At 45.7% G+C, this 261,116-nt stretch overlaps 1 protein-coding gene across 3 annotated transcripts; it reads right to left on the bottom strand.

Moving 5' to 3' along the window:
- Positions 1–29,365: 29,365 nt before the first annotated feature.
- GALNT17 (polypeptide N-acetylgalactosaminyltransferase 17) lies at positions 29,366–250,368 on the bottom strand. 3 transcript variants are annotated; one of them, XM_075113040.1, is made up of 11 exons: positions 249,905–250,368; positions 189,292–189,475; positions 167,233–167,399; positions 157,839–158,013; positions 154,882–155,079; positions 108,288–108,405; positions 49,584–49,769; positions 44,858–44,995; positions 43,506–43,601; positions 33,355–33,522; positions 29,366–32,702 (listed from the first exon to the last, which is right to left on the bottom strand). In XM_075113040.1, exons 1-11 carry the CDS (start codon positions 250,140–250,142, stop codon positions 32,574–32,576), a joined length of 1,797 nt encoding a protein of 598 aa, XP_074969141.1. In that variant the 5' UTR covers positions 250,143–250,368; the 3' UTR covers positions 29,366–32,573. The 3 variants fall into 3 exon arrangements, with proteins under 3 accessions (XP_074969141.1, XP_074969143.1, XP_074969142.1); XM_075113042.1 differs by lacking the exons at positions 189,292–189,475; positions 249,905–250,368 and adding an exon at positions 169,413–169,432; XM_075113041.1 differs by lacking the exons at positions 189,292–189,475; positions 249,905–250,368 and adding an exon at positions 169,276–169,352.
- Between the last annotated feature and the right edge of the window lie 10,748 nt (positions 250,369–261,116).

Here is a 261,116-nt window from a genome sequence, read left to right as displayed (position 1 = left end):
CTGTTCAGAGCTGGGATCAATCAATGCTTTGAGAGAGGACACAGATGCACAGGACTCGTCAGCATGCCAAGGAGAGGAATTTACCTTCTCTGGAAGTAGAAATCAAAGCCACAACTGGTGTGGTGGGTGGGCGCCACACACAGATCTCAAAGAGAAAGGTCAGACCATGCCGTGTGCTCTTTTATGGCACCGGCTTAAAAACTCAAAACCCCTTTTCATATACCTACCAGAGAGTCTGAGCCTGTTTCTGAGCTCAGATGGGCTCGGGTCCAGTGCATTGCTGCTGGGAAGAAGACGTTGACCACAGGTTTTAATGCTGTCTCTTCTACTGCCAAGGCTCCATACCACGAGAGCTGCTCTGTGACGCTAAACTACACTTGTGTGTTCTGAAGAGCAGCTGCTCCCTTAGCAAAGATCCCTTCATTTCCCTGTAGACCATTCTCCAAGGCTATCAGCCCACCATGTCCTGCAAGCAGTTTGGCTGAAGAAGATGAGGATGAAGTTAATGATTGTCCCCCAGATTGCTTGTAGCGGTGCCTAAATCAAAGCTTAAAAGGAAACAGCTGATGTAGGCAAGTTGCCTTCACCCAGGTGGACCCAAGTCACAGTGTCAGGACTGCTGGGACAACCAGTGCCACCCCCAAAGCTCCCACCATGCCCATAGGGAGAGTACCACCCCTACCTTGTGTTTGGAAAGGAGCTGTAATGCTTTCCCTGGACCTGACAAATTTTGCAAAAATAACACTTCTGATCCCTTCATTTAAACTCTGAAAAAAGAGTGGTTTGCCCCAGACAATGATATGTATCACACTCCATTTCACGGGCTCACATTATTTATTAATTGCAACCACTTGGACAACAGCCTGGTGGATCAGATCCTGCTCCTTATTCCCGGAACCTTCACAGCTTCTGGTATGAGCAATGGTCTACGCACGGATTACCACTGAAGAGCAAGTGCTGCAGGAAACTTATGTTTACAAAATTTGTGATCTAATAGTTTAAAAAAAAGATACTGTACACTCTAGTTGACCTCTTAAGTTATGTAACTGGAGAGCATTTTAATGAATGGCTTAGGAACGAACCTGAATTAGTTACAGGAATGAATCGAATGTATTGTAGAAATTCCTATATATTTGTCGCAGGAACAAATGAGTAATTGAAGAAATTCTCTGCTGGAAGGAGAAACCTACACCACACAGCTCTCCTTTGACAACAGAGTTCTCACGCAAAGCATTGCATTCAATGTCCTCGGTGAAACCACAGGTTTGTACGTGGTATTTCAGCCATCAGACCCATTAGAAACTGGAATTTGCTGGTGTCACTGCTAGTACACATCCTCTGTGCCCATCAGCCCTCAGCGAGGATGAGCACTGTGCTGGTCAGGTTACTACGATACCACTGGGAAATCTTCACTGTCTGCAGGGAGAAAATTAACTTTGAAAGCGAAAAACCCAACAACTTGGACTGAAACCAAACTTTATCCCACTATAAAGAGCCCATGCACACAACCACTGTTCCAGCTCTACCAAAGCTTGTTCAGCTCTCATGTTATTTTAATGCTGTCTGTTCAACAGAGACATACAGGTGAAGGACATGACCCAAACGCCACATCCTTCAGCTGTGCCCCACCAGGAGGTTTCGGGTGCCTGCTGCCATGGGAGCAGGCGCTGGCAATGGGCAGGAATGACTGCACGGGTCTAATCCAGCTCCTGGGGAGTCAGTGGAAACATTCCCAGACTTAGTGGGATTTGGATTAGGTCATCATACAGCACAGTATTTCACACCCTGGCTCTTTGCTTTGTTTAAATGGAGTCTGGCCAAGGCCTCAGATTTAATTACTGAAATACAAATACTGAAGAAATAATGCTCTCCTTACTCTGAATGAAATTCAGGCATGGCCCCATCTCTTTCCATCAATGGACTCCCCAAGCTCAAAACTCCCAGCAAACAGTGTCTTTGGTTAAACACAATACTTTCCTCCGGGTAGGTGCACTCTGCCCATGACCCTGCAGGCTGGTTTTGCTGCTAGGATCTCACCCACTCAATACGCACGCCTTTCTGATTAACATCTATAGAAAGTATTTGCTAATGCAAATCCAGTGGCAGCAGTTTATTTGGTAAAAGCAAGTTAATCCTGGCAAGGCTTTCCCGTGTAAGTATAGATTTATATAATCTTCTTTTAATTACTTCTTTAGGAGTTTCTCAAAAATTAAAAAATATTTTAATTTAAAAATTCACCAAGAGTATCTTCCAGATCTTTTCCTATTTATTCTTCCCACCAAAATTATCAGCACATTTCTAAAGTTCTAAAGAAAGTAATTACAGCAGCTGTCGATAGCTGCTGCTAGCATTGAGGTTACCGAGTGCTACACATCAGCCTCCCAACTTCTGCTTTTTTGGAACTGTCTGAAACAGAAATTTCCATTCTGGGTCTTTGCTCAGAAAAGAGGCTGTCTATGCAGGCTCAGGGATGCTTTCATGCCAGCGGCTAAGGCTAGGGGAAATTTGGGGGCAGAAGGGGGAAGAAAGGAGGAGATACAATTAAGGAACTGCTAGGAACACGGAGATTTGGGGAAGGAACAGCAAGGAATGGCTGAAAGCCATTTAATTTTACCTATAATACCATTTGAAATTCATAAAGGGCCTGTCCCACCACACTCCCAAAAGGCAAGATGATAAATCCACTAGAAGTGCCACCAGCACACAGTTACCACAGCGTGGAAGTATCGGACTGAAGATGCCAAGTGCACGCCCGCCATGCTGTAATAAATGTCTTTTAACCCCACTTTCTGTCTAGGTAACCACTTGCTCTAATGAGCTGGCGTTAGAATAAGCTGTCAAAAATAGTTCACCATATAACGGCAGAAAGCTGAGACAATCACAGGGTGACCATACACGCCTCTACAGACATGAGCTCAATGCAACAGCATAAGCACAGGGTCGGCAACCTGTAGCATGATGCTGATGGTGCAGCATCAGTGTAAATTTTCGGTGTCCTGTAACTGCTCAGAGACAGAGCTGCAAAACTATGTGAGAACCAGTGCTGGGAAGAAAACATAGCACCCAGCAGTGCTCCTTTAAATGGTTGCTGGTGGTGGAGTACCTCTAGGTCTGAGCTAAAATAACAGAGAAACCACTGGAAGAGGAACATCTGAAGTTGTGCAAAAGTTCCAGCGCTTCTTTCTCTACATCACAAGTTAGTTTCACAAAAAAATTCAGCGCTCTGCCTTCAGCCCATCAGTTTCCAACCTCTGGCCTTCTGAAGCCATCAAGTCTGATCTGCCAGAAAGGTCCTGCTCCAGCGGAGACGCCAGACAAATCCCCTGCAGGCATATGAACATAGCTGATTTCAACACATCAGCTAATAGTCAAAGTTCATCACATCTTAGAGAGCAGAAGATGTTTTACGCAGGGCTGAATTTCACACACACAGATCCTAGGGCAAAACCACAAATACTTCAAATACCTGGTATTATTGGTCAGTGCGGTGAGGGAGGCAAGGCTCAGCTGGCATCTCAGCTCCTGGTACAGCCACGGGGACGAAGCAGGGCTTGAAGTGCCTCAGTCCCAAGGAGAACATAACCATGAACACGGCTACTGAGCCATTTCCTGATTTGTCGAGTTCCAGTTTGCAGAGTGTTTTACAGAAAGCATTAAAACCTCCTGAAGTGAAGGATTTCAAATGGAGGGGCTCAGAGACCCCAGCTCTGGCAGTATGAACAGTTCAGCTATAATAAGGGTAATCACTGCATGTTATACAGAAAAACCTCTCAAGTGATTGCTGTTTGCAGAGGCTGATTAAATATAAATTAAACTCATCTGCATGTTCAGCAAGATATGTGAACTGAATAGCAAGAGCATCCTTCCCATTGACTGCATGGAGTGTGGAGCTCATCCCATGGCCTGGCATGTCCACACACACACACGGGCCGCTCCGCACCTTCTGGAGCCCCACCAGCAACCTTGGCACCTGCATATTACTGAAGTTAAAAGAATCATGGTCACCTACATAGACATGATTTCAGACAGCGTATGAACAAACAAGTCATTAGCCTCAAGTTGTTTGTGGGGGAAGAATGCAGCTCCCTGTATTGCTACAACTGCATGACCAGTTACCGCTGCTCATCTTCATTTCATTAGACTTCTCTAAACAGCTCTGCCTCTTGTGTGCCTGGGTCAGGTTCCTGGCAGTGCACTGAGTGCACCGTGTGCCCTTGCCACTAAGTAACCAGGCAAGCCATCAGTGATGAAGGGGTCAGTTCTGCATCACCAAACATCCTGGCTATGATTAAGAAGAGTTTTCTTAATCTTCCCCCCCATTGTACGAGGGGGAGAAAGAGCCTTGTTTCTAAACCTGAACTATCATGCAGACACCCAGGAACTGGTACCATCTCCAGTCTGTGGCTGGGAGCAGCATGGCCCTCCCTGGTACAGAAGGGATGGGACTGACTCTGAGCATCCTGCACATGGGAGGTGTTTGGAAAACCTATGGATTTCTCCTGCCTCCATCAAGACGGGTCTGTTGACCCTGGGGTGAAGGTAAGACTCACTAAATGAAACTGAGGGATAATTTGTTTCTTGAACTATATGGTTAGAACTGGCCATCACGCACCCTGAGATATGTCATTTTTTTCCTCACTATTTCTAAGGAAGCCTTTTTGCGTTCACGAGAAGGAGCCTGGAGAGTTTGTGAACAGACAGATCAAGGAATATGCATGAAGAAGCTAATGACCAAACTATAAGATCTGAGGGAGAGCGGATGTTGCTTCTTACCGTGTTGTGAGAGCTCCTACTGTGCTGGTACCAATTTTAGTGTCTTCTCTCACTTAAAACCAGAGAGAATCTAAAAGCCTGAAAAATGGCAATTGCTTCTTATGGTGAAAGAAAGCTCCGAGTACCAGGAACAGGCTCCACATTAGGACCTGTCAACAGAGTGCTGTAAAATGAAATTTATTTGCAAGTGCATAGCCCCACTTTAATGCTGAAGACCTTCAATCACCTACTTTGAATATTTACTATTGCTTAGACTCAATTTCAGAGAGCATTTTTTAAATCAATTAGCTGCTATCCTATTCATTTGGAGACTGATCACAGCATTCATTGCCTCTTGGACAAATTAAACTAGCAATTATTTTTAAATGTGTGTCCCCTATAAAGACGAAAAACAAGCATCAGTTCAGAGGACAGAAGGGAGGAAACAATTCAAGAGGGACAACACTGTGCCGAAACTGAAGACAGGTTGAGCATACGGCATTGCTTACGCTGGTCTCTGAAACAGGCCCAGAGAAAGGGCTAGGTAGCGTACTCTGGGTACTGTGAATCATTTTCATTTCTTGGGAAAGCAGTTGCAGTGCTGCCATGACAAACTGCTTCTAAGAATTCAGGATACAGACTGCTGACATCTGTCAGGCAGAAAGCTGGAGTTCAGATCACAATTGCAATTATTTCAGTATTTTTAACCAAATCCAACTGAACTTGCATGAATAAAAAGATTCTTTTATGTAGAAACTGGCAAAGTGAAAACCATTGCTGGCTTTCTGGAAACACAAAGCAACCTCCTGCAGCTTAGGTAAACACGATGTGTCTTTAACAGACTCGTTGAACTACTAACCCAGTCTAGCAGAAAGCCCTGCGCTAGCACAAAGGTTGTTATTGCTGCAATTAGGCCAACACCACACTCCCAAAGAAGGATTAACATTTAATTCTTTCTAAATTTGGTTATGAAATATTGACATGCTGGTGCCTTCACAATAAGTTATAAAGACATCTTATACACAACGTGCAGCGGGAGCTCAGTGAAGTTTATTTACTTATCTCTTTCACTGGCTTTGACTCTGAACACTCATGCTGAAATTGTAAGAGACCGCCCCAGGCTGAACTAAGCAGATACCAGCAGGTAGAGCTAACAAACAGTGTTAATAAAAATCAATGAAGCATTCTTACAAGGCAAACTGTTATCTCTTTACAGCTCACAGTCTCCTTGCTCTGACAGAAGATGATGAGCAACAGATGTAGAAGCATCAGCTGGGGGCAGCTCCAAAAAGCTGTCTCTTAAACACATCCTTTTGCAGTCCCAACCATCTGATTTATATATTCACAGACATTTCTTAGTACTTTTGGGACACCTTATCTCATTGGCTAAACAAATCCAGTTATGTCTGCATCACTTCTAACTGTGAAATAACGTGTTATTAAAGTTATTGCATCCCTGGTGATAGCAGAACCCTTCCAGTCACAGTGACCTCATTAATGAATATCCTTTGTATCAAAATGGTCCACTTTTGTAAAGGTCTTACTGCATGACAAAGAAGTCTTGGGCTAACAGCATCCTCGTGGCCTTCCAAACACACTCCCATCCAAGACATGACCTCACCACAAGGCTTTATTGCCTCTTGCCAAAAAAATGCCTTCTTTTATATCCCAGGGAAATTGGTCACTTCTCTGGTATGCTAAGGTAGGGTTCAGGAGCAGAGCTCGTGGCTCACACCTCTGTGCTAATCCAAACCAGGAGCAATTGTCTGCATTTACCGAGCAACTGCAAGAATGTGCTCAGAAGCAGTAATCTGCCTTCTTGCTGGCTCTGAAAAAAAGTAAAGCGAGGCATTACTTTTTCATTGGCATTTGCCGCAGGAATTAGGCTGTACACACCACGTGCACACAAGACTAATGGGTCTGCTGCACAGCAAACACAAGGAGCCTCCAGCCAGGAGCACCTCGGAGACTGCCACAAGCCCCATGCTGCCCTCAGTCCCACTAAACTACAGCCACTGAGGTGGGTTGGTCAAAGCACGGAGGTAGCTGGCACGGGAGACAACTTCTCTGATTTATCCCAGCTACAGCACAAAACATCCTTATCTCTGGGTGTTCATCTTAACCACTGGCAGCTAGCTTACACTGTAGAAGTCTACTGGCTATTAGGGGAGGCTAGAGTGACAGTGGAGACGTAGGCAGTGTTAATAAGCAGTTTAATGAGTTGTTCAGCCAAATTGTGCCCTAGACTCTACAGTGTCACAGCTACTTATGCAAGGAGAAAAGCTCAGGTGTAGGCCTCTAAACTGTAGCCATCCACATTTAACGACCAGCCTGTATGAATCTGTGAGTATCCTGAGCACGAAGGCAATTTTTTCTGTTTAACAAAAAGCTCAGTTTTTCTCTTCTTACCATTCACCCTCATCCCTCCAGCTAGGACTGACATCAGTACTGAACGACAGCAGATGAGACAGAATTTGGCCCAAAAATAGGCTTGAGTATGTCTCTATTTTGGGGAGATCCCCACTTATCTTCCTTTATTCTGAAAAATGAAGTTTTTGTATATCTGATCAGGACCTGATAAGACAGTGTTGACCCAAATTCTTACTCACAAATCTTTCACTGAAGTCAAAGGCAGAGCTGACCTAAGCAGTGAATAAAGAATTCATGGTCACTTTGAATAATACAAATTCTGAGCACCTTTTTCCTTTGCAAGAGTGAATGAGTGTAAACAGCACAGAGAATGAGAAAAGCATATCTTTTTATTTGGTTTGGTTTTCCTATTACTCTCTGCATATAGAAGAGCTACCTTAATTAATGCAAGCTTATTATGAAATTAGAGCACCAATATAATTAAAGCATTGATTAAAAAGCCAATAAAACAACCAGCTAAACCTGTTTTGAAAGAGGAGCAATGTGAATACTATTTGATTAAATATTACAATTCAGTCAATATTTAACCATTCAATTGTATTGGCTTAATTTCTACATCAAGCTGGAAATAAGCATCCCTTGGGACCTAATTATGTTAGGTTTACTTCCCTTGTTGTTTGCTAGAGTTTGTGTCTTTGTTTGTTTGTTTTGATATTTCCTAAACTTCTGACAGAGCAGCTCTTCCATCCCAGGGAACCATACTCAATGAAGATAAATTATTGGTAATGAGGAGTTATGGTAACTCTGTCTATCTTTGGAAATTAACTGTAGGAAATCCATCACATCTATAAAAAGAAGTCATGTCTCCTTCAGATAGATAGCCCCCATAATTGAGTTTGTTAATGACCTTGGCAGCTAGGTCAAATCAACAGCATTGCCCCAAATTTGCTGAAGGTCACACTGGCACTAGTGAAGAAATTTGTCTCCCCCCTTTCCAGAGCCATCTATAGAGGAGGTGTTGCAACATCCAAAGCAACATCCAGCTCCTCAATGACACTTGGGGAGGCCACATTTTTGGAGTCACCTCTAGCACCGGATGAATCTGCAGCACAGCAGACTCCCAAGAAGGAGTGAGACTCCCCTCTAGGAAGCACTAACCCTCAAAGGGTTTAGCCTAAGGCAGAAGGTACAAGATAAAAGGGGAATGCAACCCATACTCAGCATTAACTGAAACAAGTCAAACTTCTCTGTTACCTGCACAAGAACAACAGGGAAGTCCTTCCTGAAGGGGGGAAAGAGAGGAGGTGTGTTGAAGGAAAGGGTGAAGAAGGCCGCTCAGACAAGTCAATTCACATCAACCATGCTCACCAACTCCCTCCTGGAGAGCAGCAAAAACCCCATCATCAGAGCAAATTCAGTTTTGGAATTCCTCAGCCTCATGTGGCTGTGCTTACCTGCTTCTCTCGTCTCCTTACAGCTGCTCTCCACCTTGCTTTTCACACCTGGTGCCTCCTGATTAGGCCAAGCTTCTCCCAGGCCCATTTGCCTCCTGGCTTCTCCATCACCCCCTGAGCACACTAGTGCAGCCACCTCACACTGGCCCTTTCTAACTTTTGCAGCGGCCTCCCAATTGCTTCCACAGAACATTTCTGTCCTTGAAAGCTCCAAACTGAACTGTCTGAGCAAATGTGTCCAGTGTAGGCATGGCTATCAACCACTTATTCAGCAGTTGGCAGCTTTGTCAAAGAGCAGGACTTGCCAAGTGGCCACGGCCCCAGTGACCATGCTCAGTCAGCTATCACACACCGGGGTACCTGGGCTCCATCTTCACTCCAACTTCCTCATGAGAACATGTGTCACTCCCCATGGCTTTGAGTAGACATGGGTGCTGGAGGTCCCACAGCAGCTCACTCACAGTCTTTTCCAGGATAACTCAGCCAACAACCACCCCCAAAACACTTTCACACACTTCACCTACACAACTCCCTCCATAGGAACCAACCATGTCTCCATCCATTTCACAGCTGACACCCCAATATGAACTGTCCTTGTTTGTTGCCACTCTGAAACTCAAAAGCCCACAAAAAAATCAGCCATGACCACAGGGAAGCCATTCACCCCAAGGCTCACACCCACCCCAGCACCAAGGAGGCTGCCCTGTGCCAGGCAGAGCATCAGCACCTCTTCACATGGGGCCAGGCTGTCCCCACAGCATTGCCCCTTACCAGCGCAGAGCATTGCGGAGAGGCCAGAGAACGCTTAAACAACAGTGTAGCAGGATGCACTCCCCTGGCTGAGGACGATTTCCATCTGCTTTCCTCCATATCAATGATGGTGACCATGCCCTTCTCCAGAAAGAGCTGGCTGAAGTGATGTCAGTGTGATCCTGGCACTTTCCCCACTGTGAACCATTAACACCTCAAGTAACGTTTGGAACATCAGAAAGCCTGGAGGAGGCCACATGCCCAGCCTCTCCCTGAAGTTGTGTAGGGTGAAGAAAGCAAGCCTGATCTTGAGGTTGTCAAGACATTTCTAAATGCTTTCCAGTGTTGCTGAGCAGCTGGTTGCAAGATAGATGGACGTTTTTGGATGAAACAAGGCTGCGTTTCAGATTCTTGCAGACTGTTTGCTCTGAAGAAGTAGCACAGCTTCATTTGCCTTTTCTTTTTCCCCTATGATATTCTCCAGTTCTTTTTACTCAGGGAATCAAACCAGCTATGAAGTAAACACCAAAGAAGAACAGATGAAAGGAAAGAAAAGGAGTTGGTTTTCTAGCACTTTTCTAGCTCAGCATTTGCATTGGATCGTTAATTGGGTCCGCAGGAACGTCTGATCTCTCCCAAGTGTGCAGCTTACTCTCTGCATCCTCACAGGCTATGCTAACACCTCCCAAAGCAAAGCTCACCATACCCACAAATATGTGTGTTTTCATCAGGAATTGTGTCCTGAGATCTCCTGGGGCAATCAGACAGCAGCCAGGGATCTGACACCACACAAGTGCAGTCTTGTCTATCCTCTATGCCTGCCATGGCTGCACAGCTCAGAGCACAGAGTTTACAATGCCCGTCTTCAAATAAAGCTAGGGTAAAGTGTGAAAAACTTCTGGTTTGTCCTATTTGCAACTTCTCTACCTCCAGAAAGATTGGTACGCATGGTGGGACACTTCCCAATTCCCCTGTTAGGAGGCATCACCTCTTGGCAAAATCATTAATGAGCCTCCAGAGGGATGGTTGGGTTGGGTTTGGTTTGGTTTTTAACCTCCCAGCCTCACCACAGAGTGGATATGCAGCAAGCTCTGAGCTGGACTTGAACAAAGACAAGCTAAAACTATCACCATTTTTTGCTCAGCAAACAGGAGTACATTAATGTTATCACCGCTTTCAGGAAGGAAGCTGAAGCAGTTTAAAGTTAAAAATGCAAATCAAAGCCCAAATGAGCTTTGAGGTTGCCACAAACATGCCGTAGTGTGTCATTTGCAGTATGGCAGAAATAATGTTCTGGCACATACTTGAGATTTTAAGAGACGTGTATTGCGTGCCTTCCTCTGGTCCTAGGCAGAGATGGAAAAAAAAAATAAAATCCCAAAAACCCAAAAAAGGGAAGCTTATTCAGGGCTTATCAATGTGACTGCCTCCACCAAGTGATGTCTCACACACCGAAAGCAGCTTCTGCACATGAGAAAAAACAGTTTATGACACCTAGTGGTAAAAGAAGAGGTGCACGCACGTCCTGCCACTGCACGAAGCCCTGCGAGGCTCACACTTGTATGCCAGTCAGGACAGACAGGCTATTTTCGGTAGCAAGATCACTGTACTTAGGTCTGCGCTTCTCGACAATAATTTGTGTGCAAAGTGTAAACTCTTTCTTTGCAGGTCTATCAAAAGTCAAGGCACTACATGCAACGGATGAGTGCTTTCAATTCCACCACCAACTACGCTGCACATGGAAAAACAGACCTTTGCGTAGGCAGCTATCATACTGACAGGAGAAGATAGCTTCAGCTCAGACCCAGATATCTGTGAGCTTTTATTATAAATCTTGTAGCTGGTTTCTTAGAAATGATAACTGGCTGCATCTTTTACTCTTCTGGTTCAGAAAATGTCCGTACCAGAGTAAGAAAAAAGCTACTGGAAGAGCACCAGGGATCTCTGAAGTGAGTAGGTAGCAGTCATTGCTCAAAGGACGGGAGCATGAACAGAGGCTATATGACATCCCAGAGTGTGCACAATTTCTGGTGTAGCTGTTCTTTTCTCTTATTGCAGCAGTGAGAGATGGCACCTTTGTGCAAAAACATCTCCCTGATGCCCTTTATAGCCACCTTGTTCTCTAAACAGCCAATAATTGGCATTCTTCCTAGACACCTTTGTGTGAAGTCCTGTGATCATAACCGATTGCTGCTTTAGGGTGCAAGATCGTCTCAGCTTTTCTAGGTCATCCAGTGCTGCCCTCCGTCATGGAGGAGCTGCCTCAGTCCTGCACAAGACCACAGCTGGAAGAAACCCAGACAGACCTTCTCCATAGCAAAGCCTCTGCTACAGCATTGCTTCACTCCCTGCCAGAATTAATTCAGAATTGCAGTAGGGATGTAACTGTGCTTTCCTCCAGGAATCCAGTGCAAATCTGCTCTTTCGCTTAACTACCACCAAAGCTTAGACACTCGACTCTTCCTCGCACTCTCCCGTTTCAGCAGGCTGGCATTATTCACTGCGCCAAGGACTCCTGTTGGCTGCAAGCAAGCTGAGAGCTGCTGCCCACAGGGCTCAGCTCTGCTCGGGTCCCAGCACCCACCAGAGATGGGCAGAGACCTGTTGGGTCTGAGAACAAAACCACCTGACTCTAAGTGCCTCCTACAGCTCGGCAGCTGAGTGCAGAGTCGTCCTCCTAAGGATGGCATCCGTGTCAATGGAACCACCATGCTCTGGGGTGGCCAGCACCTCCTCCAGCCCGTGGGAGCTGACTTTCCAGCTTGAACAAAGTTTCCGTTCGGTCTTGCTGTGGCATACATTGAAGCTCGGCAAGTGGAGTGCGTGAGGGCTGGTGATGGCGCCCAGAGTAGATGAATCAGGGTCCCCTCAACCCAAGAAAAATCCCTGAGAAGGAGAAGGGGAAAGAAGCATGTGGACATGCCTTTTGAAGGGAAAAAGTAAATATTGCAACGTATGCCTGACTACTGCACAACTTGATAGTGCTGCTAAAATGCACACTGCTCTACCTAATAGCTCAGCACAAATAACATAACACTGAATTAAGATTTGTCCACGGTGAATTAATGAGGATCAGTTTAGAACAATATCAATGCTTACATAGGCTAAGCCATGTCCCTGGCTGCCGTTTAAAGCAATTCTCTAAACTATAAAAAGTACCGATCAAAAAAGTCTGAATACTTGCCTTTTCACAGCTAGAAACCCTTTGTCTAAAGCGTTGCCATACTCAAAGATCAGCAAAAAACCTACAGTTAACTACTTTAGACTCACAACCCAATAGCTTTACAAGCCCAGGAGACTAGATGACAGGGAAAGGACAAGGTGGCTGATCCAGAGCACTTGGCATAGAGGGAGTTTATCAAATGACATGGCAATGGGTACATGGCAAACACTGCTCCCTAAAGCTCTTGCAGGGGTCTGAGCTGCATAAACCAAGCCAAATCAGGCAAAAAGCAGATTCTCCTGTGTTCCTGCCATTTCTGCCAAGCTCTCCCACCAAAGGACAGTCTGTAGGAGAAGGCACAGCTACTTTGCTAGTGCAGATTTTTAGTTTAGACTTGCATTTAGTTTAGACTTGCATTATAGCAAGTCTTTCAACAGTGGCGGTTGCAAACAACTTTTGGTTAATCCTTCTTTCTTATGTCTGCTCTCTGCATCAAGAAGTAATCAGAGGAATCAGTGGGTGAGTTTAAATAGACCCAAAGCATCATCACAGACAACTTGATGGTGCTGGGCACAGGGGACGTTACCCAAATTGCTCCTCTGCCCATGGTTTATGCTGAAAGGTAGCTTGGCTGTTGCACGCAGTGGGGACAGAAGTCACAAATGTCCTGGCAAGTCCCATCAATCTGGGTGTAGCAACAGAGACACCACCACATCTGCAAGTGTCAGCTCCAGCCAAGATGCTGTTTGCAAAGCCTGTGGAGGGGATGGGTCTTGTTCAGGTCTGGGTAAGATACAACCCCAAAGAGAGAAAGGATGCAGCTGAGGACACTGGGGAAAGCTGTCCTTGTGTGAGTCACACCTGGCTGTGACCGACAGGCATTCTGGGAGGGATCACAACACTTTCTAACCTTACAACACACCAGTGCTTTTGTGCTCGAGGGATGCAAACAGGTCTCGCAGCACCAGTTCCTGTTTGGGTGCTAAAGCAAGAAAGTTAGGGCTTCATCACTTCCCCACATGACCAGGCTCCGACCGGGTGATGTGCTGAATGGGCTGAACGGGCTTGGTGAGGCTTAATTTGTAGAGAGCTGTAAGAGCAGACTGACACACAGAGCTGCCTGCAGAACTCATATAGAGTTGTAGATAAAGAATACGGTCAAAGAAAAAGAAATGTACAGTTTTAAATGCCAAGAGAAAATCTATTTCTAACCATCTAAAAGGAAACTCCCCTCGACACTCTCCTCACACCCTGATAGCATTTATCTTCATTAGCTTTTTCCCCTGTATTAATGTGAGAAACACTGCTTGCTCCAGGGCTTTCTGGATAGGTCTCCTTCAAAGAGGATTTTTGCATAATTTACTGTAGGACTCTGAGGAAATGGCATCAGAGAGTCCCTTCACTGGACCCTGCACTCAGACGCCCTGCTAAACATCTATAGTTAGAAGAGATGATGCAAGCATTGGTACCTCTCACGTCCCCCTTTTCCCCATCCATGCCAGAGCCATACTTGCTTTCAGCCTGACATTAATGCCCACACGCTTCCTGCCAGGAGTCCTCTAGGTACGGCATTAGTCACGCAGCTTGTCAACGTGAGCGCTGGGCCAACATTTAGCTGAACCCATTTTTTTTTCCAGCACAAGTGCCATTGCCTTCAGCGGGAGATTGAGCAAATTCAACAGCCAAATGCTTCTCGCAAGGGCTGCTGCAGAGCTTGTGTGTCTCCAGCACCAGATCCTGCAATGTCTTGCAACAAAGCAGCTCAGACAACTGAGTGGGCTCAGAGATTGTTCACCGCCTTGTAGGAGGAGAATTCCCATGCAGTACCTCTCTTTAGTGATGAATAAATATTATCTGTGCACAAGGACTTGTCAGGAGTCTGTGCATTATGCTGGCTCTGCTGCTAAAGGATGAAATTCATCCCCCTCCTCCATGAAGTACGGTATATTTTCTAGGGTGTGGGGTGGGAAGAAGGGAAAAGCATTTCTCTAGGGGAACCTGCAAGCCACCTCTTGTGAGACTAGCCACTGGGTGCACTGGAAACTTGCCCACCTTCCAGAGTCGTCAGGGAGAACAGGGTCTGCTTAACTAAAAAGAAATCAGGAGACTACAGCAAAAATCATTCTCTGCCATTCACAAATGTCACATCTATGAGAAGAATTGTCCTTGGCAATGAGTTGGTTCAAAGCCATACAGGCTTTTCTTATTTTCCATAGGAGGCAGAAAGGAAGAGCTGCTCACCTGATAACAAAGCCCAAATACTTCTTGAATATTTGATGCCTCATTAAAATGAGAGAGAGCAAAGATGATGGGGAGGTGGTGTCTCTGAGGCGGGGGCTGGAAAGTGGAGTATATTTGGTGATGTGTTGAGTTCTTTCACAGCTGGTGTTTGGAAGCCTTTGGAATCACATTTCATAGCCAGATCCCAACAAGAACTTGACTGTTTTCATTTCCATGGGTAACTTACTGAGCTAAATCCTCTTCTTTCCATTTAAACTACCTTCTTCTTGCAGACAACTCCAACTTTAAGATCATTGATTTAGTCAAGAGTAGTTTCACTTCAAGAACTTGAGAAATGCCACCTCAAAAGGAATGACAGAGTACAATTTCCTTCCTGCAAATTCTTTTGCACTTTTGCCTTGCTGTGATCAAGGGCTTACATCAATAACCTAACCCCACTAAAGAAAATAATGTAAACAGTTTTAAGAATGAGTGGACCGGGCCAGGAGAGTATGATTTTATATCGTCCTGGTTCTTTTCATTGGGAGACGCCTGGGTACCTACTTATGGGGCAGTGGGATGGGAAAGAGGAGGATCCTGTGTGTGCTAGCTGCAATCCCATAGCCATGGTCTGGTGTCTGACGCCAGATGGTATCCTAGCTCCCTTCCCAAAATGTCCCCTAGTGACATTGTCCTTGATTCCCACAACTGTATCCTCCACACCAACCATCCGAGTCCAGGCACCGCTGAGCTCTTCAGCCCCTGACCACATTAGTGAAAGTCTCCACACAAGCACTGCCCCTTCGTTGACTGGCACGCTGTAATTAATTCTCCCTTCCTCACCTCCAGTCCCAGCATTTCTCTCGGTTCAGTCACAGCCTGTCTGAAGCTGTCCTGGCCAGATCTCCTCTCGTGCACCCTCTTGATGATCTTTTAGCAAGAACACACATTCATTGCTTTATGAGAACCATGCACCGTGTTTTCACAAAAGATCTGTCAGATTTGCACGGCCATTTCCCTGTCACAGGCTGCCCGAGTGCCCCGGGTTAGGGCATCACTCTGAATCCAACCTTTGCCAGGTTTTGGTTCTCATATCTTCCTCCACTCTACCAAGTACAGACAGGGTCTAATTAGGCATGGTCTAAGTAGATCTAATTAGATGGATGAGGTCTATCATCTCCACACGCTTCACCACACAATGAACACAAGGCTGTCAGGAGACCCAACACACCGACCAAATCCTGGAGAGCATTGGGATGGGGTCATTGGTTTTGAGCACAACAGAGGTGCCTAGTGCCCTGGTGATCCAGTATGACATGAATTTTCATCTCAGCATGAGAGTGGTCCCCTGGGACTTGGCCCTCCACCCAGACTGGAGAGTTTACTAGCCAGCTGTGTAAGCTTGGGCTTCGGTAGGAGGTTGGAGGTAGCTACAGGTCTTGAGTTTTCAGATCTGAAAGTAAAGTATTCACAGAGACCAGAGAGTATGACTAAGTACAGGAATATAAAATACACAGTACTCGTATATACACACACACATACAGCATTCAGACAGCACTGCAGAAAGAGCAAGAATAAGAGGAACAAATCACACATCACCAAGTCTGCCTGCAGGATAAGAATGAGAAAGGTCTCTATTAACATTTAAAAGGAAAGATTGTTTCATTTTTGCCTGCTGATGAGCTCAAACCAATCATGACCACAGAGAAATCCATACTGACATCCTGTGATGAGCCTTCAAGTAACACCAAAGTGTTTTATTAAAAAGAAAGCTCAGGACCCATATTTCTCTCACTGTCAGTATCCCTCTGGTTTGGGGGAGAAGGGCAAGAGAGCCTGTGCTCCTGCCAGGGAAGGGCTGGCGGTGACCAGCTCCCATGGTCCCTCCACACAGTGAGGATGTCCAAGGCAATGTGGGCATGTGGTGAGGAAGACAAACATTTCCCCTCTTTTCTGGAAAGACAGCCATGCTTGGGAACACGTGGAAAACGAGGCCAGGCCAGACAAAGAGATTTTCACCATTGACTTGACCACGCAAAGGCCAAGGGGCTGCAGCACAGGCACGGGACAGCACTATGTGTGTGTGTGAGAGCTGCCATCAACGTTGCGCCGTGCGACTGCACAGCAAAAGCCAGGCCTAAATCGGCAAAACAAGAATGCATTACACCTTTTTTGCTATGAGCAGGTGAAACGGAAGAGGAAGCACTAGAGCCAGACAGGCACCAGCACGTGAGTGAGTTATGGCCACCAGCAAAAATCCCAGTAGCATCAGCTGGGAAACAGTGGAGATGAAAGAGCCACAGAGGATGCAAGAGCAACACCACGTCCAACACTGGAGAAGGGCTAACCCTCCTCCCTGCACCCCTGTCGCCATGGGGAGGAGGAGCTGAGAGCTACTTGCTCACCAGAAGATGCTCACAGTCAGACTCTGAAATAACCAGCCCAGTTTCGCTCGCAGCTTTTCAGAGGGGAGTTCGAAGGACCAGCCCCCGCAGTAACCCCACTGCCCTTGTGTGCCCTTTGCTGCTGCTGTTCATTTAACGCTGCAGTCTGAAGCCGGGCTTCCTGATACTGTACCCTGACTTCCTGTGGTCTCCAGCCTCACAGTGTTTGCAACATTAAATTGCATGAGCCTTCAAACCAAACCTCGAAAGCACACAGCAAATTAACTGGCTCCCTCTTGCTGCCTATTTCCACGCCTTACGTGGGGGAAACGAGAACATGCTGCAGGGGCACGGGTGCTCTCTTGGCAGCCTGGGCTAAATGACATGTACTGCTGCCTGTCTGGTAGCTGGTTTCAGCCCTAAATCTATTCTGGTAACAACCTCTGTTATAACCTTAGCAGGCCTGTAGTTGAGCTTTACTCATTTCTGCGCTGAAATATGTTTAAACGGGGCTTTGTTTGCTGCGAGGTATAGAGGGAGGAGGACAAGCAAGCCTGTAGTACTCATAAAGCTTCGAAGCATCAGGGGTTGTGCTTCCTGAGTTGCCACTCTTCATTTCACTCCCCATGAAAACATCGCGGCACATGTTAATGGAAAAGTATTTAGCCTCATAACAGGGCTGCACAATAATAAGCTCCCCTTATCTGGGGAAGGGGAGAAAAGCTGAAATTTGGACTCTTTATCACAGCCACTGAAGAGACCACAACCAATGAGGGGGCAATGATGTTGTCGCAGCTGCCAGCCCTTCTAGTATGTTGACTTGGTGCATCCCGTTGCTGGAAAACTTGGTTTTCCCCCAGTTTGGCTCTTCCCTTGCAGCAGAACCTCCCAGGCTTTGCTGGGGCACCTCAGCTCTCCAACCAGCTCCCACACCTGCAGAGAGAATTTGAAATCTCACCCTAAGGGTCCGAATCAGAACAGCAAGAGATGTGTTCGAAGCCTCATGTCTGGGCGAGAGCAAGGTTTCCTCCCCGCTACTGCTTTAGCATCGGTGCTTCCAAACCTTGCTCCTAGATGTAGTTTCCTTCTTTTTTTGCCTTAGGATCCTGGGGACATCTTGTGGTGGAAAGTAAAAATGTGTTTATCTGAGAAGAGTAAGAGGACTGGCTGGTGCAGGCTGTCAGGCCCCATAGCTTCTTTAAAGAAACTTTAGAAACAGAAAACAGAGGAGACAAGGTGATCCCAGACAAGAGCAACTAACCCTCCCCTTGAAAATACTGCAAACAAATAGCTGGGCTGGGTAAGGTCCCTGCAGCCTTTATACAATGAATGACTCCTGATTTTACAGCACCAACTACATAACCCTGAAACTAGGAGGCTGCAGCGATGCCAGGCCAGTTGTCTCCACCCGTGGAGGAGCCCGTGGGAATCGGGCTCTGCAGCTTCTCTCATCGGTCACTTCCTTGCAGGACCCTGCCTGGAGGAGCAATGCCAGCCTGTCTTTATGCACAGTCAGGCTTCACTGTGCTCCGTGTTGGTGTCTCAGCCCTCCAGCCCCCTGGCGTTGTCTCTGCTGGCAATTTAATTGGGGTCTTTTTTCAGTGGGGAAAAATTCAGACAACAAAGACCTGAGCTGCTCAATGTACGGAGCAAGGGCTTTCCCACCACACCAGTCTGTCTGTCACCACTCCTCCAGCTCAGCTGCAGGTATCAGCTCTTGAGGATGAAGACAAATATGTTGGGGATGAGTCCAGGACTAAGACCTCGAATGAGGCAGGTTGCTTGGCCCACCACAGGCACCCATGAGGGAAGGGGGATGTTGCTATGCTGACTTGTGGACCTCACCATTGGATTACTTGTTTGAAGATTATGCTGGCCCAAGGGTAGGGAAACCAAAGAAGGGAAAGCAAAAGCAGCTCAGGCTAGATTGCTTCTCTGCAAAATGCCTGTGGGTTGCTAAGGAAAGATGGGTGCTTTAGTCTCTTTGAAGATTTTTGATGTCCTCTCCAGTCTGCTGGAAGAGCAGCTCCGCTTGGAAAGCCACCCTACAGCATGCGGGTGCTCGGATTGGGTCCTGGCCCCCCACCCCACTCAGCCCTGCTCTTTACAAGATATACTAGTGAAGGAGACCACGAAGACAAGGCCCACCCAAAGGTGAATGGAGCAGGGAAGCCTGTGGAGAAGACGGTCCATTTGCTGTGCTGGTGGTTTCCTTACCTACGAGGGCTTCGCTCTTACGATGAAAAAAATTACAGTGTAATTTCAGGCTGTGCCTAGGTTGGCTGTTTCACAAGCCCATGTTCCAGTCCACGCTGTCACAAGCGGCTCACACCAAAGAGGCCCCAGCACAGTGCACGAGCACAGGGCAGAGCTGCTGAAGGCAAAGCCACCTCTGCACCAGCCCGTGCAAGTCCATGTCTCTCCCCCGAGCAGCTAGAAGATCCCTCCCTGCTGTGCCAAAGCTTTTTAATGTGAAGCTACAATTATACACGACTCTTTATCTAACAATAGCTCTTAGATGGAAAGCCAGATGATCTATACCTCCTTTTAAAAATATTAAACTACCCATTTCTCTCTCTCGTCTCCAATTGTCTGAATAATTAACCTGCCATTGCTTGCTAGTGGTACCTCTACCAGAGGCGCTTTGGGACAACTCTGCTCCCAGAGGACTGGGCTTTCCTTGGGAGGAGGCAGATCAGAGCCCACCCACAGGAGACCTTGTCCTTCAGCCTGTCTCCATCACCCACCCAGTGAACAGGGACCTGGCCCTTTCCCGCTGCCTTGTCAGCAGAGGAAATATCTTTTGCCATGGTTTGTTCTAATGCCACACGCTATGATCTGTCCTTCTAACTGTTTTAGAGATGAAGAGTTTCTGTAATCCAGGCCTTTTGCTCCAGATGCTACTGTTCAAATGACAAATTTATAATTCTTAACTTTTCTCCTTGTTTCTACTCCTGTTTTCTTCCCCCCATTTTTGAAGGCTGTTCTGTTACTTGCCGTGTGCAGAAATGCCTCTAATAGCTCTGACATTGCCCCTGATGGTTTGCCAAGTAGTTTAGATGTGGTTTATTAGGCTTGGATGCTTTCCATGTTGGCAAAGCAAGGGGGCTGGTGGTGGGCAAGGGGCTGGGAGGGGGCACGGCTGTAGGGGGGGAGCGAGCAAGCAGCTCTCTGGGGCTTAGCTGCCTGCTGTCAAGAGACAGAGTCACAATCGAAGATGAGCTTTGACTCTGCAGCTCTGTTTTCACCCAGTACTTCCAGCAGTGCCAGCCTAAGGCAGCACAGCTCCGGTGCTCTTCCCTCCCCCCTGCCTCCTACCACTGGGCTTTTCAAAAGGTCAGCTTTCCTCTTTGCCTGAAGGCGTAATTCCTTGGTTGAATAGACTGATACCCAGGACACTTGCTGTAATTAAGGATCAGGGTTAAGAAGGGGCTGCACACACGCACACGGAGGATATTGGACTCTCCCGTGCACCACTTGACACTTTCCCATGCTCAGGATCTGGCTTCTGTATACGGCAAACCAGGGACGTGTGGCTGGCACCAGGAAAGCACCTCCACAAGAGGCCTCGCTGGCAAGGAAAGCACCTTTCAGACACACAAGGCGCACCGAGCTTAACACTCCTGTTCCTGTTGATGGCCACATTTACCAAGCGGTTAACTCCTGACCAGGAGCTGTGCCCTGAGGGTGCCAGCCAGGCAGCGCTCCCCAGCCTGTGTGCATCTCTCCAGCTGGGCAAATATAAACCATCTTTAAATACACCTTTATTCGGGTAAGGCTCAACTTCCCTGGTTAAAGCTCCACTTAAAGTAATGCAGTCACCAGGGCACTGCTCCCAGGGAGGAGCCATTCATAGCCTTATTGATAAGCCATTTTTTGCCCCAATTTGGGATTTGCCAGCCCCACGGGCAAGCCCTGGCCTGCTCACAGCCTTGCCACTACCCTGTGCTTTTAATCCTGCAAAACTGCCAGGCTGTTTGGTTTTCAGGCACAAGGTGGCACTGAGGAAGCAGCTTTCCAGCTTCCCTCTCGGTGTGGCTGGCCTGTGGCACAGCAGTGCCCACGCAGGACAGGGCTCCCTCCCGCTCCCCCGGCGGGCACAGCCGCTCCGCTGCCATGTGGGCCTTCAAAGGAAACAGAAAACCCTGCATTCGAACGCCCAACCCACAGCTTCACCCTCTGTGAGGGTAACATTTCACTGAACCCCGTGGGGTTCGAGCGTGCTGCAGGAGAGTATCACCCCACCAAGGTACACGCAGGACTGGCCAGACACCTCCTGCCGCTGCCCAGCCAGGGTACTAAACCCGGCACACCTCGCCAGTGTTGCCCTCACACACCTTACGTGACTTTCCTTCTCCTCCTGAGGCCTCACACCCCACGTGAGGCACTGGGGTACGGGGCAGCACCCTGCCATGGGCCACCCCACACTGCCGGTGAGCAGCTGTTGCCCTCCTGATGTCACTGCTCTGGCTGGTGAGGCAGCACTTGCTCCCCAGAGGGGGTACCCATCCTCTTCACCTCACCAAGATAATCTTGCACTAGTGATTTCCAACTCACTTGGAGGAATCTTAATTTTTATTTATTTATTACATGCATGCACTGTAGCATGTTTCCCTTCAAGGGAGATGTGAGCGCAGAGGAGGGCTCTGTCCTGACCACTGTCCTGGGACGCAGTGGCCCCCACTTGGGTGGCATCAGCCCCTTGGGCAAGGAGTAGCCTCCAGGCAAGTGCCGAGCACCAGCACCTTCCCTGGGAGAGGAGAGCAGCTACGAGGCAGCTGCCAGCACTGCTGGAGCACATAAGGCAAAGGGCATTGCGGAGGTCCCACATAAGCCTCTCTGCAAAGTGGCTTTCTGGCAAAGCCAGGAGACAAGGACACCCCACGCTGCTTGCCCACGTGAGAGGTTGGCATGAATTAAGACCATAGCTGAAACATGAAGGACCTCAGACCAGCCTCTCTGCGATATTTAGAGAGCTATCTGGCTCAAGGAAATGTCAGAGCAAGAGGCAGAAACCCAAATCTAGCAAATAAATAAAGCACTCTGCCTCCTCGCTGGCTCTCCAGATGGGCATTGGCACCCAGACCAGGCAGGGGCACAGGCAGGCGTGTTGCCCGAAGCCGCATCTCCAACCTCCGAGCAGGAACAGCTCTGCCCTGTGCTAGGGCCTTGCCCAAACACTCTTCCCTGTCCCCATCCTCTGCCTCAGGCGTGTCAGCTGCCTCCTTCGCCATGCTTCGTGCAGTTCCCAGCACAGGGACACCCACATTGTTAAGGGCCTGCGGGGGTCTCTCATAATAAATGGCTGGCACGTGTTGCACACAGCGAAGCTGCAAAATAACAGTCATGAAACGTTAAACATTGCAGCGAGGAGCAAATACCTCCTAGGTAGTTTTCCAGGCCAATGGTTACAACAATCTCTCTGTATGTTTACACACAAATAACAATAATTAAAGCAAAACCCAACAGAACTGCGTGCACTCCTAACCACATTAAAAATTAAAAAAATAAAACCCTCCTTGGAAAACAATTACACTTTTTCTGCACCATTTAGCTATTCGGAGTCTCACAGGAGTCCAGTCTTTTAATGAGTCATATTAGAGGATGCAATTACATAGGTTAAGATCCCAAATATTCAGGGTAAAAGCATGCCCTTGCTCTGCAGGATGGGTGAGGGAAGAGTTTTGTGCTTAAAGGCCCTCAGCACAGCTGACTTCTTTCAAGGAGCGGTGTTAGTGCTACTGACTGGATTGTCTGTCTTGTTGCAGTTTAATAGCAAAATCACAGAGAAATGGATGAGCTTATTGCTTTTCATGATTTCACACACAAATTTGCAGTATAGGGGAAATCGTTCATTAAAACATGAAATTCAGCATGTTTTAAGGAATCTGGTTGAAAGGCTTGAGTAATAAAAATATTTTACCTGCCATCTTTTCCCAGGAAGGATTCAAACACTATGGGGTCTTCATTTTGTATGCATCAAATATTAAGTAACATTTTAACTGGCATTTTTCACTCCTCACCTTGCAAATCCAACCATTAAATAAGTCATGCAAGACTAACAGCAAAATCCCCCCTCTGATTGCAACCAGCAAACACTCTGGTTCACATCCCTTCACCTGTGGTAAAAGGAAATTGGTGGTAACCAGCATCATCGACAGCTGGGAGCAAGATTTCTAGCTGCTTTTCCAGCTCCGAGGCTGCTTTTGTAGCGAACCAAGCAGGAACAGTTAACAGCCAGCTCCGGCATTCAGCCGCAAGCACAGGCCTTGCAAAGCATTATTTTTTTTTAAATGCGCATCTCAGAAAAATCATGTTTTCCCTCGGCTGCTATTGTCAGTGATCACTTGCCTCCCAGCAGTCAAGAGATAGCAGCTGATTAATATCAAATCTCTGGGAGCTGTTAGATATCCATCAAAGGCCTGAAGAGTGTGTCTTTTGCCTATTGAAACAGTTTAACCACTGATGGGATTATAATTATCTCGCTATCAACTGCAACAAAGCAGCTCAGCAGGAGCTGTTACACTTAAACAGAAGAGGTCAACTAAATTATCCTAGTGGGAAAGTAAATGTGAGACCGTGACCTTGCTCTATAGATTGCCTATAATTAATTTGGTTTATGATTTGTATTGGGGACAAGCTTTCCCCTGGCGGTCCCAGGCCAGGGGGTCACATGCTCAACAGTTGGATGGTCCCTTGCTGTCACCTCCCATTGAGGGCCTGGGATCTGTGAAGCCTCTCTGCAGCAAGCGTGGAGCGATTCCTGGCTCCCGAGGATGTGGATGAGCAAGAGGGAGCTGCCTCTTTTGGGCTAGCAAGCATGAAAGAGCCATAGCTCACTCTTTTCTGGACCAGAAGAAACATGACACAGGGAATAGGAGCAGAAGGAAAAAAAAAATCCAGGCAGCCTCCCTGTCAGGGCAGGGCCCTGAAGGCAGAAAGGCTCAGGCGTGCCATTCAAGCAGGAAAATTCAGCACAGATGCGTGGACAATATCTCTGACTGTGAGCACGGTGATGCCTGAGGAAGCACTGATGAACCATCAGCGGCAGTTCAGGACTAGATGGGATGAACATCTGCCAGGAAGGAGCCTGGGTGCGGCCACCCTGGGGGATGGAGAGGCTGCTCGGTGCCTCCCAGCCTGGCCCCCGGTGCGCTGGGGCTGGGGGTGGCCCATGCACTGGGGCTGGGCACGGCAGGGCTGGCCCCTCCTGGGGCCCCGTGCTCCATCGGGCGCCTTCCTCCTGGCCAAAGACAGGAGGAAGCAGCCCAGGTATCGGCCCATTCCCCCTCTCACTGAGTCTGGCCCTAATGTCTTCCGTCCCCCTTTATTTCCTCCACCCTGTGCAGCTCCTGGCTTTTCCCCTGGAAGTTCCACATGCTTATGGTCCCACCGCTGTATGGGGCATCTGGACAGGAGGCTCTGGGCATTTCTTCTGCTGTCATTCAGCTAACTGGGGTAGCATAAAGACTGGTAGAGTATTTTGGGTTTTTTTCCTTATTAGAAAAAAAGACAATCTCAGCCTATAGCAAAGCCAGGCTCCTGAGACCCTGACAGCCTCACATCTACCCTAATCCCTTTCCCCCTCCCTCTGCATGAGTGATGTGGACCCTCGCAATGAAGGACCACAGGCTCACCCCGCCACCTTGGAGAGATGTGTCCCCAAACACCACAGCTTTCTGCTGCTTGAAGGCAGGTTCTACCCATTGCCTGCACCTTTTCATGGCAGGGGGGTCTCACAGTCTGGAAAAAACATGGCTTTGGCCGTGCGATCACCAAAACTGAGCCTGTGTCAAAGCACTGCAGTGCTGGCAGAGGCAGGATGGGTACCAGCTGCTATAACAAGCTGTGTCGATGTCTATTTATTAGCAATAAAAAAAAAAACCCCTGGATTAGAGACACTCTGATTAAAAGCTAAAGAAAGAAACAGACTGGTTTCCAACTCAAAATGAAAACTCAGAGAGGAAAGCGGTAGATGGGGAATCTAAACAGCAAAACGATGATATACGAAGAACAAAACAACTAGGAGAGAGAACAAGAATATGGGGAAAACAAAGCAAGAGGAAAAAAAGAAGAGAGATGAAACAGGAAAGAATGAGTGAAAAAACTCAGAAGTGGAAATAAGCAATCAAATAGCAAAGGAAAGACAGAGCAAACAAAACAAAACACATGGAGAATAAAGGAACGAGAGAGGACAGAGTTAGAGCAAACTGCTGCAGAGAACAAAGATGGAAGCGTAAGGCAGCCCCAGACACAAAAACTAAGACAAGGCAGGACTAAAAAAAATGGGGAAGTGGAACAAAAATAGCACCAAAGCGTGGAAAACATGAAGGGAGTGAAGGTACCAGTGAGATGACATGAGTTGAGGGGCAAAGCGGAGCATGGGGCATTGTGGGAGGACAACACCAGGGCAGACGCTGCTCCTGTGCTGCCCCCCTCCTCCCAGCACAGCCCTGCGGGATGAGGAGGGGGCCTAGGGAGGGTGGGCAAAGGGAGGAGGTCACAGCAGAGACCCACAGCCAGGCTTGGGGTGAAAGGGTGGGTCCCACACCACCTGCCTCCCCACCAAGACTTCCTCTGCACCCTGGGGCAAAGGTGTCCTAGCCTGCCTGGCCTGGAGTCAGCTCTGTGCACAGAAACCCCTCTGAAGTTGTAAGACCTCCTCGGATGCTCCAAGTCGTTGGATCTGATGGGAAGGGGCAGCCCTCTTTTCCATCATAATTCCTCCCTCCCTCCCACAACCAGCGCTCTCTTGCCTCCTGCTTTACTGCAGCAGCTGCGTGAGGTCCTGCCTGGGCAAGCAGGCAATGGGCAGAGCAAGGCCAAACTCAGGGTCCAGGCAGCTCCCAAACAGACCTGCTCCTGGCCAAAGCTGAGCCCAGCAGTGAAGCTGGTGGCACCTCTGGGATAACATATTTAAGAAAGGGTAAAAAATGCTGTTCAGCAGCTGTGAGAGGGTGAGAAAAATGTGACACAGCCCTGCAGATACTGGTATCGGTGAAGGAGAAGGAGGAGGTGCTGCAGGTGCTGGAGCAGAGATTGCTTTATAACTGGTGGAGAAGACCATAGTGAAGTAGGTTGTCCCCCTGCGGTCCATGAAGGAAACCATGGGGGAGCAGATACCCCACTGTAGCCCATGGAGGACCCCACGCCGGGGCAGGTGGATGTGCCCTGAAGGAAGGTGCAGCCCACGGAGGGCCTGCACTGGAGCAGGTTTTCTGGCAGGCCCTGTGGCCCACGGGGCACCTACACTGGCGCAGTTTGTGAAGGACTTTATCCCATGGGAGGGACCCCATGATGGCACAGGGGAAAAGCGTGAGGAGGGATCAACGTAGACAAAGTGTTATGGACCGACTGCAGCCCCCCTTCCCCATCCACCTGCACCGCCTGGGGAGTGGGGGGGAGGTAGAAGTGTTGGGAACGACAGAGGGAAGTTGAAACTGGGAAAAAGGGGGTGTTCAGGACAATGTGTTTTTGGGGTTTGTTTCTCACCGTCCCGCTCCATTTTAATTACAATAAATTTAATTATTTTTGCCCAAGTCCAGTCTGTTTTGCTCATGACATGCCCATGAGCGATCTCCCTGCCCTGCCATGGAGGGTGGGCATCCAGCAGCCAGCCAAGGTCAAACGCATCACACCTCTCCTCTGCTCAGCAACTCTGCAGCCTCGGGAAGCTCCTGCACATGCCAATGACACGTGTGGAAGCTCTGCGCCGTCCGCCACATGGGGTGCATCGCTGGGCCAGTGTTCCCAGAATAAGGCTTCGAGCACATTTTCAGTGCTGAGGAGCACTGTGGGAAACAACCCAGCCTCCTCAGGGGGAGCTTGCAAGGCTAAAGGATCCTCGCGGTGGCTGTTCTGCTCTCAAAACACCAGAAGTCGTTACCAGTTTAGTGCTGGGTGTCAATTCTGTATCTCAGCACAGCAAATCACCTTGTCCCGCTCTGCTGTTATTTCCCTCCTGGCTGTGATTTCTGAAGAGCACAATGAGAAATTAGTTCCTGCATGGGCTCTTGCCTAACTATCAAATACTTGCCTATAACAATAAACCCTAGAATTACAATAGCCAGGAAAGACATTTGGAGAGCTATTACCCATCATATCCCAGAGCCACCAGATGGGAATAAAAGAAGAAACTCCTCCTCTGGAAAGCTCTCCAGGTTATACAATCTTTCTTCATGTTATTTTGCCTTCTGCCAGAGGAACAAAAATTGACGCAGAGGATCAGGATGGCTGTTCTAGGTAGTGATTCCTGCATGCCTTCAGAATAAATATTTAGCAGTTTAGGAGACCCTGGAGATAATGCCTACGTTATTATTTCCCCAATAAGTGGCACTGCCTTGAGCACAACCAGCGTGAGGTATCTCAGCTCCAAGCATGACCCAAAGCACTCGGACCAAATTCTCAGCTGGGGCTTGTGTGAGGAACCCAAACTAGCAGCCTGGTAAATAGGAACTGACCCTCTTTTTTTCTGCTATAACTCCTACTTCAGCCCATAGGTGAGACCTCCCTGGCGTGAGGAGCCATGGATGGCACCAGCTGCTGCACCCAGCTGAGACATCGACAGGTGTTTATCACAGCAATCCCTGTGGGATGTGACACTTAACCCACTTGCTCTTGACAAGATATCCTGGATAAGTGGAGACCACTGACCTGGGATTTCAAGCTTGTCATTTCTGCTATGTTATTTCATTTTGAATGTGTTGCTAGAAGGATGCTGTCACCTTGCTTCTAAGCCGAAGGCGCAGCTGAGATCCCAGTCCCACCAGCACTGACTTAGCTGAAAACCTGAATGACCTGAGCAACTTCACTGGCTTCAGCATGTTGTGTGGCTCCTGCCTTGAGGAAGATTTAAAGATATTAATAATTTGGGGGATATTTTGATTTATAAGACCAGTGATTCCAGGAACCACCTCCTCCCAACACACAGGGTCAGCCCACCAATAAGACCTTGGCCTTTCAGTAAAAATGCAGAAGAGCTCAGCCCCTCACCTTTGCAGCTCTAGGCTGGTGGGGCTGGAAGGGTTTACGTCCCTGAAGCTGGCACAAAGTTTTTCTGATGTTTAAAGAACCATCTACAGTTTACTTTGGTTAGGCATTGACAGGGAAGGGCCCTTAATCCTTCATCCTAATGTGCTTGGAAATCCAGCTGAGGCTCCTAATGGTCATATATGCTTTTCCCACTCCCCACCCCACCAATGCGAGACGGCTTCTCGTCTGCAAAGGCAAGCTGCGGAGATTTCAAAATGCCTAATTTCACACTACGCAGTAGAGTGCCTAAATCAGTATCTATTAGAAGTGGTTGAGTGCCCAGATTGCTCAGTGATCAAGCAGAGAGGCTTTTCTAATGGGAGTCCATGAGTTAACTTTTGACTTCAATATGTCAGCAGTTTAACTTCATCTGAGGGCTTAGAGGGAACTTTCTGCAAGTTTGGCTCTGCCCTGCAGCACAAAGGCCCTGCTACGGGCTTCGAAAGAGTAAGAGCTCGCTGTTGACTTCCGTCTGCCATAAAGCACATCAGATCATATGTTCTCTAACCTGGGCCTTTCCCCTGAGAAAGCCTTGAGCATGTAAAACGGACGCAACAGGAGCACAGGTTTCCATCTTGTGTCATCCTTCAAGAGAGCTGTGGCTGCGAAGGGGACACTCCATGATGGAGCTCCATTTACCACGCTCTGCACAAACAGGCCCGAGGTTGGAGGCTACACTTACCTGGACTCGTGCTACCAGCCTGCTGTGCCCTCAGCTTGGGTGGGAGAGCTGCTGCTCCCATCAGGAGACCTGCAGCGGTGCCCTTACTATACGGTGCACCCACAGATATGCTTCTCTCTTGCATGGGCATACACCTACCCATACCTCGCTGTCCTCATAGGGACACCGCATCACTGGCCAACCTGTGCTCTAGGACAATATGGATGTAAGAAAGTTGGTCTAAGGAGTGCCCCAAGCTTCAGGTTACATTTAGAAACGCCTGGCCTGGGTACAGGAAGGCACTTGCAAGCGATGCTTTTTTTACCATGTAACGTATCTTTTCAGCTTCTTGAATGTAACTGCATTATCTTGGTGAGTGGCAGCCAGTAGGGATGGATGAAAGGGGAGGTTAATCTGCATCGGCCATCGCTCTTGATTTCTCCTTCATTTCCATTTCTTTTTAAAATGGAAGTTCCATTAGAAGAGCAGCACTTTTCTATTAAATAAGTAACGGAGAAGAATGACTGCCTCTGTACCTCATCAGCAGTGAATCTTTTTAAAATCACTCAAGAGGCAAGGCTCAAATCATATATTTAATAGGAACCACTTCGATATCACTTTTTAAAGCAATTAACATATTATTAGAGATAAGCGCAAGATGCAACATTTAGATCCCGATTTCTAAGACAGATTTCTACTGTTTAGGAGGGTGCGGACCTTGGGTCATCGCCTCGGCAATCATCTCTGCATGTCACAAACCAATGTCAGAACAGAACTTCAGTTACACGGACACAGAAGATTAAATTCTTGCTTTTAATCCTGATTTTACTCATGCTGCTTCTTTTCAGTCATTTTGAAGCACTCTATATACACCAGTGCGAATGGGCAAATCACCTCAGCAAGGTTTCTGCCCCACCTGAGGCTCCCGGAGCAAAGTGTTCATTTCCGTCGTCCCCTGCCTTTTGGATATTCAGGCTTTTGCTTTCTTTATGGAGCACGAAGGAAACATATACAAACCTTAATTTTTTAAAAGGATCAAAAAAGCCCATCACCAACAGGATCCCAATTGCCAGGCCACCTTGTGTTGCCTGAGGACAAGCTCCCAAGTGCACGTCCATCCCCTCCAACAGGCAGCTCCAACGGCCCCAGGCAGCTGGGGATGCTCGGTGGTGCACCCCACTTCTGCCAGGGGCTGCTGCCCCCTGAGCGAGCGGCGTGGCCGTCCCGGAGTGACTTCGGCTGACGATGCAGTGCGTTAGCTAAAGCAAGCCCCTCCTGCCAGGTGGCTGCAGCACGTCTGCGAGTTACAGTAGCCGAGGTGCAGCCGCGTGTTCATTTCTGCTGCCGGTGATGGGGACAGAAACCTCCAGCAGCTGAAGCAGATGGAAGGCTGGGGGCGGTGACACCTTCTACCACCACAATTAAATCTGACAAAGCCCATCTGTTGGCGCCCTGAGCACTGGCAGGGCTAGAGCTGAACTGGGAACCGTGAATTATAGCACAGGCAACATCCAAGGGCTTTTTGGTTGTTTATCCTGAAACATGCAGGCTTTTCCCAACAGTAAACAATATGTGGCTTCCAGTGGTGACTGACAGCAAACTGACTGCTCAATTAAAGGGCATTTTACCATCTTGACCATTAGCTGTGAAGTCTCAAATCCCTCAGACTTTCCTGGAGTCCACTTCATCAGTAAATTGCTTTTCTTAGAAGGCAGCAACAAATGCAAGGGGAAATATATCATGCATCTAAAGACATTGTGATCATGTTGGTTTTGTAAGTGCTAAAATTTATTACGCAAGAGATGATGCAACAGCGAATAAGAGAGCAAAATTCTACATTGACTCCCTACTTTGCAATTCAGGACAACTAAGAGGTTTTGCTTCATTAAGGAAGGCAAGGGAAAAAAATCAGACAACCCCAATGGATGAGGAAGTCTTGTCAAGCCTAAATGAACAATCAGTCCTATGCGATGCTCATTGCTGTAGCTGTAGAAGGAACAACGAAATATATCTGCTCTGTTCAATAAATTACTAAAACACCAGTTATAAACCTGCTGCATGGCATTGAAAATTAAACTCATTAAACATCCAGGTAGCTTCATCCTGATGCAAATGGAAGACAGGCATGAGTGCTCTGCAGCAAACAACTCTGTGCACATCCCGTCTTTGGGAAACATATTTACATGTACATCTCATATATTAATATATTTTAGTGCACCCTAGCCAGAGGGCAACCAGAAAAATTATTATTCCATGAGAAGGACAGGAGATAGGCTGGCTTCTCCTCTCCACCGAGCGAAGCCGATATCCACCCATTAGTGTAGCATCCATGTAAAAGAACTTTGCAAGACCATGTTTCCCTCTGGCAGTTAGCCAGACATCGGGACCCCAAACCCATGGTCTCCCATGACAGATAGGTAGATTTGGTAACCAAGATTACTGTGGGCCAAACGAAGCAGGCGAGATTGCCCCACTGTATTAACTAGCGTGAAGTGACTTCAAGGTCAAGAATTTCAGCCAGACTACCCTTTATTGGTGTCTTGCCCTCCCTCTCCCTTCCTTACTTCACTATCACCCACAAAGGACCGCAGCAATGCGCGCTGTTTGGGGTGGACCTTGACCACAGTCTCACGCTGACGAGGCAGGATAGGTGTGCTTGAGCCTCAGGAAGAGAACTACACCACTACAAAGTTACGGAGACTACCACTATTAAGGTCTTCTTTCAGACCAAGAATGCCTTAAAAACAAACCCTATAGCCTCCATGGGAGGGAAGCCCAAGCGCGACTTTCTCTTGCATTACCTACTCTCAGCCTGTTGCACGCACCAGCACATCCATCCTACAAGAAAAGAGAAAAGAAAAAGGGTAAAGGTGGGTCTCCGAGGGGACAGTGCCAGGCCAGCAGCTCTGCTGGGAGGGCAAGGTGGATCTGCAGCCCCCAGGCTCGTGCTGGGAAGGAAGCATCCCGCAAGCCCTCCTTACCACACGAGTCAGACTGATACCCAGAAGGGCAGGCAACTGCCCCAACAGGCAGGCATACATTCGAGGTCTTCTCCAAGGGGAGCCTGCACGGGGCCTCCACGGGAGGGACTGGTGCTGCGTGGGGCTGGCTCGTGCAGCAGCGCGTGGGTGACGGAGAGGGGGCAATGGGAGATCAGTGCTTGTATTCAATAGGATTTTGTTTAACGACACCTGAGATCCACGGCAGCTACTGGGGTGTCTCTGAGAGCTTTGCCTCTCCCAGAGTCAAGAAAGGTTGCTGGCTGCAGGGGCAAGAAGGGGAAAAGAGAGAGAGGGCCTAGCAGAGCACCACATCTTTCGAACTCAGCTCTTCTGGGGCTTGGCAACCTTTTCCTCTGACAAGCACCTAAGTTTTCATGCTTGCCAGGCAGGTGTATCAAGGGTTCCTCAACTCTGATCGTGGTGCAAACCTACCTGGCCCTTTGGGAGAGCCTGGAGTCATCTGGGAAAGCAACAATTCCCTGTCAGTAAAATGCTTACAAGACTGCATGAGCTTATTACAGTCATCCCAGCAGAAATAAGTGGTACCTTTTAGAGTGCTTGCCAGAAGAAAATAGCAGTTCTGACCCAATTTCACACAGTTGGAATCAGCTGTGAGAGACTAATATACAATAAAAATAAAAAGACAGAAATGCCCGTTTCCCCAATGTCCTCTCCTAATAACATGAATAAAGCTCTGTTTTGATATTTCGTCCTTTCCAAAGGAGTCTAGTTGATCAGTCCAAGTCAGCCGTGTTTCAAGTCAAACTCCTGTGACTCTTCCACCCTTTACTTAATGAAATTTTTAATTGTCCACCTTTGTCCTGTGCAGCTGCGAAGAATCAAATCAATGCCGGCCATTCCCTTGTTCTCCACTTCCAAGCATCGTCCCGTTCCCTTATTCAGGATGGCACCATTCTAAAATATAAGGATATGGGGAAAATATTAAAAAAAATTAAAGACATGAGGTTGCATGTGAAGCAAGCTAGGACTGTGTGCTGCCCAGGAGCGCAGATGTGCCCTTGTGCGTTGCTGGAAAGTGCACAGCACTTAGCTGGGCAATAATGCAATTCAAACAATAAAATAATTCCTAAAATAATCAATGTGAATTGAATGAGCAACTTTTATCACTGACAACACGGATCTCTAACATGTCAGCAACCAAAGGACACCTGTAACCTTTAGATAGCATGGCTGCACCCCTGTGTTAGGAAGATGTGGCACGTCTGTAGAATGTATACTATTTACACTCTTGGACAAAAGTACCGTGTTTTCATGTAGCTCACCACAGATTATCTGTAAGATACAAATAAATCTGAAAGTCATCGGCAGGGCCGTTTACATACACCTGAGGGTATCAGAGAGGGAAACTTCTACTGGAAATTGACCTAAAATACTGTCCCTGCCCCTCATCCCTCCTAAACTTTTCCCTCTGCCCTAGGACCTGGCACCTGCTGTTGCACAGAACCATTTCATCTTCATCCCACACCGTCTCATGCAAAAGACAATGTGCCAGATCCCATGGTTTGGGAAGCAAAGGAACTGCATCGATGGCAGACCCGTAACAAACCTGTATGAAATTCCAGCGCTTATGGAGGCTGCTTTTGACCTTTTCGCAGTCGAGGAGCTGGGGGAAGCGGCTTTTCACGTTATCCACCAGGCAGCGGGTATCAGGCAGAAGAGTTGTGGTCCCAAGGGCACCGAGATGAAGAAATCCCTCCTTGGTGTAGCGTGCAAGCTGACGAGCAAGGAAGGAGAGGAAAAAGACCATCAGTATCTTTGGAGCATCATTAAAAAGTGATAGAGGAAAGGACAAGTTTGCAGAGCTCCAGGAAAAAAAACCTGTGAGGATGGTGCGCAGAGAAAGCAGAACTGACAAGAGGAAGAAACCCAGCTTTCTGCAGCTTTTCTTTCTTGTTTTGGGTCTTTTTGCAGATGCAGGTGAGCAGCTGGGGCACAGGGAAGGGATAAGAATGACTCTGAGCCTTAAACCCATCACAGGACAGGGTCCTCCAGCCTCCTTTGGCCTGAACACTCTAGGTTGGGGCAATGGATGATTTCCCCTGGTTTTCAGCCAGAGCCAGCTGGCTTGGCCCATCGTGCTGGCCCTGCCTGTGGTTTCTTGCATGCTTGGTGAGCCAGCCTTGCTTTGGCCTGCAAACAATGCTGCTGGTGTGTCTGGCACAGCCCTCCAGCAACCCCAACAGCAGCCGAGCAGCAACGTCAGCCAAAGGGGGCCAACACATAACTGGCCCCGTTCCCTGGGGATGCAAGCCCAAACCGCCCCCACGGCTCAGCACTGAAGCAAAGGCTCAGGATTGCAGCTAACCCCTGCAATACCTGCTGCATCCGACCGCCCAGTGCTCCCAGCAACCCGTCTCGGCTGCCAAGGAGAGGGAGGCTGGGGGCATCGGGCAGCGCTGATGGCACTGGGGGGCACTGGACGGGCAGCGCACAGCTGGCACCGAGATGGCACCGAAACAGCCCTGCTGCTGCGACGGGGCCCCACACGAAGGGCTCCTCCATTTGCAGTGTTTAAGGGATCCCATCAAAATATTTCCCTAAACATATTTAAATTCTGGAGCGAAAGGAGATGAATGACAGTGGGCTGCCTTTTATAGTTCAAGGGAAAGATATACACAGCTGCTTATTTAAATTATGAATCAATCCATTATCTAGCAGACAAATAAGGAGTATTCACCACATTAATTAACTGAGCGTATCTGTGACCCAGATGCTTAAAAAGAGACAGTAAATCACACGGGGAGTTCAGGTTATCTTGGTTAAAATAATTAAACATAGAAAATTAAGTTAAACCAATGTATCAGGGTCCAACTCCAGCTAGTAGCCACAGATACAGTTATGGTGCTTGAAGCCGATTTTGCCTTCCCTCAGTGATGCTGGCTGCAGGTACAGGTGTGCCGAGTCCTCCAGCTGGCCCCCGTGCTGCCGTCTTCCTTGGGGTGGGTGCCTGGCGCACTTTGCTCCCAACTGCTGGTGGAGTTACCAATGCATTGTGTATCAAAGCAAGACCTCTGCTACTTTACACCTCACCAAGGTCCATTTGCCAAAGGTATTCACCCCCGGGCAGATTCAGCTGCAGCAGCCCACACCATAAATTTGATGCTAGCATGGGGCAAAGCTGCCCCACCCCATCCCCTGTGCAGGATCTGCTCTTCTGCCCCCTTTGCAAGATGGTGCAGAACAGTACATGTCTCTTCAGCTTTACAGTAACTTCCCCTCCAAACTGCTGCACTGGCACAGCAAGAGTGGAAAGGAGGGCAGCCTGCAGAGCTTAAAGCCGTAACCATCTCCTCCTCCTCCTCCCACCGAGTCACCGTCCTCCCCAGGTGCGGGGTGCCTGACCGCAGGACAGGGATCCATTCCACCACCGTTCTTGGCTCCTGCTGTGCCAGGCTCCCAGCAAGGGAGCTGCTCTGGGCACGAGGCTGGAGCAGCCTGGGTATGACCCCCCTGGGCACCTCCAGCCCAGCTGAAGGCTCAGCCTCTCATTATTTGTTTTTAGCAGCTTGATGTTTTGATGAGCCAAGCCTTGAGCGAGATGGTGCTCTCAGCCTGACAGTGTGTTTTTAACCACGCAACTCACCTGAATTAGTATTTGAGCCCCAACACAGAGAATGAGGCTGCTTGCCTTGCAAAAAGAAAGAGGTATATAAAGGAAAAGACAAAAGACGACAAGCCCTCGCCATGACATACAGAAGAAATCATCCAGAGGTCCCAAAGGGGCAGTGCAGGTTATTCTCCTTCTCCTGTTTCTGAAATGTTTCCTACCATGTACATAATTAGTGTGCTAGACACTTTCTTTTTGTATGATGTTTGGCATCTTGTCCTTAGACAGTTGGCCTAATGCCCACAAGGCAACATGATTGCTGCTCTTACATGCTGTCGCCTAATGTGGTGGGAAAAATAAGTAGAGCAAAAATTAAATCTTTCCTGAGGAAGGGAACAGGGCCGGGGCTGGAGAGAGACAAAATGAGCTGAAAAACAAACACCGGTATTATGAAAAATGCATTAAGTGCATCTATTAGATATGTCATCTACTATATATAAAAGCCAGATAAATAAAGCCCTGAGCACACATCTGGATCTAGCACACTGCCTAATGCCCAATCTACTCTGCCGAGCGCAGCAGAGGCTCAGCAGCAGCCGTTCCAGCCTTCGAGCCCATCCAACCGTCCAACCCGAGAGTGATTATTCCCAAAAAAATCCCATCTAACTTGCAAATGCAAGCTCCACTGCGCTCCTAAGACATTCAGGGAATTTATGTCTTTTGGGATATTTTCCTTTGATGCCTTAATTCTTCTTTTTGTTATTTTACTCCTCTCCAGAGCGATCTGCCACGGCAGCCAGGGGTCTCAGCCCCAAGGTGACAATGGGGGGTGAAGCACTCGGGTAAATGGGAGTCTTGCAGTGAAGCACCGATCCTGCTGCCAATGGATCTTTCTTGAGCGATAAAAGGGGAGCAAATACAGAGCAGAGGCTGACACCTGAGATGGCCCCACAGGCAGCTCTGGGGAGCATAGCTGCAGCCTGGCCAGCACCTTCTGTCTGGATTTTCCCTGTAAGAGAAGAGATGGGAATTGCCTCTGTCTCATCACCACGTGCATTGACCAACATTTTCAAGAGCAGCCCCAGACAGTGTGCTCATGTAAGGCCTGAGCCTACCTTAGAAACTGAAGATGCTATACAAATGCTTTATAATATCAGTAAATTACATCTACCATTGCTATTAAAACCTTCTGAGTGGTTGCAGCATTTTGCCATCTCAAGAACTCAGCACTCCAAGCAAAGTTGCCTGCTTCAACATGGCCAGCACAGCCCCAGATGATGAGCCCTGGGAAAGGTGGTTGATGAGAACTTATACCTCAGCCACATATGAAAGCTGAAGGAACAAGACGTAACAGTGAGAGGTTTCTGCCCGATCAATACTGCAAGTGCTTATAGGGACGTTCAGCATCAGTGCAAAATACCCCCGGGGTAACACCACTCCTTGGCTCAGGGGAGCACAAGAAGGGCCTGCCATCAGCAGGATTTCAATATGCTCCTTCTTTGGGCACCATGTTTGGGAGTCTCAGCAATGTAATTGTGTGAATCCTGCTGTCTTGCCCAGGAGTGTACCCGATCCACCTGGCACCACCTAATCAGTCTGTGCTCTTCCCCTCCTCATCCTCACAGCGCAGCCAGGTGAGCTCTTTCCATAGGATCTTGGAAGGCCTTTCCACCAAATGTTCTCCTGTTGGACCACATGGGTTTTCTCCTCTCAAATGTTTCATAAGGATTTCCCCCCTGTTCTTGATTCTTTCATTGCCCACCACCCCCAAAATGTTGCCTACATCAGCAAGTGTCTGAACAAGGCTGCTCCCTTGGAGACCCCGTGGCTACTTTGCCGTCACCAGTGATCTCCTCACACAGTCATCGTGGCGCTTGAAGGTAATAGAAGTTTGCCTCTTTTCAAGGGAAATTATTTCGTTGATGACGAAGGTTTTGCTGAAGTGTCCAGTCGCAAGAAGTTAATGAAAACACATGTTGTATAACCAGTTAAGTCCAGTGGTATTTAATGTAACAAAACCATGCTTTCCTGGCTTTGTGGAAAGGCAAATCACTGAAGACATCCAAGTTCAAATTCTGCTCTACTTGCCCTAAGAATATGTTTTCCTTTAATGGGATCTGTCCTATGTCTCACTGCCTGTTATGCAGACTTGCCAGCCTCCAAAAACCAGACCAAGCCAGGCACACGCCGAATGGACGGTGAAGGATACAGCCAATCTAGCAGGAAAAGACAAACATGGAGGTACCAGCCTGAGGAAATGCCTAAAGGAATTACCCAGCCTGGCACCAGACAAGAAACAAATGGAAAGACCAAGAGGAAGGACCAGATGAAAACAGTTTGAAAATATTAACAAATTACCCATTTAAAAATGGTTAATATTGGTGAGGTCTTAAACATAGCCCAAAGCCACATTTCCAGAGAGAAACACGCATTCATACCCACAGCCTCTTACAAACACCTTCCCAGGGAAAACTGCATCCCGGGTAAAACTGTAAAACTGCCTCTTGCGAAGTCCCCCACCTTCAGGTACTGCGCTGGGGGGCTGCTGTGCCCTGGGGGGACCCGCAGCTCCCGCTGACACCAGGATCGCGGATGGGCATGCAGCCGCACACGTGCCTGCCGCATCGCTTGGGCTCGTCTCCCATCAGCAAACTTGCACCACCAATACATCTTCTTTGATTATTGTTTCTGGCTGGCTGCATCTTGGGGATGGGAGAAAGTTAATTAGACATCTTAGCACCTGGGAAATAAAAGTCTTGATGACCTTCATTGACTCTATTGGAAAATAATTTAGTCTTGTTTAGCTTCCTTTCTGCACTAAGCAGATCATCAATTAGCAACCATAAGTAAAGAGTACGGTATTTTCTTTTTAACACAGTTCCATCTGATGTGCTATTTTGTCATCCTTGATACCGCAGTGTCCCGGATGATCTCAGTATTGATGGTTTTGTCCCCAAGTTCTGATGCTTAAATGGGCAAAACATATTTTATCCTATAATTAAATGAACTGCTCTGCTGGGTGAACATTATCTTAAGTTTTATAGTATTATAGTGCTTTCTATCATGTTAATATATCACCATAGTTCTGTCACTCCAATGAGGTATTACTATATTATTAGTGTAATACATCATTACGGCAAGGTGTTTTCATGATGTATCGCTTAAAAGATGAAGCCATCAGGAAGAAAAAAATCCAAGAGCAGGCTCAATATAATTACAGGATAAAGGGATACTTCATCATGAAACCTGATAACAGTTTGACCTGGAAGTGAATGAAAGCAGGGAGAACGGAGTTCTGAAAGAAAACCAAGAGAAAAACCCCCAAATTTCTCCCACTGATGGATGCTACAACAGAGGTGTTGCAAGCAAAAGCCAAGTTCTCATCCAAATTCAGTGCTAGGTATGGGGTCCATCACACCCAACTGCGTCCATCTGAATGCTACACGCTTAGCTTAAACCGATCAGTCGTCATCGGCAGAGAGAGCAGGAACTCAAGATATAATACAAGCTGCCCTGCCTTGAACAGGACAAATCGGTCCCCGGAGAGTGGATCATTTCCCCCTCTCTCTGTGTTGGGCTGCTCATCTACAGATACGCAGCAGCCACGTGGTGTGGAGATGGACTTGGAAGGAGCGAGCACTTCCAACAGAATCCCAGCATTACCCGGCGTGGCAGGAAACAGGGCCCGTGCTGCTGCTGCCCTCGCACCCATGAAAGTGCCAGCAGGGGCACACACCTCACTCCCGCCCGCTGCAGCCGAGGAACCTGCTCCTCAGCTGTGAAATGCAGTTAAACACGAATGTGACGGGCCATAGTAGCAAGGACAGAAGTGGAGGTTTTAGGACACTACGTGAACACTGAGCAGAGGCACGACTACGTGTGCTTTTGGATGCTGAACGAATCAGAAGGAATTGCAACTCCTTGAGGTTTTAGATATATCTATCTCTAGATGTATAAACAAGCGAGCTATTTGAACAAAGTGTTTATATTACTTCTAATTGTATTCCCAGCAATAAATTACAATGTACAGCCCATTAATTAAACAGTAGTAGTGAAAGTCCAATTTCTTTTGTGCGGCACCCATGCTTCTGCAAAAGGCTAATTTCAAAGCTTCTGCACTCACTGATAGCTACTTTTTAAAAGCATTTTCAAGGAGTTAAACTAATTGCATGTATCACAAAGCAAAAGAGCTGCCAAGAACTGGCTCTCAGCTGGAGAGGGAAGGGACAACGTGGAGGTGGAAGACCAAGAAGAAAAGTCTGTGCTGAGCTTGCAGGACAGGCGAGATGAAGGGAGCCGACAGCGCTGCAACGCTTGACTTCAGAACATCAGGTAGGAAAAGAAAAGATTGTTAAGTCTAATCACAAAAACAGCTGAGGAAAAAATAACTAACTTGCTTTTTTTAGCCATTCATCTTAAAGCCCAGGGTTAGCAGGCAATGTCAGGCTAATTCAGTTTCTCATACTATAACGCACTTAGAGGTTTAAGTTTCCATCCAGGAAGTCCAGTTCGTGCAATTTAAGAAAAAAATTGTGTGCATTTAAGCAATATTTAAACAATATTAAACAATATTTAGCAGTGACTCGATCAGACACAGTTGACTGATCTTTGTTTAAAGGCAAGGATAGACCAAAGTGAGATTTGTCTCTACCCCGCAGGACTCCTGCAGCCAGTTCCTAGGCTCAGATGGCTCCTGAATTTTGCAGTTCAGGCTCAGATCAGCTTTGGGATTACTTTGTCCTGCTGAGTCTGGAAAGCCCAGGCTGACTATATTGTGAGAATGGGCTCTTTATGCATTCCCATCTCCTGAACTATACAGTTTTTAGCTGAAAATTAACCTCCTTGAGCTTGCTGGATTCCCAGATACTCATTAAGGCTGCCACAGCTGCAGTGTCCTGCCGCTCTACATCCCCTCTCAGTCTTCTACTCACCCTCATGCCAGTGAGGCTCATTTTGCAGGTGGAGAACCGAGAGATTTGTTTAAGTCATATTTGAGGCCTGTGATAGAACAGAGAGCTGACACCCCATCTTGCTACGCCCTGATTAATGCTCCAGGTTTTCAGCCGGATTTTATGAGCTCATCATTAAGACGTGACAAAAAAAAAAATCAGATCTTACCTTGGGAAAGCTACCAGGAACAGGATCACATGTTCCCAGACCCTAGGGAATGGCTACAAGATTTTGCTGTGAACTCTCATGTCTGTTTTCCACCTGCAAAGCAGCAGTTGGGGCACCTTCCTCCCTCGTAAAGACCACCTCCTATAGTCTGTGAAGGAACTAGACTGGCCGGTGGATTAAAGAATGTCCTGTTTTCAAGTCCGAGTTTACATATCCCTGGTATTCACACAGGTATTCAATATTTAGGTATTCAGAAAAAGACACCTAGATGCTAAAACCCACCATGGGCTAGAACGCAGCTCGGAGCCAACAAACCAGTCGCAGCAGCCTCTGTTTCAGCCAGAAAGATCTGATGCTTAAATTGGAAATCTTCTCAATAAATAAACTACCCCAAAAAGACTGGGAAACCCTACTGACTGGTGGGGCACTTTCCTTCCCCTCCTTGCTTTCCTTTCTGATTCATGGAAGAAATTGTCACAGGCAGTGTTTTATTATGCAAATACCTGCAGGCACTTAATGGGATGGTCTTTAGCACATTATATTTCACAGTTTTGGTCTTAATCAATGGAACTGCAGTGCTGAGCTTTCTTCTGTAACATTATTAAGGAATCAGAAGTTTCCCCTCTCTGTACCTCCACGGAGATCCCAGTGACCCTGGAGCAGAGGTGCAGGGCAGGCTTACAGAGCTCTTGGGAGCAGGAATTCAACCGCTGGTGTTGAGTACTTCCATGTAGTTGATGCGCTTCTAGGTCGAGATGAAGGTTTGATGTAGTAGCTTGCCTTTGATGGCACAGTACATCTGTCAAACACTGGAGTGCATGAGGTGGCCTGGATTTGAGTCTTCACTCATTGCTGTGCTGCTTCATGACAGCAATTTGCTCTTGTACAGTAATTTCAACAGGACTTAGGTGCTCACAATACTTTAGACACGTGGTCCTGCCCACCCAGCGGTTCTCAGCCTAAACCCCCTGTCATCTGCCAGCACTGACAGCTCTGGTGTTAAAATAAGCTGTTGGAAGGCATGGCCATTGCCAGAGTAACAAACATCATGATGCCAAGACAGAAAATGGTGCCATGGCAAGCCAGGGCAGCCTTACTGGGTAAGGGAAGGAACACAGCCCATATAGCACAGCGACCAGAATACATGCATTCAGAGGGCAGGTCTTCCCTAAAACATGCAAAGACAGTTTGTTGTCCTGCAAATAAAAATAAATCTCTGTCTACACCTTAAATGTTCCTAACTCAGCATCTGGGCACAGCTGGGATGAGATCGTCTCACCTAACCTCACCTGAATCAGCGTTACACTTCCAATGTAAGACTTGTCCTGTTGGCAAGGGAGAGCGACAGGCAGGACCTGCCCCACCTTGTGAGGTGCCATGCGTCTCCTCCTGCGGCACATCTCCACTTCTTTTGAGAGAATGTGGATAATGGCTTCAGCCTTGAAACCTGGTGTTCAGACAGCTTCTAAGGTACAGTTTTGCCTCAATTTTTCAGCAGATTAGTAGATAAAACCCCTCCAGCACAAATGTGGCTGATCCAGAGAAGGTATCAGGGAAATATTTCTGAGTCCGGCAATGAGCATGGACTTTTTAACAAAGGGAAAAGCAAAGCAATAGATGAAACAGCTTTGTCACAGAGGAGTTTATCCCCGTTTCCATCCATCACTGCTACACACCGTGCAAGCACAGAGACAGTAGAGCCCATCATCTGCAACATTCTTGCTTTGGCTAAATTTCCATTGTAGATAGGCACAGCATTTACATGGGAAATGTAAACAAAAGCCGGAGGTTGAAGTCAGATACCTACATCAAATCCTGATGATAAGCACCCAGGGCCTCACTGGGTAGAGCTGAACCACCAGAAGAACAAGTGCTGCTACTCTGTGGCATCAGGGAGGGCAGGCATGGTTTTGGTAATGAAAGAAAACCTAAAAATCACATCGTAATTCTTGAAAACCCATGTGTCATAAGATGGCCATTCTGCTTCCAGACCTAAAGGGAAACTACCTACCTAAAGGGTATTTTCTCCTTAAAGATTGTAGGGAAGAAGGGTATTGTGCTAAGGGATTTGCATGATGAGATGATGACCACTAGGAATACAGAAAGAAAACCACAAAAGCAATCACGGGATTTAGGCAAAATACTGAAGTGAGGATATGGGCAGAGATATGAGAAAAACAGACAGGAAAAGTTAAGTGTGGAACTGGGTAAATTATCCTTGGAGCTGCAGATCCTGGAGGTCCAGCTTAGAGCCTGCCGTTGGTTTAACAGATGCCAGTAGCGACAGAGCTAGTGTTACACCTTGTTTTGTTCCAGCTCTATCGATTGAACCAGCAGCATTCCCATGCTGCTTTCTTCTTAAAACACAGTAAGAGATAAAACTACAGAAGAGGCTGATTTAGTTTATCGTCACTAACTTTCAGTATTTGACACATCCACCAATCCTCTAAAAGGTATGAGATCTAGAGCGAATCTTGAAATGATGAGTTTCAATCTAGAAAAAGCTTACAACTAGAATAAGAAGCTTTTGGGTTGCTCCAGAACTTTTGGAAAGGCAAAAGGAGTTCTAGAAACCTAATGCTATGGTAAATTCCAGCCAAGCTGAAATGGCTAATTATCTTCCCATTAAAAAGCACTGTTTGTTTTCTTTACCCAGTTGGTACATTTTAACTCTGCTCGGTGAAAGAGAATGGAAACGTCACCAAATGCTCTGCTTGTGTACGCTTGGCTCGGCTCGGCTCGTTGGCTCTTTGCTTTCAGCATTATTTACCCTCACCTGGAAGATTTTTTTTAAAATTACGCTTTTACTTGCAGCTCTGGCATGATTATGGTAATCCAGAAAACAGCTAGTCTGAGTAGCTGGGAAAATGCAGCTCTACATCTGAGGCATTTTTAACAAGAAGCTGGACCTTATACATTTGAGAGAAGCCAACAGACACATTGCACATCCATACTCTGACCTCCGCCCATCCAGCCTCTGCCGGGTACCGCCTGCTCCCCACACGCGTGGTCCCAGCAGAGTAACTCCTCACCTGCGGTCCCCAGCCGTGGCACGGGTACAATATTGCTGTGTGGTTCTCCTGTGGGCCCTGGTCGAGGCAGACGTCTTTTGCCTTGTTGTTTCGAAGCTGTAACAAATAAAAAGTGCAGAGTTATATGGCCCTGTCTCTTCGGAGATAAGCAATAAACTGATGTGCAACATTGGCTCTAGCTTCTTTTGCTATAGAAAGAATATATGTTGCTATATCACTGGGCATAATCAGGCAGAGAAAGGTTTAGTGTGCCATATGTTTTCTTTAAATACAGGGCCTAATGAAGACTGCTTTTATATAATAATCACCATTCAAAGGAGCCGACTTCCTTGAACACAGTTTTCTTTGTATTTGGTCATATGTGGCGCTAACAAACCTATTTTTAGACTGCTGTCGGCATGTTGCCAGGAGCCTGAAATCAATGCATAATTGCTTGTATTTCATTGAAATCTCAAGGTGCTCAACAAGGCAGGGAAAGAAATCCAGCTAGCACAAGGAGCTCCTTTGAATCACCGTGGGGATGCAGAAGGAGATGCAGAGATGGCAAACCAGCTGTCAAGTACTGAAGGACACACTTCGGAGGGAGCATGGAAGTGCTGGGTTCACAGTACAAAGCCCAGTGGCCGCTGAACGAACGCCAGCCACCAGCTCTGTTAATGCAGAGATGTCCTCTCTCCAGGCTCCCCATGTAGGGCAACTGCAACAATGCTTCTGAAAACATGACTTTTTGGGGGGTTTTAGCTTGAAAGCATTAAGTGACTCTGTTAATAAATCTTTCTAAAAATTAATGCCCATCTGGGGTGCTCGGGCTGTGCTTCAAGGAGGGTTCTCAAACTGCCACTATTTCGTGAGACCTATTGCAACAGAGTATAAGTAGTTCCCATAAATGCCTGTTCTTCTATTCCCAGTACGGTCTCAAAGCCAGCAGAGATTGAATTAAGACTCCTTAGTTTATCTCGTCCTTAAGCTGTTGTGACAACACACTGTATCCTACAAAGACCTTGTAAGGAATTAGGCTGAGTTTAAGTCAAAGGGTTTTATAAAATGACTATATATTAAATATATATACAGCTGCTTAATCCATGGAGTCAATGGGTAATATAGATAATTTTCTGTCAATTCAGTAAATGAGGAATTAAAATATTTTACTGTATACTGTCTCCAAGATCAGAAATAAATCTCAAAATAGGTTTTTAGAAGAAACTGCGAACAGTTTTATACAAATTTACGTAATTATACACAAATAGTAGGTTTTGATTCACATTCCTCTCCTTTGAGGCTATTTCTCAGCAGAGCCTCACCAGCTGTAAACATTACCAGTCTGATCTAAGGGACTGTTCAGCCTTAATTACCTCGCCATAAGCAACGGTGTTGTTGTATCTTCTCATTTCTGGATAAACGTGGTCCAGGTACCACTGGAAATTTTTACACTTCAAGCTCTTCCTTAATGCTTTTCTCTCAGAAACATCTCCAATGTCAATACCTGGATTCTGAAAAATAAAGACACAGCACGTCGCTGAATGGATACTCTAAAAAAAAAACTTAAAGAGAGTGTTATTTCACTATTTGATATCACTTCCAAGCCGCCTGGAAACTGCCAGCAGCTGAGTAACTCCACGCAGAGGCCACACCAGGGAATTATAGCATGTGTGTCCAAGATGAAATCATCTTCATGGAAGTCAGAAGGATGACTTGGGTTTCACAGCCACAGCAAGGAGGAGACACGTACTTCTCTCATAGGTTTTGAAGGCATCCTTGAAATGGCCCCCAGACTGATGCTGGACATGCTTTGGTCCTGGGAGGTAATTTAGAAAAGAGAACCTAAATGGAGGAGAAAAGGTTTTGAAGGAAATATGAGAAGTGCAGTGTAACAGAGGTGAATCTTCCAACCAATTCTCCTGGGCTTCAGATGAATCTGAAAGAGACTGAATTTGTTAATGGGCACAACGACAAAGTATTTTTAAAAGACCTCACATCCCGTTCAGGTACTGATGTACAGGCCTTCCGGAAGAGCTTAACAGCAAACGTACGTCAGGATTTAAAAGATGGTCATGCACTGAATCCTGGAAATGCAAACCCCTGACGGTGCATTGAGCACCAAAACCCTTCCTCTTACTCACCAAGGGTGTGTACCCTACTAAGAGGCAACACAGAGGACAGTCCAGTTAAAAGGTATAAAATAAGGGAGGGAAAGAAAAGAAGAAAAAACCAAAAGGTTTAAGAGGCAGATAGCTAAGAATAAAGGATAAAAATTACAGAAGAGAACTTGAGGCTGAACCTCAGAAAAACCTCTTGACAATTCAGATAATTATGCTGTGAAATAGTCTCCCTGGAGACATAGAGGAACCCCACTGTTTGAGAAGATTTAAAAGCAGGCAGAGCTACAAAATCTGTCCCTGGAGGAATAATCTTACAGGAGCCAGGAGCAGGGGCTGAAGAGAGCTACCCTCCCTTTAACCTTTTATTCCATTATGGAATTTCATTCCAGTTAAGGGGCAGGGAAATACGGGTGTCACTGTTGTGGGCATTTGCTACAGGCCACCTGCTCAGGAAGAGGAAGGCAACAAGGTCTTCTACAGACAGCTGGAAGCCTCCTCACAATCACAGGCCCTGGTTCTCATGGGGGACTTTAACCACCCTGATATTTGCTGGAAAAGCAACACAGCAAGCTGTGCACAATCCAGGAGGTTCCTGCAGAGCATCAAGCATAACTTTTTGACACAGGTGGTGGAGAAGCCACTGAGGCAAGATGTGCTGCTGGACCTTATACTAACAAAGAAAGTCTGGTTGAGGATGTGAGGGTTGGGGGTAGCCTTGGCTGCAGTGACAGTGAGATGGTGGAGTTCGGGATCCTGCGTGGCAGAAGCAGGGTGACAAGCAGGATTACAACCCTGGACTTCAGGAGAGCTAACTGGTCTCTTCAAAGACCTGCTTGGAGGAATCCCATGGGTTAGGGCTTTAGAAGGTAGGGGTGTCCAAGAGAGCTAGTCAGTATTCCAGTGCCACTTCCTTCAAGCTCAAGATCAGTGCATCCCTCTGAGGAAGAAGTCAAGCAGAGGAGCCAGGAGACCTGTATGGATGAGCAGAGAGCTTACAGGATGTGGAAAAAGGGACTGGCCACTTGCGAGGAATGTAGGAACATTGTCAGGGTATGCAGAGACGCGACGAGGAAGCCCAAGGCCCACCTGGCAAGGGATGTCAAGGATAACAAGAAGGGCTTCTTCAAATACATCAGGAGTAAAAGAAAGACTGGGGAAACTGTGGGCTGCTGCTGAACGAGGTGGGTGCCCTGGTGACGCAGGATGCAGAGAAGGTGGAGTTACTGAATGCCTTCTTTGCTAAGGCTGCCCTCAGGCAAGCCAGGCCCCAGAGGTGAGAGAGAAAATCTGCAGAAAGGAAGGCTTCCCCTTGGTTGAGGAGGATTGTGTTAGGCCAAGGGGCAACGGGCACAAGCTGGAACACGGGAAGTTCCCCCTGAACATGAGGACAAACCCCTTCCCTGTGCGGGTGCCAGAGCAGGGGCACAGGCTGCCCAGAGAGGCTGTGGGGTCCCTTCCCTGGAGGCATTCACCCCCCGCCTGGACGCGGCCCTGTGCCCCTGCTCTGGGGGTGCCTGCTCCAGCAGGGGGTGGGACGGGGTGAGCTCCAGAGGGCCCTTCCAGCCCCTACCATTCTGTGATTCTGTGAAACCAAAGGCACGTTGCAGACCCTTTCACTCCTTCCTACAGGTGTCTGGGTTTCTACTCTATTTTAGCTCCTGCTCTTGTCTGTTGCAGTGATCATTAAATACAGCTGGAAAAGCAATTTTCCATTACAACACTTGTAATGATCTAATGAATTATTCACTCTGCTTTAGAGAAGACAGCATTTTAATGTACAACTGGTAGCTTATAGGTAAAAATAAAGATTATTCCGTGAAGACAGGTAGGACAGGCTGAAATCTGAGTGGGCGAGATGGGACGCAGAGCAAAGCAGGACCACAAACCAGTCAGTACCTGAAATATTCAGTGCATGGGGTTTGGCTTGGTTTTTAATATGGTGGCATCGCAAAATAATTCACTGTGTATCCATAACCCCTGCGCAATACCACTTGTCAGACAAAGCTTCTTTAAAATTAAATTTCGATTTTACAAATAAGACCTATATAAAAATCTCAAATTGGTTTTAGGATAACCCAGATCTGTTTCCCCAGATCCATGCCCAGTGCCAATTCATGTGATGCTGCCTTTACCAAGCCATACAGGACCTGCAGCTTCCTGATGAATTTTAATCCCTTTTTGCCATGCTCCCAAGCTGTTCCTGAGCAGGAGCAGGGTGCCTCACCTCTAAAAAGGAATCAGCCTGAGGATCAGGGCTGAATGCACAGTGATTTATGATCCCTGCCTATGGGCGTTTGGATCTTACAACCTATTTTTAAGAGACCCGAAATCACTCAATCCTGCAGCAACTCTCTGCATCTCCGACCGCTTGGAGCGGTGCCCGTCACAGCCAGTGCCCTCCTGCAGCTCGCTGGGTAAACATCTATTTCTCAATAATGAACTAATCCAGGACTCTCCACCACCCCCAGGATGACAAACCGGCAGTGCAGGCAGCTCACCAACCCTTCCCAGGTACCTGTTGTTCTCTAATACAGTACAAAGTTGCAGCTACCATGCCTCTAATTGCCAGTAACTCTCCCGAGATGTAACCTTTCCTCAGAGAGCAGCGGCAGCTCATGGTTTTAATGTTTTTCAAAATGCCCCAGAGCACTGGGCTGCCACCTGGGGACGCTGCCGCAGCAGGATCAGGACAGCAGCAGCTCTTTGCAGGAGTGTGATCTGCAAGGTATGAGTATTTCACGTTTATTTTTAGCACCAGAAGGGTGGCTGTAAATAACTGCTCACGTGGGGTCTGGCCGCTTGCAGCGGTGGTTTTGCCTTGCGCTTGAACAGAGCAGCCCAGCGCTCGTGCTTAAGTACACTGCGAATGGAGTGGGTTACGGGGGGCTCTGCAGGGCACCCCATCCTCATCCCACCTATCAGCTGGAGACCATTGCTGCCTCCCCCTCCCCACCACCCCTTCTCTTCTGGCAGGAGGAGAGGCAGGAGGAGAGGGGACCAGTCCAGCTGGGGCTGCTCCCAGCATGCTCCAGGCAGCGTTCAGATCTGGAAGGCAGGAGGTGCTCTTGGGTTTCAGGATTAGACATAACCCACACAGAGACCGGAGGCCAAGCAGCAGCCCTCCTGGAGCCTATAGAGCTTTACACAGAAATGCAGAGAATCGCCTAGAAAGGGGCAGGATGTGTCCCCTGGGCACGGTCAGCTTCTCTGGCTGGCGGGACCCCACAGTTTTCCAAAGAAGCACCATGCTGCAACATGGCGGGATTTACATGAAAAATAACATGTCAGATCTAAGGAAATGTAATAATTTCTGTGCAGAAACAAATATAACCACCAAAGCTATTTAAAGAGAGTGTATCTGGAGCACTTGCAGGTGATGCTGTTGGGAGGGGATCTCCTGCGAGCCACTGACATACAATCCTTTACCTCTGAACACGGTTCCCAAGTGCTGATGGCCCCAACTTTCCCAACACTGGGAAAGCAAATGGCCCAGGCACCTGGACCACGCACCATCCACAGTGAGCTCCGGGCAGTGACAGCATCTGCGAGCTGGGAAACCCAAGTTGGGCTGCATGTGACATGGACCTGCCCGAGCTGCAGGAAAAAAACTCATACGCTAATGATGCTGATATTAATAATCTTCTGACAACCGATTTTACAGACAGACTCCATCTGCAGCACAGTGTAATGACATAAACTCATGCTGTGTAAACACTCAACAGGGAGATAAACACTACAATACAGGTTTAATTTTTAGAAATGAAAATAAAAAGGCTGATGTGAATCACTGGAACTCCTCCAAAGTCTGCAGGTTTTGCAGCATCTTCATCAAAGCCAAGGGAGCTCTGCTGACTTCCACAGCTGGGGATGCGACCCAGGGTATTTAAGGCTGTGCTTCACCCAGGGGCACTAAATACTCTCTAATTCAAGTTTTTAACCCAATAAAGTGAAGACTTAGGATAGGGTGCAATGGCCGTACCTCCAGCGGCAGGTTCCATGCGATATAGACATGCGATTTGTAGTCGTCCATCCACACCTCGGCCACCCTCAGGGCATTGCGCTTGGTGTAGAAACCGATGTTGTTGTTGTAGGGCTTCTTCTTGCGCTCAATGTGAGCCACCCTGGAGCAGGGCAGGACCTCCATGCTGCCACCACACAGCCACACCTGCAACACAACCGCATGACACCATCAGTACGGGGCTCTGCCGTGATGCAAAGGGTCCATGTATATATTGAGAAAGAAGTCGTGGGTTTTGAGGTTTCTGTAATATCCTGGCAAGTGCGGAGCGTCACATCGTCCAGCTGGCAAGTGGAAAGCCATGGCCAGGTTTGGCCTTTGCTCAATGGCAAGACACGCAGGGAGAATTTAACCTGTTCCCAGAGCAAAACACATGTCGACATTAGAAGGATCAGGTCTATAACCAACATGTGGCATTAATGCGTTGAAGGATCAGGTGCTAAGTTTACAGGGATGTTGCTACTAAATAAAAAGGATTAGTGACTGGAATAGTAGAAACTATTGCAACATCTCCCGCAGAAGGGATGACTCAGTCAAACATATGGCAGAGACAGATTTCTCCCACTTGAAAACATTTGTTCATTATTTTTCTTTCTCATGCTGCTTAAAATCCCCTTAAATCACAGTTTAGAAGTTAATAAAATCATTTGAAATCTTTTTATCACAGGGGAAGGGTATTCAGAGAAAGACATGCCGTACCTGGGTTCTTCCCTCCCTGTTTGTCTTCACCAAGAAGCTATTTATCTTCAATTAAAGACAAGTATCCAGGACACCAGGCAATCGTTACAAACACATATGCCAAAGAGGCCTAATAATCCCAGTTTCGCCTATTTTGCAGTCTGCTCTGCATTATAATTTTGCACAGTTGTTATAACACCCATTTCTGGGATCTCTTCCAGGCTCACCACCTTTTATCCCATCTGCATTCCCAAAATTTTACTGACCCTGTTCAATCCTCTTTCCCGGCACCATGAGAAGCCTCATGGCTGTATTGGCTGCCCTTTTTAACCTCTGAGTGACTGTTTTAGCACACCCAACACAGGGCACTTGCACCTTCTAAGCCCAGGTGACATGAGTAAGGGGCAGCACAGCAGGGAGACGTCTTCCCTTGGGGTAAACCTGCTTCTCGTGCTGTTCTCGCTTGGACTGCTGCAGAATATAGGAGCCCACAGCAAAAAATCAGAGCCCCATTTATTAGCTGGTGCATGAACATGCAGCAAAAATATCCCACCTTACTCCTGGTCTGCTGTTTGACCTTTCTGAACACTTTTAAATACAATTTCATGCCTCCAGAGTGAATTCAGAGCTGGCTGCTGAGATGAAGGGCATGCCCATCCCTCCTATCCAGCCTCAACCACGCTTGCCTCGGGCCAGCGAAGTCCACGAGGTCTGATGAAAGTTTTGCAACAGGCCACATGCTAGCAAAGCAACTACGACGTGAACAAGGTAATTGTAAACAAAAATATATATAATTCAAAAGGAATATTCCCAAGAGAATAGTTTGACACAAACCACTTGAGTTTCTCGCCTGCTCAGTTCTTTAGTTCCTCAATGTCTCGGTGAAAGAGGAGCATTGAGCTCTGCCCTCAGGTGCTCCAAAAGCTGCTGGGTTCGGCCGCAATGCTGAAAAAAACTACCAGACCTGGAAGATCCCCAGCACCACCTGTTTTTGTAGTTTTGGGGATTTGTTAGGCTTTGTCCTTATTTGAGATCAGAATAATTATTTTAAAAATGTAAAAACCATGATGTAATTAAAATGTCATTTTCCAGCAAGCTTGCCTCTAGCAGTAAAGGCGCAATATTGCCTTTCCATGCTTTAGTTAAATAACTCACATGGCTTTATGCTAGACAGCTTTCCTAGATTTCTGAAATAGCTGTACAAACTACCTTGAAATGCACATATTGTAATAACCTGAGAGAGAAGACTGTTGGGCGTTGTGCAAAGGGCATTGCTTATATACATATCCACAAGCCAGTTCCAGAGAGATCATAAAAGGCACTTATGCAAGGAAAGACCATACTTCTATCTCCTAAAAAACACCTAAATTGTCATTTTAAAATAAAAAAATCTAACTTTTTACAAGGCATTTATAACCGTTTCAGCTGGTAACAGTGGCAGCAAGGAGAACTATTACATGGGAAACAGCCAAGTTGCACCCGGCATCTCTGTCCTCAGTGTACAGAGGAGGAAGCCATGGCCCCAGGAAGGCGTTGCTTGTTCCCATATCGCCTGGCAAAGACTTTCTGTTCCTGCTGAAATGCAAAACCACACATGAACAGGTCCACAGGTGACAGCACAGGGACTGCAATCCAGGAGACACCCTTCATGGCCATGAAGCACAAGGTGACTTTGCCCTACAGGCTCAGCGTGATGCTCTACCCTTGCCACAACCACAACTGAGGAGTGGTGAATGGCCCCAAGAGCAGCCCAGGCTTTGTTCTCTTGGCACCAACATAAGATGCGCTGCGAGGCACCGCGACCAAAAGGTCCCAGCAGACTCTCCATCTTCCAGCAAGGCTGGAAGTCTTCACCCAGCAGATGACCTGATGCATCTCAGCCACTTGTGCCCACATGCTGCAGGCAAAGGCCACGCTCGATCGTGCACATACGCACAGAGGCAGCCGCCTCCGCTGGGCTCACCGGCACTAATGTCCCAACCTGCTGCAGCTCCACCCCTGCAGCACTCACACCCTGAGGGCAGAAGGTTCTTTGGGAACCTTCATTTATGTCCCTATTGAGAAGCCAGTTGTCCTCAAAGACCTTTAACAAACAGATGACCTTTCTATTAAGTAGATTTTTCATGTTCATAGCAAATAAACCTATAATCGCTTAAGATACTCTATTTACTGCAACTGCATTAACCAGACACTCAGTCCAGCATGTTGTTTCTGCTAATTCCTTTAAGGATTATCTCTTAGTAGATGGGTAATCAAGAGCCAGCACAGCATTAAGACCAATCAGAAAAATAAGGTATTGTCAAAGGAATTTGTGTTCAGCCTATTTAGCAAGGCAGTGTCTTTTATATTGCTTCCTACAACGGATGAAATCACAAACACTTCATTTTATAAAATATGCATGGATGTGATGTAAAGGCATGTTTAAAGACTCAAGATAGAGTATGTAACACAGCACGTTAAATATGATGAGCAAGTCTCAAGTTTCTCCCTTATTTTCTGACATTCACATTCCAACGTGACTATTAGCTTGCCATTCATCCACCCGTAAAGAGATGCAGAATTAAAAATAGAAGCATTCCCCTCCAGTAAATGATGGTGACTCAATAACTTCTCCATCAGTCTACACACAGGAGTAATCAAACACACAGAAAGATGCTTGGATTTATAAATAACCGGTTAACACTAAATTGTAGTGAAGAAATTCCAGAGAAACAAACAGAAAACAAATCCATCACCCAGAGATCTTTGATGTGTTTTTCAGAAAGCTGGTGGGTAATACACTTGCAATTATTTTCCAAGCAAAATGCGACTGTCCTAAGAATTCAGCATGGAAAGCAGCGATTCCTCTGAAGCTGTGCAATGTCTGAGTCTGGCTGAAACTGCACTTGCTTTCTAGGAGTGTTTGCACACGTGGGAGGTAAACTGTGGTTAGCACGAGAATGCGTCGCCTTGCTCCGGTGATGGAACGGCCCAGCTTTGCTTTCTGATCACCCTCCAGATGCACAGAGGTGTCGTGGGTGTGTGAAACCATTCATGAAAGAGCCGGCTTCTCAGTGACCTGCACTGGGGATAACCCAAAACGGGGAGCGGATTCAGATGACGCAATACCGCAGCTGAGCTACAGGGAAGGTCCAGGCACCTCTCTCGTGCACAGGTACCTGTGTGTTAGTGCGGCTGTGCAAGTGCCCGCCAATATCCAAGAGCAACATATTCCTCCTCCTCCCAGCCAAGACAACAGCTCCTCCTCTGCCAGCTGCCATCGGGCCTGCAGTTGCAAAATCCAAGAGTTGCTCTTACGCTTCTCTTGTGGAGCACTCTATACATCATTCCTAATGACAGCTAGGACATGAGTAAATGTAGCATTTGGGAGCAGTCTGGGGAACAGCGGTGGCCCGGCCTGTTAGAGGGGACTGCAAGCAAGCCGAGGGAGGAGACACCCTGACATTGCCTGGGAAATGCATGTCCCCTGCGGTTACTGCACTCCTGGTAATGGAGGGAGAACGGAAGAGTGCCCAAAACCGCAGCGTACTGATGGTCCTTTGTGGATGTAATAGAGAGAAAATCCCAATTTCGCTTCACCTGCTCATTGCAACAGCTGCAGAAACAACTTTCAAAGTGTTAAGCAGTTAAGAACAATTACTGTCCATGATCCCCTTTGCCCTCAAAAATATACTGATACTGCAGCTATCAGTTTGCTTTGTTCCTGTCTGCCAGAGCTGGCAAGTACTCCCAAGGAGCATTATTGAAACAAAAGGGCTTTTGGCAATCTCTCTCATGTCAAAGGAGCCAGCCAGGCAGAAAAGGATGACCCAGAGGAGATGCACCACCCAGGTGGGTGCCAAAGCCTGTCCTATGCCATGCTGGGCCTGGGACACCGTCCACACTCCCCACTTGAGCAGGGCTAGAAGTACGTGTGGGAGTGGCTGGCCAAGCTCATGCCTTGAGGTCGGCAGTACTAGTGCTATTTGTGCTTTACAGGTCTGGTTTCCTTGGAGGGACCAACCGAGATGATGTGTTTCGATGCCACTTGGTGCAAGCGGGAGGATGCTGCTGAGCACGGGGGGCTGCTGCCTTGTCCCACCCCATCCTCTCCGACAGGTCAGGGCCACTTCCTCCACCGCTGTGTGCTGGCCCCCTCCGCTCACCCCGTGGAGCGGGGGCCCCTCGCGGCTCCCCCTCTCAGGCACAGGTGCCCATATGCAGCGTCGCAGCCTACCCAGCCCCTACGGAACAGCAAAGGGCACACAGAGGGGACGGTGTGGCTGCAGCTCTAGCAACAGAATGGGTGAAAAAATAACTTTGAAAACAGAGGTTTAATGCATATATATTAAGAAAACCTTGTTCCCCTCCCCAGCCTTCTGCAACCTGCCCTTGCTACACCATGGTGCCCACCAGCAGGGGAGTAGAAGATAAAATTATTAACTTAAAGAGAATATTTTTATCAGAAAACACTGACGCAGGGGCTGCTTCCCCTGGGATGGCAGAGTAGCTCGCACATCCCGCTTCTCTTCATGCGGCTGCAAGCCGTACAAGGGCAGGCTCACCATCTGCTTTTGCACAAAGAAAACTGACATCAGAAAAAGAGAGAAGGACTTCTGTGAGATCAGAGGCAAAAGTGGGGCTGGTCCCTCACCCTTTGGTAGCCCGTGGAGTGCCAGGATGGTGCCCTGCCCCAGCACAGCACCGTCTCCTCTCATCCATCAGTATCTCTGGACGAAAAACCATACTATTGCTGCCCGTGGGCTGCTGCCTTATATAATGCTGTGCTACCTCTTCATCCCTGGGATATAATTAATAAAAATACTAATAATTAATAAAAATAAGAAGGGACGGTGACTACCTTGGGTCCTGAACGTGGCATTCTATCCGGAGAGTGGCATGACATCCACGATGAATGCTGACAGCTCCCATTAAAGGATCCTGACTTTAGTTGCTTATAACTTTGCCAAATTTTAACTATTCAGACTGAAATATATCCTAGAACAGCTCGAGCCTGCCTGCAGTTAATGCAAAGAGACATCATGTCTAATGGTGTCAAGATGAGTCTGTGAGGTACACTTTTAATCTCTGAATGTATTATGACAGAAGGAAACAGGGGAAGAAACCCCCACTCCTAACTTTCATTACACAAACTCCAGGCTTTTTCAGCTGATAACTTCATTTCTAAGGTGATTAGCCAAACCATGCCTTAATTAGCAATAGATTTCTCATTTAACAGCTTTGCCTTATCTTCACCCCCGTCTTTTCTTTTAAAAGTAACTTCCTAAGTTAAGGGAGAAACACAATTACCCAGGGCAGCTAAAATAATAAGGAATGTATCAGAACAAAGACCTAAATAATAAAATTGAGAAACAGCAAAAAAGGCAAGGAAATAATCCTTTCTCCACATGCTCCCTTGTATAGTTCTGAGAGACGGTATCTCACCAAATTACTCCTTTTGTCAGAAGTAACAACACTTTTACACATAAGTTTCCAGTTATGTATCTGAAGCTGTTTTGCCCTTTCTGTTCCTGTCCTGGCTGTGCTCTGTCCCACATCCCCGCAGGACACCATGGGAGGACATCCCCAGGGCCAAGTTAGCGCTGCCACATCCTAGTCCCCAAGATACCAGAGCAGCAAAGGGGTCAGGAACGGGATGAAGAAGTCACTCCCCAAACCTCTGTAGTTCCTCGGCCCAAAGCGACGGTGGGGATGAGACCCGAGCAGGCGATGCCGACGTGGGGCATGGCAGCCCAAGGCAAACTCCTCACCCCCGGGCAGCGGGGTCAAGGATTCCCACAGCAGCAGCCTGTGCAAGGAAAGCACTGCGGTGCTGGAGGAAGCACCCCTTACACTTAAAATCCTTTTTGAAGAGAGAGGTGCTGCAGTACCTGCCTGTTATTTAAGCATCCTCACGAGAGAGCAAAGGCAGTGTGTTGGCCTTACTTCCTCTAGAAAGCCTTGTGGCTTGGTAGTTAGAAGTATAACTTAGCAGTAGTACCTTTATTCCCCCGGAGCAAGGTCCTTGTAGTGTAGTAGTGAGAGACACACCCCAGCGAGCCTGTTAAATCCAAGTATTGATAAATAAACATCTCCATGCCATTAGCTGCTGCCTGTTTATGGGTGACAATCAGAAGTTGCATGACTTACACACAGCAAGCTGGATAAGATTTTATATTTTACACACATATATATACACACACACACACTATATCCTATGTCATCACTGAAGTGCTCCTTCAAGCTATTGTGAATGCTACTATCTCATGTAACAATCATGGCAAGAACTGTAGTAGAAATGTTTAGCTGAATTACATGAAGGTCAGTTAAGAAACCACATACAGAGGGGGGAAAAAGAAGGAATATCAGCTCTCTTTGGGGACTTTTTACCCATTGCAGTGCAATATAGTAGTCATGATCTCTGCAGGTGGACATCAGCACTCCTCCAAGAGGACTGCCTTTTCATTTGGATATGTGGGTTTTCACAGATCACATCAAGGGAGAACTGGTGGTATGAGAATTTCTACGCAAGCAGTAAATGTACCACCTTTGAGGCCAGGTTGCTATAGATCCAGCAGAGGTGCAGTGCTGTATCTACAGCCAAGACCAACAACCAGAGCAACCGGAGGATGAGGCACTTCTCAGCACGAGGAGGGATGAACACTCTGGTACATCGATCTCGGAAGAAGGCAACTCGATGCGGGTAGGGACAATGTCTGCACTAATGCACCCAAAAGAGACCCTTCTCTTGCTGGAAATCTCAACACAACTTCATCCTGAACAACTAACAAATCACCTTGGAAACCTCTATGAAAAAGAGAAAGAGACCCAGCATCCTACAGCTGAAATGGGTAAAGGAATTTTGTTGCTAAACCTGTTTTCTCTCTCATGAGGCCATGGCAACCCTTTCCAAGAGGATCAGGGCCAAGTAGCCAGATCGGGTGCGGTATTCATGTGCCATTTCCTTAAAATATGGTTTCTGAATGGACTTGTCCTCACCTGGCCATCTCAGACCACGTCCATTCAAGCAGAGAATGGATGTGGGAGGAGAGGCTAATACTACATTTAAAAGAATAAATTCTTTTTTTCTTTTTTGGCATTCCTTCTCTCACATTTTATCCTCATGGATCATACCGCTTTGGACAGGTTCCTGTCTATGCTGTGCCAGATCAGTAACAGAAATGTCCAGATTGTCCAGTGTCCAAATGCCTTAGCTTTCCTCCTGAGACTACTAAATTCATTCCTTTTATAAGGGCCACTTAAAAATGCCAAATAAGAGCGGAACTCAGGTGCACAACTGACTCCAGCAATACCAGCTAACAGCCACAGTTTTCATCCTCTTAACTCGGCAAGGAACATAAATAGTTTAACATTTGACATATTGGAGACGTTGGAACAAAGCAAGCTTCAGGTCAATGCAAAGCAGTGATTTCTCTGTGCTGCCACAGTTCAAGGAGAATGATACATACATACCACAATTGTGTTTGCTCAAACTGGAGGCTTTCCCAATGAAAAATTTATGCTGTGCTTCTCCAACAAATGCAACACAACCTGTTCTAAATAGTGCATCATTCCTGTCTACAAAAGGTATTGATTTGACTTTATCACCAGATAAGATACAGAAGAACGGGCTTGGTGGGAAGCTACATTTAAAAGACTCCAATCATAAAGCACAGCATGGGGAGGATTAGCTGTAATGACAAGCGTCCGCATCCTCTTGGCTCGGAAAAACTGCTGAAAAGAAGCATTTTGCTTCTCAGTGCATCAGGACTGATATTTTAATTGCTGCAAAACTCAACTATAGCAACCAGAGTGACTGTAGCTTTGTCATTTTAGCACTTTTAAAAGTTATTTAAAAAAAAAAAAAGGAACAGAATATTTTTAAATCCACATCTTGCAAATGCTTGGTGAAACTGAAAAGAAGCTCTCACACCTGAACTCCCAGCCTTGGCTGGAGCTGGAGCCAAAATCTGTATCACCAGCTTCCATATGGCTGAGTCCCACGTTCCTGCAGAGCACAAAGCTCCAGTTACATGCTGAAGTGGTTCGCAACTACTGTGGTATTAATCTGGGTACAAATCTCTCCTAATAAGTTTAGTACTGTAATTCCTCAGTACACTGATGTTATCTGATCAGCCTTGGCAGCGTGACAAGGACCTGATTATGTTGTAATAGTATAATGCAAAGATTATTACAGACTCGTAAAAGACAAGTGCCTTAAAACAGCATCAACAATACCTGTAAGTCCTTTCAGAAGGAGAAGAACATGCTGGGTTTTATATGCTTGTAGTACAGAACTTACCTGCAGGATTTGACTATGAACTACTTGGAGGTTGGGGGTTTTATTGTGGTTTTTGTTTTTGTTTTTTAATTGCCAGTAACGTATCAAAAGCATCTTGATCTCATTTTCCTATTACCATTTCTGTCAAAGCTGTAAAAATAAAAGAGCGTAAATAGTTCAACAAAATTTTCATCTATTTTTCATGCAAAAGAAGGCGTTAGAGAAAATTTTCCATAGACTGTTCTTCGGACTAACACAAGTCCATGTGGGGAGCGGCAGGAGGAGGGGGGAATGTGCCGGGTATCATTTTAACCAGAAAAGGCATTTCTGAAACAGAATTATTTATGCAGAGAGAGGCAGGTGCGTGATCGAGCAGCCCCTGAGCTGACAGCACCTCAGCTCCACCGAGCTCCTTCCAGTCCTCTTAACTCCAGCACATCACGACTGCAGCTTTTGTGATCCGTAATTATAGATAGCCTCTCATCAGATGCTGATGGGAAAGGCGCTGGAAGGAAGCCGAGCTCCTCCATCGATATTCATAGATGGATATGACTGAATGTGACTCAGACTATCCTCTCTGCAGAAAACTGCTCAAGTAACTTATCAAAAAGAGCAGCTAATGAGTTTAAAACTAGAGCGTGCAAATATAGAGGGAGGAACTGTATGCAGCGTCTGCATAAGTCTATTATTTGGTGTGAAAGCCTATGAGTACGCAGACACACGTACACATACGAGGTATTTTATGCCTTATCAGTGCTCAAAGCCAGACTGACAATGTTTCCTAAGCTCTCCAATGTTTTTACCATGGTCTTTCTCATTCATTATGCTTGGAAAGGATTCTGAACAACAGTGTTGAAACAAACTGTCAGGTTTATCTAAGGCTCTCTACCTTTTTTTCAGAACTTGCTCTTCTTAAGAGGGGCTTCAAAGGGTCCTGCCCATTGCTGGAGCACAGAGCCTGCTCTGCCACAGCCACCACCGAGGCAGAGGGAGCTCTGAGCCGGTGGGATGTGTCTGAACCACAGGTATTTATGTTCCTTTAAAAATGCTCCATTCTGAATTTTATTGCTATATTTTAGTTGATATTGGGTATGATGGGAGGAAATGCTCAGAACTGATGTCCAAAGGAGCTGGAGGGAGCCACTGCAAAACCTGTTTTCTTGGTCCTGCCCAAACCAAGAGTGATGCCGCATTGCCACAGACACCTGACTGTCACTTTAGTAATGACCTACGGGCAGCTCAGGCAGGGCAAGCGGAATTTGGAGGCCAGCTATTGTCTGGCCCTTGTTTTAGAGGGGAAAAAGTGTTTGCCCTTTTTACTGAGGTAAGCCATCCTCGCCTGCGGGCTGTCACGTGCTACTGCCCAACACACTCCCCCTCCCAGCACCAAGTCTGCTGCGGAGGACTCAGTGTGTGCAAGTTTGAAATGTTAAGCTAAGGTCCAAGCCAGATGGTTAGAGGCCAGAGCAGCTCTGTCATATTTTTGCCATTCACTCTGCCATCTGCTTATTTTCTCCGGCAGCGTTAAAACCCCCTCTTCAGCGGAGCTGTCTCGTACTTTGATATAATGAACACTCTGCAACTCAAAGCAAGTATGTAAGTTTAAAGCCCGAGCAATTGCTGTGGCTCTGAAGCTATCATCAGCAAAACCACTGATAACTGATTGTCACAGACAGCCTTCAACCTCCGCTAAAATACAATGTGAAAATTCTGGTACATGTGCAGGTAAAGCATTGTGCAAAGGCTCTCTAAGATTAACAACCTACTAACAGCTGCTCATCTCGACAGTGGTAGGCACAATCATCTGTTGAATGTCACTCCTTCAAGTCTGGCCAACTCCTGAAATGTTTCCCATCAGGACAGAACTGCTGCTGAGCTGGAGCTGTGATTTTAAATTTGGCAGCCCTGTCTTTGGGGGCAGCGTTTAGGGTGTAACTGTGGCACAGCTGCTTGATCCATCCATGAAACACTCCAAGACCATCGAATTACTTTGGTGGCCATCCATCTGGACCCTCTTTTTCACCTTCAAAAGTTTCCACAGCAAGCGGCCAGGGCTCATACTCACTGTTAGATGGTGGTTTAATAAAGACCGCAGCATTTCCTTAACGTACTTTGGGTCCATGGCCACTGACTTCAAAGGAATTGAACTTGCTCACAGCAGCCAGAAATTCAGCTCTTCAACTAGTAACAAAAGCAACAGCCAAGAGGACCAAGGCTGTGCAGGGACTGGGAACAGATTTGGAACGGATGGAAGCAAAAATGTGTCTGCGGCAAAATGTTTTTTTCCCCTCCTGTTATACACAGCACTGTTTAGAAACAGAGCTGCATTCCTATTTTTATTAATAATGGTATTAACGCTGCTCCTGTACAATCTAATCCTGATCACAGCCTTGCTTGGATATTAAGTCCTGCACTCCCTGAGATCAGCAACACGACTCCCATAGTCTTTCTCAGAGCCAGGATTTCAGCCCCTCTCTCTCTAACCAGCAACAGCAATAGCTTTGTGTCGAACGCAGAAAGGATTCACGTCGTTCTGATGAGGGCTGTCACGGACACACCTGCACGCCTGGGTGTTACGTCCTCCACAGTACAGAGGGCCTTGTGTTGGTGGCATGAAAAAGGCAAGTGTATCTTGGTCAATTTACGCTTTCCCCTATCGGCAGTGAACTCACGTGTTTGGGTTATTTATAATAATTAAAGAATTACAGGGTACCTTAAGGAAAATACTCCAGATCTGCAGGAAAAGCTGCTTGCATGAGCTGTCCCTAAACCTAATTCAACAAAACCCAATGAAAGCAGAACATATTTACTATTGCACTGCTTAGGGTGACCCAACCCACTGGAACAAGACCGCCTTTGGTCACAGCTCCATTAGGAGATCTGAGATGACATTAACGTCCAGAAGAGCAGCAGTAACCCTTCCCCAGCACAGCCACATCCACTTCTGCCTGCCCCTAACTGGGCATCAGTCGTGCTCCAGTATCCCACCACTACAGTAGGAAAGCGTCCTTCATGGCTACCCAGAAAGCATCTTGCTTCACATTAAGTCCTCCTATAACCTACACTGCAAATTGCTTCTTTGATCCACGGCACCAAACTACCAGGGCAGAGATCAAAGTGGTTTTGAAATCCTACCTCTGCTGCTTGCAGATGCCATTAGCTTGTTACAGCTGGAACTCCGTTCCCAAGGAACACATTTCAATGCTCCCCTGTTCCCGAAAGCCCAGCCATAAAGCATCTCCTTCATTTCTTTCCGCTTACCTTAGGGTCTGGTCACAGCACGGACACCACTTTGCAGAGCATCACAACTAACGATTTTTCATGAAGCAAACGCCGGCTGGCTGTTGTACCCCTTATATTGCACCTCTTCAGTGTAATTTAACAGCAGTGAGACCCAAATGAAGCATTAGCTCTGTGCCGTCCCCAAGGGACTGGCATTACCTGGCTGCTGTGGTGCAGAAGAGGCGGCTCAAGCTGCTATATCAGGACGCCTTTTGATCATCCTTCCCAGAAGCGACAGCTAGGTGGGTCTCCATGCGGCACAGCGTCTGGCCACTGCCCTGAGCACTGCCTGAAGGTGAAGCTACACACACAAAACTGCTGTAAATCAATCACGCGTAAGGCTGCACTTGACAGGCCCAAGCAGGAGCTTTACGTAAAAGACAAAACACACGGACACACAACCACTTTGGGGTTTAGGCATTTGTTTCTGCATTGCTTGTGCTTATGAAAAAGCTGGTATATCCCAAATTCCTTATTTTTCCCCTGCAGGTGTACATAGTATATAGTCCAAGAAGTATCTTGCGTAGCAGAGGAGGGAGTAGGAGAGCCATAGCCCCTCTGCCCCTACAGTGCCAGCTGCTGGGTGCATGGCTCTGAGCACCCCAGGGCTGCGGTCCTCCCTCCTACGTGCACCTTACAGCAAGCTCTGCTTCTGTAAGTATTTTGACTTCAAACTATTTATATTGCTGTGAACAGGAAAACATGCCTTCCCTATGCTCAGCTCCCACAGCCAGGATGCACAACAGGAGCATCCAGCACTGAGACCACCAGAGGTTGTGGAGCCTCTGTTCCTTATCCTCGACTGGGAAAGCAGATCCAATCTTGACGGTCGGTCCCCTTTGCGTTGGAAGTGGGCTACAGCCCACCGAAAGTCCCTTCCAGCCTGAATTATTCTACAATTCCTGTACAGAGATGCTTAAGACAGATGTTCAGAGGTCACAGAGAGGACACCACTGGGGTGGGGTAGAGAAAGTGTGAAATACTATCTTGGTTCTTCCACTGAGCATCTTGACAAGTTATTTCTGTGATATCTACCCTTGTTCTCTTCTTTTACAACTCATGTAGTCTAACTGAGATACAATCGCAGGAGGGGAGAGGCTGTCACGCCACACGCAGGCAGCTCCCGTTGCGACGGCAGTCTAACCTCAGCCGAGGCCATTCAAGATACTGGAATATAAGGACTGATTTTGCACAGCAGGACTTACAGGGATATTTTAAACTTACATGTCTACTATGGTGTTTTTCAGATGTTTCTATGCTCCAAGTCCTGTGAAATCTTTCAGCTGAGGAGAAGATCCATTCAGAAACTTCTCCAAGTGAGATTACAGTACATCATGTAAGAACTTTTTTTCCCTACCCTCTTCACAGACACTGCAAAATGATGCCTAGACAGCCAGTGTCCACAGGCACCAGACTGAAAACCCAGTCTGAGATGTTTTCTAGATTCTTTACAGCATGGAGGCAGTGGGATCATCCATTGTGTGTTTCTGCTAGACCAGACAGCTAAACACAGCTGAGATGGATCAGGGTATATATTCCTTTTTGTCCACGTAGCAAATAGCGCACAAGGACCTGAACTGTGGCTGGGGTCTATAAGAACAACAAGTTGGCAGGGAAGGAAGACATGATTAGGAGTCTTTTAAAGGTCAGACTCTACTTCAGCTGATCAATGATCTTCAATAAAGTTATAACAGAGAAGCTGACTCAGGAGAAGAGAGTTGGGCAACACAGGCATACTGCCAAGTGTCAACAGATAAACCTTAAGGAATTCCAATGTGCAATAAAAGCACTGTTCTTCTGAACAGTCGTATCTCCCAAGTGAATTAAACTGTGCTGGGAGTTGGTGAGAACAGTCATTTCCCAAAATGCTCTACAGCTCAGATGCAGGAGCTTCATCTGAAGTCTTTGGTTCAAAGCAAACCAAAACACCTCTGAACGGGCCAAAGACTCAGCTCACTCACTTATTTACCAAGTTTAGGAACTAATATTATTAATTTTGCATGAAATGTGCAGAATGGAGATAGTGGTAAAAACATACAGGAACACTTTCATGTGTTCAGTCTGATAGGACACTGTTTATCCATTCGATACCACTGTGGTTACCGCACTTCTGTGGTTTCCCTCGTCCTGTCATGCACAAAAGTTTCCCTAAATATTTAATAGATTTTAAGAATTTCAATTCTAAGTCTCCAAATACATGCTCATTGTTTAAGATCACCTAATATCTGGTTGTTTCTATTTTCATATTGCATCCCTTTTTAAAATTATTCACTTACTCATCAAAAAAAAAAAAAAAAAAAGAGAGCCTGTGTAGAATAACGATGCCCTCAATCTATGCAAAAGGTACCGCAAGCCTGGTTAGTGGCACTACATTTGACTCAGCGCAGGCCAATTTTGAGACTGCATTTTAATAACAGGAGCACTGTCCTTACCCGTTCTCCCCTGATTCCTCTCGTCCTTGATTTGCCAAGTAGAAATAACTGCGGTGGAAGTGATACAAGCCCACAACGCTGGTTTCACACAGACTTTCACCCGAATGGCTCTTACAGAGCCATAAAAAGAACTCCTAAGGATCTTTTTTCCCAATGAAGCACGTTGATAAAAACAATTAATGTTTTAATTTCTTTATATGTACACATACTTATAAACGTACATACTCAGATATTTAATTCTAACACGAAGAAACCTATTACCATTCCCTGTAACTAAGAGCCTCAAAAAGCACCAGGAAGCATGAAAATGGTGATTATATTCTAATCAGACATTTCCAGGGAGAATATTTCTACTTTTTCAGCCAAAGCCTGGAACAGCGCACAAAACAGACTTTCACTGTAGAAATTTGTCTTTAAGTCAAAATTGCTGTTTTCCAAGTCTGCCAAAATCGGGCTGGGCTTTAGGCAACCCCATGTGGCAGCATCCACCTCCCACATGCATTCCCACCCGTTCCCTCGCAGCCCACACCCCTCTGGCTGTGGATGCCTCAGGAGTGTTACGGAAGCCCAGAGCACGGGGCATTCACAAAGCCAGTGGTGCAAAGGCTGACGGCAGCTCAGGGAGTACCACACGCACCCGACAAGACAGCGGGAGAGAGCACCCACTGGGTCGTGCAGTCTGACTGCCATTCTTCTTCCTCTTGCTTTTTGATTGACTCCAGTCATCCTTATCAGCTGGAGCGTCCCACGAGTGCAGGCTCCCGTGGCCCCAGAGGTGCAGAGTCCAGTGGCAACTCACCAGTGGGAAGATCACATCTTCTGCACTGAGCTCTGCAGGGACACAAGCCTTTGCTGCGCCATGTAAAGATTACAACAACAAGCTGGCTTTGTACATGCACTAAGACAGGCCTCTCCAATGGCAACCACGTGCTGGTATCCATGGATGAGAGTGAAGAACAGGGCAAGCACATGGTGACACCCGCCCCAACGTCTGTCCCAGCTTCAGGCAACCTGTGGCTTAAGGACTCCCTGAGAAAGGTGTGAAGTCTTTGCATTCAGTAACACTCTGCAGATGTAACTTCATGGTTTTTTCCAGGAGCAGCCATGGGGAGAGCAGCTCGCTGTTTCCAAGTATCTGCAAAAGCCAGGCCAGGGCTTTTGCACGTCATGACCATGGTATGTCTTGAACATCATGACCTGTGCTTTTATTTCCCATCTCACTAATTTGCTTCAGGACTTTGTCAGAAGGGGGCCCTGATGGCATTTAATGGGATGGGCCTCTATGGGATTCAAGGTGACCCCAGTATGTAGGGTTGTCTTCCTCGGCCATGTGAGACTGCTGATGCTCAGTTTGAGCTGGCACCAACAAAGAAGGGATATTTTTTAGCAAAAAAATATACTTGTTACCCTTTGACTGGAATAGGACGTGCCATCTCATGAAGAAGGGCTGGTCTCTCTCAAAACATTTCCTCTTTTATCTTTGGCCTCCAAGATAAGCAGCAAAGCTCTGGGTTGCTGAGCACAGGCTGACTTCGGGGGCATTGCTTCTTCTCAGCAGCTTGGCTATGCAAGGCCAGAACAGCTCTGCTGCAATTTATTACACATCTGCGCTGTGGACTCAGTGCCCTGTAGGAAAGCCATTTCCCACGTCCCTTCTAGCAGCTCCAAGATTGAGGAGGGCTAACTGCAGCAAGTGGGGAAGGAAGCCAGGCTGCTTAGGAGGCAAATTGCTGTCCCATCCCTCAGTTATGGCCAGAGAGCAGAGAGTCCAGGGAATAGCCTGAATTTCTTTCATATAAGCAGCTCTTAGAAGAGGGCTGGCTGACGCAGCTGGGTTTCACTCAGTGCTACAACAGCTCCTCCACATCAGCTGTCTCCGGAGAGCAGCTGAGAAGATGTGGGCAGTGTGGTTTCATGGGAAGAAGATAACGAGTAAGAGTTTCCAAATGAAGAGTGCATGGGAGAAAATGGACAATCAGGAGCCCCTGCGGCGTGGGTGCAGCTGGGATGGTACAGCATCAGCTGCACCATCACAGGGCAGCCCTGTTGTGTTTGGCCATGCTCTGCCTCTACAATGAAGCAAGTCAGCAGAATAGGACTTCCCAGGCCGGGCTGCATGCTCTACACTTACAGAACTTTGGTGGCATCAACACCCAGAGGCAGCAAGTGCTTTGTTTTGGACAAGGACAGAAACCCAGCAAAAGCGCTGCTGCTTCTCAAGGACTCATGACAGCTCCCAGCAAGGGTGCAATGAGGCAGGCTCCCATAATCGGAAACTAACAGCCTGCATTACTCACCCTACCTTGTGGGGACAAAATAGTTTTCCCATCAGATATTTTGTCAAAAATCAGCAACTTTAAGGCTCTTCATGATGCCACCCACTCATGTGGGCAAGTTCCTGGTACACATCTGCTTAGAAACAGCCCTGGACCATGGAGGGGATGTTCCTGTTCCCTCTCTCATTTGGCCTAAATGTACTGAAAGTCACCTGCTACAAGGTGCTGGCTCACCGGGGATGGGAAGGGCGACGGGACCTGTTGTGTAGGGCCTGCTGGGGGCTCAAGGCCTTTTGCGACGCACCGGTGAAAGACAAGAGCAAGTCCCAGAAGAGCCTGCCGATGCCCAGGTGGGATGGGTGGGTGCTTTTGTATCAACACTATCACCAACATATTCAAATTGCTGTATCTGGAAGAAGGCTGTGCTGTGGAAAAAGCAATCCCTGTCATTTAGCAGGAGTGCTGGAGGATGAAGGACATCACCCGTTAACAGTAAACAACTAACGAAGCCAGAGTGTTCTCAGTTATTTTCGTCTGAGAGACTGAAAAAGATGGGTGCTCCTGATGTAACTGTCACGGAGCTAATTTATTCTGCCACGTTTTCTGCCGTGTATTTCCCAAGCCATTTATCTAAATGAAGTATCCTGTACTCATAAACAAGTAAGCGTATGGTGGTTACCCAGCCACTTTCCAAATTCTGCCTCATCTAAAGAAGAGATTCATCTTTCTTTGGAGCCCACTTCAAGCTTTACTCCTGCCTCTTTCAAGTACTCACAGTCACTTACAGATCTTGAGCCAGCTTTCATTAAATTGAGATTAAAAGGACTTTTGCCACAGACAAAATCATAAAATGGAAAATGTCTCATTTCAGCTTTTGCCTCCAAATATGAGGCTTGCCATTCAAGGGCGCACCAGCGCTAATAACTTTCCTAACTTTTCTGCTGAAGCAGCTACTTCTATTTTATTCCTTCCAAATGCATGACAGAGGCTACAAAACCCAGAGCAGCAGCCCAGGACATGCTTTTAAGAACAGTCCTATGGCACGTGGGCACTGTGTTTCACTCTGGGAGACCCTACCGCACCACACACACAGAGGACACGGACGTGAAGTGTCCCGCCCAGTTCTCGCACTTCTCCCTTACCGGTATTTGCCACGAATTCATCATATAAAGGTCTGGCCATGTCTGAAAACAGAGATGAGTCAAAATAATCTAAAAACTTTATCTTTAAAAATTTGGAATATGGTGATTCCACAGAAATTCCGCTAAAGAGGAAATGTGGTGTTTCAAGGTAATGGATCAAGCCCCATTTGGAGCTCATCAGAACAGAGCGTCTGTATTTTTGGTTTTGCATTAAGTTAAAAATCCATAATAAATTATAATAAAAAGGAAAGCTGTGAATGGAGCAAAATTTCAGATTTAGCAAAACAAAACATTCTCATCAATTAGACCATTTTTTAACTTCAGTTCTGGAAACTTTTCAGGCTTTTCTAAAACACATTTCAAAACCCAATCGCAAATAATGAGTTTTGAAAACTGGAATGTACAAAGTGAACAACAGAGAAGAAATGAGACAATGAGCAGTGCTGTGTCTTCAGGTCATGACGACGTTATGACTCACTCCTCATACATTTGTTTAGATTTCCACACCAATTGTTATTAGTGCCTAATTCATCAGCATTCCTGGGTTTGCTATGGTTTAAAATGACAAATATAGCAATTCCCTGTAAACACACAAAACCACAAGAGATGGAAACAAAGCATAAAATCAGAAACCCCCACCTTGATTGATCCCAAATTGCTGTCGACAAGTTTTTCTGAACCACCTGCCAGAAAAAATGTCCATTGCTGCAGCCTTGGAGGCTGAGCAGAGGTTGCCCTTCATGTGTCCCTCTGCTCCAGCAAGGTCATGCACGAGAAGGGCTGCTCCAGTGCTATTTATGGCTCTGTAAGTCATACCAGCACGTTAAGATCTTTTATTTTATTTTACCCCGATGTCACCAGGCAGTCTTAAAGTCTCTGCAGTCTTTAAAGCAATGAAAAACCTTCAACCAAAGTCCCTCTAAAATGAAATCTGGGCCACATTCTGGCTCCACTTCAAATTATACTTGTAAAATGTGAGCCAAGTCTCCGAAGGAAAATGGAAACGCTTCCATCCACTTTGATAGGCTTTAAATCAGCCTTAAGCGTGGTCCCACATGCCAAACTCGGCAGTGGTTTGCTTGGGAGGCGCCAATGCCATCGTTACCTGCCAGGGCTGAGATTTCAATCAGATTACAATGGTAAAATTTCTTTTTATTTAAAAAGGTGCATTCAGGTGCAAAAGTATCTGCTCCTCCAAGGCACATGGAGAGGTCTAGGTCTGAGAAATGCCTCTCAGCTCTTCTTCATTAGTTTAACTAGAAGCTGCTCATTGGCCTTCCCTGTAAATGAGTGAGCTCTAACACACCGTTAAGCAAAGTTATGCACATCACGCTGGAGGCAGGGAAAAAGCCTGCCCAGATGCTCACATCTTCCTCATTGCTGTGGACAGCCCAGACAGGGAAAGGTTGGGGTTCTGCTCCGGCCTCCTTGGCATTTCTATGCGTTTTTAGCTTTCTGTGTGAGGGTAGAGGTCAGACTGCCCTTCCATCATCAAGTGGTTCCCCCATATTTTGGAATAAGCAGTTCCTTGCTGAAAGCACCATGTCAGAGAAGCTGCACATCTCTTTTCATCACTACCTGACCCAGCTCACAGTTGACAAGGCTGCCTAAGCCTTCACCACTGCTGGGGAAAGAAAAGATCAGGCTTGGTGTCACCAAACCTGACCCGCACCAGACAAGCACATTACAGGGACACGCACAATGATAACGTGTGTATCAGCGTGCTAGTGATAATAGGGCTTTGTATATGCTCACAAAGCATATAATAACTTACCTTGTTCTCATTTGCTATGTTCTGTCTGTCATGGTTTGGGTGCTTTTAAATGTCTTTAGAGCTATTTAGGATTACTCATCCTTCTGTGGCATGAAATGAGAATCTGAACTCAAACTGCTGGTAGAGCTTGTCACTGGCTGTTTTCATCTCGGTATAATTACTTTTGAGATAGATGCCTTCACCAGAGAAAGATGACTCAGCTCTCCAGAGACCAGAGAACTTTGGTTCTCCAACACCCTCTTGCTGTAAGAAAACCTTGCTGAAGGTGTTTGGAGCAATCTACTGCCTAAACCCCGGTCTTGCGCTGGGCTTTGTGCCAGCCAGGAGTCCAAGCCCAGCCTGGCTTCAGCAAGGATGAGGCAGGCACTGAGATCCACAGCAGAAATCAGATCAAGGAGCCACAGCCCAGCCGAGGCGGGCTTGCCCGCTACCAGGAACTGCATTTCCATGAAAAATACTGCAATTTGGAAATTCCTTTTCATTCCTACCAGTCCCAGACAAGGGCACCAGAGCAGAAACACAGATCCCACTCTTACGGAGCTTCTCAGGCTTGACCTGCCATTGCACTGATTTACTGGGACCACTGGGAGAATACACAGACAGCATCTAATTACGGACACTCCTCACCAAACCCATATGCCAGCAATTAACCCCTCAGCCAGCAGTGTTGGTGGCAAGCCAGTCTAACGCCAGCTGCTTTTTATTTCTCTTACACTCCATACCTGTAGGTGAGAGACAGGATTTCATCTCATCTGTGTTAAGATTATATATTACTGGGTCACACACGTGCTGCACAAAGCGCAGCCAAAGCCTTGATGCTGCCAATGGCATCTCGTGATGATGACAGAGGGACTTGGTTTTAATCCCAGATCCGTAAAATCTCTTAAATGAACTAATAGCAGCTGTTAAGCAAATGTACAATTTAAAGGCAGCAATTAATTTATGCGTTGTTAGGGGTCACAGCCCACATTATCTATGGATCAATAATTAAGAGGTATTTAACTCCTTCCAAAATGCAGCAGCAATTAATTAGGACAAATGGTAGCGTAGTTGTTGTTTTTCTTGAAAGTGCTTTGCTTTGACCAAAACCTATTGTTGTATTTCATTTTCACACTGGAATTGTTTCCCTTTTGCATTTTCTAAATGAAAACCAAACCCCAAGGTTTTCACACACCAAAAAAGGAAAAGAAAGTTGAAAACCATTCTTTTACTGCTTTTCCCCCTTCTTGCTCTGGAAATGAAGTATTGAACAACTTCTGACAAGTCAAACACTTTCATAACCAGCTCACAGCTGGTTGTGGCATAGCCGGGGAGCTTGTTTGTTTGGTTGAGTTTGTTGGTTTTTTTGTTTGTTTTTTTTTGTTGGTTTTTTTTTTTTTTTTCACCAGCAAGAATAACACTACTCATCTTCCCAAGCTGGAAGATCAGGACACAGCGGAGATCTGGCAGTGGTTGGGAGGGGATGGCTGAAGCCGACACTGCCACCGGCCCCTCTGCTTGAGTTAGCAAAGGACTAATGGACAGATTACCTCCATACACGAGCCGTAACGTGCCACAGCTACGAAGCACAGGCACATCCCGCTCAATCATGGCTGTGGCAAGGGCCACGACTGCCACGACAGCTTTAACCTAGTGCTGGATTTGAGTTAACAACCTAAATTGGGAGCCTTAACCCTGCGGTCACAGCTGTGCAAAGTCTGAAGCAGTCATCGAGCCAACCGGCCTACTTGCATGTGATGTCCCACTGTTGGCAGACCCTTCCTGAAACTCAAGGCTAGTCTATGCTATTCTTATTTAGCTCTAATCTTTCTTCCTACATTTAGTTTTGCATTAAAGTAAAGCAGGAAAAAAATATTTTAGCAGGGAACAACCGTTTAATAGCAAGACCTCCAACCCAAGCTCATCACCTATGCTTTTCTCGAACCGATGCAGAAAGAGGGGCACTAAGAGCTTCACCCACCATTGTCAGGGTGGGATGAATCATCCCTCAAAAGACACTTGTCTCCCTCTGATCTGCAGAGCTAGCCCAGACATGGGGCCAGACACAGAAAGACATTTCAAGAGAGGTGAGATGGATATTATACCGCTCATACACACATGGAATTATTTAGGAAGAACTTTGCTTGGGGTTAGCATCCCCATGCTCTGGGCTCTCTGGAGAACAGTGCACTTCTACCTGTGCCCGGATGGAGCAGCATACTTTAGGCTTAAAGCGATGCCCATCAAAATCAATAAAAAGTTGCTATGACCCTCACCAGACGTTGAATAAGGACTAAAAGATTTCGTCACCAGAAAGAAGCTCAAGCTGTTATTAGAGGCCTTCACCTCCGCGGGGTGGGTGCTGCTACGGCCGAGGATGGGCAGCCCGTCCCGTGCAGGACCGTATGCGTGCTGTGCTCCCCCAGGACGCACGTGCGAGCACACACCGCTGCAGCACCCTCGCTGGGGACCCCACCCTGCCTACGCCTCCCTCCTCCTCCCCGCAACCACACCTGCGAATTGCTTCCAAAAGCAGTGATTTACTGGACTAAGTTTTAAACGAAGCTCATTTTGGTTTGCCATTAGCTGCTCACAAGAAAGGCACCTCGTCCCTGCTAGTTATGCAGGCTTCCCCTGCTGTCGATGGAGTGGGACGGGCACCGTCGGAGGATGAATTGCACCCGCAGGAGTACCCAGCTCCCCTCCAGCGCTAGTCAAGCTAGTTAGGACTAAATAACTTATTTCTACCCAACTCTGTTTCAGTGCAAGGAATCCCACTTGCAGTGTCGCTGTGCCATGGAAGGGATTCCTGCTTGCTGTAAGACCGAGGAATCGAGCTGCAAATGCTGTTGGGTGCATGCAGGCCTAGGGCTGTGTTATACCCATCCTATACCTGCAGGAACTACAGGAACAAACCCAGACACTGCACAAATACAGTCATGATGAGGTTCACACTGCAATGGCCACTGCTGGCCAAACAATTATAGGCTTCTGAGTTCATCTACACAACAAAATAAAATAAAATCTATAAACCAGCAGGAAACATGCAGGCTAACACTGGAGAAAACATCTTGAAAACTGAAGCGGTGACTCACTCAAGGCTCACAAGAACTGGTAGGGACTGGGATAATCAGTGGATTAAAAAAACAGAATAATGAAACCCAAATTTTAAGGGATGAACTGCTAATCCATGATTCACATTACTGGGTGGCTTCCCTTAGACACCACCCCACTGAAGTCCCCATGCTGAGGTTTGTAGTTGAGAAGGGCAAATTCAGGGGCAGGCTAGGCACTTCCTGAGACCTTCCTGTGACAAGAGCCCACCAAAGCGAAGGAGGAATCGAAAATCTGGAGCTGGCCAAATCATGCCTGGCAGTCTCCACTCAGCCTCATGTGATTTCATTCCAACTCTTTAATCTACTGGCACGGTAAAAAGGCATATCCAAAATGAAAGGCACATTCTTGGAGGGTTCTGCTACTGCCATCTGCAAATCATTATCTCTCCTGCATAAAAATGATTAAGTGCAAATGGCTACAAGAAGGGGAAGAAATTCCTTAGCTTCTTCCAGCAGGAATTTTTACCGGCAGCAGAAAAGGAGGAGAAAAGACCTGTCTGCAGCAAGTGTCCACGCTTGCTTTCAGTAGGGTACCCCAAAGCAGAGGGAAAAGGAGAGCGAATGCATCCTGCATCTTGAGCAACCCACCCGACCCGTTCCCAAAGCACCGACTGCTGCCACGCAGCTCTGCTCACACCCTAGGGCCAGCCAGAAAGGCTTCAGGTCTAAAGCAATTTTCCAGAATTAATATACATCACTGTAAGAGCCAGCATGGGGTAAAACCATGTCCCTGCCGGGAACCTCCTGTCCCCTCCCTGGTAAAGGCAGGGGGTGTGTGAACAGGGACTAACATTTCTTCACCCTGCTGCTCCGCAGACGAAAAGAGCCAGCAAGAAACCATCTCGGAGGATGTCTGACCCACACCCACAGCTTATGGACTGCAGCACTTGGGGCTGGCGTGACAGCTTGCATCTTTGGCTTAGTTTTATCCTGGGAATGAGGGAGAGAAGCTTGGCCCAAAGAAAGAAGCTGTTTCGTGGCTATCTCATATGATCTTTTGGATGAATTTTTTTCCTTTCCAATGTGAGTCACGAGACTGGAAGGAGTGAGATTGTAAGATTAAACAAGTTATCAGCTCCCCATCACTGGAAATGTAAAACCCCTTTTTCCCTCCAATGGCAATTAAAAAGGAGCAACAGCAGATAAAACTAGAGCCGGCTGCTTGCCATCTCCACTTTATCTTCAGATAACTGTTTTCTTAAACCTCCTCAGACTAGCTGTTCTGTGTCTGTAGCACAGTGGTCCCTGCAGATGAGGCTGTCTCAAGAAAAAGAATAAGGACATAAAGGGAAAATAGAAAATAAAGAGATTGGGGAAATGATTGGCATGCTAAAAAGGGTGAAAACCTACAAGGCTGCTGCTTAGAAACAACATAGGAACAGAGATGAAAGGGAAAAGATTAACTTCTGTTCAATTTTATGAAGGCGCTGTACACAGCCTGAGTTAATAGGGCTTCTTGCTAAAAATCATACAGGACAGAATTAGCAGCAGCTAAAGCAAGTGGGGGGGATTTGAAGATTAAATCTCAGTGCTACGTAAACTTACTCATTTGCCAGTGTACTGCTACGCTGTTTTGAAGTCTTTATTGTCACAACTCAATCCAGCTGAGCTGGGCAGTGTTGTCTGTCTGTCTTTCCCAAGGTACCTTCAGTGAAGCTGAAAGTTGCTGCTGAGCAGGGATGTACTACAGATGAGACACAGCTGAGGCGAAGACTGTGCCGACTTCCCCATGCAATTCCATGTGTTTGCCCTCAGAAAGTCCAGCATTGGAAAAAATATATCTGTCTCACGACAATATATAATCCCCCTAGTCTAGCTGGACTAGTGCCCCCGGTCACAACGGAGCCCAGCACCTCACTGCTCCCTTCTCTAGTGTGTACCCCATCGGTCTGTCAATGAGGCTGTTATGGGAGACAGTGTCAAAAGCTTTGCTAATGTCAAGACAAACATCTGCTGCTATCCCCTCATCCGCTGAGCCAGCCATCTCATCGCAGAAGGCTAGTGGGTTGGCCACATATGATTTCCCCTTTGTAATTCCATGTGGACTATTCCTAATTGTCTTCTTGTCCTTCAGACACTTGGAAATGGCTTCCAGGATTAGTTGCTCCATCACCTTCCCAGGGCTGGAGTGGAAGCTGACTGCCCTGTGATTCCCTGGATCCTCTTTCTTGCCCTTCTTGAAGACAGGAGTGACATTTGCTCTCTTCCAGTCCTCAGGCACCTTTCCCAGTAGCCATGAGGGCTCCCTCAGCTCTTAGGGGTGCATCCCTCAGGCCCCATGGAATTGTGTACGTCCACAGTTTGTATTTTGGTTCCCTAACATGATCCTCCTCCACTGGGGGCGAGTCTTCCTTGCTCCAGACTTTCCCTCTGGTCTCAGGGGCTTGGGGTTCTTCAGGGCCAATCTGACCAAGATGAAGGTATCATTGAAGACCTCAACCTTTTCCAGATCTCCTGCCCCATTTAGCAGCAGACCCACATTTTCCCTAGTTTTCCTCCACTGCAGATAGATCCATAGAAGCTTTTTTTGTTGCCCTCCACATCTTTCACTTTCACCAGATTCAACTCCAGGTAGGCCTTGGCTTTCCCAATCCCATCCCCACACATTTGGGTAGTGTCTGGGTTCCCCCAGGTGACCTGGCTCTGCTTTCGCCCATGGCATGTTTTTTTATATTTGAGTTTTGTCAGAAGCTCCTTGTTCATCCGTACAGGTGTCCTGCCACCTTTGCTTGACTTCCTGCATGTCACAATGAACTACAGGTAGGTGATCCTTGAAAATCAACCTATCCGCCTAGACCTCTCTTTAATTTTTGTTCTTTTTTTTAAAAGAAAAGTCAATATAAAGTAACTCAGAGTATGTTGCAGGCTTCTTGGTTCTCCTCTCTGAGCTGAGAAGTCTCAGGGAGCTCTACCAAAGCTACACATAGATACCACACTGATAAAATATTATAGATAAGACATCACAGAGGGGTGATTTTGGCTTTGTTTTTCTTGAGCATAAAAGTGCTAGAAGCAATTTTCCTCTCTTTTATCTCAACCTGAAACATATTATTGAGCTCTCTAGATTCCATTAAAGCATCAAAGTCGTGTTCCACACCACAGTTCTTTAAAAAAAGAATCCATGTACTAAAAAAAAAAGTCCAAACTCCAAAGCCTGCTTTCAGTTTGAACTGTCAAAATATTTTCCATACGCAGTGCAGGTACACACTTACGACTGCCAGTCATTCCAGATGCCTTCCCTGGTAAGGAGACTGTTACCTTCTTACTTGCTAACTTTTTTATCCATTTTGTGGAAACGCTTCATCTTAATTGTCAATTAAAGGCAAGTAAACAAGATGTGATTTCCAGTAGGACGCCCACGTAATGCATGTGAGAGACTACGTGGCAGACATCCACCAGGATTGCTGCTATGACAGAAGCAACCAGAAGAACTTGGACAAATAAATTAGGTCTACGGCTTCTTAACAGAGTCCCAGGTATTAGGACAGCTTTAAAATATTTGCCGGTATCCTTTCAAGCCCCCAAAATCTGCTGTGAGTAGCTTTAGCGGTTACCAAGAGCCTCTCCTGTAAGCACCGGCTGCGGTGCTGCTGCTTTTCCTCCGTCCCAGCGATCAGCTTTAGAATCTCGGCTCCATTTCAACCTTTCCCTTCTTTGTGGCACACGGGTTTCTCCCCTGCCATTTCGCTCCCAAACATCATCCAATGAACAGACTAAAACAACTAGAAGGATTTATTTTTTTTAATAAACCAGCCAAACTCTCGTAAATCGGTGGCAATTTCACATCCTCCAAGGGTTTCTTTTACCTTTCAGATGAGGACGTTGAGAAAGACTTAGACCTCTTGTGACCAATTCCATCTCCGTGACATTTTTTTTATGAAAAACCATGCTGAATCGTGACATCTCAGCCCCTTTGAGATCCATCTGAAGCCAGGCGACCAGAGCTCAGCTCACTTTGACAAAGTTGCAGGATTACTAGAGCTGCTTAAGACACGAGCTGCTCACATCGGAGGTGGCTGCGCTGTTTGTCGAGGCCAGCCGTGTGACGCGATGGGAATTTCGGCACTTGGAGCTGGCAGCTTCCAGGCCGGAAGGTACCATGTCACCATGAAAATAAGTATTTCCTCTTGCTCTCAAAGTATTCCAGATTAGTTAGACGTTATTTGTGACCTGAAACACAGCGACAGTGTGGCAACGAGAACACGCGCACTGCCAGCAGGCACGCTCGCTGGATTTGCTGCCCGTGTCAAGGGGACAGCGGGACTCACAACGGTCAGCTGCCCAAAACAAAACACTGCGTTGTGCTCTTAAACAAATGCCCTGTATCCAGTTCCCTTATGCCTCTTCTACAAATTGAACTGCTTAATTAGTCCATGATGAGTTATTGCATACATTAATAGGAAGCCCATGAATAAGCACTGTGCTGCCGTCTAGCTCAGCAAACAGGCTCCCTGAGCTGCCGTGCACATCGACTTGAGCACGTGGACTCTGCAAATTAAAGTCAAGTGAGAAAATCCGATCTTCATGGGTTTGATTTTTTATTTTGCTTCTCGCCATGTAAAGGCTTCCTTGTCCCTGAGAGCCTCTTGATATCGGCAGCCTGAATGGTGGCTCAAGCTTACTTTATCTCATTTCCTTTAATATCAGTCTGATAACAGTATGAATATTCAAAATAAATCACAAACCAGCCAAAACACCCCAGAGGCTGCACACACAACAGCGTCGGTGAGCTATCACCACTGCACAGCCATCGCTGGGATTGCCCACAATGGCTTTTAGTGCAGTACTGGCTACAGCTGAGCACTTCAAAAAGTCCAGCCCACCTGGAAGCTCAGCCTCACATAAATATATCCAGGGTCCTCCTGAAATACATGCTGCTCGTTTATCTTATAAACATAACGTGAGTTTCTTATCTAGACAGCACCCTCTGCCCCTTGGAAGAGAACAGCCCGGGCAGGAGCATCGGCAGGGCTGAGGCAGGACACCGCACGGCACCGATCGCTCCGTGGACATCCTCTTGATGGCCACTCTTGCAGGTGCCACAGGGGACTCAAGTGAAGGTATTTGTCAAAAAACTTGATTTGCAGAGAAGCAAGAAGAATTAAGAGCCTGGCAGCCAGGAGCAGCATCTAGCTTGGCAGAAGTGCAACCGACACCCACAGTGGCCTGCAGCCAGGATTGCAGGCTGGGAAGCAACCCCGATCTCCATGCTGACAGCACTGGTAATGCTGACAAGCCTGTAACAATTATGCCATGTTACGATAACCTTGCAGATCATCATCTGATGGCACTGCGGGAAGCTGGGCAGTTCGGGGTAACACATGCTTTTTATTCTTCGAATTAGTTGTAATTAATCGGAAGCTGGATTTGCTGAGCACTGCGTCCAAATGCATTCTGTGCTGCTCACATTCTCCGTAAAAAGGCGCAATAGAAAGTTTCTTATTGCCATTTTAAAGATGGGGAACCAAAGTACAAAATAGTTGAGTTACTCAAAATTACAGGAGGAGCCTGAAGCAGCTGGAGACTGAACCAAAGCTCAAGTGCTGGTTTTGTGCAAAGGACTCACCTTTCTGATGCACTGCAATTATGTGAAATCTCACATTTACTGCAGAGAATAAGCAAGGATGGAATGAATTAAGGGGGAAAAAGGAAAAGTCTTGCTCTTTGCTTATTAATAGTCCCTTTCTGTGCGGCAGGAGAGCATGTGCCTGCTCATACCCGCGAGACTGTAAAGAACCACAGCCAGATGGGCAAATTCCCTACAAAAGGCTCGCAAGAGACATGGAAATCAATCTTTTTTCCTGATGAGGGGGCTCAAACTGACAACATTCAGTTTGCAGAAAAGTAATTTTACAGCTTTGAGCCCTGCTTTGCAGCAAACATGGTAAAATCCACGATGCCCCCTAAATAAAACGCAAGCCTGGACTGGGCTGGGATGTTACACTGTATATAATACAATCAGGAAGGAGAAAAGCCCATAGTTTCAACTTACCCTCTAAATTTATTACAGCTGTGAACAGGAAAACAACAGAGGAACAATAAGCCATGTTGGTTCAGCATTTCTGGCTTCAGACTCCCAAATTGCACATTTTCAGGCAGTGCCAGACTCGGTCTGTGGAATCAGCCAGCTCCTAAGGAATGCAATGTATTTATTTCCCCCTTATATCAATCACTAATGCTACCCCACTCACTTCTCCCCCAACAATAGCAGCCCTGAATTTCGCAATAATGTTTAGCTCCAATATATAATCACATATTACAACTACAAGTACGGCGGAGGCTGCTGGCCAGGACTGAGGCTGTCAGGAGCAGAGCTGGGGCGCAACCAGCCCGGGGATGCTCAGTTCTTCATGTGTGATACAATCAGGCTTTGCATTTGCAGCAGCCCGAAGGGTTCCTTGCATACAGGAATTCAATTAAAGCACTGAAAGGCAGCCTCTCATACCACTTTGCCCAGACAGGCACATCAATTCCTGCCCACAATTAACTAGGGTGAAAAAACCAACATGAAATCTGAGAGCAACCCTCATTCTCTATTGACTAAAATTCATACTTTGCTTTCAGATAAAGGCCACTGTCAATCTATCACCTTTGTCCAAACCAGTCTGAGTAAGCATCAGAAGTAGGAAACGCTGAAGCTGGTATTCAAACCAGGGGAAACTTCAAAGTGACAAGAGAGAGAAATAAAAGGACTGCGGGGAAGCAGAGTGACGGGAGGTTACACAACCGCTGAGATGGAACGGGATTATCTAAACAACCTTGAAGACAAATACTCTTCGTTGTGATGGGCTACATCTTGAATTTGTTCCCTTGCTGTTTTTTTTTTGTTTAAATTTCTCTTCAGCTATTTAAATTCTCTTTATTGTTCTATTTTTCAAGCAGTCCTCAAATCATTTTGCCTTCAGTACAGGCTTTGGAAACACATTACTGATGAAAGCAAGAGGACTGTGGTCCTCCCTGCAACATTGCTGCTGCCGTGACAAACCCTTTCCTTTCTTTTTCTCTCCTATTTTAGCTGCCAGTACTTAAAACTTATCAACTGTGATATTAAGAGAAAAGGTAAAGCAGGAGACAGGGCTCATTTATTCTTCTTGCTACTTCACTTACGAGACGTCACCAGAGCCAAGACTGCTAATCAAAAGTCCTTTTAGATGTGTGGTGGTTTTTTTTAATGTGGAACTTTGATTAAAGATTTAACTCAGATCATAAAACTAATTTTATCTGGTGTTCCAAAAGGTCTTAAAGTTTGGTGAGCCAATCTTTCCTTATTTCAATATTTGCTGATAACTGACCTCCCCGAATAGCCCAGAAATGAACTACTTCACAGGGACACGATGCTACCTGTGTAGCTTCTTGTAATACTGAAAAATTCAGCACTTTGAATTGTTTGAATTGAGAGGCAAAGCAACAATAAACAGGTTTCTGAAAAATTTAAGAAAATTGGCTATTCAAAAATTCATTTCTCCATAAGGATTTTAGCAACAGAAGAAGATCATCTTCAAAGTTTCAGGTTTTTGTTTTGGGTTTTTTTTCTTTTTTGATTTTTGTATCATTTTGCCATCATTTATAGCATTAAAATGGTTCAATATAAAATAAGCCAGAGAGTCTTTACTCTGGACATGAAGGTCTCTTGCTCAGTATTGTGCACAGGAACACTCCCATATCTTAGAATAAAAGAGAAAAACAGAACGTAGAATACAAGAACACAGCACAATTTAACTGTAACGTAATACTTCAATATTTGCTTCAAAAGCCGGCTGCTATATACAAGTCATAAATATAAACCTGTTAAACCTACCACGATTCATTTTGAAATGAAATTCTGAAGCGTCCACAGTTTTTCAAGCTCGTGCTTTAAACACATAAAATCTGTTACCACATGGATTTTCATTCAGATTTATGAAACTGCATAAAAATAGAGATCTTGAAATGGGTATTTCCAGAGGACAACCCTCTGTCTCGCCCTACTGCCACAGCAACCACCACTGAGCCCTTGGGCACCCTAACGTCTCGGGCAGGTAGCATGACATATATGATACATAATATAAAATCTGTCTTTGCACAGCCCGCCCGCTCCAGCCACGCTTCACAGGGATTTCAACACAGACTCGTCCTGTGCCTTCAACACACGAAGGAATAATTTGGTCTTGTCTGTCAGCCACTTTGCAGTGAAAAAGAAGGGCTGAAAGTTTTCTTTATTGGAAAGAGCTGCATTAGAGGTAGAATACTTCTGTCACGGTGATGTGATGAAATACGGGCTGAACCAGCCAATAACTTTCTCTTTTCAACAGCCATTACAGGATTTCTCTTCAGTTATGAAGAGATGAAGCAAGGCTCAGGGCACCCTTAGATGGCAATGCCAAATGCTAAAGATGGCAAAAGCATGGGCAAGTCCTTAGAGTTTCAGTTTGTAAAAGAGCCGCACTAACACTATGCCTATAAAAAATCCCATAAAATAAAATGTACCTGCAATGCGTCCCCTTCACATCGTCCTGGAACCAGCCACAACAAAAGATACTCCATTCAGATGTGATTTCATCCAACATGACGAAACCCTTAAGACATGTTGGCTTGAGGAAGACAAGGTCAGTCTGAGCCCAAAGCACTGACCTACTTTTTACTTACTCTTTCTAAGGAATAAAATCTGAGGACTCTTAGCTCAGTCCTGCGCTGTGATATGCTGGTGCAAAGAGGGAGGAAGAAGAGGAGGGTGAATGAAGCACTTTGATTCTGTTCCTCTGAAAAAAAAAGCAGGCTAGAAAACCGGAGGATCAGCAACACACCCGAAGTGGTGAGCAGCACTACTGAATTAATAGCTGTAAGGTCAAGGTAAGAGCATATATATATGCAGAGCCATCACAGAAGAGCAAAGCAGCAAATCCAGCCCCATTCCTGTAGCCCCACCAGAAGTGACAAGCTCAGGGACAGACGTGGCCTTAAGGGCATCGGGCAGTTGGGACTTGAATCTTCTGCGTCTGAGCTGAAGCACAGCAGCACCCTCCTGCCACTTCAGAGATGATGAAAGCGTAGGGGTGTAAGGAAAGTCAGGTTGGTCATGAACGGGAGTCCCCCACCTCCCATCCAGTGTCCCCATGAGCCGCCCAGCCACCACACCAACCTGTGGCCTTCCAGACGGCTCATACCTGACCAGGACCGTGCTGGGCTGTAGGACTTTTATTCCATGCCAAATCCAATGATTTACATCAGCTATAAAAACAGTGAGCTGGCTGCACACTCTCTTCCGTAGCAGCTCGCACCCACCCGAGAGCCCGTAGTTAGGCCAGACCTTTTTTCTTTTTTCCTGACCACTCTCCATACAAGTTCAGCTGCTCAATACGACGGGCCTGCTTTGCTGGCAAAAAGTAATCCTAAGAGTCAACAGGAGTTCAGGCCCATAACAACAAAATGATAGAAAGAGCCAGAAAGCCGACTTCTTGGCTGCTGTACAGTAAGAAACAAGTGCCGTAAACTATCTCAGTGCAAGAAGTCAATATTTTTCTGTACTAGTTTAGACTCCATAAAGATAATAAGGAGTAATCGCACTGCACAGAAGTTTTGGCTCTTTGCGTGGATTATTTTACATGAGGAAAAAAAGAAAAAATTGCTTCAATAAAAGTTTTAAAGGAAAAGTAACTTTGAAAAACTAGGCACTAGCTGCCAGTTAATGACACCTTTTGTTTTTGCTGGGCAAGATGCCTAGAATGCCTAAAACTCCCTTTACTTTGCCTGATCAAGTAGGCAGCCATTCAAGTGCCCCAAAAGCCCAACCACAGGGGTTGGGAAGTGATTAATACTACATCAGCTGACCCGCTGCAGTCCTTAATGTGTTTTTCCAGATAAAATTAGAAAATACTTCATCCTCCCTTTAATTTGCATGATATTCACCTGCATTTTCAACACTTATTACTGTGTTCATAATGGAATAACTAGGCTAAAGACTGAACGTGAAATTGAGTTTCATTTCCCAGACTATGTATTATATTTTAATTAATTCTAATAGCTGCTTATAGCTATCGGCACGGTGCCAAGTTGGGACTTTTATATATATATATATACACACACACATGCACACAGAAAATTCCATGAAAGCTATTTCTGCAAAAGTATTTTTGCAGAGAATATTTTTCCAAGTCCCTGCTTTTGTCTGGAATGTGGGGACAGTGGGTACCATCTAGGTTGGCCAACGGAGAAGCCAGTCCCACCTGAGCTGAAGGAAAAGTGTGGGAAAAAGTCTCTCAGCTTTGCATTTGTGGCTTCTTCAGAGGAAAAGAGAACATTCAGTGTCCATGCACTGTCATGCTCAGGAGATACAGTAAGTATTCAACAGACTTTGCTCCCACAGATCCCAGCTCAACCTCCCGCTTGTCCTGGCGCCAACAGAAGCAGGGTGACACCTTCAGCGCTGAAGACCTTGGACCTTGGTCCACAATGGTAACTCCTTACCCAGCTGGATCCAAATAATCCATATTCATGTGAGTGTTGTGGGGCTGTTACTCAGAAAGAGGATATTTCATTAGACTTTGAGCTGCTGGAAACCATTTGACACTCAGAAGGGAAGGGGTACGTCCTACGGAGGCAGATGGATCTGACCCCAGCTCCATTAGCGGTGTGAAGCAGGGAAGGACCACCGAGAAATCCCAGTGTCCCCTGAGCTGCGGAACTACCACGCAACATTCAAACAAAAGAGAGTTTAAGGCCCTATAAAAATCTGTACTACCTTTTCTTTTGAGGCAAAAAAATCTATTATCATCACCCAAGAAGCTGTATGGAATCAATGAAAACATTTCCACACAGAGAAAGTTTCAGTGTTTTCTTCCAAGTCACTTCGAAACACACACAGAAACAGCCCTTCCTTCCAGCGAGCGAGTATCGTCCGTTTATTCTTTCTAACCAGGAAAACCAGTTTATTTTCTAAAAATGGTTTCCATTTCATAGTCAGGAAAATAATATTGCAAGTGTCCGCTCTCCTCAGTGAAACCTTTTCACATAATTCTTGCAGCATCCGGTTCTATTTTAGGAATTTTACATCTGTTTTTGCCAAGCAAGTGTTACAATTGAGGCAAGGGATGTGAACTAAAATGGGGTTAAGAATTTACAGTATGTTTATTCCAACTTTTGACAAGTTTCACTAAGGCCCAGGGCAGGGGGACATGATTTCTGCTTCCAGCAGTTTCCTCCTGAATTAATCGCAAAGACAGAAATACCTAGAGAAACTGAGCGCTTTGTATTATCTTTTTTATCAAGCCTTAAATAATTATGCCATTCTATGCGTGGCACAATCTGTATTTGAACAAGGAAAGTGGGAAAGCACATGAAATCCTGTGATTTGTAACTGAAGACTGAGAAAAACCAGATATTTTACATGAGGCTTTAGGTCTTCACTGTGAAGGCAGCAGGGGAAAAAATGCAAGGGAATTTATAAGCATGATCTTTCTTTAAATCCTTTCCGAAGATCCAGGAAATAATCAGGTCTGGGCAAAGTTTCGATAAGCAGCTTCCCAGTGCAGAAATAATATTTATTGTGATAATGTTGGTCAGTGGCGGAAGAAAATGGCTGTTTGGGGCACTTCATTGCTACTAGGACATGAAATTCCTTCTAGCGGAAGCTGTTTAGAAAGCTTCATCCAAAGCCAGCTACCTGCAACACCCCAGAGCCCTTCACCACTATTACTACAAATCCCTGGTATAATACCTTCAGGGACACACAGGATTTGGTTACCAGCGATGAGGTGTTCCCTGATTTCCCAGACCAAGAACATCTCTGTAACACCAGACCGATTGAGCTTCATGCCAAGAAGAGGACTCCGATGCCTCCTGAACCATTGTTTCCAAAAAACCATCTCTCATTAGTCCTCACGCCACTGTTATTAGTGTTATCATCATCACCATAATTTTAACCCTCTGATATTCCCTTTCCCAGTTGCGTTAGGAGCAGTTGCACGCTCTTCCCTACCAGGGGAAAGATCAGCTTTCTAAGCTTGCAGGATGGCATGCTCTCACCACAACACAATCTCCAAAAGATGACCCTCTTTCAGGAGTTTTCTTTAGCTTTCTAATTTCCCAGTATGCTAATTCCCAGTATTACTAATCACTTGCTGCATCTGGTTGCCTGTGCAGCATTTGCCACTTAAAAGGATTTCACATATATCAGAAAACACTCACTCTGGCAGAGCATTTGATCTGGAATAACACGCGGTGCCCTAAATTGCATAAAGCCAGCCTGCCTCAGATCTCAGGGGCTTACGCCTCGTATATTGTAAATATATAGCTTTAAACATATCCACTTTTGATCTCAAATCAGAAGAATAATAATAAAATAATCCACTAAAGATGGGAGCTTGGGAAGATGCGGTGACTGAAAGCATCCTTTGTTTTGAGGCTAAGCTGGCTCTGAACCAGAGCTCTCTTACTAGAGATGGAGAAAGCAGTTAATTTGTTCTGCTACCAAAAAACAGATTAAAGTACAAGGCTAAAGCACAGTAAATAACATCATGTTCCTTCTCGAAGCCAATCGAATGGTTGTATAAAACAAACAGAAACATTTTATAATTCAAACGGAAAAGGAAAGGAGGTTGAATTTGCACAAGACAGACTGAGGCACAGTCTTTTTCAAAGTATTTTTCTCTCCAGGAGAGAAGCAGTAGCAACCTGTCTTCCATTCAGGAAACACTCGGCATGCTGGCAAGTAATCCATCATTTCAAGCTCCTTTTTTTTTCCTTCAAATAATTATTTAGAGTTCACAGTGTATTAATTTAATGGTAATCTCATCTACATAGTATGCTAAAAGCTCACATTTAATCAGAAATCAGCCTCACGCTTGCTAAGCACCACCTCTCCCTCGTTTCTTTGATTTGCCTGGTTCTGGCAGTGTTGATGAAGGACAAGGGTCTTTTATTCATCGGCAGGCAGCGCAAGTTACCCACACCCCAGTAACTCATCTTGAACGACACGGTGGCCAGTGCCAGGGCTGGGCGAGCAGCTCACGTGGAGCAATTTATCCAGTTCAGACAATTCCAACGACCTTCTCCGTTTATGAATCGCCAAAAGACTTTGGCATTTTGTAAGCACATAAAATATTTACAGCTGTAGGATGAGCACATTAATACAAACATCTTGAAAGGCTACGGGATTCAGAGGTAACCCCGAAGCCCCGGCACCGCACAAACACTGCAACACGTTCCAACAAACACACAGAAACTGGGGACGTGTTTGAGGGACAGTGTGGGGACAGAAAAGCTGGCCCGGGTACGTTCGGAGCTCCCTTAACCCACACTACGCACGTGCCGCGCGAACGAGCGGAACGTATGATTGTAACTTCATCGGTTACTGCAGCATAACCGACGGTAACAGAACCCTTGCCACACACTGACAGAAGCTACAGAGTGATCTGGGGATACAACCAAATACGAACGACAGGGTCTATCAGCATTTATTAGTCCTCCACGTCCCTTTCGCAAAAGGGGGCTCTCTAACAAATGACGCCCCCCTTCCCTCACAGACTAATGCAAACCCAAACCCGCCACTTTGCATTTCATTTGAATCACAAGAGACACTTCAGGAGGTAACAAATTGAAGGGATTCTTGCCCTATATATTTTCACAACAATAATTTGCTTTACTTTATGCAAAAAATGTCATGAATATGTATTCCAATAGCTGCACACATAAATCAGAGCTCGGGGTGAATACACAGCATGCAGCTCCTCAATTAGAAACCTGCCTTCCCCGGGGATTAAGCAGGCAGTTTGCAGAAAAACACCAGGAGCCACTTTGTCCACAGCAGCAAGAGGTTTAAGTAATGCATTGCCCCAGGCTACATACCCTCCGTGCCCAGGCTGTGCCGTCCTTCCCATCGCCAGGTTTGCTGCTTTTCCCTCTTGGACCTATATTATAATGTGCAATGTTTGCCAGACCCCCCCAGTCCCAGATATTCACAGGTCACAGAGATATCAGCCTGCAATGCTCACCCTCAGTGAAAAGCCCTTTTTTGAAAGACTCTAGTGTTGCTCTAAATGACATCTGGCTCGGCCGCAGGATGAGGTGCAGAGGTACTAAGTCTCTGTATTTCTTTAGAATTCCCCAGGTTGGAGCAACGCCAGGGAGGGAGATGATTTTTAATGGCATTTTTATATGAACAAGCCATATTCATTAATGTAGCATTTTTTATCCAGAGACCAGATATAAATGACGATATAATGCTGGTGCAAGCCAAGTTGACGCAGGGAGGATTAGGTGCTGCGGCTATCCACATTAAACCACACCAGCTAACCTTCTCTGCTACAGACTGAGCAAAACCCTGCCTGAGGATTCAGCCTGCCTGATATGGGACTCACACACAGCTCTTGGAAATTAAAATCTCTTATGACTGACACATGTGGTTCTCACCCTGAGATAATCCTCTCTGCTTGGATGTTGAAGCTCACTGGCCTTTTTTTTTCTACAGAAATAAATAAAACTGCATCTTCTCCTGCTTTTAGAAAACCTGATCAGGCTGCATTTCTGAGAACAGCAGAACGAGCAGCAGCGGGAGGGCTGGGGAGCCCCAGCATGGCCGTGGGGGTGCTTGTGCTGCAGCGTAGTTTGGGGAGAGCTGAGTTCGGTTGCTCAGAGCTGGCCGAGATATGTCTTTGCTGCGCTGCTGTCCTGCAGGCTGACATCAGGCCGTGCATTTAATCCCTTCCCAAGCAGCCTGAAGATCCTCGCTAGCTTCTGGCCAACTGTAAAACCACAGAGTGCGGGTGCTCCAGCAACACTGAGAGTCTGGAGAGCAGGAGCTGGGGGTCCTGAGCGTGGCCCCGGGCAGCAGCAGCACCACACCTCTGCCTGGCCTGGTTCCTGTGAAACTCCAAGCTGGGAGAACAGACCCCAATCAAACCTCACGGAAACCAGCAGGCACTGGAGACTTCAGCAAGCCCCAAGCCTAACCTAATTTCTTTATTGTATCCGGATCACAGTAGAGAAAAGGACTCTGCAAATCTCCTATGGAAAATCTGACCTAGAGAAGTGCAAAGTGTTATTACTATCATCAGCATCAATCATACCGTCAAAAGGAAGGCTCGGTTCCACCAGGACCGATGGTTTGACCCAGATGCCATCCATGAGCATTACTTCAAAGCAGCAGCAATTATCAAAACAACAAACTGATGAAACAGGGAAAAATACATTTTCAAATACTCTATTAAATCATCCTCAACCAAGGGGATTATTTTCTGTATCATGAGTGGGCACAACCACACATCTTCCAAAGACCTTAAGAGCAGAGCAAGGCTGATGTGACCTGACTCAATTTACCAGAAACATTTATACCACAACCAGCAGAAGGCCAGGACAATTCTCACGAGGACAAGCCAAGAGTATTATAAAGGAAAACCACATGCCTGTCCGCATCTCATTCTGCTGTCTGTTGAAGGCATCTACAAAGGAGAAGGGCAGGGCAAAATGAAGAAGCTGGTGTTGGATGCAGGTCCTGACCCTGGAAATGATGCCTAAAAGATTCTTTCCATGGTGCGAGGCCTAGCATTTCAATGTGTAGGAATTCATCATGCTCATCATTGCTATTTCATCATCAACAGGATCTCAGCAATAAACTTCGGTTCTGCGGTTCCTTGAATTCAGCACCACCCCAATCTAAGGATGTGCCAATAATAACAATAAAGACCCCAGAGATTCAGACATCCCATTTCAAAGGAAAATTTCCACCCTCTGTGATGGTAACCAAGAGAAAGAGGAAAACGCCTGAATAAAGATTCCTTTTTTATATTTGCAAAATTCATAAAACCAGGTGGGTTATTTTATGCTTTTAGATATTGCCTTAGCTAACACCAAGGAGTTGCCATTTTCTGCCTACAGGGAATTTGTTGCAGATCAGCTCAAAAAGCATGAAAGCATGAAAGCAGAAAAATGGGCATTTTCTAGTAACTTTAGTTATTACCTGCTGCCCTGCACATATTTACAGGGAAATAAGTTAGCTCACTTCTTTAAGATCGTGCCGCTTCCAGGACATCACCATAATTTAAATAGCAATTCTTATGCAATGTGCAGGAAGTGCAAGGCAAGGCGTCACGAAATATGTTTTATATTTGTTCGTGCTCAGGAGGAACATTTTTTGCCTTTAAATAACAGTGCCTTTCAAATAAACTGATACAGACAAGAAAAAGTAGGTAACGACAGTTTAGGAACGAGATTTTTACAGGCAGGTCCTCCCTGTGCAGAGACCTGCATGAGGCAACCCCCAAAACGTCACCGCCAGCTCGGGACCAGAGCCGGTGACCCGAAACAGGTGATGTATCGGTTATGGCCCAGGCAGGTCCAGCGCTGGATGAGCATGAGAAAGTTAAACATACACTTGAGATGATAAACAAGGAATAAGCCCCGATCGGCCTTCTTAGGCATGAAGTGTCTGGCTCTTATACAGTGTGTTTTTAAGATAAGTGGACCGACTGTCACGTTGTTCGCTGGAAGGCAGGAACCCTTTCACATTGATAGTTCAGGCTCGTGGTGTCATGTTTACCTGCTTCAGACTTTTCATGTATTGCTGGTTTTAAGGCTGCCGAGATCTGTCTTTCCATGACCCAGCCCTGGGATTGTTAGATATCAGCTGTTCCGCTACACTTCAAGCATCCTCAATACTTTTCCTTCTTTTTTTAAAGCAACACTTCAGTCACTCTTAGAAGAGTGATCTTTTCTAAGGTGGGGACAATTTCTTAAAGCTGCCTTTCTGGAGAGTATAAATGTCTTCTGCAGTGATTTTTTTCACCTAAGCTCCACTGATGCATTGATTCTGTTCCTCTTCTTTCTAACCTACTGTTCATGTTTTTTAAAAAAATTGGCAATAACAGCAGTGCCAGGAATTGCATTTCAGATGTCTACTCTGTCAGCTGTGTCTCCACAACTCCTCAGTGCCAGTGTGCATGTCTCTGCTACCCGTACATCAACTTTCAGATAGCACACATTTTTATGGCACATCTAAACCTGTCTGAAGTGGTTTAAAATGAAAGCGCTGACGCATCAGCCCTCGCTGCAGAACAGCAGTGCCAAATGCAGTATCCGTGCAAAAGGAAGCAGATACAATCTTTCAGCATCTCTACTAGTGATGTACAAGGAAGGGTCAAATGAGGAGCAACGGCAGGAAAAAAATCAAATAGAAAAATCTGTAATATCTGCCAATGCTGACTTTTAACTGGCTCAGATGGGCTGGCAAGTACAGCAGCAATGAGGAGGATGAAGTCAGGCACGCTAATCTGATTAACAGGTGATTAAAGGACACAGACTGAGAAAGGAAGAAGGTAAAGGGTTAACAAATACCACATTCCCAACAGCAGAAGAGAGGACACTGTCTGGCTTGATCATGAAATGAGTGTAGTTTTGACAGATCTGGGTCTGCTGTGCTTAACCTCTCCTGGAAGGAGATTCTGAGCTGATTTGCTCTGTCAGAAGAAATCCTTCCTTGCTGCTGAACGCTTCCCCTTCATATTATGATTTAGCTAGCGGCAGGGCACAGAAACAACCTGGAAATCACATGCTGTAAACTTCTGTGCGTCTTCTGTGCTTTCTGGCTTTCCCAGAGTTGTCCTATAAACCCACGAGTTGTGAAGTGAGGCCACACAGAGGTGAAATAAGGACTGCAAGATGCATCTCTTCTCAGCAACCCCAAACATAGGCATCCAGCCTAAGACGTTTATCCAAACTCCCACCGCAGGAGTTAAACTTAAGCAGAATGAGTCACTCCAAGTACCCAACTCTTCTCATTATAAAGGACACACATTCCCCTCCAGGATTTTTCAGTGAGAAATGCAGAGGAGAACCTTCAGCTAAGAAGCCCACAGCTGCAGCAGCATCAACGGCAGCATCACACGGCCACATCCACAGTGGCACCACTTCTGCATGCACAGTAAAATGGGATGGAAATAAGTGGGGCAGAAGAGACTTGAATAAGCTGAGCGAGGATAACATTCAGGAGTCAATCTCTTTGCTTTCAGCCAAACTCATGCCAAGGTTTTGAGAAATAAAGCTGGATGTGGCCAACAGCCAGTGCTCGCTGAAGAGGGGACACGGGTAGTGCTACTGCCCCAGAGCCCGCTCACACCCTCGGGCAGAGATGTGGATGACATTTAGAGCCAGAGGCATTCTCTCAAAATTTAATAGCCCTCAGTGGATTTTTCATCCACTAATTAATCCAGGCACTTGTTGAGCAACAGAACTTTTAGCAGCCAAGCGCTTGCAAACACTGTGAAGAAGCATCTCCTTCAGTATTTTCAATAGCCCCTGTGCTCCCTTTGGTACGTGTCCCACTGAAGGGGCCCAAGGAAAAGCAACACCCCATTCCCTTGCTCTGTGCCACTTCTGCTTTTGCAGCTTTCCCACATCGTTCTCTGCTATCCAGGCTCCTGGCGCCCTCTCCGCTGAGCACTTCCCCACGCAGAAGCCCTTTCTACCCTCCATTACCCCCACTGCCCTCCTCTGAACCATTTCCAACTCTAAGTCATCATTTTTGAGACTGAGGTTCAGGAGCTACACAGTGTAGTTCAGGGTGTGGGCAGCCACAGCAATGTCCTCGCCTTTATTCTCAGCTCTTTTCCTGATAAATCCCCATGTTTTTGTTGCCTCTTCAATTGCCACTGACACGGAGATGATGTTTTCAGAAGCTGCCCATGATGAACCCCTGTAACACCAATCCCCAACTCCCCACGCAGAGGACAGAGTTTCATAAAGAAAAGGATGGACATCAGCAGAGAAATCAGTGGGGCACGTATGACCCTACATCAAATGTCGGTCAACCGTAACAATACTTCTACATTTAAAGTACCAAACGCCTCTGAAGTAAAGCCAGCAGAGAATCCTGCATGTGTGTGTACTTCTGAGAGCCACAGACCTTTCCAGGTGACTATCAGGAGCATTTCTACAACAGGCTTTTCATGCTCTTCAGTCGACATTATCAGGTATTCTTTACAATCTATTCTATTTACATGATACACATTTGCCAAGAGCTAAATGCTTTCAATGAGAATAATCTACTACACGCTGCTCATTTAGAATAAAGTTCTCCTTTTTCCTTTACAGCAATGCTTTCCAGTAATGAAAGCAGCTGGTCACAAAATGCCCCAGGACTTACACTTAACTGGAATTGAAATATGGAAATCCAAGGAAAAAAAACCTCATTTGCACTTCTCGAGGTGTGCTCTTCAGCCAGAAAAAGCCAGCAGAAGCAATATCATTCCCTCAGTACAATGCCCGGAGATCTTCAGCCTTGGGCCAGGTCTCCTGCAGCTCTAAAAAATATTGCTCTTCTCCCTCCATAAACCTACAAGAATTTACACCAGCAGGATAAGTACAACTGAACACAAGCTCTGCCAGATATAACTATTCATTTATCTACAGTCCAGATAAAGCACCTAAGGTGTGTATATCTGCTTGAAGAGCACGTACTGTGCACTGCTTCAAATGTTGCTATAAAACAAGAAGTTTTATGAATACCTGTTGTTTAGTTAATCATCGATTTATTTCTGAAACCTGCATACTGGAAGTCAGATCACCTTTAGGAGAAAAAGGAAAACAGATACAATTTTATGAGAAGATAAAAAAAGAGGTTTACTGTATATTACCATTATAGTTCCTCCTTCAGATGTTTCAACGTCTAAAGAAATTTAAAGCGCTCTGTATTTTCCTCCCTCCTCCATAGCGATGATTGCCTTCAGATATATACACCAGTTACAGTAATATAACCGAAAGTGATGACATGCCATAGGTATTTTGTTATGCACTCAGTTTTTTAGGACTTGGATTATAACTGCATCGCAGGAGCCTGGTCTGTAAAGCTGAGAGAACTTCTGCAAAGATAGCAAAACTTGACAATTTCGCATTCCACGTCGCATTTTCAAAAGCACTGAACATATCTCCCTCTTAAACTTTACAGGTCTTCTAAATTTGATACCAACAAGCACATTTTTCCCTTCATAAGTATCACAGAAAGAGCCAAGCAAATCCATTAAACGTGCAGACTGCTACACCATGCACCAGGCGTTCCCCAGACCAAATGAAATCAAAGCAGCCCAGGCACAGGCGTCCCCGGGGTGCTCAGTTTTTAGGTAAATAGGTTTTAATTTTGTTATCCAGAAAGATGCTGGGAAGAAGCGAGGAGAGGAGCGATTTGGTGTCTTAAGTGTCCCTCACAAAAAAAATGAAAATACAGTTGCTGTAAATGTTTTTAAAGACAGCAGAGATTTTAGGCACAAGAGGCACTTCCCAGCAGAATATACGGCCAAGTTTCCTGGCCTGATGTGTAAATCTCCACCAAGAGCAGCAGCCCCTGGAGGCACGGAAGGCACGAATGAGAGGCGCAACCGCTCCAACTTCCACCCCATCAATAAAGGTTTTTGTCAGAAGCATTTTCCTTTCAAGGGCGCTGGGGTCTTGCCCACACCGTTCCCAGCAGGCCACTCCTTCCCTTCCTGCAGGGCACACGGCTCCTGTCCCCCTCCGTCACCGCGGGAGCTCGGCCGCAGCCCTGCCGGAGGCCACCCTCCATGGGGACACCCCTCCATGTCACCGGGTCATTAAACCAACCACACACCAGAACAACGAAGCCTGCTCCACAAAGAGGCTTCAAAGTACGCTAAACCCACATCTGGTCCCTCATCTTGCCTGTACAGACAAAAAAGGACACTTGGCTCACCAGAAATTCTCCACCACGAGCTCCTCCTTATACTGGGGACCAGAGTCAACACCGGGCGCAGCATGAGTTACTGTTAAGCTTATATGTTAGGAAAAAACCTAAAATCCACAGCAGTTTCAGCTGAGGAGGTAAACACTCTGTTACTGTTCTTGAATGTTCTCCTTGTATTATACAAATGATAATCCCAGAACAACTGTTTGCTCCTGTAATATAATCTAAATAGACAATATAACTCTTGTAAAAATGAGACAAAAGACATGACATGACACTCTTTCATGTATTTGACAAAAGCAACAGGTGATGTAAATGAACAGTTTTGAAAGGCTTTTAAAATGGTTCATGTGGCTGATTTTTTTACTGTCAGCAAAAATTACCATTAAGGTGTCCTGCTTAAAGCAGTTGGTATGCAGCTTGTACAAATCTGAATAACTGAGGCCTCTGAGACAGCGATCAGACAGGTTTGTTTTCTTAATAATTTTTAAGTCTTCTCTATTTTGAAGGTTTTACCCCACAGCCTTAGAAGCACATGGAGATGCATCATCAGACACGATGGGGGCCCTGCATGCAGATGTAGGGGTTCAGCAAACCCTTGGCCAAGAGATCAAGTCCAAGTAAAGCAGCTAGGGTCAGTAAGAGGGGCTATACGTGCTCGTTGTCCAAGCAAAGCAGCGGGGAAGCAGTGCCACTGCTCTGATGGGATGGCATGGGACGGATGGGCAGGCATGGAGCAAGGCTGGGCAGGAAGCACAGCCAGTCACCTATCACCATGGCACATCAACACCCCCACCGCTAGGCAGCAGTTCCTCCATGTCTGGGCAGCAGAAATGCAAGAAAACTGCTGGGGGCTCGGTGGCTGTGATGAGCTTGGACTAGAAATGTGGTTGCAAACTTCTGACAGTGTAGGCAGCAAGAGCTGTGAAGGGGGTCGGGATGGACAACATGGCTCGTCATGCTTTTGGTGCTCTGGCAAAATCTGCTGGTCTCTGGGCCCCGTAGCCCCACACCACCCCTTGCTCATGGCTTTGGGTATGGCTGCAGGAAGTCCTTGGTGGGAACAGAAGGGTTTGGGGGCTGTCAGCCTAGCTCGGTGCAAGAGCTGGCTGGAAGATCAGAAAACTGCATTTTTTCTCCAGCTCTGGGTTTTTCAAATCGTGTTGAATGGAGACATCTGTGCTGGCCATTAAGGCAGGCGAGAGAGGAACCCCTGGGGCAGGCAGCATGTGTGTCGTCTCCTGTGACTCACTGCCTCTGAGCAACCACTGGAGATGCCATCGGAGCAAGCTCAGATAAGGAGAAAACAAAGCTTGCCAAAATCCGAGTTCACCAGCACAGTGAGATATTATGGGATCTGGAGCTGGCTGAGCAGAAACCAAAGCTACAGGAATGTTTTTTTTATGTTCACAGCCAAAGCCCAGGCTCCTGTTACTGGAAAAATCCAATAAGGAACATGAGCTTTTTGCAGACCCACACCGAGTTTCAAGTACAAATGGCCAAAGTGAAGGTTTTGAATAGAAAACAGATGTAAATCTGTAAATTTATATGGTTTTAAACCCAAAATCCCAGGAAGAAGAAAGGAAACATTTTACTTCTGGATGCAAACTTTCTTTGTGTGCATTTGTAATTCTACAGCTGCCCAAATCGGACCAAACAGAGAGGCAACAGCGGAGCCTCAGGTGTGGTTTTAGATTTACTCTCCTGGAGCTCACGGCTGCTTGGAGGGGACCAGGAAGAGAGGGATGCGTCCTGCCAGCACAGCGGACGCAAGGAAAATCACAGAGGCATGTTTCAGCCTGGGGATTTGGACCAATTCTCTCCATCCAAAGCTCCAGGGATGAAATGGGCAGACACAGGGGGCATACAGAGCACACAGGGTTAACAGAGACACATCTGTGCCACAGGACTCCATAAGCAAAAGGAGAATATCAACAGTTACCTTCCTTTAGTGGGTGGTTCAACACCTCCGGATGGAAAAGACCATATAGTAAGGAGTTTCTTTACCATTCACAACGTCTTTGCCAGCTATGTTATTGCTAGCTCTGAAACATTAAAGGCTACAGCACCTATCCACGGTCCCAGCTCATCATTTACCACCCTTCATTGGGAAAGCAAACAAAACACGTCCTCAGAAGCAATTATAAAATCATTGACACGCCCTTAGCACAATTGATACTTGAATGACACCAAAGCAACAAATAAGATAAACGAGATCCTGGAAGCAGGCTGATGAGTGTGACAGGTCAGCAATGAGACTATCACCCTACCTTCTCCTGCGGACAGGTGCCCACCTGCCGTGGGCTGGGAGATGTGCGGGACATGGATGTGCAAGTGCTGGGCAAAGACCTGAGGCATTGAAGAGCTGATGTACTGGGAGCATCGCCAGTGCCTCTGTCGAAGAGCGAGGCACTTGGGAGGTGCTGCTCGACCTGGTGTCCTGGCTGCTGGTACCCCAGGGAGCGGGGAAGGGTGACAAGAGGATCATCTTCCTCCTAAAGTGAGCACTTAGCAGGCCAACGTGGGAAATCCTTTGTTATCTCTTGCTTTGGGTACTGCTATCACCTTGTGCCTTGGAAAAGCAGAGCTATAGACTTAAAACTCCTATTTTATATATCAAGTTAGATATATTTCATCCAAATGTGAATATATATCTAATTGTCTCTCTCCATTTAACTCTGTTGCTTTGACAGAATGAAGTACCTTCTACAAAAATAAACTTGGCTTCTTTGTGCCTGAGGCAGACCTAGACAGTTATCTCCTCTAAGGGATTACATATAAATTCTTCATTATAAGCTGCATTATTTGCAGCAGTTTCTGCAGCGCTACGAAATTCCGATTTTCTTTCTCTTCTCAGTCCTAGCACTGAGCTTCAAGGCACGGATCCGATATTAAGGAACTTCAGTCAGCACAAAGCGGTATTTCTTAATAAAGTAAAAACGCAAAAGAAAGGGCAATCTGGGTTGATTGATGCCACTTCATTTGCATATGCCCACTAGCAGTACTTTGGTTAATTAATACGTATTTTGTGTCTGTAGATGAATATGAAATAATGGGTTTGCCGCTGAAGCTGTAGGTATAAATTTATTCAGTGAACAGGTTCGTTTACTTCTTGGTGTCTTCTCCCAGTATTTGCTGTGCAAATAAGACATAATAACTCTCTAGAAGGTGGTGACACATGACAAAATCCAAGAAGGATGTGCTTGTATTTTAAAGCTAGAAGAGTTAATTAGCTCATAAAATGGAAGAACTGTTTGGAGGGGCCAAAGGGGGGAAGGATGAGAAACAACACCTTCTTCCAGTGAAAAATTTTGTTTTGAAAACGTTAACACTTATGGCTCAAGCTCAGCTCTAGAGGCCTCAATCCAGAAAGGCACTTAAGGAGCACTTACATTTAAGCAGGCGCAATAGTGACACAGAAACTAAAAAGACTGCCCAGGTGCTTGAAAGTTAAGTGCTCTGCTGGATCACAGCCTGGGTAGTCAAAGGTGGAATTTCATTTTATTCTCTGATCTGCCTCACCAGCTGCTTCTAACCAGCTCAGGGAGAGACTGCATGTTGAAAATACTGCTAAAATCCTGAGTGCAGAAAAAAAACCATAATATATTCTTTAGTTCCATGGTATCTAATACCTTAGTGGCCAAGTTTTTAGGCAAAGCCAAGGAAGTTTTGGTCAACCACCGGACCTCTCACAGAATTTGAGGATGGGATTTGGCTGGCAGCTTAATACCAGCACAAGGAGGCTGCCAAGGAGGCAGCCTGAGGTGTAGAGGTCAAGCTGCGACATTTTCCCTTGCCATGGGACTCCTGGGAAAACCCTGAAGTCAAGGAGATGGATGAAAACTCTGTGCAGTGTTACTGGGGTTAACTACCTTTTATGCATTATGGCGGTAGTGCATCATAGCGATTAGATCATCTATGAGGCAATAGTCTTGCTATGAATAATAAAGGCACCACGGGGAAGCCAGAAAGTTCACTGCTGTGATAGTATTCACTTTACAGGGAGCTCCGACTGTGAATGCTGTTCAAAATTAGTCCCACAGAGCACCACCTCTGCAGTCCCCACCAAGTATCACAAGGACACACTAGACTGAAGGATAAATGCACTGGGAAACATAAATCACGTCTAGTTATTTCCACTGTTATTCTCAATGATGCGCAGGGCAAGTCTCAAGTGATATCGCATCAAGGGACATGCATTCAGCGCCAGGCTCTTGCCAGTCACAAAAGGACAGAGGAGATTTTCCAGGATGGCTGAAGGAGCTACATAATGAGTTCCCACTGAATTTTGAATTTTCTCCTTGTCTCACTGAAGCCGTCACTCAAGTCTGTGGTACTGAAACACCCATGGAAGAAGAGAGCCAACTCATTTGAGAAGACGACTGGAAAAGGTGATACTTCTGATCACTGCCGTTAATACTGGTTGAGACCAAAGACACCAACAACTCTTCTGAACATGAGACGATGCAATTCCTACCCCAATTAAGCCTCACGTATACTAAAACAAGCTCAAGTACATAGGATTTGTTCAGATCAACACAAGCCATGGGCTGGACACAGCATGATCTGCTAGAGGTCGAGATCTTCCAGGGCCTTCCTTCTGCAAAGCTTCAGAGCTTGGCATGAATGTGTACCAAGTGCTATCACCCTTATTAAGTGTTTTATGTCTGCTTTGCACTCACCGCATGCTGAGCTTGTGACAGCACAACGGCAAACCACGCCCAGTAACACCGAAAAGCAAAAGGTCAGGAGGCAGGTGACTGGCATACAAACGTGCTGGACTGAATTTCTTGAAGGAACGGGTGACTGCAACATGACACAACCCATCAAACCCGGCCATACGCTGACATGAAGTCCTGTAAAGCAATCCCAAAGAGTGGGATACTGGACTCAAAGGAATCCAGATGTTCCAGGGGGAGTCTAGGAGGTGATGCAGGGTCTTCCGGCAAAACTGGGGTGCTTGATGGGCATGTGCCGGAGGCATAGTAGAAAGACCTTCTTTAATTTGGGAGTGAAGCTGGCCTCACTGCAGTGCTGGGACAGTATTTGTCCATGAATACTATTTTTTTTATTATTACTACTATAATTTTCTGCTGACTCGGCAGAGCTGGGACAGACATATGCAGGGAAATGCAGATGGTCTCTCTTTCTTGCCATCAGGCTGTCCGCTGCCTTTTAACTGTGTTCTGTATTGGTGAGGAGCTCAGATGAAAAAGAAATACAGCTTGAACTGCTCTCAGAGCCAAGGCTGTGATTGCAGCAGGGGCTTTTGGAAAATAGCGTTTTCGTTTGTAAAAATGAACAGGTTTGACCTGAAAGTCCTTGAGAGAGGATAACTGCAAAGCCTTACAGAGACACTGAACACACTAAAAGCCAGTTGGGAATTTCTCACTACAAGCTTTTTTGGTTGAAAATCACAGGAGAGTAATGGCATCGATTATATTTTCACCAGGAACAATCCTCAGGCCTAGGAGAAATCTGTAGTCAATGAAGACAGTGTCTTATCCTTGAAAAAACCCAGTGCTCAGTGATGATGACACAGGACCGCTCCGAGGTCTGAGGCTACTGCTCTGGTGTGAGGCTGCCGCCCTGCCTGAGTCACTGCAGGCTCATGAGAGTGATAAAATCAACTTTGTGGATCTGCATGATGTAGGGAAGAGATCTCTGTGTCCCACAGCCCCAGTAAGTGCATCACAAGTTAGTCTTCTCATAAGAAAGGATAGATGAAAAGACAAAAAACTAACCTTGCCTTTGCAGTCATGATGAACAGGGAGTTTTCTGAAAGCTTTATGAATATAATGGGATGAAAAAAACCTCATTCCTCATCTCAGTTTATTATGAGCCTCATTCATTGGTGCATAATTTCACGTCAAATTTCCTCTTGGCATTTCCCAAGCGTGCTTTTTGTAGAAAGACAAAGTTTGGTTTGGCTTGGAGTTGGTTTTTAGGAAGACACAAGCCTGTTTTTTGTTTTATAGGGTAATTTATATCCCAGACATCGTAGGCACATGCACAGAGTCAATGTGCTGCTGCTCACCTTGTATAGCAATGAGTGCAAGGAGAAAGCAAATTTCAGAGAATTATTGTTTCAGACACCCAGAAACAGTTTAAAGGACAGTTGTCCTCCAGGGAGCAGTGTTATAAAACCCACTTTCAGGGGGGCTAACTTTGCTACATCTCAGCAATTCCTGACTGAATTGCAGCTGCCAGGCACTTGGAGAGCCACGACCGCTCCGGCTCATGCATCATTCCCACATTAACAAGTGCTCAGTGCTGGAAACATGACCATGGCCCAGGCAACAGGGGATGGGAAGGGATGACCCAGGGCTGCTTCCACTCATAAGGTCCCAGAGGGCTAATAAAGAAGCAAAGCAATGTGCCTTGCAGTACAGAGGGGAAAATGTCAGTTGAGACAATATGGGAGTCCTCCTTCAGTTGCTCGTACCCATCACTGCTTAAGACGACTTAAGTAATTTATTTCCCTGCAAGAACACAGAGGGCGAGAGCCAAAGCAGGGCTGTGCCAAGCCTGCTGGCATCACCCACACCAACTCCTGTGCCTCCCAGACACACCAGCCTATGGCAATTGTCAGCACGCCAAACCTCTGGCCCGTACAGTCCTCAGAACGCCAGCTGATGTACACCAAAGATACAACCTGGATCCCACATTTCAGTGCACCCCGACACTCCTGCCCAAACAGGAGAGTCTCTTGACCCTTCCCCGCAGCAGCAAGGGCTGGCTCGATGAGGCACATAGGATGGCACTGCAGGTATCTCTGGGCTTGGAGATGAAAGTAAACTGTTGCCTGACCATCAAAGCTGGGGGGGTCAAGATAACCTGAACCTGCCTAACAAACTCCTTCACCAGAGCCCCGAACGGCACACGTGTCAGAGCAGACTGTGCACTGGCAGCAGGCACTGCCTATCTGCTGCGTTTTATCCCAACCGCCGTCATACAACACATGGATGGCGAGGCACCCTGAGCCCCGGCCCCACGCCACATAAAATATTGAGGGAACATGGCCAGGAACGGATGTGCCCCTGAGCAACAAGCTGGAAAGGGTAATAAATAATGCAGAGACTCAGGGTGCCTCCTTTGCCACATCTTTCTCCACACAGGATGGAGAGCTGGAAGCCCTGGGGAAGCTAAAGGGCTTGTGGAATGGCTCTTGTGCCCAAGCAAAACGGCGTGATAGAAAAAAAAAAAAAAAAACAACTTGTCTTGGGGATACTGTAGATGGCTTTGATGCCCACATCCTGGTTGCGGGTACGGGTGTGAGCACCTGTGCTTCAGGAGCCCCTCGAACAACCCCACGAAACAATGTCAGTGTGGTCCAAATTCTATAGCACTGGAAATTCAAATTCAAACTTCCACAAAAATTCAGTGGAGAGAGCAACATGGGAACTACTCTGCTCAACAGGAGCAGAGTTAGGCCAAACACGAGTGCTGCAGAACCTCTCTCAGGGTTTAAGCTCCACTTTCTGAAAACCACTGGTGAAAAGCATAAATAAATCCAAACTTTGCATAATCTCTACAAACCTGCATGACCACTTGCCCTTGCTCTCCGCAGCCCCTGTAGCTATGGAGATGCTGTGGCTGCTCTCCACTTCCAGCTTTCTCCACCTGGGCCCCAAGCCCAGGGTGGCCTCCAACCATCTGCACCACTTGCCGGAGGCTCCGATCCTGTGGAAAATCAGTAAAAAGCTGACACCTGCCAGAGTCTCAAGTGAAGATAAGGCATGGCTGAGTCCTAAAATGGATTTCATCATCCACCAGTGATTCCCAACTGCAACACATGGCCTATTGCATGGCAAGGGTTATCATCTTTCCCAGCAAAGATGATCAGTGTCTTCCTGGCATAAAAATCAACTTGTCAGTAAAATCACTAGAATCCAGTGGGGTGAAACTAGTGGTCCCTTCCCCCGCCTCTACCTGTCCCCATCTGCCAGCAGGTAACAGGCAGGGATGACAAATCATCTTCTATCTAGAGGAAAGAGAGAGATGGGAGCTCTGCGGCTGCCTGCCTGCAATTTCCTTTCCTGAGGAGGGACAGCTACAAACCGCCCAAGCACCGCGGCGGTAAGAGCAGAGCTGCTCTCCGGCTCCCAGCGCAGACGTTATAGCCTGTTTAGAAAATAATCAAAACACGGCTCCATTTCCATGGAGGCAGTTGTGATGAAAAGCATTTTACCAGTTTGGAAGACTACACCAGAGGTTCTTATAAAGCATCTTCAAGCACCTACAGTAAATACAGAGCTGAAAACTAAAATGCCAAACATAGGATCTGAATTCATACTTGTACAGATTCCTGCTCTTAAAATAGATGCCAGCAGTGATTGGATATTGTTCAGTGGTGGAAATATTTCTTCCAACCACACAACAATCACTCTGAAGAGCAAAATTAACTTCTCTAACAGGGATACAGGTACAAATAAACAGACTGTGGCTGTACACGAAGGTAATGTATCACCAGGGTATCACTATTTCTAAAGCTATATTTCTAAACCTATTCCAATGTCAGTCCTACTCTGCCTCTTATTTTGTTCCAAGTAAACTCCATTTTATTTGGAAACTGCCTTAAGCCCCAATTTCTAAGTGGTTTTCAGTGCCTGACTGATAAAATACTTTTTAAAACCTGATCTTGAGTTTATATTGTTGGCAGATTTGGGCTGTGGAGCTTCTGTTTTGTTTTGATTTTGATTTTTTGGGGTGTGGTTTTTTTTTTGTTTCCTAAACTGCAGGATTTTCTGGGGTCTTGGCAAGCCATAGGCAGGTCTGCGATCAAACCCACTGCTGCTACGGCTGTTCTACGCTACAGGGAGGCTTTTTGTGCCTGGAGATAGAGGAGGGAGGTGGGATCCACCCCCACGCAGCTTCATCCTGCAGATCAGGCTGGGCCAACTGTAACTCCAGTGTCTGCTAAATAAAACCTCCCCAGCCTTTAGTTGTTCCCCACTACTTTTACCAAGGTTAAGCCACCAACTTTTCAAAACTGGGTCTTACTTTCACTCCAGAATTTCTTTCCCTCATGGATGAGCCCAGAATCCCATCCCCTTCCCCTCCTGCCAACACCCCGCTTGGGCATCCCCCACTGCTGGCACTGACTTCTGCATCACCTGCTTCTGACCAAATCTGTGAAGATTGCAGTTCCTCGGGATGAATTGTCAGAAATGTTAAAAGAGTGGATATTTGACCAGTACATATTGCCCAGATATCAACCAATATCTGGCACTTCTACCTCAATGCCTTCAACTAGTCAAAGGCTTGTTCTCACCTTCCTTGCAGCCAGATACACCAACCCCTTCTGCAACCAACCACAAAATAAAGCTTGGGAGGCATCTTGCAGCAAACCCTATCTGTGCTCCTCAAAAGCTCCTCAAAAACTTCCCTCAGAAGTTGGGCTTCTTTCTTCCCACACTTCCCCCCAAAAAAACCCTTCGCTGCCGCATGTGTAATTTCATGACTAATTCAGTCTCAGCAAAGCTATGTGCAGATGGGGGAAAAAAACCTGCACATCATGAGAAACTTGATTCAACCCTAACTGCTGCATCTCAGTGAACCCTTACAAGCCTAATAAAGCCTTATGAATAAATTACATGCTTTTCAGCTTCCTATTTTTCAAAGTGATAAAAAAAAAAGTAACAATGCATCATGGCAGATGTCCCGGGTCCCACCACGCGCCGCATCCTGCCAGCCTCAGCTCGTGCACTGCACAGCGGCTGGTGAAGCCAGCAGACGTGACAGTCACTGGAGGAACGCTGTAATTCACGCCCAGGTGCTGACGGACAAGGTGGTTAAAAAGGGATTTCAGGTGCTGCCTACCATCAGCTATTTCTGCCCGCACCCAGACTTTAATATATTAATCAGAAGAACTGAGAGAGAGAGAGACATTTGAAGACGATCAAACAAAAAGCCCCGGCAAAACAACATTTTGAATGACAGCGGTAACACACATCGCAGAGCCAAAACGTGACACCTGATTAGATGTCTGTGCATTCGGCTGACATTATAAAAATAAATTCCACCCTAAGCAGGGATATTTTTACATTTTGATGACAGGCACTAACTATTTAGATATTAGGTTCATGAAGTAAAAACCTAGCCAAATACCCATCCAGCAATGGTATTTATGTGTTCCCCATTAGTCTCGTGTCTATCACTCTCCATTTCAGAGACGTGCACAACATCGTATAAAGACACAGGGTATCCACACCAGAGCCTGTGTTCCCAGTTGAGCTGGGAAAGCAAGCATGTGCTAGCATACATTTTTTACAAAAAGAGAGGAAAAAAAATTAAAACATCTTTCTCACGATTCACAGCCCTGCCCTGACAGCCTTCCTCTGCTCCCACCCAGCACCCCATGGGGGGATTTCCTGCTTCCCATAGGGCTGGATACAGGCTGCCCATCCCTTGCCTCAGACCCAACAAAACCACAGATGCCAAAAGAACCTCTTGCTTTAAATACCCTCACTGTATTCTTCTTAACAAAAAGATATAGCCATAATTTTATGGAAAATGTATGCAGGAAGAGGAGGATTTGATTTCCTGAATGCAGAAATAGTCAAGCTCCCTTGTGGAATCTAACTATACCTATTTGATGGCTTTCCTTTTTTTTTTTGCCTGACCCTCCTAACATTTCAGCATATGAGTAATCATACTCATATAAACAAAATGGGCTCCTTCATGGATGAAACGCACACAAGAGATTTGTACCATTAAAATGCTATTTAATCTACTTTAAGGGTTTCTGAAAGACCGAAGGGTACCCAGGCAATGCTGCCCTCTGGGAGGGGATCAATGTCACTGCCAGTGCAATGAGGTTACTTATGTGCCTTAAGCAGCTGCAGGGTGAGAGTCTGATTATTAAAGAAATCCCTGCTAACAACAATATGCTCAATCCCTCGTTGTACTCATTTGATTTTCAAAGCTCCATATTCCCAGCCCTTACACGTGGCACAGCTCTGCACACGGATGCAACTCTGTCTGCTCCAAGCACACAACTGCTGGCTTGGCGGCTCCAGAAATCTCTCCTGTTAAAGCCAGATGACAAATCTGGGGGAAAAAATCTGGAATAATAAGAGGACGTGCTGTGCTTTTCCTCTGGAAATAGTTTTAAAAGACCCAAACCAAACTTTTGACAATTTAACATTTATAGTAAAAAGTAGCTTGAGCCAGTCACTAAACCTCAAAGGGATCCCTGAATTGTGCTATTCTTAATCAATTCAATAATCGATTCTTACTACACAAATAAGGTGTGGGATGGATCAGCTAATAAGCATTCTCAGTTAATTGCCTTCTGCAAGTGACAATTTGTACAAATGATACCATCAAAGGAGTAATAATATCCTTATTGATTAAATTAATCTCTAAAAGACAACTCAAATAAGTTTAATTAGCAATGCATGACAGAAGCACAAAATACTCTGAAAACAACCTTGTAACCCATCCCAGACTTTGCAATCTTGGCAACAGTCACACAAGAGCCTTTTGCGTCTTTATTCAAACAGACACGTACAATTTTATGGAGTGTCTTTAGTGAATGTCTGGAACTAACCATGAAAACCCATGAAACCCTCTCTGCAAGGTAAAAGCGAGACAGGCAGCAAAGCAGTCTTCCCACCTAGTCACACAGTCACTGAAAGCCAGGGCCACAAACAGTTTTAAAAGAAAATAAAAATTTTCAACAGAAGGAGCAGAGATGGTCAGAGAAGCCTCTGTGCCAAAATTCACATGTGGAGCTGGTGGGGACCCAGAGCAGCGTCAACACTTTCAAGCCGTGGAAGACGGACACCAGGTTTATAAAATCAGAGCAGAAACTTGTTCAGTACAGCAAAGGGTTAAAAGAGTTGGCTCAAAGCTTGTTCAGAGAGAGCAGGTTATTTTTTCCTGGGACCAACAGCAGGAGCTGGACCTGGGGAAGGGCCAGGCTGCGGTGCGCAGCGCCCACACGTTCTCCAGTGTGAGCGGTGGGAGCTTGGAGCAATACTGGCTCTCCCTACTCCTACAGCAAGACCGAGACCAGGTATGAGATGTCTCCACACGCCCCGGCTCCAGCAGCTTCACCAACGTTGTCTGGTCACCAGCCAGGCGCGAGGATGAGATTTCCCCAAGCAGTCTGCTGGGGGGAGTTATTAACTCAGGAGCAGATTAAATGTTTGGTCATTGTGTCTCAACACAGTAAGACAGACCCGGCGCTATCATCATTTGATTGCAAGGCACGCTTTGGGGCAGGGAGGGAAAAAAAAGTGCATTGAAATCCCCCTCGGTTGAAATATTAGCCTAAACTGCCTTCCTTAGCAAACACTTCTCTGGTCTCTGCCAAGAAAAGGGGAATTCGACTCAGTTCTGCCTCGGGAAGTGAAGTAGTGGACATCAGGGACAAGAGGAGTGAATGAGCACAACCTTCTGGAGACACTCCAGTGTGATAAAAGAAAATACAATAATACAGAGAACAGCATGTTCCCCTTGTCAGGGCCAAAGCTACCCCGCAAGCAGAACAGGAATTTGCCTGGGGCAGCGACATGCTTAATGGCTTTATTATTATTATCTGAGCAATCTGAGGATGCTTCCCAGCACGTACGGAAGAGCTGTGAGCCCACAGCCACCTTTGTGAATGTGAGTAACAGGGTTTTATTCTTTTTAAGTGGCTCATGCAGGAGCTTTCTCATTTAGCTAACTGAATTCAGCAACTGAAAGAAACATATGGCCTGTATATTTCAACACACATAGGTACAGTACAGCTTATGTTACAAAATTTGAAGCAGATTAATAAAACAAGGCTCTTGTACAGAAGGCCTCTGCCCTTCTAGGTTTGGACAGCCCAACCGCCTCAATTATTTATTTCATTTTGTTATTCAGATTACTTGCATTTATTTTTACCATAATATAGTTAGCTTGTCCTTTTGCCTGAAACACTGCAATTTTTCCATGTCCTTCTCGTAGCCTCAATGGGTTTATTACCTCATTTTTGTCCTCTGAGCATTTTTGGTAATGCAAGAATATGATGTTTCAAAAATGCCACATGATTCTCTGAAAGATGATGGAATTTGCACCAGCATCAAAAGGAAAAGAAATACTTTCTGTATTTATTTTCACCCAAGAATCGCTGAAACAAACAAGGAACCACTGATTTACTTTTCCCACCAGAGACAGCCACTTATCAGGCAAAGCGGCAAAACACCCACAAAAAGCCTAATAAATTTCTATTTGAGTTGATCCTCTAAAACAATTTCATTAACAGAGCCCTGCCTTACTGGTACGGCTTCTACAGAGCCCGGCCACGGCAGGTTGCAAGCACATGAGGCAGGGCAGGCAACCGTTGTACATCAGGACTATTAGAAACAGATACACTCATCTGAGACATGACATCTGCTTGAATCCATAACAAGGCTCTGTTTCCTTACACATCCAACAACTAGCCTTGGATAAACCATTTATAACTGAAATCTTACTGTGAAGTGGAACTCGAGTATCTGAGAGCAGCACTCTCCATAAGAGCTACCCGACCTGCACGCACAATGGCCAACGCGTACTGAAGGGGACTGATGTGCCGTGAGCTCTTGGTTGCTAAATAAGACACCTGCACACAGACTGATTTCTGGAGATCCGGGATCTTTGCAAATCTACTTTCTACATAGTCTTACAGGGTAGATTTCCTAAGTATTTTGGCTCCCAAAACCACCGATATTTTTAAAACCTTGACCAGAACACACAGCATATGAGTAAGCAAACAGCAGGGAAACATGTGGGTTGGAAACGCAAGCCTGGGAAAGTCACTTGGGGAAGAGAGGGATTTTTTTTTTTTTTCCCAAAAGGATGTTTATTAGTTAAGTCTTTCCAAAAAGTTCAGCACGTGAAAAAGGACATACGCTCATCTCTTGTCCCTGAGACATCCATCTTATTTTTCCAGTTAAGAAGCCAATCTTCCATGAAGTGCCCCAAAAACCTAGCAGATGGGTTGAATTACTAAATGTGAGAAGGCTAGTTCCACAATGATATCATTAGAAAACCCTGTAAACAAACAAATAAGGATAGCCACAAGAGAAGCTTGGCTTAGAGTGGGATCTCTCTAGACCCAAGAAGCGAGCTGCATGACATGCAATAATTACGTCGTATGGAGAAGAGCTATGTGGCGTATTTAAAGCATTTAATTCCTATTCCCTTGTTTAAGTGCAATTATTGCTCCCTGTAGCCAACAACAATAGATTTCTTCAGTTTCTTCTGATTTACCAGGAAAGCAAATATCCTCTGGTAAATCTATGAACTGAACAATGTTTTTTCATTTTTACAACAGCACAGTCAATTCAATTTTCCAGTTATAAGTCTCAAGCCTCTCCCTATCAGCTTGTTAACCTAGAAGTGCTGTACTCTAAAACATGTCTGGAAGAATCTCCATAGACTTTCCCATCCCAAGTCGCTTCTGAACATTGAATTCATTGCTTATGAATCACTTCACTGTATGTAAACACTTGAATCACTAAGACACATCTAATATTGTACATAGTAATCAAGTGATGTTGTCACAGTGGATTCTGTAATACCAAATGCCTGCACGGATGCACTAACACAGCTCTCAAAACATGGCTATTGGTGTTTCACTTTAAAAAGCAGGTTTTGCCTGTTTATGAACTTATTTTATTTGCAGATGCTAAATGCCTGTAAAATATTTTCAGCCTTTGTGTCTTCTTGAGATACCTGAGTCCCACCAACCTCCCTAAGACCGTTCCCATTACAAAAATGGCACTATATTTTTTCTTATATTTAAGATACCTATAACTTACAGTAACAGTGCAACAACATGACCAGGGCCTGTATGTGCTGGCATGCCATTTCATCTCAGTAGCTTTTTGCATCAGGTTAGACAGATAAGCATCCAAGGAAGAAAAAATTGTACTCACCCCTAAAGCAAGTCATTTTCCCCCTTAAACTTAAAATGCTATAAAACACATCAGTGCTCAATTCCCCTGAAGCATTCTAATCACTGTTTATACTAACTTGTTTAAGTGTTGTTTTGGGTTCCTTAAATACTGTTAGCTGCAATTTTTCTTGCAAATGTGTCACAAACCTTGATGCCGAGCTCTATGTTCTCCCCTCCGTACACATCCATCCCAGGATCGAGAAGCCCAATCTCTCCAAAGAACTTTCTGTGCACAACAAATGAGCAACCAATCATTGCCGGTGTCCTGTACAAAAAGAAAACAAACAGAAATGCACAATTATTGACATTTTTCATTTTTTAATGGACCGAGGGTTAATTTCTGTAAAGTTATCTCAGAGACTTTGCAGCACTGAGTGAGCTCTGTGCATTTGAAGACATCATTTTACCACTGCAATGAAACTGTCCAGAATTTAAGTTCTTTTCACTTTGTAGACTGGGGAAAGAGTTCTCCTACAATTAAATTACTGAAAAGCCTTCAGGTCTTGGCTCTGTCACAAACACCTTGGTGTGTCTAGGGGCAAGGGCACAAATACTTGGGGTTTCCAATCCCCACTTGTGAAGGAAATATAAGAACAGCTTTTCCTTTCTCTTACTTTCTTCTAGCATGTCTAGCAACAGAGTAGACTTCAGGACAGACACCAGTTTTTATGGTGCTTTGTGAAATGAGGTTTCTGACTGGGATCTTTCTTATATATCACAAAGGAGCCATTATCAACTAACGGCAAAGTAAACTGCAAATTTGCAAAAGCAAATTCTTTAAAACCTCAAGACAACTGCTTGCAGAAACATCTGCTGTGTCATCTGCCCAGTTCCACCAATATCTACAGGGCTGTGGGTTAGAGATCAAGTTGTCACGTTCATCCTGCAAAACCTCATGCCCTCCAGCTAACAGTGCTGCTCGGCTCCACCTCTGCAAGAGCAGCCAAGCACAGTGTCTGGTCAGGGAAAAAAACAGTGATAAATGAGAGCAGCACTAACAGTACTGACATCAATAGAATTGCAGAAAGATTGAGGAAAAACTCAGTGTCAGGGGTTAATTTATAACAACTATGCAATTTCAAGGCTGTAATAGATGGTTGTGTTGACTAACGACCCTGGCTGCCACGTGCACACGCACCGTCCCTCCCTCGTTACCTTGCAAAACGCTGGACCAAATCTCCCTCTGATACAGCTTCCCTGAGACGAGGATGCTGCTCCGATTCATGCAACCTGAGATCACATTTGGAGGTATTTTTTGAGTGGTTAAACACTTGTGACCCTCTCCATAAAATTACACTTTGCCACAGAGCACAGCACTGAACAAAACCGTATCATTATGCTCTTGCTGCTTGGGGATACACTAATCTGTTGCGGTTATGGTATGAGGAAAGTTTACCCCTGGGATATTTTCTGTACTAAAACAGAAATATAAAATCCCCTTTAACTTGCTTTCATTTGAATTCATGCTGAAAATAAAAAAAAAAAACAAAACCAAGGATCCACTTAGAAGGATCAGCACGGAGGAGACAATTAATTTTACAGCTAAGGCAAGGTATTGTCAGAGTCTGCTCTTACGGGGAGCTACGGAACCGCCCCCTGCCCACGCTGAGCTCAAAGCTTTGAGCAGGGAGAAGCTCCGCCATGCAAGGGGATAGCTGTCACCTCTGCAGCTCCTTGCCTGGGCCTAGGGAACACTCGCCTTGTCCTGCCTGGGGAAGACTTGCAGGGTGTAACACCAGTGGTAGCCTGCGTATCTCGAAATTTCACACCACTCAGAAATGCCCATTCTCCAGAGAGAACCTGGTCTGGAGGTAGAACTGGAGCAACGGGATCACGTATTTTAACAGCAGCCCCAAAGTCCTGGCTCAAAGCACATTTCATGACTTGTCCATGCTCTGGAGCACCTTCAAGGCTGAACTAAGCAGTTACAGCTTGCAGAGGAGGAACACACACTCATATATACCCAGATATGGCTTACAGATAGCAAGGATCAGGCCCACACTCAACCTCTCCATCCCCACCATGCAAAATGCTAGAGGGGCAGCGGGGTCCCCCACGCACCCCAGGCAGCTGCAGGGCTCAGTAAACCCCAAGGACCTTACAGCTCAGCTCCGCCAAAAGCCAGCCAGATTAATCTTTGTGAAACCCCTGAGACCATTGGATGAAGAGTTCTAGCCACTTAAGTATTATTATTTATAGACATTTTAATGCTTTTAATAGACTGGTAGAACAGCCGAATGCTGCTGCCATACTAAATTAGTTAGAATTGGAATCCATCAGGGTGTTTTTTCAAAAGATTTCTTCCCTGACAGCTAGCTCGGCCTTCCTTCCAATAAGCAGTATAATGTTTCATGGTTTGCTGCCACTCTAGTACTTAAGATTTCAATTCTGTTGCTTTATTTGTAGCAAGCTAACTGCCATTAGCAGAAACAATTCTTTCTGAAATGAAAACCACGTTAGAGATGCCAAATCTAATAGCTCCATTATCCCAGATTATCTCCTGGAATTAAACAGAAGGGTAAGTTGCTCTGGTTTTACACAGACCATGAGCAACCCAGTTCATCTCCTCCATGGGAAATAGCTGTGGGGGGACACAGGAACCTTTGACTTCTCTAGTCAACACCTGTTAGGTCTGCTAAAGGCACTCAGAGATTAGAAAAATCCAGAAAAAAACCCAGGTGAAAGTTTCAGGCAAATGAAACTGCATTTCTGATCCAATAGTTTGGATCACTGGGAACTCACCACCAGATAAACAAGGTTTTCTGAACTGGAAGCCACCCCACTCAACAGTCATGCATGGGAGCTATACCACAAGAAAGTTTTTTTTTTATTATTATAATTTTGCAACATGACTTCACTTTATAGACCAGAGAGTCACTGATCCTTTCCAAAATGCTCTTCGAAACAGCCTGATTGGGATTTTGTAACTTCACCTTCAAATTTTCCTCCTCTTCATTTTGCTGCACATTCTGTTTTCAACACACGATACTGTGAGGCATGCAAAGCAGCGCTCCCGAGCGGATGTGAGGTCCCTCAAGCAATACAAATTAAGTGCTACATTCTTCTTTGTAACAATGCCTCCATATTAAATAAATGAGGAATCAAGCGGTGCTCAACAATTTAAATAAAAACACCATTTGATTTTGTAGTAAATCCTTCAAAAAGGTGGACGTTTACAATAATAGATAGCCCATCCACAATGAAATAATGGCCTGCAGACAAAGAGCTGATAAAGCCTCTTGTTCCTCTGCCCCTTAATTAAAAGCATTAACACAGTTTGTTTTTAAAAATCACACAGCTCAGCTCAGCTAAATGCATTTTTATTTGTCCCGATAGCTATTCTTTCTTTAATGAGAAAGGAAAAGCAGAATTTGGCAGAAAAGGATGAACAGAGACGTTTAGCAGAATTATTGGTTTTGTATCCAGAAATCCACAGCGTTAGTTCCTTGCCATTATGTTGGTTGGCTCCTCTATACAGTAAGTGGTGAAAGGTCAAGAAGAGCAGCTTTTATGAAATATCCTCAGCGTGAATCTCTAAATAAAGATGAAGAAGATACAGGGACAAATGTTTGTCCTAGTCTATTAAGTTACTTTAATGGTCTTCCTTTCTTTAGCGCACAGTTACCATCTAATGATTAAAAAGTCTCAAGTAGATTGCTTCTTCAATTCAAGGAAATTAATTTTCCTACACAATTGGATTTTGCTTCCAATTTTATACTAAAGTGCAAGTTATAAAATATGTAGGGAAAAAAGATATTAAAAAAATAATTAGCAGTCACACCGCTGAGCGCAGGAAGGCTGAGAATATACTTTAAGAACTGCCGGGGTGTCCAGTTTCCATTAAACTGCTGTTATTTTTAATAAACTTCAGTCATGGAGTGGACTTCAACATGGACTTCAACAACACATTCCCACTGCTTTAGGAGACATGGCACCACATTTAGCACATCTGGGATGACCCTTTACCTACCCACAAAGGTGTTATTTGTCCCTCTCCCAAATTTGCCATTCCTAATTTAACATACCAAACTCAAACACCTTTTTTCTGTTCTGAGATTTCAGGCTTGTCAAAAACACGCACAATTTCCCACTTCTGCTGCCCGTCCGCACCTCCGCGTTTCAGCTGGGGGTCACTGGCTGGAGCCAGCATCTCAGCAGGAAACACTGAGGGACCCTGAGCTTTATGGTCTAGATTTACCAAACTCATAATACGTAGAAAATTTCAAGTCAATTATCAAGTTTGGTCAAGTTGAGCCTGTGGGTTTAAATAGTGACCTATAAATTATTTCCCTAACAGGGTAAGGGAGAACATCATCTTTATTTTTACATAACACTCAATGATAAAACACTTGATTTTCTTTTGGTCGTAGATGAAATGAAGGGCCCAATTTGCAACCAGCTGTCAGTGCCGTCACCTCTGTGCTTCTGCATTTGCGACACAGTGAATGTATTGCAGAATAAGTAAAGACCAGGATGTATAACACAGGTTTATAGCAAGAGAAACTGAATACAAGTACGTGGCATTAAGGATTGACCCCTCTGGCCCTAGGACGGGGTTAATCAGACCCTGCCCGCAGGCAGCAGACCTCCATGGGGCAGAGACCATGCAGAACCCTTCGCTCCGCTGGCACAAGCTGCATCGCTGGGGCTTGGGGACCCCTGGCCGCACGAGGGGACCCCAGGCTGGAGCCCCGCCGCTCTGGCTGCCTTGCCGGCTGCGGACCACGTGCTGGGCCCGGCCCGACTGCAGCAGCATGGCTCCAGGGCGGCAGAGGGGCAGCCTCTCTGCTGACTGAAGCAATTAAAAATGAACTGGAAAACAAGAAGCCTATTTTTCAGTTGCATTCAGCTTGGTGACCACCCGCATCCTTGGGAGCCGCTGTCTGGAGCCTGACCTGGCTCTCGGGGCCTGTGGAGTGGCGAGGCTGTGACGGAACAGGTTCAGGCAGAGCCTGGAGGCAGAAAGCAACCCCACTCTTCTCTGAAATGAGATTACACCAGGGCAGGACAACTCTCTGTACAGGGAAAATGGCAGGGCCAGGCAGCGCAAACTAGAGGTCTGAATGCAAGCCTGGGCCTGCCCGGCCTGCCAGCCACCTTTGTCAGCCCTTCCCCACCCACCACCATTCCCCTGTCCTCAGGGAGGGTTCAGCCACACTGAGGAGGCACCAGCAAGGATGGGGACAAGGAAGAGGCCGAGGTGGCACACTCCTGCCCACTGCCGGCCCTCGCAGCCCTCCTCCACTGCAATAGCAAATGCACGGTGCCCCTGTCTCGCCCCTTAACCGTGTTCCAGCTCCTCCCGAGGGCAAATATGCAGAGCAGACTGGGCCTGGATGTGTGCTGCGGAGCAGTATTTGCTTTAAAAGTGAACTTCAGATCATTAATTTAAGAAGTTTGTGGTAATGGAAGCGTTTGAGCTGCAGGAGGCAGCTAACAGCAGCGCACGAGTGTGAGGGCAAGATGCTAATCGCAAGAGCCCAAAAACTAATGTCACACATGAAGCGTACCTCCAAACGAGAAATATATATTGCTTCTGCCTCCTACAGCGGGGCATCTACATGCAGATGAGGAGTCAGGCAGGAGCCACACACTCAGCTTCCCTTCACTGCCTGTGTAATGGCTTGGGCAGATAAAAGCTGGATGTCTTTCAGGAGAATGTAATAAAATTTCTACAAAGGAATGGCATTTTAGCCCACAGCAGCATACCTTGCTTAATATTATCCCCAGGATGGCATCTGCAATAGTTGTTTCTTGAATAATTCTAGCTTCCCTGCCCCAGTGACCTTGGTTAATTGTCTGTTTCAAATGGGTTTATTTTCCCGCTGTTGCTAAGTACTACAGAATCCACGAAACAAATTAAAAATAAGAGATACCGCATAAAAGAGATGCTAGATTGAATGCCTTTCTGAATTTACTGGAGATTAATACGACTTAAACTTCTAATGGCACAGAAGCTGTGAAAACCATGTATTTTTTAAAATACCTATTATGTCTACCCATGTCTGTGACCTTGCTCAAGACAGATTTGACTTTGTTGCTGTTGTATGCCTGCTCTGATTTCCACGTCAAGAAGAGGCTCACTCTGGGACCTCAGGCAAAGCATTTAACTTCTTTGTACCTCTATTTCCTCATCTGTCAGATGAGTATAATACCTAAATGCTCCTGAGAAAAAGCATTTGTAAATCAGTTTAGTGACTTCCACATTGGAGCTGCTGAATTACCTCTCAATACTGTTATGTACACCAGAATCCACCCCCTCTCCCCCCCCATTTTAACTCATCTACAGTGAGAAAAGCACTGGTAGTTAATAACCTTGTAAGTGAGGAATCACACACACAATTTGCTGTTTCTAGCCTTGCTTTAAGCCACCAGCAGCAGCGAAAGCTGCATGCGCACCCCTATGGTGCCCATGGTGTGCTAAGGTATAGCCTGCGAGCCTAAAGCAGATTTCTATTTATATATCCAAGCTTCAGGACTGTAATGCAACTGTAAAATTTCCCCTCCAGGATAAAAACTGCTGCCAAGGTCATTGCCTAAAAGCATTTTCCTTCCTTTTATATTTTGGAAAACCCAAGGATGTCCCAGCACTCAAAATCACCAGATGCCTGGACACACACCTCTATAGTCCCATTTTCTTCATCACATTTAGCAGGGGTTTTGTGCAGCATGTGCTGCTATAGGCTGTCAAAATGCTTGTGTGCAGGTAGCAGTAGTCCTAACTCTATGTATCTCATCAGCTGACGTAAAACTCCAGGCCCAAAGATCTCCATTACATGGATCAGGGCTTACTCCATTTCCGCAGCCACTTGGAAGCAGAAGACACTTAGGCCTCATGCCAACTGCCCAGTCATCTTGTTGGGACCCCAGCAGAAGACACCAACCTTGAGAAACTCTTCCAGACCGACGGCTGTGAGGTGGGAGCGAGCCTTGCTCAGTGTCATAAAAATTTGCACACACTAAGGCAGTTTGGGCTGCTCTCCATCATTCACCCGAGTGCTGGCAATAGTGCAAGGTGCTAACTCCGATGTCCTGGTCCGGCTCTCTCTGCGTACACAGGGGAGCAATGAGGCATCACAGCATTTGAGGTGTGCAGTTTTGAGTCTAAAAATGATAACTCAGAGCACAAGGCCTGAAGAAGTCACCTTGGAGAAAGTAAAAATGATAATTACCTGTCAAATGGGACTCAGTCTCTGTTCAGGAACGGTTTTGAGGAAATAATTGCAATTACAGGATTCTCCCTTGAGATATACTTTAAAAATGCCTCTTCATTTTAGCTAATTTAATGGCAGTTGCAAAGCTATTCCTGGAGGCAGCGCAGAGGCAGGCACTCAGGGGGAAACCCAGTCTTTCACACTCGGTGCAAAGCCTTTGGCCCGCAGCGATGAGCCCAGGGGGCTCCCTAGAGCACCCGGGAAAGGGGTTCCTTCCCAAAAGCCACTGTAGCACAACTGCACGTTTGCAAACATCAGTTCCGCAGGGGTTTGACCCTTAATGGTGTCCCATTTATTCACAACAGCAGAATTGGGGGAAATAATAGTGATCATTCATAGTGATTTATTAGGGCAGTCCTATAGGAAAGGTGACACAGTCTCAGATTTGGAAGCTGAGATAAAACAAAGCATGATTTTTATATATGCACTAGCTTATATTGGAAGTCACTGAAAAATGCATAGACAGTAAGAAAAATACTTCCCCTGTCCAGAAAGGTACTGCACATCAAGACAGAATACAAAGGGGAGCACAGATTAGCATGGATGAAGAGTCAGAAAGGCACAGTATTTAGTTCACCTGGTTTTACTTTTCCTATATTCTTGGTCCCCTAAAGGTCTTACACTCAAAGCAGACCTGGAAATTGCTGTTACATTTTACTTGCACAGAAATTATCCAGCCAAAGTACGTCTTGTAATCAAACCCAGGAGCTAAGCCACAAAACCTTGCCTCTGCTAGGAAAATAGATGTTTTCTAATATCTCATTAGTTAAAACATGTTAACCAACATGAGAGAAAATTCTAGGAAAACAAAGCAGTTTGCAATTTTAGTGTGAGCCGGGAGGTGAGAAAAAATCAGAGTCTCTTCCCCACACTGTGTATCACCACGCCATGCACGGGAAAGCTGTTGTTACTTAATGCAGGATAGCTAAAGAGAGCACATACCTTTAAAGATTAACCCACAGGAGATCACGGTCTCTTCCTACTATTGACTATCAGTTGCCTCTCCAACACAAGTGGCAAGCACCCTCCTGAACAGTTTATGCAGAGGTTTTCAATCTCACATGAACTTTTCATTAAAACTGTAGTGTTTGTCTATGCAAATCAGACCTATTTATTTCTCGTTAGAGATGCAGAACTCCCCAGGGCAATGTCAGGGACGGGCTTCAAAGTTTCGCCACTAGTTTAAAACCTCATTTCTGTTAATTGGCATCAACTGAAATCCACCTCATTGGGCTGCTCTGAGCAGGACGGGAGGTGCCTTCACCCGTCCTCCTGGGTACTTGGATTTAACACATACAGCTAGGCAGGAAACGTCTTTAAACCATTTCCCAGTTCCTTGAGATGACAGTGTTTTTATATAGTTCCAGACATAAGGATTTGCATTTGCACCACTTCAGAAAGCCCAGTGACACAAGAGCAGATGAATGCTGGGATTTCATCTCTATAAAGGTGAAAGATCCCTTGTACTTTATTTCCTCCAATGCGTGATCTTTTGGCATTTCCGATCCCTGACTTATTATAGCAAAATATTTGCTGGATGGAGGAAAAGGAAAAGAAAAAAAGACCAAATGTTTATCCTTAGAAATACCTGGAATGGAGACCAGAGTTCAGGTGTCAAAGACTGCACATGCTCATCTAATCTGATATCTAATCCTAATCCCACTGGTTTTCAAATGGGAGCATCTAATTCCTCAAGAAAAAAGCAGATATCAGTTACGGAAAACCTGCAGCGGGCACATTTCAGCACCACCCCTGGGTCTCTGCAGCCCCCAGCCCCGGTGGGTTCGGCTCCGTGGTGCAGCTTGCACTCACCAACGGGCCACTCCAAATCGCTTCTGCAGGAACGGCTTCATCAGGAATAGGTCCCTTCACCTGCTATCCATAATAAATGCACTGTAACTGTAACCTTGCTCCTTCCACTGTTGCTAGACTGCTAATTAAATGATAATGACTTTTAGATGTAATATGTACAACTAACAGGCACTTAACAGGAACATGTTATTTACCTTTCTTTTTTTTAACATGACTATATTATTTTTCAAGGGCAGCAAAGTAGCTGACTTTCAGTCATGTTCTTCCTCTCCACCTAGCATAAAAATCACAGCAAACAAATTTCACAGGTAAACAAACTCCTCTTTCCCTCAGACACAACTCTCAGCCTAACACAGCAACAAGCCGTGCCCGGTTAAAGCACCGGCCTGGAGGATCAGGATTCAACCCCCTGCTTCTTCGTTCAGGCCTGAGCTGCCAAAGACCCCTCGGTACCCAAAACGGGACTTGCACAGCGTCGTGTCCAAGCGTGAGCCCTAGCCTTTGCCTGAGAACAGGAAACTCAGCGTCCCCATTCAACCTGCTGGGCTCCCATGGGCGCAAGTGTGTGAGCGCTCCCCAGGGAGAGAGCTCAGCGCAGAAACATGACCACAACTGCTTTCTTCCAAAACCACTGGCTGGGGGAGGCTGTGCCACCACTTCATCTATTGCACAAAGCACACGCCTGCACTTATGTGCATCTACACAGACCAGTCCACGCCGGTGGCTTCAGAAGGCACATACGACGCAGTGCCTGGGTCCCGTCCCAGCTGCGCTGCTCCTTTTCACCCCTCTTGGATGAAGATACATGATGCAAGGAAGATATTCATGATTCGTTGTGCAAACCCAAAAAGCATTTCTCCAGTGCAGCGCTTACACCAAAATACTCCTCCAGCTTCTAAACTTGCTTCCAAGTGATTATTGAAAGCAAAATGAAAGAAACTGCAATATTATGGTTAAATTGACTTTTTAAAGGTGGTGATAATATGAAGATGGGCTCTGAGGCATGTGAGCATCACTCTAGGACAAACCTGCTCTGTTTATGGCTGAAATATGATTTTTATTCTCTGAACTCTCAAGCCAAACCCCAGAAATCCAGAGAGAAACCTCTCTTGGTGAATCATTGCCTATAACAAAGATGCTGCAAGCCAAAACCAGGCATCTGGGGACAAACACGCAAATGAAACTGTAGGCTGTCACAAAGCAGAGTTAAAAAGTAATTCCCTTGACAGCTAGGAACAGAGCACAAGTCCCTGTCAGCTCAGCTAGCCCCTAAGCAGCAACATGAATAAAAGAGCAGTGAGAGATTAATGCCATCGTTATGCCTAGCTGTGCTTGTGAATGCAGTCACACAGCACCTCTTCCACGAGAGGGTTATTTTGCACAGTCACTTTCAAACCTCCAGTGCAACCACAACTCACCGACCAGTCCTAGTTCTCTTCAAACACTCAGAAGTATCTCCTAAACCTAAATTCCTCCTAAACACTAACTCAAGGCACAATGAGAAATACGCGTGGGGTGATGACTGAGCCCCTCATTATTAGACAGTCTTGCACAGACCCGTGTTGCTTTCTGATCTATCGCTGCGACGGATGTTGGAGTTAAAGATTCAGGAGACGGAAGTTATTGGAAATTTCACAGATATTTCTGCAGACAGAATTTAGGTGAATGTGTTTACATTCACGGTAGGCTCGTACTAAGAATAGGGACGCGAGTAATGGTTATTGACAGATAGAGCAGTTTCACTTTGTGGGTAAATGAGAGCGCACTGAAATAGCCCTGTAAGCACCTCAAAGAAGCTGAGTAATGCATTTATTTTGACAACTACTTGATACGAGCCTATTCATAGGGAGGGCAGCTCTCAGGTTTATCTTACCCTTCACGCATCCATAGCGCAGAAGCACAATTCCTGAGAAATATAACAGATACATTTTGTGCCTCCAGCGTTTAATAGTAAATGTCATTCTCATTTCTCAAGGTTTGGGGTTTATTTTATTTTAAACACTGAGCGAAGCAGACAGAAAAGAAAAATGAATATGGGAAGAAGTGCATCGAAATGTAAAAGCAAATTTGGTAAAGCTGATTGCCAGGTAAGGAAACTCAGAGGTGGAGAGGCCGTTTTGTATTCACCTCCATCTGGATTAGAGCAGATCTACCCAACCACAAATGAGATGTCCCAATGTTTGCAAAGGAATTTAACCAAACTGCCTGTTTAAGGGTCAGAGAAGTCAGGGCCAATGCCTTCAAAAGCAGAAATAACATCCAGTCCCAGGTACATTTTATCACACCAGAAGACTTATGAAAATTTTAAGGCTCTAGGGGTTTCCCCCATAGATGCACACAGGTCGGGGACCACTACTTCTGGTGCAAGAGCTCTCTGAGACGGTGGGATGAAGCATCACTGACCACAATGCAAGCAATATCATCGTCGTAGATCTACTGACTTCAGGTTGGTACAAAGCTCAAAGCCTGAGCACAACAGCCTAGCCTGTGACTGACTTCCGCTGGAATGGGCACACTCAGCACAAACCCACTCAGAGTCTGCTGTGGGGTTTTTAGGTGGGATTTTTTTTGTTGCTGTTGTTGGTTTTTGCTGCTTTTTTTTAAACAAAACAAGACAAAACAAAAACACCAAATGCATTGATTTTCTAAACGGAGAACTTAGATTCAAGGCCTTCTTGAAGTAGTTGGCAAGACTCTCAGCAAGCTCCTTGGCAGCAAGAGTTCACCTTCAATGTTTAGGAAAAAAACCAAACAACCCATGTTTTGCTCACGTAAGCAACCCAGGTACATCATCAGCCAGCTTGTGCTCTCTGGCAGCTCCTAATTAGGGACTGTGCAAGTCGGGATGAATGGGCTAGGCCACGGGTAGAGGCAGCGTCAGCCCAAGAAGAACTGGACCCGATGAAAAGCCAGGGTTTCGCTTATACACTTACGGCGGGAGCTCATTTGAAATCAGCATCCTCAGGGCACGAAGGAAAATAGGTCCATTTTCCCCTTCAGATTGTCACCCCAAGGAACATAACCATTCACTGACTACACAGTCAAACTGTAGGAGTCAGCACGAATGCTCATTTAGCTGCATTTGCAGGTGCTTTCTTGCAATTCACACTCGACCGGGCAACAAGGCTCCCAGGACAAAAAAGGAGAGGTCAAGGGAAGGCTGTCTCCCCGCACCCTGGGCTTGGCACGGGCACAGGCTCCTCTCCGGGAGGCAGAGGGGACTGCCCCCTTCACCCGCCACAGCGCAGATGGTGTGGAGGAGGATCTGACATGGTTGAGTCTTTCAGCTCTGCAATACAGTTTTCTATCTTAATGCATAAAAATGCAGCTGGGAGCAGAGAGGGAGCTGCTTCCATTTCCTTGAAAAAGGTGACATTTTTACACAGGGAATCCCAAGCGCTTTGCCATTCTCATTTTGCTAACAAAGCGTTTGTCCCTTGCCGTAATATATTTGCGGACAAAAGGCCGACTCTTTTATTTGTGTTTTGCCTAAGAGTTAAGCAGCACCAGATTCCTTGAGGAAAAGGATCTGCAGTTTGCCCTGGCAGACCTCCAGCGTGCTGCAGGCTTTAAACAAATCAAGACTCTGATGGAATTCATGGTCTGGAAAAAACTGGAGGGACTGGATGCTGGTGCCTGAACTCCTAGAAGAAAAGTCAGATTAGTAGGGAAACCACCATCAGCGGATTGTCTGCAGAGTCCTGCAAATCCAAAGACTGCAGAACCAAACCATGAGTTGCAATGGGTTCATATCACAAGGACATGCTCCATGCCGTCTAATCCAAACTACTTCCAATTCTTGAACAAACAAGTATTAAGTGAAATTGCATTTTTAAAGTATCTTTGCAGAGGCTTCTTGCTTGTACAAAATTAACAGCAGGACGGAAAGACAAAAAATAAAGGCATGTGCTAGGAATTGCTGCCAGTTTCACCCCGTGGACTAACAGTTATGCCCTCTCTATAAAGCACTGTGTGCCAAAAGAGCCATAAGCACTTTAGCTCCACTTTTGCCTTTCATCAGAAAAAACATGTTGGTTTTAACAGTCTAAGGACAGACCACAGAATAGCAAAGGAGGCAAGGAAAGTTTTAACCCCTTTGTTGCCAGCCAGGTGCAGAAGGAGGCTGATTTTTAACAGTGCACTGCAATATTCAGGAGTCAATCAAAAATGGGGACTGTACAGCAAAACCAAGCTCTTCTGAAGCTGTGGGGTAACCTGTACATAACCCACACAGGACAAGTGCCATAATGAAAAGGTTTGTAATCTGTACGTGAAACTCACCCAAACACTTCAGCATTAATGCTACACTGAAGAACCTCTTTATTGAGGTCCCACTTCACCACCCCTGCTTTAACTGAGAGGAGAGAATCTGACATTTTAACAGCTGAGAGACTAAATTGTGGATGGCATGCTCCCGCTGAAGAATTTACTCTGAGTTAAGAAAACCATTTAAAACCATATTGATGGCTTGTGATATTAGATTCTTGACTAGCAATTTTCAAAAAGTAAAAGAACACTGTCATACAAAGCACTGTACAGCATATACATTTTTAGAAATTGCTGCTTTATGCCTGCAGATGTGCAGCATTAACAGGCAAAGCCGGGTACAGCAAAAGACACTGTGGAAACAAGCTGTCCTGCTGGTAGCATCTCCCGAACTGGAGAAAAACACAAAACAAACTAAAACTTTGTCCTCAGAAATACCTAGCCACTAGCACCTAGAAATACTGTTTGGCAAATGTTGGTCTTACACAAACAGTACCTACTTTAATAATATGTTTTCAATTGAAAGAAGAGTAAGCGAACAAAGCTTAGAGTATGCATTTTCCATAGGATCAGTGCTTACTGCTGATCTTCATATAGGCTCCAGCTCAGCAAAACCCTAAACATGGCAGTGGCATCGACCACAAGCTCCAACAGCTTCAGATTCCTGATGTCCGACAGCTTCAGCTTACTGATCCAGCGCCTCAGCTTTCGCTGAGGCCACAAAAAGCTCAACTATAAGTAATACTGATAAAACTGCTTCCACCCACCCGAAGGTTTGCAAAACTCCTCCCACCCTCCAACAGCTTTTAAGAGAAAAGGCAAATCCATGGACATAGCATCACTTACGCAAAACCCCCAGCGGCACCATGAGATTCCAGCCCTAAATCTGGAGTGTGTGAGCGCATCCCTTGTAACCCAGTCATCCAGGCAACAAGAAAGAAAATAAAGTGCTGAAAGAGGAACTACGACAGCAGAGCACATGCTATCGGAGGGGTGCAGTGATGGCAGAAGGAGGTCTGAGCTGCCTACAAAGAGCCAAGTCAAAGCCATTTACAGAAGGACGATCTGGGTTCTTAGACATGGTTAAAGCCAAAAGCCTATTTCACTCTCCCCTTGGCTCTTCTCTGTACTTGAAAAGACAACGAACAAAAAATAAGGAGATGGCTGATGCTGTGCTGCAACTGTTGCAACCTCTGCCTTAATTATTCCCCTGCACAAAAATCGTGTCTGCATCCCCAGAACACAATGGTTCTGCCCTTAAGCGCTGCAGTAGCTCATGGCAGTGCATTTGTGACTGGGGCCAGTTGATGTGGAGCTATTCTCCAGGTCCTGTGCTGGCTGCAGTGCGTTACGGGGCAGAGAGAAGACTTCAAGCGATCTTGAAAGAAGCAAACTGTCCCCCCCCCCCAAAAAGTCAAATTGCCAAACGGCGCGCACGTTGCTTTCTGCAAGCAGCTGGGTTTCCATCTTTGCCTCTCCCAGGTGGCTTGCTCTCCCAGGGAGCTGCAGATGGGGTAAGATGCTTCCCTCACACTCACAGAAGCCTCCCAAAAGTTTTTTAATACAATTGTTTAAGCAAAAAAGCTGATCTGGCCAATGTAGTCAATGGAAAACTCCTGCGCATTGCCTGCAGCAGATCAGCCCCATCACACATGCACACATATGCAAAAAGAGATCACAGACAAGCCAAGGATCCACATCTCACCTTCCAGAACTGAATGAAAAATTCAGCTCTCGATATGAACACAAAAATTGCTGCTCTTTTGCCTTTCTAAGTGCCCTGAGTGTCTCCAGAGTTGCTTTTGAACCACACTGAGAATCAGATGCAAGAGCCAACACTCTGCAGTATTAGCCTGGGATTTAGAGCATCTGTGTGGTTGTTTTTTCTTCCCATTAATTTAATTTGACAGAAGAGAGCAGGAAGGCTTCTGGCTCCCGTGTGGGCAAAGTGGATAAACAGCAGGAATTTTAAGGGAAGCTGAAACCAAACAGAAAAGAAAGAGACTGGTGCCCTGGCTAACAGCCTTTTGTGTTTCCTTTTCCCCATTCCCATTCTCCGTGCCCTGCATGTTATACACGAGACAATTTTCATGCTTACCGCTTACCTGTTTCAACCTATCCTTTGCGTTTGATTTAGACCATTTTGACTAGAAAAAAAACCACACAGTGCTCCTCAAGGAAGATCATCTCCCATGATGGTTCCCATGATGCAGGAGGAGAGGCAGTGCCCCACCACTGCCCGACCGCCCCCCAGATTCACTGGAGTCAGATTCAAGAGCAGCAAATCCTAATCCTGCTGCAAGAGAGAGTAATTCCTTAATGGGGAAACATTTGCATAGCTCTGTAGTCAGAACTGCATGAATTTAGCATCACAACTATTATTCCAGAGGAGACCTTAGAACCTTGCTTGCTTTTATTATTTTCTTGAATATTTTTCCGTGTGGGCAGACATGCTGTACAAGCCATAGCAGGCAACGCACAAGGCAGAGTATCTTATTTGTGGCACCTACTCTTAGTTACAGTAAGACACGTTTAACGATGGCTGCTGACACCAGCTGATTTACACCCTGTGGAGCAGCAATGGATCCAGTCTGAACGTGAACATCTCTGACCTCTCAGACGCATATTTGAGCACAAGTTTTTCCAAGCCACAATACTCCTTTATTTCTTTATAGACATCTCAGCCAAACTGAAACTCATCCAGACTTGAAGGAGGCTTAAGGCCTAATCTCAGCCCTGGTTTGGAAGCTCACTGCGTCCAAGGGGGGAAGGGACAAGGTGACTTTCTCTGCCGACTGAAAAGGTGTGTAGCAGTCGTAACTTGGATATATGCAAACGAAAACAGGAAAGTCAAGCTTTTCCTTCTGCAAAGCACATCCCATACCAGAGCTCTTGCAACAATAAATAACACCAAGCCTAAATCTTAACCCGTCCTTCTTCAATCAATGGAAAATCTTGTCTCAAGAGGAGAGAGTTTTGCAATCAGTGTCAGTAGGGGAAAAGGTTTTAGCCATGGTCTTCAGGATTTTGACAGAGTAGTTCCGTACAAAGCTAAGCCCTCTGTATCTGCCCCGCCTCTTCTAGCAACTGCAGGCTTTAATTAAGGCAGAAACATATGGCATTAATTCATGTTCTCAGTAACAGAGCCCCGCCAAACGTCCAGCACAATCAGCTGAACAGCTCTGGATTGAGCCCAGTCAGAGTGAGATCAGTGTGGCCAATCAGCTATATAAGGAACACACCAATTAAACACCAGCTGCTTCACAATTTTCTATAGTTTTATCAGCCACCCACTTTGACAATATAAACAATCAAAAAGACACTGCCATGAGAGATGGCAAATGGTCTACGGCTAAAAGAGGATGATGCCATATGACAGAAAGCCACTACATCCCTCCTCTTTGTAAGAGACTGACTGCACTGAGTCAAACAACAGACACGCACAGAGACCCAAATGTCTGTGGTTACACTATGATCTCTGGTGGTTTTATGAGAAGGAAGAATCCAGAGACATACTACGAACCCCTCAATCAGCTGTTTATCAAGGCAGTTTGGTTTTATTTTACCCACTGCAATACAACCCCTGTAACCATAACTGCTTGCCTCTTGCTCTGTTACCTCATTACCTCTCCGTCTCTCACCATCTATTAGCAAACACCTCCTACGTGAAGTTAACAGCAAAAGGCAAGTACCAGCTGGACCTTATGGCCAGAAATGGGTAACTATTTTTGGGAAAAAAAATATTTTTAATTTAAAAAAATACTCCGTTCAACCAAAAGACCCAACTTCTTTAACTTTTCAGCTAAAGAAGGCCACCCACAGCCTATTAGTTATTTTCTTAGACATGGAGACTTTGGTTTTAGATTAGATTAACCCCACCAAAAAAACCCAGAGTGACATTTTTGTTTCGGATGACAGCCTGATTCTCATTCAGCTGCATTCATGTGAAGACATGGGCAGATCCTTCATGTCAGATAATGACGGAAACAAAAATCTCTGACAAACAAAAGTCACTGAGTACTTAGAGACTTAGAAAATGATGCAGGCTTCGAAATGACCATTTCGTGAGCTGCCAGCCAGCAGTTACGCTGCCCATTGCAATCTATGCGGCCAGGGAAAGCTAAAGTGCGCTGTCCCAAAGCAGGGAAACCTGTCCCCGAGGTTCCCATGTCCCCCACACCTGCACTTACCTGCTTGGGCTCTCTCACAAGCATCACATAACAGCTTAGCATGAATTAAAAAGAAACTGAGGTGGAGGGGTACTGCCTTTGGGGTTGGGTTATTTTTTCTCCCAAAGCAGAGAATAATTCACGGTAGGTATGACCTACACAGAGGCACCAGGGATTCTGCACCCCGGCCATATTTCCTGAGACATCATTTTAAGAAGGAGTAACATGGGCTTGATGCACAAACCAGCACATTGTTGTTGGAGCTCAGAGGATGGGGACTGCAAGTCGTCCTCACATGAGCAGTCCCGGGGCTCGCCCTGGCTCTACACGTGTCCCTACAGTGCCCGACCCGCTCACACCCGTTCACCCCAGTTGTTGGCAGCATGTGGCTGCTTCAGGGACGTGGCTCTCACACAGGCTGTGCCAGGGGATGATCCAGCCCAGGCAAAGATGCAGCTATGCCACACCGAGGTACACATCAAGCCACCCCTCAGACCTGCAGTAAATGGCTTCCGGTAAAACAGATGACAAACCAAAGCTTTCAGAAAAGTTTTAGTCTCCACTTAAAGTATCTTTCTTTTTAAAGGATCTTAATATCATGCACCAGTGTGTACTTACCTCCACGCAAATACTAGTTTGCAAAACAACCAGAGCTATTCAATTTCATCTTTAAAATATTTTCATTTATACAAACATGGAACGCCCTTCAATACAGTACTTCAGAAAAACAATACCAGTGGTATAAGAGTTCTTTCCACCGGGCAAGAAGGATAAGAAAGGGAATATAATTTATAATACTTTTATTAGTAACATTTGTGTAGGATATACCTAAAGGCTTGAGACAGTAAGAATGGCACTTGTGCTTTCAGGAGATAACATCCTGCAGAAAATGAGTGCACTCCCTTCGCTTCACTGTTCAACATCTGCACTGCATCTCCCATGCCCAGGAAAGGGATTTAAAATTACTTGGAATTTTTTCTGGAAGATGAGAACTGCCAGCAAATTCCTCCATCTCAGTTCTGTACTCCAAAGCAAGAAAGAAAAGAAGGGAAATATCGCAGGCCAACTGCAATGCGAAGTGAACTGGAAGATTAGAAGGTTCAGCAGGGAATTGTTTACCTGATATTTCTTACAGACAAGATGCTAGAAGGCAGGAATGTGTGACATGGAATTACAAAAAGAAAAGGTTATTAGAAATAGAAGTGATGCTGGGGATGCACTGCCGCAGAGCACAGGGAAAAGTTGAATATTCAGAATTTCTGGAGGGTAGGTCCAGCAGCACGTTTTCAACACCCAGGTCCAGGCACAAATCGATGCTAAGCCCACGTCACTCGTAGCTTCAGGCAGGAGGCAAAAGAGCATCCTGGGCTTGCCTCACTCTTGCTTTTCACAGGTACCCCGTCACCCACTCGCAGAGGCTGGACACTAAGCTGCAGGGGTTTCATTACATTAAATACGATTATTCTTATAAAACATCCCTGATTTAGGCAACTAATTTCCTTATCTATTTTTAAACGTAAAGTTTCATGCAGTATCCTCGATGACCCAACAATCAATACATTCAACATTATGGTGGGTCATAAAAAGAAAGAAGGAGCATATCTTCCAATAATATTTTCTTGAAAAGAACCTCACCGTCATTCTTCATGAAATGCAACATTTCAGCAAAAATCCAGCACCAAAATTTTGACTTCTGGCTTTTCCAACCAGTGAAAGAGTTCTGTGCTGCTCCACGCATGACTGAACTAAAAAGAAAGCACGTTTCAGATGAACCGGCAATCTGCACGAGGAATTTCAGCAACGCTCATGAGATTAATTCAGAGGAGTAATGCTATCCCAATCACACATCGTTTCTGCTTTCCTTTGATACCATTTCCCATTACATGTGCATTAGCACAGTAGCAATAACTCCATTCTGCTAGTTAAAAGCTAGATATGATCAGACCTTGAGCATAAAGAGGCAAAATTTTCCAAGTAATTCAGCTTCACTGAAAGCCCCCATCCCAGGCAGGCTGGATCCAGGGTCACATACAGTCAAGAAATTTACTACATCTTTGGAAAATAGAGACCACCATTCCCCTTGTCATCACAGAATCACGTACAGACAAACCAGACTCCTGTCCCAGAATTAACAGAAGACATTATTCGTATATGGGCAACTGCCAACATGACTACATAAAGCTGCTCGCTCCAGACATTCGACCTAAAAATCACATCTGCCTTCTTAACAAATACGTACAGTGCACTGCTTTTGTGTGACCAAAAATTTCATGCTTGCCACACTGCGCTTGAAACAGATGCTTGACAAAACTCCAGGGATATAAATAAGGCAATCATTTACTAAGGCCATATGTTGGAAGCATGTAAGATAGACTTGCTTAACTGAAGAACCTTCAAATAACGGTAATGATAATAATAGGACTGAGCAGATCTCAGATCTAATATTCTTTGGAGCTTTTTGGTTTAGGGCACTGTTCACTAGAAACTGAAATAACCTCTAAATAGCTTTCCTCTGCCCCCTCTGACATATTTCCAGTAATGACGGCTGGCTACGGGGTCTGACCGAGCAGGTCATGGGCCCAGACATCCCTGTAGAGAATGGACCTTGGCTCACCAGTCCTGATAGCGGCTAGAAAACAACGCTCGCGTGATGCTTGCAGCACAGACATCCTCACTGCTAGAGCAGTCTCAAAGTACTTGAAGACCCTACAAATGCTTGCGGCATGTGTTACATCACATCTGGAAGATCAGCCAGTGTTAGGTCCCCAAGGGTAAGGGAAGGACAGGCCTAGGTGGAAGGAGTACGGCAGAAGTCCCCAAGATGGTGGAGCAGAAGCTGTGGGAACAGGGCCGGCTCAGCCTGGGGAAGAGAAGGCCTGGAGGTGAGGGGACACCTGCTAATAGCCTCCCATAGCTGCAAGGCATTTACCAAGACAATAAAGCCAGCCTCCTTCACTCCCTTTCCCCAAAGCCAGATGTTTGAAGTTCCCATGATTAAATACACGGCTCTTCAAAGAGCTCCATCCAGATACTGCTCACTAATGCAACAGGACAGGTAACAGACTAATTTCTTTGTTATTTCCTGGGTAGAATCTCCTTCCCTTTCAGTAACCTTCACATTTTGATGTTTCTAATTTCACTGGGTTTTTTTTTTGGACCATGAAATATTTCCTGGGTTTGGTTTTTAATACACGGGAAATTATGCGCGCCATATGCGAGGGGGAACAGAACATGCTGACTGCACAAGTGGGTGGAAAAGTCCAGGGGGAATAGCAGCAGAAGGAAGGGAAGACACTGCATTAAATATTAGTGTTTCAAAGTTGCTGAGCCAAGGAGGAAGATTATGGTAGCCAGGTCCGAGATACACGCTTGCGCCGCCACTCCAGTCCCCAAGAGCAAGGGAGAGAGAGTGCAAAGCCTGATACCCAAGTGTGAAACATATGGTGAATAATTCAGAACTCATCCATTTTTTCTGATAAAATCTCAGGAAGAAGATAAATATGCCAGTATTTGTCTGATACTTATTACTGCATAAAGGGACAAATCCTGCAAGGTGCTGATCATCAGCTACTTTTCCGAGATCTACCCACAGAGCAGAATCTCACAGGCGGTGAGGATGCTCACTACCTCTTGCCCATCAGCATCCCAGCTCGACTGCTGGGAGAGTTTAGGTACCCTTGCTCTTGTCAAGATGCGTTTTCAACTTCACTGCCTCACTTATTTCCCCTGCTCTTGTTTCAAGGCTGAATACTCAGCAGCACTCAGAGAAGGCTCTGATGTTGGACAAGAACATATTGATCTCTGTAAGAAAACCAAGAGGTACAGCTTAAAGTTTAGGGGCAGGAGAAGCTGTCTATAGAGGCTGAACTTCTCTATAGATATTGTCTTCACTTACAGTGAATGACAGTTTACAAGAGTTCACAAAGTTTTAGTTCACAATGAACAGTAACTGTATGCTAAAACCTCAGCTGATTCACTGAAGCAAATTGCTCAACCATGCTTAGAGGTCTTCAGAACCAAAATCCGATTTTCAAAGGTGACTTGGATGCCTACAATCCCGAACCTCATCGATTTGGGGCAGATCCCCTCTTTCCTCCTACTTCTATGAGAAAAATGGTTCTGCAATCCCATTAGCTTCACTAATACTGCAGGAGAGGTTCAACGTTGAGGTGTTACTGCTATAAAGTGACTTTGCTGGCCAACTATTCATCCTCTGCAATGCACTAGGAATCTTTTTCACCAAAATGCCTTAAGAGATATCAGTAACAACCAGGATTTTCAGGTTTCTTCCCTGCTGTTTGTGCATTTGGGGCTAGGCCTTGAGGTAACATACTCAGTAGCCATCCTGACCCGCTCTGCAGCCAGGCATCAAGACCTACATGTGTTCAGGTGCTCCCAGCAGCGACAGTGAGGCTACCCAGGCTTCGCTTGTCCTTAGGGCCACAGAGATATCCCACACTATGGGCCCCCCCTTGTTCATCCCACCCTCCCAGAGCCACTCTTAAATCCAAAAGATGTGTTCAACCAGCAGCTAGTCCGAGGTGTGCAAAATCCCAGCCACTGACTTCCAAGCCATTACAGGCATATACTACCACAACCCTGCTGTTAGTAATTAGACATTTATTCCAGCACCTTCTTGAAGGCAGGCAGACTTTTTTTTGGAAGACAGTGGTGGTTGTTTCCCTCTTTCCAAAGCCAAGCAGTATTTGTGGTTGTCCCAGCAGCCTTTGGTTTGGATGAAATTGGTACAAACTCACTATACTTTGTCCCAGCTTCTTAAAATCTCTCTCCCCTCCACAACTAGGGTCCCTCAGTGCCTCAGGGGCAAAAGGTGGGAAGCACCAACTTCCCTGGATGCCTTGCATTAGCATCTACACCTGCTTTGCAGCTGATTGCCACCAGATGAGAAAACTGACCCATCCATTACATTTGCAGCTTCTGTTTTAGAAAGAGTGTAGAGTTTGGCTGTGCAAAACCACTCATGGGCTCCCTGGAGCTGGCTCACGACATGACAGCCCCCAGGATCTGCCTCTGGAGTGACAGGGATGTCCTTCAAGCTGTCACAAAATGAGCTTCATGAATTATACACACAGAGCAGGCTCAGCAGCTCCGAATTCATCACACTGCTGCTGTCAGCGCCCTGCCACAAAGAGCAGGATCATACTATGCCATTATCTGGGGTGCTTATCTGCCAAGTCACACTGGCGGCTGGGGTCAGCCCAGGGGACTGCCACCATTTACTGGTGATGCTGAGGCATTTTTGGACTATCCAGCACTTAGATCACTCTTCAGGGTTGATTCAGATTTTAGAACATTAAAGGTGGTGGTCTCGGATGTGCTTGGCAGATGCATCGCACCCTGGCAGATTTTTCATGGGATGGCATATAACACAACGCACTTTTTCTCACCAAGGTCATTTGTTTTCTGCTTCGTATTGTGCAAGACAGAGTGCACACACCACCTTACAAAAGAGCTTAGTTTAAAGGAGGCAGGTACAGTAAATAAATGCACTGAGAGAAGATGTGAATTAGTGTTTTGCCTTCAGGGTACTGGCCTATGGCTCTATTCCTGTCCTCCTTACAGCTTGATGTGTGGACTTGGGCAAGCAACTTACACTTCCTATGCTTCACTCCACCTGCAAACACCTTCCTGTAGCTATTCAGAGTCCAAGGCCTTTGTAACATGGATTGCTTCAGCTATGTATTTAATGCATGCCTATTAAATGCTTCGTCTTGCTTGGGACCTCTATGGGAAGTACTGCGATACAGAGAAAAAGCATCCACCGGAGTATCAGCAGGTCAAGGAGGGAACAACCAGGCCATGTATTACACATAAGAGTTAATGCTGAACACCCCTCCTTCCTCCCAGGGCAAAAAAAGGAAAGGAGGAGGAGATGGATAGATCTCGTTGACAAAAATGAGATTCAGTTGGTCAAGCTCATGATAAAGGCCTGCAATTCCCATCAGTAAATTGAACTGTGACCATTTATACAGCCGACGTGATGCTTTTATGAACCATCTGCTACTGGCTTACTTTTGCTGTTACACGTAGCTGATGTTCGCAGTTGTTAAACTTTGTCATTTTAAGACAGTTTCACGTTGTTATAAATTAATTTTAGCTTGTATGACTCACACTGCTGTTAGCAGGATACTACTGCTTCAAGACAGAAAAGGTAGCCCAGCCAGTCCCTTTGTACCCTTCTGCTTTCTTCCAGTTCCACCTTGTCCCCTGCCACGTCTAACATGCAGCAAACGGGTTTTACCATCTGCTGGTTAAACCTAATAAGCCAGACCCTGCGGTGGAAAACCCCAGATCTAACACAGTGCTTTCCACAAAGATTGCTTCCAGTGGCTAACACTTTGCATGAATTTTGAAAGAGCGTTTGCAAGTGATTAGTATTCCCTTGGCTTTTTAATCTCCCACCCAGAACCAGGCAAAAAAAAACCTCTCCTTCATAAAGTGCAGGACACAAGGCGAAGCAGGATATTTAATGGGCCACTGTACTTACATACAGGGAAGATTCCTCTTTTCAGGGAGCATCCTTGATGTTGGATGCTAATGAGAGACGATCTTTCAGAGCAGAAGAGCTCTTTAGATATTTTAAATACCTCTATTTTTCTGGATTTCAGAACTCAAACAACATTTCACATCCACAAGGTATGAAAGAAGAGCTCACTGGATCTCTGCAATCTGGCTTCCACTTCCCTCTCCTGGGCCCTATCCTCTTAGAAAAGATTTCTGTAAGGCAACCACAGTGGCAAAATGCAGGGGGTGTCATAATTCAGAATACAAATTCTCTACCATATATTATCAACACAGCCTCTTAGCAGTCCCAAAGACCGTCACACTGACTTTCCTTGGCTGCCCCTCCTATGTGCAACAGCGTACAACGGGACACTACAGCACCCTTCACCTCCATCTCCTGGGCGGAAGAGAAAACCGAGTGGCCATTCAATTTTTAGGCTGTGGTATGAAGCTGTTGATCATCTTGTTGAAGCCGCCTCCCAAATATTAAGTCACTAGAAAAGAAAGAGCTGAAAAATTCATTCTACAGAGGCAATTAATAAGCTGTTCACTAATACTTGTTCATATCTAGCATTAAGATGATTATATAGAAGACCTTTGGAATTGTTTTTTTAAGTTTAGTCTGAAGCACAACACTACAGATAATTTCTCAACCTTTTTCCCATGTTTTACAGGGAACAAAGGTCGACCTGTTAGAGTCCAGATCATAACATGCAAGTGTGGGGAAGGGGAAAGGAGGAATAGGAGAGCAAAGGGTTTAACAAGGAGACTCTGCACAGAGGTTTTCTTGTACTGGATAGTGCAGTTAGCTGACACGGGCCCGAAGTCAGTGTACACACAGCAATTCTCCCATTCCAGTTACCTTCATTTTCTCATTAACTTCAAGGTAAGCTCTGCCTTACTTCCCAGCCCCTCAGCATGGCCACAAAGCTCCTCCACCAGAAATCAGAACCTACACAGTCAGCACGTCACCATTTGGGCTTACTCCAGCTTGCCTCCCTGCTTAAAAAGCACCACAAGCAATAACCTGCGTTGAGGACGTGCGGCACCTCCAGGTATCACCAAGGCAAGTCACATGCTGCCTGCCCATGCCTAGTCTTCTTTTATTCTCTATTTTTAACTCATATAAAGAGAAGCAGAAGGCTGAAGAAAGAGCTTCTAGCACACAAGGTGTGCCTCCATCGTTCATCGCAGGGACACGCGTGTCTGCTCTGTCCCTGCCCTGAGCTCAGCTTGCACACCCCACCGCTCTCCCGGGAGCCAAAGAGCCCACGCACGGCTCCGCTAAACTCGCTGCAAAGCTTTTAGCTGGCTCCAAGCAGAAAAAGAGCGAACCTGCCTCTGCCCTCCGCCTTAGCCAAACCAGTGGGACCGTCCTTGCCATAAAAATCCACGTTGTATCGTCAGCCAAGGGTTAACGGGAAACCGAAGGGCTGACGTGGAGGTGAGCTCTTGCCTTCAGAGGCCAAGGGCGCTGCTCCTCAGAGCCAGGCCCTGAACTCTTTTTTATTTGGAGCCACAAATCACAAGAGGTTGCTCTGGTGAAAATAAATAACCAAATAAAATGAAGGTTATTTTCTGTTTGCTTGTACACAGCAAGAAAGATAACGCCAGTTTGCTTTAGAATAAAAATGCCACTAGTTATTTATCCAGGTGAAGAATTAGGTATATTGCACTAGCTAGCAAAAGCTTAATGAAAAAGTAAATCCTTAGGATGGAGTGCGCAGGGGAAGAAAAGATTAATTGATTTGTGACTACAAGGAGGTTTATTCAGAACCATATTTATCACTACAGTGTTTCTGAATTCAGTAGAAACTCTACTCAATTTTCTTCTGCAGCCTTTCTTTGCTGTTAAAGGATATATATCAGCAACAAAAGAGAAATGACACTAATTTTAGGGAGCATCACCTTGATTTAGAAAACGAACCAGACTCCAGAACTGCAGCTCTGGGATATCTGCCCACCATTCATACCCGGGTGGGATCTGGCAGAAGGGCAGCATTTCTCAGCTGGCAAAACCGAGCGCATCTCCGCTACAGTGGAGGAACTAAAGATTTACATTCCGATTTTACTCACTTTTCACCTCAAGGTGCTGATGCTGACAAGCTGCTTGGAGTAGAAGATAGCGGGGGAAAGGGAAGATGCATATTTTTCTCTCTTTTGCCTCTCTCTCACTTTTGCAACAGGAGTGCCCACAGTCTATACCCCAGGGTCAGGGGGTACCCTCAGGCCCTGCAGACTTCCACTCCACAGCAGAGTTTGCCCATGTCTTTAAAAATGCACTATCTGGACACACCGTCTGGGGGCTGTGCTACAACGCAGGGGCTCACCCAGCTGAGAATTTACTCACATTTCAATAAAACAGAATAATTTATCCCGTGTCTGAGGTTCAGCACCCGTTTGCATACATCAGTGCTGTCCCCTTCTACACCAAAGTAAGGAACCAGTCAGCTCTTTCATTTCTATACTGCCATGGTTTTAGCTGGGATAGAGTTAATTTTCTTCCCTGCAGCTGGTGCAGTGCTGTGCTTTGGACTTAGCATGAAAACAGTGCTGATAACACACCGATGGTTTGGTTGTTGCTGGGCAGCGCTTGTACTAGTCAAGGGCTTTTCCAGCTCCCCAGGCTCTGCCGGGGGCACGAGCAGCCGGGAGGGAAAGGGGCACAGCCAAGAGAGGGGATTCACACTGGCCAAAGGGACATTCCATATCATGTAATGTCATGCCCAGTAGGTTACTGGGAGGGGCTGGCGGGGGAGGGAGGCAGCAATCGTGGCTCAGGGATGGGCAGTGTCGGTCAGCGGGTGGTGAGTGGCTGTATCGCTTGTGGGTTTTTTTCTTTTTTATTATTATTATCATTATTATCATTACTATTTTATTTTCATTAATAAACTGTTTTTATCTCAACCCACAAGTTTTTTTGCTTTTGCTCTTCCGATTCTCTCCCCGTCCCACAGGGGTGGGGGGAGCGAGCGAGCGGCTGCATTGTGTTTAGTTGCCGACTGGGGCTGAACCACGACATCTATGTTTAAAAATTGTTCTGCAGAACAGACCAGTCTTGACAAAACTTCCAGCCAGTGCAACTTCTGTGCACGTCCTGAAAGTCACTTTGCAAACGCACGCGAACCCTGCCCACAAAAGGGCTGTCTGACCCGTACCACAGAGAAACTCTGCTACCAGAAATAGGGAGCCAGGCAAGTCCTCAGCTGGTGAACTCTCATGGACTCTGGCGTCAAATCCTCTGACTCTCGTGTCATTCCTATACTGCACGTTCAAATATGCATTTGCTCGTATTTACCCACTGTGGCAAATGGGACTGCGTTAAAAGACTTAGAGATTTCAATCCTATAAAGTCAGGTTAATTATTTATTGTTTGCTTCCTATTTCAGCAGCCTGAATTACACCATAATTACTTGAAGAGAAGCTATAAAGACCCAAGCTGTTTGTCTAGCAGCCTCATTTACTTTTCTGTGGCAAAGAAATTATTCCCCCCAAAATCAGAAAGATATGAAAAGTACCTTTGAGTGCTTCATCCAATTTTAAAGTAAGCAATGTGTTAGTTCACACAACAATGAGCAATTTAATTCTCAATGAAAGGATTAGATCAAACAATAACTCTGGACCATTTGGCATACCACAAGCAACTGGGAAAGGAATAGGCACATTTCTGCAACTGTAAGAAACTCTTTTCCTACACAAACTTGCCACAGACACCTGAGGTTTCCTTCGCAGGCTGGAACTGAACAACAGAGAGCGAGGCGAGAAAAGCAAGCAGAAAGAAATTGGGCTGCCAGAGACCTGAAAGGCCCAGGCTGAGGGAAACCTTGATGTCCTGCGCAGGAGCCAGGTTTCCCAAGAGCAAGGGCAAAGCCTAGCCAGACCACAGGAGTTCGTCTGACATCGTCCCGTGCCAGCTGGAGGGAGGCAGCCCTGCAGAGCCGCGTCCGGGGGAGGAAGGAGAAGGAATTAGGCAGCGCATGGAAGCTGCAAAGCTCTGTTACAGATGTACTTTCAGCTTCCTTCTCCCAACAAAGTACTTACGACTCGCAACATTTGCCTATTAAGCCGTCCCTGCACAGTCCCAGACGTGTCTTGCTGCAAACATTTAGAGACGTTTTTCCTTAATTCCCGGTCTTCTCCACTTCTTCTGGAAAATGAGCCATGACACATGAGCCATCTGCAACGCACTGCAACTATGACATTGGTTGTATTTCCATGGCAACTCTCCCCCTGCTCTCCTCAACTTATAGATATGCGTTCCCAGCAGAGTTCGGTTGCAGACACAGATCATTATATTTAATCTGAATGAGTGTGTACCTGAGTTGACTTTATTTCACAAAACTGCATAAGAAATTAAATTTTTCTCACTATTTCCTTCTCTTATGTCCCAGTGTCATTACTTGCAGCGCCGTGCCATTACTTGTTGGCATTTTGCATCAGTACATAATGATCCAATATCTGATAATGCTAAGATGCAAAAAGCACTCAAAACACCAGACAGCAATTTTCTGCTCAGTTTCCCAATTTAACCTGAATTGATACTACATTGTAAGTTTGGATGAGGTTCAGGGACTACTCTAATTATAATAGCATCTTGGGCAGCAGCAGTCACTCGCATCCTGCCTTTTTGATACTGGCCTTAATAGTGCAATTAAGAGGCAAAAGAGAGAACTTCTTTCCAAGATTTGTCCTAATGAACAGTAAGAGGCCTTGATGTTAAACCTCTTCCTTTGATCAGGCTCCTGCCTCCAGCCCAACATAGCCCTCAACTCTAATGAAATTTATTATGTTTTATAAATACCGACTTCAAACGTACATGTTTAACTCCGTTTTCCAAGAGTAAAGCAGCGTGATGATAAGCACACCTGGCAGGACGCAACATCCGCCGTCTCTCTGCAGCTCCTGCACCAACGCCAACTCAGCTTACAAGTTAGGAAGTGTTCCCCCGCCTCCTAACCACTAGCACTGCAAATCTCCCCCCATTGAGTCAACTCTGGTCTTTTTTGTCCCAGAGGCCACCGAAAGAGAGACACTCAGCAGGTCACATGTGATGGCACAGCTCGGCCCGAGTTGGGGTTTTGACCTACTCCCTGAGGCTAACATGAGACAACAGCGAAGCGGATGGCCGTAACCAGAGGAAGCGGTTCCCCCGCTGTCTGACCGAAGAACTGGATGGAAGATGCGCTGACCCACCAGGCATTGCCCACAGCAGCCCCCTGCGCAGCCGAGTGCGCGGGCAGGAGGGGCCCTGCCCCACAGGTAGGTGAGGACAGCAAATACTGAGCTCACAGGGACTGATGGAGGAGCTGCTCCGTGGATAAATCCTTCTTCCCCATATATCACTGACAGATCCACCTGGTGAGGAGCGGATAGTTAGTAAAAAACCTTCTTTGCTCCTCATTACCCTTTTGACCCCTAAAACTGTGCATTAGCTCAGAAAATAGCACGGTGCTATAGTGAAAACCCACATCCCTGTGTGTTGAACCCTGCTGCTTATGTGGGGCTGGATTCGAACCCAAAGCATTTGCATTAACAACTCACATGGTGTACGATGATAAACCCTGGATAGAAATTTCCTAGAGGAAACTTGGAAGTATTCTTCCCCGCTGGAAAGCCACTGGCAAGAGCTGCCTTATGTGCAGCTTCACGGCCAAATGAAAGAAGAAAGCGGATGCGGGCTGGCACATTCAAAGGCAGTATGATTTTCGAAACAGAGTGATTTAACATTTTATGCTGTCTTCATCTGAATTCAGCTGGTGGCAATTTCTGCATCCCTACTAACCCCTTTTAGTTGATACCTGTGGATAGTAGTTTCTGCATTTTTAGCCAAGTCTATAAAGATAACAGAAAACACATAAATTGCACTCAGTTATAACGGCCCCATCTTGCAGAAATGAAGCTTAAACGAGACAAAGTCAGGACGAGATGAAAATAACATAAAACAAGGATTTGCTAGTCTCAGATACATTATGCCTCTGATGCTGTCAGGGGTGCATCTTACATCTTTCTTCAGGAACAGTTCTCCACGTTCATGGAAGATGCTAGTGACAAATGAAAAAAATCCATTTGGAAAACACATAAGTTTAATCTGATCTGTTGAAACAAAAGCCACAACACTATTTTGGCACACATCATTCGTGCTCAAGCAGGACTACACATGGCTTATACTGTGGTTAGGACTATTGCCCACATAGACACAATGTGTGTTATGGTTATTTATCGGGTAAGAGGCAATGGGAGAACCTGAATCATAAACGCCCTCGTCACAAGCCAAAAATGCCAAACCCCAACCAGTACAAGGAGCCATATCTAGATTTTAAGCAGCTACCTCCCACCACACACACACGTATTACCAATTACCAGGAATAGTTGAGAAAAAAAAACCCACTTTCCAAAGGAGAAAAAAGAAAGATTCTGGCATTTGTTTTTATTCCACACCAGATGCAATGGGATTTTTTTTTTCCCCTGAGGAGGGGGAAAGATGACCAGAGGACACCACTATTCCAGAGGAAACACCCTGGATATCTATCTTGCTGTTCAGGATATTCAGCAAGGACGTTACAAATAGAAAGCAGCAGCTGAATGCAGAACACGCCCTGTGCATCCTCACCAACACGTCAGAGTTACTGCATTTTGCTTCCAGCCCCTTCTCATGTTTGATGAATTATACAGATTAGAAGAGCTGTAACCACAGGGCCTGGAAGCGCATCCCAAAATGCTGAACACTGAACGGGGACTACACAAACTTTGCTTCCCATTTTTCAGGTCAACACTCTGAACTGACCCAGGCTGCATCTTGCTGCCAGTTAAGAGGTCTCATACAGCTCTCAAAAACCAAACCCAAAAGCCGTAGGCAAGTTTAGCTGCAACAGCTACAGAGCCACTGAAATTTAATTTTTGAAAAATGGCAAAAAGAAGGAATTCAACCCAATTCTTTCCCACCTGCACTCCAGAGGAGCCTTCTTGGGTTCGGCTAAGGGTGCATCACCAACTCCTTTGTGGGGCACCAACCCTGGGCTTCCAACGTTAACTCCATTTGTGTTTCATCTCTGCAGTTTGCCTTTAATAAATCATTTTCCTTTAAAATAAACTGCTCCAGTGCGGTGTTCGCTCATGCATAGGAAATTAAAACGTGTTACAAAACTAATTCATGCGCCCTGTTGGCCACAGCGCCTGTGGAATATGCCTTCCTGGAAACACACTTGGGAAACATTTGCACATGTTTGATGTTTTGCTAAACAGTGTTAGAAACAGCTGAAAAGTTTTTAATTCCCCCCAACAGAAAAAAAAAAAAAAAAATCATCAAAATGGACATTTACACATGGCCGGGGCAGGACGGGGGAGGTACCAATAAATATTCCACCCCTGAAGAATCTCACAACGTTTTTGGTTTTTAGTACTGAGGGTGCAAATCAGCCCAATTTCTTTTCATTAGGACTTGTTATATTGTTCTTGCTTTCTCTGAAAAAATTCACAGGAGAAAAAGAATTCCCACCAAGCTTTAATTTTAATTGATTCATATTCAATCCAATGAGGTCATGCATGTTTAATTATCATCATCCTTATTACAGATGGAAAATCAGCTTCCTCTGATGTTGCTATGCTAATTATCATCTCGTTTGTTCAGCAATGGCATCTAGACAACCGATGGAGATTATGGCAAACAAACAGCAAAAAGACCTGTACAGAAGCCATCACAAACAGCGGCCAGGATTCAGCAAAGTACTTTGTCATGTATCACATTTAGCAGCATTTAAACATTTCTGTTTTAGCACTTCAAGTTAAATACACGCTCAAGTGTTCTGCCACATTGCACTTTCAGTAAAAGAAAGAGGAAAGCAGGAAGAAAATATCATCACATTCATTTTACTGATGGGGAGGGAGGTGCAGAGTAATTAAAACATGAGCCTTTGAGGGGGACAAAAAGTGTCGGAAACGCAAGGCTGTTACAAACACCAGCTCAGGTCTCTTGGGTTAGACTGATTGTGAGGAATAAAACATACCCTGGACAGATTTTTATAAATCCTCTCCAGCACCAGTAAATCGTCAGGCACCTATATACCTTTGCCAATTTGTCCTTTATGACCATTAAGTGCCAAGCTGCCTGTTAGCGGTGGTAAGTTTTCCTCCTAATGATGTTGTCAATTCAAGTGAGTCAGAGAACAGATATGAGGGTAAACAAAATCAACCAAAAACCTATCGATAAGAATGAAAATGCTTCCTTTTCTTCCTTTGCTTTACAGAGAAGATAGGTAAACTTGATGTTAATCTCTGCTCTAAGCAAGCGTAATCCTTTTGCATCCAAATGAATCCTGCCATCTAGGAGTACAGCTACAGCACATTAGTGCAACGATGCGCATGACCCAAAATAAGAACATGAGGACCAGGAGACTGCTCTTCAAAGCAGCTGGGTGTACATATCGTTGAAATGGTTATTAAGTTCATTTAAGTACCAAATTAAGCAAAGAGTGGGAGGAAAGAGTGATGAAACTACAATCTGATCTCCTGATCCAAGTTTAACCTTGGCTTAGCAGCACTGTCTGCTTTTATACTTATTTTCAATTTAGTAATGCTCTGATGATTTATTTCTATGTTAAAGTCTATTTCACAAAAGCACAAAAAGAAACTACTGCGTAAAAAGAAAACGCTCCCTCGCAGTTAAAAACGAACCCATTTTACTAGGCACGCAGGAATTTCTTGACTAAGCTAGCCATAAATCAGCAAGAGAAGGATTTCTCACTGGAAAAAAGCAGTCTTTCTGCAAGGGTATTCCTTGCTAAAATGGAAAATGTGCCTCTGTTGTACAGTCCTGATAACTAATAGGTCTGCAAAACTCCTTGGTTTATGTCAAGGCCTCCCTAGAAATCTCAACCATAGGTATTTTACATCATGCAGCATTAAGATCCCCTTCTAAGATCGCTGCTTCGCTGTTCCGGATGCGAAGAGGCCATCAGCCCGGTGCCACAGTCCAGTAAAACTATTAATCCTTTATTATACTTGTCTTCGTGAATGCCCAAGTGATTTTCCTTGGCAATAACTGCAAGTCCCCATCCCAAAATCAGCTGGAGCAATCCACTGTGGCTAGCAGCAAGCCAGCCATCTGCTTCTCCCATCTCCTCATTTCTGTTCCAAAAGTTATTGGAATCTCTCCTCTCCTTCCACTTCCCACTTTATTTTTAGAGTACCCTTCAGTCAGAGCTCGGTTCCCCATCGGTAAGTAATACTGCATACTGTGAGCTTCCCTCTCCTTACAACCACATCATCTTCCAGCAGAAGTATTACAGCAGAACCATTACATTTCTTGACGAGTGGACAGAGAGCTTAACAACACAAAGAACACAAAATATCATGTAGATCTTTATTATCATGTATATATTTTGCAGACAGACCTAGATCCTGAAATTCATTCAGAGGAAGGTGTAATACCTTCATCAAACCTTGCCATCTAAAAGAAAAATTCCGCCTCCCCTCGGAAATGGTGGCCAAACTCAGGACCGCCCGCACGCAAGTGCAGATGCCTACGGACAAAGGAAAAGGACAAAACCCAGTGCTCATGCAGTTTATTTCATCTCTGCATTTTCAGCCTGCTTCCAAGACGATACCCACACAGCTGTCAACTGAAGCAAAAAGATAAGCCTCAACACTGGGTTGATACAACATTAGTTAGTAAGTGTTGGTGTCCTTTTCCTTCACCAAAAAAAGAAGGAAATGCAACGAGCCATCCCAAGTCCCCGTGAAAGTCCCAGCTCTGCTGAGAAGAGAGAATATCATCCAGGGGAACTGCTCCCAGCCACCTCATCCTCCATTTTATACCAAATTAACACCTGCTTTTCAAGCTGATATAATTAACACTATAATGGCAGCGCTCACTCTTATCTTTGATCATTCCATGAAATGCAAACACATCCAGGTAAGAGGAGTTTTTAATGCACCCATTTTGCTGCATAAATTATTCTGACTGAACAGCTTTGTATCAAAATCTTACTGTCTCTTCCAGCGCATGCAGCCCACCAAGGACCAGGGAACTTCCCAGATCCCTCTAAACTTGGAGGAAAATATAACAAGCTGCAGCCCCAAACCCCTTCTCAGTGCCAGCTTTTGCTTCTGCCTCTGTTCTGCCACGAATGTTCTCGACACGTTCAACGGTTGAACTCCAGTCCCGCTCAGGACTGCCACCAGTTTCAGAACTCTAAGCGGCACCTCCCTGGAGCCTGCAGCTCTCCAACTCTTTTGTTTTTTCCGCCTGCATGAAGTTCATACTGCGAGGATTTCACAATACTGCTTCTTGGCACCCTGCCTTAGCAGACTTCCCACACCTAAAGAAAAACTTCTGACATTGTAATAGGGAAAAAAAACCCAAAACAAAACCAAACAGCTTTTTTCCCCTATAAAGAAGCCAGAAACATGAAATCACATGGTCATTAAATTCCACGTGGAAACTGCATTTGTGGACAATCTCTGACGAGCTCTGGGAAACGTGTCAGATGCTCTTTTCTCCCAGGGCCAGACTTGACAAGAACACCGACACTAAACAGGGAGTGTGAGAAGGCAATTATAAGGTGCACGTTTGTGAAAATGATTGATGGCTTTTCTAATTGCAAAGAAAAACAGAGCGGCGGTGGCGGCAGCGGTGATGGTAACAGAACGGGCTGTTGCCTTTGCAGACATCCATCTAATGCTTAGCAGAGTAAAGGGCTCTTTCAAAAAACCTCCAAGCATTGACTTTGGGAAGAATTTACGAAGACTAGCCAACCGAGCCTCCCTGTCTGCAGGGAGCGATGACCTCTCCGCAGGCTCACCTGGATTCGGGATGCCCACCACAGAGGAGCCGAACCCTCCGCCTGACCTGTGCGAGAGCTGGGACACCCACCTTCTCCCAGCACCAAAACCTCCTCTTCAGCCCAGTGCTCCCATTTGGACAGACCAGCTTGCTGCAACTACAAGACCTTTGGGTCTTATGGCACCATGCAAAGCTGCTGACAGCTGTTCACTTAAATATTTCATGTCAGGTTTTTTTCCTCTCTCCCAAACTTTTTTCCCCGAAGGGAAACCACAGAGAGAGACAGAAAGGGTAAGGAAGGAGAACACCACGCTATGCTGGCATTTAAGCAGCAATGCTATGGAATATCTGATAGTGCTACAGGCTGTGCGGGGTCAATAGAGATGCCACGCCAGGCGACTACTACTGCCTCCATGCTTGCAAATTTAAAGACAGGACTAAAGAAGGGAGGGGACCTGCTGCAGGGCACGCGGAGGGCTGCTCCCCACAGGGCAGACAAGCCCGGTGCTGAGCCCAGCCTCCAGCCCTCCTTACAGACAGCCCATTTCTTTGCTTCAGTGGAGCAGGCTTGGACCAGTTCCCTCTCCCCCCAAAAAGAGGTGAGTTTGCCCAGGCGTTAATTAGGGCAAAGTGAGTGCTAGTCAGATCAAGCCAAGAACAGCCCCAACCTGACTGCCCATTAGCACGTACCTGCTCACCTTCTACAGGTCGGAGCAGCTACAGGCAACTGGTATCCGAGAAAGGTGTTCATGAAACACCACAGCCTCTTCCTCAACCATCGTGTCGAGGCAGAGAGTCGGCCAGAGAGCTAATCAGAGCAAACTCTGCTCCCGGTCTCCCATTTCCCTGGAACAGTCTCTTGCTATCCCCAGATCCCCTTGGGACTGGAAGCACAACAGGCTTCTGATCTGGGGACTCAAAAAATCTTAATGAGCTGTGAGGACTCCTCCCCACCGCATCCCGTCGGATCCAAATACATGAGCTGAAGTGGGGGAGCTCAGCTGGGGAAGCAGGAGCAGTGATGACCCAGCACCTCTCCAAATCTTTTTGGATCGGCACAGCTGATGCTCTTCGATAAAGCTGCTACAAATGCTGTAGCATAGCAAGGCTTCACCAGCCAACAGCGCTTCTGCAGGTAGGCAGCCTCTCCATCCGCAGAGTAAAGCCAGGCACCAGGCTGTCACTGCATGCGGTCATTTAAAGGCATTCATGAGAGCTGCATTCCAGAGCCTCAAAAAACAGTAACTAAAACATGTTTGAATGTGTTCTCATTTACATATGAATGCAAGAATGCAAAAAATCATTGGCAACACTATTGTCTGCCAGTCCTCATTCTGTTCTTTGAAGGAACCCAATACATATAACTCCACCAAGGGTTGTACAAGAGCAGCCTGGCTGCAGAAGGCAGCAAATACCAACTCTTTAGTGCTTTTTCCCCAAAGACTGGGAGGCAGGGAGAGGGTGGGTGCACCCATGTGCGTGGGGCTGGGGGATCACCACCCTGGAGTACCATGCCTCTAAGAACTCAACCACTAGCCTCTTGTCAAAGCCTTAATTCCAATCTGTGATGCTCTGGAGTTTGAGCTTCTCTGATGTGTTGCTTCCTGTGACAAATGATGGGGCCGTGGGGACTGTGTTCTGGAGACAAGCCATCTCTTTCAAAGCTCAGTGTTCAGCAGTGATTCTTGCACCCGTAGGACGCGTGTGCACGGCCCATTGTGGAGAACAGCAGCGCTTGCTAGACACCAAACTTAACAGCACTCTCAAAGCTACTGCTTGATCCAGGCATGAATTAACGGTAGAACAAGTCCTCCCAGGAAAGTCCTGTCTGCAGAGTAAGCAGTGATTGACTGGAGAGAGCTGGGATCCAGGATGTTCATCATGCATGCCAGGCTATCCACACAGTCACTTCCCTCTGCTGCCACCAAATCACACCCTACCTACAGCTACCCTCTGCCACCTTTTTTCCTTCCCTTATTCCCTAGGCAACTTCTACTTTATCAGATGTCCTTTTCCACATCACCACACGGTCCTCAAGATCCCACACCATTCATACCTGCTGGTCCACACGAGCCCACTAGCCTGGACCCACTCTTACACGTGCTACAGCCAAGGCAGCAGGCAGGGGTCTGCTGCCCCACGCAAGGAGGTTTGCCTTCTTTATCTTATCCCGTTGCAAAGTGAAAAGCCACCACAAAGCCTAACTGGCAACATTTCCTCCAACTTCCCAGAGAAGCCCTAAGAAACCAAACTGAAATGCCAGAATTTTAAAATACTCAAAGACCAGGGAAACACATGCAGACAAGCTCAGCAGTGACCTAAACAAGCGACAGCAGCAAAACCATTAGGAACTGGCAAAACTGCCCTTCTCCAGCTTTTTCCACTTGCAGATTTCCAAATCTGAATATTTGCACTAGAAACCAGGGACGAAGAGGGGCAGCTATAGCTGGCTGGGCTTGCCAGCATGGAGACTGGGCGCTTGCAACTGCCACAGCTGGCCAAAGCGAGCGTGCCGAGACACGACCGCAGCCTTCTGCTCCGCGCCTGCCAAGCCTGGGTTTAATGCACAACACCCCAAGATAAGTTTTGCCCGTTAAATATGCAAAGAGCAAGCCTGCTCGCACCCATGTGCTATCACAGTGCTTGTAAAGCATGTACATTTAGAGATTTAACCTCGAGAAGATTTAATTTAGACTATCCAACACCAAGCAGCAAGTCAGTGCTCTGGGCAGGGAGGGAATGGGATAGTTCATAAAAGCCTCCCATGTTCCCAGGCAGAGGCAGCTGGGAGCTCCCAAGGCATCAAACACTTATTGCTTCAACCGATGGATATGATAATAAAGATCTATTTTTCCTTTAATTTAAACTATGCCTATTTATGTGCCACTATCTGAAAAGGACAGTGAATTAAAGCGCACATGAAAGAAAATCATAGCCCTCAGCACTTGCTCTCAAACACTCTTTTAAGTCTGTTTGATGAAGGGCTGCTATATTTTGTTACCGAGTGCAATTGGCTCGATTATCACTTCTTTGTTTTGAATGCCCACCTCCAAAGTCATTAAATACTTGCTTCTTAATGAGAATAGATTGGTTTTGGCCAATAAATCACTTAAATGCCATCTGCCAAAGAAAAAGAAATTCAAAGCACCAAATTCCCCCAACTCCTTTTTGCATATTTTCCCCTTGGTTTTGGATTTAGAGAGAAAAGACGTTTGTATAATCCATCAACGGCAGCTTTCTCCTGGGGGAAGTGTGAACAGACCACAGAAAAGGCTCCATTTGGCTTTGACTTGCAAAACCACTTCATGGACTACTTTGAAACAATTCAGTCAGTGGGATATGAGCTGTGTATATTGGTGTTGCCCCAGATTGTTTTGTTTTTATTCATAAGATTATTTCAGTGAAAACAGGCAGACTGAAGCCTAATTTTACTAGCAATTGTTAAATAATTCAATACCCATCTTTTCTGTCTCTTTAATGCCTCTGAAAAAATCAAACCCCTTCACAAATTAAAGGCCAAATCCTGTTTACTCTTTCTTTTTTTAAAGCAACTTTGACATCAATAAAGACCGTTTCTATGACTTGAGCTCAGATTAAAAGTTCTGTCAGTTTGAGTGGGGGTTTTTTTGTATTTTTTTTTTAAATCAGGAGCCTGCTTTTTCTTTTAAATCAAAATACTTCTCTTATGTAAAGCTTTCAAAATATAAAGGCAAATACTTCCAGTGTAGTCACCTTTCTTTCTGTATGGAAATGAACTATATTAGCATTTTATACTGATAAAATATGACACCTTTCAGGAAGGAGGATTTGTTCCCTGCACCCTCAGTTCCCCTCCTGAAGGGACAAGTCCACAGGCTAATTGTCCCTCACCCAGTTTTAAAGGCTTTTCAGGAAGAACCCCTACTGGCTTCGGTGTTTGAAGGAGGACTTGAATCTTTACCTGCAACACATCTTCGGTTTAGCCAGAGAGTAGTGGTTTCAATGAAAAAAAAAAAAAAAAAAAAAAAAGCCCCAGCTCAGGGCTGCAAAGGGGTCCTGGCTGCAAAGGGAGTTAAATCTGCACCAAGGTGGCCTGAAGGCTCGGGGCTCAGGGGATGGGTCTCCTCCGCCCCAGGAGAAACAGAGTCTTCTCTGGGGCAGCTATTTAATACTGCACCCAAATCTCAGCCCATGCTCCAAAATGGTCTACCTAAGAAGTGCACAGATGCTGCCTTTTCCAGGTCACTTTGCCAAACCAGCCAAGCATCAGCCCAGTTGGGTCCCTCCATTGCATCCATGCAACAACATGGCGGTGTCTGTGCTGACAACATTGGCCATGATGCTCCGAAGCTCCAGAAACGTTGATCCTCCCCTCTAGAAGATTTTCTCTAATTCACAGAAAAATCACATAGCTTGTAGGGTCTACTCCCAAACCATGGTGTTCAGTGGGAATCTTGCCACATTTCAGTGAGGTTTAGGTCAACCCCAGCTTCTGGATGAAGCCAACATTTGCAATCCCAAGGACAGCCTTACAAAAATAAAACGGTCTTCTGAAAGAAGATTCAGCACTAACATACACAGAGATAGCTAGTCATCACACGGGCTACTGCTAACCAGCTACATATGCTTAAATCTCAGGTGCCCCCTCAGCAGAGGCTTTATAGTCTTTCAGGCAGTGACATAAATCTGTTCATCTTGTTAAATCTGACGGTATTACAAATTATTAGACACCCTTCTTTTATGCTTTGCACTAAATTATGTATGATTAAAAATGACCAGATGAAGAATTCATCATAAAAAGGCGTGACACCAGTAATCTGAGCTTCGCAACGTCCAAAGCAGGTTTCTCACACCACGGGGAACCACTGCAAAATCTGAGATCTTAAAATTAGCACGTCAGTGAGTGAAAGTCACTTTGTACAGTGAGTTGGGGGTCGCTTCTCCCCACTACCTTTAAAATAAAAATCAGGGAAATCCATTAAATGTTGGGGGTTTGGTGTTTTGTTTTGATGGGGTTTTTTTGTCTCTCTGTGAGTATAAGGCTTGGAGGAGAATCAGGCTTCAAGGAACAGAAAGCATTTGGGTGGTCAACACAGAGCTTTGTTTTCTTTGAGCTGCTTATGAAAAGGGGCTTTAGAAGGTGAGACAGATCTCCAGTACCATTATTTTATCTTTGTGTTTAAATTTTATATGAAGCCATTAAAGAGCTCTGTAAGCATTCTGCAGATGTTGTGTCCTTCGCACACGTCCCATCCCTCTAAGCAAACACCCACACACAAGTATCTTCCCAGACATACCAGGTAAGGTTCCCAAACGCAAGTTATCATGATCACCCCACGTCTGGCTCCTATGGAAATCAGCTTGCCCCTTGACTGCCAAAGCAGCTATGCTAGAAGAGCGAGAACACCTTACAACTGTCTTCATAGAGAACGGGACTTTTCTCAAAATTTGTAGATGCTAATTAAAGTCAGGAAGCACTAATTTTAAAAAAATTCAACATTCTGTATGAAGAGTTTTCCAGGAAGTTTGGGATTTTTCATAACAAGCCAACAGAAACCAAGGAAGCAACCCTTGAAATTCTGCCCTGTACTCACATGTCACCTATGTTTAACCGTCTGCAACATCTCTGAGTAGCTGATAAACTCAGTTGCCTTCTGGTAAACTGCCATGCTGAGTACTCAAGTGTTGGTGAAAATACTTGTAGTAGTTTAAGCAAGCCTGTCTAAACCTATTTATGGAGGTTTTAACGTGCTGCCATAACATGCTCATCCCTGCCAAGGTGTGGATGCTCTGCAGGGACAAGGTGTCCCATGCAGAAAGGTCCACTTGCATCATTCTGCGCGGCTGTAGAGGTTATTTCCGAGAACTGTTCTTACTCCTATGGCTATCTCAAGGTTTGTGCGTATATTGTGTGGACAAAAATTCCAGGCTGTAACAGTTGCCTGGAAGAAGTGTCAGTGGTTAGGCCAAAGGAGGAAAGAACTCACCATTTATTAAATTAAAATAAAGAAAACACCAAGACTTTTGCTTTTGAAAGCCATCACGGGACGATGGCTGCTGAAAACACTAAGGAAAGACACTAGTTAGTGGTTTCTGGAAACTTTTTTATATACACACACATATTAAAAATATATATATATATCTATCTATATAATTTCACCACACATCCCTATGGTCTTACTGCAAGTGAAATGCACAGCAACCAAAGTAAAAGACCTCAACACCATTTGCAGTCTATGACTGAGAGAACAGTTTATATTAAACAACGCAAGCGTTTTGTTAAGTAATAGAGGTAGACACCTTCTCTCCACTTACGTGTCACATTCAATAACCTAAAACCGAGTCTGTTTTATTTTTACCCATCTCGACCTCTGCATCATTTACACAACCGGGATGAGAGTTTGCTTTTTCATCAGTATGTTGCAAGAGCAAATCCATTAGCATTTGTGAGGCTGAGATAACAGGTAATTGGGTGGGTTAACTCAAATTATTTTCATGTTTAAAAACCCCCAAACCTAGCAGCCTTTCTATCCTTTTACAATCCATAGCTCTTAAAACTGATTTCCTCCTCACAGTGATCTTGATACTAATTAAATGAGCTTTTGTCTTCCAACACCAGTAAAGATTAAGTACCACATAAAACAGCTGCAGCAAAGCCCTATCCAAAGTGCAATTTAACCTGCTAGCTGGTTCCCAGCTGGTACCCCACTCACCGCAGGCTTGGAAAGAGGCTTCTTTGTCATCTCTGAAGTCACCCGAGGGCTTCTTCAGCCCCAACACGTTATGAGGGGTCGCTAACTAATGGAGCTATTCAGCAGTGCTTTTGCCACTTGGACTCCACTGATCCACCCAGCCAAGTGTGGAAAACACAAAGAGAAAATCACAAAATGCATTATATTCTAAACAATCCATCGTTTGGGACTAGTGGGGCCACAGTGCTGTCTACGGATTCACCAACCAAGCAGCAAAGATTCAAGTTTCTTCTCTCTGGTGGGTTATGGGAACTACTTCCAGCAGAAGAGTGCAACAACCCCCATTTCCACACTCAGGTAAGTGTCCCCTCATCCTCAAGACTGCTTAATATGCACTTTCTGCTTGCTTGGCTTCTTGAAGAGACACAGATGCAAGAGTGCATTTAATTGTTTTCCTGAATCAGACCCCTGGAGCCAGCGATATCTCACATATGTAATTATAAATCATGAGTCTCGCAACTGAAGCGCAGTCAGCACATCTAGCCATCAATCTTCCAGATATCAGTTATTTCTCCAAAGCTTATTTTTGACAAAACCTGATGCATCATGAATTAAGGCAGAAGAAACTGCTGGCGTTAAGGTTCACAGCCCGCCGACTGCGGCAGCAGACAGGCTCTGTCCCCTGAGAAGCCCAGAAAACACTCAGGCTTTGCCAGGTGGGAAGTGAATTCCTGGAGACCAGAGAAGGCAGATCCCACCCACGTCCAGATCACATCATCAACCCGCAATTTCACAGCATTTTCAAAGACGTTTTTTGGACTTCCCACAGGACAGAATTCCATTTTTTGTTACACTCGTTTACTGGACTCTCGATAAACACTGATCAACGTATATCATTAATAACAAAGGATGGGATAAATCATGGCTACATCTCCTAGAGCAAAGTATGTCTACTTATCTATGCAAACATGTATTCATTAGCACCATTTGAACTAGGAGATCAAACTATCCCTGCAAGAGCTCATGCTGATGAGGATTGGGATCTGTATGATGACCAAATCAAATGTCACTTACTGTCTGCCTGTTCTGCAAGAACTAATTTAGACACGATACATTGCGCTATAATCACAATTTTATCTTCTGGGCAGAGGTGGGCAGAGGAAGCCTGTAAGCCTGGCAAGGAAAGCCTAGCTGTGAAATGCATGCACTTCTGAGCGCTAAGATTGAGGGTATCTTCGTGTATCAGGATTTTAAATGTTAACAGGGAAAAAAATACAAAATAAGATGTGTTATAGAATAGTGGTATTACACTGGCATCCCTCCTAGGCATTAAGAGAGACTATTTCATTTAGGGAAATTATTGGATAAAGCAGGAGCCTGTCGCCAGTTTGAGACTGGGCCACATTTTAGATGGGTTTCATGCCATCAGCTCTCTTTGCCTGGATAATTATATCTTGTGAATTATCCATGAGAGAAAATTGCCTCCAAACGCATTCACACAGCTGTCTGTCTCCAGTCTCCGCCGCTGAGTATTTGGTAGGGGCTGACACTGGAGCACCCCTCGCAGGCAAGGGAACTTCTCTTGGGGCTGCCATAATCCCCGGCATCAAGAGAGTAAAACAAAAACAAAAAAAAACAGAACCAACTGCCTTACTTTGCTCCCACTCTTCTATCCTAAGAAGCTCTAAAAAACTAATGTACCTCTGTATACTATAATTTCAGAATTTCCTCTAATCCCATGCATAATTACATGCAGTACTGCGCTGGTATGCCTCTTGTGCAAATATTGCCATAAAGTGCATAGCTCTCATAGCATTATATGACAAAAAGATAACTGTAGTCATTTATTTCTGGTCTGTATGTGGTTACACAACATAATGCAATGAGATGGTATTTTTCATTAGCTTTTTGTTGTGGACACTACCCATTTATCTTTCTCATAATCCTTCCCCCAGTGCATGTTAACAATGTTATTTTAGTAAGTTGTTTAATTATTTAACATCGCTGGGAGCCTACAAGGTTTGTAACAGAAGCCCTTTCCCAGAGCACACTTTGGAGGCAGCGCCCTTCCACCCTGCCTGCTTTTAACCCGAGCCCCAACTCCCACACACTGTGGCCTCAAGCAGCCGCATCCACATTACAGATCACAGAATGGCGGGGGTCGGAAGGGACCCCTGGAGCTCACCCCATCCCACCTCTGCTGGAGCAGGCACCCCCAGAGCAGGGGCACAGGGCCGCGTCCAGGCGGGGGGTGAATGTCTCCAGGGAAGGGACCCCACAGCCTCTCTGGGCAGCCTGTGCCCCTGCTCTGGCACCCGCACAGGGAAGGGGTTTGTCCTCATGTTCAGGTGGAACTTCCCATGTTCCAGCTTGTGCCCGTGGCCCCTTGGCCTGGCGTTGGGCACCACTGAAAAGAGCCCGGCCCCATCCTCCTGACACCCACCCTTTAGATATTTATAATCGTTGAGGAGATCCCCCCTCAGTCTTCTCTCCAGGCTGAACCAACCCAGGTCTCTCAGCCTTTTCTCATCAGGGAGATGCTCCATCTTGGTAGCTCTGCGCTGGACTCTCTCCAGGGGTGCCCTACCTGCCTTGAACTGGGGGGCCCAGAACTGGACACAGCACTCCAGATGTGGCCTCACTGGGGCAGAGCAGAGGGGGAGGAGAACCTCCCTCGCCCTGCTGGCCACACTCCTTTCCATGCCCCCCAGGGCACCGCTGGCCCCCTTGGCCCCAAGGGCCCGGTGCTGGCTCAGGGTCACCTCGCTGCCCCCCAGCACCCCCAGGGCCTCTCAGCAGAGCTGCTCTCCAGCAGGTCCCCCCCAGCCTGTGCTGGTGCGGGGGGTTGTCCCACCCCAGGGGCAGGACCCTGCACTGGCTTTTGCTGAATTCCCTGAGGTTCCCCTGGGCCCAGCTCTCCAGCCTGCCCAGCTCTCGCTGGATGGCAGCACAGTCTTCGGGTATATCAGCCGCTCCTTTAACAAAGTCAAAGCGGATGATCACAACGTGCATCCTTGTTGCTTCTAGCTGACTGTCTCCATAAGCCTTCTCTGATCTCTAATTCATTGGTGGTTCAACTCAGCAGTGCTCAAGAGCTGAGCAGGCAGACCCTTGGAATTAGGAGACTGCAGATGCCGTGGAGCTCACAGGGCATCACCAGCTCCCAGCTTGTCTCCAGAAATGGTGAAGAGAGTTGCAAGAACCCCAGAGCAGACCGAGAAACTTCTCGCACCTGCCAGCTCCCCCTAAGCAGTAACTGTTTACCATCTGCTTCAATGTAGAAATACGATGCTAAATATCCTGTCCAGATTTTAGCAACATCTTTTTTTAAAAGACAAAACAAGCACCAGAACAACCTTATATGACATTCTGCCCAACAGAAGACAACTCCCACAGCAAACCCTTCATTTCTATAGCAGAAGATCAGAAGTACATAAAGCACCAAAGCAGCACGCTCTCGAATCTCAGCAGTACCTGCCGGCTTTCAGCACTGGACCAAGGAGAAAACGTGTCTTGTCTTGGTAGATCTGGAGACATATGGAAGAGTCAATATCCGTATGACCCCATTTATACCTCTGGCCTTGGCGGCCGTCTTTGTAAACTGGTTCATATCTGGGAATCCTGGGGCAAAGCTACAGCCTAAAAAGCTTGACATCCTCCTTGCATTATGTACTGACCTCCCCACTCTGCCTCTTCACAGCCATCCAACCCTTCAGCTGCCCATAGCCCTTCTCCTCCTCAGTCACTCTCCTTACCTTGTCATCTCCCCTGCTTCAACCACGAGCTTCCACAAAGAAGCCTGCCCCTCCCCATCTCTCTCCGCCATGACTTGCCCTCCTTATCCTCTCCCTAAGCGCGCTGAAACAGAAATTAAAACCATGCTCGTGTAGGACAATATAACAGAAGGTCACACCATATATTTAGATGTCATATAGGGGTGGGCCCAGTTTTCTCAATGTACCTCGCCTGACAGTTTCTGAACCCCAGCAAGCACCTGGGGTGGTGTCACAGTCACAGGGAACATCCCACGTGCCCAAAGCCCAACTGCTTCTCCCAGCTACAGCAGTTTAGTCTAATAAGAGGTTGTTGTTCTTTGCAACACTTGACTTTTACACCCACTGGCTGAGAGGCTTATCCCAACAGAACTGGTCCACTTTTACCATCCTCCAGGGGCACCAGTTTGGGCACTGGAGTCAGACGGCCGTAGGGACTGCCAGCACTGCACCGTTCGTGCCTCACTTGCAAAGGCCTAATTGAATTCCTCAGCTTCACCTTCTGTACACCCCAGCCTTTCAGCCCCTCCTTTAACAAGTCCAGCAGCTTGCATTTGGTTAAAACAACTGTTTGTTCCTCAAAGACTTGATCCCTGTCCAGAACAAACTGTCAGTTCTTCCACTGATGGCTGAATATGCTGTCTGGAACAAAAGAGCCCAAAGGGATAACGAGTCTCTGCGTAAAAGGGAATAGACCTAATTTCAGCTTCCAGGGATTATATCATTGACCAGAGCACAGATATTTTGGTTCAGGATTCAGATCGGGTTTGGATTTGCACATATGCATCTGTTACATACCCAAGGACAAGCCTTCTCCATATTAACAAATTTAAGAGCAATATATCCTCTTCACCTGGCCAGAAAATTGCTCCTGATCATAGCATCGCTTCTGATATTTAGAGGCTGTCAAGGGAAAATAATTGACCGCTGCATACAGGTCAGAACTGCCCCAGTCGCCCACCCACACCAAGCTATTCCCTCCCCTCCTGCTTTTGTCTTCTCCGATGAGGCTTGTCCCACACTTGAATTCCAGAGGGGCTGGGGCAACATTTCAGAGCTGTCGACCCTGTAAGCTGAAGTGCTGGAACAACCTAAGATACATATTTACAAAGTTTGCCCCGAGAGGAGATTTACTTTTTGTTCAAGAAAAAACAGCGCTGTATTTCATGAATTCATGCTCAGTTCATTACACAGGAATAATCACCTCATTCCTTATGATTTGCAAAAGCTTAATGCTATAATTAAGGTAAAGCTACTTTGTCGTAAGGAGTTAAACATAAGACTGTACAAATCCACACAGTTCCTATACTTCTCCAGCAATTTTGCATCTTGTTACCAAACAACAGCCCTTTCCAAATCCCTTCACCCTAGCAAAACCCATCCGGGCTTGTGTTACAGCCTCTCTGAGCTGGCTCATGTTATGATACTATACCCAAACCCCGTAACCTGGCTCCCTCACTTTACCTTTCTGCATTTCTCCTCATCGCACCCTGCTGACGGAGGGTGAATGGCCGCGGGCTCTGCGACGTACCTGATCGGCAGCGAGGGGTCTCCAGCATCCCACCAGTCCTTGGGGGGGCTGATGTACATGCACCACAGCTCCCAGCTGTACCCGTGGGCAGAGTTCTCGTAACGCTGCACCTCAAAGTTGTCCTGCTTGATGTTGTCTATGGAGGGAAGAATGACCCTTCTCCGATTTTCCTGAATTCGTGAAAGTACCGGCTCAGCCCTGAGTAGTGTTAAAAAAAAAAAAAGGCACAGGAAGGGACTGTTAATTTAATTTCTCCCATAATTTGCAGATGGACACTGTAGCTTTCGTACAGCTTGTGCAACTTAGATGAGGGTAAGAAAACAGGCGTTCTTGTCACCATTCAGTAGACAGAAGGGCATAATGTGGACTCCTCTCTGCTCCCATTCACCAGCAGCATCGTGTCTTCAGAGAGACACAGCAATACCCAGCCTGAAGAGCCCGGAGACTGTCACGAGGCTCCTCTCAGAGTCAGCGAGTGCCCCCAGATTGCAACGCACCAGACTCTGTCTCACCCTTCCGCTCGCCCATGCTTTTATGAGCACAGAAATCACATCGAGACACAAAGCATTTGCGCTGCCAAGTTTAAAAGGTTATTTCTGAAAGGCTTGCCAAGCTTTGTCAGCCACAAGGGAGATGCTGCAAGAGGCTTCAGCGCTTCCACTTGATGGGACTTCCCACCCAGACACATCCCTTGCACGGAGCTGCCATCGGAGCGCAGGCACCAGCCGCCTGGCACAGAGCTCAGGTAGCCGCAGACCTGGAGGTTTGGCAAGGTTTAGCACTCTCCTACACATCTGACTACACAAATTCATGGACCAGCTAAAGCTATCAGTACAAAAAAAGAACTATTTCCACGAAATAAGGCATTAAGCTGTGGAAATTAACTAAAGTCTCTGAAACTGGACCCTATCTTTTCCTGCAGAGCTAGTACACCATGTTTTCTCTGGTGTGCTGGTTTTTAAAAAAAAAAAAAAAAAGGCATTAATAAGTAACAAATCCATATTCTGAACTTTTTAATTTTCAGAACGTCCATGTTTTTAAAAACTGAGCTTTCTTGACATTGTTACTAAGGTAGCAATAAAATCAGATGATACATTAGTGAAGAGCCGGTTTCGCAGCATGGGCCGAGTGCACAGCCAGGAGCGGCTCAGCGAAGGTGCTCCATGACCACCTGGAGGCTCTTTCCATACAAGAGCTACGGACCGTCAAAAGAAACAGGCTCAGGATGGACAACAAGGAGTTAACTCTTTCCAGAGTGGGTAGCTAAGCTGTGCAGCACCTTTGCCCAAGGATGCTGTGAATGCTCAAAGTTTACATAGGCTTAATAGATAATAGGAAAACACTCATGAGAAATGCAGTGAGGGTTGCTAAATACATAGAAACTGTGTCTGCCCTCACATCTGCAAATTGTTGGACTTCTGTAGCACATTGAAAGAATATCATATGTGCTAGGCCTGCCCATATATGCTTTCCTAGGCTTCTGGCTATAGTTCGTGGCATAACAGGAGGCTAGACTGGCTCTTGGTTTCCCACAACACGGCTGCCCTCGCGTACTTCTGTTCCACACAGGTAGTTATTCTGTGTAAAGCTCTGATGTGTGTCTGCAGGGTAGCGGCACGCAGCTTCCCATGCTGCCACGCACATATAGGCATCCTGCAGGAAAGCACAATCCACACGGTGGGAAGTCCGGCTCAAACTTCCCTTCTGTAAAGCAAGGCCGTGAAGGACGTGTTTTGTTTAACCATGCTTTAACTAGTCCAAACTTCCCTCAAATCCAAAAAGACACATCCCTGGGCAGAACGGGGTAAAATATTGAAAGCCATCTGAAGGGTCTTTTATCCCTTGGGACGCAGTTCGAAGACTCTATAGCTACAAAATTGATCTCAGAGACATTCAGATACGTCCAGAGCAGGGGGTGTGCTCACCTCTGCAGCCCAAGAGGCACTGACCGAGCTGGGCTTAGACTGCAAATGCAAGGAGCAACATGCAGCCTTGGTGCCTCCAGTGACAACAGCGGGTACGTAACGCCAGAGCGAGCCCAGCCCACGCTGCAGAAAGGCTTGCTCTCTATTCCTAGAAAAGCTGTTTCAAGAGCGCAGTAAATGGGAACTTCTTCTGTGTATCAAGAAAATCACTTGCGAGGCCTTAATGGCCTGAAGAACAGAATGTTTAGCTGGGAATGCAGATATCAACATAAGAAACGGCTCTTAAAGACACCCTTCAGCTGCGTTGTCATTACAAAGAATTCAATAACTGTGCAGAACTCTTTCTTTGCAGCTGCTAAAGCATTTTTATTGTGGATGTTACTTCTCTGTTCAAATTAGATGCAAGTAAGCTTCTTCTACCTCCACTTTTCTAAACATGGACCACTTTTTACATTTGGTTAGAGAAAAAAAAAAAAAAAAAAAAAATCACACTCAGGCTCCTCTCATGATTTAAACTCAAGCCACTTGAGCTCAACTGTTTTGAATCTGTCTGAAAAAAATCCTTATGAAACACCTTTCATAGCTCCTGCACCTCTGCACTTACTCCTCGCTGCAGGAGAAACAAATCAAGCTAAACCATCTAAGCCTTCCCCAGTGGGATCCAGCTGCAAAGGGCAAAGAAGCAGGAAACACCATCTCTTTCAAGCCCTTGCTGCCTGGGGTTTTTAAAACTTGCAGAAATTACTCAGGGCTAAGGGAATGGGAAATCAACGTGAAGAATATAAGCAGGTGGCAGGGGGTGTGCACGCATAAAAGGAGGGAATAGCAAATAATTACAGGACACAAGGGCAAGGAAAGGTTTCCCTTGTGTCTTCCCATTATATCTCATGAGGCCATTCAGTACAGAAGGGAAGACAGGATTAATAAAGGCCAGCAGACTTGTTTGCAAACACATCCATACAAAACAATAGACCATTCCTTGTTTAATGCATCCCACACACTCTAACCATGATCTTAAGGTTGAGCACCTACCAGCCAGCAGTAAACTCCACATGAGCATCAAAAAATCCAGTGATCTGGCCCGTGGCAGCTTTCCAGCCTTCAATACGAGCTCGAATAAGGCCTTCCCTCTTCTGGTTGCGCACCACCTTCACGAGCCCTGGGTATCGTTTATTGACGTATTCTTCTAGCGGCGCCTTCAGTTCCTCTAGAGAAGAAGTGCCAGAGAACCCATTGAAAAGGTGCATCAGCTTTCACCTGAAATAACCCCACTTTATTGACTGATATGAGCAAAACTTACACATCTCTGAGCACCACTGGGAGGGATATGATCATTTAGGGTCAATCAATGCTGATTTGCAAAAGACCACCTCATGATGGACTGACCACAACACTTACAAACTCAAGGTTGCCAAAAACATTGCTGTTGGGTGACTAAGGAGCCCAAATGCCACTGTTAGAGGCAAAGGGCGGCAGCAAGAGCCCAGCTGGACTGCCTTACGATACCAGGGTTATCACCCCACTGAAAAACAAGAATAGAAAGAAGTCACCCATGGATACCAAACACTAGTGCTCTGCATTTCTGATGGAGATTTTAACTGAATGGATTGCTAGAAATGCTGCAAAACCCTTCTGAAGTAACTTAAATTACACTAAAACTGTGCGTGAGCTTCACTATCCTTTTTACTCAGCCTCGCTATTACAGTCTTGGCATTTGTTGTATGTTTTCCAAGCTTTGCCACTAGAAAAGCTGAAATTCCCCCTGCTGTTATGATAGCATGGAAGAGATTACAGGCTTCATTCAAAAGATGCTCATACCACGTATCTTCTGTTCAGTGGAAACTGCACATCATTTAATTACGTTGTCTAAGCCCGCATGTGTGCTATGGCTGAGAACATAATGGATCTGTTGGTCTGCAGTCCTTATCAGCATTAGACTTTTTGATAGTTACAAGTGTCGAGTATAAAAGATACACGGGACCTTAAACATGGAAGCATACGAAAGGTTACAATAAGGGGTAACTACTAGTATGTTTTTTCTACAATTTGAAAAAGTTCTAGTGCTCTGCCAGAAACTTTGGTCCTTTTACTTCCTGGTCCATCAGCTAAATACACAAAGATCTACTGATGAGAATTACTCTGTAACAGCTAAGCAAGACCACTGGGTACCAACACGGACTTTTAGGACCACAAAAGCAGTTCCTGAGACTGCCTTTTATCCCTACGAGGCTCCAGGACAGCAGAAAATTAAGATATGGTCTGTGACCCCAAATTACAGCCTACCACCCTTCACACATACTCTCTCTCCAGGAAAAAAAAAGTCACCATTAATATAAAACACATGGTAAAATACTTGAGACATATGAGCACATGTGGGTTCCTACATGAAGAAAACATGGCATGGGAGAGCAAGAGAGTAAACAGCAAGTCCCATCTGCTGGGCTTAGCCTGAGAAATCAAAGGAAAAGGGATTATCTCTTCCCTTCCCTGTCTTCTTTCCAAGCACATAAAATGTGCTTTTCTTCAGACTGCCTTTCTGGGATGGTTCCCCTTACATATCAATTTCCCAAGTCTCGTTTCTCTTTTATGCTGAAGTGGGAATAAAAAGAATAAAGCAAATGAACCCCTTCCTCAATTCAAATCATCTGCATCACATACATACATAACTCAGCAACTTCCATTTCATGCTGAGCCACTCAGAGAAAAACCAATATTTTATGGAGACAACAACTTTTCCGAATGGTTTTAAGGAGACAGAGACACAGATTTTTTGACAGATGAAACCCCACGAGCATAGCACCAGCATCTCACGTGCTTTTGTCAGAAGGTAAGTCAGTAATGCTGCAGACTATGGCATCACAGGCTAGACTGAACAATTAAAACAGCTTTCAAATTGGAGTTTTAATCTCTGTTGAAAGAAAACAGAAAAAAAAAAAATCTTCTTAGGAATTGTTTGAGCAGCTCGAAGGAGCTTAGAGCTCCAGTGAAACAGGGAAGAATTTTAACATCATGTCTCAAAGGCAGTGAAGGGTGAAGCCTGAGAGATTCCCACGCCCACCATGCTGTGTAACAGGCAGCTCGTCAGAAACTCCCTGGGGAGCCACAGCTACATCCTCCTCCTTTCTGAAAGGACACTGGATGCCAACAGGTGAAGAACTGATCAGCTGAGAGCACAAAGACCAGTACAGCACACCCACGCACCTGCGAAACAGCACGAGGTGACCCTGGAGAGCTGGTGGAGAAGATGCTCACAATCAGCATCATTCTAACCTACCACCCCGGCCCTTAGAAGCCAGAGTGCCTCTCTCATGCCCACAACGCATGCCCAAGCATCCCTAATGGGCTGCTACTCAAGCGGGTACCCAATGAAAGCATTAAACAAACGTGGAAAACATGGTTCCAGACCTTCTCTCCACTAAAGGCTTCCTGTACAACCTTGGACAGATTTGAGGGGGGTGGGGTTTGCTCCCTGCCTTCCCTCCCAGTCTGGCTCAGCCCACATCACATGCCTTTTGGGTGCAAATTCACCTTTCTTATGTGCCTGTGCAAGCCCTAATGGAGAGGATGGCTGCACATCTGTGCTCGCCTTTGCCAGCCTCTCGCCCTTCTGAGCTGGTTTGCAGCTCTGTGGGAAGAGGACATGGTGCACAGCTGCAGCTGAGCATTATTTTGGTATTATGAGATACATACTTGGCACTCAGCTGGGCATCCAGCCAGCGGGCACAGGGATGGGGCGGGCTTTCTATTTCATTTCTCAGCACATCCAGAAAATGCACACCTGGATTATTACATAACAAAAGTGAAACGCCAGTCTCTGGGAATGCGCTGCAAAACTCCTATTCAAGTATCAAGCGAGCCTTAGCCAAGGTCTCCCCTCACCAATGAGCAGGACTGAAGTGGCTGTGTTGAAAAGCATCAGTGGAAAACCCAGCGCCAGCACAGCCGCACTGTCAGAGCTCCCCTGGCCCTGCGGATGCTGATCCTGCAGGACCAGACTTGCTCAGCTCCCTCCACATGAACCCTGGTGGGCTGGAGATCATCACTCGCTTGCAAACCTAACCGTAATCCAAACCATTTGAAGTCTTTCCTAATTTTACCCTGTGCTTTCCTTCACTCGGCAGTCACTTCATTGAGTGTCATTAGAACAACAACTCACAGTGGCTGACGTGCATGGCCAGAACGTGTGGCTCCAGGCTGAGGATGCGGAGAGCTGTTGCATTAAGGTCAGGAAAGGAAAGCTTTCTGTCTCTCATATTAGCTTAAAAAACATTTCATCACCAACTGTTGTACCTTTGCAGCACATCCCAGAGCTGTAATAGGAAGGTTGGGAGGTCTGAAGTAGTATGCCAGGAATTAAATGACTTGCACTAATGGACAGTAGCATATATCCTCACTTAAGGGAGTCAGCTTTCACACAAACTGGCAACATGGCCTTGGATCTGCTATTTTCATGACTTCATGCAAGCTACAGCAGGGGAGAAAGCGTCTCACAGTTTGGATAACTTGCTGCCATTCTCCTCTCCTCTGTCTTGCACAGAGACATAGCAGTGCTTTCGCCCCTTCAGCTCATTGTTGAAAATTAGAATATCCACTAGATACTGAGCCAATGACAATTTTAGCATGATAATCCTCCCAGCATTCATAAATTGAAACTCTGGATGCAAAGTAACGACAAAGAAAGTCAGGAGCCAAGATGGGAACAGCACAGTGGCTCCCCAGCTTACCTTCATCCTTCCTAATCAAAGGACCACTTATTTAGGCCATGCACTCATGAGGTATCTGAGCGGGTGGATCTACATGACCTACGCAACCAGCGATTTGATCCGAACTAAGCACTGCAATGGAATCCAGTGACTCCTTTCTCTTCTGTACCCTGTGGCACTCTTCCCCCCCTTCCTCACTCATCCTTTGAGGAAGCCTACTGGACCACCCTCCAGAGGACACCCACAACCATTCCCAAGTCACGTTTATTAAGGATGCAATCAATATTTAGGCACGGAGGTATTTGCGAACATTTGGTCTTTGCCATTGCATGAGCTACTTCCGGGGAAGATTTGCAGAGAGAAACCCTACTGAAAATGCCAGCAGGTTCAATTTCAATCCTGCCTTTTGTTCTCCATCTGTCCATGTTGATCTTCACTGAAGGGCAGAAGTCCAAGGAACTTAGAATCCAATAGACCTGTTGCTCTATCAAAAAATTGCCAGCTGCAATGACTTATGTTATCTATTGCAAAGTATTTTGTCACCTACCTGAGCTTCCTGGGAAATAGGCCTGCCAGAGAAATTGGACCACCTGATGCCTCTAAAAGATAACCTCGTCACGGACATTAGCCCAGAAGCAACCGCAGGACCGTCAGTGGTCCGCACCACAAATCCTGGCCAAATCTCCCCAAATCCTGTTAAAGTCCCCAGAACTAAAGGTGGGAACTGCCTGGTGACACACAAAGAAAGGAGCAAAGACCAACAGCACCAGAGGGGCTGAAGGAACTACCAACAGCAGAAAATTTCTTACACAACAATGCTCAGGTCGTCCTAGGGAGCAGACCACACCTCCTCTACACCCTGAAAGAAAACATAGTTGTGTTTGCCAGGCTGAGCTGGGTGGGAAAAGTCTACAGAGCCCAAGGCAGTTATCAGGAACACTGAAAGCTGGAGGACACAGCAGCTGGGAGCATTCCAGTGCCAAGGGGGACACCAGCACTACCTTGTCCCATGCTCTTGCCTCTCTGAAACAACAAAGCCATCACGGGTTGGATTTCTGCAGCATGAACTCATAAAAGAAACTCCTTCAATGGGCAATAAACGAATATGAGAATTTTTGCAGCAAGACTCTGAGCCAAGCGAGTCTCCAAAGCTTTTGATGTTTGCTTGCAAATATTGAAGAGGAAACTGTGAAAAGGGGAGCAGGTGTATGAATCAATTCTCATACAGGTTACAGGCAAAGCTGGTCCCACTAGGTGCATTCAGCTGCAAGTCTCTGGTTCATTTCGTTCGGCAAAAGCCAAATAGAGGCAAACCGAGGAGGTCGGCAGCTCTCCTCCGTGTCTTGACAGGGCCTGAAAGCCTCAGACATGAACGCCACTGGGACAGCACCAGGTTAGCTGCAATTAAGCAACCCATCTTTAGTTCTAGCAACTGGAATAATTAGGCACTTGGTCTGGACCAGCGCCTAGGAAAAGCCGATATATGACTCTGCTTCTTGCAATACTGTTTAAAACCTTCCTCTAAACACGCACACGAAACGCAAGCGAGCCAGCTCCTGGGAGAGCGTGCATGAACCGCTGTTGTCGCTGTTGAAATGAGCTGCAAAACAAGCTGCGATATATCAAGTCACAGCTAATACGTTACACCGAGGTAAATTACAACCCATAGCATGTCTCCCTGACTGTAGCCAGCTCCTTTAAGCCGTCTTTTATCCAAAGGTTTTCTTTTATACCGAGAGGTTTGCTTTTCAAAGAGATATTATCCCCGATTAAAAACACTAAAAGACAGACAGAAAAAAAAAAAAGCAGGTGATGATTAAGCAACAGACTCAGACAAAGTGTGCAGCTGCGAGATAACGTAACATCTCAGGGGCACATTGCTGCATCCCTCCAACAACCTAGGAAACATGTTATCACTCAGAAACACAACCTGCGCACTGGCTTTGTAATTACACCCCTGCAAACAAACACAAACAAAAGCAGACTCCAAAAAAAGTCTTTACGAAGTATAATGTGCAGCTCAGGGGAGAAGGGGCTTCAGGCTACAACTCCCCGAGCTTCTTCCTTCAAGGAGGGATGGGTTTTTTCCCCATTACAATACATCAGTGTCTTTTATCTATTTACAGCTCAGATATAAAGAATCAGAATGACCACGTTTAACTTCTAATCTCTCATTGCATACTTCTATGTTGTGCAGCGCTGTTGTACATACCGCATTACGACAACGAGCAAGAAGTGTCTAAAGAGTCTTCAGAAGCCGTTTGTTCCAGTCTGAAAGCCTCAAAACACCAAAAGGTTTTGATCGTGTCTGTGTAACTAGTTAGTGCTCTACCTGAAGGGCAAATAACAGCCGGGGTGCCCTGGTTATGCAGTTCTTACCTCCATCTCCGGGACTAGTTTTAAAACTTGAAGTTGACTTGGAAATCCCAGGGGTCTCTTAATATTTGGTTTGGGAAAGTGCGTTGTTCTTCAATTACCCATACAAGCTGTATTTCCTCTTCTCATCTGTGCAAAGTGCTCCCTGACAAAAGCTACACAGAAACCCCTCTGCATACGCACCCGAGCCACTGACTTCCATGAGCCTTTAGCAACTTTCCCAGCAGCTGCTTCTGGAAACCCAGCAGGGCACAGCGCAGCTACTGATTTTGAGCCACTAAGGTCAACCTTCTTTCAGATGCATAAATCTGAGCTCAAAGGCTTTGCTCAGGCTAGAGCAACGAGCCACACACCCATAAAAGTTGTCCCTCAAACCCACACAGCTGCTCAGAAAGAAGCTAAAGTAATTCCTTCTCTTGTTCAATCACAGCCACCAAAGTCACACACACACAACCCCATCCTCTGCTTGACACCAGTACTTGATCCTCCAGGATTCATCTCTAAATCTTAGAGCTCATGAGAAACTATTTTCCTGTAATTATTTTCCTGTAGAAGCCAAATCCATATATTGCAACGACTTTGTAATATCCAAAGCATCAACTATACGATGTTGCTATTGCCGCTCACAATTATTTCCTACCATTAGTGGGAACTATACGACAATGTTATTGCTGTTAATAATTCTTTGCTGTCATTGAAGCTCCTTGACGATGCAGAGAGTGAATGCACGGGTCCCAGAGATTATGTTCTGGTTTGTATCATTTCTTTTACATGAGAAAACTAAATTATTACACGCTTGGGAGGAGCCCTCCATAAACATCTGCCAAGCTACCTCATTATCTTCCTTCAAGTCCCTCCTTAAAAATCTCATTTGTCATGATGCCTACAAAGACTCAACAGCACAGTACTGACATTATTAACGAACTCTGCTGGCTAAGAGCATTGCCTTTTTCCCTACCCCCGCTCTCTTCGTATACTTCCATGGCAAGATTTTTGATGACAGAGCCACTTTGGTGTTCAGGCGTTGTACAACCCTCAGCACACCCCTGGCCCACATCTAGGGGCCCTGGATGCTCACATTCCTGATTACTTACCCTCTTGGTGGGCTGCAGAGTACATGTTGCCTAGATGTGTGAGGAGGTTGGGATTTTCCCACCTTCTGCACATGATATAGGAATTTATCCCTCAATTTAGGTCACCTACCGGCACCTGCCTCCCCGGATACACAGGTGCCACAAGGCACTCCAACACAAGCCAGGCAGCTTCGTCAGCCTGCAAAAACAGGCTCAAAGAGGAAATCCCAGGGCTGGAGGTGCTTGAGCATGCTACAAGCTTGGCCATCCATCTCACTGCCCTGTCACCACCCTGCCACCATCCAGCCCCATCAGCACTGGCCCAGCCCTTGCAGCAGACAGCCAGGGAAGACGGTGCCTCGCAATCTCAGCGGTGGATAAAGAGATTTCATTCTGCATCCTCACTGCCAGCTGCAGTCTCAGCTTACTGGGAGGGGCGATGCTTTTTGAAAGGATTCATTTCATTGTCCTGTGCCTTTCAGTAGCGTCTCCTGAGTACTTGACTCAATATTAGCCTTGGTGCTGCATACCGAATGATGGGTGAAGGTGGTTTAGAAACATATTTCTTTGTGTGTGGCAATGGGTAGAGAGGCTCAATAATTATTACCGATGGGTTCTCTTTAAAAGCGTTGCTCTCTTCACCCCATTGATACGGTAAAATTTGGAGAAGCAGCATCTTATTTTGGTATTTCAAACCCTCCAAGTACTGGACAATGCTAAATAGTGCAGGTGATCTGTTACTGCAGTTCCTCTTCACTAGCCAAGTAGTTCCAGCTCTGAAATCCCATGGCTTCACTGGTGCATATCATCCTAGCTTTTGCACTAGAGCTGCTGTGATTTCCATCAGCTGAGGAGCTGCCCTCCTGCTTCTTTTACTGGTAATTATAATTCATCAGCTTTCTATGGTGCTCATTACTGTGGTATTCGAGTGCCTATTTTTACAGGCTTAAGTAGCTTGCTGTATACCATCTCATCTCATTGCAGACAGACAAGCAACCTCCCAGGCTCCCTCTGGAAATGAGCTCTCCACATCCTGCACCCTTCCTGTTCTTCCCTTTTCAACACAGCATCCACAGCACATCTATTATTTTTTAAAATAATATTAGAAGTATGCAGTACAAATAAAGAAGGCAGTAATCAAAGTAACAACCATTTGCTGTTCTTCATGAAGATTTTAACTACCCTAATAACATTATCCAACTGTATATTGGGAAAAACAAACCGTACAAGAATCAGAGTCTGAAAATACTTCCACATGAAACCACCTCCTGCACCTCTGTGTTATTAAAAGCCAGAAGGGAAGGTATCGCAACAGCGACAGAGCAGGTTGAACCAAACACCACACGTGTGTAACACGGAACACCTAACATCCCCCTCCGCATTTTGTCATGGCCTGACTTGAGCAGGTTGGGTGTGTTTTTCCTCCTCTGACTCTTTACTTATCCTTCTCACATCGAAAATGTAACATTAGAGGAAGGACGGACTCTACCGGGTCCCAGTCCTTAGAAAGCCTGGGACATTATTTTACAGACAGGGAAACTGAGGCACACACAGAGAAAAAGTCTCACTGCAAGGGGCCAGAGCAGAACAGCTCACTAGCCTCCAGGGTCTCATCCCTCAACTCTGTGGTAAACATTTAGTGGCACATCTCTGCAACAACCAACATGTTACTATTAGAAACAAGGATAGCCCTGAAAGCAGAACTTCTGGATGCTGCCGTGAAGAGAAAGGTAAGATGGCTTTCTGGTTTCCCTTACCCTTCTAGCTTTCTTGTAGAAAGGTCTTGTATCAAAAAAAAAAAAAATACAGTAAGTATCCCCCCTGTACAACCTTGGTGAAGAAAAACTAACAGGAACATTTAGCAAGCTGTTCTAGTCATTCAGACAGTACAACCCCTTCAAACTACATGCAGTGCCAGCTTTTTCTCCCTACAAGTCTTGTATGCTGAAGCTAACCAGTACGTATGGTTTCAGCCTTCTCCAGCTAAACGGGTCAGAGTAGTTTATTTGCCAAACCAACCGTTAAGAAAGGCCAGCTTCAACATGAAACTCCGTTTTGCTTTGAAAAGCAAGAGTGGGAAATTATTAGCTTGTTGAGGAAGTTTTGCCTTGGCATACCAAGATTAAATACCTGGCCTTTGGTCACTTTAAGGGCCACATTTTCTACAAGAGCTACACTTTCAATCAATAATCATCTCAGCATGAGTCCATACGGTTGGAAGAAATTAACCGCTGTCCTGGTGTTTTGGAGATCTGAGATCCCAGGACTGCTAACCTTCATCACTGTTGTCGTCCACAAGGATAATCTCCTTCAGGAGGTGAGCTGGTGTATGATTAACAGCGCTGTGCACCGATCGCAGGATAACAGACAGCGCCTCATTCACGAAGATGAAGATGATGGAGATCTGGGGTAGGTCCTTGCCATATTTCAGCTCTTTGCACCTGTAGCACAAGGGGCAGAGAGAGAGACGGGGTTAGCAGAGCATGCAGTGCAGCACTTCGCATCGGGCACATATTTGATACAGAGCACAAGATGCTGGCTGACATCCCACAGCTTTGCACAGCCATGTATTACAGCTGCCTGTGCCCAATTTCAGCAGTGCTGTCTAGGAAGAGATAGCAGCAACGGAGAGTATCCTCCGGGCTCAGAAAGCACCAAGGGCAGGGGCCACATCCAGAGTTCGCTTAACTGAGGCCTGTGATTGCGTGTCTGTGTACGTGTGTCACAAAACGCAGCCTCCAGAACTGAGAAAATGGCTTTACCATTTAAAGTGAAACTCCACACTCCTTTTCTGTTTTAAGATTAATAGGTGCTCAGAAATGAGCTTTGTTCTTAAACGGCACTTGTGAATTTTATTCCCATTTGCTCTGGAATGAAATGAATATGAAATGACCCTTGGTTAAATAGTCTTAATAAATGTTTTGGCTCTCTTTGCAGATACTTCTGAACACAACCCTGTCTCTGAAGTACCCCAGCAGAGTACTGCCAGGAACTGGTGTCTTTGTTCTTCACAGCCAGGATAGGTCAACAAAAACACGCGATCATCTCTGTAGGTTTTGGGAGTAATTACTTAACTCGGGCTGGTTTTGTAGCTGGGTATTTGCTTAGACACATTTCTGTGTATCGGGGCTAGACAGAAGCAGGAGCAGCTCCCAGGTCACCTAGCAGCCAGCTCCATCCCTGGCAAGCAACAGGTTCACGTTACATCGATACACCAGACCTTGAGACCAAGGACACCCACGGAGCAGAACTAGGGTAGCTCTAAGTGGGAGAGGCCTTCCAGGTAACCCTCAGGTCTCCAAGTAGCACATATTGTTCCCAAAGAGATATAGTTGTGGGTTTAATGCCACACTTTATCCTAACCAAAAACCTAATCTTAATAAAGTACTTGCAGAAAGCAAACAGGCAATCTTTAACTACTTCAAAGAATTTAATCAAACTCTCCAGCCTTCCCTACAACAAATACGTGCGAGGGAAGAAGAAAACGGGCCTCCCCGCTCCCTCTCTGCATTCATGACAGATTAGACATGCAACATTAGCAGCGTTCGCAGAATTACGATGAGCATTTATTTACCAAGTAAATCCTGCCCAGACAAGCAAAGAAAGACCAAACGCAGGAATGACATCCCAGCGTCGCTTCAAGCTCATTGACTCCCCAACAATGACTCTGTATTTAATTGTACTGGGTGTTTCTTAGGCAACAGTAGGCATTCTTCCGACTCCAAAATGAGACCTGGGAGACAAAGATTTTCACAGAAACACGGTTCTTTATGAATCTTTTTTTAGTTAAACAAGTATGCTGGATAAAAACAAGGTTGTACCTCTTGATTTAACTATTGCCTACCCTAAAGCAAGCCAAGCTCTCTACAACAGGGAACGAACCGAATGCTGAAAAGGATCTTCCAACAGGGAGATGTCCCTTTAAAATGAACGAACAGTCACAGTGGGGTAAAGTGACAACTGACCCTGAAATCCTGCCACGAAAGTCAAACTAGACTGACTCTGAGATTAAAAACCTGCTTTTGATATATGTTGATACCTGCTAAGCTGAAGAGAAGGTGGTCACAGGAGCAAGAGTATTTCCTTTTAATCACTGCACACCTCTGGGCAGCCTTCCCCTGGGGCAGGTTTCAGGGGGATAAAGAGCTCAGTTTGTGATCAAAGAGGTTTGGAGGAAAATCCAAACTGAGCCCTTTGAGGTTCATCTCCTGCTCATTTGCATTCGCCCTGCACCACTCTTATCACAGTTCTCCTTCCCAGATTGCTGAGGACAGACGAACAAAGATACAGGGAGAAGAGATAAGTCCACACCAATACCTGCATTGTTCATATGCACAAAGCTGCAATTCTCCAAAGACAGGTGGGGGAGGCAAAAGCATAAACACCAGTACTCTCCGGGGGCTTTGGTTGCAACCACAGGAGTGGGAAAGGCAGCAATTTAAAACCAAATTAACCTCAAGTTTGTCAGTCCTCACGAGCGCTCTCTTCAGTTGCTGGCACAAGCAGCAGCTGGGTTGAGCGATGCTCCCTGCCCACAGCCATGTGCTGTCGGACTTCAGCCCTCCATGCTCCACCGCAGCGGTTCATTATTGACAAGCTGACCTGTCAACAAATATTCATGCATGTCTGCAGGAAAACACCTGGTGCTTCTGGGCTCTCCTGGGGCCACAGAGGGGAAAAAGGAAGGAAAAGTAAAAATGCTTGAGCTTAAACATAATTAGAAGGGCCAGTGGAGAACTTGTTAGGAACAGCAGGAATAATGAGTATGTGAAATGGGAAGTGGTAGGGTTTGGGTTGTTCAGTGGTTTGGTTTTTCTTCTAAGCATTTTAAATAGAAAAGAGACTGACCTGGACTCTGTGGTTCAGATTTATCATTCAGACCATTTACAGGTGGAGGCACAAATGTTTGACTGTTTTACTCCTAGAAATATATGAGACAGCAGTTTTGGGAGGATTTACTGTCTCACGGCGGGTCAGCAGGTCGGGACCCTGGCAGACAAGGCTGCCAGGCCGCCCATCACTCCAGCTTAGAGATCTCCATCCTCCATCTCCACCCCCACGTACCCCAAAGGACACCACCTTTTCAGCCCTAAGGGGCTGCATTTTCTGCAGAACGTGGGAAGGCGTATGATGTGAAATTTCTGCTGCCTTCAGCATTTCAAGCACAGCCCAGAGGAACAGCACTGAAAGTCAGCTCCAACCCCAGGTCCCAGCAAGAACAATGACGAGGGGCTTGGGGATGAGTCTCAAGCAACGCACAGGCTACCAAATCCCAAGACATATCTTTCCCTTCCGCCCACAGTTATCGTCCTCGGGCAAGAAAGCATTTGTCTGCTTGCCAGACAATATACTCAAAATTCAGATCCCAGGCCAAAACACTTCTAAATTCAGGATTCAAGTCTCACTAATTATCCAAAAGGGGATGCACAGGGCCAGGACTGGATGCTAGCACAGCTGTAGTACTCAGCTCAGACCTTGGGCTGGTCTCTTCAGGGATTAACAATTAACGAGATAAATGTGATATTCGAGAAGGTTCTCAGGGGTGCTCGAGGCCAGGCAGCACACGGGAGACAAGAAGCTCTAGGAATAAACTTGCTGTGCTGAGATCTTTGCTAAGATTTTCTAGAGCCTGAATTAACACCAAAGCAAATCCACTTCTTACGTAGGCTGGAAAACCTTTGCAGCTCCTGACATCTTCTAGGAGGAGAATCTCAGGTTTTATTTCTAACGCTCAGCTCGCACCATATCTGGTCTGCCCACAAGCGAGTCTCCATCCACTGAGTTGGATTGCCAAGGGAACACTGCGTACATTTGAAAACTTTTAAATTTAATAAAATATGATGGAGAGACCACCACAATACATTCCTGTTGCTGCCAGTGATTAAAGCAGTTAATTAGTTGGTGTCAGTGATTAGGGTTAAAGACCAGCACCTCATTTTAAATTTAACTTTGCCCACTTTCAGTTTTCCATCATTACCAAAAGGCTGCCTCAGAGACTTCCCCCGCCAGGTGTCAGGTGCTCATCGGCCAAGTGCACGCCTGCAGCTGGGCCCAAGGCAGCGCTGTACGACAGAGGCGCTGTGCCGGCTTACAGAGGGCAATACTTGCCCTCCTACATCTGAAAATACTCCTGATGGGAGAAAACTGAAGCAGGCTGCAGTTGATCCCTCTTTGCTAGATGAGAAACACTCAACGGTACAGCACAGACCACCACATACTTGCCAACACCCATAAACTAATTAGTGCAGGTGATACAAAATCCTGCTCTCTTCAGTTAAATGGAGGCTGGCACCTGCTTGCAGGATTTCGATCAAAATATTGTGAATCAGTAGCAAAAAGGAAGATTCCTTACAGTTTTGTCTCTCATTTAGATCAATGGGATATCAGAGTAAAAAGACATTTTGTCCCCCGTTAAATCATGCTTAACTATGTCACACTAAATCACGCTCACAAAACTAAGTTTTGAGAGGCTGGGGAAAACCTCCTACCATACTGCATTGGGTTAATTTAAGGACCTCGCTGAGCTACTACTGAGAAGCATGACTTGTCCTTAAACAGGGGAGAAAGGGAATTTACTCCATCCTTGGTCCAAGGCTCGGACACATCTTTTTTCACTTCAGAAACAGACTGATGGACTGACACCAGATCCAGCATAAACCTCTGCCCGGCACGTCCATGGACCAAGTCCCGGTGTCCTCCCGAGCTGCCCCGCAAGGGAACCAGGGGGCAGGTGGGTGCAGAGGCCACGGCACTACAGGACTGCGGACGCTGCCACCTTTCTCAGGTCCAGGTCTTTATTCTACGTGAAGCTTAAGTTTGCAATGAGGAGGGTGTGCAAGGAAACACATGAAATATGTTTACGGGGGACATTTTTTACTGTGAATTCTTTGCAGTTACTGCTTTATATAAGAAGGCATTCAGAAACAAAAGAAAGACGAGAAGGGGAGATGGGGGAAGAGGAAGTATGGCTGAGATTGCGCTGAACAGCTTGGCATACATAAGACCACATTAATCAAGTCAGCCAATTTCAAAACAAACAAAAAAATACTAGGTTTTCCTACTACGTATGTTTGCCTGATGCAGGAGTCTGCCTTTGAATCCGCCGATCATTTGTTTTATGCTCACCACACAGCTGTAAATCTACTCTTCAGTGCAGCAAGTGAGATTAGGATGTTTATTGGCTGTCTCAGTAACAGAAAAGGGATATCATATCATTTACTGCTTCATGATTCCACAGCAGAAAAATAACCTGGAATCACAGCAAGCACTCCTGGAGCACAGAGAGGCCACAAAATGGCAAGTAACATTTTAAAAAACACTTCTTCCTGCTCAGTGATTCAACATGTTCCACTCTATTACTCGATTAATACATCTCAGCTGTCTTTCTGGGGCACAAAGCTACTTCCATCAACCACCTAGAATCACACTGTCCAGCATCAGGCAACTGAGAGCCAAACTCAGGTGGTTTCTGCACCTTCACTACCGCAATACAGGCCCTTTATCAGCACTAATGAGCGCATCTTATGAACGACCTGGAACATGGACTGCTCCAGGGCAAAACAGGCGCCCACTTGTCTGAATCATCAGCTCCAGATCAAACCATGCTGGCACAGAGCTGGCAGTGGACTTTCACGCCAATGGTGTGACTTGATAGACTCTGTGGTGAATGTTTTTCTATGGATGACAGGTGCCATCAGGTCACACCTTTCACAAAAAAGCAATTTAATGAAAGAGAGACAATAATGCATTGCATTTTTTCAAACTCCATAACCACAGACAACAGGACCATTACCTCTTACTCTGGAAAAAACAAGCAACAGCATTCAGATGTTAGCCCAGAGAGGAGCTGGGCAGCCCTGCAGCTGCCTTCACAAAGCAGAAATATTGCTAATACCAAGAGATCCAGTACCCACTGATCTCAGATGCTGCATTAAAGCCTGTATTCATCAATGACTCTAGAAATCATCTTCCACTTTCCACAATATGCCTCACTCGATCCACCCGCTCCTGACAGCACACACCCCTATTTTGTGTAGAATCTCAAACCTTCAAGACCATCACCTCTTCCTACTTTTTGCCATTTGTACCATCTCCTTCCCCCCCAGCTCCAAGATAAATATGCCTACCAAAGTTTATAGTGGAGATTAAAGACCATTAAGCAGAAAGTATAGCTGTCCTCATTTCCAGTGAGGAGGCAGAACTCCATAAATTTGAAAAGCCTGCTTTGGTCAGATGTGCCCTGGTTTTCAGATATGTCCAATGTTTTAAAGGTAATACTTGGATCTAGATTAAAAACAGGCTATTAGAAAATGATCCATCAGTAACCCGATTTCTCTAATGATATATTTCTAATGAATCACTCCTACTGCCTATCAATCATTGTGGATTATCCAGTCTGGAGCCATCTCTCCAACTGAGGGGTGGGGGTGCAACAACATGCAGAGGGTGCCTGTCAAGATCCAGAGAGACACAAACTGGTAGGAGTATCAGGTGATAAAGAGATACTAGGGGGAAGGAGGAAAAAAACAAAAAAAGCACTGAAGGAAAAGCATCTGCTGCTGCAGACATAGAAGCCTGATGTTTTAAAAATCAGTTTTAAGCAAGGTAAATAAAAATCTAACCTCATACCCCTCGTGCCTTAAAACACTAGGATAAAACGGTCTCTCACCATCTGCTTTGAAACACATAGACCCAACAGTTTTGCCACGAGCTGTTTTCCTCCAGGCTGGTGCCACCTCAGCGCTATCCAAAGCACAGTCTGGAGTATAAGCACAGGTTCTGCTGGCAGATTTGGCCACTTGCCCTTTGGTCTGAAAATGAACGCCCCAAAGCTGATCTCTACCATCGCCCCACCAGTACAAACCCTTCTGCAAAGGTCACTTCCAACCCTACACTCAACTCGGCTCCTTACTGTCTGGGATGCCAACACAGGGCAAGTGAAGCCAAACGCAAACTTCAGGAAATGCCAATCAAAACCAAAACCTTCTCATAAACTGAAGCACTCGAACATGCCCTACAGCGCAAGGGAAAAAGCAACACGTGGGAGTCCTGGGCAAGACCACGGTGCCTAAACCAGGGAGCAGAAGCCACATCAGACCCTGAGGAGAGGACAACCATCTTTCCTAAGCTGCATTTTTTTTTTTTTTTAAAACATGGATCTAACTAGTAACTGAAGAACAACAAAGATCAAGGGAGAGCTAAAGGCAGTGCAGCTGTATCTATGTGGGGTCTTGCAGCCCCCAGTCCCCCATCACTGCCAGTCGTTGGCTTAAAGCCCCTCCCGAGTAAGCTGTAGCTAAGGTTCCCAATCTGACAGAAACCTGCAAGCCCGTCCAACAGGCATGTGACAGTCTGGTAGAAGGAAATCTGGCATCGTGGCTCCAGCACAGACCATCAGCAAGGCAGGCCAGCCGCTCGCTTCCTCAGTCAGCAGCAAAAGGAGAGGTCCCGAGGGGCTCCTCAGAAATAAATGCCAGCTGCAAAATCAGATCCCATGCACCTCTCCTGGACATGGACACAGCGCAGGTCTGAGGTCTGACCTCCAAACTTGGGCAGCTCGCTATGGGCAACAGCATCAGCTCTCCCTTCTTTCAACACCTCCAGGACTGATGATGCCATTTTCAAGGTAAATACATGCAAGTGCAGAAAGGCAGCGAAAGCAAATCAGCTGCTGCATGCTAGGCTCAGGTACCGGCACTGCAAACAGCAGAGGAAAACACCTCCTGAGCAGAGCTCGTCCTGGGAGGCACAGGAAGAGTTCCGAGAGTTACACCACGATCTGTTCGCCTCATAACATAGCACGCATCCCTGCCCCATGCCACCACCACCGAGACAGCCAGCAGAGCACACAGGTACCTTGTCCACACACACACAACATCCTTCATTAGAAAGAAAGCGTCTCTGTTTAGTGCTCCACAAAGCACAGGAGAAATTTAGCAACTCCTTACATTCAATAACCAAGAAGAGCTAGGAAAACTTCCTCTGAGCTGCGCACAAGCATGCTGAAAATCCCCCAAAACACAAAGCCCCACCCTATAGAACAGCAGTACAGAAGCCTAATCCCTGCTCATTTTGAACATCAGTGCAAAGTAATTGTTGTTATGAGAAAGTAGCACATTCTATTTGGAGACCAAGCTTCCCACTTCCCCCAGCGCTGGAATGGTCATCACTTGACAGCTGAAGACGTGATGCAGAATAAAGCACACAACTGCCCAAAAGCAAACCACTGTCAGACCAGGAACTTGGAAGTCTACAGTGAAACCTTCATATCATGTTAGAGTAAGACTATTTCTTACTTTCTCCCTGCTAATGTTCAGCCCTCCCTGGCCTTCCCGTTGCTGTGTGTCCTTCCTCCAGCATGAAGCTGGTAGGATTCCCCATCCTGCTCACCCAGTGTACGCAGGACACCATGTACAGCCCGTGTTACAGGCTGGGTGGGCAGGCTCTACTCGGCTTTGGATGGATGTCAGGTATGAAACACACAGGAGAAAAGGTCAAGAGCAGGTGGCTTTTTTGCAGCCATTGGAACAATTTAATTGGTCTGACTAATCTGGCACAGGCAAGGATTAGACAGCATCATTGAGATCATCTTTGGAAGCACACAGCACTGTTAGGAACTTAAGCTAGGGAACACACTGGTGGCCACACATGGGTGTTGGACCCACTGCTTCTGCTGCCACACAGCAGAGGGTCTCGGGAGCAGAAGCCCTCCGTGCTAGCCTTGGCAGTCGCTCAGGCTGATTGATGACCAGTGTATCTATTTAACAGCTACATCGTCATTAGCTTTGACGCCACGCCATTACTCATCTTTTCAGAAATGCCCTTAGGGCTGTTCAGGACAATTTTCCCACACTGCATGAAGGTGACATCCCTCTACATGCCCTTTTGAAATGCCAACAGCAGGAACCACCACAGAGAAGGGCAAACATCCACAGCCTGCACAACACCCCAAGTCTTAAGGGCTCTGTATTTTTCCCACATCCTATGAAGCTACCCCTGTAGCTACTAATGCGGGTCCCTAGTGGACTCCTCTCCATCTTTTTTGTGTGATCAGCCACAATAACCACTCACAAACTGGGCAGACAGAAATAGCTAGGCTTGAAAATCTGTGCCAGTTGTAAGGTGACACAAAATGGACAGGGGAACCCCGACCCTATGTGCCCATGAAAGAAGACAGGGTAGACAAACCCATAGGGGTTCTGATTATGGAGACCACGCTTCTTCATAAAAGATGATCCTGATGATGGGTTTTCAAAGATTTCCTCCTCTCCTACATATTAGAGTGGCTAGATCCCATCCCCCCCACACCATTTTTATTTTTAATTCTGAGCATCCAGTAGCTCCCCAGTCTGGCTCCAGAAGTACAGTTATTAATAATTTCTTTCCTGGCCATCATACAAAATAAATCCAGCTAACACGCTTATCAGAAGCTTACCCCTTCCTGACATTTCATTCTTGTATAAGGCTTGAGGGTTTGAATATTTAAATAGGCAAATATTCTTTTGATTAGTAGAATAAATGATTCTTGTTACTTACTGTCCTTAAAAACACTGTTAGCATCATGAAAGTGCTCAACTACGTTGGTACAGCTTTTACAGGATTTTGTAGATTTTCCTAAAAACGTTGTTCAGCAGCAGAGAGAGTTCAATTTAATAAGCTCATACAATTTTAAATGCCTTTCCTACAATGATCTATGGAACTGCAACATTAAAGCTAAGGGTGCATAAGAGACGACTTGGTTAGAATTTCTGCACATGAAGTAGAATTCTCCCCAAAATTACCATCATACAGATCACTGTTTCACTAAGCTTTTATAAAGCCAAACTGGAGCAAACCATCTTGCAGCTAAAAGAACCACCAATGCATCTCTCAGTGCCTAGGAAGCTCTTACTCTTCGGTTCCCAAAACTGCACTTTCAGAGCACTCCCCAAATACGACGTACCAACAATTTTACCCCACCGTAGAGACAGAGCGTCAGGACTCTTGGTGGAGCAGGGTCCCGAGAGCAGGTTAACACAGTGTGTTTATAATCCCACAGCCAGCCCATGGGTGCCTATCGCCAGGTACATACTTTTCAGGATAGCGCAAGTCGTGACGTCCTCTGCTCCTCTTCTTGCAGGGAGCCCCGCAGCTCTTTGCCAGCTCCTCATCAGTCCCACAATGACAAGCTAGGGGTAGACACAGACCAGTGTCTTTGCTCTGAACGTCCACGTTGCAAGAAGGCGAACATGCCTCCCTCAGGGCCGCACCTGGGCATATCTGGACCCCATGAACACCCACAGCAGAGCTGGGGACTCTCAGTTTGTTAAGAGTCTTCAGGAGAAGGAGGCTGCTCTCCCCTTAACTAAAGCATCAATGATTGAAGCACCACATGATGTTGTTCAAAGTTAACATTACATTGCTCCAAATGAGGGAATGCAGAAATTAAGTGGTCAACCCCAAGGTGACAGGAGGTCAGCATGGCTCAGGAACAAAACCCAGGAATCCTGCTGCAATGGCTCTACTAGTCTGTCGGCCTCTGTGTCATCCCAGGCAGAGCACATCAGACAGGGAGAAAATTTAGGAGCAATTTTTTTATCTGTTTGTTTTGAAACAGCCCCCTCCAAGCAGAGCTGAACACTGAATAATGTCAAAATAGGCACGGACTGAAGGAACAGACTTTGAAAATGGCTGTCTATAGCATTTTACAAAGGCAGGCATCACTGCGAAGCAAGAAGCACCCTGACCTCCCAATGCGGAGGGATCCTGAGCAATCAGGCTGCGATGCAAGGTCTGCTCTCAACTTCAGCGCCAAACTGCTGAGCAGACCCTGTGCTTCCACCAAGGAAGGACTGGCACTGTGCCAGCCAACGCCGCCAGGCAGAGGAACGCTGACTCTGCTACACAGGGGCAACAAAATCCTCAACAACTGCACGTCTGCGAGTGCTCAGAGATCACGGGATGAAAGGCAGTAATGTAAAATTGTAAATTAACAGTGTATGTTTTGACATCCTGTACTAGAGGTGTCTTACTACTCGTGTAGCCGATCATGGAGACACAGTACTGGATGCAGCTAATTAAGACACGTCTAGTCTAACGCAGAAGTCAAAGCTCCCTTTGAGGTCAATTAAGAGACACCAACGCTGCCACAGGCACAGTGGTATCTGAGCTATAAGTGAATCGCTCTCCGGTGTTACAGACTGATGCAGCTAGTTTTTTGGGTAGGTGGAAACACCTTTTTTCTCCCTTGATCACAGGCAGATCTAGACAATGTTCAGATGAGCCTCCCAGGCCAGTGGCTTCAGGGTGGCAATCACACCAGCAAGCTTTGCCAACAAATTCACAGCTCCACTCGGGTGGGTTGGTGTAAAACTGTCAGTGCTGTAAGCCTTACCTGCCAAACTTAAAATTAAATCCTTGGTGTACAGCCTTACTGTAGGAGCGTCTTACTAGACTGTGTCTCATGGTAACTCAAGATTTTGACATCCCCAGTACATACTTGGGGCAATGAATAAGAAAAGTGGCCAACACTTGTGCCGCCTGGAACACGGGGGAACAATGCCGTTGCTGGAACAGCTAGTATCAAAATGATGAACTTAAAAGGCACAATGGATTTTTAGAGATAGCTCTTCTTTTTTGTAGTAACAGACCCACTCTCTGCTGACGGGTTTATGAACTGGGAAGATGAAGAGGTTTTAAAACCTTTTCTGTTATGTACAGAAATCACTGTATAAGTTTACTTAACTTCTGTCAGAATTAGATCAGCTCAGCCCTGTCTGGCAGATTTCTGCACGGTGGAAGTCCCACAGGGAAGAGCTCTACAACCCCAGCGTCAGCCTGCCAGAGCCGGTGCCACCACAACCCACCCACGCATCGGCGCAGCGCAGGCTGCTCGCCGAGGTCATGGTAACACACCAGTCGGCGCGAGAGATGTACTGCTTCTTGGGGGGGGACACAAAAAAAAAACCCAACCAAAAACAAGCCACAAGCAGTATCAAAAGGGTCAAAAATCACATGATGGGGCTGATTTTCATTTGCATTTCTACTCACGTTCCAATTTCAGGTACTAGTTAACTGAATATAAATATTGGTGCCCCCTTAATGGTAGGGGACAATGCAGCATGGAGAGGTTAATAAACTGGAAGACAACACAGGCATTTAGTGATAAGAGCTCAAAAGCAATGACTGCCCACAACGTCTGTCCGTACTCTAGTTTTTCATGCAACAGAGTTTTTTCTAGTGCAATAAATGCAAAAGGCCAAGCATTCACCCCGATGTGCCAGAAGTTTCCCTTTAGTCCACAGATGAAAATCCACACTACCACTGATATTCTGTGGCTAAACTTGCTCCTGTGTGACTTCCATACTAGTAAGGGTTACATTCTCCATCTCTGCCAAAATAAGATACAAGAGAGGCAAGACTGGGAGACAGGACTAAGCAGGTTAGGGTGGGATCCAGCCCCATGCAGGCAGTCAAACGAGATGAACTGCTACAGGGTTAAGAATAACCACCACTGTACTCTAATTCTTAGGGACGAGGTAGAGCTGCCCCGTGAGTTTGGTATCAGCCGGTTTTTGCTGTACCCGTTCAGCACCTGGCTTTATCTGCAGAGATCCAAATGACAGCAGATACACAGCTACCTAGCACAGACGCTTCAGAAAGTCTTTTACTATTACTTAAACCCAGAGAACATGATTTACGACTATAGATTTGTTTGCTGCCGCAACAGACACACTAACAGGAGCATCTAAAGCCCGACACACTTGAAGTCAGCTCCTTCCTCACCCTGCCCCCACCAGCAGCCGTACACAGATGTACACTGCAACCTCAGGCTGTACATACTGGCTTATTAGATGCATTTTTAGGCAGCACTGGCCATAATATACTCGATGTGGGTAGACACAAAACACAAACAAGCAAACTTGTATGTAAATATACACAGGGACACATGAGCTACACCTTCCCAATACGTACTTGTCATTTACCTATATACACCGGAGCTTTGCATCTGCACCTACCACCAGCAGGCAAATTCAGGAATCTTCTTCCCTCTCCTCCTCACCTTATGAATGCTGTTTGACTTTTACCCGCTTCCCACAAGATCCAATGCAAAATCTAACACAAAATCTCCTCCCGCCTACACAGCCCAACTTAACACATTAATACACATCCAAGATTTGGCTTTTCATTCCTGCCTGCAGCCAGCAGCTATTCACAGATCCCCTCCTGGCCCAGCACACGCTCCACTTTGCCGCAGAAAACCAATATAGACTTTGTATCGATGCAGCCGAAAACCTGGTAGGTAAACTCTTATATATCAATGGTGCACTGATTGGATTGAATGATTTACTTGTGACTGGGCTGCAAAGCACCACGGCTGAAATACAGTATGTTATCAATCATGTTACAATCTTCTGCTGTCGACACACACATAGCATGTGCGAACACACACAGGCAGGTCCAAGCTTGCTCAAGTTTCCTTAATCCAGTCATACAGACTGCTTCTCAGCTGTTACTTATAGATTTGTATTGCTTTTTGTCTTTAAATCTCAAGAGGAAAGGAAAAACCTTGCATATCCTTCTGAACTGGTGACAAGTAATTCCACAGACTAAAGCTATTGATTTCAAACAACCTTCATTCATGTTCTCCTCACAAAAATAAAGCTTCACCAGGAAATGAATTGATCTTCATTTGGCTTTTGTAAAGATTACGAACAAGCTTAAAAGAAAGCAAGCGTTCTCACTGCTATTCATGTTGCCACTTCCTAATCACGCTCCATTCATTGATTGCTTATTTTAGTTTGTATTTTGCTGATTCAGTTGCACATGTCGTCTTGCAAAAGGGATTATCAATATTAAATCAATTGTGTCTACCCTACGAAGTAAATGGAAAAGCAAACCATTTTCTATTATCTAAGCATCTTAAAAGAGCTAATGCTTCCTGGTACACTGTAGCATTCACAGATTCAGAACACTAGATTCTCATAAACTATTTCTGATCATTAAAGCTCTAAAGCTCCACACATTTGCCCACAAAATTTGTTTTTTAAAGCATCTACCTTATTTCCATTAAGCATTTTTCAGAAATTTTATGCTTTGTATTTTAGAACTAGGGTATCAAAAACACGCACTGCAATTTAGATACTCTGGGATATACAGGCATTTCTAAATGCACGTTACTTACTCAGCAAGTTCTAACAAGAATTGATCTACTAAGTTGTAAAAAGCAAACGTGCAGAACAGGATTTATTTTTTGTGAGGGGCTCCTGTAATAAAGTTATTAGGTTCAGGCATATCTACAGGATATAAAAGCTAGAGCAATTACAAGCGTCACATTTACTTACCCATCTCCCCCCATGCACACAAGCTATTTCACATATATAAAGAAGAGAGTCATTAGGAGATCCTTGGTCTAGGGTTTATTGAACAGCCACAATTTGGGGACAACAGGGAGGAGAAGGGGAGGAAAGTTAAGTAATGAACTCTAAAATTATTTACAAGGAATCACACTGTGGTTGACTATCCACTGAAACAAGCCACCGACTGCAGGAGAAGCTCACCCGCCGCCCAGGCTGCAGGACAAGCCCACCCACCCCCAGGGTCACCCATCCCTCTGCCCTTCACAACCGGCTGCACGGTTCAGACTGGCAGCTCAAGAAAACGACCAGGCTGCCACAGATGCTGGAAAACAAAATACATTACTTCAGGCCCGATGCTGTCAGACATCAGTGCTCGACTCGTACCTCTGCCTGCTTTGGCTCTGTATATGCAACCTATTCAAAAGCTCCCGTGGCAACAGAAAAGCTCTCTGCGACACATGGAAGCAGATCAGTAGCACAAACACACAAGCTCGGATTCCTTCGGAAGCCAACCTAAAAGCGTACCCAAAGCTTAATTTGGTTCATTTATTTTCATAAGTATAGTTTAGTCAGAAGTGTTTATGATAACGCAGGTATTTTTCAGTGCCGGAGTTCAGAAGAGCACAAAAGCAAGTTGTTAAATTATATTAATCCCATCCTCTGCCAAAGTGTGCATTTAATACTTTTGTTTACATTAGTAAATGTTTTATAGCACACTTCTTAGAAAGAAGTCTTCCCTGAAGCATCATGTTCCAAACTTATAAGAATAGGGAATAATTTTGTAGCCAGGAAGGGAAAATTGACAATTAGCAGAATCTACTGCATAAAAAAAACCCCTAGGTACCATGTATATAAATCCATGGTCGCAGCACTTCAAGATTACACTCTGCAGCATAACGACAGTAAGAGAATCTCATAACAGCCACTAAACAAAATCTAGAGTTACTTTCCCAAAAGCACTTTCTTACTGACTGAAGCTAAAGGGATATTGGGACTTTTAAGCACCAAAGCCTTTTGACACACTTCTGACTCCATACAGAGCACACATAGTTGTCAAAGTATACTTTAACGACCTCCACTTCAAAAGAAAAAAAGCAAGCTGTCCTGTGTCCCTATCTAAATGCAGAATAGAAATATAAAAAAATAAAACCCTCAACTTTTCAGTAGGAAGTCAGACACTTTCAGTTCCAGGGTGACTTTTCACAGCTCTCAGTGGAGCCAACCCTGCCCGTGGGTGTGAGGCACCACACCGCTCTGGGCCATGGAGCTGGTTCCCTCTAAGAGGTCACAGTAGTAGGCATAAATATAATCAGCAAATACCAAGCACAGCTGGAAAAGCATGTCTTTAGGGACTTCACTTTCCCAGTTTTCAAGAAAAGGATTACTGGAAGTCCAATAACAATCTCTCCATACGCACATTGACATGCACCGAGGAATAATGATCAATACCAGTATTTACTCAATAATGCCCTGGGTTTGTATTAGCACTGGAAAAGCAATGCAGCAACAAAGCGGCTTTTCCCTCTTGTGCAGATCATCCAGAAGTCACCAAGAGCTGCAGCACCCTCCCTGGGGATGCAGCGGGAGCACACGGCTTCCCCGGCGCCAGGCAGCGCCTGCGTGCACAGCACAGCGGCTCTTCACACCGCAAGTGCCTCCGTGATGCTGGAGAAAAATAAATAAATAAATAGTCTCAGGTCTGAAGCTGGGTTCGCAGGTATCCTCCTACCCTCGTGACCCTCAGAGCCGAGGGGGGACAGATTTGGCACAAACGCAAGGGTTCCTCTGGACAGCCCAAGGAACACATGCAGCCTGGCAGAACAAAAACGCCTAAAGCCACTCAGAGATGGGGCAGGGTGGCGTACGTGGCTAGAAACCATCCAGCAACCCGCCTCTGAACTGCAAAACTGATCTAGCTTTGGTGAGCCTTGTTCTGAGGCACGTTTCCTTTACACCACTGATACTCACTGCTTGATTTCGTTACTTGCTCCCCCAGAAAATTTTCAGGTGGCGTCTTTCCAAGTATTGGAAAATATTACTTTTCCTTTTTTATGGCTTAAGCCATAAAAAGCCAAGGGCAAGAGAGCTTTTCACACAACGCTGGATCAGTCAACAATTATCTAGTGGGAGAGAAGATACACAACTAGTTCTGACTTTTTCCTAGACATGAAAGTATCTTTTAATACACTCCCACATCCTGTTCAAACAGAATTTCACATCTGAAACAGTCACGGGGTTTTTTTTTCATTCTTACACTGTCTTGATTCCTCGATAGTTTTTCCTTTGGTTATTTGATGAAGAAAAATCACTATGCCTTGCCTCTTTTCCTTGCTACTGTTGGAATGTAAGATTGGAAAAAAAAAAAAGAAAAAATCTCTTTGCAAAAGGTAAAATAAGTTATTGTGCATGCAAGAGAGAAAGAGCTCTTTTGACCTCCTTTGTCTGCAGTAAACAGCAATGACTACAAATAAACAGTCATGAAACTCTATTTCCCAGCAAATACCACCAGCATAATTCAAGTAGTTTATTTTTTTCTTCTTAAGCGCTGTCCTTCTCCTCAGACTCATTTCATCAAGCCTGGCTAAACATCCTAGGGCAGGACATGACTAAGTAACTGGCATAATATCACAAATGTGCGACTCCAGGAACGTTCCAGCTCCTAAAAACTTGAGGAAACCACAAATAAAGAGCTCTCTCGCTGCAATAATATTTGCAGATCTCGGCCATATCTACCAAAAATAATATGCTTGCTTGGGCAGGGGGGAAAGGCAAAAAAGCGTTTTACTTCAAGCAAAGTTTGAAGGAGGTTGTATGCCTTCTATTTTGGGAAAGAAACAACACACTAGGATAAATGGGATGCCAGACATATGAAGCACCATACAGAGCAGCCTCCTGCCCAAGTCACAACACACGTGGAGAAAGTATCTCATTTCAGTATCTTGGTACAGGAGAAAACTGAGACAAAGGCACCTGCAAAGCCAGGTCTTTTTAGTTATTTCCATAGTGGAAGAGATTTGCTGTTCATCACAAGACGATAAATAAATATGATGGCACATAAGCCTACAGAGACTTTCCTGAGCCCCACCAGAGCCAGCCACAGGGCACAGGCTGAGCCTCACAGCACAAAACATCATCAGTCTTAGGGGCTTCCCCTGTAGACTCCAAGGGCAGATAGGACCAGTGTCCAGCACAGGACGAGAACGTCTTGGGGACCCAAGAGAGATGTGAAGGCAGGTGTTGCCTCACAGGCAGAAGACTGAATGACAGGTCTGCAAGGCCCATCCTCCTGGACAGTCCTGATATTTCTAAGTCACATCCACATTCATGACTTTCCAAAGACATGTTCAGTTTTGCTTATAAAACCAAAATCCAATTCCTTGGCCCGGCAACACTCCAGTAACCTGAGTGGAAGCTGAGACCCAAAGGTAGCCCATGGCAGCAGGCAAGAGGCTCTGCAAGGGTGGGAAGAGACCCCAAAGGGAACAGTGCCTCCTGCTGCAGGTTGCTCCCTGCACCCTAGAACATGTTCCAGCACCCAGTATGTACACGCTGAGAACCCCCAAAGGGCACACACAGACCACTTTAAATAAAAGTAAAATGAAGAATGGATTTAGTTCCTTTAAATTAAGTAAGTTGTCGAAGAACAACCCAAAGTTTTCTCTGAAACCATCTCTTCCACTATATCCCAAAGAAAGACTTGCAACTAGCTGCTCCACAGAAATCTCTGATAATAAAACCAGCTGAAGCCAGATGGTGCTAAAAAGCCCAATTGCTCCCAGGTTCCCAAGAAAGGCAGCTACAGAAATAAACGGGCAATTCAGTCACTTGAGTGTAATGACTCTGACTCAACCCCCAGACACGCCACTAGGAAAAATTAAAATCAAGTCAGTGATATGTAACTGTTTAATCTTTAGCAATGGCTTCCAGGTGATGGCGTAGCTCTACCCAGGGCATCACTCCTGGGGTCCAGCTAGTAAATGCAAACTTTTTTCACATGCTGCGAAAACAGAAAAGCAGATCAAGCTCCGCATACACACCACCAATGGTCTTCCATGCTTTGCCTGACCCATATGCAGGGCCCACAAGGCAGGCAGGAGGAAGGGGCAGGGTCTCCTGGTGAGGAAACCCTCGAAACCTCTGAAAACCCAGCTGTGGAAGTTGCGTATCACATCGTTTTTCCTCTTCACTTTAGTATCTTGAAGCTCGCCTGCATGAGAACAGCTGTTGAGAGATTCACAGCAGCAGGCGTATGTCAGCTTCACCCAATGATTCAATAGTCCTAACAATTGTGGGTATTATTTTTCTTAAATCTACTCCTTAATCCCATAATGCCATAAAATACCACTGAATCAGAGCTTAGCAGGATTCCAGAAAGGAACAAACTTTTAAAGAGATAATGAGAACTCCACACTTATATTAGGTAGGATTGAAAAGAGAGAACAGAGAAGACAGAATGTACCAGATGGGCAGATTATTTCATAGTTTTCCTTAATATGATTTCTTCAGCCTGAAGCATCTGGTAATTCCACAATCGGAGATTAGATACTGGATAAGATGGACAGGCAGGCTGATCTAACACAGCAATTTTTATTTTCCCTCTACATATGGGAGGGGTTCCCATTAAATCATACACCACAGAATAAAATAGAGGTGCATAAAATCTAGCATTAAAGCAGGGAATGTTCGCAGCCCCCATGATCCCATGTAAATACACTTCACTTTCAATAAAGAAAACAACACCTCTTCTTAAACCCCCCCATCATTCACAGGCAAGCAGGACATGCTGTGAATTGATCAACAATAAAGCGCACAGACCAGCCTTGTCCTTCACAGTTGTTGCAGAAAATTGAAGAAAATCCCTCCAGCTCATTTTTTGGAGACTTGTGTAGAAGTCCTGCAGCCTGCGGGCAGCACCTTGGGTACTTTCAATCTAGAAACAGTAATTGTTTTCCAGAACACGCAGGAATCTCATCTTAAAGTCTAAAAACCTAATCAAGCAAGATAGAAATGTGTTGCCTATGTCTTTCTCATTACACCACTGTTCCACAGCAAGACTTGAAATAAGGTCCCTTGCACCAAAATACTAGTCCTCCCTTATTTTCGCCAAAGGAGTAACTTTCTCAGTCATCCAAAATGCAATACCATTATTTAATCACTCTAAAAGCACATTGCATTGCACACCCAGCTCAACCTTCCCTGCTCAGCAGAAGGCCAGGATCAGAAATATTAGTATTAATGAGTTCAAGACTAAGGTCTTACAGGCACAGCTCCCTTATGGTATCAGTACCACAAACTTATTTCAGGTATCCATATGATCAGCAGCACTTTTTCGGGAATCACTCAGGCGTAAAACCTAATACTGCTCAAGCAGTAAATGGCAGGATAGACTTTCTACCCTCCAGGCCAGGTGAGCAGCCTCAGCTTTTAAAGACAAGAAAATAAATGTCTCAAACTGCAATTCATAACCAAAATAGGGATAGTAATCCAAACCACCAAAAGAAAGACACCACAGCTCCCCAAATCAAGACAAGCAAGGTACTCTGCCCCCATTCCTGGTGCTGGGAAAGACCTTACCTTCTCTTAAGGACCACCTTGCATCCAACACCTCTCAGACCATTCTCTCCAGGGAAACTCGCCTCTATCCTTTCTGCTGCCTCTGGGCAGGGACTCAAAAGGCCATCAGCTGGGACTCATGATACCTCCTCATTTCCAACGTCTGCCTGGAAATCACACTGAGCAGGGACACCTGCATCTCTGAACCCTTAGGGATGCTGACCACAAGGTGGAGGGAATCTGCACACAGAAAAATTACAAAACATGCCAAGTTTTCCCTAAATGCCCCTTACTCCCTTTCACTTTGGTGACAGTCACAAAGAGGGGGTAGGAAAAGGACTAGGAGGTCTGATCCAGCACTGCTCAGCACTCAGAAAAGTGACACTTGACCACATTAATCTTTTACTTTAAAAGAATAGAAAATTGAAAGGAAAGAACGCATAAGCCACTGCTAGGCACAGTCCAAGCCCATCAGCATTCCGGATGCTCAACAGCCTTTAGTAGAACCAAACAGGCTTCACTATTATATTTAAAACTAATACATGCTTTGTAATGCTTATCAGCTGGAGGGTTTTCAACAGTTTTTCCCCACTAATGCTGCAATTTCAAAACGATTTAGGCTAATTTCCTTTGACTTGAATCTATTTTAATCAGAGACCAGGATACTTGACTTAAATGGTTTGTATTAAACCGTTCATAAAATCAGCCATAAAACTGCATGCACAAAATAGCGAATGGATCTTGAAGTCAGAAGTAGAAAAAGCTGAAACTTTTCAAATCCTCCAGCAAACTCAAGCCTATTTCACAACCAGACCAACCACTCTCTTCCAATACCAAGACAACTGATCCCTAAAAAAGTAGTAATAACCAAAACACAGTCCTGAAGTTATTGCATAGATAAAAGATACTAAGCTATGCAGCTGCAGTCAGTACCCACGAATTCTCTCCAAATTATTAGCCCAGTTCCAAAATGATGCATATTTAATAAACTGCTGTGTTTGTTCTGTCCTCTCTACCACCCTCCCATGAAATGACAGATAGCAGCATGAGGAAGAACACAATGCAAACCTAAAAAATGTCAGAATTAATCCTTTTCTTCCCCCAAGATCTGAAAAAACATTACTTCTCAAATTAATTCTCACAAAGTAATGCTGGCTTTGCTAGAAGTCAGAGTTCTGGATGAGAAATGAAAATAAGAAGCTCAGGCTCAGGTAACTGCTAGAGAAGGTCTCACTTCAAGGATTTGTCATTGTAGTGGGATTTGCATATCATATAGCCAAAGGTGCAATTTGTACCTGCAATTCGTTTTGGCCAGATGAACCGTACCAGCAGAATTGGAGGCTGGGCCTCCATTCCTTTGAAAACTCATCCAAATATTTCGGTTGTCAGTGGTTGACAGCCTTGGAAACTCTGAGTGGCTGCTTGAAATTCATGCAGCACGCAGAGAAGTGAAGGAACAAAAGCTCTCCATGCTCTCACATCCTTAACAACTTGCCAGTACACTGGAGACATGTAGCTGCACCCCCTTGCTGCATGATTTTCAATGGTTTGCAGATGCCAAGCAATAGCTTTGTCACTGTCCTAATGACAGGCATTGGACATGTATCTTTCAGAATCTAAACCCCTCTCAGCTCATTTTTTTTTTTTTTTTTAATCAGGGATTTCTCTCCAGGCCTGGACAAATTGACACATTCCTATTTTGGGGAACACTCTGCTAGCCACATCTGAAATTAACTTTCATAACAATGCACTTACAGCATGTCTTTGCTTGCACTCTTAATAAAATTATTTGACAGCTCGTTTAAAGTATATTCTTCTGTAGTGCTTAGCAGGTAAACATCATCGTCACCTTTGTCTTAAAAAGCCATTCTGGAAAAACAGTAGAGGAAGACTATTGCCACCTGAGCCACTGGGCTCCCTTCAAAGGCGCCTGCGCAGATCTCCAAGAGGAGATCCCACAGCAGCATCGCAGGAGGACTGCGCTGGGAGGAGCGCGAGGGCAGCTGGAAAGCCCCAGAGGTCTTGCAGGGACACGGAGGACCTGACCAGGGAGGAGAGAGTGAGAGTCTCTGCACACATTCACAGGGTAACGAACACCAGAGGCCAACAGCGCAGCGAACAGCCCTTTGCTGACGAAAGCAGATATGAGCTTCTGATCGCATTACTACCACCCAGAATAATGTCTTGCTTTAGGAAAATAACAAGCGAGCAAGAGAAATGAGAGTGGGAAGAAATTTGCTTTTCTTCCCCCCGATAAATCATCTTTATGAACTATCTCGGTTTCAGCCAAACTACACCGGTTGCTCATTACTGAGCACAGCCCTGTGAACGATAAGGAGGGAAGAGCAAACAGTATCACACCAAAATATGAAGCAACCATCACTCCTGGCTCTCGGATGATACCTACGCATGTGCGCGCCTTCATGGAGCAACTGGTACTTACTTGGTTGGACGATAATCTGGTATGGAACGATCCAGCGAAATTTTCTCACTGAGGTAGGAGTTGTAGCCATATTTCTCATGTGGTCCCTTTGCTTTCTCCTCCTCCTCAGGGGACAGGGTAGCTGGAAGCCCACCTTTACCACGTCCACCATAGCCTTCAATGAGACCAAGTGACTTGGACAGACCTTGAGAGAAAAAAAGCACACCATCTCTGTTAAAATTTATCACTGTTATTTCCCAGCTATCAAGGAAACAAAAATAATCTGAAAACCCAGGGTGTTTTGCTTTGGTGCCCTAAAAACTTTTCGCATTGTAGCTCTTTGGCCCAATGCTGGAACGAAAATGACTCAAGTCTTGAAATACTTCATGGCTTACGTACAGTGTTTGGATAGCTCAGCCACCAGCATCCAGCTGATAACCTGTCCCAGGGATCTGTGCATTTATTTAGTTGTTAGGAAGGTTATTTAGGCCTCCTTCCCACTCTCAGAGAGGTAATTACATATAAGGTTAGATGTCCCCAGGAGAAGGGTAGGTTGAACACAGAATAAGAACAAAATAGGGCTGGTTAACTGCCAACTGAATGAATTTTTGCTCGGTATGAACAGTGAACAGCATACAAATGTTATGGATTTAAAAACAATTTCCCCTCAAAGCTTTCTTATCTTTTAAAGTATAGCATTCCCAGACCTTTATCAAGCGGAATTATTTATTTATATCTGCATAGCTGAAGGAAATAGGCAAAGTTCAAAATGAGCTGCACAAAAAGAGCTATATTGATGATTTGGTGGTAACTGTGGGAAGCCAAGTTCATGCTCATGTTATTATTTATTATACAGGAGACCTGGAATTTTAATATTTTTCATTAGCAGAGACTCACACTCTCCTTTTTGTCAGAAACAAAAAAAAATTCAACGTATTTTTTGTTGTTTTGTTTTTAAATAAAGACACTAGGGTATATTCCCCTTTGTTTTAATGGCAGAGCCCTGACTCTCAGAGCAGAACAGACTGTCATCACCACTGATGCTTAGGAAGGGACAATAACCTTGAGATTATGCACAGGGCTTCATGATCCAAGGGCATGGTCCAGTTCCCAAACCTACTACAAATTTCCATCACCCCGGACAAAACACTCTGCCTCCCCATCTACAAGACGCAGAATTAAACACTTTTTTCCTCAAAAAGCAGTATTGTGAGGCAGTAAGAAAATCACCTATGAATGTAAATCACAGTTTGAAGCACTTGAATAGAAATTATTATTATTATTCCTTCAGACAAGGAACCTCTAAGCAGCCTCCCTACTAGGGAGCTTCTGAGGGTTGATGGAGTCCCTCTGACCACACTGGGCTTGATTAGATTCTATCTGAGGACTATAAAAATACATCAACTGCAAGGAGCAGCTGGCTGTGACGTGGGGATGGACTAAATATCCATCTCTAGGCTCAGCAGTGGCCAGAGGAGTAAGTCAAGAAAGCTGGGAAAGGTGAAACTTTCTGGCCGGCAGAAGGCCAGCAGATTGCTCCACAAACTTCCTAACCCCGAATGGCTGGAAGGACCAAGGTTCAGCTTGCTTCCAAAGACAATAGATACCGATTTCATTTCAGACCCAGGCTCCAACCAAATTAAAACAGTATTTTTAAAAACATATACTCACGAAGAGACAATTCTTCTCAAAATTACTATTTCTTTATGAAAAACAGATCTTTTCTACTCAGGGACAGTGTACCTGTAGATATATAAATTTCCTTAGGATACCCTAGATCATGTCTTGTTTCTCATTACACCAAAAAGACAAAAGAGCTTCCTCAGTTCATCAGCTGAGGGTTTTACTACTATAACAGATGCATTCTAGCAGCAATTCAGTTTAAATTTTTAATTCCTTCTTCACCTTTTCCATGAAACGTTTCCACAAAAATCCATAGGAAATTGCCTTACTGTCTATGAATGCTAGTTCTTGGCTGGAAGGACTGTAACAGAGAGCTATGAAGCCGTTCCATGGCATCTAGCGTGCTCATACTTCTACTACAGGTATCCTCAGGATCTACCAGTTTGCTTTTAAAGCTTGATTTTGCTTTTCTTCATTTGTTTTAATGAACATTTCTCACTTCCCTGGTGCTTTTGTTACTGGTGCTTTGAATCTACACATCTGTAAGATGGGCTGAAGAGAAGTGGGAAATTTCTGAGCTGGGTTAGGCAACCTAACCTAACCTTCCCTAGGTTGTGGAACCTGGGCTTCCCGCACAGTGGGATATCAGAACCCCTAACATCACAGCACCTTGCTCTGTTTAAAGCGGGTTTAAAAACCCACAAGCTTGGTTTATTACCAACAGATTAGAATGGTTTAACTCAGGCACCCAATGCAGCACTTCTGCCAGAGCTCTGCACTTGAAGTCAACAGGCAAAGACTAACCCCTCCAAGGTCAATTCATCCACCGCAAGATCTGATTCAGTCTCTAGAGGTGCTTACCTCTGCCTTGACTGAGGTAATTGGGCTTCCAACTACAGCATCTGGGTAAAGTATCTTAAATTAAAGGCAAGGAATCTGGCTCTCAGTGTTCAAAATACCAACAGCCACAGGAACTAGCTACACCAGCCTTTTCCATATTGCTCAGCCTGATGGACCTGAGCTGGTATTAGCAGCAGTAGGAGATGCCCAGAGCAAGGATGTCTCTGCCAAGGAATTCAGCTGGCTGCACCAAAACTGCAGGCTGGGTGTACTCTACTGACAAACCTTCAATCCTCATCTACCAGCAATGGGGAGCTGCTGGACAGCACAAGGACAACCTCCTTGCTTGTCCATCTGTGGGTTTTATTACAAAATAATGATACACAAGGGGATTGTGCATGCTCGACCTCTCCCAAAATACAGTCAAGACACGGGCAGCGCCAACATAGATGCACCTGTGCCCCCATGCCCTCAGCTGTTGCAAGGCAGCAGGCTTTGCTGCGACAAGGCAAAATGAAGGTCCTGGTGAAGTGAAGCCTCTCTGTTAACTACAGAGGCACCAGAGGAATGCCAAGACAGGACTTTATATTCAGCAGCTTTGACTGACAAGCCTATAATGCCATTAAATGCTTTATTCCAAGACCATAATCATGACAACTAGACACTGCCCCGCCAGCATACATTTCTCTCTCTTCACTAAGTATATTCCCTTATTTCTGCATACAGACGTCTCAGTCCTTCTACTACTATAAAGCCTGCCTCAGTAAGTACAGAGAAATCTGTGTCATTTAACCAAAGGAATCAATTAAGGTGATGGATTCGCACGTGTTGGGCAGGGCACTACCCTGAGACAATCATCCTCTCTTTCAGTGCCACCCAGGATAGCAAACACCCCCTCAGGGTAGTCACAAAGATGAATATTCCCAGGTGTGATGTGACAGGGAGGATCGACGTGTCTGTCTCTGTGCTGGTTAAACATTTCATCCTCCAGTTCAGGCTGTCAGAAGGGTTCATCCGTGAAGCTGGGATGTCACTTTGGTGCATGGCACTTCGAAGCAAGGTTCAGGTAATGTTTGGCAAGAAAGATAATTCACGTCCAAAGAGAAGAGGAAGAAATTTGCTTCCAACTGGCTGAAAAGGTGCCTCAGGAGAGGCAGGATTGAAAACAAATAGTTACAGCAGACCCTCATCCAGCCAATCTGTTCATTCATTCCTTTTTATTTGCCCCATTTTAGGGCTGCACTAAGAAGCACAAATTTCTGTGGCTTCAGAGGCCTTTCCTATGGCTTCAGAAATTATCCTCAGCCCAGCCCGTGTGGCTTCTTCAGCTGGGCAGGAACCCATGGAAAGCTCCTTCTTGGCAGGGATCTCCCGAGGCTTTGCATTAACTTCTGTCCGAGGGAGGCAGAGACACCCACACACTGCCCAAGCCTAAGTGAAGGGCCCATCTGATCTCCGAATCCCCTCTGCCAGTCCCTGCGTGCACTGCCGTCACCGCAGCAGGGCCCCGGCCCGCATCGCGAGCCGGGAGCCATGGGCTGCATATTTCTGCAGGCAGCACATACACCTTACATTTTCTCTTTGCCCTTCACAGCCTTCATTAAGTTGTTTGGGACTCAAAGGATAAGCAATCTCTCATATCGTGTTCAAATGGCGTAACGCTGCAAATGAAGGATTAAGTGCCTCCGGTGATGCAGGAGCAGAAAGGGGAAATCACCTCTGAAGCCCCTTGGTCCCCACACAGAGGGCTGGCTTCCAGCACGGCCTTCTGCCGGGGCCTCTCGCTACCACGCGCTTGTAGCATCGCCACACTTCGAAAACCTCCAGCCCTTTGCCAAACCTGTCTGAAACTGGCCCAGAAGGGCCAGAAGTTACACAGAGAGACACAACGAGCAAGAAAGGGCAAGAGCATGATCCCATCTGCTTATTTCCTTGAAGGACTGGGCTAAAAAGTAAAGAGTCAGAGCTGTTCCCCAGTCACGGACCAAATCCTTTATCATTCTGGGCAGACACCAAAGCAGAAGTGCTGAACCACTGCCAAAAAGTCTCTCCTGATGCCTGCTCCAGCCTATCTACAGTGATAAACAGTGATAATCCCTCACAAAAAAGCTTGATCTTTGGAGTGAATTCACTCCCTAGTGAACCTTGCAAGCTCATGAGATGGTAATGGGCTGCATCTAGATTAGATCAGAGCTCTGAACAGTTGCGAGCTTCACTCATCCTTAAACCACACTCACCCAACAAGTACCTAAGAAACAAAATGAGGATTTTTTTTTTTTCCAGAATCCCCTAAAACATCTGAACTTTGCAACAAAAGGCGTGTATTGCTCTTCTATTGCAGGAATAGGAGGAAAAAAAGACACCTCTTAAGAGCTGCTAAGATCTGAGCGACTCCTGCTGAAACGGCCAGGCATCAGATCCCCTGGGAACTGACAAAGAGTTGGTTTTCTTCAAGGTGATATTAAAATTTAATCTCTACAGCAAAATTATTCCTCGACTGAGTACAGTTCTAGTAAATATATTATTCTCTCCTTAAACTGGCAGTATATTTCTTAAGGAGACAGGAGTTTTCTAGGACATAGAAAACCTTTGGTAAGATACAATATAATATGATACACAGCCTTCATTTATACAGCACCCAGCCAAACAGGCTCCCCAGGTAGCAGGCGTGTTGGAAAAGCATTTTGCTACATGTCACCCCACATGAAAGAAAACGTTAACCCTACCGATATAAACCTTAGCTGAGGAAAGTCTTTCATTAGAAAGCTAGGGAAGAGGATCTGAAATTGAAAAGCATTTCTGAGAAACAGGGGTCCTCAGCCTTAACACTTGGGGTGGAGGAGGGAAAAGAACAGGAAGGAATCATATACGAAAGGTTTCTGGAAAAGCAGATTTTTTAGTTGCATCCTTCCGTGTTTGTTTCTGTCATCCTGCTGCACGAGTTACAGAGATCGTCTAGCTCAGATCGAAAGGCACATTCCTGCAGGAAAGAGGCAGACGAAGCCCTCCTCAAGAAGAAATAAATAATCCTGAAACGGTACTGAAAAATAAGGGAAGCATAAAGAGAAAATTAAAGTAGATGTCTTTGACAAAGTACAGCTTTTATTAAGCTAAGCACCACAGATCTTCCAGTCGAAATAGCTCTCCTAGGGATGTGTGCTTCTGGCCTCACTTCAGCCAGAGATTTGAAGGCTAACAAGAAATTCCTGACTCAGGGAAAAAAAGCAGAAAAGATGAGGTGAATGGCCTGATACCTGCCGTGCGTTACACTGCGGATATTGCCTCTGCGTGACCTCTCAGCGAAGATGGAAAGAGGATACAACAGATAGGCTTTTAGGGGTATTTTATGAGAAACTCAAATAGATACCAAAGGGCAAAATGTCATAGGTAATGCTAGAAATTATGGAAAACTGCTGAAGTTTTTAGTGCTGTCGTGCTGATCGCTGCGAATACAGGCGATTAAAGGGAGCACTCATTAACCATAAGGGTAATTGGCAGACTAACAGGCACCAATTTTCCCTTGCAGCTTTGGTGGAACCTGAGACCTGGGGTTTTCTCTTTTCTCCCTGCAGCAGTTTTTACACAATTTTTACCCAGTCTTTGTTCAAACTTTTTGTTTATTAAAGTCAATAACACAAATTCCTCCGACTGTAGGTTACACCTACATAACTGCAACCGTGTGCTGTGAAGGGGCTATGGAAACTGCCTAGGGAGTACCAAATACGACTGGCTCTGTCAGCTCCCTTTGTTCTCCCTGCCTCCCCAAAGCATCCTTACACTCTCGAAAAGGAAACCAAAAGTAGTAGTAAATGGATTAGAAGATCAGAGATCACTGGGGCGGGTGGGGGGGGTGGGGGGAAGAGGGGGGACAGGACACCAATATGAAGTTTAAAGATCAGTTTAAATGCCGGAGTCCAGTGGAAAAATCAGTATTCCCCTGAATCCTGTACAATTTTATTCAGTGTACACGCTAGGTATGTTTTTCCCAGGGCTGACCGCTTATCAGAAGCCAGTATATCCCCAAAATCAGATGATGCAGCAGGCTTCTGACAAATCCCCCTTGCTAAAGGATCAATGCTATCACCTTCCATTTGGACAGTACTTTTCCAGTAAGCTGTCATTTAGCATATCTGAACATCTCCTTCAGCTGCAAGGATCTGACAAAGCTGTTTGGCACCCTTTGCCATGCAAATGATTTGTTGGTTTACCGCAGAGATAAACACAAACGTGATGACTGGCGAAAGGTGGTTTCAAGAAAATTTCAAACCTCTGGCTTCACGCTGAATGACAAATACCAACTCAAAAAAAGCAGCAGACGGATGCTGCTGGGCCCATGCTTGGCAAGCAGGGACTTCAGCCAGACACAGACTAACTGAAAATATAGCATATTTTACCTCCAAAAAAGCTCCTGCGTATGTAAAGTTAATAGAATAAATTCACTACAATGAATTTGTCCAACAAACCATTAAGATTTCACTTAAAACTGGGACAGGTGGGTGTGCGAGAATCATGCACGTGTTCCAGCAGCCCGGCCAGGCAAGCACCAAAAGGGGCTGCCCAGGACAGGCACAGCTCCTCATTATTAAATAGATTTAAGGAGAGAGTAGATGAACATCTGTATCAAGAATTATTTAAGTACGGCTGTGCTTACATCATTCCAGGAACAGTCAGAACAACGTCAAGGTTTCTTCCCACCTTGTACTCTACGAAAAGGATGGGAGAAGAGAGCACGGTTAGACTGCAGAGAGTCTAAAGTCTCATTTGAAATATTTTAACATAAATATACGTTTACACACACATATATATGTATATATGTACATACATACACATATTCAGAATTGAAGTTTTCTTATCTATATGGAAATGGAAACACAGAGAAATTACCTTCAGAGCCAGAGGGAGGATCAGCGCCCATCGCAAGGAGAATATAGTCATCAGGAGAATTTCAAAGCCAGCCTCACCCTGTTTAGGCCATTACACTACCAAGTTCTGGTTGCAAATGATAATTTCCCAATCAAGATTCGCCTCAGGCACAAAATAACAGAAATCCTTCAACTGGCTGAGGCTGTTTAGTTCAGAGGAATGATTTAGTTGATTCTAAAACCGGGGACTAGTAGACGAGCTTGGACATAGATCTATGTTCCCTGAAAGTCTGAAGACAGATATTAGTGTCTACGATTTTGCTTCACATTTTTAAAAATAACTTGTTGAAAAAAAGGCAGGACTTAGCAACAGAACTGGGTTGGAGTCAGAAAACCATAGAGACCTGGCTAGGAAAAGCTCTCTGCAGCTCAGCAGGGAAAACAGGCAGTGCTTCAATGGGACACTTATGCACAGAAATCCCGTTCAGATACGAAAGACAAGACTGAAGGTGATTTACATCCCAAGGAAAACCCTGGATACGTGCAAAGCATTCCTGGCAGTTTAATTCGAGCAAAGCTCTTCCCAAGCTTGTACCGACATAACCACGCCAGGAGATGCCCTGCTGCTGGGAGCTCTCCCTTTCACTTGGTAAAAGTTTGTCTCAAAATGACCAGTTACACTGTGCTGCCCTCAGCGTGGTTGACAGTTTTGAATGGATATGGCTTTCCTGGGCTCTTCCAACCTTCACCTCATGCTCCGCTGCGCATGGCGTTCAGCAGCTGGTGTTTGCACCCCAAAGCTGTAGGAAAAGGGATACCTGTGACTGGTACGCAGTTCATAGTGCTTTTTGGGATGAAATATGCTGAAATAAGCCACATCGTTACATCAGCAGGTGCAAGATACGTGCGTTGTAAGAAGGGATATATATTTTGCCGGCAAGGCATTGACATATTTGAGGCAGTTGCCAAGTAATGGAGTGACATATGCAGCACCAGCAGCTGACTCTCAAATCCAGATAACAGACTTGGATCTATCCGCGAGGGGGGATGGATGAAGTCTATTTGCAGAAAAGGCAAAGAAAATAACGCGTTGTAGCAATCTCACTTGCACATTATGACACAAATACAAATTTGTATCTCTAACATATGGGACCATCACATTCTGGAAATATCTGTGTTATTTAATGGAAAGGAGGGGTGGGGAAGGGGGAAGAAAGGCAAAAATGCAACATCTAACAAAAAGCAAAACCAGGGTCAAAAACATCATCAAGATCATTTAGTGAGATGTCTGACTCCAGGCACACTGCATTCATTTTCAAGATGTTGAAAAGCTCCAGAGACCTCACTTTATTAAGCCCTGCCTAAGGCCTGCTTTCAAGGATCCAGTCTTACTGGGATGCAGGCAGAACCATTTCCCCAACAACAACACAGCAACATATTTCCATGAAGTGTTTAGAACAGTCTAATGCAACCTTCTCACTGTTGTTTTAAATTGGCATAAAGCATCATGAAGAACTGTCATGCCTAGGTAGCAATAAAAAAGCAAAGAGTACTTTTAGAATCATAGAATGAATCATAGAACGTCCTGAGCTGGAAGGGACCCACAAGGGTCATCAAGTCCAACTCCTGTCCCTGCACAGGACAACCCCAAATTTAAACCATGTCTCTGAGGGCCTTGTCCAAGTGCTTCTTGAACAGCGTCAGGCTTGGTGCCATGATGCCTCCCTGGGGAGCCTGTTCCAGATGGCACCTTAGAAAATAGAAACACGCTCAGGTAGAGATTTACTGTTAAAAAGTTTTTAGTTAAGGTTCTTCCCCTGCCCCTCACCCCCATTTTGTTCCCAGAAGGCAGGGAACCAGGGGATGACATTTGAGAGGCCCCTGTCGCCCTGTAAAGCCTGACCGCCACCAGTGGCTTTCCCAGTCCAACCACCCGAATATTGCTTTCTCAGCGTGACACGTATAAAGTTGGGGGGGGGGGGGGGAAATCGATGGAAGAGCACCCAATGCACCAGGCGCAAGTAATGAGTCCTAATTAGAGAGAACAGATGCCCAGCATACCAGAGCAAGTGCCCCCCAGCACAGCACAGCATCCTGGGCCACGCAGCTTGATTCAGAGGCAATACAGAGGATTTGTATGGCTTAAAACCACCTTTTTGGTGAGACGCTCTAGCATCAGCAATCTGCGTTCAATTTATTTCAAGGATCCTTTCTCCTCACCGTTGGTCACTGTAGTGGCTGCAGACAAAATGCTCCCCAGGCTTCTCTCTCTGGACCTTTCTTGCCTTTTCCCCCTCTTAAGACCAGACTAGTAACATGTAAGCAGGGATGAGCCATAAATCTGCTGAGTCCCCCTCTCGTCCCAGAGCCTCAAGGCACGCAACTGCTACTATGGATGCTCTGCGAGAGGTGAATTCTCTGTATGGAAGCGAGATATCACAGCTTCTCTTCACATTGACAGCAGCAATATTAAAGAGCAACATGAAAAGCTTTGTCCAGCAATACATCTGCTGTGAGTTAACATACAGCCATCTAAAACCTGATGAAGTATCATAAGAAGAGTCTGTATTAGGAGCCTACCAATGCAGTATAACATAAACCATGGCAGGACTGCACATTAAAAATCTGATACTGTTCCAATAACTTCAAAGATCAATTTTGGGTGCGTCACCATTCAAAAGACAGACAAGGTCCCTGGTCCGTGCACCTAATGGGGTATTGATTCAGGAAACCCCTAAGTGCTAGCTCTGCACTTCACGGGCTTTGCCAAAGCAGCCAAGCTTCCCCCCGTGCGCCACACACCCCGACTGACTCAGTGCCTACCGGATAGCTTGGGACACAGGAGCTGGGATTGGAAAGGTCAAGGGTAAAAGCAATCCTGCATATTTACACTGGTCAGCCATGAGCCTGTTTGGGTGATGAATTAAGCAATTGCCTGCAGCTTTATTTTTAGAAGGTAGATTGCAATTCAAGCAAATACAAACTCCCTTGCTTGCCCATTTGAGCTGCCTGGAAATCAGTCTGGCAGGACACGTGGCTGGCTACATGCAAGACCTGCTCAGAGAAGGTGGCAGGAGCAACACAGACAGCAAGAGCAGCTCTTTTGCCCAGAGAATTTATAGATGCCCCATCACTGGAAGTGTTCACGGTCAGGTTGGATGGGGCTTAGAGCAACCGTTGAAACTAGATGATCTCTAAAGTCTCCTTCCAATCCAAACCATTCCATGATACTCTGATTCTGCACTAAGGTCTCCTCATTTATTTTGAGACCCAATCCAAGCATCAGAATGCACAAAGAAAAATTAGGATACATTGCTCATTATAACATCTTCTGTAATATAGGCAGTTTAAGAAGTACCCAGACTCTTCTGCCCTCAGCAGCAAAACATCACCCCTCTCATCTGCGCTGATGCAGTGATTTGTGGGACCATTCTACAAACTATTCCTCCCCAGGTAGTCACTCCTACCAGCCACTGTCAGAAACCCAGGCTCAGACAAACCTTTTGTTTGACCCCACATAGCTGCTTTTATGCTCCAGTGTTGAATTTAACTTCTTTGGGTAACGCAGCCCATTCCCACCCCTATCACAGACTTTTTGCACCCAGGCAGAGCTGCTGCTTGGGCACACCACAGAGGTGCTGAGCTGCAGTGCCAGCACAGGACCACTCAGCCAAGGGTAGGGAAACAAGAATTTCTTAAATCCATCTTGCCCCCAGAAAGTTAGACCCGCAGTGGGGCAGGACTACCCCTGGGAACCGGAGCGCAGCCACAGGAACAAGTAAGGAAACAGAAAAAAGAACAAAACACAAACACACACGCCAACATTTTTTAAACCTCATTCAAAAGGCTAAAAATATTTTGCACTTTTATTTTCACATGGAATCTGTTATTTCCAGATCATGTTTCTATAACAAGCTGTTAGTGTTTGTGGTTTCTTTTAATGCGTGTTCTTGTTTTCCTTTTTGTAAAACATTTCCTCTCTGTATAGATTAGCCTGTTGGAAAGGGGAAAAAAGTTGCCATTTGGTACAAAAGGAAATGAAGAAATACCACACTTTAGCACAGACGTCAAACACAAAGCTGGCTGCTCCATTTTGGGCTTTTTGGTTACGTGATAGGTTACACGTTCAGCACGCAAACCGTGTCAGTCCCTCACACAGGGCATCTCCTCTGCAGAGCCACTGGGAGCCAGGGAATGGGAAAGGGCAGAAAACGGGAGGCGGTCCCCCAACTGCTGTACCAGGTCAGGCTATAAAACCTTACAAAGGTTGACAAGGCCAATCAAGGACCTCCCTCCTCTTTCCCTAGTTCCCACTCCTGAAGACGGGGGGAAGGACACAAGCCTGGGTGCTTTTTTTAACCCATGGCCCCAAGCAGAGTACCCACATCACTGACTCAACATGCCAAAAAGTTGGGAATCAGTGGGCAAAAAAGGGTATGTGGGACTGTACCCTGAGAAATGCTCCTTTTCAGAGGGGTCCTCAGCATGCTTCCAAGTTTCTCTACAGGGGCCCTTTGATTCATATTATTCCTCCCTGGGCTACCCCTAAATCCACTCATTAAGCTATTGTTTAAAGACCAACATATTAGAGAAGGGATGACGTTGCCCACAATGGGCTTTCCCAAAAGAACGAATGCTTTGAAGCCAACATGTAATTCTTATATTAACGTAACTGCAGAAAGAGAAGCTCACTTAAGATGTGCTTCTTCAGCAAGTAGGTACATGCTTCTTCCTGCTAATTGTGTTTTACTGAGCTGTGAACTTACTACTTACTTTTTAAGGTCAAGAAAGTCCATTTTACAGGGTTTTGCTTAGTTCATTTAATTTCTGCTGTAATACTTGTTCTGGCTGAGCTTAGATGCTGTTCTCACTCAGTGACGGAGCCAATTTGTTGTGGGTTTACTGGTGTGCATTCCGTGCGTTCTGTGCTCTCAGACACACAGGACACCCCAGAGAGCACTTTCGCTCTTCAAATTTCTTCCCATCTGTTTGTGCGTTGCAAATAGGTTGTAGGGGTGACACACCATGGCTTGCAACATCTAAGGACAGAAATAAAGGTGCTAATTTGGTCATCAGAGAGAAATATTCTCCACTGCGATGCCTTTATTCCTGTACACATTTGCATTCTCCAAAAACACCCACAATTAATGGATCCAAGGTGTTTTTTGTAATATATTCGTATTATTGCAGTGAACATATGAGCACAATAGATACCTTTTAGATAAAAACTTGGACTTGCTCCAGCATGTCTTAGCCTCTATATGGTGAAGGCAGAGCTTTAAGTTCAAGAACTTTGGTATCAAACCCCAGTTACTGAATTTGTGAAACTATTCAAGCTTAAACACTTTGTCAGACAGGAGCCTCATGGAAGGAGAAACAGAGCTTGCTCTCTACCATCAATGCAAATTTATGAATGGTTACGCTGTACAGCATCAGGAACAATTCCTAAGAGGCCACAGATCTGTGACTATTTAACTTTGTGTTTCTATAGAGAGCTTCTGATGATAGGCACTAAGTGCTTTAACAACATAATTAATGCTCAAAGCACTCCTGAGAGGGAACTAAATATATAACCCAGATCTTTAAGCTACCTGAAGTAGGACTGTCCTTGTTCTTTTTGTAAAACACTTGGTACAAGAGGGTACACAGTACTACAGGGTCTCGGACACACTGTGGGTGGTACTCCAAGAAAACACAAGAGAAAACATACCTCACTCCTTTTCTAGATGATCAAACATAGAAAATAATTTCTCCAAGGTGACTTAGCCAGAAAAGATCAGTATTTAGAGACAGAATTGAGTCTCTACGAAATTAAAGAGCTTACTGCCTCCAGAACAAAAATCTGGGCTACGTTACAGCAGTAAAAGCTGCTCAAATCCTAAAGCGAATCCTGCAGAAGACAGACTGTTCCAAGGGGCGAGGAACTTGACTCAGGACAGGGCACCAGGGCAGGGTGGCTTCCTCCAGAGGCCCCCCCTTCCTGAGTGACCAACGCCAAACGATGGGGGACGCCTGAGCGGCAGCTGTGCTTTGACCACCTCACTCCAAGAGCCATCCCCCCGGCTGCACGGCTGATTTTGAAGGACCAGCTCAATCCAGTGCGCCAGCTTCAACCGCTACAATGCTTGATGGGATTGTGTTTTTTTGCAAAAAGGGAGTGTCTGAAGTCTTTTTCTGAAAGCAATGTGCTCAATTACAATCATGACAAGAAGCCCCCAGAGATGGAGCAACCACTGAGGTGTGTGGTGTTTCCATGGACCACCCTCCATAAGGCTCCTGCCCTGCGCAGGGATCCCCACACACCCCAGAGATGTGTCCAGCACCAGCAATGTCAGGGCAGTACACAGTTGCCACTTTGCGTCCTGGTCCCAGAGGAGAAAATAAGAGGGCTCACAAAAAGCGGCCTTTGCCAACCCTCCTCTCTGGGAGGAACAGCTCTGCGTTTGCCCTATGGTGCCACAGCTTCCCATGCAGATGCAATCCTCATCTCCGTTTTCTCTCCCACCCTCCCAGCCCTCTAGCATACGTACTTTTTTCTTCTATCTCTCCATCCTACCTTCACCTTATTTCCATCCCTTAAAGCCCCTGCTGATGAGGGCAGTTTCCCTTCTACACCACATCCCTTGAACACTTCAGCCCTTGCCCCACCACCAGCCACCTCCTGTCCCCAGGACCACACACCCCAAGCCAAGGCACGGTCAGAGCCGGCCCTGAAGCAGCAAAGATTGGGCCAAAGACTCCCACCCAGATTCCCATGAAATAAATGAACCTACCCTTACAAACTGTGCTCATGTGCTGATGATGCTATAGCTCCCATCATACAGGAATCAACTGTTCTTTCTGTGCCAATACTTACAGATAAAAAAAAGAAAAATGCCTTGCCATTGCTTGTTCTAGCCATGCAGGGAGAAAGGGAAGTTGTTAAGGCTATATTTTAATTAATCCCCAAATTCATCATCTTAAGGAATTTGGGAAGGATCTTGCAACTGCTCAAACAGCGTGTTATATCTTCCTCTCACTCTTCCACCTATCCAGGGAGAAATGCAATTAACACCCATCTCACAAAGCCTGCCCTCTTCACCCTTAAGCAGATTAAAGGACTTAAGTGAGAAGAAAGGTGGTTGTACAATACACAGGGTCACCAACCTCATTTAGCAGCTCCTTGCCTTTTCAGGTCAGGTTTACCAGGGAATCAGATTCCCAGTGGAAAATGCAGCTGCAGTGGACATCGAGCTGCCAAATCCTGAGCCCCATCCCTTCATTGTTCAAGCAGGTCCTGGAGATGCTGTGGAAAAGATGCCCTAAAAAGATGCTCTTTTCAGAAAAGGAGGGTCTTGCTTTACAGTCCCCAGAATGATTACAGAGCCAATGCTTACAGCAATGAATGAAAACCAGACCTTACTAAGAGCTCAGGGGAGACAAAGGGAGCTGAGGACCTAAACTGGAGACACCTTCCTCTAGCAGGGCAGGGTCACACTCTCCCGACTCACACAAGGGCTGAAGGGGATAATTTCTTTTCCCCCACACTTTCCCAAAGACATCTTTCCAGGATCTGCCACGTTTTTTCTTCCCGCTTGCCAAGACAAAGCCTCCCCCATACCCTGAGTTTGCAGAGATTGCATTCTCCTTGGGGAAATAATTTATTTATGAGCAAAACACAGCTCCCGCTTCAGATGCAGGTCAAGAGAAAAAACAAAAGCTTTACATTCATTTCTCCATGTACACTTATTAAGGATATATCACCTTTTGACAATACCCGAGAGCAACAATGATCTACAATTCAAAGAGAATAAAAAATGTTGAGCAAGAAGCAAGGAAAGGCAGGCAGAGTAGTGAGCCACTTTTCCAACTCATCTTTTGGGCTTAAATTTCTAGTTTACAGTACACACTCCCAAAGTGGAATGTGGAAAACTAAAGCATTTTAAGCACTTAGTCTTCAGTGCTGCTTTTCCAGTGGCGAGTTTTCCATCATGCCAGAAGTTCACCCCTCTGCTTCCACTTTGAGCACCAGGCACTGCTACAGAAAGCCTGTTCTCACAGTCCCCCTTGCATCCCCATGGTCGAGTGGCTTTCCAGACCAGAGCCCCAGACCCCCACCCACAAACCCTACCCTGTGCACCACCCAGCCCTTCCTTTCCCTTTTCCTACACCTACTGTACCAGGATCCACCCCTCATCTTGGGCATCTCCCCCCTACACGTGTTCGAGGTCTTCAGAAACATCTTCCAGTGACACCGACATGCTGAAGCACCTTCTTTCTATCTGAGAGGGGAATATTGGTGTTCCTTGTTATTAAAGCATCTAATGGCTCACAGCATTCATCCTTCTTCCTCAAAACTGATCCTTCTCACTTGAATCCACCACATGAGTATACCAGCAGACAGCCCTGCGTACCAAAAACCATTTATTCTATGTAACGACGCTAAGTGCAATGTCAGGCTGCTCCGGATTTATTCCTCTGGATACTTTCTTTCTCGGTTTTCAAATTAGATAGATAGAAACATATTGCCGTCAGAAATCCAGACTCCGAACTCCCGAGTTAAACATGCTCAGAGGCTGGTGCTGGTTTGGCATCAGTCCGTAATTCAGGTATGCACTTGGCTTTGAAACAAAGGCTGCAGGACTTTTAAATCTGAAATTTGGTGTTTAACTTCATAACTCTGTGAGAGCTTTCCCCAGAGGGAACACAGAAGGGACCTGTGAACCTGACTCACTGCTAGTGCCTTGCTGTGCTCCACATGAGCTTAAAAGCAAGACATTAGATTAATTTGCATCAGTAGAAGTAAGTTATATGCCTCACAAACCAGTCAGGATCCCAGGGGGGAAGGGTACCCAGCTTGCAACCTGCATGACAGCAGCTGAAAGCACTGCAATATTGGCAATTACTCTCCATACCTTCTTCTACAGATTAAAACAAGTATCTGAACTACTGAACCCAAGTCGCTAATGGCTTCATAGCAGTCTGACTTCACGGGAGTCCTTCACCTTATTTCACTAAGCTGTAAGACAGATTCCTTTTTATCTAAAACTGACCAATTTGCTGAGGGTCACTACCATTTGGGGCTGAACCTTACTGAATCGCATTTCAGACGCAGGAAAAGTTTTCTCTGCGACATATCACCCCTGTTACCTACTTGTACCTGTCATCACTGCTTGAAGGTACAAACCTAATTTTAGGCCCAGGCAGATAAGTAGCAGTTTGAACCAAGCTTTTTCCTATGTGCATGCAGATGCTTAATGATCTATGCTAGGGGGATAGGGAAGAGGGGAATAAGATGCACAAAAATAATAAATATGTTGCTCAAGGTTTCAGCTCCAAACTGGGTATAGTTATGGGGCTGGCAAGAAAGGCACATGTATTTTGAGCTACTAGAAAATAACTTGCTAAAAAAAAAGAACAAACGAAAAAAAGGTAAAAACCGAAACCAAGGAAGGAAAAACGAAACAAAACAAAAAACCCCACCCAAAATCCTATTTAAAAGGTCAGATTCCTGAAAGAACACATTTAGAAGGACAGTATCACATCCTTTAGGCCAAATAATTTGCCATACTTTCAATACATGCACTCTTGTAAGAAATGTGGTGCTCATTTCAACTAGAACAGCCTCAAAAATCAATCGTTCCTGGACCAAGTCTTTTGAAGGACAGAAACAGCACAAGTGCTACAAAGCCAACCTGCTCCACACCCCACCCCGCCAAAATAACCCTCACCCTCCTATCGGCCAACGCGTGCAGATTGCCTGCACGTCCAAGGAGAAACCGCCGCGCGCTGTTCGATACGGGCCCGCTCCCTGGCTCGGGGGGTAAGTGGACACTAGAAGGTGCTTTCAGTAAATCAGGGCTCAATGGACATTGTTGCCTGCGCTCTGATGTCCCAGCATGGCTATTCTTGTGCTCCCATAGAATCGAGACCAGAGACAAAAACCTCAGGATGAGAAAATCCGACAGAAAAAAGGACAGTATATGTTTACTAGTTTTTTCAAAAGGTCTCAAAGCAAAGCCTCCAATTTTTGCACAGATTAGAGTAATTAGGTCATTAACTGTAAGGTCTGTGAAGCAGTGTGTCATTTTATTGTTTATTTGTACTGAGCCTAACTCCATGAGATCTTGATACATGACTGGGTTTCCTAAACACTGCCTAGGTACAAATAACTAATTACAACAACAATAAATGCAATATATTTAAGGTGACTGCAAGAGTCCAGGAAGAATATGTTAATCAGTACACATTTATCACCCTCTGTACACACCTCAGCAGGGATCCGACCCTGGACTGAGGGCTCTGTGTGCTAGTGCCAAACTGAAAAAGGGTGGTAACCGCAAACTACGCTGTATTCAAGACTGGTAAACTGTATGGGATTTGATTATTGTACTGGTTAGACTTCAGGGACTAAAACGAATTTTACCAAATCTGCTCTTATCTTTCATAATGTCAAAACTCACATCTCCAGCCAACACTGGCTGCCACTCCACTGACTTATTTTTAAACACTTGTCTGTGTTTTATAAAATGAACATCCCTCCCCTTTCAAGGCTGGAGAGAAGAGCTGCATCTCATTCAGGAGAGAAAATCCCATCTGCTGACTACTACTGGGTTACACAACGTAGGAGGGGAAGGAAAGGCAAGTGTATCACAAATTACCAGCAGGAAACTTCTAGTAATATCTGAGGAGCAACACGTATCTATTTCTCGGTATCGCTGTCCGAGAAGCTCACATAACTTCCTAAGCTGGCCCACTGACTGGTCTTTGTGTCTGTAATTGCAATTTTCTCTTACTCTTCAACCTTAATGCCTGTAAAATCCAATATTTCCAAGCATCACCTACCTCTTACCTTACAAGGAGATCATAAGACAATGAAATTGCAAATATATTTCAAACACAGGGCTGTGTGTGGGCTCTGTCGGCTGGGGGGGCCCGACGGCCCCGCAGGACCCTTGGTGTCCGTGCCAAAGAGCAGATTGCACAGGAATGTTTAGCCACAAAGCAGCAAGATAAATGCTTCCCATATGAACTCCGAAATAAATACAGGGCAATTGCAGACCTCATTCCCTAATTCCCCATATGTTACATGCCTGTAATTGTCTGCAGAAAGTAACTTGCTTTTTATGTTAAAAAAAAACCAAACCAAAAACACAAAAAAAACCCCAGACCCTGCTGTGCATATTTCTGGCATTTATTAAAACTGCCTTTGTGAATTCTGCATTAGTCTGTGCATTAGTCAAATGAAATAATAAGCAGCTGCAAATCATTACACATACACCAGGTCTAATCCTATGATATCCTAGACTTAGTAATCAAGTACTAAGTCCTATTTCCTACTATTAGTAACGGAAGAAATACAGAGATTCTGGTAAAATTTTCCAGGTAATCCCAATTAATGGCCATGAAAAAAAAAACCCAGTAACTTTTCTTCTCAGGTTTCATCCCATATGCAGCCTAACATAGTCACTGTTCCCCATCTAAAATAAGCACATCATGTTTTCATTCATATGATTCACTATTATGCGAAATTTAAACAAAACCCATACACTGGCATCAGCTACCAAATATCTCATGGCCCAGACTACCAACTATAGCTCCATAAAGCTAATCTTTCCCCCCTTCCAGCACACCACTCCTTCAAGCAATCTGCTTCACAAAGCCACGCCGAAGTACCAACATGTGGTTGCAATATCCTATCGACAAAGAAGGGAGGGAAATAAATCCCTAATGACACTGCACCCAGGTTTAGGTAGAAAATCTGTTATTTGAGTGCAGCCAGCTGAGCTGCTATCAGGTTCCTGGAAAAGTCCAAAGCTCTTTAGCAATCACAGAGGATCAGGACCACAGATTAAAACTCTCGCAGTTCAATCAGCAGCAAAAGCATCACAGAGACACCAGCGTGCTGCCAACTCAAGGGCTCTCTGACACCATGGGCATCCTGCTGCACCCTCTTGATGTCCCCCGACCAGGCAATACCCACGCCTAGTCCTACCGAGCTGATAAACTAGTCATGTCAACTAACCAAAACATTAATATAAGGAGAAAAGAAAAGGAAAGAACAGAAGCAAGGTAGTAAATGAAGACAGATGAGTCCGTATTAGCATGCAGCTATTGAACTGCAGTGTTATCTAAGACATTAGAGCTGTCTGCAGCTGTCTGAGAAGGAAGACAGTCTAATCATCCCTTTCTTTCCATCCAAGCTGTGCAGAGCTCATGAACGTTCCTCTCAGAACCCCACCTAACAGCCTGGGATCCTTCGGTTTCATTTAACCTCCCAAAGGGCTGAGCAGCCTCAAAAGTCTTGAACCATAGCAGGTTGAGGTTATTTTCAATCCCCAGTTGTGTGAGCTAAAGGTAGAGCAAGAACCACCCCCTGGCATGCGCCAACAACAAGGTCATTCACCTTTTCCTAGTCATTTCTGCACGTCTTGTTATTGTTACAGAAATAGAGGGGTTGGTTTAATCACTTTCAGATCAGAGACTCACTAAGTCTGCTTATGCCTAAACAGCAGTCCGCATACATACACATACATAAATTAGCTAAAGACAGTCCTGGGCAAGTCTGGAGAATTTCAGCCTCAAAAGCCAAAGCTTTGGGAAGTTGTGAATGTCTGACCGCAGCCACTCACGGAAACATTTGGGTTATCCAAGTGCTGCCGCCCACCAGCGTGTCAGGCCAGCAGATCAGTAAAACACACCCCCAGCTTATTCCCATCTGATGTGGCATCAATCACACCCCAAAAAGTCAAACTTTAGATATGCATTTTCGGTTCCCTAATCGCTGGAGGAAGAGTGCTTACAGGAACCAGGAGTATGTAGAGAAACATAAAAGTCTCTGAGGCAGCAGTCAAGTGTTGAAGAAGGCAGCCAGATGGAGGAGTGAGCAACACAGAGACAAGTGGAGGAACCACAGATTCCTTGCACCTTTCTCTGCGTCTCACTTGGGCTTGGCTATAAAACATTTTCAAGTGTTAAGACACTGCAAAATAAAAGAACCTTCTTTAATCTTGAGGTGGCAACCATTCAACCACAGTGTCCTGGTTTCAGCTGGGATAGAATTAATTTTCTTTGTAGTAGCTGGTATGGGGCTCTGTTTTGGATTTGTGCTGGAAACTGTCGATCACGCGGAGATGTTCCAGTTGTTGCTAAGTAGTGCTTGCACTAGGCAAGGACTTTTTCAGCTTCCCATGCTCTGCCGGGTGCACAAGGGGTTGGGGAAGGGACGTCGCTGGGACAGCTGCCCCCAACTGACCCCAGGGATGTCCCACACCATATGGCGTCATGCTCAGCACATAGAGCTGGGGGAAGGAGGAGGAAGGGGAGGGGGAGGCATTTGGCGTAATGACGTTTGTCTTTCCAAGCCACCGTTAAGCGTGATGGAGCCCTGCTGTCCTGGGGATGGCTGAGCACCTGCCTGCCCGTGGGAAGGAGCGAATGAATTCCTTGTTTTGCTGTGCTTGCATGGACGGCTTTTGCTTTACCTATTAAATTGTCTTTGTCTCAGCCCATGACTTTCCTCACTTTTACCCATCTGATTCTCTCCCCCGTCCCACCAGGGAGCAGGGAGCAAATGGCTGTGTGGTCCTTGGTTGCTAACTGGGGCTAAACCACGACACGCGGGAGGGTGAGCTGCTACAGTCTGGTGTTACAGGAGCAGAAACACCCCTGCCTTGCTGCTGCCATCCCTTGCAACACCAGACTGATGACAGAGCAGAGGAATGACAGCACTGGGACTCGGGCATTCGGTCCATAACAAATAGTAATAGTAATTAAAGGCAGGCAAAGGCAAGATTTAATTTAATTTGCATTTAATTTTGGATTCTGCATCTTTTGCTGGAGAAGGAGCAGGCAAGCACGCAGGGCTCGTGCTCAACAGCCAGGGCGGAGGCTGACACAAGCTCACCAAGCAGATGCCCACCACGTGCCTTCCAGAGCTCACTGGCTTTTTTCCTATTTTTATGTTATTTCAACAATAAATTTAGTTGCAGACTTCTTGAGTCTTTCGAGGCACAAACATTTCAGAACTTCCAAAGCAAGCATAAATACAACATAGGTAATGGCAAAGGGAGAACAGCCTTTAGTTTAAAATACATATAACTAAATGATACTTCAATAGAATCAGAATGAAAATTAGCAATTTAATAGGGTCAATTTTCCCCTGGAAAAATGGCTATTTTTCTAATATCTCAATACATCTGTGCACCCCTTGAAAAATCAAACCACACAATACATGTAGCTGGTGGAATGCTAGCATGCCAGCACGAATACTAAAAAAATACCAATAATACCAAAGTACTGCCTTTTAAAGCCAGCAAGATGCGATTAAGATAAGAAAGGTAAAGAATGTGCAGAGATTAAAGAAAAAGCACTGCAAAAGAGAGAAAGCATGTTTGCTGGAGAAGATCCATGCAGCATCCCCAGGTATCTCCCATGCTATTGCCCATCCGATTGCTGAAGCACATCACAACCTGTAACACTCCCCGGCCTCATTCCCAGCACGAGCGGCACATTTCAAAACCAGTGTACATCAGCAAATTTCTCATCTTGGGAGCCCTTAACTCATTTCTACTCCATCTCATGTCAGTGCATGATGCTCACACGTGCCACACCAAACTGCAGCGGCCCGAGGCCTCGAAGCAACAGATTTTCCTTCCCACTGAGGCAGAACAAACATGTTTGTTACCATGAATGGAGATCCCTGCAAACAGCAAAAAGCCCAGCCGCACTGAATCGTGCTGTGTATAAAATACATATATGGAGAACCAGCTGATGGCTATAGTGGTTGACAAAAAAAAGAAATTATCTAATGTCTCTCCTCTTACTAACCATTTCTTTTACAGACTGGATGTTTCCAGCTGTGATGTATAAAGATATAAAAAAAGTTTTCCATCTTCTGGCCAATGACAGCTCTATTTTAGGCATCCGACACACAATTTGCATACCCTGCAAGATTTTCCAGACAAACACCTATACCTAAGGGTATTTCAACTCCAATTTCCACCAATTTCATTACATGTTAAATCATATTTGGAAAGATAAATGATCTATGAGTGTCTGAGCCAAATGACTTGCCTGAGGTCACAGGAGGCATCTGGAAAGAGGCAGAACCTCGATTTGTCCAGCAGCAAACTTAACTAGTGATAATCCTTCCTCCTGGCACATTAGGGACCTCGGGGACACAAAAGGAGATGCTTGGGACACCATCTGTGTCCCCACGCCCTGTGGGGTCCTGCCTGGTCCCGTAGCACCTGACCTTGGAGGTATGTACCATCCCAGTGATGAACAAGAGCAGGGATCTCCTCCTGGCGTGGCACAGCATCTTCCTCACGGGGGTACAAAACTAGTTTCTTTGTAATGGCACAGGCACAGCGCCAGCGCTGTTTTGGCTGCTGCTCACCCAGCACCTCACCGGTGCACAGTGTGGCGTGAACCAAGTAACTTGTTCCAGGCTGCAGCACAGCCGGGAGCTCACTGCAGGTCTTGCAGATGAAGGCCTGGGGTCCTAAGTGCTGGTGCAACCCCTCCTTTTCTCTCCACAACATCCCACAAGCATGGGGGCAAGAAAGCACCTACCCACACTACCCTACAACCTAAACAGCGCGCCTGTAAAATGCTTTAAACTGATAAAAAACAGAAGAATCTGATGCACAGAGCCCATCACATCCTGCACTGGGGATCGATTAATTAATTAATTAATTAATACGGCTGGCAACGCGGACTGAACTGAGAGCTGAACTCACCATAAAGCTTTGGGGCACACCCTTGGTTTTCTAACATTTCGGTTTGGGAGAACAACTGCAAATACTCCAAATTACGGTTAAGTCGGGGTGAAGGGGCACTTAGTGCTTTCGGTGGCCTGATGTGCTTTTCCCTATGCATGTGAACAGTCCCATTCACTTGTGGCTGTTAATGAACGTAAAGCTAAAGTCGTGCTTAAGTGCATTTGGGTCTCAAAACACTTCTATAGGCCAATGAAACAAATAAATAGTGGGGCAGATTTGTACCGGCAAGAAAGCCAGCCTGATACCCGGCTAAGAGAGCCCCATGGGAATGGTACCTGCTGCGTTTGCACCTGGAAAAAGACACATGCTCCTTTCAGTAAGGGCTGACGAGTTTTTTCATGGGAGAACACAATTTGTCCCAGCTTTACTTAATACACAAAATTTACCTGGACATATGACAATATCTGGCATTGAAGGAAACTGCATGTGCTTAGCATCCTTGCAAATCAAGCCAAGTATCTAACTGCTGGCGTGGAAATACCTGCAGCTTTGTGATATACGGTGTCATAGTATCTTCTAGTCTGGAAATAGATCATCCACTTAACGTATATACCAAAGAGAAGAATGCTGCAGGGGTTTAATAGCACCCTTGATAACAGGACCTGTAATGGATTTTTAAAGTGAATTTAAGTTTGAGGGAAGGTACTGCACTGATGCTCCTGGAAACCTGAATTCTGATCAGTAGTGTCCCAGGAGCCATTTTCTGTGTGGAAAAGAGCACTTTAAAGAAGAGAGCTGTATAATTCATGAATGGGGGAGCAAAGCAAAGGCACAGGTGGCTCATACATGCCTATTCCCAACTCACATGCAAAATGCTCACTTGTGGAAGTGCTTCATTTCATTTCTGCTTCTGGTCAAAGGACAAAGGGAGATGGGAGGAGAGAAAACTCAGGAGCAGATATATAAGTCTCTGAGGCACTGGTGAAATCTTTACAGTTCATAGTCTAAAGGGAGGCAAGGCTTTCAAGTGGGCTACAGGAGACCCTTGCCAAGGCCACACTAAGGTCCTGTATGACCCAAGATCCTTGATCCTCTCTCCCTGCTTTTTCTTTCCAACTTAACTAAAACAACCATTCCCAACACCCTGAGCTCCTGTCCCGTCAGTCCTGATGGATCCTATACGGGATCCTATACAGGGGCCTTTCATAGCGACACAGCAGTCAGTGCACACAGATCCTCTGCAAGACCAGGGCCAGAAGCACTGGTCCAGAAGTTTCTTATGTCTACTTATTTATGCTTAATTTCAAAAACATGAGCATTCCCATCGCATGCGACACTGCATCTTTTCCTGGACGTGTATGTTCAAGAAATGCAGATGCCTTGTTGTACAAAAGCCATTAAACACTTGCTTAACCTCAAAGACATATGTAAGAGCCAGGATTAACACCAAACAGAAACCAACGAGCAAGCAAAAACCTCAAATTGTCCTGAACAGGGTCAAATGAAAGAACAAGTAATAATTTAACAGGAAGGACAGCAAATGAAAGAATGTGGCCTTTAACAAGAGAACACAGATAAGATGAAAAAGGTGGACAAATGCTGCTTGAAAACTGCTTTTTTGCTTCAGTGTTCTGTATAAACCACAGTATCTCTGTCATATGGCCACAGATGTAACATGGCGCAAAAGTAGATATGAATATGCTTAAATAATTCAGGGCAAAAGTTTAAAGAATATGGGCTGCCTCAGGTACTTCCTAACATTCATCTTCAAGACACAGAAGAGACTCGGGACTGGTGCAGTTGGACTTATCAAATCTCTTTCTTCTCTCACACAGATTAACGTCACAGAAGATCCAGACCATCATGCATTATCCTCCCTGCTCTTATGGGCGCTGCGTCATGAGAAGGCTGTCAGCGTTTCCGTTAAAATCTATATTTTCAAGCTGAAAATATGAATTGGCTCCAGGGTGAAACCTGACACATAAGCTTCTGCCTTGGAGCACCTGTTTCAAAAAATGTATTAAGATCCTCCTAGGGTAAAAAAGAGCAAAAAAAAAAATCTGAAACTATTATTATTATTTATTATAATTACTGTAACCTTTAGTCTTGGTACAGTAAAATGCCCTTGCTTTCTGGGAGAAAAAAGTATGCCTCAGGCAGAGAGGCCAAGATTAGTACTAGATACATAAAGCAGGCTTCTCAAGCTACGTCCTGAGGCTCAGGAAGAGATTTCCAAAGACATAGATAAAAGTTAAACACTTTGATTTTACAAAGGTCACTAGAATTGCAATCCAGCAGAAACTTAGGTATGTTTTTATCTCAACATGCTGCTGAGCAGCCCTACTGATGAAGTGAACTTAAATTAAGCAATCACATGCAACCGTCTAAGCCTAGCTTCTGCAAAAGCCTGTCTTACTGATTTCTGATCAAATTTGGCCTTCAGTCCACATAGGTTCTTTTGAAAATGCAGCCTTTAAATCCTCTTGATGCCACCTAATGCCATGCCCTTGCAAACCTCCTCCTTACACAGAAAACAAGATTCAGGAGTCTTGGAAAACATTCTGAAAGACTGGCACCGTTCTTGCTCTAGCATGAGTTATCTTACTCCTTATCAGCTGCACTTTCAAGATCTTTGGGGATTTTAATAGGAATATAAGTGAAGATTAAAAGGTACATTGTGAAAAAGACTGGGCAACTTGGTGATCACAGAATCCCAGAATCCCACCTTGGGAGGGACCTCAGGGATCATCTAGCCCAACCTTTCTGGGAAGAGCCCAGCCTAGACAAGATGGCCCAGCACCCTGTCCAGGCGACTCTTGAAGGTGTCCAATGTGGCCGAGCCAACCCCTTCCCTGGGGAGATTATTCCAACGGTGACTGTCCTCAGTGTGAAAAATTTCCCTCTTGTGTCCAATCGGAATCTCCCCAAGGGCAACTTGTGTCCATCCCCCCTTGTCCTCTCCATGGGACTCCGTGTAAAAAGGGAGTCTCCGTCTTCTTTGTAGCTGCCCCTTAAGTCCTGGTACATGGTGATGAGATCCCCTCTGAGCCTCCTTTTCTCAAGGCTGAACAAACCCAGCTCTCCCAGCCTAGCCCCGTATGGCAGCTTCCCAGTCCTCTGATCATCCCGGTGGCCCTTCTCTGGGCCCCTTCCAGCCTGGCCACATCCTTTTTGTACAGCGGGGACCAGAACTGCACACAGCGCTCCAGGTGTGGCCTGACCAGCGCTGAGAAGAGCGGGATGATGACTTCTTTCTCCCTGCTGGTGATGCCCTTTTTGATGCAGCCCAGCACCCTGTTGGCCTCTTGGCCGCAGCAGCCACTGTGTGCTCATGTTGAGCTTCCCCCCACCAGGACCCCCAGGTCCCTTTCCACAGAGCTGCTCTCCAGCCAGGTGGGTCCCAGTCTGTGCTGTACTCCTGGATTATGTTTTCCCAGGTGCAGGACCTTACACTTCTCCTTGTTGAACTTCATAAGGTTCTTGCTGGCCCACTCCTCCAGCCTATCCAGCTCTCCCTGCAGAGCAGCTCTCCCTTCTGGAGTGTCTGCTTCCCCGCTCAACTTGGTGTCATCAGCAAACTTCATCAGGCTACACTTGATGCCGTTGTCCAGATTACTTATACAGATATTGAATAACATTGGGCCCAATATCGATCCCTGGGGGACTCCACTAGTGACAGGTTGCCACTTGGAAAAGGAGCTATTTACCACCACCCTTTGGGTGCAGCCTGTCAGCCAGTTCCCCACCCACTGCACAGACCGCTTCTCTAGGCCATAACACATCCATTTCTCCAGGAGGAGGCTGTGGGGGACCGTATCAAAGGCCTTGGAGAAGTCCAGGTAGACAATGTCCACCGCCCGCCCCATGTCAACCAGGCAAGTCACTTTGTCATAGAAGACCACCAGGTTTGTCAAGCACCATCTGCCTTTAGTGAAGCCATGTTGGCTTTTCCCAATCACATGCTGCAATTGACTTGTGACAGCCTGCAGGAGGATTCGTTCCATAACTTTCCCAGGGACTGAAGTAAGGCTGATGGGCCTAGAGTTACCTGGATCCTCCCATGAGCCTTTCTTGTAGATAGGGGTAACATTTGCCTTCCTCCAGTCCCCTGGGACATCCCCCGTTCTCCCTGTCTTCTCAAAGATTATGGAGAGCAGCCTTGTGATGGTGTCAGCCAGCTCTCTCACCGCACTCGGGTGGATGGCGTCAGGGCCCATTGATTCGTAGGGGTCAAGCTCCTGGAGTATTTCATATACTAACTCTTCCTTCACCGATGGTGGGTCGGTGTTTGGTTCAATTGGCAATTTTGTTCCCAAAGCCTGGGACCCTACAGTGCTGGTAAAGACCGAGGTGAAGAAGGTGTTGAGGACCTCTGCCTTTTCTGCATCATTCGTGATTAATTCTCCTTTTCCATTTAACAATGGGCCTATGTTTTCCTTCTTTTTCTGCTTGTGGTTGACATGTCTGAAGAACTCTTTCTTGTCATTTTTAATGTCTACAGACAGTTTCAATTCAAATTGGGCTTTGGCTTTTCTGACTGCATCTCTGCACGCTCTGGTAATGCCCTTGTAGTTCTCGGTGGACAATCCTCCACTCCTCCATCTCTGGTGTGCTTCCCGTTTGGATTTGAGTAGACCCAGGAGGTCATGGTTGAGCCATGGGGGCCTCTTGCTCCGCTTAATTCCTTTTCCTTTGTAGGGGATAAACTGCTTTTGTGCTTCCAATAGAGAGTTCTTGAAGAACCCCCAGCTCTCACTAGCTCCTTTGTATTCCATGGAACCTTCCCATCAAATCCCTCCCAACTGAGCCCTGAGTGCACCGAAGTTTGCTCTTCTAAAATCCAGAACCCTTGTCTTAGAGGTGACCTTCAGCATGCTCAGCAGGATTCCGAACTCCACAATATTGTGGTCACCGCAGCCAAGGCTGTCACTAACCGAGATATTACAAAGCAGGCTTTCTCGGTTTGTGAATAGCAAGTCCAGCAGCGCCTCCTTCCTGGTTGGCACATCTAACATTTGTATCAGGAAAGAGTCCTCTATACATTCCAGGAACTTGGTAGATGGCATGCAAGCTGCCGTATTGTTCTTCCAGGAGATGCCTGGGTAGTTGAAGTCACCCATCAGGACCAGGTTCTGTTGGCCAGAAGCTTGCTTTAGTGCCCCAAATATCGCTTCGTCCGCTTCGTCACCGTGGTTAGGAGGTCGATAGCAGAGATGCAAGACAGGATAAGGAGGTGAAAGTGATTTTGCTCTTGCAATGACTTTAATATAAATATTTTGTTTATGTTAATGTAATTATGTTAATGTAAACAGCGCAACATTAGCATTAACAACAGCACAACAAATCAGGAGGTGCGACGTGCCAGGCGCCCCAACCCCGCTATCCTGTGGAGCCACAGCACATCTGGCTACGGTCCCTGCTGCCGCTCGGGGCAGCAGGAGCTGCACATGGCCAAAGCACTCATGCACAGATCAACTCTGCAGGTACACGGAGCCCAAACTGAACCCTGGGCATGCAACACACAGTTGATCTGTGCCCATACACATGGCATTATCCAGCATTTCTGAGCATTAGGCAGTCCAGCCAGAATTTAAATTATGGGTCCAACAACTTAATCTAGCTACAGCCCCGTCTGGAAAACCAGTGACACACAAGCCTTGCTCTGTGCATGACTTTTGCTCTCCAAGCCTTAAGCGATGCAAAATTGTTAATGTAGTTCCTTATTCCAAGGCTTTACCCCAAATTTGGCTCCAGAGAGGAGTTCACATCCCCATCACAGTGCTTTCCTTGCACAGGGTCCCCCTCCCATCAGCACTGCCTGCCAGCACATAGCCCTGGTTGGAGACCTCTCCAGGAAGAGATGGCTCTAAGAGAAAAGCTGAGAGGGTTCACAGGGTACGGAGGAGCCAGGGAAAAGATGCCCGTGGCTGAAACATTGAAAAGAGCATTAGCCTGGCAAGCCAGGAATCAAAGCGTGCAGATTTAACACAGTAACGATCATTTTGCACATCTTTTCCTGTGGGCTGAAAAATCCTCCCTTCAATTGCAGGAAAAAGATGTGAGGCCATTAAGCGGAGAAGAAGGGTAGAGGGAGCTGTGTAAGCTCACGGGAGATGTTAGTATGCAAGTTAATATGAACAGATTAAGCCTTTCGGCAGCCACTCTGCCTGTCTGTCCCAGTGCACATACCGTAACCAAAAGCTGGATATGAAAGCTGCCGAACTGACAGTGACTGCTTGCCTCCTCCTATCCTTCCCAACAAGGAAGGAAGACAGCTCAAATGCTATGCTCCATGAACATGGGTGATAAGAAGATTTCCCTCCTGAAAATAAAGACAAAACCAATTCCTAAATGCCCCAAAATGTTCCGGACATTGACTATAAAGACAGTCAAGGTTTGGGTCCCAGCAAAGGATGATATAAATCAGGACTGAGACTCACCCATGGGACTGCTGGCTTATCTAACTACCACACCTGCCTATAATATCTTGCTTAACCACTACCATTAACTATTCCCTTTTGTGCAGCTCTGCATTCATTCACGAGTTGTTAAATGGAAAAGAAACACATTGATCTCTAGGATTTACACTTATAGCACAGCACGCGGCTGGGTTTATCAGGTGAATCAAGCCTGCACACGCGCGCGCACACACACACACACACAAAATGAGCCTCTGTGAGCTACAGTTACGAAAGGTATCCATTTCTTTGGGAAGCTTGTGCCGTTACAGACCACGCAATGCTTTTTCTGTGCATTATTTAAAGAGGGCTTCAAACCTCCAGCGCCATCAGTTTGCCCTGATGGAGGGGTCCTATCCAGTGTCACAAAATGAGGTTTATTGAACCATTCTGCAGAACTCAGAAGAGCCGTGTCCCATCCTCGGTTCAAAACCCAGACAGAAAGGCTCCCGCTCACAGCCATGCACTGCAGGTTTCCAGGCACAGTGGTTTCAACCACAAGCTTATTACATTTCTCTACAAACATTACTGTATTGCCACAGTTAAGTTCCGTGGCTGTATTTTTAAAGCAGGCTATTAATTTTACTATAAAACTTGCATCTAAAACCATTAGACTGTGACGAAAGCCTAAACCAAAGAACCTACTTACCATTTTTCATAAACACAAGCCTGTAACAAGAAAAGAAAACAAAAAGCCAAAACAGTGAAATGAGCGCCTGGCAGAGACCTCCTTGTGCATCCTTGCTCACTACACCGGGACCTTTGCAGGTCCACCCTAGTGGAAAATAAAATGTGCCTTTTCTCACAGTGGAAGTCATCAGTTGTCTCCTAACTGCTAACGGCCAAACACTCCGCCTGGCACCGAAAAGATTTTCTCCTTGGTTTATGTTAAAGGACAAGGAATTATGGTGCCACTGCTTTTGAGGGCAAATTGATCAGGATAAATAAATAATTAAATCACCTGGGGATTAATGCACTCTATAAGAAAATTCAGGCTATGCAAATTTAGCTTTTTTGCCCTCGCGCATTTGTAGCAAACTTTGCACAAGTCTGGAATTCATGAATTACAGAATACAAATCGCCAAAAAGACAAGGAATTTAAATGCCTGGGCCACTTGCATATTATTAATGATTAGGTGCACATAATCGCTAATCAGGGCCAGAAATGCCACCCCACCAGTGCAGCGGCCCTGGGCCTACCACCCGCTTGGAGCACAGGTCTCCATATGGCAGATATCTCCCCATCTACTCAAACATCATCTGCTTAGTTAGTTATTGCAGTACATTATATTGTCTGGAACCACCCAAAATATCTACATTTGAGCAGAAGGGTGAAAGAGGGATGGGTCAGAAACTAACTGGGAGGTAGCTATTGAGCTGCTATATCTGCCACCACAGACCCAACAAGTAATGTTGAAAAATATCGGCAGACATAATGGCATTGCAACGCAAGGGGAATATAAAACGTTAAAGTGCTGCATAACATCGATGAGGAGGCTCAACATCACAATAACCCCGCCACAGAGTGCGGTGAGGAGAACAAACTGGGCGTGTGGATATGGCACTCTTGAAAATGCTCTTTCAAGAGCCAGTTGCAAGTGGCTGCTGTGCTGGTAAAAGCCCTGCACAAACTGTTTCTCCCCAGAAACACAGAGGACAACTGAAGATGTTTTAAATAGGGTTTCACTCAACAGCAGCAGAACAGGGGTTCAAGCACAGAAAACGGCAGCTGGAGGATAAGTCAGTCAGTAGTTTTCAACACACAAAGGCAGAGAAGGTCAAGGATGAAATGGCAGCACAAAAATCCAAAGGCACCACATGCTGCACAGAAGGAAAACCGACCTCCAGATGAACACACAGACAGGTGCACTTACAACGTTTTCAAGACATAAGAGCTAATCTTGCAACTCTGTAGAACAGTCCCTGGTAAGAGATCAGATGGTGTGAGGATCTACGTTAAACTCTTCGCAGAGCCTGCTGGAAGACCCTATATGAATTCTTGATAAAGCCATTTTCTCAACAGAAAATCATAGAGATCTGTGATTTAAAATTTAGAAGAACAACCTTGAAAGAACCGCCAGGTACCCTTGCTATGGGTCTCATGAACAGCCATGTTCTGCAACCACTGAGGAAGCTCTTATAGTTGACCAAGCATGCCTGAAATGCACAGGAAAGCAAAAAGGGCCACATCAGTGCTACAACAACAACAAAAAATTACTTTTGTTCTATCTCCTCCCTCTGCCTAGCTTAGATTTATTTGCTCCTGGCAGAGACTTACTGAGGGTGACAGTTAAGGAGCTGATGGCACAGAACACCATCATTTTTCTCACACATGACAAATGCAGCAAGGAACCACCACCAAAAACAGCAGGGAAGGTGTTTGCAGGGTTGCCAAGAGTTCAGCCGTACCCATATTATCCATACCTAATATTCTGATGGAGAAAAGCGCCATTTAGAGAATCTCTATCACATCATGCTGGAGCAGCAGTTAGCATTGCTCTGTCTCAGCCCCGCATCAAATGTGGCATAGCAAAGAGAGCACCTGGGGACCACAGTCAGAGAGATGCAGGGGAGGCACGACAGCAGGTTGAGGGCTGAAAGAGCAGCCAGAGCAGGAGGCAGTGAGGTTACTGCCACTGTAAGATGCAATCCCTCACACCATCTTGAACCAGGGGAGCAAGTGAAGGAGATCTGAAGCATCCCAAGGGTTAATGTCACCTATCTGTCACACAGGAAGTCCGAAGAGGGGAAAGGGTTCATCTCAATTACTACGGTAGGAAGGACTCACTCATAGCAGCCCCAAGAGGTACAGATTGTGTTGAATGGATAACTCATCTAGCCTTGGCCAAAAAGGTGATACATTTTTTGCAAGTCCCAGGCACTGTCCCAGGAACACTGACGCAGCTTCTTGGTATGAATCCAAGGGAGTTATCTCTCAGTCATCCTGCCTCGCTGTTAAAGATGGGAAGAAAAATGTCCTTTGTGAGCGAGTAATTCCAAATTGTTCTCCAGCTGAATTATCTGCGAGGATCTTAGAGATTCACACTGAGCTACAGAATCTCCTTTTCCACAAAGGGAGGTGACATTATTTTAGAGAATACATGTAGTTCTATATTTTTAGCCCCATGAACCTACCTTACAAGAGGTTGTAGACTCCTGTTGCTGCCATTTTTCTACGTAAAAAGTACATACCTTTTGGCTGATCCATACACCAAAGCACAGAAACGACCACCAAAACATTTTGCACCCTTTTACCGATGTGAACCTTTTGTGTTTCCTATGGTTGCTACTGAGCTTGGCTTTTTTCTTCTAAAATTTCTTAAATATGACATTTAAAAATTTGAAGTTTTCACAAGACCTCCTCTGCATTTTTCACACAGCTGAACTCCCTTCCATTAGTTTAGTTTTAGTAACCATCTTCTTTCCCGTTCTTCTTCCCACTTTGTAGTACTGACATACGTGGAATGAGTTGCTAGCTCACCATGTGCAGTACTTCTTTCTTTTCTCAAAGCCCCATGATCTCCCTTGGACAACAGAGAAGTGTTGTGGGTAAAAGTCTGCAAAGCAGCAAAAGTAGTGATGGAGAAACTGAGCCTGAGCTAAGTAACGTACCATTGCCTTACACACTCAAACGTTCAAGCCAGCAAGCACCGTCACTGGAGGTGGTGCCTCAGTGAGCCCTTTGGCAGCAATGGTTGATTTTCCATATGCAGCTTGGACATTGGTCATCAAACCAGCAGGAGCCGTGAGCCGTCAGCTTCTCACCCTCGCCCAAACACTGCTCTGAGCTGCATGCTCTCCTGTGGGAGGTAAGGGAGGAAGATGCGGGGCCACCAGAAGGACAGCTGTGTGTCAGTATGTAGATTTAACCTCAGCCTTAGGCTTTATCCACATATAGCAATAAAAATCAGGAAACTGCAAAACTTTCCAAGACTCACTTGGGCATTAATTCCACATAAGACCTGTCAGTTTCAGTTCGTCTGTCTCAGCTGCCTGGGGAAAAGACAAAGGTGGGAAATCTACAAAAGGAAGTTTTATATAAGGATTTTAATATATAAGGGTAAGGGACTCTGAAGGAACAAGAAATTTCCTCCAAAGCTAATGAGCATCTGTCCTTGACTACAAGCTTCAAGGCAAAGAGTCTCATCATGTGCATGAGTGTGCTCTCCACATTTGGCATGGACTCCTCTCCCCATAATGATCAATCAAGACTTGTGACCTCACCAGGAGAATATTTAAGCCAGACCTGGTGGAACACGCTTTACCAGAGGAAGAACCAGGAGTCACGTTGGATACTTCAGAGATTTTTCTGGCTGCATCTGAGCTGAACGTTTTACAGCACTGGCTGTGTCTGCACACACAGAGCAGAGATTTCTCATTTCATACATCATTTACTCCTGCAGTGATTCCACAAAGTCACAACATGTCCTTAATACGCAGAAGAGGAGAAATCCATTCTTCTCATGATAATGGTTAAGGCTGGAGATATTGAGCATAGATTTCTCTGCAGAGCAATGCCACTTGCTACAGGATAATCACATGTCCTTAATAGAGAAATACAAGGCAAACAGAGGAAAGCGTCGACTCCTTGCAATCAGAGGATGATGGTTACAACAGGAGGTTTCCCACAGCTCTTAACAAGTTATTTATGTGCAAAGCTCCAGCCATAAGTGGAGCATGATTTTCACTGGAAGCTATCGACAACATTTTTAGAAAAGAACAGGTGCCTGTGGGTGGTAAATAGACACTAACATTAAGCATCCGGACACTTTTACATAACTTGGGGTACCAACACCAGCTAAACCAATAGAAAGAATTATGACGCTTGTTGACGTGCAGCTTTGGCTTAGGTGTCCTCCTGTCTGGATCTCGATGTCTTCTGCTTGACCTCTGCCATCACATTGCTCCTCTCCCTGCACCCTACCACCCCTACAGATAGTTACAGCTCTCTACTACTTCAGGAAAGGTACCATGATCCATTTGCTAAGGTTTAAGCCATATTGCAGGCTGGTGCTAAAGCACAACTCCAACAATCACCAGAAATAAAGGGAGAAGTATTCAAATATATATTTAAAAAAAAAAAAAAAAAGAGCACGAGAACTAGGAAGGAAAAGGAAGAAGGCACAAAGAGTGAAGAAGTGAAGAAAATAAGATTTCAAGTGTAACACTGCTAGTCAAGGTTGCATACGTGTTGACCATTAGAGCTGCCACATTAGACCACACGTGTGGTCCAAATACAACGGTGACAGACCTCTCAAGGAAAAGCAGAAAAACCAGGGCAAGCACAGCATGATGCATCACCCATAACAAGTGACTGCAGCGAGTCAACAGGGCTTAGGAAGGTGTAAAACCTCACCAATTAAAGCTACCCATTGAAATTTAACACAGCCCAACAAAACTGTTGTCCGACGGGTCCCTGACAGCTGTCTTAGAATAAAATCAGGGTTTACAGGGAATTTTATAACCTAGAAGGCAGCACTACCATAAGAATGAACTGGTTACAAGTCTCACTAGATATATCCTGGTCAGAGCAGGCAGGGACATGGCTAAGCAAATTATTCCAGGGGGGTGGGAAGAGAAGGTCACCGGCTTGCCCTAGAAATTTGTTTCCATCTTCTGAAAAAAAGTCAGAAATTTCTTTGGGGGTGAGGGGACAAAGAACACAAAATTTAATCAGATGCTTAATGTTCCAGTCCAAATCTATTTGGAAAAATCTGGCAAAGGAAATACACTTTAAAATTATACCCAAAGAGAAGGGACTAGCAGTAGGACAGAGCATGTTAAAGAGAAAAAATGAAATTAAGGGCTCAAGGGAGAATTTATTAAAAACCTATTACTATGAGATTTTTCATGCCTCTGTTTTCTTTCCCAAAACACCGATTTACTAGAGACTAGCAAGGATGGGAAAGGACACTCTGGAAGAATACACAAACTAACATATGTATCGTATATAATTAATACAAGATCACTCTGTCTGGTATCCTGAGGGCCAAGAACAGACCCAGCAGCCTGAAATCACTCTGCGCTGCTTTAGCAAACAAACAAGTCCCCAGTTAACTTCACTAGACAGAGACTCAACAAAAATCCCGTGTCCTGGCTTACGCACACTCTACATAAACATAGTCTTGGACCAGCAATCTGTGTCTTCGGGCTTTTCTAACCCTCACAAATGATTAGAAAATGTTTGATGCTAAGCAACAAGTCAATTATCCCAAGCCGATATGTGGTGCTCTCTGGCATCTCTCACTTTCTGCCCTGGACATGCTTTCATGAGCCACGCTAGCCGTCAACAAGAGCTGGTCTGGGAGTCTTCCTGGGGGCTGAATAGGAAAGCGACACCTATGTCTGGGTGCTCCATCTGCTGTCATCTGAACCTAAATATTCTGAAACAATTTAGGGCACAATCTCCGATGTGTGCTACAAAAGAGCATCCCTTAGCTGAGCTCCTAGTACCTTTTAACATGCAACTCCTTTGCATACATATCTGCTCCTTCCATTTGTGACTGTGTCCAGATGATCTCCAATACCCCTTTCTTCGTACAGATGTTGGTCCTGTACAGTTCTTGAGATTACACAAAAGGGCAAACACGGGGCTCAGGCAGCGCAAGCATGAGCGGCTGATCCAACACGAGCAGCACGGCGAGGAGCACAAGCCGTGCAAAGCCCCTCCAACAAATCACCCATCTGCAGAGGCTTGGAACGAGCACCCTCACATGCTTGGTGCTAAACGCTGCCATTCGACAGGGCTTCCAACGAAGGCTCATTACACATTCACAGCTGCAGCTGACCCCCATTAGAAAGTGTTTTATTAAATTAAAACATCAATCCCAGAAATAGATGTTTGCTTAACCAACGTAAATGATTTGGGGACCTCATGCTGCAAGCCATAAAATGAAATCAAACTGTGGCAAAGCTGAAGAAATTAAGCCTTAAAAAGCAAGCAGTGGGAGGAACAGAGACACCTCTTGCCAAAAGAAAGCTGCTTATCACAGGCTCAGTACAGATCGAAAGCTTCCAGATATGCCACATCCAGACAAAAAAAATTCAGCAAGTGAAAGCAATTATCAGGCCATACTTGGACAACAGGTACTAAGGATATTTGAAAATATAAAAAATACCCTGGTTTTACAGACCTTAAGTGTAGCTTTTTCTTTCTGAAAGTTTTCTACATTTGCTTCTGTACAGAATTGGCTCAATCATTTATCATTATGAAATGTTGGTTGTATTTTTTTAAGCAGGGTAATTACATTGGTTCCAGGATGTTCAACTGAGAGTTAAATCCTGCCTATACTCAAATCCAGCACCACCTTCATATTCCCTTTATGAGCAGTGCTGTGCTGCAAGCTAGTCTACGGGAATTTACAACAAAACAAAACAAAACAAACACACAAAGGCCACCATAACCCCCACCCCCATGACGCATCACACACAAAAAAATAATCAAAAAACCCAACAAAAAAACCCAAAATACTCCACCTCCAAATGCAGAGAGGATTTTGGACACTGCTACATCCCAGAGGTTCCACTTGCTTTCTACTCTGAGGTCTACGTGTTGCAGCATTCGGTTTTTTACCCTTCAGGAAGGCTCAATTACAACAAGCCGCTTGGAGTATCTGACCCTCTACTTGCACACCTGAACCGGAGGCGCTCAACTGATACCAATCAATCCCCTCTTCTGGCTCCGAGATCTGTTAGGAACACCACTCCCAGCATCTCTTTAGAAAACCACGTGAGCACGGCCCCATCAAGCCGCAAAGTACAGTTCAGGTGGTTTTAAAGGCAGAAACAGGATACAAGAATTTTTTTTTTCTAAATCCACACCTGCCCCCTCCTCTTGCCCCTGAGAGAGATGTTCTCTCCAACTCCAGTTTATTGCAGATAGCAGCCCTTGAAACCATCCTCCTCTCTCTTCCAGCGGTACAGATGAAATACCCTCTCCAGCCGTCCCAGCTTGAGCTCGTATGATGCAGGCTGGCTCAGAGGTTTCCCAGCAGCCGCTCACTAACCCTTCTGAAGTGGCTGCATCCCTCCTTTTCCCACAACAAGGTAAGATCTCTAAGTCAGTTTTTGTTCAGTCATCCATTCCATGGCTCCAGAAAGTTGCTACCTCTCTTTAGCGCGTACACAAGGAAGGCGATACGCGTGCTGGCAGCCGGCAGAGGTTAGAGGCAGCAGCCCCGTGCTTTCGCTGCCCTTCAGCACATGGGAACAAGAGGGAAGAAATCATGGAGGTTCTGCATCACTGAGCCTTATGTGCAACAGCACAAGTTGTCAGTCTACATGTATTGGAAGAAACAAGTATTTAATTAATTTTCTCAAGAAAAACATTATTTTCCAGGGCTTTTACAGGGTCTGGCATTACTGAAACTCCACTCCTACAACAGACACACTGGCTGCTGTGCCAGCGAATGCAGAAAATGCTCTGTTTGCACACAAGGGCCCATCTGTTCCATCTCTCACAACTGGATCCAAGAGCTGCGCTGTTTTTATTTGTATTGCCATACCCACGGGAACGTCTTTATCCTACACCATGGACAAGCATGTCTGAAAAAGGACGCTGCCATCATCACTGCTCAACCGTTTTTGTGCTCTCCCTCCCTGGAGCTGAACTCTGCCAGCTACCAAACGCTGAGGACAGAAACTCTGGGGCATTTATCATCAGGCTTCAGCCCGGTTTGTCCACTGCCATCCACGTGGAGCAACTGATAACGGAAGTGCTTTACGTTTCAAAGCGCACAGCTTAATCTTTGTATTTTATAACCTCACCACAGAGTAGAATAACCGAATTAAAAGATGGTGAGAAGCAGAGAGTCTGCTGACCCAAAGCAAGTGTTATGATGTGGGGAGACTTATTCTTCAGCTAGTGGTGTGTCAAGGATTAAATGGCATCCCTAGGAGACATCTCACCAACACCCCGGCTTTCAGCTTTCAAACAAAACCAACTCACAGTGTCCCGTAACACCCGTTACCTTTGATTTCAGATTAACATTCTGGGTATTGTGAGAAATGGTCACTGCCGCTTTAGGACCCTAAAGACCTTGAAAATGGTTTGCCAGCCATCATCTGTAGCAAACTGCCTTCAGCTGAAGGCGAGCGGCTACAATACTAGACTCCAAGACATCATTTACCAGTTATTTGAAGACAGATATATAACAGCAAATAACGAAACAGCTTTGACTTTGGGTATCCTCCAGTTGGTACCAATCCCCAAGTCCTGTTTTCAGGCCAGACTTTCCCAGAGCTAATCTTGATACAAGCCAGAGTCACTTCTTACCTCTGCCTTCCCAACAGGCTTTCTGGTGGGTATAAAACATCCCATTTTGGTAACTGCTTTTATTTGGGCAATATCCTGCCTTTCACAACCTCTCCTTTATGTCAATGCCAGTGAAACTGAGCACGTTTCTGGACTCTTTCCTGGGGCGGTGCAGACACTGCTGGTATAACAATGTTTTGACCGCAAATGTTTTCATACAGTGCAAACACACGCATCCCACCAGGGTGCATTACTTCTGAATACACGGGCGCTACAGAGCTACCCTGCAGTGCAGCTGGGTGGCGGGACTTACCCCCTTCCCCACTACCGTTTCCTGCTGGCTCTACAGCACTGTGAGGTTAAGACCAGATTCGGAAGTGGACAAAAAGCTACAGCCTGTGACCAGCACATGTTATCTCTGCATCCTCGACCATTAATCCTGCCACAGCTTGGGCTCGGACCAGCTTACGCCTGACTGAGGCAGAGTGAACAAAGGCTCAGCTCCCCTGCAGCAAGGCTCAGGACAACAACCTGCACCCAAACACGAGGACCCCAGGCTGCAAATCATTCAGGTTCAAAGCGGACCCATTTGGCTGACAGCACAGGCACTGGTACCAGCACTAAGGGGAGGGAAAGACTGACGCTAAATCCGGCCCTGAGACTTCAGGCATGTAAATCATTCACCCCTCAGCTGACACCCCTCTCTAACTGGCCACACAGGGCTATGCAAGAATCAATTAGTTGGTATCTTTGAATTACTTAATTCTCTAAGTGCTCTGTAAAAATAAGATTTTTATTAAAACTTAACGTACCTGTTTTTCTGTTCAATCAAATGGCAAAATGGATAAGAAAGCATTGCCTTGTTAGCTCTCCAACAGTTCAGCCAATTAAAAATAGGTTTTTAAAAATATTGCATTACAATAAATCCTTCTGAAAGGAATTGTTAAATTCCTACCATAGACACAACTTTTTAATGGAATGGAATTACATTGTAAAGCGTCTTATGTTTTACATTTCAGTTTGGCCTATATATACTCTGCAGCATTGGCACACACAAATCTGAAGTGCATCATATCGACAAAAACACTAAATACAACTGCTACCAAAAAAAGAATCAAAGCCTTACTGGTTCTGACAGTAACAAGAGAGTCCATCGTGCGAGACTGGAAAAGACTGAGTTGCAAGAATCACTGCGCAAGAGGAATAGCTGCAGAGCGAAGACTGGAACGCCTGCAGACTTGCCAAATTTTGCTCAGCAAGAACGCCACAAACTTCCACAACATGCACATTCAGAGAGAAGGGGGAAAATCCATCTGCAACCCTACCTACAACAGGTAAGACACATCCTGGGTGGGGGTGGAGGGGTGGGGTACCATCAGCTCCCGAAAACTCCATAAATCCCAACACTAACAAAATTAATGGTCTAAAGTTCCACACGGGGCTCAAGCAGTCCATGTCATTTCAGGTTCAGCTTTAAGAACCTCATGTTTATTTTCTGATACACCGAGACTCCACAGACCCTGTCAAGCAGCCCAAAGATCTGGGAGCCTGAAAGGGTCTTCCAGTGTTGCCTTCTGCAGCACCAAGACACTGCAGGAAAGAGGGTAGGAAGAGGAGGACGTCTAAGTGTTAGAGCCATTCAAACAGAGTATGAGAAACCGTCCGCCTGAGGTCTGGACCACTTGCAACATGCTGGTGAAGGGTCTAGAGCACCAATCTTATAAGAAGCGGCTGAGGGAGCTGGGGGGGTTTAGCCTGGGGAAGAGGAGGCTGAGGGGAGACACCTTGTCCCTCTCTGCCACTGCCTGAAAGCAGGTTGTACCAAGGTGGGTGTTGGTCTCTTCTCCCAAGTCACTAGCAATAGGATGAGATGAAACAGACTCAAGCTGCATCAGGGGAGGTTTAGGTTGGAAATTAGGAAATATGTCTTTACTGCAAGAGCAGTCAGGCATTGGCACAGGCCGCCCAGAGAGGTGGGGGAGTCACCATCCCTGGGGGTGTTCAAAAAACCTGTAGATGTGGCACTTCAGGGCATGGTTTAAGAGGCCTGGTAGTGTTGGGTTGGTGGTTGGACTTGATGATCCTACAGGTCTTTTCCAGCCTTAATGATTCTGTGATTAATAGTGGCAATTATTTATAAAGGAATGTCTTTGACTTTTCTGCAAATATTGATGCCATTTTGCCAATGTCTGGCCCAAGTATTCTCTCCTTATTTTGGGCCTTACTTTCACACCCAGAACACTGAGAGCAACTCTAATCACCTCCAGTTAAAAACAATCAAGAGAATAAAAAAAAAATCTAGCAATACAAAGGAATAGGCTATCAAAGATTTTTAAAATGCTTTTTTTATAGGAGAAATTAAATAAACTAGGACTCTTCACCCTGGAAAGAAGGTAGATGAGCTCAGAGGACATGAGAGAACTCTGCAATGCTGAATGACAAAAAGAAAAAGCAAGATACAGTTACTCATTGCACCTCCCCGGGAGTCGGGAGCACCTAAGAAGTTACCAGGCAGCAAGTTTACAACTTGTTAAAGACAAAAGGAAGGCCACCCATGGTCTTTCCCTAAAGCCCTGCTACTGGTAGTGCTAGGAAAGGTGGTCCCTTGGCTTGGCCAAATTTGGAAGTTACGCTCTCACCCAACCACAGGACTGCCAAGGGGCACGAGCCCTTGCTGGCTACTCTACATGTGATTCCGTGGCCTCTCCACTCTCCCATTGCTGCTGTAACCACCTTTTCTTGGCCACGTTGCCCAGCTCAGTGGCATGCAGGTGAGTTAGCGCTTCCCAGAGAACCCCCATATTCTTTGCAAAGAGTTTCCACTTTGCAAACACTGGAATAGAGTGTTTGATTCAAACGTCTTGACAAATGTTCTTCTCCATATGACATAGTTAAGAGTCTACCACTTACCAGACCCACAGAGGGACTAAGACGCCACTCAAAGTCCCTGCAGAGTGCAGCCCAGGGAGTAAAGGCTGAGGAACAACACCATCAGGTGATGTTTTAGGCAGTGGGGCAGCTGTTTTCCCCATCACTCTGTCAGCTGAACTTGACGTACTTTCCTTTTTGCAATGGGATAATAAACTTCTATTTCACATGTGTTCCTTAGAACATATAAAACTTTTAAAACAGGCCACAAGACTTCCTCTGGACTTCTCAGATTTACTATTCTTAGTGAAGAATGAAAGTTAAAAGGAGCTGAGTTTTGACTCAAAGAAAAAGAAACGCTATTAAAAAAGCAACAGGGGACAATAATTGCATAGAACAAAGTTGTTATGGGAGCATTAATGCCCTGAGGTGGCTGTGAACAATCTTTTTTCACCTACTTGTCAGTTCTCAATTTTTAACTGCGTTCATAGATCCTGCCAAATTCCCATTGGGCTTCGCAAACTCAACATATGGCTCTAGTGAAATGCAGCTACCCACAGGGCAGGGACGTTTTCATCTTGTTCCACTCAGGTATTTGAAGAAATAAAGATTTCAGGCAAAGACAACCAGACACACACTGTTCCTACAAAATATTTATCACTAAGCAGGGTGATCAAAGAAATGTTCTTAGTACCTTCACTGACTAAATGAATGAATCTTCATCTCTACATAAACTTGTTAAGACGATCAGCTCAAACCGGACCGTCTCAGTCAGAAGCTCAGACCAACAAGTTGTCCTCCCCTTCTGCCTGCCAGGACATCATAACGCTTTAAAAGTAAGAGCAGAGTATCGATCAATTTCTGAGCATGTGAAAGCTCAGATGATCACAGTTTCTTGCAATGCTTGAGCTGCACCAAACTCAAGTCTTGGATATGTAAATTATTTTGCAGATGATGCAAATCAAGGTAAGATACAAACACAGCTTGCAGACCAGAAACCAGCACCAACGGGGCACAGCCAGCCTTCAGCAACCAAGAGAGTATTGGTTCTCTAAACAAGTTATAAAACCACCGTGACTGACAGATCAGCTTTAATATATATAGATTCATGCCTTTCGAGGTCTGGTATGACCCATGGTCACCCCGATCTGAGTGCACATTACACTGACTTCACACCAAAGGAAACGACCATGCTAGACTTGACTGGAAGCTGGCAAACGTTGTCCCCATCTTCAAGAAGGGCAACAGGGATGACCCCGGTAACTACAGGCCTGTCAGTCTCACTTCTGTGCCTGGCAAAATTATGGATAAGATTATTCTGGGAGTTACTGAAAAACACCTGAAAGACAGTGCAGTCATTGGCCCCAGCCACCACGGGTTCACAAGGGGCAAGTCCTGCCTAACAAATCTGATTTCCTTCTATGACAAGGTCACCCACCCACTGACCAAGGGAAGCCAGTCAATGTGATCATTTCGGAATTCAGTAAAGCTTTCAATTCTGTCTCTCAGTCTCCTCCTGGACAAGGTGTCCAGCACACGGCTGGATAAACTCGTCATGCAGGGGGTGAGCAATGGGCTGATGGGTCGGGCTCAAAGGGTCATAGTCAGTGGGGTTACATCGGGCTGGCAGCCGGTCACTAGTGGGTTCTGCAGGGACCCATCTTGGGGCCTCTACTCTTTAATCTCTTTGTTAATGGCATGGATGCAGGACTTGAAGGAATACTAATTAAGTTTGCTGATGACACAAAACTGGGAGGAGCTGTTGACAGTCTTGAGGTCAGAAAAGCCTTGCAGAGGGATCTGGACAAACTGGAGAGCTGGGCAGTCACCAACCGTATGGAGTTTAACAAGGGAAAGTGCCGGATTTTACACCTGGGGCACGACAACCCTGGATATACGTACAAACTGGGGAACGAGGGGCTGGGGAGCAGCTCCGCAGAGGGACCTGGGGGTTCTGGTCAATGGCAAGTTGAACATGAGCCAACAGCGTGCCCTGGCAGCCAAGAGGACCAACCGTGCCCTGGGGGGCACCGAGCCCTGCATCGCAGCTGCGTGAGGGAGGAGATTGTCCCGCTCTGCTCTGCACTGGGGCAGCCTCACCTCAAGTGCTGGGTGCAGTTTGGGGCATCACAGTACGTTAAGAACATAAAGCTACCAGAGTGTGTCCAGAGGAGGGCCATGAAGTTGGTGAAGGGTTTAGAGGAGAAACGATATGAGGAGCGGCTGAAGTCACTTGGTTTGTTCAGCCTGGAGAAGAGGAGGCTGAGGGCAGACCTCATCACAGTCTGCAGCTTCCTTCTGGGTCCCTTCCAGCTCAGAACATTTTATGACTCTACAGGCAGGGCTGTAGACACATGCTGTAACTGCACGTACTTGTGTTGCTTACTCCAGCCCCATGGACAGCATTGGCCTTACAGACACTGATGTTGTTTTGCAGGGTTAGATCCCCTACTAAGATGGTACCAGACCTGAATCAGATGTACAGTATTACTAAGGGAGCCCATTTTAAATAAAAAAGGCCACAAACCATATACCCAGCCAGTGTTTATTTGACAGCACATACATACATACAACTCCATGCGTCTCCTGGCTACCAAACTAAAAGTATGTATGGCACAGTTTAACCCCAGCCAGCAACTCAGCCCCACACAGGCGCTCGCTCGCTGCTCCCTGGTGGGACGGGGGAGAGGATCAGAAGAGCAAAAGTGAGAAAACTTGTGGGTTGAGATAAAGACCGTTTAATAGGTAAAGCAAAAGCCACACACACAGGCAAAGCAAAGCATGGAATTCATTCACTCCTTCCCACCAGCAGGGAGGTGCTCAGCCATCCCCAGGACAGCAGGGCTCCATCACGCATAACGGTTACTTGGGAAGACAAACGTCATCACTCTGAGCATGCCCCCCTTCCTCCTCCTTCCCCCAGCTCTATGTGCTGAGCATGACTCCATACGGTGTGGGACACCCCTGGGGTCAGTTGGGGGCAGCTGTCCCAGCCGTGTCCCCTCCCAACCCCTTGTGCACCCCCAGCCCCTCGCTGGTGGGGTGGGCTGAGGGGCAGAAAAGGCCTTGACTCTGCGTTAGCCCAGCTCAGCAGGAACAAACACACCCCTGGGTTAACACTGTTTCCAGCATAAATCCAAAACAGAGCCCCATACCAGCTACTATAGAGAAAGTTAACTCTATCCCAGCTAAAACCAGCACAGTATAAAAAGAGAAGCAAATGTACCTCATCACCCATCTGCTGCTCCAACCCACCTACTGGGGGGTCTCCGGACCTGCAGCGCTGTTTGGCAGTTCTCCGTGAGGATGTTCCTGAACATCCCGTGCTCTTGAACATGACACTCAAGAGCCCCAAAGCAAGGCACGCTGCTCCTTCTCGCTTAAGTGAAGCAATGAAGTAGATTTCCTACAAGTGTTAAACTGTGATTAACATTCCCCCAAAGCCTTGTCTGAACCTTGTCATCTACCAAATGCCTCTGCACTGAGCTGCACGGTTCTACCCCAGCTGCAACGCCAACACCAATAATTTTAATACTAAGGAGACTCTTGAAGGACAAGTGATGTTTCTTCAGCTCCAAGTTCTTCAACCCTCTGACAGGTGAGTGTCAGCAAGGGCTCAGCCAGGGGAGCACAGAAACCGATACTTTAAAATGATATAAATAAAGAGCCCATTTTTTACTCTGCGCACTCTCCCCCTCCCTTTAAGTAGGTCACTCTGCCTGCTATGGAAATCAGCTTGTCTTCAAAGCAGGTTTGCTCATCTCCTTCCTTATCTCCTTAATATTAGAAATGTGCAAAGCATTGTAAGAGCAAAGACTAATTTCAGACTAATTTGATTTATTCCTGGCATGGGTATAAATATGAAACCAAATTCACTTGTCAGAAAAACCTGAAACATGAAAAACGAATGAAAGCTTGCAAGGTATCTGCCATATGGTTAGTGCTGAATTTGGTACAGAGCTACAAGTCCAAGTCCCTGACAGATAACACAATGCAAATGGAATACAAAGGGTCTTCATGACCTAGAAGGGGAGGGAAAAAAAAGGAATAAAAAAAAAAAAAATCTCTTGAATTAGACTGTAAAAGCTCAAGGGACTGACGTGAGAGAAGCGTTTTTCCAATTTCAGCCTGACGATGAGGGCCTACTTTTTTATTTCTTTAACCTAACATAGAGCCTTCCCATTCCGACTGCCGATTAATAAAGCGCATAAGACAAGCCTGGTCCTAACCCCACTGAAGTCCTGGAAACACCACATCTTGTACCCCTAATGATGCAAGCAAGTTCCTCGGGTTTTTCCCAGTCCAGCCACATGAAGGGACGCAGGCGGGATCCAATCGTCAGAATTTACAGTCCAGTCAGGCTGGGCTAGAGGGTTTTAAACACTATCAGCACTTTGAGCTGTGCCCATAGAGACTCACAGGAAACGTTCATGCTGATGGAACCAAGCAGCTTCTTCCACTGTCAGCCTAGATCATTGCACACGCAGGGGCCCCCCGTGGGGAGCTGAGCTCTCCCCCGGGGCTCCAGCACCCTGGGCTCCTGCAGACTGCAGGGGCGGCCGCTGCCGCTCAGCTCCTCTTAGGAAGTTCTGGGGCCTGGCAGGGCTGAGTGCCCATACTGCCGAAAAGAGAGCTGAAGGCACGAAAAGAAATTTCAGTGCTCACAGAAGGCAAATACTGAAAAGGTTTTATCTGATAACATCTGATAAATTAGTCAAAGAAAACAAACCACAAGAATGTCATCACTACTTTAATGCTCCTATCAACAATTTTGTTTAAAAAAAAAAAAAATCAGCATTTTAAAATTCACCTATAAAGGAATTTCCTAAGACTGGAAAAGCATTTGCCTTATGCACCTCTGAAAATAATCGCGTGGTACAAGACCATGACACAGCATATTCAGCAAAGTTCTCCTAACTCACAATTGTGCAACTTCAGCCTGTTCTTTTGCACCATTGATCCAGTCAGAAGACTCCTAGATCAGCTTCATTTTTTTTTTTCCCCCAGCTTCTTGAGTTTCAACTCTTAAGGCTTTAAGCCAAGGCTCAGCATGGAGGTGTGAGAAGGCAAAAGAAGGAGCGGGCAAAGAAGCAAAAATATTGGGTTGTGTGGGGTTTTTTTAAATTCTGGAAGAAGGAGACAGAGAGGCTGTAGGTCTGATGCTGCCTCTAACAGCAGCAGCATTTTGCCTTCTAGACAGCAGAAATGGAGCCTATGGCTAAGCAGCAAAACACAAGTTCAGTAAATACATACCCACATTAGGGCTGTGCAGGAGGAGCTGTTGCTGGTTACCAAAGTTCAGCATGAGAAGGACCTGCAGCACATCATACCCCGGGCACCACAGCCTCTGTTTCCAAGGCAGAAGGAATTATTTCACAGGATGTGAAGTGCAAAGATTGTATTAAAAGCTTTCACTTACATTCAAGAGTTTAAGGATTTGGTTCCTGACCTGAGTACTGTCCGTTGCACCTAACCCTAAAGCACTGCCCATATTCTGGGACGTGCTCATAAGCCACATTTACTGCCAGGACACACCTGCCAAAAACTGAGGGTTTTTTTTTTAAAAAAAAAAAAAAAAACAAAAAAAAACACCAACCACATAACTGCAATAACCCTGGGGGCTTCTGAATTTGGAAAGGCCATTATTAATATTAATATGTATCATTTTATAGTAGGGAGAAATACAAAAAATAGACAGCACTGCGCCTTAAGCCCTAGAATCAACTGGGATTTTTGGCAGCTCATGCTGGAGAAGACAGTAGCAGCTGTCAAGTCACAGCGGGGGCTGCCTCTGGTGAAGGTGATTGAGAAATGGGATTAAGAAAAAAAAAACCAAAACAGGTAAAACTCAAAGTAAAAATGAAATGCAAAATGCAAGGAGGACAGACGATTGAGTTAACAGACTTTCCTTGCTTGCAAAGCACCTAAATTGTTCTGAATTGCATATTTCCCTTTTTTTCTTCAAGTACAGCCCCTGCTTCCTAACATACACTTTACCAGTTCTTTTTTATTACCACTTTTCTTGCATTCTTGACTCTGTTTTGCAGGGAGGTCCATCCGACTATAAGGTCAATGGCCTTATAACATCTGTGGGGCCTTAAACTAGTTTGCATGGTCCCATCACACCGGGCCTTGGAGCTGCAAAACAGACCATGAAAAAAAACATCCTGCCTTTTCCTTCCCCGCAAGCCGCTGGGGAAGCTTGCAACGCCGCTGCCCAGGCTGGTACCTTTCAGGCAGCCACACTTCCCCTCTTATAAATTTGTTGGAAACTCCTAAGGATTATAAAAAGTCAAGTAGAGCAGGAACAAATCAAAAAGTGCTCCACCCCAACCACCACTAGGTATGCTCTCGCTGACTCGGCATGAGTTTACGCCACAAACCGATGCTCATTGAAAATATGTGTGTTCTCCAGCACTGCTGCTCCTCTGCCAAATCTAACTATTTCTGCTTCCACTGGGGACCTTTATATCAAAAACCTTCTAATGAAGAACAGTATGAGGCGAGCGCTTAATGCCAACCTGCAAAAATCATGGATACTACTCAATGCTCAGACATAGAAAAAAAGTCACCAGCAGTTAGCTTGAAACTAGGACAGCTGCAGCATTTAAAATACCTACTACAAATGGGAACTACTTAGGCACATCATAATTAGTAAATGGCAAATATTAGGAGTTATGGGAAAAGAGATCGTTAAAACAGATTTTAATAGCCCAGCATTTCATACATTCAGATGTGAAAATCCAGTCAGCATACACTTTGAGCATTAAGCCTACATTAAGAAACAAACTGCTTCATTTCTGGAGCTGTAAAAACAAAGGTTAAATGTCTGCTTCAGCACAAAACCTGTAATTTTTCCACAGTGACTGTATTGTTTTGCTTTACACAGTTAACAATACCTGCCCCAGTTTTATACCCACACATCATCTGAACGCTCTACACGGCTAACACTTAACTCATCAAACCAGCAAAAATACCGAAGAACTACATTTGGCATTAAGGCTTCTGGAAGTAACCCATCTTTCCAGTTATACTTCATTTATATAAAATATCAAGTTGAAAATAACACCTCTTTTCTTTTTTGCAGGCGGCCATTTTTCTACTACTTGTAAGAAAACCACCAAGCGACTGCGCTGCTCTCAGAGGTTCCTGTAGCTAACAGAGCCACCCCTGGCACCCCCGCTCCCCGGGGCCGCTGCTCCTCACTCGGACACCTTGCCCCATGCCCTCTCCCCATCTTGCCCACCCGTGACAGCCCCATCATCTCCCCCCTTCTCTGCTCCTGTGGTTTCTCAGCCCCATTTTTTTTGGAGCTGCCAGTTCAGTCTTCCATTCCTTTTCCCTTTGTACCAGCTTTTGTCCCTCCATGGGAACAATGATACATGTTTTTCTCAGACACCATTTTCAAAATCATCTGAACCACTCTGTTGGGATTAGACATAAACATGATCTTGACAATATCTGACCATCTCAGCCTAATTCGAAAAATGATAAACTAAAGCAGTTTCTCACGGTGGAAAAGGCTGGGCAGCCTCAGAATAAGATGCTACCAGAGGTATCTACACCTGGGCCTGCAGCTTTGGTGTGAATTACTTTCTTTGGATACCCAACTCCAGTAATTGTAACTGGAGCTGGGTAGCTCTGGATATGCAGTTCCAGTAATTACAATCAGAGCTGGATGTTCAAGGGAATTCCAAGGTTTTCCAAACAGCTGCACAAAGAACATAAATTATGCCGGATGCCTCAAATTGGGATGTGATGTTGAAGTTTTATTCCTTTCTGTTCATTGCCTCTTTCCTCATTGAAGCCTGGCAGCCGGTTCTAATTTGCAAGGTCTGATGCTGTTCTATAGGATCAAACAGGCAGCATCAGTAGGGAGGAAAATTTGTGGAAGGAACATAGCGTTAATTAGCATCTGGAAGTTGAGCAACTTCCTGAGAAAGGACTGATAAAAGTGTCAAAACCCATTTTACTGTCTAACCCCTTTTATGTCTGTGCAGAACAGCTATTAAACTCCCCCACAAAGTCACTTACTGATTCAGTGCTTGATCCAAAGACAACTGAAGTCAATATGACCTGACCCCAGTAACACCTTCCATGTAAGACATTGTAAAAGCCCGTAACTACCTTTAGACTCTCCTGACAGGGGCAGATTTCTGAGTGAAAGCTGTCTGCATGCTCATAAAACATCTGCATGATCCAGCTGCCATACTGCCCCTTCATACCACAAGCACTAATCGAACATCACCACATTTGAACTGCCCCCCTTCACGGTGGAGAAAGCAGCTCACCTGCCCCTGGCCCATTAAGTTAATTATTCATTTATTTCTCCAGATACTGCAGTTCTGTTTCTGACCTCCACCTGCAGAGCTTAAAAACCAGCTCTGTCCTGTTGGGCATTGCACGTGGTCAATCAAATCAGCCTTATCCAAAAGGAACCTGCCCCACCACCTGCTCCTTCAAACTGAGACTCCCCCACCTTCCCACAACCAGGGGCCCACCGCGTATCCCTTCCTGAATTGGTGCACGGTGGGTATTTTCCTAATTTTGAACCAAAAGTTGAAGCTGTCCCCCATAACTCACAGGGGCTTGAGCTTCTGGAGGCAGAAACCCTGAGGAAGTACACAGCCAGGAGCTGCTGCCTGCCCCCTCCCCAGCCCTCGAAGCCCACAGAGACCCTTGAGCCGCATGACTCGGCTCAGCATGCTGCTCCTGGATGAAGCCTCACTCCTGCCTTCTGCTCTCACCATTACTGCAGTCCCCTCTGCCCGCCTCCCTCCCTCCAGCTTCGCTCGCACATCCTCCTGCTCTATTATTTCATTTTCTTACACATCTTGCCTTCAACCTAGCCGACATATAATTAATACAGATTTAAACCAACATGAGTTTTAAATCCAAAAGCCACAGGGAATTAACACAACATTAGGTCTAATTTTCCCCCATCTTCTGCCTTACTCTGTTGCATGATTTATCTCACTAAAGGATAAGCGGTTGGAATGGCCTGTTTCTCACTGGGTTATAGCACCAAATATATGGGACATGAACCAGCCAGGGCCACTGGGCAGGGTCGTAATGTAAGTGGTAATCAGTTAATTAAAGATACATTCAAATCATTGGTTGCGGTAAGGAATAAGAAGTGAGGCAAAGATCTCTCCTATTCTTTCTCACTTTTTCTGTTCGTACCTCTTAATCCCAAATATTTTCAAATCCTCAAGACACATCTACCACTTTCGCTTTGTTCTCATACCATTTCCCACATATAAACCTCTTAATCTCTCTCTGCCCTTGAGACATTCACTCACAGTAATACATGAGGGAACTTAAACCCCTAACTAGTGTATTTTTCCTAACATTATCCTAAGTGACTTGTCCAGCGTCACACAAAGCGTTGGAACTAAAACTGAGACCTCACCCTTTCCTGCTGAATGCCTGGTGCCCTTACTGGTGACACCAGTCCCTTCTGATTCCATGAACAACAACTTCAAACAAACTGAAGTTCCACATGATGGTGTTTGGTCTACACTTAGCAAAGGGCAAAGCACAACGTAGCCCCAGACTTGACTACAGGTTGAGAGAAGTGTAATGGTTATTGCTTTTATTGCCTTGTCAGTGCAAATATAAAAAGCTGAAATAAAATCTAGCAGAATAGGGTCTTTATGTTCCAAGCTATTTAAAGCATTCAATGTTCCAGCACACTTCACTAAAGGTGGTACACACTAAAAAACACACAAAGGTCAGCAAAAATTATTTTAAACCCAATAACAGAATATACGCAAGCTTTAAAATATCATTAAATGGCTTTTCACTTTTTTTTTTTTTCCTCCTTTGCTTTGTGTTTTTAGAGTATGATCAAGTAATTGTTCTGGAAGAGTTTGTGGTAATTTGATACAAACATGAGTGCTCTCGTTATTTAATTTAAGGTACAATACAGGCTCCCAGAAATTCTAGTTGTTTCTTTTCAAAATTTACCTTCTCGCTTCATCTTTATGCTTTGAGAACATGCACAACTATGGCGGGTCGTTACACTGCCCGAAATACTACAGGAACAAATGAAGATTAAAACAAAGGTTACATAAATTCTGATGACTGTCAGGTGAGAGACCTTGCTTGACTCTCTCGTGCTGTCTGCAGCTTGAGGAAACACCCAAAATAACTCAGCCAAGGCACTGTTGGTGTCTGTTACTCCACTGTTGATTTTTCTCTTGTAATGGTTTCTGCTCTCTGTAGCCCAGCAGTGCTCAGACATACCAAGGAAAGCAATTTGGATTTCCATTGCCTACAAACACAGAAAGGCCCTACTGTTAAGTAGGGGAGATGGGAGAAAAGGAAACCCTGTATCCCATTTGGGTGCTGGGGAATGGAGACAGGGAGACTAAGGATGCTCACGGGCTCCAAGGCAGCACCCAGCAGAGCCCAGTGCTTCCACTGTCCCCCCCAGAGCCTTTCCCTACCAGACGCCAGGGAAGTGCTAGCGGTGGGCAATCACACTGCAAACCACGGGAAAGGCCACAAGACATTTCTGCTTGCACGTAAACCAAGGTTACTAAGGGAAAGAGGGACCAAGGATTCCCTTTCCTTCCTCAGCCTCAAATGCTGACGCATCACACAGTTGGTCTTACTGTGCTAAAATTAAGAAATCAGGTGCAACGAGGCACGCCAGCTGTGCAGTAAGAAATGGTTATTTACTCTGTGTGACACAGCCCCAGCTTTTAAGATATCTTTCATTTCCCTATCAGCAGGAAGAGCGGTGCTCTTACGTAACAGCCTGGGTCGGACAACCTAGGAAGATCCCTATTTTCAAAAGATCCATTTACCAAGAGCTATCGTATTACTCCCATATTACAGAACCTGTGAAGCTGTAGGTGTTTCCTGTTCCAAGACCGAACAAGCACCGTAATACGGCAGATAGACTTTAGCATCGCTGTCTGTGCGTATCGGGTATCGGAGTGAGTCGCAGGGAGCGAATCCCGGGGAGGGCAGCATCACAGAACGGGTACGCGTTACACAGCGAGAGGCACGCGAGCAGAGACCATCAGGTTTTTAAAAAGGAAAATGCAAACTGTGATTTTTATCCAATTCGCTCCTGATTATAGGGAATTGTCTGGTTTTTTCCAGATAACTTTGCACGTCCCCGCTGACAAAAGCATCAAAGCCCTAAGATTGCATCAGAAGCACGGTATGTAATTGCTCAGTGACAGCAGAGGAGGCTCAGCATAGCACTCTCCTGCACGTAATGTTTTACGTAGGGCTCTCATTGCATCATTACCGCATTATTTTTAGATAACCATCAGTGAATGTCAGCATGTGGGTCGATAGCTATTAGATTTATAGGCAGAACTAGCTACGCTTGTAGCAGTAAGATGTAAAGCATTCGGCAATTTCTTGAAGAAATTTGACCATGGGGATTGGGGGCTAGAAAATATGGTTGCTAGTACTCCCAAAACTGTTTAGGAAAAATAATATTGTACCACTAGGATACATTACTGAAGCTGAATCACTGCTATTGACTCACAGTAGGGTCAATACTACGCGTATGGAGTTTGAACAGCCCTTTGCAGACTTCAATAAAGATATCTTACCAAAAAAAAGTCTCACTTTTAAGTTTAATATTTCAACGTGCAGAATGCCCTCACCTAGCCTGGGATCCAGGCCTGTCTGCAGGAGCTGGGAACTGGCAGCCTGCCATAACATCTGGACCAGATTGTTCAGTTTTAGATAAAGATTAGTGGCATAAATCACAAAATGAGTAAAACCTTTTTAATTACCTGAGAAGGCTCATTTCTATTTTCTTTTGTGCCATGCCTTATTAGCAGGTAGATTTGCTCCCAGGCAGCACACAGCATTTTCTTATTAGAAATGCATGGGCGTTCTACCAGGAGAGACGTAATGAGGTAAGATGGTGGCCAAGAGTAGACCAGAAGGACTCCCCAAAATCCAAGCACATTGACAGCATATGCCTAAAGCCAACTTCATCCATCTGTCCTCCCTGATCAAAGCGGAAGATCTCCAAGCAGCAAGCATGGGACGCTGTCATCTCAGCAATGCCTGCTGCCTTCCCAAAGGCCTCGGGGTATCCAAGATGCTGCACAAGCCCAGCAGATGTGACACTCCACCGACGGCGGAGTCGTGCCCTTCTGGAGTGGCAGCTGGAAGCCAGGAAGGGTGCCTTCGGGCACTGAAATGTTTGCCAAATGCATCCAATTCCAAATGTCTCTTACTGGAGACAGAATAGTACACCACTGATCTGGACTGAGGCTTGGAAATCATACCATAATACACATAATCACATCACTTTTTTTATTGTTCTCCTTATAAAAATATTCCTAAAATCTGCCTAACTAATCGGGCTGCGTAAATCTAATGTACCTTTGTAAATTTTATCATTGAGGTAAGGGTCTGGTTCTCCATTCAGGCAGACCTGAATTGATATGCAAGAATAAAATACCAACATTGTCACTATTTTCTAGTCATTGCTGTTGCATCTCATGAATCTTGTGTTGTCTCTGCATGATAAATGTGTTAGTGGCTTATTACTCATTCATTGCCAATGACAGTGAATATTCGGATGATGATGCCAAACAACTATCGAAAACAAAATTATCTATCAGTTCCTAGTCAGCCGGGTTGTAAACTAAATGTCACGTTAACGTCTAAGCTTCCAGACACTTCCTAAATGACTATCTGAAGCCTTATCTTTTAACTCCATTATTTCCCTAAGGAGTATTTCTTTTATTCATTCTTTGATAGGTATCAGACCCAATTTCCATGAACCTGATAAGAATAATTTACAGAGCAGCTCTCAGGTGTCTCGAGCCTATGCAGACCACTCTCCTGCAGCTAGCAAGTTTAGGCTGGGAACTTCTAAAAGCATATACTGAATCTGGACAACATGCATTATTCCTGATGGGGAATATGGCAGCGAGATCTGTTAGACATATAATAAATACTAAAGCAGCCATTTTTATCAAGTAGCTATATAAGGCTATACAAAATAATACAGTTAGTTTCTACTTCAGAAATATCATGGTAGTGGGGCAGACAGGTAAACAGCATCTCAGATCCTGGGTGATAACCGGTTAATTCAGTAGTCACATCCCCATCGCGTATCACTGTATCTCCACATCATCATTTCTTGTATCAAAGGATTTCATCCAGCAAGGCTCTGCTCGTATAAAGAGCTATTTTATTTCATTAACATGATTAAAGTTTGGGCCCTTCTGCCTACAAACAGCATTTCTCTACTCTCAATTGTTTACATTTAGTGGTTTATCTTAACCAGAGAATTTCTTGGCATTTTAGTTAATACATTACCTACCTGTTAAAATCTTAATATTACTGGTCTGTGGGTGCAACACTATTACATACTACTAAATGCCTGATAGAACCACTTTTAATCTGCCTTATTTACATATATAATCTTTATACTCAATAGTTAGCTACGTTTGTAATGTACTTTGAGGATGATAAGTGTTATAGAAGATAAGCATTATCTTACCCTTATGGGAAGTAAATCCACATATCTCTAAAGTGTTTTAAGTTAATTAAGTGCCATTTTAAAAGGGGGATCGCGAGCCGACGCGAAAGGCTGTGTTTCATATTGGCCTCGATGTCCATACGCAACCCTCACAAAGTTAATTTCCTAATTGGATAAGCAGACGAGAGCACAATCTGTGTGCAGGGAGGCTGCTGGCACGCACTTGTTCGTATCTCAGCATGCGCAAATAATTCCATGTGCAAAAGCACAGACGCAAGCTTGTCCAAAAAATGAACATAGGCTTATTTAACCACCGAGGAATTTAAAGTTCCTCTTCAACTTTTAACATTTGGTAAAGCAGCAGCTTACTCTCTCTGCACTTCTTTAGCATGAAGGGAAAAACCCTCCCCGCTCACGCATTTTCTGGCCAGCTTCAGTGGTTCTTCATCACTGGCCTCTCATTTACAGCAGTTTGCAAATAGCTTTTATTCTCTCTGATCTTATACATAATCTGTTGTGAGTTTACACAATAAAATTTAAAAGAAGAGCTTAGGACGAGTCAGCAGCGCCCTTCCACAGTGTTTTCTGTCTTCCTAATATTTAGCTTGAAGTAAAGAATTTTTATAATTTTTTTCACACTACTCAAAGAGGCCACATCATCCCTGTCTCCTTGGCTTCCAGGCAGCTGAGTACTTACTAGATTCAGCTGGTTTTGGGTATCAACCAAAAAGCACTAGAGAGGGAGTTTATAGCCTTGGAGGCTTCAGTCTAAGACCCAGACCCCTGCTGAACATGCACAGGGAGACACAGAGGTGTTTACCCCAGCACACCTGGGAGGTGGCTGGGTGGAATGTCCCTTAGATCACCGGTGACCAGCAGAACCGATCTGCTTGCACTTGTTTACGGTGCTCAGGTATGATAGATACGGCTAATGGCTCCCCCCCACGCAAACCAAGGTTTATTTAGAGCACTATCCCTCCTGCATTCTTATTCTCAAACAAGCAGCACTAGTTAATGACTAAACTATTTATATATTGACTTCATGAGGTTCTGGCAAATAGCGTTTAGAACACGGGATTGCCCACTTTTGGGCAGGATCAGACTTGGAAGGATAGGGACAAAAACCAACACACAAAATCAGATCCGGGCTCTTTCCTCCAACCTGGGATGAATAACCAATATTGGCACAGCCCCAGCACTCTGCACACATAAGGAAACCTGCTTACGGACCCTATACATCCCACCAGCCTCTCAGTGCCTCAGCAGCAGGTGTCCAACTTCTCAACGCTTCTCCCACCTTGGGCAGGCAGCACTGAAAGAAAGCGCCAGCCTTATCCTCTCTCCATCTGAGGAGGGAGCGAAGGCGCGCTGCGCTGCTGTGAACTTTTCCTTTTCCTACACCTGGGGTGGGATCAAGCACAACTTCAAGAGGACAAAGGGAGGTGGAGGAGAGTAATGCAAGAGTTCAAGGAAGAAGAAACACAGCCACGTAAAAGCTACCTGGGGCAATACCTCCAAGGCCACTGCTTGTAGGAGGGGAGATGAGCAAATTCTCACCATGCAATGGATGCGGAACCCAACCCGTTGAGAGGAGCCTTACGGTGGGCAAAGTCTTTGTACGCTGTTTCATGAGGCAGAGTGCAGCTTTCCTCAAGCCATGTCACTCATCATATGTATCACTTTAACATTAAAAAGTTGGCCCACCTTTGCTGTATCAGGATCCTACAAATGCATTATTTCCCAAACTCCTCCGGAGGGAGAGAGCTGGGTAAATTGAAGAGTTTTCCCAGTGCTGCCCAGCAAGAAGCTGAATGCTTTCTTCTGAGTCTTTACTCACTCCAGCTCCCCGATACCTAACTAATTTGTCACAGAAGCACAGAAACCCTCTCTTTGTAAACACAGACCCAACTGAAAAGTTCATTTTTGTGAATCTCCATAAAGTTGGAGATAATCTGGGCCACGATTTTTGCTTATATAAATACCAGCGCACAAAAAAATTAGGTTTGGATCCAAAAGACACGTTGTAGTTAACACCCAGAGTAAAGCGCACATGTTCCTTCCAGGCCTTCATTAGCTTTCTCTGAACACCTGCTGAACAAGAAAATTCCATCCATAAAAGTGACTACAGAAGCTAAAAGTCCTCTGAATTCTCAGATAAGTGCACACACGTACAAACCCCTGCATTTCAAAGGGCACCCTTGTACTTCTCAGTGACTGTGGGAGCCATCCAATTAGAGAACAGCAAAAAGCAACACAAAAGCAAAAAGTAAAACCCAAGACTTGTGCAATGAACTAGAGAGCAATAAAAAACTTTTAAAAGGAACAAAGCACACGTACAGTTCTCCATCAGTTTTAGGCCAAAAGAAAACTGAATAGACAAATTTGGACAAACCCAAGTCTTCTCATGGACACTTTATGAATTACAAAGGGTTGAAAAAGCAGGGCCACCGCCTGCCGTGAAGGCTCCCGACCCCGTTCAGCATCCCCAAGGCACTCTTTCAACCACTGTCTGAAACAAGCGTCCCACGGTTGACACAACGTAGCTTCGTGCAACTGCAACCCCAGCTAACGGTGGCTAACAGGAAACACTGCATGACGAGCAAGGTGCATCACCTAGAAAGTGAGAAGTCATTTTAGGAGCAGATCGGGCCACATTTAGGACAGCTCTTCTCGCACAAAGAGGACTAAGAGGAAGCCCAGTGTTAGTTCCAGAACTAACACTGCAGTGCAGTGCAGAGAAATGCCACTCAAAAGGAACAACTCTGTAAAACAGTTAATTTACCAGACCCGAGGCAGTGGTGTTTAGCTTGTTTTCATGGCCAACATTTACAGAAATAAATAAATATACACGCACACATACAAGATTAGGGCTGCCATACCAGAGACAGCTGTTATTTCCAACATGCTTTACGCTACGTTTTTCAAAAAACAAAACCATAGCAATGGCATGATCAGATAGCTCATTTGATCTTGACAAAATGGAGCTTTTTAAGAGATTCCGTTTTTTAAAGATGGCTTCAACTCCCACTGAAATCCAGCCAAGTCCTATAACGCAGAAAAAAATCCATAGCTGACTGCACCCAAACCATGGTTTATCTTCTCTCTTTGGCCAAATGACTCCTGATGCTCCCTGAGGTGCCGGGTTTCCACGTGCTATAGGACACTATATTCTAACATTTTGTACGGGCCAAACCACAGGTCAGATTTAAAACCAAACACAACCTTACACAACGGAAAGCGAATTCTCTTGGCGGATGCGTTTTGCAGTGAGCTTGTCTAAGAGCATATGGTGGCTTTTGTTAGACACTTCACACCAGCATGCAACTTCCCTGTCCTAAAAGCAGAAAAACAAGAAAAAAAAAAAGTGAGCTCATATTTGGCTACTTCAAGCAGACACTGGGATTTTAGCTTTGGGTTGTACTTCAAGCGCCCAGAATGAACGCTGATTTGGGCAAAGAAAACTCCTGGTGGGGAAGCCGGTCCAGCCGCCTCCGCAGCCTTGGTCCTATAGACTGTCTCAGCACACCTGACTGTTTCCTTTTAGCGCCGGTGGGTGGTGATGGAGGTTCACCTGGCCCCCCACGTCTCGCTCTAGACCCATGTCTTACTGAAGCACAACACACAGACATCACTCAGAGAACAGAGCACACCGTACTTTTCTAAAAATCGCACGTACCAAATATATACTTGACCCGCAGTTACATAACTGCTACGCCAGAGCTATTTTTTAGCCAGACTCATCAGTGTTGCTATAAATCACCCTGGTACGCAGGGGCCAGACAAGATGTCACATTTATGTGCTCAGCTTTCTGCCTGCCTTAAGAAAACATTTGTGATATGGGCAGTGTATCTATTAGCTCTCTGCCTCCCCTGGTCTTTAGGTGCACGACTGCTCCTCAGCCCTGAGCAGGCTCCTGTACCGCACTGTAATCGTAGTCCAAGTGCCCACAGCCGCCGGCAGACCAGACAGCACATTCCGAGCTGTCCTTACGCTCCGGCTCCTGTTACAGGCACCAGCTAGCTCCGAAAGCAGCCCCAGGGCACATCGGAGCAGTGAATCCCACATTAATCTCCACAGAGGAAGGGTAATAACTTACAATTTTAGCTCTCCCTCTGTTTGCAGGAATGGCAGATAGCATCATGATTACTTGTCCAGTACCAAGGTCCTAGCATGAGGTCTCCTGTCCTGACCTGCAGCTATTACCCCTTTTTAAGTAAGTGCCTAAATCTTCCTGGAAACTTCTGCCCTAGCAATATCCAGAAGCAGCCAGCTTCACAGTTTGATTGTAAATAACAACCATCTTTCTACCTTACTTGTTATTCTTTTGTTTCACCTTCTTTGTCACCTAACAGCGCTCCTTCAGCATCTTGTGCTGCTAGGCACTTTCACAGGCAGGACAAGTTTTTCACGCAAGTGTGTAACAGCAATAGCAAGCAAGCTTTCCTGCTCAGCTGAGCGCTTCTCGTTTTGTACAGTGCTTTCCCCAAAGCACAGACACTGAGACAACTGCTACGCACCAGGAAAGGTACGTCTCATTCCTGCACCTGCCTCACCTCCTCGGTGCAGAAGCATTAACAGCAGCAGCTCTGGTTCAGTCCGGAGACACAGCGCGCACTGGCTTTTGGTTCAACGCGGCACAGAATCGTGCATTAGCTTCATATTCAAAACTCAGAGAGAAAATCGCACCGACATTGCCAAAAACATTAACTCCACTAATTCTGGTACACAAAAACTTGTGGTCGTTAAAGCTACAGAGATTGTAAGCAATAAACGGGATTCTTGATTGAGATTATGTTCCCAGTTTGTGAATCTACAGGGAACAATTTAAAAAAGAAATTAGCTTCCACAGTCAAGTGTTTTAATTAGATACCTCACCTAGATTTTTCACATCTTTACACGATGTTTCTCTATCCCACATGGCATCTTTAAAACTCCCTTTTTACATCTCAGAACTACTGAACCTGGTGAGATTTTAATAGAAATCCCTTCACTATGCTATAAAGAGAAGCATTACTTGAGATTTTAATTAGCAGCTGTCAATGCTGAGCCATAGGAAATACTGAATAGTTCGCTTAACTTATTAGCAAAAGTGCATTTTGCTTTCTGACCTTCTGCACTCGAATGACGCAACATACTTTCTTTGCTGTTTAAAAACTCCCTTCCAAAAAACCAACTCTGTAATAGTAAAAGCCATTCCCTCAAATCAATGTACAGCGTGCTGCTCCAACCCGTACTCCCCCACCGAGCACCCTTCTCGCTTGATGCAGAAATCACGACACTGTAATTTCTCGACCGCTACTATAAACCTGAGAGGCGGCGTTATATTACTATGATTTCATCCCGTCCTGTACAAGGTACTCTAAGCTTTAAACACAAAGGGAACTTGGAAATGAGGTACTAAATTGATTCAGCCCGTAGGGGCTCCGTTTGCACGCCAGCACGGGAAAAGCACGGTTCTGGCAGGCAAACTTCGAGCAAGCCCGCCCTTCGCCTCGGCTCCGCGCCCGCGGCCGTGCCCGAAGGGCATGGAAGGCAGGGGAACTAGTCCTACCGTTCAGCTGCCTGTAGACTATATCTTCCAGGAGGGAGAGTCTCTTCAGCACCGCATCCTGGATGGAGCCGATGCCGTGGGCTGTCAGGTTGGCCACTTCTGCCCTGGGGTGGATGTCATGGAAGGAGTCGCCGCTCTTGGCCGTGATGGGTCTGCACTTGGCCAGGAAGAGGACGAAGCCAGCCACCGCGATCAAGTTTAACACCAGCAGGACTTTGACTCTCCTCAAAGAAGCCATCAAACTTCCCGAGGGGCCCCGCCAGCCGCCGCGCTGCTGCAGGGCTAGGGGAGCGGGCCGGCAGGTGCCCGCCGCCGCGCCCGCATCCCAGGGCGCCGCCGGGCGCGGGGGGCCGCCGGGCCCGGCCTGGCCGCAGGAGCCGCGGCGGGGAGCGGAGGGCTGCGGGGCGCCGCCGAGGAGAAGCGCCGCTCGCCGAGGCGCGGCGGAGCCCGCCCAGGGCTACGGCCCCGCCGAGGAGACGCCGCCGCCGCCGCCGGGGCCGCCCGCCCCGCTCCGCCCGCCGCCGCGCTGCCGCCGCCGCAACTTCATGCCCCGCGCGGAGCGGCCGCGCCTGGGCTGCGGGGCGGCCGCGGGCCCGGAGAGCCCTGCGGCACCGCCACCGCCGTGCCTGCCGCCCGCCTCCGCCGGCCGCGGGGGGGGCATGCCCCGCCGCCCCGCCCCGCCCCGCCCGCCCGCCCGCACCGGGGGGAGCGGCGCGGGGGTCCCGCCCCTCCCGGCGCACGGGGAGGGCGGGGGGGAAGAGGGAGAGTCGCCGCGGCGGGGTCCCGTGTGCGTGTGTCCGCCCGCGTCCCCACGCCCCGCCGCGGGCGCGCAGGGCCGGCAGGCTGCGGCAAGCGGCGCTCCGCGCACCGCCCGCGCCTGCGGGGAGCGGCCCCGCCGCCGCCCGGCTGCCGGGAAATCCCGGGCTGGAGGCCCCGGCCCGGCGCGGGCCCCTCAGCCGCCCGTCGGGGGTCGGCGGCGGCCCCCGCGCCCCCCGCGCCCGGGACGGCGCCCCCCGCGCCGCGGTGAGGCGGCCGCACGCCCGGGCACCGTCACGCGTAACTCGCGTTTGCCGTTTCCGTTTCGGAGAAAGTTTCAGCGCCCTGCGGGGGATGCGCGGTCCCCTCCCGCTGCTGCACCCCGCGCTCGGGAGGGGGGCTCTCCCCGCACGGGCGTTTCGTCCCCAGCGAAGCAAAGCCTCCCGCCCCGCTGTACGCCTGCACACCCTGCCAGGGCAAGGGAACGGCTTCGGGGCTGCCGCCTGGGTGCTTTGCAAGGGTCCTCTACGCTTCGAACATTAAAATGAGGTAGCGTTAAACATTATAAACCAGAATTCAAAGCCAAAGTTTTAATGCCAGAGTACCGAATATCCTCATGTGAGAGGGCGGCTACTACTGAACCACTGCAGTAAACCTACCTATTTAGAGCTTTATCCGTTTGCCACAGCTAACCCTGCTTCTGAGAGAGATGACATGAAAACGGATTAGAAACACAAACAACGTTGAGTCATTGTATCCTACAAGGAAACTTTTCACCATGGAAGAATACCCCCTCTCACCTTCAAGCGGTGATTAAAAAAAGACACACACACAAAAAAATCAATACCATGGAAACAAACCTAAAATTGCTTTAAAGGATTTTGAGTTCTAACTTAGTACTAGCTGCTGCATCAGAAATCTTCTGTGGTTTCTACATTCAGACGCAGGACCTGCTCCAAGCCTGGAGAAGGGAGAAGGCACCTAACTCACAGTCAGACCCTCAAACAGTGTGGTCAGTCTATCATCCATGCTCAGGTTTGTTATTCTGCTATGAGGGTCAAGCTGTGAATGATTTTGGTGACATGAAGCTAGAACTACCTTACAAATTCCTGAAAACCATGAAAGCTTTTTGCTGGCACTGAGGGAAAGCTTATCGTGACACCCGCAGGTTTGGGGGTTCTTCTGGGCTCTTTTGGCACGCGACAAAGAGAAGAGCTTTGTTTCCAGAGCTGTCAACTGAGATTTTCCCCCCCCCTCTATCAATAAAAGCACTTTTTATTTTAAAAACCCACCAACAAAAAACGCCAAAACACAGCCCACAACTTCAGAGTTGTTTACCAAAAAGGGAAGCCACATGGCCTCGGGCCAGCAGGAGCAGAAATATTCATGCAGAGAACTACCTGCTACTTATTTTAAAGCCATCTCAGCTAAAGGAGACCTGTTCCTGCTAGTCCTTCATTACGCAGTGCTCCCACTGAAGTCAGCATTGTGGCATTACACAGAAACAGCAAGATCTATTATAAAACACTGCTGTATAAGACTGGTAAAAAGCTAGATTTAAGGAAGTTTGGCACGTGGCTATTATATAACATGACCCTCATGGGGAAAAAAAACCAAACACCATAAAAACACCCAAAACAACTTAGTATCCTTTTAAAAAAAAGTGAATGTGAGAGTTTCAAGCAGCTCCTTGCTGAAGGACAAAGAGGGTATTTTTGCCCTCCCCCAAGAAAGGAGCAGAACTGAGTCCCCAAAGAAGGCAGGGAGGGAGGGAGAAAGCTGCAGCTCACCTTAGGGTGACCCTGTGCCGCTGCGCACAGCTACAGGACACCCGGCCGCTGTGAGAGTGTGTGGTCCCGATGAGGGGGCCGGGACAAAATCACCATGTCCAAAAACGTGCAGGGGAAAAAAAAAAGAAAATCATACCCTGTGTGGGAAATAGCATGAGCGCTAAAAATTAAGAACACACAGAGGTTCAACAGCTATCCGTACAGCCCCCTGGCCCTGTCCAGGAGGATTAACTTCAAAACCCTTTCCCAGGCACACGCTGTTGGTGGTGGTGCTTTTCTTTCTATAAGGGCAGAACTAAACAGTACAAACTTTGAATCTCTGCTAGCTGACAGCAAATAGCCATCACCTGGGAAGCTCACCAACCCGGCTGCAAAACATCTCCATTACAGAGGAGAAAGGTTTTCTCCTGCTGGCCTCATGGGGGCAAAACTCCTGGCATGAATCCACACTGGTCTTTCAGGGGTGGAGGGGCACCTTGTAAACAACCGATCCCTCTCTCCTGACCTGGTTTGCAACATTGCGTGTTCCAGAGGATTCCTGCTGTGCTACCTTTAGCAGCAGCTGCAACATTTTTCCCTTAATTTCTTTTACTCAGAGGCAGTTATTTCAGTTTTGCTCAGTCCTCCTACAATCACTTCTGGCTCGATGATCAAGATTTTAGAAACTGCTAGAGCCCCAAACCCAAAGAATTAGCACCAGCCTTTATGTGCCCTTTAGGGTGACCCGAGGAACAAGCACTAGCACGCTCTGCGTGAGACTTGGCCAACTCTGCTGTATTTCCAAACAGCCTAATGCTCTCTGCATCAAGAGCTGCAGTATCACCTACCAATGGGTAGACACTTTTCTAACTCACCTACAGTGACACGGGAGAAATACTGCAGGTAACAAAACCAGTAGGGACCAAAGAGCCCTCTGAAGATAGACACCAACAGGATATGGCTGTAGGAGACCAGAAAAGGTTACGCTTTGTGGCATAAGTCTTGAGAACGGCCTCCCACGTGGCTCCGCAACCAGTATTTCATTTGAGCTTCGCACAAAATAGAAGTGACAAATCCATAGCAAAGGGTAGCCTGCTATAAACGTGAAAAGGTTTGCCAAGGCCCCGCTCTCCAAATCAGGGTTTCAACATGGAGTAGCTCAACCTCCAATGCAGTGTTCAGGGTTTGTGGGGTTCCTCCCCCTGCCCCCCCTCCCCCCATTTTTTCCATTTTCATTACATTCCTACAAAAAAAAAAAAAAGCATGAAACATTGTTACTAAATAGAGAAGAACTAAAGGGTACTTACCAGGATCAGGGAGAGAAGATCAGTTTGCATGTCTAATAGAAAAATTCTATTTTTGGCCAATACAGCAGAGTTCTACCAACAGCACACATGCACTTCTCAAGCGCTAGCCAAAACAATTACTTCTTTCCTTCTGTAGGGGGGGGGAAATCCACTAAATCATGAATATTCAGTGGGCTGATTAATGACATACTACTAATCCTTTAGCTAAAATCTCTGCTCCTTAAAATACAGTGAACAGTAGCTGCCAGTTACAAGAAGAATTAAGAATAACATGGTTTCCAAAAGTTATTTTATCCTGATCACTTTGGAAGCATATGATGGCAGCGTGATACCATGACACTTCTGGGGCAGACTCTCTTCACAGTCTGGTAGGTGTTGGATGTGGACCAGGCAGAAAAAACCAGCATTCAGCAAAGGTGCCTTCCCTCAGTCCAGCCCAGTCCTTTCCCACCTGCTCCCAGGCCTGGCAGCAAGTGAGGGTGCTGCTGGGCTGCCCTGCACCCACCTGGAAAAGGCCAAACATCTATGTTTCCAGCCTTGTAAACACCAGAGTAAGAAAGCAGAGGTTTGGGTCATCTTAAATAAATTTGCTTGAGCTGTATAAATTAGCCTTTCTGTGACTTTGAATCCCTGTATGAAAACCATGATCTGCAAGGAAGGGACGGGGGGAGACACGATCAAAAAACAAACCACAAGGGTTCAATTTAAAGCCATGAGCTGTTTCCTCAAAATCGTAGAGTTCTGGCTGGAGTATTAGTGCAACTGGGTTTCCTCTCTGTTTTGAGGTGGTGCGCAGGACTTGCCAGTCATTCCGTTTTCTCTCAGGCTTTTGAGAAATTACTCACCTTGAATTTTGTTTCTGTGCTGCCTGAAACCACTTCTGAAAGAGTCCTTCCCCATCAAGTCAGGTGGATTCAAGCCTCCATATTGCCTGTGGGCTCTTTGTTTCTCACACTGGTGTTTCCTCCCTGCAAGGAATCTGCTCCGTGAAGTGCTGACGGCTCTGCCGGAGGCACGGAGCGTGCACTCTCCTGCTGGCAACAGCTCAGGAAGGGTAGTTGCAACACGACCTGCAGCATAAGGCCTTGTTGCACGCAGAGCTGCAGTCCCCATGCTGCTCCAGAAAACGTAGCAGCGCTGGCGTTGCAAGGGTCACCAACGTCATTAAATTTCTCCGTACTTGCAGTTTATTGGCCATGTGAGGCCCAGTCTTGTAAAGTGAGTAAGCACTTGCAAAAAAAGATCCCCCACACCCCCACCAAAGCTCATATTAAAAAGTTGATGGCACATTGTCTGCTCTCTCTGGATTCATTTTTGACAGTAATTTAGGCAAGTATTTAACATCAAGGAGTGAACCCTTTATCTCCAGCCTTAAAATTCTCCTCCACTATGGGAACAGCTAATGCACAAAAGTAACTTTCTTCAGTTTTATCTTCGAAGTTTGGGAACATATTTAGTTCTACATTACAATGACTCTATTCATATTTCATGAATTTTTAAGTTCATACTGTGAGCATGGACAGCTCATCACTGACACATCAGGGAAATGCTGTGAAAAAACAAGCAACTTATTGTACTTTTAGCTTATGAGATTGCTTTATGGTTCCCTAAAGGATATTAAAAAGAGATCTTTGCAATGGTTATCAATAACTATCTTTCAGGATCAGCATTTCTAAAGCTTCTAGAATGGCTTCAACTCTTGACCGCATTCAGAAATGAAAGAACTCGCTCAGAAGCAGAAAAATCATAGCTTAAAGCTCAACTACGCTTCAGTTTTGCTGCTTTGAACTTCAGTATTCAGCTTGATGACCAGAATTTAATTCTTAGATCATTTTCTCATTAAAGCTGGTTAGAAAAGTTTCAGCTTCTTTCTCAAAAAAAGAAGGGGGAAGGGAGAAGAGCAAGTGTACTGAAATTTTGACAAATGGTTGAAAAATAAGTAAATGTGGTTTACATATTGACTTTCTGTGTGACTAGAAAAAAAAATTGCCACTTATTTATTACAGAAGATACCTATATGGCCCATATTATTTCAGCACCTAATCATCTCATAGACCTTCAGAACATCTCAGCTGACCCAGGGAATACTAATGCTTCTTCATGTTACATGTGCAGACAAAAAGATACCTAACCAGCTTTGAAGCAGCAGGCTTTAATTTGCCAAGAAAATCAAGAGGTGGCAAAAACGACCTGGCCAGAATCAAACCAGGAGCCTTTAGTACCAGAGCTCAGTCGAGCACCAGCCTCCAAAGTTCAAGGCTAACACACTCAGCTGATGCCCCTTCTTCAGCACTGCAGTACGTCCATGTCCGCGGAAAGCAGGGAAATCCAGAAAGATCCGCAGAGCTAATTTGCAATATATCCTTGCTTGTATTAACTCTGGGGTTGCCTTTCATGGGACTGTCAGAAGGGCAGATCTGATAGCGCAAAGAAGATGTAGACAAGAAATCAGGTAGCTTAGATACAATAAAACCTTTCAGGGTTTAGTTTTTCCTCACTAAAAGCCTGATCTTGCCTCCTGTAGCAATCTAGCCTCTGTTACAGCAGAAGAGATCCCAGAAACAGAGTATCCCCTCTCTGCTGCTCCTTAAACCTGGGTTGGAGGACTTCCTAGATGCTACAGCTCATGCTCAAGAATAACTTATTACCCTATGTCTTATTTCAAGTATTCAGCTTAGGGTCAAGACTCAAAGCCTTCTCTGAACCCATGGAGTCCTGGGGGTGCGATGTGTGGCAGTGCTGGGGCAGGACAGCGGTTGGGAGTCACAGAGACGGCACGGAAGGTACATATCCAAGACTTGGCCATGGTGCAGCCACAAATTATCAGTGGAAAACTGGCACCTGCTTTTTTTCCTTTATCTATGAGAGCTCTCCATGTATTGATCTCAAAAATACAAAGCGTCATCTCAAATAAAGCAAACCACAAAAAAAAAAAAAAAAAAGTGAGATTTACAAGCCAGTGTGCATGAATACTTGCTTCTTTATGTCTTTTCATGTAACTCTTTTTTTAGATAATTAAGATATCTCTTGCCCTGGATTTGTGCTTAAACTATGTTACATTCACGTTAGGGCAACTTTTATCCTGCTGTGATTATGAATGGTGGGTTGACCATCTGGAAATAATACACTATTTTAACTTTAAAAATTTAAACCTCCCCATAAAGACGTACCACACATTGCAACAACTGCTTAATGAATGCCAGTCTGTGTACTGCGCCACGCTAATTAAATATCATTGATAGACATGAATTTCTTGTTACAGAACTTAAAAGATGTTTCTCATAAAAATTTCAAGAGGTCTGCGCCCCAGCAAAAGGAATACTTCAAAGCAGTTCTTACCATTTAGAAAATCAAGTAGGTCAAGAAACAGACATATACATGTTTACACTTTGAATTAAACAACCGAATTTCCCTGTCAGGCAGCCTTTTGTTTTATTTTGGGAATCTGTATAGCAACTGTTTTACCAGGTCCTAAAAGATACCAAGTGCATGTCTCAGCAATACCTGATAGATAAACACAAGGTGCTGTGTATCCTTGTGGAGCTCAGTGAAAGGTAAAGTGCGGGGGGACCAAAACCAAACCCAAACTGGATTTTGTTCTGGATTTGCTGTTGATTCACTGGGTGTCCCCAGGCAAAGTACCCAGAGCTGAGATTTCAGCCTAGTCATGGAGCAAATATTCAGACACTCAACTGAGAGCTACAGTTTCAGAAGAGCTCCACTCTGCACGTAAATCCCAGCATAGCTGCTGGCTATGGGGAAAGGGAGATCTTCGGTAGATCTGACCCCTTGCACAAATACTGCACAAACTGACATTCTCTGCTGCTACCTTCATATTTTTAAGCGGTCCTAGAAAGCACGTTGAAATCCCCAGCTCAGCAGTGCTGCTGAAATATTCCCCATCACTGGCCACGGGTGGCTAGTTTGGGAGGTGAGGTCCACAAAACTGGAAAACTCAGCGTGGAGGCTCCCGAAAGCCGCAATTTTCAGGCAGGAGCCTCCTTTTTATTGCAAACATTCTCATCTGGGATGTCATTCAGGAAAAAACCCTGTCTCGTCCTCTTGTTAATCTCTAGGTGAAGTTGCTGTAGGAGATTTGGGACAACACAAGCCAGAGTTTGGGCTGTATTGTGCTTTCCTGTCAGGCTTATACACACTGCAGGAAAGTGGGAGGAGGATGGCCAGGTACAGCTGGGTCAGCTCCGCTCACACCAGTCACCAGATGGTGGAGCTGCAAAGGAAAGCGGATCCCAAGGCTAAAACATGCAACTCACTATCAAATGCAAACTGGTGCCCAAAAGAGTCTGCGATTTTCTCCCCAGTTATAAAAGCAGGATTCAAGCAATCTTCTCCATCACCAAGCACGGCCTGCCCATGTCCCGGTGAAGCACCATTCCAGCCACTGCCAGATGCAAACATCTCCACCCTGATAAAACAATTGCGAATCCCGATACCTCACAAGTACAAACCGCCTGTTTTCATGTGGTCTAAGTAGTTATTGAGTTACCCTGGAGGGATTGTTTTTAGCTTTGAAAATTGCTGCTTTCATTTCAGAAGAATGGCCAGAAATATTTTCTGTTTTCTTTCCAACAATAGCATTTGTTGTGGGTGAAAGATATGACATCTTTAAGGAAGCACAGAGAGAGAGAATTATGTGCTAGACCCTGCCTCTGAAATGCATCCCCTGAAGGAACATACATCTGCATCTAAGGCTGAAGATCTTGCAGAGAAGAGTATTTTTACAGGGGAAACAAGCTGCGCTGAGTCTATCCAATTCCCTCTCCTTTGGTCTGGATGTTTCCCCTTTTCTCCACACAGAAGGGGAATAAAGCTTGAAGAGGTGGAGGGATTCACTCAAAGTCGCATCCACAGTTTGCAACGGCACAAAGAAACACGGGCGTCCTTGGCCCTGCCCCCACCCCAGAGGCACTCTGCCTCTTCCTTGCCCTGCATGAACCACCTGCTCGAGGACCAGCAGCAGAACAGAGGATGCACTCCGAAGGTCCCGCTTTTGTGCTGCCTCAAAAATCACATTGAGTGAAAAATCAGTGAAGGAGAATCAAATGGATGTCAGTCTCTCAGTGCTGTGAGAGACTGACATCATACAAGTGCATGCTCAAGGTTTGCCAGCAACTTCAGCTCAAGGAAGAGTTACACCATCCTTGCTGTTCATTATGTTAAGGCCTGTCTGCCTCTAGTAAATGAGTTCTGCAGCACTTAAAGCTTTCGGCTTGCTGGGTTCCTCATTCACTGTGTGTCCTGCAGTCATTCCTCCTCACTCTCCCTAGCAATGCCGCACTTCAGACCAGTGGAACATCAGAACGAGACACTGCAGTGCTTTGTTTTCTTCTCTCCTTAACTGCTTTTCTAGCATTTTAAAACACAATGCACTCATGAAAGCTTGTAAAATTCCTCATAAAGTTTACTGTGCCACAGGATTATAGAATAACTCTTGGAACCATGGATAAACAGCTAATCTTGGATCTGTCACCACAAAGCACTAATATATTTCAAAAAGCTATTAGCCCTTAAACCAAAAGCAACACAGAATTTGATTTGGGGCAACAGCCTATAAAACACTGAAATTGTTTGGCAACTCTGCATTGAAAGCAGGTGGAAGAAGCTGTAAGAGCCCTGGCATTTATTTTTTTCTGCTATTTAGGCCTATTTGACATAGCTTCCAAAATGTGTGCATGAAAACTAACATTAAGTAAGGATACTTGAAAAAAAAAAAAAGCCCAACCTGTTGAACAATTGATTTACCACACGTTTTCAGGAAGCAGAACACCATTTGTTATGTTACGCAAGAAGGCATGGGAAGGCAGTAAATATTGCATATAAAAAGTAATAAGCTATAAATAGCATTCGCTTTTTTTTTTTTACAGCATCATATCTTTAAGGAGCTTTAAAGCCATCAGCATGGGCCATAACCTCCAGATGAGCAATATCCATTTTGTGGATGGAAACACTAAAGCGCACCTATTAATCTTAAATGCCCTGGTTATTTCTGAAGGGCTTTGAAACACAAATGGCCAGGATGACGTGGGATGGAGGAAGAGGGAGGAAAGGGTGTTTGAGGAATGCAAGGGGCAAATACAGTTTGAGGTTGTCATGTGTAAAGCTAAAGCCTAAACATGTTTCGTACCTTGCTTCTTTCCCCAGCCTTTATAAGTACCTGGTCTTGTCCTTTCCTCTTGTCACTGGATGCAGGTCAGGAAACAGAAAAGAGCAGGAGAGTGAATTTTCTGGGAAAGATGACTTGGAGAGACCAAGTGGATGGAAAAATGCTTCAGGTGAGAAGTGCAGGAGTTACCTTCTCACAGGGTAGAGAAACTTCTGACAAATACTCTGAGTGAGGTCATCTTTAAGCTCCTCAAAACCTCAAAGAAAAGGAAAACATGAACAGGATGCAAGGTGAGTTTCTAGCTTGTGGCTGTGGGCTCAAATCTCCTGCTAGACAGAGCTAGAAATGGAGGTGGCTGATGACACCGAGCAGCAGAGCCAGGCCCGTGCACTGGCAGCGATGCCGTTCCAGCGTGGGCTTATCTGTGGCCTTGACGGTGTATTTGCATTTTCTACACAAAGCAATTGCTGCAGAAAGGCTAATACTCATGGGAAAAGTATTTTTTGTATTTCTCTGGAAAATCACCTACTACATGCAACAATTTCATTTCTTCCCTAAGAGGTACACTCTTCTCAGAGCCTTTTAAGGAAGGGAGGTGTCAAAGCAATTAACCAGAGCGTTGCTGCTCTTGTGCTCCTGCATTAGCAAGGTTTGGGCATACAACTTATCAGCATAGTGGTGTGCCTCTGATCTTCACATGAGGCTTTGGTGTTTGCTTTCCATCCTTTAGACACAGATATCTACGAGGAAGCGCTGAATTCTAAATTTTGTCAAAACCAGATTTCAGTAATAAAGAAATTATGCCTTCAGCACCCCTTCATTCAACCGAGCGTGAGCAATATGAAGCTGACTCATTCCACGGTGCTGCCACTAGTAGTATAAAAATTTCAAACAGAAAGTACTTGAGGTACAGAGGAGACAGTTCTGGAGAGAAAGAAAGGTTATTATGACCCACAGAGGTCAGAGTAAATAAGCAGGAACAAGATCCACAGGCCTGAGAGGCTGAACACATGCCAACAGAAGCTTTGCAAACTGCTTTGCTCTCACTGGGAAACATCCTCCCATTTCCAGAATTCACACGGCAAAAGCCACATGGTTTGGCTATTCAGAAATGCCGATCACAACTATTCCAGGGCACACAGACACCAGAGAAGACAAGACAGCTAAATTAGGATGTGTATTTTCCTTTTGCAGTACTCTGTGTTGTGGTGTTCAGAAACAGGATGGCAGAAATGTAGAGGAAAGATTCTTGGAAA

Source organism: Phalacrocorax aristotelis, chromosome 18 (genome assembly GCF_949628215.1).
Source record: "Phalacrocorax aristotelis chromosome 18, bGulAri2.1, whole genome shotgun sequence".
NCBI lineage: Eukaryota > Metazoa > Chordata > Aves > Suliformes > Phalacrocoracidae > Phalacrocorax > Phalacrocorax aristotelis.
Note: the sequence above shows the minus strand (reverse complement) of the source record. Positions and strands in the feature narration are given on the sequence as shown.

Excerpts from the sequence above, each read along its gene's own strand:
- GALNT17 (XM_075113040.1), bottom strand. The coding sequence starts at position 250,142 with ATGGCTTCTTTGAGGAGAGTCAAAGTCCTGCTGGTGTTAAACTTGATC. Across the intron at positions 49,770-108,287 it reads ACATAGAGCTCGGCATCAAG|GTGTGGCTGTGTGGTGGCAG; the intron begins GTTTGTGACACA and ends GTTGTGTTGCAG. Across the intron at positions 33,523-43,505 it reads GCCACGGCTGGGGACCGCAG|CTTGCACGCTACACCAAGGA; the intron begins GTGAGGAGTTAC and ends CTTGCTCGTCAG.